Source organism: Mustela putorius, unplaced genomic scaffold, assembly GCF_011764305.1.
Source record: "Mustela putorius furo isolate JIRA1106 unplaced genomic scaffold, ASM1176430v1.1 tig00003867_pilon_pilon_pilon, whole genome shotgun sequence".
NCBI classification, from domain to species: Eukaryota; Metazoa; Chordata; class Mammalia; order Carnivora; family Mustelidae; genus Mustela; species Mustela putorius.
The window spans coordinates 1180008-1468365 of NW_025422019.1; the positions used below are offsets into that span (position 1 = coordinate 1180008).

At 41.5% G+C, this 288358-nt stretch overlaps 5 protein-coding genes and 1 pseudogene across 12 annotated transcripts; 3 read left to right on the forward strand and 3 right to left on the reverse strand.

The window, feature by feature from the left end:
* Window positions 1-60926: 60926 nt before the first annotated feature.
* Window positions 60927-66418, reverse strand: LOC101679964 (annotated as a pseudogene).
* Window positions 66419-72433: 6015 nt separating this feature from the next.
* Window positions 72434-82619, reverse strand: PROC (protein C, inactivator of coagulation factors Va and VIIIa). 5 transcript variants are annotated; one of them, XM_004777783.3, is made up of 9 exons: window positions 82533-82619; window positions 80910-80996; window positions 79417-79583; window positions 77894-77918; window positions 77610-77747; window positions 77348-77482; window positions 75219-75358; window positions 74238-74355; window positions 72434-73113 (listed from the first exon to the last, which is right to left on the reverse strand). In XM_004777783.3, the coding sequence occupies exons 1-9, from the start codon at window positions 82576-82578 to the stop codon at window positions 72536-72538; spliced, it is 1434 nt and encodes a 477-aa protein (XP_004777840.1). In that variant the 5' UTR covers window positions 82579-82619; the 3' UTR covers window positions 72434-72535. The 5 variants fall into 5 exon arrangements, with proteins under 5 accessions (XP_004777840.1, XP_004777839.1, XP_012904055.1 ...); XM_004777782.3 differs by having other exon boundaries at window positions 80910-81000; window positions 82513-82618; XM_013048601.2 differs by having other exon boundaries at window positions 80910-81000; window positions 82533-82600.
* A 10301-nt stretch (window positions 82620-92920) lies between these two features.
* LOC101680269 (basic proline-rich protein) lies at window positions 92921-111384 on the reverse strand. The gene is made up of 3 exons (XM_004777819.1): window positions 110895-111384; window positions 110484-110857; window positions 92921-93535 (listed from the first exon to the last, which is right to left on the reverse strand). The coding sequence occupies exons 1-3, from the start codon at window positions 111382-111384 to the stop codon at window positions 92921-92923; spliced, it is 1479 nt and encodes a 492-aa protein (XP_004777876.1).
* Window positions 111138-196351, forward strand: MAP3K2 (mitogen-activated protein kinase kinase kinase 2). Its single transcript, XM_045066531.1, has 17 exons — window positions 111138-111267; window positions 155665-155733; window positions 157560-157678; window positions 158325-158365; window positions 159667-159766; window positions 165595-165708; window positions 166081-166168; window positions 169769-169899; window positions 170701-170780; window positions 172295-172362; window positions 172953-173045; window positions 173852-174058; window positions 176015-176163; window positions 176541-176672; window positions 180379-180508; window positions 186272-186449; window positions 187281-196351. The coding sequence occupies exons 2-17, from the start codon at window positions 155730-155732 to the stop codon at window positions 187504-187506; spliced, it is 1860 nt and encodes a 619-aa protein (XP_044922466.1). The 5' UTR covers window positions 111138-111267; window positions 155665-155729; the 3' UTR covers window positions 187507-196351.
* Window positions 196352-203775: 7424 nt separating this feature from the next.
* On the forward strand, window positions 203776-228912 carry ERCC3 (ERCC excision repair 3, TFIIH core complex helicase subunit). 2 transcript variants are annotated; one of them, XM_004777785.3, is made up of 15 exons: window positions 203776-203909; window positions 204267-204472; window positions 205103-205339; window positions 207056-207105; window positions 207512-207647; window positions 207903-208067; window positions 208339-208543; window positions 210252-210566; window positions 215784-215968; window positions 217489-217691; window positions 218452-218548; window positions 219785-219902; window positions 223146-223264; window positions 225186-225338; window positions 226915-228912. In XM_004777785.3, the coding sequence occupies exons 1-15, from the start codon at window positions 203882-203884 to the stop codon at window positions 227044-227046; spliced, it is 2349 nt and encodes a 782-aa protein (XP_004777842.1). In that variant the 5' UTR covers window positions 203776-203881; the 3' UTR covers window positions 227047-228912. The 2 variants fall into 2 exon arrangements, 1 of the variants encoding a protein (XP_004777842.1); XR_006602399.1 differs by lacking the exon at window positions 226915-228912 and having other exon boundaries at window positions 219785-219900; window positions 223143-223264; window positions 225186-225318.
* Window positions 228913-253713: 24801 nt separating this feature from the next.
* Window positions 253714-276893, forward strand: LOC101672135 (cytochrome P450 27C1). Of its 3 annotated transcripts, none has more exons than XM_045066521.1 (9): window positions 253714-254297; window positions 260054-260175; window positions 261521-261720; window positions 263008-263217; window positions 264950-265113; window positions 269375-269541; window positions 270737-270815; window positions 271101-271304; window positions 275354-276893. In XM_045066521.1, exons 1-9 carry the CDS (start codon window positions 253884-253886, stop codon window positions 275468-275470), a joined length of 1677 nt encoding a protein of 558 aa, XP_044922456.1. In that variant the 5' UTR covers window positions 253714-253883; the 3' UTR covers window positions 275471-276893. The 3 variants fall into 3 exon arrangements, with proteins under 3 accessions (XP_044922456.1, XP_004777846.2, XP_004777844.1); XM_004777789.3 differs by having other exon boundaries at window positions 253715-254297; window positions 259981-260171; XM_004777787.3 differs by having other exon boundaries at window positions 254193-254297; window positions 260054-260171.
* The last annotated feature ends 11465 nt before the right edge of the window (window positions 276894-288358 follow it).

The following is a 288358-nucleotide window of genomic DNA, read 5'->3' on the forward strand; positions in this document are numbered from 1 at the left end:
TGGGGAGCACAGTGACAGACGTGTCCGTTAAGACCCTTTGCAGATGTGCAACCACGCTTCTCTCTCAGGCAGAGGCGATACTAGGGCAAAGAGAATTTCGCTCCATGCAAGTTTCTTCCACCGTGCTACGGAGACTAGCTCAGGCAAGCAGCAGCAGCATCCCACAAACCCGACTCTGATTTCCAAAAGAATACTTTGTTCTCCAAGACAGTATGTCCCGGCAAACAGACTTTCGCACTATGCAGGTTTCTAGCATCTATCTATGAATACTAGTCTAAGGAAAGCAGCAAAAGCCGCCCACAGAACCGACTCTGATTTCCCAGCGACTGCTATGCTTTCGCAGAGGTTTTCAGCTTGGTGCGAACCGCACCTCGCTGTTGCTCCATCTGCAAGGCTTTGGGCGTTCACAATGTCGCGTCAGGGAAGAAGAGCTGTGGGAGTGCTGGTGCCTCTTGGGCTTCTCTTTCCCGGGCTCCATGTTCGCGCCCTGGGTTCACCCTGACAAGCCGAACTAAGCAGACACATTCACAACCCTGCAGCAGCGTGCGTGCCCAAGATGGCACTCTATGCCCACTACCATCTCTCGGCGTACCAGGGCTTGGCCTTTTCCTACGGCGCTCAGGCGGACTCGGGGACTAGGCCAGTGCCTTCCCCACAGCAGAGGAGATGCGAAAGGATCCCTGCACAGCGCCCATGCACTGGCTTGGGCGGCTGTGGGGGACTGTCCCCACTCCTTCCCCGGCACACCCCCTGCCACCGTCAACGCTGCCACATCTTGGTGGAAGATGGCATCTGACTGCAGGTTCCTCCAGGGAGCTGTTTTTGCGAGTTCCGAGTATGGTGTCTGGTATCAAACCCAAGTCTGCCCTAGTGACAGGTGTCCAAGGAGATGCTGTTCCCTTGGGACCAGAGTCACAAGAAAGGCCTGCCTTCTGTCCAGACTCCTTCCTCAGAGTGGAGCACGCGAGCCTGCCCTAGTCGTCCCCTCGTGTCTCCTTTGCAACCAGGCTTCCGTCTCTCCACACAGGGAGCGGATAACTCTTCTCCTGCCACCAGCCCGCTCTTCCTGCCAGGGCAGGCCGTCCGGCTTCACGAACATTTTCCCGACAGCAAGGCCAACGGCTCCTTCTCTTCTCCCGGGTCAGCGTGCTGCGCCTTCCCATGACATGCGGCTGTGGAGCCCAGTGACAGACGTGTCCCTTTCCTTAAGGCTGTTTCCACAGGCGCAACCACGCTGCTCTCTCAGGCTGAGGGGAAGCCCACGCAAAGAGGATTTCGCTCCATGCGGGTTTAATACACTGTGCTGTGGAGACAAGCACAGGCAAGCAGCAGCAGCACCCCAAACCCGACTCTGATTTCCCAAAGAATGCTGTGCTTCCCAGAGGAGATTCCCGGGCAAAGAGGCTTCGCTCTATACGGGTTTTTCTCACCGTGCACCGAATACTAGGCTAAGGCAAGTAGCAAAAGCCGCCCACAGCACCGACTCTGATTTCCCAGCGAACCGCACCTCGCTGCATCTCCATCTGCAAGGCTTTGGGCGTTCACAATGTCGCGTCAGCAAGGCCAATGGCTCCTTCTCTTTCCCCGGGCAACGTACTGCACCTTCCCCAGACATGCTCCTGGGGAGCACAGTGACAGACTTGTCCCTTTCTTCAAGCCCTTTGCAGATGTCCAAAAACTCTTCTCTCTCAGGCAGAAGGGATGCTAGGGCCAAGAGAATTTCGCTCCATGCGGGTTTCTTCCACCGTGCTACGGAGACTAGCTCCGGCAAGCAGCAGCAGCATTTCACAAACCCGACTCTGATTTCCTAACGAATGCTGTGCTTTGGCAGAGGCTTAGGGCTTGGAGTGAACCGCTCTTCGCCCCTGTTCCTTAGCAAGGCTTCCGTCGCTGAAGGGAAGAAGACTTGCGGGACAGCTGGTGCCTCTTGGGCCTTGCTTTCCCGGTCTCCATATTCTCGTCCTGGGTTCACCCGGCCAAGCCGAAATAAGCAGACACAGCCTCAACCCTGCAGCAGCGTGCGTCTTCTAGGATGGCACTCGGCTCACAATACCATCTCCGGCGAAGGCAAGGCCTGCCCTTTTGCTCTGGCGTTCAGGTGGACAGGGGACTAGGCCAGTGCCTTCCCCAGGCGAGAGGAAACGCGACAGGATCCCTGCACACCGCCCGCGCCCCGGGGTGGGGAATAATGGGTAACTGTCCCTACTTTCCAGGGACAAACCCTGCCCCCGCCAACGCTGCCACACCCTGGAGGAAGACTGCCTCTGACTGCGCGTCCCTCCAGGAGCTGTTTCTGCCACTCCAGGGCCGGGAGCCTGGTGACAAGCCCACGCCTCCCCTATGTACAGGTGGCCAAGGAGCTGCTGTAGGCTTATATCCAGAGGCACAGGACAGCCCTGCTTTCTGTCCAGACTGCTTCCTCAGAGTGGAGCACGTGCCCCTGCCCTCGACGTCCGCTCATGTCTTCTAAGCAGCCAGGTTTCACACTCTCCGCAAAGGGAGAGGGTGAGACATGTCTTGCCACCCTCCCGCTGTTCCTGCCATGGCAGGCCCTCCTGCTTCTCGACCTTTTACCGATAGCAAGGCCAACGGCTCCTTCTCTTCTCCCGGGTAACGTGCTGCACCTTCCCCAGACATTCTCCTGGGGAGCACAGTGACAGACTGGTCCCTTCCCCTTAGGCCCTTTGCCGATGTGCAAAAGCACGTCTCTCTCAGGCAGAAGGGATGCTAGGGCCAAGAGAATTTCGCTCCATGCGGGTTTCTTACATCGTGCTACGGAGACTAGCTCAGGCAAGCAGCAACAGCATCCCACAAACTCGACTCTGATTTCCCAAAGAATGCTTTGTTTTCCCCGAGGGTATGTCCCGGCAAACAGACTTTCGCTCTAGGCGGGTTTCTAGCATCTATCTATGAATACTAGTCTAAGGAAAGCAGCAAAAGCCGCCCACAGAACCGACTCTGATTTCCCAGCGACTGCTATGCTTTCGCAGAGGTTTTCAGCTTGGTGCGAACCGCACCTCGCTGTTGCTCCATCTGCAAGGCTTTGGGCGTTCACAATGTCGCGTCAGGGAAGAAGAGCTGTGGGAGTGCTGGTGCCTCTTGGGCTTCTCTTTCCCGGGCTCCATGTTCGCGCCCTGGGTTCACCCTGACAAGCCGAACTAAGCAGACACATTCACAACCCTGCAGCAGCGTGCGTGGCCTAGGATGGCACTCCATGCCCACAACCATCTCTCGGCGTAGGCATGGCCTGGCCTTTTGCTCCGGCACTCAGGCTGACTGGGGAACTAGGCCAGTGCCTTCCCACAGGAGAGGAGAGGCAACAGGTTCCCTCACAACGCCCGTGCTCTGAAATGGGGAGCTGTCGGGACTGTCCCCACTCCATCCTCAGCACACCCGCTGCCACCGACAACTCTGCCACCTCTTGTTGGAATACGACATTGACTGCACGTCCTCCAGGGAGCTGTTTCTGCGAGTTCCTGGTATGGAGCCTGGTGGCAAGCACAAGTCTGCCCGAGGGTCAGTTGTCAAAGGAGACGAAGTCCCCTTGGGACCAGAGGCACAGGACAGGTCTGCATTCTGCCAAGACTCCTTCCTCAAAGTGCAGCACACGCTCATGCCCTAGTCGTCCCTCGTGTCTCCTTTGCAGCCAGGCTTCATTCTCTCCACCAAGGGAGAGGGTGACACGTGTCTTGCCATTCGCCCGCTGTTCCTGCCATGGCAGGTTCTCCTGCTTCATGACCGTTTCCCGACGGCAAGGCCAAGGCACCTTAAATACTCCCGGGGCGATGTGCTGCGCCTTCCCCTGACATGCTGCTGTGGAGCCCAGTGAGAGACGTGTCCCTTTCCTTAACACTGTTTCCACAGGCGCAAACACGCTTCTCTCTCAGGCAGAGGGGATGCACGGACAAAGAGGATTTCGCTCCATGCGGGTTTATTACACTGTGCTGTGAGACAAGCTCAGGCAAGCAGAAGCACCATCCCCAAACCCGACTCTGATTTCCCGAAGAATGCTGTGCTTTCCCAGAGGGGATGCCCAGGCATAGAGCTTCATTCTTTGCGGGTTTCACCTACTGTGTTGCGAATACTAGGTTAAGGCAAGCAGAGAGAGCAGCCCACAGAACCTACTCTGATTTCCCAGCGACTTATTCTCTCGCAGGGGTTTTCAACTTGGCGCGAACCGCACTTCGCTGCTGCTTCCTCAGCAAGCCTTTGGGCATTTGCTCTGTCTTATCAGGGAAGAAGAGCTGTGGGAGAGCTCCACGGACAACGCTGCCACATTGTGTTGGAATACGGCGTTGACTGACATTCCTGCAGGGAGCTTTTCATGCGAGTTCTGGGTATGGAGCCTGGTGGCAAGCCCAAGTCTGCCCTAGGGACAGGTTGCCAAGTAGACGCAGTCCCCCTGGGACCAGAGGCACAGGACAGGCCTGCCTTCTGCCCAGACACCTTCCTCAGAGCGAAGCACACACGCCTTGACTAGTCGTACCCTCGTGTCTCCTTTGCAGCCAGGCTTCATTCTCTCCGCAAAGGGAGAGGATGACACTTGTCTTGCCACACGCCCGCTGTTCCTGCCATGGCTGCCTCTCCTGAGTCACGACCGTTTCCCAACAGCAAGGCCAACGGCTCCTTCTCTTTCCCCGGGCAACGTACTGCACCTTCCCCAGATATGCTCCTGGGGAGTACAGTGACAGACTTGTCCCTTTCTTCAAGCCCTTTGCAGATGTCCAAAAACTCTTCTCTCTCAGGCAGAAGGGATGCTAGAGCCAAGAGAATTTCGCTCCATGCGGGTTTCTTCCACCGTGCTACAGAAACTAGCTCCGGCAAGCAGCAGCAGCATTTCACAAACCCGACTCTGTTTTCCTAACGAATGCTGTGCTTTTGCAGAGGCTTTGGGCTTGAAGCGAACCGCACTTCGCCACTGCTTCCTCAGCAAGGCTTCCGTCGATGAAGGGAAGAAGAGTTGCGGGACAGCTGGTGCCTCTTGGGCCTTGCTTTCCCTTTCTCCATATTCAGGTCCTGGGTTCACATGGCCAAGCCGAAATAAGCAGACACAGCCTCAACCCTGCAGCAGCGTGCATCTTCTAGGATGGCACTCGGCTCACAATACCATCTCCCAGCGAAGGCAAGGCCTGCCCTTTTGCTCTGGCGTTCAGGTGGACAGGGGACTAGGCCAGTGCCTTCCCCAGGCGAGAGGAAATTCGACAGGATCCCTGCACACCGCCCGCGCCCCGGGATGGGGAATAATGGGTAACTGTCCCTCCTTTCCAGGGACACACCCTGCCCCCGCCAACGCTGCCTCACCCTGGAGGAAGACTGCCTCTGACTGCGCGTCCTTCCAGGAGTTGTTTCTGCGACTCCAGGGCCGGGTGTCTGGTGACAAGCCCACGCCTCCCCTATGTACAGGTGGCCAAGGAGCTGCTGTAGGCTTATATCCAGAGGCACAGGACAGCCCTGCCTTCTGTCCAGACTCCATCCTCAGAGTGGAGCACGCCAGCCTGCCCTAGTGGTCCCCTCGTGTCTCCTTTGCAGCCAAACTTCCGTCTCTCCGCACAGGGAGCAGATAACTCTTGTCTTGCCACCAGCCCGCTCTTCCTGCCAGGGCACGCCGTCCGGCTTCACGAACATTTTCCCGACAGCAAGGCCAACGGCTCCTTCTCTTCTCCCGGGTCGGCGTGCTGCGCCTTCCCATGACATGCGGCTGTGGAGCCCAGTGAAAGACTTGTCCCTTTCCTTAAGGCTGTTTCCACAGGCGCAACCACGCTTCTCTCTCAGGCAGAGGGGAAGCTGCTCCATGCGGGTTTAATACACTGTGCTGTGTATACAAGCAAGGGAAGCAGCAGCAGCACCCCAAACCCGACTCTGATTCCTCAAAGAATGCTGTGCTTCCCAGAGGAGATGCCCGGGCAAAGAGGCTTCGCTCTATGCGGGTTTTTCTCACCGTGCAGGGAATACTAGGCTAAGGCAAGCAGCAAGAGCTGCCCACAGAACCGACTCTGATTTCCCAGCGACTGCTATGCTTTCGCAGAGGTTTTCAGCTTGGACGAACCGCACCTTGCTGTTGCTCCGTCTGCAAGGCTTTGGGCGTTCACAATGTCGCATCAGGGAAGAAGAGCTGTGGGAGTGCTGGTGCCTCTTGGGCTTCTCTTTCCCGGGCTCCATGTTCGCGCCCTGGGTTCACCCTGACAAGTCTACCTAAGCAGACACATTCACAACTTTGCAGCAGCATGCGTGGCCTAGGATGGCACTCTATGCCCACAACCATCTCTCGGCGTAGGCATGGCTTGGCCTTTTGCTCCGGCACTCAGGCGGACTCGGGGACTAGGCCAGTGCCTTCCCACAGGAGAGGAGAGGCAACAGGTTCCCTTCACAACGCCCGTGCACTGAGATGGGGAGCTGTCGGGACTGTCCCCACTCCATCCTCAGCACACCCGCTGCCACCGACAACTCTGCCACCTCTTGTTGGAATACGGCATTGACTGCACGTCCTCCAGGGAGCTGTTTCTGCGAGTTCCGGGTATGGAGCCTGGTGGCAAGCCCAAGTCTGCCCGAGGGTCAGTTGGCAAAGGAGACGAAGTCCCCTTGGGACCAGAGGCACAGGACAGGCCTGCATTCTGCCAAGACTCCTTCCTCAGGGCGGAGCACAAGCGCCTTCCATAGTCGTCCCCTCGTGTCTCCTTTGCAGCCAGGCTTCTTTTTCTACCCAAAGGGAGAGGGTGACACGTGTCTTGCCATTCGCCCGCTGTTCTTGCCATGGCAGGCTCTCCTGCTTCATGACCGTTTCCCGACGGCAAGGCCAAGGCACCTTAAATACTCCCGGGTCGACGTGCTGCGCCTTCCTCTGACATGCTGCTGTGGAGCCCAGTGAGAGACGTGTCCCTTTCCTTAACACTGTTTCCACAGGCGCAAACACGCTTCTCTCTCAGGCAGAGGGGATGCACGGACAAAGAGGATTTCGCTCCATGCGGGTTTATTACACTGTGCTGTGAGACAAGCTCAGGCAAGCAGAAGCACCATCCCCAAACCCGACTCTGATTTCCCAAAGAATGCTGTGCTTTCCCAGAGGGGATGCCCAGGCAGAGAGCTTCATTCTATGCGGGTTTCACCTACTGTGCTGCGAATACTAGGCTAAGGCAAGCAGAAAGAGCAGCCCACAGAACCGACTCTGATTTCCCAGCGACTTATTCTCTCACAGGAGTTTTCAACTTGGCGCGAACCACACTTCGCTGCTGCTTCCTCAGCAAGCCTTTGGGCATTCGCTCTGTCTCATCAGGGAAGAAGAGCTGTGGTAGTGCTGGTGCCTCTTGGGCCTTGCTTTCCCAGGCTCCGTGTTCGCGCCCTGGGTTCACCCAGCCAAGGCTATCTAAGCAGACACAGTCACAACTCTGCAGCAGCGTGCTTGGCCTAGGATTGTACTCTATGTCCACAACCATCTCTCGGCGTAGGCAAGGCTTGGCCTTTTGCTCTGGCGCTCAGGCAGACTCGGGGAGTAGGCCAGTGCCTTCGCCACAGAAGAGGAGAGGCGACAGGTTCCCTTCACAATTCCCGTGCACAGGGATGGGGAGCTGTCTGGACTGTAACCACTCCATCCTCGGCACACCCCCTGCCACCGACAACGCTGCCACATTGTGTTGGAATACGGCGTTGACTGACCATCCTGCAGGGAGCTTTTTATGCGAGTTCTGGGTATGGAGCCTGGTGGCAAGCCCAAGTCTGCCCTAGGGACAGGTGGCCAAGGAGACGCAGTCCCCCTGGGACCAGAGGCACAGGACAGGCCTGCCTTCTGCCCAGACACCTTCCTCAGAGCGAAGCACACATGCCTTGACTAGTCGTACCCTCGTGTCTCCTTTGCAGCCAGGCTTCATTCTCTCCGCAAAGGGAGAGGATGACACTTGTCTTGCCACACGCCCGCTGTTCCTGCCTTGGCTGCCTCTCCTGAGTCACGACCGTTTCCCAACAGCAAGGCCAACGGCTCCTTCTCTTTCCCCGGGCAACGTACTGCACCTTCCCCAGATATGCTCCTGGGGAGTACAGTGACAGACTTGTCCCTTTCTTCAAGCCCTTTGCAGATGTCCAAAAACTCTTCTCTCTCAGGCAGAAGGGATGCTAGAGCCAAGAGAATTTCGCTCCATGCGGGTTTCTTCCACCGTGCTACAGAAACTAGCTCCGGCAAGCAGCAGCAGCATTTCACAAACCCGACTCTGTTTTCCTAACGAATGCTGTGCTTTTGCAGAGGCTTTGGGCTTGAAGCGAACCGCACTTCGCCACTGCTTCCTCAGCAAGGCTTCCGTCGATGAAGGGAAGAAGAGTTGCGGGACAGCTGGTGCCTCTTGGGCCTTGCTTTCCCGGGCTCCATGTTTGCGTCCTGTGTTCACCCGGCCAAGCCGACATAAGCAGACACAGCCTCTACCCGGCAGCAGCGTCCGTCGCCTAGGATGGTACTGGGCTCACAATGCTATCTCCCGGCGAAGGCAAGGCTTGTCCTTTTGCTCTGGCGTTCAGATGGACAGGGGACTAGGCCAATGCGTTCCCCAGCCGAGAGGAGACGCGACAGGATCCCTGCACACAGCTTGCGCCCCGGGATGGGGAGTAATTGGTAACTGTCCCTCCTTTCCCGGGACACACCCTGCCTCCCCCAATGCTGCCACACCCTGAAGGAAGACTGCTTCTGACTGCGGGTTCCTCCAGGAGCTGTTTCTGTGACTCCAGGGCCAGGCACCTGGTGACAAGCCCACATCTGACCTATGGACAGGTGCCCAAGTACCTGCTGTCCCCTGGGTCTAGAGGCACAGGACAGGCCTTTCTTCTGCCCAGACTCCTTCCGCAGAGTGGAGCACACACACTTGCCGTAGACGTCAGCTCGTATCTTCTAAGCAGCCAGACTTCATTCTCTCCACAAAGGAAGAGGGTGACACTTGTCTTGCCACCCGCCCGCTGTTCCTGCCATGGCAGCCCTCCTGTTTCGCTCCATGCGGGTTTATTACACGGTGCTGTGGAGACAAGCTCAGGCAAGCAGAAGCAGCATCCCACAGATGCGACTCTGATTTCCCAAAGAATGCTGTGCTTTCCCAGAGGGGATGCCCGGGCAAAGAGGCTTTTGCTCTATACGGGTTTCTCGCATCGTGCTGCGAATACTAGGCTAAGGAAAGCAGCAAAAGCAGCCCACACAACCGACTCTGATTTCTCAGCGAATGCTGTGCTTTCGCAGAGGCTTTGTCTTGGAAGGAACAGCACTTCACCGCTGCTTCCTTTGCAAGGCTTTGGGCATTCACTCTGCCGCGTCAGGGAAGAAGAGCTGCAGGAGAGTTGTTTCCTCTTTGGCTTTGCTTTCCCGGGCTCCATGTTCGTGTCCTGGGTACACCCTGCCAAGCCAAAATAAGCAGATAGAAGCTCGACCCTGCAGCATCGTGTGTGGCCTAGGATGGCACTCTATGCTCACTACCATCTCCTGGCGTAGGCAAGGCTTGGCCTTTTGCTGTGGCGCTCAGGCAGACTCGGGGACTAGGCCAGTTCCTTCCCCACAGGAGAGGAGAGGCGACAGGATCCCAGCACACCGCCCGTGCACTGGGATGGGGAACTTTGGGGGACTGTCCCCACTCTTTCTCCGGAAACCCCGTGCCTCCGCCAATGCTTCCACATCCTGGAGGAAGATGGCATCTGACTGCCCGTTCTTTCAGGGAGCTGTTTCTTCGAGTTCAGCGTAGGCGCCTTGTGGCAAGTGCATGTCTGCTCTTGGGACAGTTGGCCAAGGAGCTGCTGTCGCTTTGGGCCCAGAGGCTCAGGAGAGGCATGCTTTCTGCCCAGACTCCTTCCTCAGAGTGGAGCACGCGTCCTGCCCTAGTCATCCCCTCGTGTCTCCTTAGCAGCCAGGCTTCCGTCTCTCCACACAGGAAGCGGGTGACACTTGTATTGCCACCGGCCTGCTGTTCCTGCCATGGCCGGCTCTCCTGCTTCACAACCATTTCCCGACCACAAGGCCAACGGCTCCTTCTCTTCTTCCCAGGCAGCGTGCTGCACTTTCCACAGACATGCTCCTAGAGAGCGCAGTGATATATGTGTCCCTTTCCTTAAGGCTCCTTCCACAGGCGCAACCACGCTTCTCTCTCAGGCAGAGGGGATACCCGGGCATAGAGGATTTTGCTCCATGCGGGTTTATTATACCGTGCTGTGGAGACTAGCTCAGGCAAGCAGGAAAAGCATCCCAGAGACCCGACTCTGATTTCCCAAAGAATAGTGTGCTTTCCCAGAGGGCATGCCCGGGCAAAGAGGCTTTCGCTCTATTTGGGTTTCTCCCACCGTGCTGCGGTAAGCACAGCATTCTCCACAGCCCGTTGTAATACTCCCCCATGGAGCGAAATCTTCTTTGCCCGGGCATCCCCTCTGCCTGAGAGAGAAGCGTGGTAACACCTGTGGAAAGAGACTTAAGGAAAGGGATACGTCTTTCACTGCGCTACCCAGGAGCAGGTCTGGGGAAGGCGCAGCACGCCGCCCCGGAAGAAGAGAATGAGCTATTGTCCTTGCTGTCGGGAAACGGTGGTGAAGCAGGAGAGCCTGCCATGGCAGGAATAGCGGGCAGGTGGCAAGACAAGTGTCACCCTCTCCCTTTGCGGAGAGAATGAAGCCTGGCTGCAAAGGAGACACGAGGGGATGACTAGTCCAAGCGCGTGTGCTCCGCTCTGAGGAAGGAGTCTGGGCAGAAGGCAGGCCTGTCCTGTGCCTCTGGTCCCAAGGGGACTGCGTCTCCTTGGCCACCTGTCCCTAGAGCAGACTTGGGCTAGCCACCAGCTCTCCGGAGGACGGGCAGTCATATGCCGTATTCCAACAAGATGTGGCAGCGTTGTCGGTTGCAGGGGGTGTGCCGAGGATGGAGTGGGGACAGTCCCGACAGCTCCCCATCCCAGTGCACGGGCGGTGTGAAGGGAACCTGTCGCCTCTCCTCTCCTGTGGGGAAGGCACTGACCTAGTCCCCGAGACCGCCTGAGCGCCAGAGCAAAAGGCCAAGCCTTGCCTACACCGGGAGATGGTAGGGGGCAATGAGTGCCATCCTAGGGCATGCACGCTGCTGCAGGGTTGTGACTGTGTCTGCTTAGTTCAGCTCGGCAGGGTGACCCCAGGGCACGAACATGGAGTCCGGGAAAGCAAGGCAAAAGAGGCACCAGCTCTCCCACAGCTCTTCTTCCCTGACGCGGCAGAGTGAACGCCCAAAGCCTTGCTAAGGAAGCAGCAGCGAAGTGCTGTTCGCTCCAAGCCAAAGCCTCTGCGAAAGCACAGCATTCGCTGAGAAATCAGAGTCGGTTCTGTGGGCTGCTTTTGCTGCTTTCCTTAGCCTAGTATTCGCAGCACGATGGGAGAAACTCGCATAGAGCGAAAGCCTCTTTGCCCGCGCATCCCCTCTGGGAAAGCACAGCATTCTTTGGGAAATCAGAGTCGGGTTTGGGGATGCTGCTGCTGCTTGCCTGAGCTAGTCTCCGTAGCACGGTGGAAGAAACGTGCATGGAGCGAAATTCTCTTGGCCCTAGCATTCCGTCTGCCTGAGAGAGAAGCGTGTTTGCACATCTGCAAAGGGCCTTAAGGAAAGGGACATGTCTGTCACCAAGCTCCCCAGGAGAAAGTCCTGGGAAGGCGCAGCACTCAGCCCCGGGAGAAGAGAAGTACCTGTTGGCCTTCTTGTCGGGAAACAGTTGCCAAGCAGGAGAGCCTGCCCTGGCAGGAAGAGCGGGCTGGTGGCAAGACAAGTGTCACCGGCTCCCTGTGCGGAGAGACGGAAGCCTGGCTGCAAAGGAGATATGAGGGGACGACTAGGGCAGGCTCCCGTGCTCCACTCTGAGGAAGGAGTCTGGGCAGAAGGCAGGCCTATCTTGTCCCTCTGGTCCGAAGGGAACAGCATCTCCTTGGACACCTGTCCCTAGGGCAGACTTGGGCTTGCCACCAGGCGCCATACCCGGAACTCGCAGAAACAGCTCCCTGGAGAAATGCCGTCTTCCTCCAAGATGTGGCAGCGTTGTTGGTGGCAGGCGCTGTGCCGGGGAAGGAGTGGGGACTGTCTGCCACAACTACCCATCCCAGTGCACAGGCGGTGTGCAGGGATCCTTTCGCCCCTTCTCTCCTGTGGGGAAGGCACCGAGTCTGCCTGAGCGCTGGAGCAAAAGGCAAAGCCTTGCCTACACCAGGAGATGGTAGTGGGCATAGAATGCCATCCAAGGCCACGCATGCTGCTGCAGGGTTGTGACTGTGTCTGCTTAGTTCGGCTTGGCAGGGTGAACCCAGGGCACAAATATGGAGCCCAGGAAAGCAAAGCCCAAGAGGCACCAGCTCTCCCGCAGCTCTTCTTCCCTGATGTGACAGAGCAAAATATACAGTGGACAAAAGACGGTCTCTTCAATAACTGGTGCAGGGAAACCTGGGCACCATTATAGAGGAATGAAACTCGACCATACTCTTACACCATACACAAAGATAAACTCATAATGGATAAAGGACCTCAACGTGAGACAGGAATCCATCAGAATCCTAGAGGAGAACATAGGTAGCAAACTCTTCGTATCAGCCACAGCGACTTCTTTCAAGATATGCCTCCAAACCAAAGGAAACAAAAGCCAAAATAAACTTCGGGAAATCATCAAAATCAAAACCTTCTGCACTGCATAGGAAACAGTAAAGAAAGAAAAGGGTCAACCCACGGAATGCAATAAGATATTAGCACATGAAAGGACAGACAAAAGGTTGATATCCAGGGTCTATGAAGAACTCCTCAAACTCAACACACACAAAACAGATAATTATATCAACAAATAGGCAGAAGGTATGAACAGACACTTCTCCAATGAAGACATACAAATGGCTATCAGACACCTGAAAACAATGTTCATCATCACTAAGCATCAGGAAGATTCAAATGTAGACCATATTAAGATGTCACTTTACACCAGTTAGAATGGCCTAAATTAGCAAGACGGGAAACAGCATGTGTTGGAGAGGATGTGGAGAAAGGGGAATCCTCTTACACTGTGGGTGGGAATGCAAGTTGGTGCAGCCTCTTTAGAGAACAGAGTGGAGATTCCTCAAGAAATTAAAAATAGAACTTCCCTATAAACCTTCAATTACACTCCTAATTATTTACCCCAAGATACTGATGGCGTGAAAAGAAGGGCCATCTGTAACGCAAATTTATAGCAGCAATGGCCACATTTGCCATACTGTGGAAAGAACCAAGATGCCCTTCAATGGAAGAATTGACAAGGAAGATGTTGTCCATATACACTATGAAGTGTTATGCCTCCATTCAGAATGGATGGAGCACTGAGTGTGGTGCTAAAACAATGAATACGGTTACACTGAAAAGAAATGGGAAAAAATACAAGTATACGCCAATAAGCTAAGCAACCTAGGTGAAATGGATGCATTCCTAGAAAACTGTAAATACCAAAATTGAACCAGGAAGAAATGTACAACCTGAATAGATCGTTATCCAGTAACGAGATTAAAGCAGTGATCAAAAACCTCCCAAAATCAAGACCCTGGGACCTGAAGGATACCTTAGCGAATTCTACCAACTTTAAGAAAAGAACTTACACCGCTTCTCCTGAAGCTCTTTCCAAAATTTGAAGCCGAAGGAAAACTTCCATACACTTTTTATAAAGCCAGCATTACCCTGATCCACAAACCAGGCAAAGACGTCACCAAAAAGGAGAATTTCAAACCAATAGCACTGATTAATATGGATGCTAAGATTCTCAACAAGATTCTACCTCTTAGGAACCTACAGTACATTAAACAGTCATTCCAACATTACCGCGTAGGATCTATCCCTGGGTTGCAAGGTTGGTTCGACATTCGCAAATCAATCAATGTCATAGAAGAAATTAAGAAGTGAAGAGAGAAGAACCATATGGTTACCTCAATTGGTGAAGAAAAAGCATTTGACAAAATCTAGCATCAGTCCCTGACATAACTGCTGCAAAGTATAGGGATAGAGGGAATGTTGGTCAATTTCATAAAATGTTTCTATGAAAAACCCACAGTGAATACTATCCTCTGGTATAAAAGCTTACAGCAATTACTTTGAAATCAGTAACATGACATGGATGCCCACTCTCACCACTCTTTTTCAACATAGGATGTGAAGTCCTAGCAACAGAAATCAGACAAAAAATAGAAATAAAAGGTATCCAAATTGGAAACCAAGAAGATAAACTCTCTCTCCTCACAGATGACATACTTGATATGGAAAACCCAAAACACTCCGCACCCAATATACCAGAACTCATAGAGCAATTCAATAATGTGGCAGGATATAAAATCATGGTACAGAAATCAGTGGCTTTATTCTACATTATCAATGAAAATCCAGAAAGGGAAATTAGAGAATCAATTCCATTTACTATAGCACACAAACCATAAGATACCTGGGAATAAACCAAATCCAAGTGGTAAATGATTTGTACTCGAGGAACAAGAGAACACTCATGAGAGAAATGGAAGAAAACCAAAGAGACGGAAAACCACGGCATTCTCATGGATCAGAAAAATAAACATTGTTAAAATGTCTATACTCCCTACAGCAATCAATTCAATTAATGCCATTGCAATCAAATTTCACTGGTATCTTTCAAAGAGCTGGAACAAACACACGCCTAAAATTTGTGTGGAATCTGAAGTGACCCCTTATTGCTAAGAATTGCTGAAAAAAGAAACAAAACTGGGAGCACCACGTTGCCTGATTAAAAGAGTTACTATGAAGCTGTGATCACCAAGACAGCATGGGACTGGCATAAAAAGACCCATAGAGTAGTGGAACACAGTAGAGAGGTCAGATATGGACCATCAACTCTATGGCCAAATAATCTTCAAGAAAGCAGGAAAAAATGTACAGTGGAAAAAAGGCAGTCTCTTCAAAAAATGGTGCAGGGAAAAGAGGGCAGTTCTATGTAGAAGAATGAAACTCGACCATCCTCTTACACCATAAACAAAGATAAACACATAAGGGATAAAAGACCTCAATGTGAGACAGGAATCCATCAGAATCCTAGTGAAGAACATAGCCAGTAATCTCTTCGATATCAGCCACAGTGACTTCTTTCAAGATCTGTCTCCAAAGGCAAAGGAAACAAAAGCCAAAATAAACTTTGGGGACTTCATCAAAATCAGATATTTGCAAATGGCTGTACAGACAAAAGGTTGATATCCAGGATCTATGAAGAACTCCTCAACTCAACACACACAAAACTGAAAATCATATCAAAAAATGGGCAGAAGATATAAACAGACACTTCTCCAATGAAGACATACAAGTGGCTATCAGACACCTGAAGAAATGTTCATAATCACTAGGCATCAGGGAAATTCAAATGAAAACCACATTAAGATGTCACCTTACACCACTTAGAATGGTCTAAAATAGCAAGAGAGGAAACAACATGTGTTGGAGAGGATCTGGGGAAAGGGGAATCCTCTTACACTGTGGGTGGGAATGCAAGTTGGTGCAGCCTGTTTAGAGAAGAGTGTGGAGATTCCTCAAGAAATTAAAAATAGAACTTCCCTATAACCCTGCAATTGCACTCCTACATATTTACCCTAACGATATAGATGGCGTGAAAAGAAGGGCCGTCTGTAACCCAAATTTATACCAGCAATGGCCACGTTTGCAAACTGTGGAAAGAACAAAGATGCCCTTCAACGGATGAATGGATAAGGAAGATGTGGTCCATATACACTGTGGAGTATTATGCCTCCATTCAGAAAGGATGAATACCCAACTTTGGTAGCAACGTGGAAGGGACTGGAAGAGATTCTGCTGAGTGAAATAAATCAAGCAGAGAGAGTCAATTATCATATGGTTTTACTTCTGTGTGGAGTATAACAATTATCATGGAGGACAAGGGGAGATGGAGAGGAGAAGGGAATGGAAGGAAATTGGAAGGGGAGGGGAACCATGAGAGACTATGGACTCTAAAAAAGAATCTGAGGGCACCTTTTATATCACTTTGTTGTCTGATTCATGTTACTAGGACTTCCAATATTATGTTGAACAAGAGGGGTGAAAGTGGGCATCCTTGTCTTGTTCCTGATCTCAATGGGAATGCTGCAAGCTTTTTCCCATTGCAGATGATATTTGCTGTGAGTCTTTCATAGATAGATTTGATGAAGTTCAGGAATGTTCCTTCTATCCCTATACTTTGAAGCATTTTAATCAGGAACGGATGCTGGATTTTGTCAATTGCTTTTTCTGCATCAATTGAGAGGACCATGTAGTTCTTCTCCCTTCTCATATTAATTTGTTCTGTCACACTGATTGATTTGAGAATGTTTAACCATCCTTGTAGGCCAAGGATGAATCCACCTGGTCATGGTAGATAATCTTTTTAATGTGCTGTTGGATCCTGTTTGCTAGGATCTTGTTGTATGAATACAATACAAAGTATGTATGAATATAATACAAAGTATGTATGTTGTGTTATGGGCATAGAATAGGACCTATTATGGTAAGCAGTTTGTGTGTACTTCAATACAATGTGTATTTTGCTGTAGTTGGAAGAGTATTCCACAATTGTCAGGTCAAGTAGGTTGGTAGTGTTGTTCTAGTTTTGTGTATTTACTGATTTTTATTCTACGTGTTCTATCAAATATTGAAAGGGGTTTTGAAATCTCTGACTATAATTGTGGGTGTGTTTATTTCTCCTTTCTATTCCATAAATTTTTGCTTCATGTATTTTGAAGCTCTATTATTAGGTGCATTAATATTTAGGATTATTATGTCCTCTTGACAGGTTGGCTTTTCTCTATCTTTTGAAGTGGTCCTTTTTTATTTTTTTAAGACTTTATTTCTTTTTTTGACAGAGAGAGATCACAAGTAGGCAGAGAGCTAGGCAAAGAGAAAGAGGGGAAGCAGGCTCCCTGCTGAGAAGAGAGCCCAATGCCAGGCTTGGTCCCAGGACCCTGAGATCATGACCTGAGCCGAAGGCAAAGGCTTAACCCACTGAGCCAACCAGGTGCCCCGAAGTGGTCCTTTTTATCCCACATTATATTCTTTGCTTTGAAATCTACTCTGTTATTAATATAGTTACCTAATTTTCTTTTGATAATATTAGCATGGTGTGTACTTTTCCATTCTTTTACTCTTACTTGATTTATTTCTTTATGTTTATTTTTTATTTTTATTTTTTTATTTATTTGAGAGAGAGTGAAAGTGAGAGATCACAGAAGGAGAGGGAGAAGCAGACTCCCTGCTGAGTGGAGAGCCATGACCTGAGCCAAAGGCAGACGCTTAACCTACTGAGCCACCCAGGTGCCCCAGTTTCTTTGTGTTTAAAGTAGGCCTCTTGCAGGCAATTTGAGCCTTACTTTTCATCCAAAATGACAATCTCTGCCCTTTTCATTTGAATATTTAGATCTTCACATTTAATGTGTTGGTTAATGTGACTGGATTTAAATCTACCATATTGCTATTTATTTTCTAGCTATTTATCTCAACTATTCTTTTTCCTCTTTTGTGGGGAGAACACTTATTTTGGATTAATTGAATATAGTTTTATAATTGCACATTATCTCCTTTGTTGATTTATTAGCTATAACCTTTTAAAGGCATTTCTTTAGGCTTTAGAGTATGGATCCCTAACTTAGGTCAGTCTGCTGACACATGGCAGTCTAACAGTGTATGTCTTTTTCTCTTCCCTCAGCCTTCGTGCTATTGTTACATATTTTATTTTTACATGTTCTTAACTCCCTGTATTAGTTTGGTACAACTGCCACAACAAATTACTTCAAACTGAGTGGCTTAAACCACAGAAATTTATCATCTCACAGTTCTGAAAGCTGGAAGTCCAAGATCAAAGTGTGGACAGCACCACATACCTTCTGAAGGTTCTAGGGAAGGCTCTGGTGCACGACGACTCTTTCCTGATCTTGAACTCTTTTATGGTAGTTCCTTTGCTGTGGTAGCATAACTTAGTCTTCACATGTCACTTTCCCTGTGTGCGTGTCTGTGTCTAAATTTCCCCTTTTTATGGGGATGCCAGTTAGATTAGATTAGAGACCAACCCTACTCCATCCAGGTAAGACCTCATCCTAACTTAACTAATTTCATCAGCAATGATCCTGTTTCCAGCTAAGATTACATCTGGAGGTACTGGGGGTTAGTACTTCAACATATGAATTTTAAGGAACATAATTCTAAACCCATAACAGCACACAACATATTATTATTATTATATTGCTTTAAACAATTCATTATTTTTTAAAGAAACTTAAAAATAAGAAATAAAATCTTTTATACACTTGCAAGTATTGGCACTTCACTTTTTAAATTGCCAAATAAATATTAAATGGCTATATTACATGTTATTTATTCAAAAGTGTATGGATACTTGGGTTGTTTCTACTTTTGAGCTATTATGAATAATGTTATTATGAACATTTGTGTGCAAGTTCTTATGTAGACATGTATTTTTATGTCTCTTGGATAGATATATAGGAGTAGAATTGTTGGCTCATGTAACTTAAATATTGAGGAACTGCTAAAATTTTTTCTACAGTGGCTGTATAATTTCAGATTCCCACCAACAATGTATGAGGGCTTCAATTTTACCATATACTTGCCAACAGTTATTATCTTTTTAATGCTCTTGATTTTCATTTTCCTGATAGCTAATAATATTTGAGACACATTGACCATTTGTATATCTTCTTCAGAGAAATGTCTATTCAGATAATTTGCACATTTTTAATTGGGTTATTTGTCTTTCTATGAAGCTATAATAGTTCTTTATATATTCTAGATATCAGTTGCTTATTAGATATATTATTTGCAAAAATATTCTCCCATTATGCATAAAAGTTTTTAATTTAAATGGAATTCAGTTTATTTTTTCTTTCGTTTCTTGCGCTTTTGGTGTCATTTTGCTTCATGTGCAGCACAATATAGGGTTTTACTTTGTGATCTAATTAGAATTTTTTTCTCAGTTAATGAATTAAATTCACTTTATTGTTTTGACAGATATTTTTCTCTTTTGTATCGTAATTCTTTTGATACTAATAAGAGTTTGTGTTATCATTCTGTTTGCTTTCTTTATATGAAAGCTTTATATAATACCCTTGTTTCTTCCCTTGAAAGTTGTAGTGTATCTTGGATCCCACATTTTTCTTGTTATAGGATTATTTCTTGTTCTTAAGGGTTATTTTGCCAGAGTATAGTAACTTCTTTGAGAAAAAGGTCATGGAAAGAAATCTGAGACCTGCACATCTGAAAATAACTTTAGTTTGCCTTCTAGTTTGATTCACTGTTTGGCAGGTTTTAGAATTCAAGATACAAAATAGTTTCCCCCCCACTCCCCATTTTTGCAGATCTTGTCAATCTTTTCTAGTATATAATGGTGCTAAAAAAAGTTTTGCTTTTCCTTTAAAAGTGGCCTTAAAGAAAAGTTCTCTCTAGGGGCACCTGGGTGTCTCAGTTGGTTAAGTATCTGCCTTCAGCTCAGGTCATGAGCTCAGGGTCCTGGGATCGAAGCCCACAGCCACCTCCCGGCTCAATGGGGAGTCTGTTTCTCCTTCTCTCTTTGTTCTTGCTCCTGGCTCATTCTCTTCCTCTCTCTCAAATAAATAAAATCGTTTTAAAAAATATCTCTAGAACTTTTCTGGGTTATTTGCCTCTGACCTGAAAGTTTACAAGAGTGTGTATAAGTGTGTGTCTTTTTTTTCTTTCCAGATTTTATTTATTTATTTTACAGAGAGAGACACAGCAAGAGAGGAAGCACAAGCAGGGTGAGTGGGAGAGGGAGAAGCAGGCTTCCCACAGAGCATGGAGCCCAATGTGGGGCTCCATCCCAGGACCCTGGGATCATGCCCAGAGCCACAAGCGGATGATGAACCAACTGAGCCCACGGCAGGTGCCCTAGTTTGGACCCTTTTCTATTCATTTGCTTGGCGCTTGAAGGGCTCTTTCAATTTGAAGACATCTTGGTTCTTGGACATTTTCTTCTATTATTTCTTCAGTGACTTCCACTCTCATTTTTTTTCCCCTGTTCTCTCTTTCTGGTATAGCTATTAGTCAGATCCTGAATATTTGTAAAAAACAAACAAACAAACAAAAAACCTGTTTTTACATTTTCCTTCTTTTGTATATTGATATTTCCTCAGCTTTATTTTTCAACTCTTTACTCATGATAATGATTTTCTTACTTTTAAGTTCTCTTTGTTGTCCTCTGTTTCATTTTTTACAAGCAGACTTTATTTTCAAAAACCATTTTAGATTTACGGAAAAACTGATTTTTCAGTATGGTACAGTACTGAAGATAGTACAGATAGTTCCTGCGTATTCCACACCCAGTTTATTATGCCCCCCCATAACCATCAGTTTGTTTCCTGAGATAGTCTTTTATGGTCTGTCTCCCTCCTGATCCCATCTTGTTTCATTTTTTCCCTCCCTAACCCCCATGACCCCCCCACCCTGTCTCTCAAATTCCTCAAATCAGAGAGATCATATGATAATTGTCTTTCTCTGATTGACTTATTTTGGTTAGCATAATACCCTCTAGTTCCATCTACGTCATTGCAAAAGGTAAGATTTCATTTTTGCTGGCTGCATAGTATTCCATTGTATATAAAGCCTGCATCTTCTTTATCCATTCATCTGTTGATGGACATCTAGGTTCTTTCCATAGTTTGGCTGTTGTGGACATTGCTATTATAACATTAGGGTGCACGTGCCCTTTCAGATCACTACAGTTCTATCTTTAGGGTAAATACCCAGTAGTGTGATTGCTGGGTTGTAGGGTAGCTCTGTTTTCAATTTTTGAGGAACCTCCATACTGTTTTCCAGAGTGGCTGCACCAGCTTGCATTCCCACCAGCAGTGTAGGAGGGTTCCCCTTTCTCTGCATCCTTGCCAACATCTGTCGTTTCCTGACTTGTTCATTTTAGCCATTCTAGGACTGGTGTCAGGTAGTATCTCATTGTGGTTTTGATTTGTATTTCCCTGATGCCAAGTGATATGGAGCACTTTTTCATGTGTCTGTTGGCCATCTAGATGTCTTCTTTGCAGAAATGTCTGTTCATGTCTTCTGCCCATTTCTTGATTGGATTATTTGTTCTTTGGGTGTTGAGTTTGATAAGTTCTTTATCCCGCATTTTTAAATTTATGTTATCATTTATTTATGTCAATGTAGACTCCAGAGTACTTATTTTATATTTTGGGTTGTAATCCAGTACTTCAAACTCATCTAGGTTTGGCCATTGAGAACTCTTTCATTTGGCTCCTGTGTCCCTTGCCATAGTTCCATCAGAGATGGGGGTGGGGCAGCAGGTGTTGAGCAATTCTTTCCTTTTTTAAAAAAAAAAAGATTTTATTTGATAGAGAGAGAGAGAAATCACGAGTAGGCAGAGAGACAGGCAGAGAGAGAGAGGGAGGAAGCAGGCTCTCCACGGAGCAGAGAGCCCGACGTGGGGCTCAATCCCAGTACCCTGGGATCATGACCCGAGCCGGAGGCAGAGGCCTTAACCCATTGAGCCACCTGAGCAATTCCTTCCTTTATGGCACTGTAAGATGCTGTAAGCTTATCTTGGATATTTCTTGCCCCAGGTGTAGAATCACCCATTTCTTCAAAGATCCCTGGTTCTTGTTATTGGTATTAGAAACCAAGATCTGGGCACTAGGTGTGCTTGTTGCTACTGGGGTGTTGTTGCATCTAGGTCTTCTCTGCTGACAGAGCAAGGATGTGTGTGTGTGTGTGTGTGTGTGTGTGTGTGTACTAATCCATGTGTGTAAGTAAATCTCTAAATATTTCTGTGTGTAACCATCTGTATCTGTGTTAAGCTACACATGAGTTCATACTAGTGTTCTCTATTACCATATGGATTATTCTAGCCTTTCCTGTTCCTTATCTGCAAACTCCCAGTCTACCACTGAAGAATCTGGATTTCACCCTCTGCCATCCTTTTACTGTTTAGTTCTAGAATCTCTAAAGAGCAATATCAGAATTGCTAACTCATTCACCTATAGGAAACAACTTTATCAACAAAAGTACAGTGCTTACATGCAGTCCTTTATGCAGGTCGACACCTTTACTCCAACCCCCTCCAGTGAGGTTGTTTCATGTATTAGTAATACATTAGTGGGCTTTTGGGGTTTTTTTTTTGTTTTTGTTTTTGTTTTGTTTTTTTTTTGCGGAGGGGAGGCTCACAGTCTGTATTCCATCATAGGATTTTCCCAACATCCTAAACAATTTTTTAAAATTTGCACACTATAAATTCCGATGGGTTTTGACAAATGAAGAATGTCATGTATCCATCATTTAAGTATTATAGTAGTAGTATAGTTTCACAGCCCTAAAAAATCCCTTTTGCTTCATCCATTTAACCTCTTTAGTTGGACTTATACAGTAAGTAGCATTTCCAGACTGAGTTATTTCAATCAGCACTATGCATTTAAGGTCCATCCATATCTTTTGATGGCTTGGTAGCTAATTTTCAAATACCAAATAATATTCTGTTTATGATCATAGCACAATTTGTTTATTTGTTTACCTATTTAAGGATATCTTAGTTGTTTCTACATTTGGCAAATGTAAATAAAGCTGCTATAAATATGTCTATTTAGGTTTTGTTTGGGCATAAGTTTTCAAATCAGTTGGGTAGATACCTAAGAGCACAATTGCTAGATCATGTGGTAAGGCTATGATTAGCTTTGTAAGAAACTGCCAATCTACCTTCCAAAGTGGCTGCACTATTTTGCATTCATACCAGCAATAAATGAAATTTCCTGTTGTTCCACATCCTTGACAGCATTTGGTATGGTCAGCGGTTTGGATTCTAGCCATTCTAATAGCCGCGAAATGGTATCTTGTTGTTTTAATTTGAAATTCCCTAATGGCATATGATGTTCAGCACCCTTTTATATACTTATTTCCCATCTGTATATTTTCTGATGAGGTGTCTATTTAAGATGTTTTGCCCATTTTTGAAATTGGTTCTCTATTTCATTTTTAATTGCATTTTCTTTTTGCCTAAGGATGTAATTTTTAAAAGATCTCTTTGGCAAAATTAACTTTTTCTTTTTAAGTTCTCTTTCATCTTCTGAATTTCTGTCTTTCCTCTAGAGTGTTTTTTCTTTCTTTATTTGGGTTTTTTACTTTCACATCAAGGATTTTCTTTAAATATCCAGTGAGCCTTAGTTCATATTTTTTCCTTTAAACCATCTTATTGTGGAAAATAAGTAACGCATGTACAGAAAAAAGAAAGCATGAAAACAAGTGTTCAACTGAATGAATTTTTGTTCAAATCAAGAAATAGAACATTACCGGCACTCTAGAAGCTTTCTGTATATATGCCTCTTGCCTGTCATTATACTCTAACTTCCTCTCTACCAGCTTATTAATATCCCAGCTAGCCATAATCATCTCCTTTTTAAAAAAATAGTTTTGATACCATGAAAATGTGCATGTATAAATACTATAGTTGGGTATTCAGTCATTTTTTTTTTAATTTAATAAGGAGGTAATTTTTTAAAATACAGGGAAAGCCATATGCATTGACAACGCCCACTGATTGGCAAGCTTTGCTTTAGGGTCATGAGGCAAAAGCCAGTTTTTATCAGCAATACCAGAATGAAAACACTTAACCTTGAAATGCCAACATCTCCACTAACTGCCCTAATCATCCCCAGATTTTTTAATTCTGTTTCTTTAGAGTAGAACCCTTTTTGACTATCATGGTGGTATTGTGTGGCCTTTTCCTCTAGAGGGCACCACTCATCTTCCCTAGAACCCTCCCTTTGGTCATCTCCCTGGGCGTTCCAGTTCCTGCCTACTGCCCAATGGCATTCTGAAGAGAGTGTCTCTGTGAGAAGCAGTGGCAAACAGACCCCAACAAGTGTCTCATCTCAAGATTTGGAACACGTAAGACAGCTACCTCCGTTGGAGTCCTGAGAGGTCCTGAGAATATAAACTTCCTTGCATTGAGTCTCATTAAGTAATGCTCTAGCCAGCTCAGCCCAACTGTTGGCTGCTGCAAATCCAAGCAGCAGAGGCATGCTAGCCCTTTACAAAAGCACTCCCCAAAACTGTTCTAAGGAGACCAGCCCAGGCTGACATTTTGGCCCTATCACATTTTGGCCTTATCAACTTTTACCTGCCTCTCCCATCTCAGGAGTTCCCTGGATCACAATTCTGCTGTAGAGAGTCCCTCTTGCTGTAGCCTATTACAGAGTTGGAATTAGCCCACCCTTTCTGCAGAGACTGTGTTATTACTTTTTTTTCACTGTTCAGACCCAAAAGTCTTCACATTGTCCAGTGCTTGCCTAATGGAAGACCAAGTGGGTGAACTAACCTCCCTTGGGCTACTAAGGGCCTCTGGCCCCAAAATTCTATTCCAGTGGCATTGGTTCACTCAGATACTGGTGCTACCATTTGTCCAAGATGATGAGGCACTGGGAGAGACTACAAAAAATATAGAGTACAATATGATGCAGAGTAATGCTGATGAAGTTCTAGAATATAGGTGAGGTTCAGTGGGGTGAGGTCCAGAGCCGATGACCAAAAAGAATTCTTTTTTTTTTTTTAAGATTTTTTCTTTATTTATCTGACAGAGATCACAAGTAGGCAGAGAGGCAGGCAGAGAGAGGGGAGGAGCAGAGAGCCCGATGTGGGGCTCGATCCCAGGACCCTGGGATCATGACCTGAGCTGAAGACAGAGGCTTAACCCACTGAGCCACCCAGGTGCCCCCCAAAAAGAATTCTTGAGACATCTTTGGTGCAAGATGGTGGTTTATTAAAGCACGGGGACAGGACCCATGGGCAGGAAGAGCTGCAGCCCCGGGGTTGTGAGGGGTGGCAGGTTATGTACCCTGTGGTTGGAGGAAGGTAAGGGAAAGGGAGGTTTCAAAAGAACTTTCATATGCTAAAGAGGACCTACAAGATACCAGATACCAGAGGCCTTGCCATTGCCAAGGTCATTTTGCCCTCTAGCAAGGTATTAACATTAAGATGGGTGGGAGATTCCTAAAGAATGTCACATATGGGGATGCCTGGGTGGCTCAGTTGGTTAAGCAGCTGCCTTCAGCTCAGATCATGATCCCAGAGTCCTGGGATCGAATCTCACATCAGGCTCCTCTGCCCGCCACTCTGTTTGCCTATGCTCGCTTGCTCTCTCTCTCTCTCTCTCTCTGACAAATAAATAAATAAAATCTTTAAAAAAAAAAAAAAAGAATGTCACATATGTCCCACCCAGGAGTGGGGGGGGGTTGCAAGGTGTCAGCCTTTTGCTTTGTCCTCAGCCAGCCTTCTGTTCCCTCCTCATTCCCCCCTGAACAATTTAGACCCTTAAATCTTTAAGGTTGTTGAAGGTGGAAGGTCTCAGCTTCTTTAACATCTTCCTGCTGAACAGGGGCATAGAGTTGTCCCTACCTACTCGGGTCAACACTGATCAGAGGGAATGTGTAAACATTCAGGCAGCTGAATCCAGGAGAGACTGCTCAGGTGACCTTCCCAAGTGGAAAGGATCATCTGTGGAAGTTATGGCAGTGAAGGAGTCAATGTCAGGTGAGAGGACATGGGAGAAAACAGCAAAACATGATTAGTGTCACAAAAAGAAAATGAAGCTCAAATAAGTTTTTTGCTAGTTGACAAAACACCCTTTCCTAGTCCAGGCGTTTAATCAATCACTAAAGGAAATAGGGACTATTTAAAGTGCCAACTTGAGTATGTTAGAACCAAAGAAATATTTTGTGATAATCTGGAACATAAACATAGTATTTTGCCATTCTATTTTGTAAATCTGCTTTACACATTTGTATTACCATAGCATTTTAATAGATAAGGGTTGCTTCAAGGGTTTTTTAGGACTGACCACGTACTTTTCAAGAGCTTCCATGTGCCAAACATCCTCCAGTTCCAAAGGGGGAACAAAAGTGGTTGTTATTTGGTCATACCAATGAGACAGAATGAGTTCACCACTGTTTTGGAAGTTTTGGAAGGTTGGCCAGGTTGGTAATGGTTTTAATCATGCATTTGTGATTCCAGGCAAAACCCAGAGTACAGTGGCCTATCCAGTCTGGGGGAAACCATGAGCACAAATTAGAGTCATATAACCATTGGGTCCCGCTAGGAGATAGTCCTCCAATTCTGGACTTCTGTAACTGCAGTCAAGATATCAAGGGCTATTCAGTTTTGGAGGGCCATCTATTAAATTTGTAATAAAAGGCAGTCCATTGTTACTTTATAGGGACCAAGGGATTCCAAACCTAGGGACAATTATTTTTTCACAAAATTTGTCACCTCCATGGCCTTTTTGCCCACATCAGTGGCCTGGTGTAAACCCTGTATTACTTTCATTGGTTCTAAGGTCATATCCTTGGACATCCCTTGAAGTGAACTACAGCTATCTCCTTAGGTAGGTGTACAGCCTTAAGAAGAGTAATAATTTTAGGCCTGTAATTGATTGTGGAGTTATGGCTTGATAATAAACCCCTTTTCTTCCAAATTGCTCCATGGACATGTAGGACTAGGAAAGCATATTTGGAGTCAGTATTAATATCAATTTGTAAGGCTTTGGCAATTGCAAGGTGCTAGTGAGCACTACAGCATACCCAGCTTTTCTTATTCTTTTTATGAAAACCACTGTCATCAATCAACCAACTGTCATTTGTATTTTTAATAGCGGAATCTTAAATATGGCCAACTAAAGTAAGATCAATAACCTCTGAACAGTTTTGCTCTGTAGAGAAGTACAAGGGTCAGGTTCAGTCATACATACACAGGTAACTAGGTTTAAAGTTTGACAAGTTTTCAGTATTATTTCAGGCATATCTGTAAGCATAGCCCAGTATTTAAGTTGGCCTCCATCATCCAATGATGGCCTTTGGTTTCTAAGACAAATATGGACCTGATGTTAAGTCCTTACAGTCAGGGACTGTCCCATAGTGAGCTTTGAGGCTCTTTTTATGAGGAGGGCTATTCTATGCTTAGTTAAAGCATTTGTTTGCAACTGTACCTTCTAGAATAAATATGACGAAGGGATGAAACCATTAAGCCCTTTGAGTGGTCCAACCTTAACAATATCCTAATTACAAAGGATCACTGGCAAGTAGGAGAAAACTTATCAAGAGATAAGGGGAGTCCCACATGCATCATTCAATCCAATCATAAAGAAAGTGGGGTCATCCATTATCTCCACAAGTCCATAGTTAATCCTTTAGAGTGGGGTGTGCTGGCTTTTAGGCAATTTCATTATCCCCACCACACACAAGGTGATAGTTAAGTTATATATTTGTGGGGGAATCAATCCCATTTTCCAGTTGTTTAAACAGTTGTGTGCCCATGGGGTTCTGTTATTATCCCTACAGAATATTAAGCAAGATAATCTAAACAAGCTATTGTGCAACTTCTCTGAAGTTTACCTCAGGTTGTCTAGTGTAGGTAAATAACAAACATTTAAAGACATTCAAATCTAGAACTTAACATCCACAAAGGTGTGTTATTGAAACATAATTTTTCTCTCTAAAATAACCCTCATTTCCAGAAATGGCCAAATCAGGTCTAAATTATTTGAAAAACAAGTCCAGTTTTAACAAACTTGGCCTAATTATTTACATAAGCTCAGCAAGAACACTGAGTGATCATATAGATCTTTTAGAATCTGCTTTGCTGGAACTTCTTATAAGGACTCTCTAGGTTGAACTTTTAGTTGCCTCTCCAGAAGCAAAGCCAAGTACTTGCCTGCAATACCTGTCAATTTGGGTGAATTCCTCTTCATGAGGTCCCCAAAGTATCCTGAGGTTCCTGCACCTGCCAGGAAGTGACATCCTTTACTCACCTGATGAGGCTGCCAGGAACTCTGTAAGTAAGGTATCAGACCAACAGTTCCAAGGGGCTTTATGGCTCCAGGTTTCATAAAGTCATCCTTAATTCCTTAAAGCTGTCTGGTCATATCTTAGTCTATGCATGTCTTTCTCAAATATGACGTTCCAGTCAAAGCCTTGGTAAAATAACCAATGTTTCCAATAGTGTCCTGTTATAAGGAGAACAGATTCTTATTGAATTTATACAAATGACTGATTGCCATGGAAGAATATTGAGACCTTTTGAGTTTCTGAGGATTCAGATAGAGAGAAAAGTTAAATTCTTTGATTTGTTTACAAATGAATATTTTTAATTTTTCTTAGTCTGGAAGAGTAAACATTAGAGAATGAGCAATGTCTAAAATAAGAGACATAATACTATAATCTTTTAGTTCGTCTAGTCCCATGTTACTAATTCTGATTTAGTTTGAATGCAACTTCAGTTAGTTCTGGAAATTCTTACCCATTTCAATTTTAGGATTTTCAAATATATCAAATATCTGTATTTGTCCTTAAAGTCCTTTATATGAATCTCCTTTAAGGTGAAACTCATTTTACATGAGAATTAAAACAACTATAAATGATAAAAACTCAGAACAGATATGGTTAAAGAGTTGATGTGATTAGAGTTTACAATATAGCTGGCAAGGAAATCAGGTTATTTCTGTGGCACAGAACATTTCAATAATTAAAATACCAAGCAATGACCTTATCAAAACATTAAAACTCTAGGAAATGTATAGAACCTTTAGAATAGTTATAGCATTTACCCAACTGTAACCCAAGGTTTATCATTTGTTTAGCAGTACTTCCTGAGTAACTTAGGATACCAGGGAAAAGCCTAATAAATTATAAAGATTTCACTTACAATTTAAATTTTGTCAACAGTTGCTAAAATCTTACAAAGTTTTAAGGCAGGTGTCTAAATATAATTAAGGATTTTAAGACCTGGTATAGGCAAAATGTGGAAAATGGTTTTTCTGAACAGGCAAAGAGAAACAACTATTTACATTTTCTTCCTAACAGCAGATTTAAGAAAACTGTCTTTTTGAATGGAGACAATTTTTATCTTATACCAGTGTACCTTTAAAACCCATTCATTTCAATCTTAGTCAGTCCTGACCACATCTAAAACTTTTTCTGAAGATTTCCCTTCACAAACCTTCTACTAACTCTTTTACATTTAGGTTTTGTCCCAAGCCATTTCTTTCCAAACAACCATCTCATTTAGAACAAAATTGCCTTTTATCTTTAACAAAATGCATTCCCATTCCTTATCTTTATTCCATACCTACTTTTCCACATACAGAGTTGTTTACCTTATTTCCATTAGTCTTAGTTACAGTTAGAATTTTGTACTCTTAGAAACACCTTAGTCTCTAGTCAGTTAAGTATTAATTGTGAACTGTTGTAACAGAATTTTTTTAGATGGCAAATTTATGAATCAGTTAAGCACTAAACGTGTTTATCAACAGATTTAAATACTTTTTTTTTCTTTGCTGTAAGAAGTCAAAACCACAAACCTACATCCAGTAATTAATGACTTAGCATTTTATCCTATTTGAAAGACCTATATTTCCAATGGATTTCATTCCATTTGTCATCCAAGCCAAAACTTTATAAACTTTCAGGTTACCAAGAGTTTGAAAGCTATATTAACAATTACCCAACAATTACCAAAAAACTCTGAGACAGACAATGAACCAGCTCAGTCATCTTTTTGACGAACAACCCAACAGAGTTAACACAAGGTTATTTGATCTTCAGTAAACCTTGATAGAATAAAAGTTTCACATTTACTGCTGTAACTTCAAAGACATGGCTATCTTAATTAAACCAACAAACTTTACTTAGTTTAAATACTGATTTGTGTTCCACATGGGCCTATCCCATTTTCAGTATTTACCTGAGACACAGGTGGAGAAATCTGGAGTGTGGGGGTGTTAGGTCAAGGGGATGCTCTTCTTGCTACTTGACAGTTAAGAGAGAAGGAGCCTTGGTGCATGGTCTAGAGGCCAGTCATGCAGGCTGCACCCGTGTTGGTGCAGAAACAGTAGAAGGGGGAGACAGAAGAAACAAAGTGCTGCCAGAAGGCAGAGAAAGGATTCCCAGTTTTAGAGCTCATCAGCTCCAACAGAGGAGCAGACACCATGCTTTCCCACCAACAAGGGGGGAGGGGTCAGGCAGTCCACGTCTGGCCAGAGAAGACAGGGAATTTCCTTGAAACAAAGGAAGTTTCAGCAGCTGCCTAGGAATATTCCTTAAAGTCTCCTCTTGAGTTAAACCCCAGTTGGCTCCAGTTAAAGCCACTAACACAGGAAATGAATGAGGGAGAAGCCCCCACATCTATTAGGAGGAACAGAGAGAGAGAGATAAAGTCAGAGTCCCCTTTGCTAGGGATGGCCTGTGTATCCTCCAGCAACCTGGGTTTACTAGGAGAAGGCTTATTTATGTAATTATCGTCCAAAAGGTCAGGAGGGAGTTTACTAGCTGACTCATTCGGGCAAACACATTCTGCAAAAGGCCCTAAGGTCAGGGTCCTGGTGGAGAGCAATGAAGGCCTAGGTATGAGCAATGAAGGTACCCTAGGTCCATTTGCCCTGTTTCCTGCAGAGAACAAATAGATCCTATGGAGGCCATGCAGTGTTACAGGAGCTCAGTCCTTTCCTAAGTTTTGCAATCCAAATTATTTCCAGCGGGTTAAAAGGCACCCCAAGGTAGAGTCCTTGGGAACTGAAGAAGCCAACTGAGGCCATGCTCCCAGTAAAGTAAAGAATGTCCATTACCAAATCCCCCCTGATGCCTGGATGGCATCCCACGCAGGATATGTCAGAGGTTCCCATGTGTCAAAAGCGACTGGAGGTGTCCCTCAAGACATCGCTATTGATCAGATCCTGCCTTCCCTGGGAAGGCATTCCTGCCATAAAAGGCCCTGGAGAAGTGCCGGTGTCCCTCCTCTTCCCCATCACATCTTAGGCTGCCAGTGGGTACCTGGTGAATGAACCAAAATACTGTGCCATGCCATGCCATCTTCTGTCCTGAAGATTGCATATTGTTTTGCCATTTTAACCCATGGAAATACTAGAAAAGTTTGGCAAGGGGAAATTTACCCAATTTTGTAGTTTTAAGTAGTTTGTAGAAGACACTGACAAGAGACAATAAAGACTGAAATCCATCATGGTCTATGTGACATTCCAACACATGTAGTCCTTGCAGCCAACTTTCCCAGGAAACGGTCCCCAGTTGTGTTTTAATTCACTTGGGTACTGGTTTCGGCCAGTTCCCCATGGAGGTCCTGTGGCCAGAAGTTGCTAGACCAGGGATGTGGAGGGGATCACATTAGATCAATCAGGAGGAAACCTCACATGGGAGTCTTAAGATTGGCAGCCGTCCTGGTGACTTAGGTGGCTGTCCCATGCCCAAGAGAGACAACTTTATGTAAGAACAGGAATAAAGAGAGGGCATCAAGTTTCTGGGTCTTATTACCATTCTAGCCAGGGTACTAACTTCCAGCCAAAAGACAGACTTTCTCCTCCCCATAGAGTAGTCACGGGCTAGAGGATTACAGCCTGAGCAATCAACATGCAAGTGTTCCAATAAGACCGTACTCCTTGAAAAGCCCCTGAAATGAGAGTAAGGGAAGAAGAGAGAAAGTACTCACCAATTTTGCACCAAAGCTCAGAGTCCAAATGTAAAGATTCACAGCCCCATGTTGGGTGCCAAATGATGAAGTTCTAGAATATAGGTGAGGTTTGGTGGGGTGAGGTCTGAAGCCAATGACCAAAAAGAATTCTTGAGACATCTTTGGTATAAAATGGTGGTTTATTTTAGCATGGGGACAGGACCTATGGGCAGGAAGAGCTGCAGCCCTGAGGTTGTGAGGGGTGGCAGGTTATGTACCATGTGGTTGGAGGAAGGTAAGGGAAAGGGAGGTTTAAACAGAACTTTCATATGCTAAAGAGAACCTACAAGATACCAGATACCAGAGGCCTTGCCATTGCCAAGGTCATTTTGCCTTCTAGCAAGGTATTAACATTAAGATAGATGAGAGATTCCCAAAGAATGTCATGTATGTTCCACCCAGGAGTGGGGGGGGGGTGTATTGCAAAGGTGTCAGACTTTTGCTTTGTCCTCAGCCAGCCTTCTGTTCCTCATCAATGCCACACTAAATTGACATGGCAGTGTTCCAAATTTTTAAGTTCCAACCACTAAGGCTGTCCATGATCATTTTGCCATTTGATTGTCCCACTGACTGGATGGACCCTGTATCAATTTCTTCATCATTTCCAAAATTTCCACCCTGCCTTTTTTTTTTTTTAATCACCACTTATATTGAGTTCAAGAGATTTGGGGCTAAATAGTAAAAAAGAAATGACCATGAAGTAGCAAGAGCAGACAATGAGCTTTATTTGGGCAACACTGACAGGGTGGCATGTGGGGAATTCCCTTATCACATGAGGCCATCCAGAGTCTTCAATACAGGGACCACCTGCAAGGAGGGGGAAGGGCAAAAGAATTCCTGAGGAAGAGGAGAATTGAAGAGAGGATTTATGTGTCCACAAGGTGTTACTTAGTGGCATAGCAGAGGGTATTTGAATCAGAGATTTCCAAGGGTATTTTATCTGTTGCTAGTGGATGGTGGGTGCTCTATCCTGCAAAGTAGAAGGCTCTAAAAACTCACTTGAAACCCTATATACCTCAGTTCATTTTTACTCAATACATCATGTTGGCTTCTAACAAAAAAATTACAAGTTGTATTAAAAGACAAGAAATACATTTTGAAGAGACAGCAAGGATCAGAATAAGACTCAGTTATGGCATAAATATTGAAACTGCCAAACTGGGAATTTAAAACAACATGACTCATATGCTAAGATCTTTAATGGATAAAGTGGATAATGTGCAAGAACAAGTGGGCAATATAAGCAGAGAGATGGAAAAAAATGGATGTACTAGGAATCAAAAAACACTGTAATATTGTTGGTGGGAATGCAAGCTGTTTTCCATACAGCTTTTCCATATGGATCTTCCTCAAAAAGTTGAAAATAGAGCTACCCTATGACCCAGAAATCTCACTAAGGCTAATTACCCTAAAGATACAAAAGTAATGACCTGAAGGGTCATGTGCTCCCTAATGTTTATAGGAGCATTGCCCACAATAACCAAACTATGGAAAGAACCTAGATGTCCATCAACAGATGAATGGATAAAGAAGATGTGGGCTTTATGTACAATGGAATACTATGCAGCCATCAGAGAAATGAAATCTTACCATTTGCAAGAGGTGGATGGAACTAGAGGGTATTATGCTAACCAAAATAAGTCAATCAGAGAAAGACAATTATCATAGGATCTCTCTGATATGAGGAATTTGTGAGGCAGGGTGGGGGCTCATGGGGGGGGTAGGGAGGGAAAAATGAAACAAGATGGGATCAGGAGGGAGACAAACCATAAAGACTCTGAATCTCAGGAAACAAACAGGGTTGCTGGGGGGTGTGGGGGGAGCAATAGGGTGGCTGGGTTATGGACATTGGGGAGGGTGTGTGTTATGGTGAACACTGTGAATTGTGTGGGACTGATGATTCACAGACCTGTACCTTTGAAACAAATAATATATTATTTGTTAATTTAAAAATAAATTTTTAAAAACCACTGTAATAATAATGAAAAGTGCCTTTGATGAACTCATCAATAGATTGGACACTATCCCAGGAAAGATTCAATCAGCTTAAAGATACATCAATAGAAACTTCCAAAACTGAAATGCAAAGAGAAACAAGAATGAAAAGATGGAACAGAGTATCCAAGAACCATGGGAAAAATCCAAAAGGTGTAACATATACATAATGGGAATACCAAAATAAGAAAGAAAGAAAGAAAGAAAGAAAGAAAGAAATACAGTTGAAGTAATAATGATTAAGAATTTTTCAAAATTAATTTCTGATACCAAGTCACAGATGCAGAACACCAAGGATAATAAATACCAAAAATATATATCTAGGCACACATTTCAAGCCATAGAAATCAAATGCAAAGAGAAATTTTTGAATGAAGCCAGAGGGGAAAAACACTTTACCTATACAGAAACAAGGGTATGAATAACATCAAACTTCTGGGGCTCCTGTAGCTCAGTCATTAAGCATCTGCCTTCAGGTCAGGTCATGGGATCTGACCCATGGGATCCCAGGGTCCTGGGACTGAGTCACAAATTGGGCTCCCTGCTCTATGGGAAGCCTGCTTCTCCCTCTCCCACTCCCCCTGTTTGTGTTTCCTCTCTTGCTGTGTCTTTCTCTGTCAAATAAATAAATAAAAATCTAAAAAAAAAATTACATCAAGCTTCCTTTCAGAAACTATGCAAGCAAGAAGAGAGTGATATGAAATATTTAAACTGTTGAAAGAAAAGAACTACCAATCTAGAATTCCATATTCAGCAAATTATCCCTGAAAGATAAAGGAGAAATAGAGACCTCCTTTGAAAAAAATTGACAGAAGTTGTCACCAGTACACTTGCCTTGCAAGAAATGTTAAATTCTTCACAGAGAAGGAAAAGTATGTAAGTCAGAAAGTCAAATCTACATAAAGGAAGGAAAAAACTAAATCAAGGTAAAATAAAAATTTTAAATCTTACTTTATTTTTTAAATTGGGGTATAAAATCATTAAAAATATTAAAAAGTAAAATTGGAGTATAATTAACATACAGTGTTTTATTAGTTTCAGATGTACAACATGGTGATTTGACAATTCTATATGTTGTTATTGACTAGAGTGTCTATGCTGTACTTCTCATCCCTATGACTTACTTACTTTGTAACTGAAAGTTTGTGCTTCTCAATTCCCTTCAGCTATTTTACCCACTCTCCACTCCTTCCACTCTGGCAACCACTAGTTTGTTCTCCATATTTATGATACTGTTTCTGTGTGTGTGTGTGTGTGTGTGTTTTGTTTTTTTAGATTCCATATATAAGTGAAGTCATTGTATTTGTCTTTCTCTGACATATTTCATTAGGATAATATACTCTATGGCCATCCATGTTCTTATGGATGGCAAGATTTCATTCTTTTTTATGGCTGAGTAATGTTTCCAGAGTGGCTGTACCAATTTACATTCCCACCAATAGTGCACAATTGTTCCCTTTCCTCCACTTCCTTGCCAACACTTGTTATTTCTTGTCTATATTAAGATTAATTATTTAATTTTTTAATTCCTAATTGATCTAGCAGGTAACCATTTGTTCCAAATAATAATAGTGATTATAGCTTATGGATAAGAATGACTAAAATATTTTAAAAAATGAGAGAGAGAAATTGGGAATACTCTGTTGTAAGGTGTTCACACTTCCCATGAAGTGCTATAGTATTATTTGAAAGAGGATTTGGGTTAGATGTAAATGTATATTACAAACTCAAGGGAAACATAGTAAAAAAGTTTTCCTAGACAAATAAAACTAAAGGGATTCATGAACATTAAACCACGACTACAAGAAATATTAAAAAGGACCCTTTGAGTGGAAAGGAAGGACCAGAAGTGACAAAAACAAGAAAGGATCAGAGAAAAATCTCCAGAAACAACAACAAAGCAAGTAAAATGGCAATAAATACATATCTTTCCAAGAAAGCCTAATTGATATACTAAGAGAGAAGAAAAAGGGAATCATAAAAATGTTCAATTAAAATCACAGAAGACAGAAAAATATTACAAAGAAAAAAGAAACAAAGAACAATGGCAATGAATAGAAAACAGATAAGGTCTACTTCATAGGTAAAGACAGACAGAGTGGGTCACCTGGGTGGCTCAGTTGGTTAAGCATGTGCCTTCAGCTCAAGTCATGATCCCAGAGTCCAGGGATGGAGCCTTGCATTGGGCTCCCTGCTTAGTGGGGAGTCTGCTTCTCCCTCTCCCACTCCCCCTGCTCATGCTCTCTCCTTCAAATAAATAAAATCTTAAAAAAAAAAAAAAAGACACAGTGACAGTAAAGAGGTAAAGAAAGGGGGCGCCTGAGTGGCTCAGTGGGTTAAAGCCTCTGCTTTCAGCTCAGGTCATGATCCCAGAGTCCTGGGATTGAGCCCCACATCGGGCTCTCTCCTTGGTGGGGATCCTGCTTCACTTCCTCTCTTTGCCTGCCTCTACCTACTTGTGATCTCTCTCTGTCAAATAAATAAAATCTTTAAAAAAATAAAAAGAGGTAAAGAAAGATATACCATGTTAAGACTAATAAAAAGAAAGCTAGGGTAGTTATATTAATTTCAGACAAAGCAGGCTTTTTTTTTTTTAAAGCAGACTTTAGAGCAAGAAAATTATGAGGGATAATGAGAGACTTATGTAATGATAAAAGGGTCTATTCTTTAAAAAGGCATGACAATACTTAACATGTTTGTACCTAACAACAGAGTGTCAAATTATGTGAAGCAAAAGCTTGATAAACATGCAAAAAGAAATAGAAGAGTTCACTTTCATGGTTGGAGATTTCAAATTCCTTCTATAGTGATTGACAGATTCAGCAGGCATAAAATCAGTGAGGACATAGTTGAAATGAATAGTACCATTAATCAACTGGACCTAATTGACATCTCTAGAACACTTCATCCAATGACTGCAGAATACACATTCTTCTCAAACTCACATGGAATTTTCACTAAGTTAGACCACATTTTTGGCCATAGAACACACCTTAAAAAACAGACTTTAAAAGAATAGAAATCATACAATATCTGTTTTCAGAATGTAGTAGAATTCAACTAGAAATTAACACCAGAAAGATAGTTGGAAAACCCCAAAATATTTGGAGATTAACAGCATATTGCTAAATACCACATGGATCAAAGGGTCTTTTTTTTTTTTTAATTTGTTTATTTGACAGACAGATCACAAGTGGGCAGAGAGGCAGGCAGAGACAGAGAGAGGAGGAAGCAGGCTTCCCGCTGAGCAGAGAGCCCCATGCGGGGCTCAATCCCAGAACCCTGGGATCATGACCTGAGCTGAAGGCAGAGGCTCTAACCCACTGAGCCACCCAGGTGCCCCTGGATCAGAGTCTTAAGGGAAGTTTAAAATACTTTCAACTAAATGAAAATGAAAATTCAACTTAATCAAAATTTGTTAGATGTCAAGAAAAGTATTAGAGGGAAATTTAGAGCATTGGAGATCATCACTATTTGACTTCAATAATTACTCTAAAGCTACAGTGATCAAGATTGTATTAATTAATTAATTGGTATTAATGAACAGACAAATACTCTCAATGGAAGAGAGTAAAGAGCAAGAAATAGATCTGTATAACTGGAGTGTATTTATTGTTGACAAAGAAGCAAAGGTAATTTGATGGATAAAGGATAATCTTTTCAACAAATGCTTTTGGAACAACTGGACGTTCACATGCAAAAAAAAATTAATATAGAGATAAATTATACATATTTTCTTAAGACAAATATAATTTCCATTTATTTCATTTTTTCCCCAGGAGTACAGGCCTGTGATTAATCATTTTACACAATACACAGCACTCACTGCAACACACACCCTCTCCAACGTCCATCACCCAGCCACACCATGCCCTCATCTACCTCCCCTCCAGCAACCCTCAGTTTGTTTCCTGAGATTAAGAGTCTCTTATGGGGGCGCCTGGGTGGCTCAGTGGGTTAAGCCGCTGCCTTCGGCTCAGGTCATGATCTCAGGGTCCTGGGATCGAGCCCCACATTGGGCTCTCCGCTCAGCGGGAGCCTACTTCCTCCTCTCTCTCTCTGCCTGCCTCTCTGCCTACTTGTGATCTCTCTGTCAAATAAATAAATAAAATCTTTAAAAAAAAAAAAGAGTCTCTTATGGTTTGTCTCCCTCTCTGGTTTCATTTCATTTCATTTTTTCCTGTCTTCCTCTATGATCCTCTGCCTTGTTCCTTAAAATCCACATATCAGTGGTATCTTATGATAATTCTCTCTCTCTGAATGACTTATTTCACTTAACATAATACCCTCTATTTCCACCCACATCATTGTAAATGGCATGATTTTAATTTTTTGGTAGCTGCATAATATTCCACCATATATATGTGGTGGAATAATATATATATATATATCCCACATGTTTTTTTTTAAGATTTTATTTATTTATTGGACAGAGAGAGAGATCACAAGTAGGCAGAGAGGCAGGCAAAGAGAGAAGGGGAAGCAAGATCCCCGCTGAGCAGAGAGCCTGATGTGGGGCTCGACCCCAGGACCCTGAGATCATCACCTGAGCCGAAGGCAGAGGCTCAACTCACTGAGCCATCCAGGCTCCCCCCACATGTTCTTTATCCATTCATTGGTCGATGGACTTTCCATAGTTAGGCTATTGTGGACATTGCTCCTATAAACATTGGGGTGTAGCCCATAGCCGAGGAATAGCAGAGGAATGTTGAAAAAGAAAACCAAAGCTGGTGGCATCACAATTTCAGACTTCAAGCTCTATTACAAAGCTGTAATCATCAAGACAGTATGGTGCTGGCACAAAAACAGAAACACAGATCAATGGAACAGAATAGAGAGCCTAGAAATGGACCATCAACTCTATGGTCAACTAATCTTCAACAAAGCAGGGAAGAATGTCCAATGGAAAAAAGACAGTCTCTTCAGCAAATGGTGTTGGGTAATTACATTTGTAACTTTAGGGTAAATACCCAGTAGCACAACTGCTGGGTTGTAGGGTAGCTCTATTTTCAACTTTCTGAGGAGCCTCCATACTGTTTTCTGAGTGGTTACAACAGCTTTCATTCCCACCAACAAAATGGCAATGGGTTCTCCTTTCTCTGAACCCTTGTCAACATCTGTCATTTCCTGATTTGTTCATTTTAGCCATTCTGCCTGGTGTGAGGTGGTATCTCATTGTAGTTTTGATTTGAATTTTCCAGATGCTGAGTGATGTTGAGCATTTTTTCATGTGTCTGTTGGCCTTTTGGATGTCTTCTTTGGAGAAGTTCTTTATAGATTTTGGATGCTGGTCCTTTATCTGATATATCATTTGCAAATGTCTTCTCCCATTCTGTCAGTTGTCTTTGGTTTTGTTGACTATTTCCTTTGCTGTTCAAAAGCTTTTTATCTTGATGATGTCCCAACAGTTCATTTTTGCCTTTGTCCTTGCCTTTTGAGACATGTCTAGCAAGATGTTGCTATGCCTGAGGTTGAAGAGGTTGCTGTGTTCTCCTCTGATTTTGATGAATTCCTGTCTCAATTTTAGGTCTTTCACCCATTTTGAGTCTATTTTTATGTGTGGTGTAAGAAAATGGTCCAGTTTCATTCTTCTGTGACTGTCCAATTTTCCCAACACCATTTGCTGAAGAGACTGTCTTTTTTCCATTGGACATTCTTCCCTGCTTTGTTGAAGATTAGTTGACCATAGAGTTGATGGTCCATTTCTAGGCTCTCTATTCTGTTCCATTGATCTGTGTTTCTGTTTTTGTGCCAGCACCATACTGTCTTGATGATTACAGCTTTGTAATAGAGCTTGAAGTCTGAAATTGTGATGCCACCAGCTTTGGTTTTCTTTTTCAACATTCCTCTGCTATTCCTCGGCTATTCTGGGTCTTTTCTGATTCCATACAAATTTTAGGATTATTTGTTCTATGAAAAAAGTTGATGGTATTTTGATAAGGATTGCATTGAATGCATAGATTTCTCTGGGTAGCATAGACATTTTAACAATACTTGCTCTTCCAATCCACGAGCATGGTATGTTTTTCCATTTCTTTGTGTCTTCCTCAATTTCTTTCATAAGTATTCTATACTTTTCTGAGTATAGATTCTTTGCCTCTTTGGTTAGATTTATTCTTAGGTATCTTTTTTTTATTATTATTCTTAGGTATCTTATTGTTTGGGGTGCAGCTTAAATGGGATTGACTCCTTAATTTCTCTTTCTTCTGTCTTGTTGGTGGTGTATAGAAATGCAACTGATTTCTGTACATTGGTTTTATATCCTGCCACTTTACTGAATTCCTGTGTGAGTTCTAGCAGTTTTGGGGTGGTGTCTTTTGTATTTTCCACATAAAGTATCATATCATCTGCAAAGAATGAGAGTTTGACTTCTTCTTTGCAGATTTGGATGCCTTTTCTTTCTTTCTTTCTTCTTTGAGATTTTATTTATTTATTTGACAGAGAGAGACACAACAAGAGGGGAACATAAGCAGGGGGAGTGGGAGAGGGAGAAGCAGGCTTTCCTCTGAGCAGGGAGCCCAATGCAGGGCTCAATCCCAGGACCCTGGGATCATGACCTGAGCCAAAGGAAGATGTTTAATGACTGAGCCACCCAGGCACCCCACCTTTTATTTCTTTTTGTTGTCTGACTGCTGAGGCTAGGACATCTAGTACTATGTTGAGTAACAGTGGTGATAGTGGACATCTGTGCTGTGTTCCTGACCTTGGGGAAAAAGCTCTCAGTTTTTCCCCATTGAGAATGATATTTGCTGTGAGTTTTTCATAGATGGCTTTTATGATATTGAGATATATACCCTCTAGCCCTACACTGTGGAGTTTTGATCAAGAAAGAATGCTGTACTTTGTCGAATGCTTTTTCTGCATCTATTGATCTTTCTTTTATTAATGTAGTGTATCACATTGGTTGATTTGTGGATGTTGAACCAACCTTGTAGTGCAGGAATAAATTCCACTTGGTCATGGTGAATAATCCTTTTAATGTACTGTTATATCCTATTGGCTAGTATTTTGGTGAGAATTTTTGCATCCATATTCATCAGGGATATTGGTCTATAATTCTCCTTTTTGATGGGGTCTCTGTCTGGTTTTGGGATCAAGAAAATGCTGACCTCATAAAATGAGTTTGGAAGTTTTTCCTTCCATTTCTATTTTTGGAACAGTTTCAGAGAATAGTTGTTAATAAATGTTTGGTAGAATTCCCCCTGGGAAGCCATCTGGCCCTGGGTTCTTGTTTGTTGGGAGATTTTTTTTTTTACATCTTTTTTTTTTTAATTTCTTTTCAGCGTAACAGTATTCATTATTTTTGCACCACACCCAGTGCTCCATGCAATCCATGCCCTCTCTAATACCCACCACCTGGCTCCCCCAACCTCCCACCCCTGCCCCTTCAAAACCCTCAGATTGTTTTTCAGAGTCCATAGTCTCTCATGGTTCACCTCCCCTTCCAATTTCCCTCAACTCCCTTCTCCTCTCCATCTCTCCTTGTCCTCCATGCTATTTGTTATGCTCCACAAATAAGTAAAACCATATGATAACTGACTCTCTCTGCTTGACTTATTTCACTCAGCATAATCTCTTCCAGTTGTTGGGAGATTTTTTGATAACTGTTTCAATTTCCTTGATGGTTATGGGTCAGTTCAGGTTTTCTATTTCTTCCCAGTTCAGTTTTGGTAATTTATACATCTCTAGGAATGCATACATTTCTTCCAGATTGTCTAATTTGCTGACATATAATTGCTCATAATATGTTCTTTTAATTGTTTGTATTTCTTTGGTGTTGGTTGTGATCTCACCTCTTTCATTCATGATTTTATTAATTCTTTCTCTTTTCTTTTTGATAAGTCTGGCCAGGAGGTTATCAATCTTCTTGATTTTTCAAAGGACCATCTCCTAGTTATGTTGATCTGCTCTACTGTTCTTTTGGTTTCTATTTCATTGATTTTTTCTATAATCTTTATTATTTCTCTTCTTCTGTTGGGTTTAGGCTTTAGTTTTTGTTCTTTCTCCAGCTCCTTTAGGTGCAGGGTTAGGTTGTGTATTTGAGAAATTTCTTGTTTCTTGAGAAAGGTTTGTCGTGCTATATGGTTCCCTCTTAGGACTGCCTTTGCTGCATCTGAAAGGTCTTGAACAGTTGTGTTTTCATTTTCATTTGTTTTGATGAATTTTCAAAATTCTTTAATTTTCTGGTTGACCCATTCATTCTTTAGTAGAATGCTCTTTAGCATCCATGTATTCAAGTTCTTTCCAACTTTCCTTTTGTGATTGAATTTGAGTTTCAAAGTATTTTTGGCCAAAAATATGCAGGGAATGATTCCAATCTTTTGGTACCAATTGAGACCTGATTTGCGACCCAGGATGTTATCTATTCTGGAAAATGTTCCATGTGCACTACAGAAGAATGTGTATTCTCTTGCTTTGGGAGGGAATATAATGAATATATCTGTGAAGTTCATCTGGTCCAGTGTGTCATTTAAAGCCCTTATTTCCTTTATTTTATTTTTTTTTTATTTTAAAGACTTATCTATTTGACAGAGAGAGAGAGAGACAGCAAGAGAAGGAACACAAGGGGAAGTGGGAGAAGGAGAAGGAGAAGCAAGCTTTCTGCCAAGTAGGGAGCTCAATGCAGGGCTCGATACCAGTACCCTGGGATCATGACCTGAGCCAAAGGCAGACACTTAACGACTGAGCGACCCAGGCACATCACCCCCCTTATTTCCTCTAAATATGATATAGTGTCTTTCCTCATCTCTTATTCCAGCCTTTGGCTTAAAATCTAAATAGTCTGATATAAGGATTGACACCCAAGCTTTCTTTTGATGACCATTGGCATGATAAATTGTTTTCCACACCCTCACTTTAAATCTGGAGGTGTCTTTGAGTCTGAAAATGAGTTTCTTGCATATGGTATATTGAAAGGTCTTGGTTTTTTTGTTTTTGTTTTTGTTTTGTTTTGTAATTTTATTTTCTTTTTCAGTGTTCCAAGATTCATTGTTTATACATCACACCCAGTGCTCAGTGCAATACATGAAATTGGAGGGGGAGATTGTATTGCCTATAAATTGACTGTTACTGTATATTTTCTCTGTTTCTTTCTAGCCTATGCTACTATTGAGGTCTCTCTTTGCTTAGAGGACCCCTTTTAATATTTCTAATAGGGCTGGTTTGGTGATTGTAAATTCTTATAGTTTCTGTTTGTCCCAGAAGCTTTTTATCTCTCTTCTATTTTTAGTGAAGGATTCAAAATAGATTTATCCAGCAAGGACAAAGTATTCTTGGCTGTGACCATACATCTTTTACAAAACTTAACTCAAAATGGATCATAGACTTAAACTCAAAACTCAAAACTATACAACATCTAGAAGATTATTTACAAGAAAATCTGTGTGAACTTGTTTTGGGATGACTTTTCAAGTACAATGCCAAAAGCATGAACCATGAACTTAGACTTCTTTAGAATTAAAAACTACTCTGCAAGATATACTGCTGAGACAATGAAAAGACAAGCTGCAAACTGGGAGAACCCCCCTCCCTATATATATGTAACTGGTGCCCCAGTTTTGGTAATTATAAATAAAGCCACTAAATACAGCTGCATACAGGGGCGCCTGGGTGGCTCAATCAGTTAAGCATCCAACTCTTGATCTCAGCTTAGGTCTTGATCTCAGGGTTGTGAAATCAAGCTCCAGGTCAGGCTCTGTTTGGGGCATGAAATCTGCTTAAGATAACCCCTTTCCTCTGCCCCTCCCCACACTTTCTCCCCTTCTATAGAAATAAAATAAAATAAAGTAAAATAAATAATTACCAAAACTTGGAAGCAACCAAGAATTCCTTCAAAACAAACCATGTGACATCCAATCAAATACTCTTCATTAATAAAAAGAAATGAGCTATCAAGCCATGAAAAGACATGGAGGAAACTTAAATGCATACTGCTTAGTGAAAAAAGTAGATTATGAAAAGTCGTATGATTCTAAGTAACTGACATTTTGAGAGAGGCAAAAATATGGAGACAGCAAAATACGTTAGTGGTTGCTAAAGCTTAGAGGAAGGGAGGGAAGGATGCGTTGGTGAACAACAGGGGATTTTTTGGGGGGCAGTGAAACTATTTTATGTGATACTGTAATGTTGAATACATGTCATTATACATTTGTCAAGACCCATACAATGTACGACCCAAAGACTGAGCTCTAATGACTTTTGTAATAGTAATGTATCAATATTGACTCAACAGTTGTAACAAATGTACCATGCCAATGCAAGATGTTAATAAGAGTGGAACCTGGGAGGGGGAGAGAGATATATGGGAACTCTCTGTCTCTTTCATTCATTTTTCTGTATAACAAAAACTCCTTAAAAAGTTTGATAATGTTTTCATTTTTTTTAAAGATTTTATTTACTTATTAGAGAGAGAGAGAGATCACAAGTAGGCAGAGCAGCAGGCAGAGAGAGGGGGAGAAGCAGGGTCCCCGCTAGGCAGAGAGCCTGATGCAGGACTTGATCCCAAGACCCTGAGATCATGACCTGAGCCAAAGGCAGCAGGTTAACCCACTGAGCCACACAGATGCCTTGTTTTCAGTTTTTAAAGTTTTCATTTTAGTTCCAGTTAGTTAACACATAGTGTTACATTACTTTCAGGTGTACAATACAGTGATTCAAATCTACACATCACCTGGTGTTTATCACAAGTGCCCTCATCAAAACTCCATCATCTATTTCACCCATCCCCCACCCATCTCCCCTCTGGTAATCATCAGTTTGTTATATATAATTAAGAGTCTGTTTCTTGGTTTGTCTCCCATTCTTTTCCCCTCTTTGCTCATTCTTTTGTTTCTTAAACTTCCCATGTGTGAAATCATATAGTATTTGTCTTTCCCAGACTTATTCACTTAGCATTATACTCTCTAGATCCCTCCATGTCATGGCAAATGGCAAGAATTTATTATTTTTTATGGCTGAATAAATAGTCCCTTGTATATATATGCTGCATCTTCTTTGTCCATTTCCCAATCAGTGGACACTTAGTCTGCTTCCATAATTTGGCTATTGTAAATAATACTACAATAAACATAGGGGTACATGTATCCCTTTGGATTTTTTTTTTTTAATTCTTTGGGTAAACACCCAGTAGTGAAATTGCTGGATCATAGGGTAGTTCTGTTTCTAACTTTTTGAAGGAACTCCATACTGTTTGCATTCCCATCAACAGTGCACCAGGGTTCCTTTTTCTCCATATCCTTGTTGTTTCCTTTAGCATAATACTCTCTAGCTCCATACACATCATTGCAAATGGCGAGATTTCATTTTTTTCTTATGGCTGAGTAATATTTTATTGCATATATACATGTGACATCTTCTTGATCCATTCTTCACTCAATAGACATTTAGGTTCTTTCCATACTTTGGCTATTGTTGATAATGCTGCTATAAACATCAGGTTGCATGTATCCCTTTGAATCAGTATTTTTGTATACTTTGGATAAATACCTAGTAGTACAGTTGTTGGATCATAGGTAATTCTATTTTTAACATTTTGAGGAACTCCCATACCCTTTTCTAGAGTGGCTGCACCAGTTTGCATCCCCACCAATCGTACAAGAGGGGTCCCCTTTCTCTGTATCCTCAACAACACCCATTGTTTCCTGTGTTGTTAATTTTAGTCATTCTGACAGGTGTGAGATAATATCTCATTGTAGTTTTGTTTGCCTTTCCCTGATGATAAGTGATGATGAGCATCTTTTCATGTGTCTGTTGGTTATCTGTATGACTTCTTTGGAGAAATGTCTATTCATGTCTTTTGCTAATTTTTTACATTGGGTTATTTGTTTTTTGGATGTTGACTTTGATAAGTTTTTTATATATTTTGGATACTAATTCTTTATCAGATATGTCATTTGCAAATATCTTCTCCCATTCCATAGATTTTCTTTTAATTTTGTTGTTTTCTTCCTTGTGTAGAAGCTTTTTATATTGATGAAGTTCCAATAGTTTATGCTGCTTTTGTTTCCCTTGCCTCTGGAGACTTGTCTAGAAAAAAAGGTGCTCTGGCCAATGTCAGAGATGTTACTTCCTGTGTTCTATGAGTTTTATGGTTTCAGGTTTCACGTTTATCCTCTTTGAATTTATTTTCATGTGTGATGTAAGAAGTTGATCCAGTTTCATTCTTTTGCATGTTGCTGTCCAGTTTCCCGATACCATTTGTTGAAGAGACTGTTTTTTTCCTGGATACTCTTTCTCGCTTTGTCAAAGATTAATTGACTGTGTAATTGTGGGCTCATTTCTGCATTTTCTATTCTGTTCCACTGATCTATGTGTCTGTTTTTGTGCCAGTGTTATACTATTTCAATTACTACAGCTTTATAATGTAACTTGATGTCTAGAATTGTGATGCCTCCACCTTTGCTTTTCTTTTTTCAAGATTGCTTTGGCTATTCAGGGTCTTTTTTGGTTCCACACAAATTTTAGAATTGTTTGTTCTAACTCTGTGACAAATGTTGTTGTTATTTTGTTAGGGATTGCATTAAATGGATAGATTTTTGTGCATTTGGGTAGTATAGACATTTTAACAATATTTGTTCTTCCAATCCATGACCATAGAATATCTTTCCATTTTTTGTGTCCTTTCAGTTTCTTTCATCAGTGTTTTATAGTTTTCAAAATAGAGATCTTTCCCTCTTTGGTTAGGTTTATTCCTCGATAACTTATTATTTTTGGTACAGATATAAATTGTATTGTTTTCTTAATTTCACTTTCTGCTGTTTCATTATTGCTATATAGAAATGCAACAGATTTCTGTACATTGATTTTGTATCCTGCAGCTTTACTAAATTTGTTTATCAGTTCTAGTAGTTTTTTGGTGGAGTCTTTTGGGTTTCTATATATCATATCATGTCATCTGCAAATAGTGACTATTTTGCTTCCTCTTTACTAATTTGGATGGCTTTTATTTCTTTTTGTCATCTGTTTGCTGCGGCTCGGAATTGTGGTACTGTGTTGAATAAAAGTGGTGAGAGTAGAGATCCTTCTCTTGTTCCTGACTTTAGAAGAAAATCTCTCAGTTTTCCCCCATTAAGGATCATGCTAGCTGTGGGCTTTTCATATATGGTCTTTACTATATTGAGATATGTTCCCTCTAGACCTACTTTGTTGAGGTTTTTGTCATGAATGGATGTTGTCTTTTGTCAAATGCTTTTTCTGTGTCTGTTGAAATGATCTAATGGTTCTTATCCTTTCTTTTATCACATTGACTGATTTGTGAATATTGATCCACCTTTGCAACGCAGGAATAAATCCCATTTGATTATGGTGAATTATTTTTTTTCTAATGTGTTACTGGACACGCCTGGTGGCTCAGTTGGTTAAATGGCTGCCTTTGGCTCAGGTCATGATCCTGGGGTCCTGGGATCAAGTCCCTGCATCTGGATCCCTGCTCAGTGAGGAGTTTGCCTCTCCTTCTTGCTCAAACTCTCTCCTTCTCTCTCAAATAAATAAAATTTTTTTAAAAAGTATTTAAATGTATTGTTGTATTAGATATGCTAGTATTTTGTTGAGAGTTTATGCATCTTTCTGTTCATCAGAAATATGGTCATGTAATCCTCTTTTGTGTGTGTGTGGTTTCTTTATCTGGTTTTAGTATCAGAGTAATGTAGCCTCATAGAATGAATTTGGAAGTTTTCCTTCCCTTTCTATTTTTTGGAATAGTTTGAGAAGAGTATGTATTAACTCTTCTTTAAATGTTTGTTAGAATTCGCCTGTGAAACCATCTGGCCCTAGACTTTTCTTTATTGGAAGTTTTTTGATTACTGATTCAATTTATTTGCTGGATGTCGGTCTCTTCAAATTTTCTATTTCTTTCTGTTTCAGTTTTGGTAGGTTATATGTTTCTAGGAATTTATCCATTTCTTTCAGGATATGCAATTTGTTGGCACAAATTGCCACACAATATTCTCTTATAATTGAATTTCTGTGGTATTAGTTGTTTTTCTCCTCTCTCACTTGTGATTTTACTTGAGTCCTTCTCTTTTTTTTTCTTGATAAATCTGGCTAGGGTTTACTAATTTGATTGATTTTTTTTTTTCAAAGAACCAGGGCCTGGTTTCATTGATTATTCTACTATAGTTTTTTAAAATTTTGTTTCATTCTGTTTTTGTTTTTATTTATCTCTGGTCTAATCTTTATCATTTCCTCCGTTCTTCCTACTTTAGGCTTCATTTTTTATTCTTTTTATAACTCCTTCAGGTGTAAGGTTAAGTAAGTTGAGTGTTGGAGATTTTTTTTTACTTCTTGAGGTACGCGTGTATTGCTCTAAATATCTTTCTTAGCACAACTTATGATGCATCCTAAAGGTTTTGGACCATTGTGTTTCACTTTCACTTGTTTCCATGTACTTTTTAATTTCTTCTTTTATTTTCTGGTTGACCTATTCATTGTTTAGTAGCATGTTATTTAACCTCTATGTATTTGTGATCTTTTCAGGTTTTTTTCTTGTGTGACTTCTGGTTTCCTAACATTGTGGTCAGAAAAGATGCATGGTATTCAGGCTCCAAACTCAACAGGGAGTCTGCTTCTCTCTCTTCCCCTGCCCTCCCCTGTCATGCTCTCTCTCTCTCTCTAGCTTTCTCAAAATAAATAAAATCATAAAAAAAAGAAAAGATACATGGGATGATTTCTGTCTTCTTGAATTTGTTGAGGCTTGTTTTGTGGGCTAGTATGTGACATATTCTAGAGAATGTTCCATTCCATTCCACTTGAAAAGAATGTGTATTCTACTTCTTAAGGATGGCATATTATGAATATATCTGTTAAATCTATCTGGTCCACTCTGTCATTGAAAGCCATTGTTTCCTTGTTGATTTTCTGTCTATATGATCTGTCCATTGATGAAATCAGAGTGTTAAAATCCCCCATATTATTGTATTATTATGGATTAATTTTTAATGCTGTTAACTGTTCTACATATTTGAGTGCTCCCATGTTGGGTGCATAAATATTTACAATTGCTATATCTTCTTGTTGGATTATTCCATTTATTATTATATAGTGTCATTCTTTGTCTCTCCTTATAGCCTTTGAATGTCTGTTTTCTCTGATATTAGTATTGCTACTCTGGCTTGCTTTTGATATCCATTTGCATGGTAGATATTTCTCCATCCCCTGTAATGAGTCTCTTGTAGGCAGAATATTGATAAGTCTTGTTTTTTATTCTATTCTGTCCCTCTAAGTCTTTTGATTGCAGCATTTAGTCCATTTACATTGAAAGTAATCATTGATAGATATGTATTGCCATTTTATTAATAGTTTTGTGGCTGTTTCTGAAGATTTTCTCTTTTCATGGCTTGCTGGTTTTCTTTAATGATATCTTTGGGCACCTTTCTCTTCATTCTTTGCATATTTATTAGTGATTCTTTATTGTTACTGTTAGTTCTTTATTTCTTATTTACTTATTTATTTATTTTTAAAGATTTTATTTATTTATAATAAATAAGACAGAGAGAGGAGACACAGCCAGAGAGGGAACACAGCAGGGGAAGTGGGAGAAGTAGAAGCAGACTCCCTACTGAGCAGGGAGCCCAATGTGGGACTTGATCCCAGGACCCTGGGATCATGACCTGAGCTGAAGGCAGATGCTTAACAACTGAGCCACCTGGACATCCCTACCATTAGGTTTTTATATAACTTTTGCAAATAACAGTCTAAATTCGGTTGATGGTCATTTACATTTGAACCTATCCTTTACTCCCTATGTCTTAGATATATGGTGTCATATTTTACATCCTTTTATTTTGTGAGTTGCTTGACTGATTTTTTTTACAGAAATATTCATTTTTACTGCCTTTGTCTTTCTTGCCTTCATATGTCACTTTTTTCCTTTCCTTTCCATTCAGAGCACCTTTTAATATTTCTTGTAGAGCTAATTGAGTGGTCATGAACTCCTTTAGTTTTTGTTTTTCTGGTAAATTCTTTATCTCTTTCTATTATGAATGATAGCCTTGCTGGATAAAGTATTCTTGGCTGTAGATTTTTCCCATTCAGCACTTTGAATATATTGTGCCATTCCCTTCTGACTTGAAATTTCTGCTGAAAAATCCCCCAGTAGCTTTAGAGGGTTTCCCTTGTATGTTACCTTTCTTTTCCCCCGTCTTGCCACTTTAAAAATTTTTTTCTTTATCACTATATTTTGCCTATTTAATTACAATATGTCTTGGTTAGATCTGCTTTTGTTGATTTCCTGGGGGGGAGGTGTGGTTCCCTGTGCCTCCTGGATCTAGGGACTGTTTCCTTCCCCAGATTTGGTAAGTTTTCATCTTTTATTTCTTGAAATAAATTTTCTGCCCACCTTTCTCTTTTTTTTCTTCTGGGACTCCTATAATGTGAATATTGTTACATTTAATGGAGTTTATTCTTACATTTGCATAATTCTTTTTTCTCTCTTTTGTTCAGCTTGATTATTTTCCATTATTCTGTCCTCTAGGTCATTAATTTGCTCTTCTGCTACTTCTAGCCTGCTTTTTATTCTCTTGGATGTGTTTCTGATCTCATTTGTTGTGCTCTTCACCTCTGATTGGTTCTGTTTTATTTTTATGTTAAGGACTTCACTAATATCTTACACTCTTCTCAAGTCTAGTGGATTTACCTTTGATCATTGCTTTAAACACTCCATCAGTATGTCACTTCTATCTTTTTCACTTCAGTCCCTAGTTGTGGCCTTGTCCTTTTCTTGCATTTGGGACAAATTTCTCTTCTTCTCATTTTACTTAAGTCTCTATGCTTGTTTCTCTGTGTTAGAACAGTCAGCGACATCTTATGTTCCTGAGGGTAATGACCTTATGGAGAAGAGGTCTTGTAGTGACCCTGAGATGTAATATTCTCTGTTTCCCAGGCCTGGTGCTTCCAGGAGTGTTTCCAATGTGTGCTGCATGCACTCTGCTGTTTTGTCCTTGGATGCTTTATCCTTCAGGCCAATTGTCAGCAAAGGCTCTCTTTGCCTGATGTGGGCAGTTTTTTTTTTTTTCCCCTGGCTTGAATGTAGTGCATTTTAACTAGGTATGCTCCAGTCTGCTTGTGAAATGAGATCTGTCACCACAACCACAAGGACCAAGGCTCCACAAAACTCCCAAATCTGGGTGTGTGGTGTGATCAGGAGTTTGACCAGTCTTCTGGAGGAGGTGGCCCATGGTGCTGGGACTGAAGCAAGCATGACTAGGAAGGGTGGTTCCACCAGGGTGCAGGGGGGCAGGACTTGGTATAAGCAAGTTAGGTAGTGAGTGTCAGTGCTGTGCTGGTTCCCACAGGAACTGTGCTTATGTGGAGGGGTGGGGGTGGAAAATGGCACCTGCCATTTCCTTTGTTCCCAGAAGTATCTCTTCATGAACAATGCCTCTCTGGAACATGGTCCAAAATGAGTAAATAACCTCCCCGCTCTGTGTTCCAGGTGCTGTTCAGATTGCTGTTTCTACATTGTACGTCTACAGGCTGTTTGCACTGCCTTCTCTCCAAGAGCAGCCTTGAAGACTCTGAGCTCTTCCCATGCACCATGCCCATTGACCTTAACATTCCACGTTTAAGCCCAACGGTTGTTAGACTATGACATTTGGGCCCACTCACTTTCCGAGCCAATTTCTATGGGATTCATTTTCTCTGTGTGCCCCTTGTGTGTTAGTTTCTCTCTTGCTCTTCTCCATAAGCACGATCTGTTTCTCTCCCAAACCAGTCTCTGCACTCCCTGCTTTCTTCAAGAGAACCTCTTCTCTCCATTTATTTGCTTGTTTGTTTGTTTATAAAGATATTATTTATTTGAGAGAGAGAGTGAGAAAGATCATGTTGGGGGGGGGAGATGAGGGAAAGAGAGAAACAGACTCCCTGCTGAGCAGGGAGCCCAATGTGGGGCTCAATCCCAAGGTCTGGGATCATGATTTGAGCTGAAGGCAGATGCTTAACCAACTGAACCACCCAGGTACCCCTCTTCTCTCCCTTTAGTTGTGGAGGTTGTTTTGCCAATCTTTTAGAATGGTTTGATAGTTATCTAGTTGTGTTCATGGGACAAGGTAGGCCTTGGACCCTCCCACTCCACCACCATCTTCCATCTCTCCTATTAAATTTTTTAAACATGGCAGCCATTTTATTCCCCCTCCCTTCAATATATTTGCTGATTTGGTGCATCGGGATGCTTGCCAGGAGACTGGAGTATTTTTAAATGGTAGAACCTAATCTTCCTTAGTCTTTGGTATCTGGGAGACAAAGTCCTATCCAGAAAAAGGGCTTACTTAGCTCAAACCAAGTGCCCATCTTTTTCATAAAAGATTTGACAAGTTTGGAAGCAGCCTGGGGTAGGAAACTGAAGAGTGGACTTTAAGACTTCCAAGAGAAAGAACAACTTTCTGCATCTTTGAAGTGCACAAAGTAGACCCTTCAGTCTCTCAGTCCAAAGCTGATAGTGTCTTACTATCATTTGAAACCAGATGGGATCTTTATCTAACTACAACTGAGGTCAAGTTTCATCCAGCATAGTTATTTTTTTAATCACTGAGCTATGATGGATATATAATACTATGTTCAGATATATAACATAGTGATTTGACATTTGTATACATTATAAAATTATCTCCAAAGTGTAGTCACCATCTGTTCCCACACAGTTAATACATTATTGACTATATTTTCCATGCTGTACATTATATCCCCATGACTTATTTTATAATGGGAAGTTTGTACTTCTTGATCCCCTTCACTCATTTCACCCTTCCACAAATCCCCTTTCCTCCTGGGCACAAATCTGTTGTCTATATTAATAAGTCTAAGTTTTATTTTGTTTATTTGTTCATTTGCTTTGTAGATCCCACCTATAAGTGAAAGAATGCAGTATTCTTTTTTTCTTTCTTATTTCACTTAGAATAATACCCACTATGTCCAAATGTGTTGTTGCATGTAGTAAGATTTCATTCTTTTTTATGGCTGAGTGGTATTATTTTGTGTGCTTATACTACACTATCTCATCCATGGACACCTAGGTTATTTCCATATCTTGGCCATTGTAAATAATGCTGAAGTGAACATGAGGGTGAATATATCTTTTTTAAATTAGTGTTTTCATTTTCTTCATATAGATATCTAGTAGTGGAATTCCTAGATCATATGGTAATTCTATTTTTTTTAATTTTTTATTTTTTATCAACATATATTTTTATCCCCAGGTGTACAAGTCTGTGAATCGCCAGGTTTACACACTTCACAGCACTCACCAAAGCACATACCCTCCCCAATGTCCATAACCCCACCCCCCTTCCCCCAACCCTAGCAACCCTCTATTTTGTGAAAATAAGAGTCACTTATGGTTTGTCTCCCTCCCAATCCCATCTTCTTTCATTTATTCTTCTCCTACTTAAGCCCCCATGTTGCATCACCATTTCCTCATATCAGGCAGATCATATGATAGTTGTCTTTCTCTGCTTGACTTATTTCGCTAAGCATGATACCCTCTAGTTCCATCCATGTTGTCGCAAATGGCAAGATTTCATTTCTTTTGATGGCTGCATAGTATTCCATTGTGTATATATACCACATCCTCTTGATCCATTCATCTATTGATGGAGACCTAGGTTCTTTCCATAGTTTGGCTATTGTGGACATTGCTGCTATAAACATTCGGGTGCACGTGCCCCTTTGGATCACTACGTTTGTATCTTTAGGGTAAATACCCAGTAGTGCAATTGCTGGGTCATAGGGTAGTTCTATTTTCAACATTTTGAGGAACCTCCATGCTGTATTCCAGAGTGGATGCACCAGCTTGCATTCCCACCAACAGTGTAGGAGTGTTCCCCTTTCTCCGCATCCTCGCCAGCATCTGTTATTTCCCGACTTGTTGATTTTAGCCATTCTGACTGGTGTGAGGTGATATCTCATTGTGGTTTTGATTTGTATTTCCCTGATGCCGAGTGATATGGAACACTTTTTCATGTTTCTGTTGGCCACCTGGATGTCTTCTTTGCAGAAATGTCTGTTTATGTCCTCTGCCCATTTCTTGATTGGATTATTTGTCCTTTGGGTATTGAGTTTACTAAGTTCTTTATAGATTTTGGACACTAGTCCTTTATCTGATATGTCGTTTGCAAATATCTTCTCCCATTCTGTCAGTTGTCTTTTGATTTTGTTAACTGTTTCTTTTTTTTTTAAGATTTTATTTATTATTTATTTGACAGAGAGAAATCACAAGTAGGCAGAGAGTCAGGCAGAGAGAGAGAGAGAGAGAGAGAAGCAGGCTCCCACTGAGCAAAGAGCCAGATGCGGGGCTCCATCCCAGGACACTGAGATCATGACCCGAGCCGAAGGCAGCGGCTTAATCCACTGAGCCATCCAGGAGCCCCTTAACTGTTTCTTTTGATGTGCAAAAGCTTTTGATCTTGATGAAATCCCAATAGTTCATTTTTGCCCATGCTTCCCTTATCTTTGGCAATGTTCCTAGGAAGATGTTGCTGTGGCTGAGGTCGAAGAGGTTGCTGCCTGTGTTCTCCTCAAGGATTTTGATGGATTCCTTTTGCACATTGAGGTCCTTCATCCATTTTGAGTCTATTTTCGTGTGTGGTGTAAGGAAATGGTCCAATTTCATTTTTCTGCATGTGGCTGTCCAATTTTCCCACACCATTTATTGAAGAGGCTGTCCTTTTTCCATTGGACATTCTTTCCTACTTTGTCGAAGATTAGTTGACCATAGAGTTGAGGGTCTATTTCTGGGCTCTCTATTCTGTTCCATTGATCTATGGGTCTGTTTTTGTGCCAGTACCATGCTGTCTTGATGATGACAGCTTTGTAATAGAGCTTGAAGTCCGGAATTGTGATGCCACCAACGTTGGCTTTCTTTTTCAATATCCCTTTGGCTATTCGAGGTCTTTTCTGGTTCCATATAAATTTTAGCATTATTTGTTCCATTTCTTTGAAAAAGATGGATGGTACTTTGATAGGAATTGCATTTAATGTGTAGATTGCTTTAGGTAGCATAGACATTTTCACAATATTTATTCTTCCAATCCAGGAGCATGGAACATTTTTCCATTTCTTTGTGTCTTCCTCAATTTCTTTCATGAGTACTTTATAGTTTTCTGAGTATAGATTCTGTGTCTCTTTGGTTAGGTTTATTCCTAGGTATCTTATGGTTTTGGGTGCAATTGTAAATGGGATTGAGGCCTTAATTTCTCTTTCTTCTGTCTTGCTGTTGGTGTAGAGAAATGCAACTGATTTCTGTGCATTGATTTTATATCCTGACACTTTACTGAATTCCTGTATAAGTTCTAGCAGTTTTGGGGTGGAGTCTTTTTGGGTTTTCCACATATAGTATTATATTATCTGCAAAGAGTGATAATTTGACTTCTTCTTTACTGATTTGGATGCCTTTAATTTCCTTTTGTTGTCTGATTGCTGAGGCTAGGACCTCTAGTACTATGTTGAATAGCAGTGGTGATAATGGACATCCCTGCCGTGTTCCTGACCTTAGTGGAAAAGCTTTCAGTTTTTCTCCATTGAGAATGATATTTGCGGTGGGTTTTTCATAGATGGCTTTGATGATATTGAGGTATGTGCCCTCTATCCCTACACTTTGAAGAGTTTTGATCAGGAAGGGATGCTGTACTTTGTCAAATGCTTTTTCAGCATCTATTGAGAGTATCATATGGTTCTTGTTCTTTCTTTTATTGATGTGTTGTATCACATTGACTGATTTGCGGACGTTGAACCAACCTTGCAGCCCTGGAATAAATCCCACTTGGTCGTGGTGAATAATCCTTTTAATGTACTGTTGAATCCTATTGGCTAGTATTTTGTTGAGTATTTTCCCATCTGTGTTCATCAAGGATATTGGTCTATAGCACTCTTTTTTGATGGGATCCTTGTCTGGTTTGGGGATCAAGGTGATGCTGGCCTCATAAAATGAGTTTGGAGGTTTTCCTTCCATTTCTATTTTTTGGAACAGTTTCAGGAGAATAGGAATTAGTTCTTCTTTAAATGTTTGGTAGAATTCCCCCGGGAAGCCGTCTGGCCCTGGGCTTTTGTTTGTTTGGAGATTTTTAATGACTGTTTCAATCTCCTTACTGGTTATGGGTCTGTTCAGGCTTTCTATTTCTTCCTGGTTCAGTTGTGGTAGTTTATATGTTTCGAGGAATGCATCCATTTCTTCCAGATTGTCAAATTTATTGGCGTAGAGTTGCTCATAGTATGTTCTTATAATAGTTTGTATTTCTTTGGTGTTAGCTGTGATCTCTCCTCTTTCATTCATGATTTTATTTATTTGGGTCCTTTCTCTTTTCTTTTTGATAAGTCGGGCCAGGGGTTTATCAATCTTATTAATTCTTTCAAAGAACCAGCTCCTAGTTTCGTTGATTTGTTCTATTGTTTTTTTGGTTTCTATTTCATTGATTTCTGCTCTGATCTTTATGATTTCTCTTCTCCGGCTGGGCTTAGGGTTTCTTTCTTGTTCTTTCTCCAGCTCCTTTAGGTATAGGGTTAGGTTGTGTACCTGAGACCTTTCTTGAGAAAGGTCTTAGGTTTCTTGAGAAAGGCTTGTACCGCTATATATTTTCCTCTCAGGACTGCCTTTGTTGTGTCCCACAGATTTTGAACCATTGTATTTTCATTATCATTTGTTTCCATGATTTTTTTCAATTCTTCTTTAATTTCCCGGTTGACCCATTCATTCTTTAGAAGGATGCTGTTTAGTCTCCATGTATTAGGGTTCTTTCCAAACTTCCTTTTGTGGCTGAGTTCTAGCTTTAGAGCATTGTGGTCTGAAAATATGCAGGGAATGATCCCAATCTTTTGATACTGGTTGAGTCCTGATTTAGGACCCAGAATGTGATCTATTCTGGAGAATGTTCCATGTGCACTAGAGAAGAATGTGTATTCTGTTGCTTTGGGATGAAATGTTCTGAATATATCTGTGATGTCCATGTGGTCCAGTGTGTCGTTTAAGGCCTTTATTTCCTTGCTGATCTTTTGCTTGGATGATCTGTCCATTTCAGTGAGGGGAGTGTTAAAGTCCCCTACTATTATTGTATTATTGTTGATGTGTTTCTTCGATTTTGTTATTAATTGGTTTATATAGTTGGCTGCTCCCACGTTGGGGGCATAGATATTTAAAATTGTTAAATCTTCTTGTTGGACAGACCCTTTGAGTATGATATAGTGTCCTTCCTCATCTCTTATTATAGTCTTTGGCTTAAAATCTAATTGATCTGATATAAGGATTGCCACACTCTGCTTTCTTCTGATGTCCATTAGCATGGTAAATTCTTTTCCACCCCCTCACTTTAAATCTGGAGGTGTCTTCGGGCTTAAAATGAGTTTCTTGGAGGCAACATATAGATGGGTTTTGTTTTTTTATCCATTCTGATACCCTGTGTCTTTTGACTGGGGCATTTAGCCTATTAACATTCAGGGTAACTATTGAGAGATATGAATTTAGTGCCGTTGTATTGCCTATAAGGTGACTGTTACTGTATATTGTCTCTGTTCCTTACTGATCTACCACTTGTAGGCTCACTCTTTGCTTAGAGGACCCCTTTTAATATTTCCTGTAGAGCTGGTTTGGTGTTTGCAAATTCTTTCAGTTTTTGTTTGTCCTGGAAGCTTTTAATCTCTCCTTCTATTTTCAATGATAGCCTAGCTGGATATAGTATTCTTGGCTGCATGTTTTTCTCGTTTAGTGCTTTGAAAATATCATGCCAGCTCTTTCTGGCCTGCCAGGTCTCTGTGGATAAGTCAGCTGCTAATCTAATATTTTTACCATTGTATGTTACAGACTTCTTTTCCCAAGCTGCTTTCAGGATTTTCTCTTTGTCACTAAGACTTGAAAATTTTACTATTAAGTTACAGGGCGTGGACCTATTTTTATTGATTTTGAGGGGCGTTCTCTGAACCTCCTGAATTTTGATGCTCGTTCCCTTTGCCAAACTGGGGAGATTCTCCCCAATAATTCTCTCCAGTATACCTTCTGCTCCCCTCTCTCTTTCTTCTTCTTCTGGAATCCCAATTATTCTAATGTTGTTTCATCTTATGGTGTCACTTATCTCTTGAATTCTCCCCTCGTGGTCCAGTAGCTGTTTGTCCCTCTTTTGCCCAGCTTCTTTATTCTCTGTCATTTGGTCTTCTATATCACTAATTCTTTCTTCTGCCTCATTTATCCTAGCAGTGAGAGCCTCCATTTTTGATTGTATCTCATTAATAGCTTTTTTTATTTCAACTTGGTTAGATTTTAGTTCTTTTATTTCTCCAGAAAGGGCTTTTATATCTCCCAAGAGGGTTTCTCTAATATCTTCCATGCCTTTTTCGAGCCCGGCTAGAACCTTGAGAATTGTCATTCTGAACTCTAGATCTGACATATTAACAAAGTCTGTATTGATTAGGTCCCTAGCCTTTGGTACTGCCTCTTGTTCTTTTTTTGTGGTGAATTTTTCCGCCTTGTCATTTTGTCCAGATAAGAGTATATGAAGGAGCAAGTAAAATACTAAAAGGGTGGCAACAACCCCAGGAAAATATGCTTTAACCAAATCAGAAGAGTTCCCAAATCGTGAGGGGGAGAAAGGGGATAAAAAGAGGTTCAAAAAGAAAGAAAGAAAAGAAAAGAATTTAAAAAAGAAAACGAATAAAGAAAAATATAAAAAAGAAAAAATATATATATTAGATAAACTAGTTTAAAAACGTTAAAAAAATTTAGCAGAAGAAGAGAAAAAAATGAAAAAGAAAAAAATTAAATTAACTGCAAGACTAAAAAAATCACAGGGAGAAAGCCATGAGTTCCGTGCTTTGCCTTCTCCTCCTCTGGAATTCTGCTGCTCTCCTTGGTATTGAAACCACACTCCTTGGTAGGTGAACTTGGTCTTGGCTGGGTTTCTTGTTGATCTTCTTCTGGGGGAGGGGCCTGGTGTAGTGATTCTCAAGTGTCTTTGCCCCAGGCGGAATTGCACCACCCTTACCAGGGGCCGGGCTGAGTAATCCGCTCAGGTTTGCTTTCAGGAGCTTTTGTTCCCTGAGCGCTTTCCGTAGAGTTCCAGAGGACAGGAATACAAATGGCGGCCTCCTGGTCTCCAGCCTTGAGGAGCCGAAAGCCCGGGGCCCCACTCCTCAGTGTGCCCTCAGAGAACAGCGCCCAGTTACTCCCGTCTGCCTGACCTCTGGCCGTGCTCCGAGCTCACCATGCCTACGACCGGTTCAAGGTAACCCCTGAGCTGGGAGCTTACTGTCAGCTCTGTCTCTGTAGCCGGCTTTCCCCTTCCAGTACCCGCAAGCTCTGCAACACTCAGACACCCCTGATCCTTCTGTGACCCTGTAGGACCTGTGGCCAAACTGACCCTGCGTGGGCTTCGCCCCGGTTTAGCCTCTGGAGCGATGTCCCTCAGCGGAACAGACTTTTAAAAGTCCCGATTTTGTGCTCCGTTGCTCCGCTGCTTGCCGGGAGCTGGCCCCTCCCCCAGGGTCTATCTTCCCGTCGCTTTGGATTCACTTCTCCGCCAGTCCTACCTTTCAGAAAGTGGTTGTTTTTCTGTTTCCAGAATTGCTATTCTTCTCTTCGATTGTCCAATGGATTTGCAGGTGTTTGTAGTCTTTAGATAAGCTATCTAGAGGATCTCCTGCTAGCTGAAGTAGTCTCAGCCTGCTACTTCCGCCATCTTGACTCCTTCTCCTGGTAATTCTATTTTAATTTGAGAAACTTTATACTGTTCCTATAGTGGCTGCACCTATTACATTCCCACCAACAGTAAACCAGGGTTTCCTTTTCTCCACACCCTTGCCAACACTTGATATTTCTTGTTTTTTGTTTTTGTTTTTGATTTTTATTTTTTGATGATAGCCATTCTGGCAGGTGTGATACATCTCATTGTAGTTTTTATTGTATTTCCCTGATGATTAGTGATATTAAACATCCTTCCATATGTCTGTTGGATATCTGTATGTCTTCTTTTGAAAAATTTCTATTCAGATTCTCCATTATTATTTATTCTCTTTTTTATCCATTTGCTTTTTTGACATTGAGTTATATAAATTGGACATGAACAATTTATCAAATGTATGATTTGCAAATATCTTCTGCCATTCAGTATGTTGTCTCTTTGTTTTGTTGATAGTTTCCTTCACTGTGCAGAAGCTTCTCAGTTCAGTGTAGTTTCATTTGCTTGGTTTTGTTTTTATTTCCTTTGCCTTTGCAGTCAGATCCAATGAAAATATCACTAAGACCAATACCAAGGAATTTATTACCTATGTTTTCTTCTGGGAGTTTTATGGTTTCAGTTCTTACTCTGAAGTCTTTAATCATAGGCTCCATGCCTAGTGTGGAACCCATTGTGGGGCTGGAACTCACAACCCTGAGATCAAGACCTGTGCTGAGATCAAGAGTCAGATACTTAACTGACTGAGCCTCCTGGGGCAGGTTCATTCTTTTGCATGTAATTGTCTCATAGTTTTTCCAACACCATTTATTGGAAAGACTGTCTTTTCCCCATTATACAATATTCTTGCCTCCTTTGGTGTAGATTAATTGACTATATACTTGTGGATCTATTTTGGCACTCTCCTGTACTATTGATCTATGTGTCTATTTTTGTGCTGGTATCATACTGTTTTGACTACTATAGCTTTGTAGTATATCATGAAATCTGAGATTGTGATACCTCCAGCATTGTTATTATTTCTCAAGATGGCTTTAGCTATTTGAGGTCTTTCATTGGGCTCCATGCTGGGTGTGTAGCCTACTAAAAAAGAAAAGTTTTTACTTAAATTCCAGTTAGTTCACATACAGAATAATATTAATTTCAGGTGCACAATATAGTGATTTAACACTTTCACACAACACCCAGTGCTCATCACAACAAATGCATTCTTTAATCCCCATCACCTATTTAACCCTCCCCACTCCCATGTCCCCTCTGATAACCATAAGTTTGTTCTCTATAGTTAAGAGTCTGTTTCTTTGTTTGTCTCTCTCACTCTCTTTTCCCCCCTCCCATTTGTCTTGTTTCTTAAATTCCACATATGGTGAAATCATATGGTATTTGTATTTCTCTGACTGACTTATTTTGTTTAGCATAATACTCGCTATACAAATTTTATAATTATTTGCTCCAAAATACAAAATGTACAAAATGCTGTACAAAATGCTGTTTGTATTGATAAGCATTGCATTGAATCTGTAGATTGCTTTGGGTATGTATGGACATTTATTTTAATTATAGTAATTCTTCTAATCCATGGGCATGGCATACCTTTCTATTTGTTCTGGTCATCTTCAATTTCTTTTATCAGTATCTTATAGTTTTCAGAGTATAGGTCTTTCACCTTTTGATTTAATTTATTCTTAGGGTTTTTAAAAAATTTTTGGTGTCATTTTATTTATTTATTATTTTTTAAAAGACAGCTTCTTGTTAGTTTTATTTACAGAAAATTCAACAGCATCCACTCAGTCCAGTTTGGTGGCCAGTCCTTGAGCCTTTGCTTTTTCCAACTTGGCAATGTGATCCACTGACTTTGGACCTAGGACATTGTCTCCCCAGTGACAGTGGATCACACCATATCTGTCAGTGTAATTGGTCTTAATAGCTTCCACCAGCTTAAGCAGAGCTCCTTTGTCTTCCAAGTTAACCTCTGTGAAACAAGACACCCCAGCCTGGTGTTCCCCTTGATAATGCAGTAAAGAACACCAAACTTATGACTCAGGCCAGCTCAGTGGGATCCACACCATGTGCAATAACTACCAGCTGAACCTTCTTGTTTTCCACCAAGGTGGTGACTGTATTATCCTTAGCTCGAAGGACAGGTGGCCTCTTAGTGAGGACATCCCTTTTCCCAGCAGCTTTCTTCTCAGACCAGGCCAACAATCTCTTCTTCTCATTCTTTGTCTCTGGTCTGTATTTGTGGGCCAGCTTAAGCAGTTGAATAGCTGTTTAGCAGTCCAGGACCTGGGTGGACTGGTTAATTCCAGGAAGCACTTTTAGACATTTGTAGAAAATAGCCCTTTGCTGCTACAGCTGAATGTAGCAGAGACATTTGACAATGCAGGTGAGGTAAATTTAGGGCTGAATGTCTTGTCCAATGCCAAAAATTCTTGGGTCTTTTCTCAAACAGGGGACTGACCACCTTCTGAGCCTCCTGCTTCTTCACAAGAGCAAGGCCTGGGACCACCCCTTAGCCTTCTTTTCCTTTGGCATCTTGGATTGCTGGAGGAGAGAGTGTTATAATTTTAAATGGGATTGTTTTCTTAATTTCTCTTTCTGCTACCTCATTATTAGTGTATAGAAATGGAACAGTTTCTGCATATTAATTTTGTGTCCTGTGACTTTACTGAATTCATTTATCAGTTCTAATAGATTTTTGGTGGTCTTTTGGGTTTTCTATATATAGTATGTCATCTGCAAATAGTGACAATTTTATTCCTTTTTAACCAATATAGATGGATTCCTTTTATTTACTGTTATTATTATTGGTCTGATTAGTATTGATTACTGCAGCCAAGACTGTGTTGAATAAAAAAGTATTGAGTATGGAGATCCTTGTCTTGTTCCTGATTTTAGATGATAATATTTCAATTATTCACCATTAAGTATGATGCTATTGTGGGTTTTTCATATATGGCCATTACTATGTTGAGGTATGTTCCTTCTAAATTCACTTTGTTGAGAGTGTATGTTGTATTTTGTAATGTATGTTGTATTTTGTCAAATGTTCCTTCTGAATTTATTTTTTTCCTTTTTCATTTTATTTTATTTCTTTTCAGTATTCCAGAATTCATTGTTTATGCACCACACCCAGTGCTCCATGCAATACATGTCCTCCTTAATACCCACCACCTAACTCTCCACACCACTGCTTCTGAATTTATTGAGATGATCATACACTTTTTGGCCTTTCCCTTGTTAATGTGTGTTAATGTCACATTGACTGATTTATGAATATTGATTCACTCTTGCAACCTTGCAACCACAATCCCATTTGATTGTAGTAGATGACTTTTTTAATGTATTGTTAAATTTGGTTTATTAATATTTTGTTGAGGATTTTTGCATCTGTGTTCATCAGAGATACTGGCCTGTTTCATTTTTTGTAGTGTCTTTGTCTGGTTTTGGTATTAGTGTAAGACTGGTCTTATAGAATAAATTTGGATGTTTTCCTTCCTCTACTATTTTATTGCAATAGTTTAAGGATAGGTATTAACTCTTCTTTAAAATTTGATAGAATTCATCAGTAAAGCCTGATCCTGAACTTTTATTTGTTGGTTTTTTTTAATTGATTCAATTTGATTAGTAATTAATATGTTCAAATTCTCTATTTCTTCCTGATTCAATTTTGGAAGATGGTGTGTTTCTAGGAATTTATCCATTTTTTCTAGGTTGTCCAGTTTATTGGCATATGGTTTTTCATAATATTCTCTTATAATCTTTTGTGTTTCTATGGTGTCTGCTATTTCTCCTCCATTTCTGATTTTGAGTTCTCTCTTTTTCTTGTTAAATCATGCTAAAAGTGGGTCAATTTTGTTTATCTTTTCAAAGAACCAGCTCTTGGTTTCATTAGTCTTTTTTATTGTGTTTTTAATTTCTTTAAAGATTTTATTTATTTATTTGACAGAGAGAGAGATCACAAGTAGGCAGAGAGGCAGGTAGAGAAGTGGGGAAGCAGGCTCCCTGCTGAGCAGAGAGCCTGATGCCGGGCTCAATCCCAGGACCCTGTGATCATGACCTGAGCTGAAGGCAGAGGCTTAACCCACTGAGCCACCCAGGCACCCCTGTGTTTTTAATTTATTTCATTATTTCTGCTCTGATCTTTATCATTCCCTTCCTTCTGCTACCTTTGGGTTTTGTTTGTTCTCCTTTTCTAGCTCCTTTAGGTGTTTATTTGAGATTTTTCTTATTTCTTGAGGTAGATCTCTAATGCTATAAACTTCCCTCTTAGAACTGTTTTTGTTGTGTCCCAAAGATATTGGACCCTTGTGCTTTTATTTTCACTGGTCTCCATGTATTTGTTGGTTTCCCCTTTGATTTCTGAGTTGACACATTTATCATTTAGTAGCACGTTGTTTAGCTTCCATGTTTTGGAATTATTTCCAGATTTTTCTTGTAATTGATTTCTAGTTTCATACAGTTGTAGTTGGAAAAGTTGTTTGATATGATTTCAGTCTTCTTAAATTTATTGAGACTTGTTTTGTGGCCTAATGTGATCAATCCTAGGAAATGCTCCATATGCATTTGAAAAGAATGTGTATTCTATTTGTTTTGGGTGGAATGTTCTATATATATCTGTCAGGTTTATCTAATGTGATGTTTTATTCAAAACCACTGTTTCCTTGTGGATTTTCTATCTGAATGATCTGCTATTAAGTCCCCTACTATTGTTGAATTATTGTTGATTTCTTCCTTTATGTCTGTTACTATTTGCTTTATGTATTTAGGTGCTCTTACATTGCATGTATCAATATTTACAACTGTTATATCCTCTAATTGGATTGACCCTTTTATCACTAGGTCTTTGTCTCTTGCTATCATCTTTATTTTAAAATCTATTCTGTCTGATGTAAGTATTGCTATCCCAGCCTTTTTTATTTGTATGATATATATTTTTCTATCCCTTCATTTTCAGTCTGTATTGTCTAGGTCTGAAGTGAGTCTCTTGTAGGCAGCATATAGATGGCTTTTGTTTTTGGTTTTGTTTTTAGCCATTTAGTCACCCTATGTCTTTTGACTTGAGCATTTAGTTCATTTACAATCAAAGTAATTATCACCATTTTGTTGTTTTCCAGCTGTGTTTGTAGTTCTTCCCTCTTTCTTCTTCTGTAGTTTTCTTCCCTTTGGCTTGATGGCTTTCTTTAGTGTTATGCTTGGATTCCTTTCTTTTTATTTTTTGTGTATCTTTTTCTAAAATTTGTGGTTATCATTGGGTCCATATGAACGTTTGACGTGTGTAACAGTCTATATTAAGTTGATGGTCCAAGTGATTGAACACACTCTAAGATAACTAAGTTTTTACTTCTCCCTCCACATTTTATGTGTATGATGTCATGTTTTTCATCTTTTTATTTTGTGTATTCCATGACTAATTTTTTTAGATATGATTGATCTTACTACTTTTGTGTTTTAACCTTCAAACTGGCTGTACGAGTGATTAACCTACTACCTTTACTGTATTTTGCTTTTACCTATGAAATTTTTTCCTTTCTTATTTTTTTTACTTCTACTTATGGCCTTCTCTTTCCATGTAAAAAATTCCTTTTAACAATTCTTTTTCTGGGGGGCGCCTGGGTGGCTCAGTAGGTTAAAGCCTCTGCCTTCGGCTCAGGTCATGATCTCAGGGTCGTGGGATTGAGCCCTGCATCGGGCTCTCTGCTTGGCAGGGAGCCTGCTTCCTCCTCTCTCTCTGCCTGCCTCTCTACCTACTTGTAATCTCTGTCTATCAAATAAATAAATAAAATGTTTAAAAACAAAAAACAATTCTTTTTTTTCCTTTATTCTTATTAGGCTGGTTTAGTGTTGATGAAATTTAACTTTTGTTTTTCAGGGAAACACTTTATCTCTCTCTCTCTCTCCTTTTTTTTTTTTTTTTTGTTTGTTTGTTTGTTCCTATCCTGTTTATCTCTCCTTCTATTCTGAAACTTTCTAGATAGAATATTCTTGGTTGTAATTTTTTTCTTTCAGCACTTTGAATGTATCATCCACTTCTTTATGGCCTTCAATGTCTGCTGAAAGACCAGCTGATACCAACTTAGTTCTTGATTGAACCAGAAAGGGGAAACATTTTCTGATATGAAAAAAAATACAATCTTAAGCTGCTATGATTCCTTTTTAAATAATTTTCAGCATTCTAAAAAAAATTTTTGAGACAGGCAAAGAAGCAAAAAATGTAACCAATAAATAAGAAGAAAGGAACCAATATACGTAGACCCACAAACAGACCCACAATGTATTAAAGAAGATAGAGAAAACAGTGGGCCAAATTGGTGGAAATTTGGAGATTTTCTACTGAGAAATGGAATATGAAAAGAAAAATCATGTGGACACTCCAGAAGTGAAAACTTTGACTTCTGAAATTAATAATTCATTGCACAGCTTTCATAGAGATTGAACACAGAAGACAGAATTACTGAACTTGAAGACAGATTGATAGAAACTCTTCAAATCAGCATAGAGAGAAGTAAAGAAAGAAAGAAGAAAGGAAGAAAGAAAGAAAAAAAGGAGGAGAGATGAAATGGCAGATTGTGATTAATCTTATGAAGTCCTTTGCACCATGTGATTGTTTAAGCACATGCATGATTTTTTTTTTTAAACAGGTGCAGTGCTCTCCTGTCTGATGAGGGGTTCTGTGGGACCTCAGTGTCCACACTGACCCTTGCACTCATTGCACAGGGTGATGGAAAGGGAAAGGACATAGGTTAGAAACCAGAAGACCTGGACTTCATGCTTAGCTCTCCCATTGACTTGCTGTGTGATCTGGGTTTGCTTAAAACTTACTTTCCTGGCCAAACCCCATGGAGTCCCCAGAAGGGCTATAGCTAGGATCAGGCCTAGCCCAGCACCTGCCAGTGGAACCTGACAAGGGGCAAGTCTGAAACTGGCTAATGATTGACCTATTCTAAATATTGACAGAGCCCAAGTTCTGCCATTGCCCAACCATACATGACTTCTCTCCTTCACCTGCAACCTGGCTCCATGTCACAGGGGACAGAACAAAGACTTTGAAGCTTACCACAAGTTCCACATGACTCCTTCATTAGGGACAATTTAGGGAGTCCCACTGATTCTCTTTCCTCCACATCAATATGAAGAGAGTCAGTAGTACTTTCCCTCCCAGTTGCTGTGAGACCACTGCCATCACAAGGTTAGCTAAGTGAGAGTGATCAATACTGCTACCCTCATCCCTGTCCTCAGCCTTCAGCCTCCCCTGAGACAGCTGGGGTTGGCTAGCCATCTCTTCCCTGGGGTCCATCTCCCTGCTCAGTCTCCCCTGGCTTCCCTTGGGACTTAGTCCATCTATTCCTGAACTTGTGCCCACGAGTTCACAAGCCCCACCCCCTGCCACCTCCTTCCATCTCTCCCTGGTCCTCTTGGCCTCAGTTTAGCTAGCAGTTTCCCATCTGTCTTTCCACCCCTTCTCTGCCCCTGGTTAAGCTGGGTGGAGGACTCCTTAGGAGGCAGAAACCCCAATTCCTCAGCAGCAACCCCAGAGCAGGACTCTCTGCACATGACTGGCTTCCAATGGAGTACTGAACTCCCACTTTCATAGATGACTCAGCCTGTGAAGAACACTCCCATCTCTAAAGGAGTTTCAGTTACTGTGACCCTCAGTCCCAAACTTTGCATGAAGGAGTAAGGACAGAAGGGGAGGGAGGAGCTCACTGATACCTCCAGAGACTCTGCAGATTTTTATTGTGTTTTATCCTTACAATCACTAGGGATATAGTGGATATGAACCCAAGTTCTTAGATGAGGATATGAAGGTTCCGGGTAATGCAGCAAGTCTTAGGCACCAGCTGGGAGATATCTATGGCATTACATATGAAATGAGCTGGGAAGCTGTTGCTGGCTTTGCAGTTATTGTTGTTCATTTTAAAGTATGATCTTGTTTAAGTTGGGAACTGTCTGTTCTTTAAAAGTTTGATAGAGGAGTGCCTGAGTGGCTCAGTGGGTTGGCCTCTCCCTTCAGCTCAGGTCATGGTCTCAGGGTCCTGGGATTGAGCCCCGCATCAGGCTCTCTGCTCAGCAGGGAGCCGGCCTCCCCTTCTGTCTCTACTTGCCTCTCTTCCTACTTGTTCTCTCTCTCTCTCTCTCTCTCTGTCAAATAAATAAATAAATCTTTTTTTAAAAGTTTGATAGAATTCACAGGCACAAAACAACACATGGCTGAGGTTTGGAAGGGGAGAAGGATGGCTTTCAGCACCACTTCAGTTTTCTTCTTATGTTTTCAGGAATGTATCTATTTCATTTATGTTTTCGAGTTTATTAGATTCTAGAAAAACAGTTCTTAATTCCTTCTCCTTGCTATTTTATTTTTTTATGAGATATAATTGACATTTAACATCATATTAGTTTCAGGTGTACAAAATAATGATTATTTGTATATATTTTTAAATGATTGCTACAATAAGTCTTGTTAACATCCATTGCCATAATTACAAAGTTTGTTTTCTGTGAGGAGAACATTCAAGATCTACTTTCTAGCAGTTTTCAAATACAATACAGTATTATTAACTATAGTCACCATGTTGCACATTACATCCTCAAGGCTTTTTTATTTTATAGCTAGAAGTTCATGCCTTTTGACCTTCTTTACCCATTTTTCCCACCCCCAAAATCTCCTCCTCTGGCAACCACCAATCTGTTTTCTGCATCTATGAATTTAGTTGGTTGGTTGGGTGGTCCGTTAGTTAGTTAGGTTCCATATATAAGTGAGAAACTGCAGTATTTGTCTTTTTTTGTCTGACTTATGTCACTTAGCATAGTAACCTTAGGGTCCATTCATGTTGCACAAATGGTAAGATTTTCTTTTTTTCATATTTTCATATGTTTATTTGCCATCTATATGTCTTCTTGTTAAATTAACATTTAATATATTATTTGTTTCAGGGGTACAGGTCTGTGACTCATCAGTCTTACATAATTCACAGCGCTCACCATAGCACATGCCCTACCCAGTGTCCATCACCCAGCCACCCCATTCCTCCCACCACCCTCTTCTCTAGCAACCCTCAGTTTGTTTCCTGAGATAAAGAGTCTCTTATGGTTTGTCTCCCTCTCTGATTTCATCCCACTTCATTTTTTCCTTTCCTCTCCCATGATCCTCTGCCTTTTTCTCAAATTCTACATATTAATGAGATCACATGATAATTGATTTCCTTGACTTATTTTGCTTAACATAATATCCTCTAGTTCCATCCATGTTGTTGCAAATGGCATGATTTCATTTTTGATGGCTGCATAATATTCTGTTGTATATATACACCACATCTTTTTTATTCATTCATCTATTGATGGACATCTAGGCTTTTTCCAAAGTTTGGATATTTTGGACATTGTTGCTATAAACATAGGGGTGCACATGCCCCTTCAGATCACTACATTTGTATCTTTGAGGTAAATACCCCATAGAGCAATTGCTGGGTCATAGGGTAGCTCTTTTTGCAACTTTTTGAGGAACCTCCACACTATTTTCCAGAGTGGCTGCACCAGCTTGCATTCCCACCAAGAGTGTAGGAGAGTTCCCCTTCCTCTGCATCCTCTCCAACACCTGTCAGTTCCTGACTGGTTAATTTTAGCCATTCTGACTGTGTAAGGCCGTATCTCATTGAGGTTTTGGTTTGTAATTCCCTGATAACCGAGTGATTTGAGCACTTTTCCATGTGTGTGTTGGCCAATTGGATGTCGTCTTTGCAGAAATGTCCGTTCATGTCTTCTGCCCATTTTTTGATTGGACTATTTGCTCTTTGGGTATTGAGTTTAAGTCCTTTATAGATTTGGGATACTAGCCCTTTATCTGATATGTCATTTGCAAATATCTTTTCCCATTGTGTTGGTTATCTTTGGTTTTGTTGACTGTTTCCTTTGCTGTGCAAATGCTTTTTATCTTGATCAAGTCCCAATAGTTCATTTTTGCTTTTGTTCCCTTGCCTCCAGCAATATATCTAGTAAGAAGTTGCTATGGTTGAGGTCAACCTGTCTTCTCCTTAGGATGTGGCCTGTCTTCTCCTTAGGATGTTGATGGTGTCCTATCTCATATTTAGATCCTTCATCCATTTTTACTTTTGTATATGGTATAAGAAAGTGGTCCAGTTTCATTCTTCTGCATGTTGCTGACCAGTTTTCCCAACACCATTTGTTGAAAAGACTGTCTTTTTCCACTAAATATTCTTTGCTGCTTTGTCAAAGATTAGTTGACTGTATAGTTGTGGGTCCATTTCTGGGTTTTCCATTCTGTTCCATTGATCTATGCGTCTGTTTTTGTGACAGTACCATACTGTCTTGATGACTGCAGCTTTGTAATAAAGCTTTAAGTCCAGAATTGTGATGCCTCCAGCTTTTCTTTTCTTTTTCAGGAGTGCTTTGGCTATTCAGGGTCTTTTGTGGTTCCATACAAATTTTAGGATTATTTGTTCTAGCCCTATGGAAAATGCTGGTAGTATTTTGATAACGATTGCATTAAATGTGTAGATTATTTGGGGGAGTATAGACATCTTAACAATGTTTGTTGTCCCAATCCAAGCTTTTCCATTTCTTTGTGTCCTCTTCAATGTCTTTCATAAGTGTTCTCTAGTTTTCAGAGTTCACATCTTTTACATCTTTGGTTAGGTTTATTCCTAGGTATCATCTGGTTCTTGGTATAATGGTAAATGAAACCAATTCCTTGATTTCTCTTTCTGCTGCTCCATTATTAAAATGCAACAGATTTCTGTGCATTTATTTTATATCCTGTGACTTTGCTGAATTCATATATTAGTTCTAGCAATTTTTTGGTGAAGTTTGTTGGCTTTCTACATGGAGCAACATGTTGTCTGTAAAAAGTGAGAGTTTGACTCTTCCTTGCTGATTTGGATATCTTTTGTTTCTTTTTATTGTTTGATTGCTGAGGCTAAGACTTCCAATAATGGTTAAAGAGTAATGGTGAGAGTGGCCATCAGTTTTTCCCCACTGAAGATGATATTAGTTGTGGTTCTTTCATATATGGCCTGCGTGATGTTGAGGTATGTTCCATCTATCCCTACTCTGTTGAAGGTTTTTATCAAGAATGGGTACTATATATTGTCAAATGATGTTTTGGCATCTATTGAGAGGATTCTTATCCTTTCTTGTAGTTATGTGGTGTATCACGATTGATTTGTGAATATTGAACCACACCTACAGCCAAGAAAAATCCCACTTGATTGTGGTGAATAATGCTTTTAATGTACTGTTGGATTCAATTTGCTAGTCTCTTGTTGAAAACTTTTGTATCCTGTTCATTGTTAATGTTGGACTGTAATTCTCCTTTTCTTTTTTTTTTTTGTTCATATATATATATAATATGATTTTGTTTATTTATTTGACAGAGAGAGAGATCACAAGTAGCCACAGAGGTAGGCAGAGAGGGAGGCAGGAAGCAGGCTCCCTGCTGAGCAGAGAGCCTAATGCAGGGCTTGATCCCAGGACCCTGGGATCATGACCTGAGCTGAAGGCAGAGGCTTTAACCCACTGAGCCACCCAGGCTCCCCTAAGTACTTTATTTTCTTTAGGGTGGTTGGAAGTGGTATTGTGTTTTTAGTTTTGATTTGGACATGCTCATTGTTATTATATAGGAATGAAATGTATTTATGTGTAGTGCTTATTTATTTTTAGTCTCCTTTTTTGTTTTCTGTTGGACAGACGCAGTTTTCTTGGGTGTGTTTAAAAGATGTACCTTTGTTCTTGTTTTCTTGCCTTTAGGACCATTTCCAGAGACTTTAAATGTTTTTTCTTTTTTTTTTTTTTTCATAATTTTCACTATGCTCCTCATACTGTCATGCCCGACTTTTCTCATCCATGCTAGTTAACTGTCTTTATGGGAAGCTCACCTTGTGCAAAGGCATCCAGCATGCAGTCACTCTCTCAATCCATTATGTCCCACAAGTGTCAGGGATGCTGGCCCAATGCACTAATTGGGAGGTGGTTCAAACTCTGGGCCTGTCTTTCTCCCAGTTCCTAGCTGTGCCATCTACCCCTCTCCTGGGTGTATTAAGAGATGAATCTTGCAGGCCCCTTCTCAGGCACAGTTCTTCTCTTGTGGTTGAATATAGATAACTCCATGGGTCCTGGTATCTCTCTGATGTGATTAGCAGCTCTGATCTGACAAGCTGGTTATAATCACAAGTCAAGGTCTCCTTCACTATTGTCTCACTCCTGCTATCCTTTCTGAGATTGCTGCCTGAGGCTTGGGAAAAGTGCCTATCCAAGAAGAAATGGCCCTTAAAGACCATCTGTCTAGTGGTTTTTAACCTCAGTTACACTTTTAAATCACCTAGGGAGTTTTTAAAGTATCAATGCCTGGGTCACCTACTCTAAATCAGTTAAACCAGAGTCTCCAAGGGTGCAATTCTAGCTAGATGTCTGTGAAAGTTCCTCAGGAGGTTCTAATGGACAGATGGGCTTGAGAACCACAGCTTTCATTTAATCCCTTTATTTTATAATGCCCAGATGAGAGAATGAGTTGGCCAAGGCCATACAGAGTTAGATTCCTTGTATGACTTTCAGCTAATTGTCTCAGCTTGTCTCACCTCTATCCCTTTTTATTGGGTACATCCTTACTTCTTTCTCTGTCTCATCCAGTCATTCTTAGAAGGCTGGGTCAAGACAGAACCTTTTGCTTACTGCTGTTCATGATTGTGTGAAATTGTCCTTAAAGAGCTTCCCCAACTACACTGTGAGCTCGTGCTGAGCTGAACCAACACCTTCTGAGTCTCTGGCTACTTCCTCCACTGGATTGATAATAGTCTCTACGCCCAGTAGGTGCTCAACACAGCTGCTCTCCAAGAACAGTGGAGAATAGACAGGGCCATAGGGGTTTGGGAGTCAGACTTAGACTTAAATCCTGATTTCACCATGTAAACCCTCCTGAACTTCAGATTCCTCCTCTGTAATATGAGTTCAAAACCTCTGCCTTCATTGTTGGGTTGACTGTAAAGCTCTGGCTTCCAGATCTGTTTTGTGTGGGCTCCTTTCAAGACCCTGGGAAGGTCTCTCACAGTTTCATAGTCACATTTTTTATTCTTCTTCATATAGAGAGCCCCCTCCAAATGCTATCAGCCTAAGACCTCACCGAACTTGGAACCACTCCTCCCCACCCCACAGAGCTGCTCTGGAAGTTAAATAAGATTGTGTTCCTAAAGTGTGGGAAATGCAGTAGACGCTCCACAAATGTTACTTCTCTCCAGAACAGCACAAAAAAAGGATTCAAAGACAGACAGAACTGTAACTGATGTGCATGTCACATGTCCCCTTTAATTTCTCAAATATTCCCATTCAGCAATCCAGCCCCATTCCACAAGTGGCCTCTGGGGTTCAGACACAAGCCTGAGGGATGCTAAGGTACCTGGTTCTCAGGGAAGGCCTCCTCGGCTCTAATGTGGCCATGGATCCAGTCAAGGTAGCGGCTAACTTTTGTGTAAATGCCGTAATTGTGGAGGCGCCCACAGCCTTCGCCCCAGCTCACCAGGCCCACCAGGAACCAGGTGCCACGGAAAGATGCAACCATAGGCCCCCCACTGTCACCCTCACAGGCATCCCGTGTGTCCCCAAGGATGCCCGCACACAGCATGTTCTCAGAGACCATGTTGTGCATGGCCTGGATGCACTCATTGTGCGGGGCCACAGGGATATTGATGAAATTGAGGACGAAGGTGCGGTTCCTTTTGGTTTCACTGCGATAGCCCCAGCCGGTCACCACAGTCTCCTGCCCAACCTGAGTGAGTTCACGCTCTGCAAGGCCACTGTCTGGGAGGCAGATGGGCACGATGGTCTGCGAGAGGACAGCAGGCTGGGCCAGGCGGAGCAGTGCGATGTCATTGTCCGTGGTGCTCTTGCTGTAGTTGGGGTGGATGAGGATCTCCTTGATGTCCACATCCATCTCCCACTTCTCCCAGCGCCGCAGGTCATACTCCCCTGTGGGACAAAGGAGCAGTTAAGAGCGGTTTGGGGCAACCAGTGGGTCCACACCTGGAGTGGTCGCTGTTTCTCCCAGGCAGTTACGAGTGCCAAAAGTCTGTGCTTCATATCCCTGCCAGTGGTAACAGCTGGGGTGTCAGTCCTAAAGGGGCATAATTCCGACTGGAATTTAATACTCAGTCCCAGATGGAGCAGTGAGCCCTGGCAAGTAAGCAGCTGTGGGTGGTCAGCATGGCAGCCTAGGACACAGATCAGATCCACACTGGGAAGTGGAGGGACACAACTCTTCTAGCAGTGCTGGCCCAAAAACAAGGCAGTGACAAGCCACGATGGGGACAGGGCCAGAACAGCAAGACCTAGAGAGGACCCACAGGACACAGGCTCTGCCAGGAAAGATCTGGATCACACGCAAGGGACAAGATCCTCTCCAGCAAGGCTGATGGCTCCTGGAGCGGCAGGGGCAGTGCAGGGAGCTGAGAATTCTAAACTGAGTGCCACTGGAGGCCATGGGACTTTGGTCATGCTGGAGGCAATTGTAGAGAATATGAATTTGGTCATCCTCAATATACCTTTTCCTTCTTTTCTGCACGAACAGTGGAGAGCCCCCTCCAGAAATTGGTAGAGGGGGGCCCAGGCTTGTGGCCCTGGGTTACTGCAGGAAAGCAGCCGGGAAGATGCTGGGGCCTCTGCTGCTCAGCTCTGTTCTTGTCAGTCATGTGAAGCATGGCCCTGAGCCCAAGCCATGTGGATGCCTTGTGGATCTCCACACCTAAGGTGCCAGAGACCCACACACACAGCCTGTTCGTGTGAGTGTGAATAAAGAGGCGAGGGTATGTGTGTGTGTGTGTGTGTGTGAGAGAGACCCCCCTCACTTTGCAAACATGTGTATGTAAGCACTTGGGCACCAGATTGGAAAAGAATCCCCTACCTGCAGAACAACAGGTGCCACTGTGTCTAAAATACCACAAGAGTAGCTGCGGGGAGCATACAGGCCTCTTCTCCCCAGACACCTTCCAGGGGACTCACTCAAGCAGCCTCTTGTTCAAGCACCCCAAAGACGAGGGTCCCCAAAGCTCACTAAGGCCTCTGGTGGTGCCCTCCTGCCTAGCCCCAGCCCGCACCGAGCCTGACGATGAGCTTCTTAGAGCCCTCCATGCAGTGGGCGGCTGTCAGCACCCAGGAGGTATGGATGAGCACTGCCCCACAGGCCAGCTTCTTCTTTGCGTCCAGCAGGATCACCTGGAATGGGAGTAGACAGTGACATCACAACACTACCTCTGACAGCTCCAAGTCTGGGCCTACAGTTCTTGGCACAGCCACAGCATGGTTCTCAAGCTTGCATTGGTCAGTTTTTCATGGTCACACAGCATGGACTTATGGTCCCTTGCTGGCATTTTCTGTCTTACAGAGCTGGACTGTTGGAGGGCATCTCCTTGCCTCTGCCCATGCTATTGCTACAGTCATCCTTAGCAGCACCCAGAAAGTTCTGCCCAACCTTGAGACTTAGGCTGGGACTCAAGTCCTCTAAGATGCCTTTGAAGCCTCAAGGTTGTATTGAGTATCCCCCTCAGGATTCCATAAGCCCCTATCCCCCTGGCCATCCTGGCTTTGGTCCCATTGAGTGGCTGTTTTTATGGGCCTGACCCTCGCAGGATCTATCCCCAAGGCCTGCCAATCTTCTGCTTATTGATTTTCTGTACCCCTCCCTCCCACCCAGTGCCTGGGACCATTTAAAGCATTAGTTCCCATGGTAAGGCTGGCGAGGTACTGCAGGGTCAACCCAAGCAAGACCTCTGTCATAAGCCAGGCCCTGGCCTAATGTGCCACCAGCAGCACATGATCTTTCCAGCTCTTTGTTATAACTATAACTCACCTTCCTGCACATCTGCCCCCTGCCCCTGTGCCCAATTCACGCTGCCCCGACCACTACTCTCCCATCAGGTACCCCTGGATTTCCCTTAAACTGCTTCGCCATTAGCACTGCCCCCCACCCCAAGTGAAGGCAGCATTTCCTCTCTCCATCTGTGCATTCTGATCAGGAATTCCCAGTAGGGGCTCAGAGATTCCTGCCCCAACTGCTGAACAGCTGCTTCTCATCTCACCTGCCAGGGGCTCTCTCCCCATTTGGTCTCTTTCCCATTGACGAGCCTTGGATCTACTTGGTCAGTTTGGTTTGTGTCCCGTTTCAAGTGCTTGCGCTTCTTCTCCAATCGCTTCCCTGGCTTCCCACAAGGGAACTTCACTGAAGACAGGGGAAGCAAGTGAGTTCCTGCCAGGCACTACTCCCCAAGACTGCCCTCCCATCTTTGTCTACTTCCTGCCTGCAGGCTAGTTTGCTCCATTGTAGGGTTAAAAGGCTAGGTGACACTGAGGCACCCAGTTCTAGTAAACTGCACATCCCCTTGTGTTAGTCAGTCAGTCAACAAACAGTGCCACCTAACGGTAAGAGCCAGACCAAGCACCATCACTACCTATCTGTGTGTCCCCGGACAGATTAAACTTTGCAGAGTTCAGTATTTGCTCCTCCAGAAGTTGCTGGGAGCAGTCCCTGAGGTACATAAAATAAAGTCTCATGCTGGGATACCACCAAGCTCTTAACACAGGTAAGAAATTATGGGGAGGAAGTGGTGGGCATTCCTGGGGGAGCCCCCAAAGTAGCTCTGAGCACGGTTGTGAGGTCCCCTGCCAAGAGGACAGAGAACAGGACAGAGAACCGAGGGCTGGGTTGAACCATGCATGCTAGGTTGAAAGATTTAGACTTGTAGGATAGTTTATGGGCAACCATCAGCAGAAGAATTGCATAGTGGCAAAGAATAGAGACAGACAAAAGCAAAAAATTCCAGAGGCTAGACATGGTAACTAACTTGGCTGACTGAGAAAGCAAAAACCTTAGCCAGTAATACAATTCCAGCAGCAGACTGCTTTTTATTACAGAACCCTCCAGAAGCCTCAGTGTTTCTGAAGGACACAGTCAGTGTAGGGTGGGACTACAGACAGGAACGCTGAGTTTAGAAATGAAACTGCCAAAGCCCAAGTCCTCTGTCTCAGGCCCCCAGTGGCTTGGCTCCTCTCTCAGTCCTGAAAAAGACCACAGGTGCCTTCTCTGCACAGGGTGAACCAGAGACTGTGATCTGTGGGCCTCCAGCCACAGGAAAGAGTGACATGCAAGGCTGGCCAGACGGAATCACGCAGATATCTGCAGACTGGACAGATGCCAGCTCCTCTTCTCTACTCTGCTCCAGGGGGGCTGGAAGGCAGGCTATGCCCAGTCAAACATGAATCTGGAGAATTCCTCTCAGGAAGCGGCCTCTGAGGAGGACCTGAGGAGCTTGGCAATAGGGATTCTACCAGTGACCTGGGGCTTCTGATGGCCTCTTAGAAAGCCTTTAGGCCAGCTGGTCCACAGGCATTTCCTGGTAAGTTCCCGTGAATCATTATTTCAAAATAAAAGGTTAGACATTTCTTCCCAGTGAAAGGGTTGGAATATAACATTGTGGAAAGTTCCCTGAAAGAACACGAAGCCAAGTCAAAGAGATGGAAAACAGAAGTGAAAATAAACCTAGAGAAGCGATCCCAAGGAGGGGAGATCTGAGTAATGGGAGGTCCCAGAGGTGAGAATAGAGAATGCAATGGGAGAATATCAAAGAAATAACTAAGGAAATGTGCCTGAGGCAGTAGACAGGAATTTCCACATGAAAAGGTTCCATCAAGGGCATTGTACAACGAATGACAAAAGACCCATACTGGGAAACAATCTGCTGAAATTCATGATAAGAGTTGTAAAATTCTCACTTCTAGGACATATACAAAGTTGATAAAAATTAAAATGTTTTAAGAAGGAAAACAGAAAAGAAGGCAGACTCAAGGTTCCTGTCTCTCCTCAGGGAAGCCAGAGGGGAGCTGGGATGCCAAGCTGGACGAGGTGTCTTCAGAAAATAAAGCCACCCAAGGTGGATGAAGGAAGATGCTGGAGGCCTAGCCCCTAACACCCACTCAGAGTTTGGGAGATGAGCTCATATGGGCTCATGCTCCTCCGGAAGTTGTCCCCAAGGTGAGCTGGGGAACCTGGAGGAAGGCAGGCAAGAGAGGGAAAGCGACCCAAGGGCACCCACACAACTCCCAGGCTGACTGCACTACCAAGCACCCTGTCGGTGCAGGGGCGGCCCGTCTCCTCGCCCACTCCCTGGAAGCCTCTCGTGCCGCCCCCACCGCCGGTTTGGGGGGCGCTCACCTGTGGGCTCGCACTGCAGGTGGTCGTCCTCCAGCTTGTAGCCCGGCGCGCAGCGGCAGCGGCGCCCGCCCTCCTCCTCCAGGCAGTGGTGCGCGCAGCCGCCGTTGTCCACCGAGCAGTTGTAGTAGATGACCTCTGGGCGGACAGGGGAGGAGGCGCCAGGAGTGGGTGGCGCGGCGCGTTCCGGCTCCCGCCCCGCCCCCCGGGCCCCCAAGAACCCCGTCTCCCGACCCCCACCCTCCTCCGCGGCCTGCTCTCTCACCGTGCCTACAGAAGCGACCCTCCCAGCCCCCGTCGCAGTTGCAGCCAAAGGCGCTAATGCCGTCGATGCATGTGCCGTGTCCGCAACACGGGCTGTCGCACGGGTGCTCAGAAGGTAGGGACGCGCACTGGTCCCCGTCTGCGACATGGGAGGAGGGGCGTCATTGGTGTCTCCAGCGGGGGGGGGGGGGGGGGGGGACGGGACGCCCCGCCCCTACAGCGGCTCAAAAAAACGGGGGGGGGGGTGGCAGGGGCACCGCAGCCTGGGGTCTAGAGCGCACTCACCGAAGTACTTGGACCAGTAGGCCAGCTGTGAAGAAAAGGGACAGGGTCAAAGGCCTCAGCCCATGTATAAGTATATAGGGAGCCCAGGGGGTGCCCCCTGAGTCTGGCCTAGGTAGAGCAGGGGAGGGAAGGGCTTCTGGACAAAGAGGGGTCTACCCCTGCTTGTTGCCAGCCGCTGGTGCAACTGCCCTCTGAGGAGGACCACCACACTCCTCCTTGCCCCCTGCTGCCCATGTCCAAGCCACATCCCAGGTACCACCCCCCCACCCCACCCCACCCCCAGTGCAGCTGGAACCCTGCTCTCTGGACTGCCTGCTACAGCAACAACCTTTACACTGGAAGCGACCCAAATCTCCCACCCAGCTGCTCTGCCTCCTTCCAGCCTCTGTCACTCTCTTGGGCTTTTCTGGACCTCTCATGCATGTGGTCTTTCCCTAAGCCTGTGTTCTCAAAGCGGAGACCTTGTTGGTTAGACATGGATTGCTGAGAAGGTCTGCTTGTCTGACCAAGTCCCTGTTCCTGCTGCTGCTGCTGCTGCTGCTGCTGCTGCTGGTGATCTGGGACCACCACACGGGAGATCCACAGCTGGATGCCTGCAACATTAAACCCCTCCCTGTAGCAGTGGCTCTGCCCTGCTGGGCCTAGGAGACCTTAGGGTAAGGTGCTCAGATTGTGGCTGCACAAAGTCCTTTGGGCATCTGTTGAGGAGGTTGTTTGGGAAAAAGGCCAGTGGTGATCTAGGCAAGGAGGTAGCAGATGAAAGGACAGACCAGAGTTTCCCACCCTAGTCTTGGAAGCCCTGAATTAATAAGGAAGGGCATCCTTATAGACCTTATAGACCTGCATCCCAGGTAGCAGCACAACTTCTTGTCCTAGTAGCTCAAGTAAGCTCTTGAGATGGACTGGGTCTGAGCCTTGTATCAGAGAGCTACCTCCCTTACCAATCCATCCTTCTGCCTCAGGGCTGCCACCACGGCGCCCTGGCAGCCAAAGAGGATGTGGACTTCCCTTCTGATCCCCCGAGCAATCAGATTTTGCCTCTTGAGAATTTGAACTGAGGCACAGAGGGAGTGTATGTAGACAGACATCAGGGAATCTTGGGTCACACACCCCCTGATAGGCAGATGTGTGGCTGGAAATAGAGAAGGTGGGATTTTGGTCACAGAGAACAGGGGAGGCAGGGGCCAGCTATGGGCAGAGGGCGGACTGAACTTCCTCCAGTGGGGTTATTGGGAATCCGAGCCTAAGGTTTCCCCAAATTCCCTATTCCTGGAGCTAACTGCAGAGTTCTGTTCCTTGCAGTCATGTGTGACCTGACCAAGACTGTAGGGCCAGCGTCTTCTTCATTCCACTCACCCTCCTCACCCCCAAGCAAGCTGGATGGAGAAGGGGCTGTTGCCCATTGCCTCCCCAGACTCCCAGGAGGGCCTCAGCAGTGGGGCCCTATCTTGTTCCTCCAGACCCCTGCTGGCCACCAGCCTGCCCCTGAGGCTCGTCCTCTGCACCCAGCCAGATGGCCTTACTGTGTAATCCACATTTTGGAAAATCTCCTGGGCCTCCTCGAAGTCACAGATTTCCTCTATGCACTCCCGCTCCAGGCTGCCTGGCCGGATCTCCTCTAGGAAGGAGTTGGCGCGCTTGCGGATCCGCAAAACCTGGTGGGCGCTCTTGCTGCTGGAGAACACTGAGTCTGGTTGGGGGGTAGAGGGAAGCTCATTAGGGAGAGGGGTCTAGGGTGGGGCCACTCTGCAGTGAGGCCCAGGAGATATTTTTGTCTTGAGCCCTCAGGACTTAAAACTCTGCTGCTCCTCTGCTCTCTTCCTCCACATACAGCAGATGGCCAGCGGGGGAAGACAGGAGACTTGGCCATTCAGAGGATATGTGCTGGACAGACAGTCCTCCCTTTGGACCCAATCTGACCTCCATGTGACCTTGAGCCAGTGCCTTTGCCTCTCTAAACTTCAGTTTATTTGTACAAACATGAGGATGAGGTAATGGTGTCAAACAGCACAGTGCCTGACCTAGAAATGAGCACTCAGTGACACATGTTGGCTGGATGTTGTTATTACCAGGACTGCAAACGTCACTCTGTCTTGCTATTCTCCCAGTACCCCTGTGCAACCCTATCTTGACTGTCCCACTTATCTCCCCCACCTCCCCACCTCCACCCCCCTTGACCTCTCCTGAGTGGAGCATTTCCTCTGCCTTCCCCTCAGGAGCAGGGCAGACCTGGAAGACAGCAGACCTGTGCCTTGGGCTCTGAGAGATATCTGTTGGTTATAGCTGGGATGAAGGGGCCAAGTAAGGGGAGTGAGCAAGACAGGCTGGAGGAGGCAGTGCAGTGTCCAGGAAAGGAAGGCATCTGACCTGAGTCTGGATACAGGAGCCAAGTGAACCACAGGTAGGAGTCCCCACTCCCAGGCAGACAAGCAGCTCAATATGGAGCTCAAATGCCAACAACAGCTGGTGTGCCTCAAGGAGACTGGGGCAGGGGGGCTGCTGCAAGGCACTGGCAGCTCTTTGCCCCTCAGACCTCCTCATGCACCCTGGCTTTCTCCTGTTGGCTGGGAGTCAAGGGGGTCAAGGGGTGAAGCTGGGCAGTCACCATACACGTGTCTAGGAGGAGAGGCTGCCCTGTGGCAGTGTGGTTGCTAGCCAGTCCTGGCTTTCAGCTTTCGGGCTTTCACAGTTAAGGGAGTGAGTGGATGGAAGGGAAAGGCCCAGGGGACCCAGTGGCCCACTCCCAGACTGGAGGTGGGAACTTCATGACATACCCCCTGGGGCTCCTTGCTGTCACCACAGTACTCTGCCATCACAGTCCCCCCACCCCTGCCTAGGGTGGAGGGGCGGGGGCTACTGGATTCAAGCAGCTGGCCTTTAGGGACTGTCAGGTTGCTCCTCCCCATGGTGCCTCTCCTGTCACTCTGAGGCTCAGAGGATATGCTGCAAAGTATGAGGGCCTTGTGTAGGGCCTTGTGAAGACCCTGATGATCCCAGGGAAGGACAGTGGCCTTACCGGGAGGAACTGGTGTGCCGGAAATTCCCCAGATGGTCACCAACAGTAAGAGGCTTGCGAGCTGCCACATTCTGGAGTTGCTGCCACCTGTCTGAGGAGGATTTTTGAGCTTCCAGCAGCCTCACCAGCCCCTGCTCTGCCTACCACCCCTGCCCCAGATGGGAGCTGACTGCCAGGGCCAGGGCTTGGGGGGGTCCTTGTTCACTACCCAGACAGCTACTAGCCCCTCAGTGTCCTGGCCTGTGTGGGGCTAGGATCACAGCAGCTGCCCAGCATCTGAGGGATGAAGAGAAAAGGTGGAAAGGACACAGATTCCTGGGGAAGATCAAAAGGACTCAGCACAAAAGGGCCATGGCAAGTGCCCTCTCTTGCCCTGTTATTTGAGGACAGGAAGTGGTGACTTTGCTGATTTAATGGCCAGGCTAAGAGTCGTAACTAATATTTATCAGACATTTATGGTATTTTTCGAACAACTTATACATAGTTCAGAAAGCAGGCCACCAAGTCAACCACTTGGTGCAAATCCCAGCTCCGGGACACCAATGCTGGGCAAGATACCTAACGGCTCCATGCCTCAGTTTCCTAGTTAGAAAAACTGTATTTCTGCCTTATAGTAACCCTATGAGAATTAAATTAATTAATCCACATAATACTCTTAAAACAGGGTTTGTATACAGCAAATGCTTGGGAATATTGGCTTTTATTCTCTCAGTTAAAGCTCACAAAACGGGGTGCCTGGTTGGCTCAATGGGTTAAGCCGCTGCCTTCAGCTCAGGTCATGATCTCAGGGTCCTGGGATCGAGTCCCGCATCAGGCTTTCTGCTCAGCAGGGAGCCTGCTCTACCCCTCCTCTCTCTTGCCTGCCTCTCTGCCTACTTGTGATCATTCTCTCTCTCTGTCAAATAAATAAATAAAATCTTTAAAAAAAAAAAAAAAAGCTCACAATGCCTGCGAGTGAGGTGTCTTCACCCCATTTCATAGAAGGTGGTCACATCAAAGCTTAGAGGAGAGAAGGAGCTTACTGAAAACCCACAACTGGGACCTGACAGAGCTAGGACCCCAGCCCAGTGTCCAGGCCTCGAATCCTAACCCCTGCCCCAAACTGCCTGCTGCCCCACGAAGCCCCAGAAGTACTCCTGCAGGCTGGAAACTGAGGAGCAATCCCTCCACTGCCTCCAACCCCAAGCAGTAGGCCTGCCGGCCCCACTGGCAACCTCCCCCACTCCATCTGACCTCACTTTCTGCCTTCTCTGACCCCCCACCCCCGCCGGAGGCTGTTTGTGATATTTGTTTGAATCAGACACCCTAGGTTTAGAGGAGGGGGTGAGATGGGGAGTAGGGGGAGTCCTGGGCTCCAAGCTGCCCTTACGATGTCCCAGGTCCCTGGCGACCCTCAGACTATTTCCACTTGCCTCCAAGTCTGGGAAGAAGGCCCGTGGGAACTGTGGCACCCAGGCCTGAAAAATGCCAGCCAGCACCCTGGCCCGGCCTGTGGCAGAGTCCTGACGTCCCATTAGCCCAAGCTCCAGCCAGCTTCTGGAACCCTGGCTGGAGCATTCAACCTTCACATCTGCTGTTCCCACCCCCGTCCCCCCTCACAGACCTGCCATGAAGGGGCCTTACTGGGGTGGGCCAGGGAGAGACTGCAAGGTCGCCGTCCCGCCGCCATGACAGCCTGAACCGCGCGTGAGTTAATCCATAACCTCAAATATTTGCTTGGCCCTCAGTGCTGAGACCTCCCCCTCCACAGATAAACAAACGGGCTCCCAGCTCCTGATGGCCCTGTTTGCCCAAAGCCCATTTTTGTCCACCAATTGGTGCCATCCAGGAGGGAGGGCGGGAAGGATGGGCAGTGTCAAACTGTCTACCGATGTGGTCTCATTTTGGCCTCGAAGGTGGCTGGCTGTAGGAGGGACATCGTGGCTATGTTGCAGATGGGGACATTTTTACCCAAAGATACTAGTTTTCCCCAGATTAGCACTACTGGCAATGATTCTGTATTTCACCAAATCTAGGACGCCGTTAATTATAAGATGCACCTATTTTATGTGGCAGAAACACTGTCAGTTACACAGGAACACAGCATCCTGATTTCCAATTTTCACTATCAAAAGACACCCCTCTCTGGGTCCCTCCCATGTGAGTGCTGGCCACTCAGCTCTACCCTGGGCTCCAATAGCTCCTGTAGCTGCCCCGCACAGCAGCCTGTGGCTGCTCCTGGAATCTCTACTTTGTAGATAAGAGCACTCAGAAATCTCTTGTTAGTTGCTCAGATTCACCAAGCTGCTGAGTGGCAGGCCTGGCGTAGACTCAGGTCTTCCTGGCACCTCTTGGCCACCTTTGTAAACAAGTGAGAAAAACAAACCGGGTTCTGGAAAGGCTGTTGTCAGTCCGTGGCTGGGACGCTGGGAATGAAAAGGGCAGAAGTACAAGGTCCAGCCTGAAGCCTTGGCGCCAGTTCTTGAGTCTGTCGACATTTATGAGGTATCTTGCTTCCCTGTACCCACTGTGTGGGATCCACACCTATTTCCTCCCTACAGTACCTGCTCTTCCAACCCCCACCCCCACCCCAGGGCTTAACCACACCCCCCAAAGCCAGAGCTCCTGCAGGGATCATGTGACCCTGTCCTGCTGGCCTCCAGGACTGTCCAGGAAAGTCACCTGACCCAGGGGTCAACCCAGTTCTCTACCCCAGCCCCTAGTAGTGGGGTCTGGGTGCCCTCATTCCACAGTGAGCACTGGACTGGGAAGATTTTGAAGCCAGGGCCCAGGCATCCATATTTGGGCCTAAAGCAGAGGAAGCTGATGAAGAGGAAGATACAAACTCAGGAGAGAGGCTGAGAGAGGAGACCTTGGACACTCAGGAGTGGGAGGGAGCAGCAGGGGTAGGCCCCTACCTTCCAGAGTGAGCGCATCCTGGCTTTAGGCTCATGAGGGTCCCTGCCCTCCTAGAAACCCCCTCTCTCCTTAAATTTCCTTAAACTGACTGGGGTAGCTTGCATTTCTTAGGACAGGATATCTCCTCCAGAGGAACGGCACCTTCCCTGAGCTGTGGGGCTACAGGCCCACAGGCCACCTGAGAAGGCAAGAGGAATGGGGGGACATCAGCACGAGCTGGGGTGGCCCAGGAAGGCTGCCTGGGGGAGGTAGAGCTACACCTAGAGGTCAGAGAGCAGGAAGGACCCTGGGAACAGAAGAAGGCCCCTCAGGAGGGGAGGGAATGGAGGCAGGGAGACAAACAGTGGAGGAAGCACCGCAGCAAGGAGGGGTAGAAGAGAGGGAGGAGGAAATAATGGAGTATGGCACGTGGAGTGGAGCCTCCAGCAAGTGGGGAGCCAGTAGCTGTTTTTGGAGGGTCTGTGGCAGCTGCCTCTAGAAGGGGACATGTGTTCTCAGAACTCAGGCAGGAAGCCCAGAGACCATGGGTATGACCACACAAGAGGGGCTGCTCAGCAGCCGAGGACCTTGCCAAATACCTCCAGCGCCCATGTTCTTGTGCTAGGTGGCCTCCCAGTAAGTCCAAGTCCAAAGCAGCTAGTGGTCTAGGCTCTCCTCATTTCCACTTCTCTTCCCTAATACCCCCTTCCCCTCCATGGCTACCGAGTGCAAGGTATGGTGGCTGTTCACTGGGACTCCGTCCTCCTTGCCTTCCCCACCAAGCTCCTCACCCACCACCTGCTCCCCAGCTGGCACTGGTGGTCAGTTCCATGTGATGGCTACATAGGGTTCACACATTGGTCCCGAATGTGGATGAGAGACTCTGCCTGAGGCACCCACATCCAAACCAGCCCCGATGCCCAAAGCCTGACCCCCTGAAGAGCCAAGGCAGCTGCAGTGGGAGAAGTGACCAGTGCCAGGGGTGGACTCATGCCTTGAAGGCTGCCCAGAGTGGGGCAGGATGGTTCCTCTTGCTGAACGATTCATGCGTGTTGGCCAGCTGGGCACTGCAGTAGGGGTGCCTGCTTCAGGACTCCTTATTGGCTGGCAGCTCAGGGAACCAGAGTCATCTCCCTGAAGCAGGGAGGGCCCCCTCCTGCTGTTCCCCAAGTTTGCGCAGGCTGAACAGTTGCCATCCCCGGGAGAGTGCTGCTGGGAATCCAGGTGTCTGGGCTCACTGGCAACAGGTTTCTAGCAGGGGCCACTCCCCTGGTCCTCCCAGTTCGGTCTGGGCTGCTGTTCCAAGGGATGGCCTTGCCTGGCTTGGTGGCTGCTGCTGGTTTGTCTTGTCTGACGCTGGGGTGTTCCTTCCCGGTTGTGAGTCACCCTGCTGGGCCTAACTTTCTCCTGATGCCAGAGCAGGACTTTGGCGTCACAGCCAGCCATGATTCAGAGAGAGGAAGGCCGTCCGTGCGCAGGGAACTGACTGCATTTGTGAGGACATGGGCAGAGGAATAAGATGCAAAGGGGTGGGGTTGGAGGTAAGGTGGGAGGAAGAGGAGTTTGGGAGGGGCTACAGAAAGAAAGCCAAAACCAGGAGGTGTCATCGAGCAGTGGGGGATTCAGAAACCTCACTTTTGTTGTCAGGCTCACACAAGCTTATTGTTTTTAAACTTTTATTTATTTATTTATTTATTTATTTATTTGAGAGAGAGACCCAGCAGAGTGAGGGGCAGAGAGAGAAGCACACTCCCCGCTGAGCAGGGAGCCGGATGCAGTGCTCAATAAGGGGCTCCATCCCAGGACACTGAGATCATGACCTGAGCCAAAGACAGCCGCTCAAGTGACTGAGCCACCCACGTGCCCCTCACATGGGTTTAAACTTCAACTTCTTTCCTTCCCTCAGCCTCAATTTTCCGCACCTGTAAAAAGAGACCAATAACTGTATGCACTCCAGGCTGATGTTATGAGGATTCAATTAAATATTTTCTATAAGGTGGACAGAGACTTAGGTAATCAACCAGCGGCAATGTCCTCTCTCAGCTTCCCAAGTATCCTAGAGATAAAGCGAGGAGCCACCTGAAACTTTGTTTTGATCAGGGGCCCCGGGGGAGAGGGGGGAGTATGGGTATCCCTCCCCCTTTGTGAATGCCTGTGAGGGCCTGGGAGAGGTAGACCAGGACGGGGAGAGGGACCAGCTGCTGTCTGTATAGCTACAGGCTCAGACTCAGCGTCCAAGGCTCCTGCTCTCCCCCCGGGGTTGGGGTGTGCTTTTACCCAGCACTGGCCCCCACTCTCGAATCCCAAATAGAATCTCATAGATCCTGGGCTACCTCTCCTTATCAGAGCAGTGGGATGGAGGGCTCACAGGACTGTGGCTGGTGCTCACCCCAGGCCGGCTCCCCAGGGTCTTGTCCATTCTCTCTGCTGGGGAAGACCTGGAGCTGCTTCCCTGGAGGCCAGGGAAGAGAGAAACCAGAGACCCTGGGGAGCCACCCACCGTACCATACGGTACCTGGTAAGAAGTGCAGGTGGGTGGATACAGCCAAGGTCAACAGCACAATGACACATTGACTATTTTTTTTTCTCAAACCAGGTTTGAGGAATAATGTACATACAATAAAATTGGCTTTTTAAATGTTCAGTTCTATTTGTTTTGACAAATGTATGTAGTAGTGTAACTACCACCACGATTATGACTATGGGACATTTCTGTCACCCTCAAAAGTTCCCCAGTGCACCACCCTGGCAACCACTGATGTGGTTTCTGTTGCTTTTTCTAGAATTGCATATAAATGGAATCCTACAGCATGGAGCCTTTTAGGATTGGCTTCTATCACTCACCAGAGTTTCTGAGATTCCTTCATGTGAATGTACATATCAGTAGTTTCTATAGCTGAGTAGTTTCCATTATATGGATGTACCACAATTGGTTACCCATTCACCACTGCTTGGCTATTACTAAATAAAGCTTCTGGAACATTGACATACAGGTCTTTGTGTGGATATGTTTTCATTTCTCTTGGGTAAGTCTCTAGGAATGGGACTGCTGAGTCATGTGGCCAGTACATTTACTTTTATTAAAAAACAAAAACAAACTGTTATGTAAAGTGGCTGTACCATTTTGCATTCCCACAAGCAAAATATGAGTAGTCCAGCCATTCTTCATCCACACCAGCACTTGCGTGGTTAGTTTTTTTGTTTCATTTTGTTATTTTTGGTTATCTTAATAGGTGCGTGGTAGGATCTCATTTCATTTCCCCAATCATTAATGATGTTAGGCATCTTTTCATGTGCTTATTTGCCATTCATATACCCTCTTTGGTGATGTGTCTGTTTCAATATTTGGTCTATTTTTTTAAAATTGAGGGTTTAAAAAAAAAAGATTTTATTTATTTATTTGAGAGAGAGAGAGAGTGCGCACAAGCAGGGGGAGCAGCAGACGGAGAAGCAGGCTCCCTGAAGGGACCCCAATGTAGGACCCAATCCTATGAACCCGAGACCATGACACGACCTGAAAGCAGACGCTTAACCAACTAAGGTACCCAGGCGCCCCTAAAATTGAGGGTTTTTTAAAAAAGAGTTTATTTATTTGGAAGAGAGAGAGAGCACAAGAGTGGGGTGTAGGGCATAGGGAAAGAGAGAATCAGATTCCCCGGTGAGCAGGGAGCCCAATACTGTCTGGATCCCAAGGACTCTGGGATCATGACCTTAGCTAAAGGCAGATGCTTAATGACTGAGCCACCCAGGTGCCCAGATCCTTTGCATTTTTATACACATTTTAGATTCAGCTTGTCAATTTCTTTAAAACAAAACAAAAAAATCTTGCTGGGATTTTGAATGGAACTGAGTCGATTCTATGGAACAATCTGGAGAGAAGAGACATCTTACTGGTGGGTCTTCTGATCTATTAGCCTGGAATTTCCATTTAGGTCTTTGTTAACTTGTCTCCCCAATGTTTGGTAGTTCTTAGTATATAGATCTTGAACATATTTTGTTAAATTTATCCCTACTTATTTTATGTTTTTTAAAAATGCTATTGTAAATGGCATTTTACATATTTTAATTATAATTATGTGTTGCTAATATATAGAAATACAACTGATAGCTTTATACTGAGACTTACTTTTTCAGTTTTATTGAGATAAAACTAACATATAACATCATATTAGATAAAGGCATACAGTATGCTTTAATATATGTATATATTGCAAAGTGTATAAAAAAGTATAAAAAGTATAGTTGATATCCATCACCTCACATAGTTACATTTTTTTTTCTTGAGGTGAGAATTTTTTCAATATACTGTCTGCATGACTTTCATAAATACAATACAGAATGATAAGCTACAGTTACCATACTGCATCTTACATCCCCAGAACTTATCTTTAACTGGAAGTTTGTACCCTTTGACCTCCTTCCCTCACATCCCCCTTTGGTAACCACTGATTTTTTTTGTTTGTTTTTTAAGGATTTGATTTATTTATTTGTCAGAGAGAGAGTACAAGCTAGGGGAGCAAGGTAGAGGGAGAACCAGGCTCCACACTTAGCAAGGAGCCTGATGCGGGACTTGATCCCCCTGGGAACATGACCTGAGCTGAAGGCAGATAACCCAGGAGTCCCTACTAATTGAATCTATAATGAACTCATAGATTTTTTGGTTCTACATGCAAGTGAGATCATACAGGATTTATCTTCAACTTATTTCTTTTTTTTTTTTTGTCAATTAACTTTTTTTTAAATTTTTTTAAAATTTTTTATTTTTTATAAACATATATTTTTATCCCCAGGGGTACAGGTCTGTGAATCACCAGGTTTACACACTTCACAGCACTCACCAAAGCACATACCCTCCCCAATGTCCATAATCCCACCCCCTTCTCCCAACCCCCCTCCCCCCAGCAACCCTCAGTTTGTTTTGTGAGATTAAGAGTCACTTATGGTTTGTCTCCCTCCCAATTCCATCTTGTTTCATTGATTCTTCTTCTACCCACTTAAGCCCCCATGTTGCATCACCATTTCCTCATATCAGGGAGATCATATGACAGTTGTCTTTCTCCGCTTGACTTATTTCGCTAAGCATGATACCCTCTAGTTCCATCCATGTTGTTGCAAATGGCAAGATTTCATTTCTTTTGATGGCTGCATAGTATTCCATTGTGTATATATACCACATCTTCTTGATCCATTCATCTGTTGATGGACATCTAGGTTCTTTCCACAGTTTGGCTATTGTGGACATTGCTGCTGTAAACATTCGGGTGCACGTGCCCCTTTAGAACACTACGTTTGTATCTTTAGGGTAAATACCCAGTAGTGCAATTGCTGGGTCATAGGGCAGTTCTATTTTCAACATTTTGAGGAACCTCCATGCTGTTTTCCAGAGTGACTGCACCAGCTTGCATTCCCACCAACAGTGGAGGAGGGTTCCCCTTTCTCCGCATCCTCGCCAGCATCTGTCATTTCCTGACTTGTTGATTTTAGCCATTCTGACTGGTGTGAGGTGATACCTCATTGTGGTTTTGATTTGTATTTCCCTGATGCCCAGTGATATGGAGCACTCAACTTATTTCTTGATTCCACAAGCATGTGCTGGGGTAACTGACCCTGCAAGTTTGTCGGGACTATTCTGATTTTAGCCCTTAAAGCATGTCTAGTAAACTCTACCCTGGGATGAGAAAACTCCCAGTTTTTAGGGGAAAGGTACAAAACACAAAGGTGAGCCCCAAAAGAGGGGTTGAAAGCAACACTGGTTTTAGTACCAAATGGACCCAGGACTTTCCCTAGGCCCTGTTGCTGACGATGACAGTCATGATGGGAAGTTTGTGATCACTCATCAACCATTATTACACCACCTGATGACTTAAGTGTGCTGTCCTCTGGAGGACGGAACATCCACTTTGCCTGTGGATTCACCATTGTGCTTTGTATCTAGACAGTACTAGTTTAATTTTTAACATGATAAATATTGCGACCATGTTTTTTTAAAAGTTCAGATGATGAACGCTAGCATGATTACAATACCAATGCCAGCATGCACTAGACGCTATGGTCATTTAGAAAGCTAAACGACTGTATTATTTCGGTGGCAGCTAGATAACACATACAATAGTATTAGAGCGATAAATCGTCAAAAAGGGGATCCTGGACCATATGCAGAGAATTGGGGATTTGGCATGGAGTGGGAGAGGCTGGGGGCAGGGGGGCAAAGAAATGTAAAAGCACATGAAGAAACTGATTCCCACCGGTAACCAAGGAAACAGGCAAGTACTTCTAACTTAATGAAAATGTTTTTTGGTTTTTTGGGGTTTTTTTGACACCAGTTCTCAGTTGAAGATAGTGGTGGCTGAATTAGGGTGGGCCTACTGAATGGGTGAATGTATTGCTCCTTTGATTGTTCTGACACAGAGAGTTACATGTCCTCAATCATAGGCCATACCTGAAATATCTTGTAGGTAGACCGAAGGTGAAATTTTGATAACAGATGTGTTGGCCCTTTATAGTGTGTAGAGCTGGCTCTGTCAGATCCTACCAACAATCACGCTTTCTACAAGTTGCCAAGAGCTGAGTCCAATCATGGCAATGAAGAAATGTTCTCCCGCCTCTCAAGCACTTTGATTTGAAAAGTGGAGCTCCAAATGGTCTTTTTGATTTCTGTGAGGATTTTATTTATTTATTTTTAGATTTTATTTATTTATTTGATAGAGATCACAACTAGGCAGAGAGGCAGGCAGAGAGAGAGGGGAAGCAGTTTCCCCGCTGAGCAGAGATCCCAATGCAGGGCCCGATCCCAGGACCCTAAGATCATGACCTGAGCTGAAGGCAGAGGCTTAACCCACTGAGCCACCCAGGTGTCCTTCTGTGAGGATTTTAATGAAACTTCAGAAAAAATTTCTAAAGTATCAATGATATACAGATACAAAGGAGCCTTGGCTCACCTGTCTGCACTTGCACTTGACAGTGCAAGTGTAAATTTTTGCAAATTCTGATCAGTCTATGAACGCTTACCAAAGAAAACGAAAAGATCTTACCTGCTAAGTGTCCTGAACACCTTATATACCCATGGCCCAAGGGGTTTGGTTTGCTTCCTTTGAGACTGAGGCCTTCCCAATGACAGGTTTGGTTATTTCTCAGTTTCCTCAAAACGTGCAAGAGACCCCAATGAGCTATTTGATGTTCTAGAAATAAGAGACAGTCTCATTTAGACATGTGCCTCCAAGAGGCTGTCATCATTGCCAGCCGTAGAAGAGATGGTAAAAAGTTAGGCTATCATCAAATCATATTTTCAAAGTGTAGGATAATTTGAAAATAATATTGAGAATGAGAAGGGAGACAAGGATTGCATTTGAATGGACATCTATGAATGGTTCTTCCAAAACTGATGATCTTTGAAGAGATCAGAAGGATCCTGAAAAAGGATGATCTGATGGCACCTGAGTTGTTCATTGTTCTGTGTAGGAAATAACAAAAACCCATGTAATAAAAATTGGCTGGTGACATAAAACAAAATGTCACCAGAAGAAGGGCAACCGATTTAAATAGGACTTTCTCACTTCTTTACTAAGACTGGAACTTATCTGTGATTCAAATTTAATATCACAAGTTTAAATACCTCTATGCTTTAAAGCCATTTTCTCTGAGATACACATAAGTACGATAGAGAGAGAGAGAGAGAGAGAGAGAGAGCGCTTTATGACACCCAGTGTGCTTCGAAATGTTTACAAAGGATGAAAGTTTAGATGGAAAGGAGCTAACAAAAAGCTGTTCTACCAAAGCCAGCCTATAGCTACAAAGAGGATGGGCCTTTTTGGAGAGCAGGAAGCTAATCCCTACAAGTCTAAAAGCCTGCTGTTGTTAGTAAGATCCTAAGTATTCCATGCTCAAATGATTTTGTTGAGAGAATCATTAGCTTGATGCCATTGCATTGGACTGACTGCAGGAATTAGTGTAATGTGGGCTTAATAAGAGGAGGACTGCAAGTCAAAGAATTTTATGTTTGGCCATATTCATTTTCTTCACTACATCAAAGAAGGTTTCCTAAAGGCTACAGGCAAGGAATCAGAGAGGTAAAAATCTCCTCTGCATCAATGACAGAAATGTCATTTTTTAAAAATTAAATATTGGTACTATGTTTAATTAGTCCTATTGTATTTACATTCTCTTAGAAAGTCTTACATGTATGTATCTTCTTTTTTTTAAAGACTTTATTTTTGTAGAGCAGTTTTAGGTTCACAAAAAATTGAGGGGAGTGCACAGAGATTTCCCATATACCCCAACCACTGTACCCCCACATGTATAGACTCCCCATCAACATCCCCAACAGAGTGTACATTTGTTAAAACTGATGAACCTACACTAACACATCATAATTAGCCAAAGCCCGTAGTTTATATTTGGGTTTGACCCTGATGTGGTACATTCTGTGGGTATGTCCACCACGATGGACACCATCCATCTTTACCGTATCATACAGAGGAGTTCCACTGCCCTAAAATCATCTGTGCTTCATTTATTCCTGCCTCCCCTCACTGCCCCAACAACCCTGGCAACTACTGATATATATATATATATATATATATATATATATATATATATATTTTTTTTTTTTTTTAACTGTCTCCATACTGCCTTTTGCTGAATGTCATATAAGAATGTCATGGAATCATACCATACGTAGCCTTTTACATGTATGTATGTTAATACAAATTTTAAGTATCCAATGAGTTAAAATAAATTGCAGTACCAAAGAACAGAAACATTACCTATTTTTATATTTTTTTCTCACAAAGTAGTCCTAATAATTATTTGTCATGTTCATTACTAATCCTAATGTTCTGTTTAAATAATAGCATTTATGTAACACAAAAGTAAATAATACAGAATATAAAATTTACAATAAACACCTATTTTTCATAGTTAATGATATAATTCTGACATACACTATTTCAAATAAACCTTTTCATATTTCTAGGTTAAAGCAACATATACACAGGTATGTGTATAATTTTTAACATATTATTATGGGTTTGGGGAGTCTGGCATGGCTGTGTCCCAGGCTGGATCTCTAAAGTTGGTCACGCGAATATTTGTCCCACCTCCTCCGCTGCCTGGGCTCTGTTTAAGCCAAGGTATGCTTAGCCCACGAAGACCTGGCCGCTGTTCTCAAGGGGCCCACAGTCTGGTGATGAAGCCAGACCCCAAACAGGCCGGCAGAGAGCAATACCGAAGGTGCCAGCACGTAGCCTCCCCCAGGTAACCCAGTCCGGAGGAGGTCTTCTGAGAAGGCTTCCTGGAGGAGGTGGGCCTCGGCTGGCGCGTGGAGGCGAAGGAGGACGGGGCCGGGGGTGGCGGTGGTGGTGCTGGGAGTTCAAAGAGAGGGCGTGCGAAGAGCAAGGCGGAGCGCGGCACCGGGGCCTCCCCGGCAGGTGAGCGGCCCAAACGGACCTGCACATTTGGGTCTCCCTCTGGCCGCCCCTCGCGTCCCTGAGTGCCCCGCGTCCTCCAGGCGGTCTCCCGTCCCGCTCCGCGGAGGTCGGAAGCCGGAAGGGTCGCTCCCGCGGCAGGCCGTGCGCTCCCGTCCCAAGCAGGGCCTCCGACACCGTCGCCAGCACTCCGGGCGCCCCGCCGCCCCCCGCGGGCGTCTGCTGGCAGCTCACCTCCCTCTGAGTCAGCCTGTGAGTCAGCGCCCCCTGACTGCGCCGGCCGGCCGCGTCTGGGCCGGGCTCTAGGACGCGGGACGGGGGCGGGGGCTGAGAGCGAGGAGGGAGGAGGAGGAGGAGGAGGAAGGGTGAGCTAGACAGGGGTGGAGGAAGGGAGGGAGGGGAGAATGGGCTTTGGAAGAAAAAGTGGAGAAAATAGGGGAAGAGAAAAGGGAAGGGAAAAGGGAGGAGGGAAGGAGGAGTAAAGGACGGGCGGAGGAGGAGGCGGGGGAGGCAGGAGGGAGGGAGATGGGGAGGAGGGGGGAGGAAGTGCAAGGTCCAAAGTAAGGGTTCCAAACCTTAGGCATGCAGGGCAAATTTGGCTTGTCTTCTGTTTTTGTTCAGCTGAGGAGCTGAGAATAGCTTTCAAATTTTGTAACTTGAAAAATACAAAGAGACAAACGTTTTGTAACAAATGAAAAGTATTTACAATTCAAACTTCAGCGTCCAGGAGGAGTTTTTTGGAACACTAATGCTCATTTGTAATATGTGTCCATTAGTGCTTTGCAGAACAGCAGAGTTGAGCAATTATGCGAGACTGCACGGCCCCCAAAGCCTAAAGTGTTTACTACCTGTACCTTTCAATGTTTGCTGTCCACATTCCAGGGGCTGCTCAAGTCCCTGGCTGTTAAGGAGGCAATTCTTTTTTGGAGCGCAGGGCCTGTGGAGGGGGAGGGGATGCCGGGCCTCAGGCCTGATGGGGGGGTTCCCACCCTGGGGAGCCATTCCAGCTCTGCTAACCCGTACCCAAGTTTTTGTCAGCAGTCAGTAGAGCCCTCCTTACTTGCACCCCAGGCCACTCTGTTGTGGCTGAACTTCCTCTGCTCTGGGGTAGGGAGCTACTCACTGCAGCCTGGGGACCCAGGTTTGTCCCACACCATCTTTGCGAGCCCCCCCCCCCCACCTCCGGTGGTGTGCTGGGGGCCCATGGGACCAAATACTCACTCCCAGCTAAGTGGTTGTTGCTCCTGGTTACCTATTAACCATCTAGTCCTTCCACAGGGTTTCAAGGAAGTCAGACCTGCACATTTATTGCCTTTGCTGCTCCCGGGATCGTGATAAGCCCCATTACCTGCACCCCAAGGCAAACCATCCTGGGGATCCAGGTTCTGGCCTGATGCCAGTTGTTGCTTAAGGCAGTGTTTTTGAAACTTTGTTGTTTTTTTTTTTTAAACCTCAACCCCCAGTAAGAAATACATTTTACATTGCAGCGAAGTTTCACAAAACTATTTACCCCAATTACAGGTGATGCCCTCTTGCCAGTATCTATTCCTTTTGTTTTTTGGAAATGATGATCATGAAACATGAAATTGATTGTATGAACTGCAAATGGGTTGCAACCAGCAATATGAAAAACATGTTTGATGGTGTCCAGACATATCCGTCTTTACTCTTTTTCAGTACAAAGCACAACAGCAGAAAAGGGCCTGCTTCACCTGTTAGCAGAGGCTTCCTGGCTCTCAGTATTCATGACTCTCCCTTTCACCCTTGACCTAAGACAGAGCCCTCAAACTGCAGGAGCAATAAATCTGCATACCTGTTTGTTTCTACCCTGCAGGGTGCATTGCATCTTGGTAACCACTCCCCTGGGGTGGGGAGGACAAAAGGGATTGGGGATAGGAAGAGGATTTACTCCTCACTCTACTTAAATGCTGTTTTAATTCTGTGAATTCTGACACATACCTATTACTTCATATTTTTTATTTAAAAACATTTTGAGCTAATAGAAAGGTATCTCCTGCCCCTGCAATGCAATAAGTTCATGCATTCTACCTTCCTCCCACTCCTTTCTCCCTGCTCCCTCCCCACCCACCCACCCACCCTCACCCCTCCTCCACCCCAGCATTTCTCCTTCAGAGTGAATGAAGCCTCAGAATGCTTGGCATTCCCTGAGGTGGGCGTTTCTAACAACTGATAAGTCAGAATTCCTTTTGAAAGTTAGTTGCCACTCCAGGGGTGCCTAGGTGGCTCAGTCAGTTAAGTGTCTGCTTTCCACTCAGGATCCCGGGGTCTTGGGATCAAGCTCCCTAACCCCCCCAGGGCTTCCTGCTCAGCAGGATCCTTCTTCTCTCTCTGTCTGCCAGTCCCCTGCTTCTGCTTGCTCTCTCTGTCAAATAATTTTTTTTTTTTTTTAAAGGGAAGTTGGTTGCCATCCTGTAGACTGTCTACCAACATGCAGTCTTTTTAGACTTACAAAAAAGTTGCTAGTATAGCACCTTCTGCTCAGATTTTCCCCAATGTTTGCCACAGAAGGACCAAAGCCAGGGGATTAACAAAGATATAACACTGTTCACTCATCTACTAGCCTTATTTGGATTTTGCCAAATGTCCCACTAGCATCCTGTTTCTGGTCCAGGATCCCATTCGGAATCCCACATGGCATTTAGTTGTCCTGTCCCCTTTAGCTTGCACCTGGGATAGTTCCTCAGTCTCTCTGTGCCACTGCAACACTTGGGCCAGTTATCTTGTAGGAATAGAGCTCCCTGTTTTCTCCTTCCTCTATTGAAGTTACGCATTTTTGGCAAGAATACCACAGAAGTGATGTGCCCTTCTCCAGATGCCCTATCAGGTGGTGCTGATGTGTCTAAACTGCTCATAGTAATTTTGATCACCTGGTAAAAATGGTCTCTCGGAGGTTTCTCCACTGTAAAGCCATCTGTTTTCCTTTGTCATTAATAAACATTCTGTGGGGAGATGCTTTATGACTATATAAATATCCTGTTCTCTCATACTTTTTCCCACTAATTGTAGAATCCCTTGATGATCCTTGTTTGCAACAGGCATTGCTGTGGTTTTTACCAAATAGTGATTTTTCTATTTCCACTACATTACAGATTTCTACATTAATGGGAAATCTACTGTAAAAAGGAACTCTTTCCCCCATTTATTTACTTAATCCATTATTTTTACATCTTTATGGATGATCTTTTAGATATTTCATTCTGTGGGTTCTAATCCATTACTCTTCTTTTCTGCTCAAATTGTAACAGATTTGGCAATTGGGAGCTCCCCTAAGTTGGCTTCTGTGCTCCTTGACATGCCTCCATCATTCCTGGAGCACTTCCTTACTGTGTGGCACAAGATGACCCAGGCTTCTCTGGTATTTTCCCTTCCCCAGCCCTGGAATCAGTCATTTCTCTAGGAGCCCTGGCTTGTTTTATTGGAGAATGGTATTTAGGAATTAGGATCTAGGTACAAATCAGATTTAATCTGGTTAAATGAAAATGCAAAACTGGATTGGCCTTCGGAACAGCTTGGGAAGGAAAGAGCAAGCTGTGCAGGGCTAAGGGGGCTGGTGAGAGGTGGGGACCCAAACAGTGGAGAAAGAGTGGGCAGAGCAGAGTGAGCCAAGGCAGTGAGGGCAGTGTGACTGTTCAATCCTTGGCTGGGAATACCTGAGGGTATACAAATAAAAGAAAAGATTTAGAAAGAAACCATCAATAAAACAAGAAAAGGCAGCCTACTGAATGGGAGAATATATTGCAAATGATCTATCCAATAAAGGATTAATATTCAAAGTATATGAAGAACTTACAGAACTCAACACCGGAAAAAAAAAAAAACATAAAAACCCAAATAATGTGATTTTAAAATGTACAGAGGACTTGAACAGACATTTCTCCAAACAAAAATACAGGTGATCAACAGACATATGAAATGGTGCTCCACATCACTGATCATTAGGGAAATGCAAATCAAAACCACAGTAAGCTATCACCTCATACCAGAATGGCTCAAAAACTCAAAACACAAGACTCAAAAACATGAGAAATAACAAATGTTGGTGAGGATGTAGAGGAAAGGGGACCCTAGTGGTGGTAGGAATGTAAACTGGTGTAGTCATTGTAGAAAACAGTATGGATTTTCCTAAAACAATTAAAAACAGGATTACCATAAGATCCAGTACCACATGATTCAGATACCCACTACTGGATATTTACCCAAAGAAACAAAAACACTAATTAGAAAAGATACATGCATCCTTTATTTTAGCATTATTGACAATGGACAAGATACAGAAGCAACCCAACTGCCCGTTGATAGATGAATGGATGAAGAAGATATATTACATATATACAATGGAATATTGGTCAGCCATAAAAAGAATGAAATCTTGCCATTGGTGACAATGTGGATGGATCTGGAGGGTATTATGCTAAGTGAAGTATGTTAGAGAAAGAAATACCATATGATTTTACTTCTGTGTGGAATAAACAAACAAAGAAAAAGCAGAAATAGACCCATAAATACAGGAAACAAACTGGTGGTTGTTGTGGGGTGGGGTGGGCAAAATGGATGAAGGGGGTGGGAGATACAGATTTTCAGTTATGGAATGAGTAAGTCATGGGAATAACAGGTACAGCATAGTGAATATCACCAATGGCACTGTCATGCATTGCATGGTGACAGATGGGAGCTATGCTTGTGAGCATACACAGACTTACAGAATCACTATTTTGTACATCTGAAACTAAAGTCCCATTGTGCATGAACTGTACTTCAATTTAAAAGAACAAGGAGAGGGTGCCTGGGTGGCTCAGTAGGTTAAGCCTCTGCCTTCGGCTCAGGTCATGATCTCAGGGTCCTGGGATCGAGCCCCGGAGTCGGGCTCTCTGCTCAACAGGGAACCTGCTTCCCCCTCTCTCTCTGCCTGCCTCTCTGCCTACTTGGGATTTCTGTCTGTCAAGTAAATAAATGAAATCGTTATAAACAATAATAAAAAAAAAAAAAAAAAAACAAGGAGAGGTGCCTGGGTGACTCACTTGGTTGAACATCCAACTCTTGATTTTTGGCTCAGGTCATGATCTCAGTGTCCTATGATCAAACCCCGTGTCAGGCTCCATACTCACCAGGGAGTCTGCTGGAGATTCTCTCTCTCCCTCGCCATCTGACCCTCTCCCCTCTCTAAAATAAATAAATACATCTTAGGGGTGCCTGAGTGGCTCAGTGGGTTAAGCCTCTGCCTTCAGCTCAGGTCATGATCTCAGGGGATCGAGCCCCACAGGGACCTCTCTGCTCAGCAGGGAGCCTGCTTCTCCCTCTCTCTCTCTGCCTACTTGTGATCTCTCTCTCCGTGTCAAATAAATAAATAAAATCTTTTTTTAAAAATAAAATAAATAAATACATCTTGAAAAAATTAAAAAACAAAACAAAACAAAACAAAAATCAAGGAACACTAGGGCGTTAGCAGGGATATGCTCCTGGGGTGTGCAGCCGGCACCTGGAGTTGGGAGGGAGAGATCACTTTTCATTTTTGTCTTTAACAGTGTCTGTGTTTGTTGTTTCCTTTTTTGAAACCAAAGAACAATGAAAGGGGCGCTGTTGGACCAGTGTAGTGGGGTTCACCCAGCACAGCGGGTCTTTGCATGGGGGGCCAGCCACTTTGTAGTTTCAAATGCTGAAATCCTTGGGGCTGAGAGGGAGTGCGGCTTTCAAACTCCGCTGCTTGTCACCCACCACAAGAAGTACATCTTATAACATGTTCTAACATATAGACACATAAATTCAACTTAAACCGATATCCACAAGCTGTTTTCTATTCCAGGCAGGTTATTTTCAGCTAGTTTGATTCCACAACATACTAATGAATGGATCCAAACTTGCAGTTTGAAAAACACCCCTCCGGGCCAACCTCTTATTGTGCAAACAGGGAAACTGAGGTCCTAAGAAGGGAACTGAGTGCCCCAAATGCTATGGCTTTTCAAGAGGACCTTTTTACTTATGACCTTTCAAACAATGCTACATTTTTATAGCTACTGGGGGGGAAATAGGTCTGGATAATGAGAGTAGATGTTTTGAAAGTATGAAGAGTCAGATGAAATTGGGCTAAGGGTCTTGAACCAGGACTTTCTGGCCTTATTCAATAGCCCCAAATGCCTCATGTTGGAGGCCATAGGCTCTTTGAAATAAAGTAAATGTTTTGTCATTCATCTGTCCCTTCACAACTTACTCAGCAAAAGCTCTGAGAAGGTACTATGCAGAGGCAGGCCTGTAGGATGAAAGTGTGTCTTGCCCTCAGGGTGCTCTCAGTGTCCTTGGGAAGCCCACAGACAAGCCCCCAGAGAGGACCTTGAGGTAAGAGATGTACAGGGTAGGAGTGGGGCAGACTGAGGATTTGGGGCCCTGAGAGTGAAGTGATGGGAAGGACAAGAAGGGGTTGGAGACACAGAGGCTCCATGGTGGAGGGCTTCTCTGCCTGCCACCCCATGGAGTTTAAACTTTATCCTATGGGCAATGGGGGCCTGTGACATGCTCTGAGAAGGGGAGTGACCTGGCCAGATTTGCATCCATTACAATGATTCCTGTAGTCACAGGAAGCTGGTGGCCAAAATCTGACACTGCAGCTCATGGAAGCCACCCTAGGAGGTGACCCAGGTCGAGAAAAAGGGGAGCTAGAGTTTACAGGGAACAGCTGACAGCAAGAGCAGGCCTGCTGAGGCGTGAAGGCAGCTTTGTAGCCCCTGCCCCATCCGAGTGCAGAGACCATGCACACTTTTCTAAAGACATGGTGCTGACATCAGAGAGAGTTCTCAGACCCTCTAACCTAAGGGACTGCCCTAGAGAATCACACCAGCCCGCGCCCCAGAACTCAGTCCCTGAGTCCCTTGGATGGAACACAAGGTGGGGTGTTAACAGTGAAAAGACATACAGTGCACTGTCCTGGGGAGACCTGGTTTCGAAAGTTCCTCTTCCACATACAAATTAGGTGACTTTAGGAAAGTTGGTTAACTTTGCCCTGGCTTATGTATAATTTCCTCCTTGCCCAATGCAGGAGACAGGGGTAAGTGTGGATGAGTTAGTGTGTTTAAGGTCTGTTGTAAACCCAAATGAAGAGTCACTCTCATAATCTTTTAAAGATGAGGAGGCCAAGGTCAGAGAGGTTAAGTGACTCGCCCAAGGCTACCCAGCTGGTGGAACTAGGAGCCCAGCGGTGGTCTGAGTGTATTCAGCCTGTGTTCCTTCTAGGAGCTAGCGTTTCTCCATGCTGGGATTCCACAGCAAGTAAAGCCCTGCAGCCTGCACCCAGCCTGAAATGATGCGCGACTATTAACCTAATCCTTGGGGGGGTGCAGAGTATATAGCAATGAGTCACCCTGAGCAGCTCCAACAAAGAGACCCCCTCCTCCCCAGCCAGCACTTGGGCTGAGACTTGGTTGCCAAGCAACAAGACATAACATATATAAATACAACCCAGTTTCTCGCTGTAACAGTGAGGCCTATTTCTTTCACTGCTGTCTTCCCCTTACTTTTGCCCTCTGCCCTGGCTGCCTTCCCTGCAGCTTCTCCTGGGGCAGTAGGTTTGCTCCTCAAGGGAAGAGCTTCCAGATCAGAGTGAAGGCAGACTGCAGAGGCAGATTCCTGAGGGTGGATGGGGAGTTCTGCCTGGGCGACAAATGGGACAAGGCTGTGCAGGGCGGGGTGGGAGAGAGGTGCAGAAGGTGTGGGTGGTGGCCACAGACGGGATGGTAGGGGCGGCGGTAGCTGAACAGGACTTCCTGACGTTGAGGCAGCAGCATGGCAGAAGGAGGCACCTCAGATTGGGGGGGGTGTGCCCATTTCCTCGGGGCAGGAGGGCCTTCTGCTGCTCTGGGTGCCCCAGTGGTGGTGACAGCCTCCTGTGTGGGTCTCATGCCATCTCCTCTTGAACCTGTGCGTTTCTCATTCCATCTTGCATTACCAGTTTAGCTGCAGAATATCTTGAGAGGGTGGCTCCTCTGGGAGGGCCTCTTGCCTATGCACTTGTCCTGCTTGTGCCCAAGACAGTGTACATGGTAACAGTTATTATTTTAGGACTCCTTTTGTGGTCAAGCAATGAACTTGGCACTGCATATAGATCATCCTTAACCCTCACAATGATACTATAGCTTTGGTATTATTTTTTCATCAGTTTTATTAGGCTTAATTTACACATAATAAAATGTACCATTTTTACCTATACAATGTGATAGTTTGACAAATGGATACAATGTTGTAGTCAGCATCGTGGTGTTCATGACCTAGAACAATTCCATCACCCCTCTGCAGCCTGTCCTCTTCCCTTGGCCCCTGGCAACCACACTGACACTAGAGTTTTACCTTTCCTAGACTTTCATTGACATGGAAGGCAGCTATGCTAACCACCATACAACCAACGTGAAATGGAATAATGCCATATATAGTCCTTTGGTGAAAGTCTTCTTTTACTTACCATAATGCTTTTGAAATGTTATCATTGTTTAGGTCCTTTATTAGTCCAGCTAATGAATATCTGGGCTGTTTCCATTTGGGGGCTATTACGAAAAAAGTGGCACCAAATGTATATGTACAAGCATTTCTATAGATGTGTTTTCGTCTCTCTAGGTGGAACTGCTGGTTCATTCAAAAGATGAAAGACTGAAGCTCAGAGAGGTTAAGAAACTTGCCTGAGCAGACGGACATACCTTGGCAGAAATTCACAGCCAAGCCTCACCTTAGTGGCAGGTGGTCACCCAGAGGAAATAGGTATTTTTTTAGTTGAAAGTAATTCTTTGGCCAGTAATTCCTGTAGTAGTGCATACCTGGGCTGGATTCAGCTATATTCTGGCTCTAAGCTGGCAGAAGCCGCCTGACGCTCAGCACAAGCTGCTGAGTGTTTGGGGGCATAGGTCACTTTTTGGAGACATTTCAGCAGGTGACTTCTATAAGCCTGGGTGGCAGGACTGTGAGCTGTTTTGTTTTCTGAAGGTGTTTGCCAGCCTTCTCCACTCTGAAAGGGCTGTTTTCTCTAAATAATTACTGGAGGGGAGAGACTTTGAGCGGAAGCACTGTGCTCCTCACCAGGCTTGTAACCAGTGGTCTGAATATCCACTGTGAATGTCTTGAGTCTGTCCTCGCTTTCACAACTGTTGGTTGTTGGCATATTTCTGAAAGGGAGGGTTTTCCCTTCTTCCTCATTTAAGTTTAGAACACTGTGCCTCATGAATGATTATGTGGGAGATAACCCTTTATTATCATCACTTTCATGTTCCACATGTTCCAGATTTGGCCCTAATTAACCCCTTGACGCTGACTCTGGCGTCCTTTCCACACATGTATAATGCCCCAGGCTTTTGTACTTCTGCAGCAGCCCCAGTCCCTTTTGGTAAAGAGTGGCATTCAGAAACCTAGACTGAAACACTAGATAGACTCACTGTGACTGGGATATCCCACTTCTAGGCCTCCTCAGGCTACAAGTTTAAAAGCAGCAGGGTTATGTAAGTGCCATGAGACTACATTTGTAAGTGAGGGCTTGGCAAAATTGGGCACCAGGTTCTAAGGGAATCTACAGTAGGTGGCAGGTCCATTGCACGGCAGAACCCTGGCCAAGTCAACCAGGCAGTAAAGTTTCTCTGCACAGAAATCCCTCCACAGGGGTGCCTGGGTGGCTCAGTCATCACGTGTCTGGTTTCGGCCCAGGTCATAATCCCAGGGTCCTGGGATCAAGCCCTGCATTGGGGTCCCTGGTTGGTGGGAAGCCTATTTCTCCCTCTCCCACTCGCCCTGCTTTCTTACTGTGTTCTCTTTCTTGCTGTCCCTCTGTCAAATAAATAAATAAAATCTTTAAAAGAAAAGAAAAGAAATCCCTCCACAAATTTCTTGAAGTCTGAGGCAACAACCTCAAGGGTTGAGGGGGCAGGTAACATCTTTTAGTTTTTCTTTCTTTGGCATGAATAACTTTCAGGGCAGAGGACATGATAGGCTGGTTCTTTTTCTTTTTAAATATTTTATTTATTCACTTGAGAGAGAGAGAGAGAAAATAAGAGAAGAGAGGGTCAGGGGGAGAAGCAGACTCCCCACTGAGTGGGGAGCCTGATGCAGAACCAGATCCCAGGACTCCAGGATTATGACCAAGCAGAAGGCAGTTGCCCAACCAACTGAAACAGCCAGGCGCCAGACATGCTGGTTCTTAAGGATGGTGGTGGAGGGCCAGGGAGTGGCAGGAGAAGAATGGTCTTAGGGGCTCCAGAAGATACACTGTGTTTCCAGTGGTGACAGAAAACTACCCAAGTTCTCTGGGCATGGCCCCTCTGCTATGCTCAAGGCTGATGGAGCAACTGGCTCATGAGAGTCTGATCATAATGAACTCCAAAATTAGAGGTGAGGACTCATAATATGGGGTCACCATCTCAGAGTCGGTCTCCCTGAAAGTAACTGCCTTCTGGTGTGTGTGGGCACCCTCCATTCTCAAGGGGCTGCTGGCTCTACAGTCTACTGGGGCAGGTGTGGCGCTGGGCCTCTCACAGACAGCAATGGGGGCAAGGCTTTCTGTATCCAGTGGCTTTCACATGCCTTGCCCCACTGGTGTCCAACACAATCCTGTCTTCTGTTCAGTGAGCCCGACCAAGAGGGTCAGGCACCAGTTCTGGCCAACTCCAGTGTTCGTGGCTGAGCCTGGCCAGAGCCACCAGGCTTGGCCACAGTAGGGCAGCCAGTGTTTGAGGGCACAGGGAACCCCACTCTCTGAAACAGGTCTGAGCAACCACAGCAGTCTGGAGGGGCCAAGGGGTCAGTGGCACTGCCGTCTCTCAGGACACTGAGCCTTCTCCAGTGCAGCTCCAGACAGGCTGGCCTCTGATGAAGAACCAGACCTTCAGATGAAGAAAGAATGTCATCCCTTTGAGTAGATTTGCAGGAACCAGCTGTGAAAGGAGCTGCACCATGCTGGGTTGAGGCGCATCTTGAGCCAGAAGGATGGAGATGACTAATTCTTCACTGATGTCTATTGGTATCAACACCCATGATGGCTGATGGCGTACCTGGCTCTGAAAGGGAGCTTGGGGGTCCCTGGAGGGAAGGAAGCCAGTGGTTTCACCAGGGACCAGTCTGAACCTGGAGGGCCGAGCCCCAGGTGCTGGGAGGGGCAGCTGAAGGCAAGACAGGGCGTGGTACCCTGTGGTATTAGGCAATTAGGGAGGGGCTCTGGGACCTGGCATTAGGGAGGAACCCAGAGATACCAGGCACTGGAGAGGGCTGGATGCTGGACTCCTTTCAGGGCTGCTCCATTAGGTGGCCCAGCAGCCTGGTAACAGCAACCCTGCTTTTCTCTGCCACATTTTCCTATGCAAAAGAGAATATGAATAGGAATATACATATGAAATGAGAATGTGCAAATGAGGATAATCATTCCCATGACGTTCTCTTGGGATGTTTGTGAGAAACACCAATAAAACATGGTGAAGAGAGTGGGGAAGAAGCAGAGAGAGAAGGAAATAAGAGGAACAGGAAGAGAACCAGACAATATGAACAAGAGAAAGGGAAGAAACATATTCCTCATTCTGCTATTGAGACACAGAGATTGGAGGCAACAATGGGCCATTAGGGGGTGCTGCAGCGGTGGAGGCCACCGGGAGGCCCCAAGCAAACGGCCAACTTCTCAAAAACCCTAATTTACTATAAAGTCTTAGAATGTGTTAGCTCAGATAACCCATGTGATTTAAACATCTCTAGGACCTTTTCCAAAACAGAAAGTTCTCCCCCAGTAACAGTCCGTAATTTCCTTTTCCACTGTATCATGTCCTATCTAACACCATGATGAGGGCTAAAGGAATGTGAAAGGGACAGTCATCTCTAGGATGAGTTTCACTTCTCAAATTTCACTTAGCATCGGTGTCTCACGTGATCTGTCATTTTGTTGTAAATACCAAGGGCAAAAAAAAAATCTCTATTATGTTCCCTGGCAGCCAAGAGGCTGTCCTTAGCTCTCTATTCATTATATGAACATCTTTCATTAAAAAGAAATTAGAATAAAAGTTAAAATTAAAGTATACATACCAGCTATCAAATTTGTAATTATAGCAGAAAGAAAGTAAAACTACTTAGGTTGCATAAATGAAAAAAAGTAGGATATAAAATTGCATTATAGGATTGCAACTGCCTAAAACTACCTAAAAATGTATAAAAGCAAAAAATACCATCACAACAAAGATCTTTGCAGGGAGAAAAGACTGAATGGGAATAGCTATAGATGGAATGAGAGGGTTTTCTTCCTTGTGTGTCCCACATTTTCCATCAATATGTGTAACATAATGTAAAATACACAATACACAATTTTAAAGAGATATAGGTAATAGCAACTGATAAAGGAAATAATTAGAGATAACCAAAATCACAGAAAATTCAAGACAAACCTCTGGGGGAAATCTTGTCATATGGCCTCTTTCCACACTCAGAAAGTTGCTTGGGCGATCCCAAACAGCAGAAATCCCAGAAATGATTTTTCTTGGCTTCCGGAAGTACTGTGGATTTTTGTCAGGAGCTTTACCTTACTAATGTTTTGCTTTTTGACAAAAAAAAAGTGAGTGTCCACCCCAACTGCCTTGGGGATGATGATGACAATAATAAAAAATAAATAAAAATAAATAATAGACTTGTCATGGATCATTTATACAGCACATGGTATACCTACAGTGTCCTGTTCTAGTTCCCCAAGTCACGGCTCTCCATGTGCTTCCCAGGGAGACACGATTGGCTGCCAGGCAACAGTCATCTATCCCTCAGCTCTTGTAACCTCTAGCTTGGGCTTGTGGTCAGATGTGGCCTGGCAGTGTGCTCAGCCCTGGGCATACCTCATGTAGGCTGAACCCATCATGGTAGTGCTGACTCCTTTGTAGACACAGGAAAGGAGCTGGCCCAGCGCCAGTCAATGAAATGCTCTCAGGAGGAAGTTCAGCTACAAGTGACAGACACTTACTCCCTCCTTATGTGAAAGTACAGAGCCCTGTGGTACAGACTGGGATGGGGGTTGTGTTTCTACCACTTCTGTGTGGCCCCTTGTCCTCATTCTCCAAGACAGCCTAGAAGGTATTCCAGGATGGAGAAAGGGATGAAGACAGAGAAGGCAAAGCAGTTGTCTCTTGGGGAAGGGTCTCTCAAGAAGGTTCTTGGATGAACACTTCATTGATTTCCCTTTTGCTAGTACCTAGTCACAGGACCACATTTAGGTACAAGGGAGGCTGTTTATTATAGAAGGTCTATTGCTCAGCCAAAATTTGATTTTTATGGAAAAGGCAGAATGAACTCAGGGGCACCATTAGCAGATTTTTAGCAAGAACAAAAGGGCAGTCTTCTGGATGGCAGATGTGAGATTGCTCTTAGTGAAGAGAATCACAAGCACACTTAGCCTCAGATTTTTGTTTTGTTTTGTTTTGTTTTTATTTAAATTCAATTAACATATAATGTATTATTAGTTTCAGAGGTAGAATTTAGTGATTCACCAGACTTATATATTACCCAGTGCTCATTACTAAATCACAGATTTTGGTTTCCAGTGTTATTCTCTAATAAGAGAAAACAGGATTCCATGGAGAATGGCTGATTCTAGGACTGTGGTAGAAATATTCAAGATGAGTCTGGCACATTTGGTAATGCCAGAAAGTAAGGAAGTACTCAAAAAGTAGGAAAAACAAAGAAAATCCCACAATGGTGGGGGAATGTCAAAGGGTCACAGGAACCAATGGAAAGAACTCCAAATGGCCAAATCTGTAACAATTTGAGCAACAAAGTAAATATATTATATTGGATTACAGCCCAAGGTATAAAATAAATATCTATAAGTCCATATTAATATAAATAAATGATTGCATAAATAATAACTGAGAGAAGATACACATTTTCTATGGAGAATTCCAAGGAATTTATATAGATACTCTGCACCCTTAGGAAGTGAAACACAACTCCCCACTCCTTAGGTGGGAGCACTGTGACTTCCTTTCAAAGAGCACAATATGGAAAGTGGGGGGAGAAAAGAGTGTGAGAAATCTGACAAGTGAGGATTCAAACTGGCAACCAAGGTCAACCTCAACAGCCGTAAGTCATGCTGATGATGTGACCGCTGATAGGTTGTGATAAGAAAGGCATGCTTCCTCTGTGATAGTCCTCAAATTCATAACCCTAGGTTAAGTATGAGAAAAACATAAGACACACCACAGTGGAGGAAAAGTTTACAAAATACCTGACCAGTGCTTCTCAGAACTGTTAAGGTCATCAAAAACAAGGGATGTCATTCATAGTCAAGAGGCGCCTAAGTTAACAGGAGGACAGAATATAAAGTGGGATACTAGATGGCATTCAGACACAGAAAAAGGACATTAGATAAAAACTATAGAAATCTGAATGAAGTGTGGATTTCAGTTAATTACAATTTATTAATATTGGCTCCCTAATTTGACAAATGTTTCAGATATTAACAATTGAAACTGGATGTGGGGTATATGGGGACTCTCCGTACCATCTGCTCAATTTCTCTGTAAATATAAATCTGTTCTAAAAAATTAAAAGATTATGAGAAAGAGAGAAACAGAGAGTGAGAATTAATATATGAATCCTTCCCCTTTCCTGTGTAGGATGCCAAGCTATTTGGAGGTGAGGAGTCACCTTCTGACAGCAGAGATGACAATTCATGGCCTAACCAACTTGGGCCCCTCTATTGGGTTTTCGCTATATAGGAAAAGAATCTTCGCTCTTCAAGCTGTTTTGGGCTAGGTGTTTTGATCCTTGCAGCTGAATGCATCCCAACGGATAGTCCTCAGATCACTTCCTCAGCTACTGCTGTGGTTTAGATCTTTATCTCCTTACTCAAGATCTTTAGCCTGCTTAAACACCCTTCCTTCCTCATCTGGTTGCTCTCTTCTCTGGATTTACCCCCTGGCTACATTTCTCCCAATATCCCAAGGCCAGCGACTCCTACCCTTCCCAGGACAGGGTTATTCTCTTACACTTCCAAGCTTGTGTACACTTGAGTTCTTCTGCCTGGAATGCCCATTCTTCCATCCTTATTTCTCCCAGCAAATAACTTCCTGAATTTAAGTTTCAGCTCACCATGTGTGATGGGCAGGACTCTCATATGTCCCTGAAGATCCCACTGGTAAAGATGGCCTGCATAGCCCTTGGTACTGTGAATATAATGAACTATACTTTTATGATTAGATTATGTGGTATGACATAGTAGATTTTAAAAAAAGATTTGTTTATTTTAGAGAGGGGGTGAGGGGCTGAGGAAGAGAGAGTCCCAAGTAGACTCTGCACTCTGCGTGGAGCCTCACACAGCTCTCAGTCTCATGACTGAGCTAAAACCAATGGTTGGATGCCCAACTGACTGCACCACCCAGGAACCCCAACACAACTGATTTAAGAACGGGTTATCTGGGAGGGGCTGATTTAATCATATGAACTTTTAAAAAGCAGAGAGTTTTCTCTGACTGGCAACAAAAAAGGAAGTCAGGCAGAGATTCAGCATGTGAGGGAAATTTGATTTTCAAGAAATTCTCTGTTGCTGGCTTTGAGAACAAAGGGCGGGGTCACATGGCAAGGAATGCCAGAGGCGGGGTGGGGGGGGGCCCTTTAGAAGTTGACAGCAGGCCTTGGCTGATTGCCAGCAAAGAAATAGGGACCTCAACTCTACAACCACAAGGAAATGAATTCTGCCAACAACAAGAATGAGGATGGAAGCAGATCTTCCCCAGAACGCCCAGATAAGAACCAGCCCAGCTGAGGTCCTGATGATACCGAACAGAGAACACAGCCATGATGCCATGCAAACTCTGATCTAGGGAGTTATGAACTACTAAGAACTCCTTTCTGTGGCATACCAGGCTTAGAATGTTAGAATCAAAACACTTAAAAACCTTGACTTTATGTGTACTTAAGCTTTAAATTCCCCTACTTTCTAAACAAATGGGGGCAAATTGACTTTCTGTTGAGCTCTGTATTTCTGAGGTCCTTTGGTATTGGCCCTTCTTTGTATTGGCTGCCTAATTCTCTGCAGAGCAGATGAACCATTATCAGCTCAGGCTGATAGTCATTTAGGTTGTTTTGAGGCTCTCTCTCTTACAAACACTTGTCAAATAACAACTTCGCTCCTGTGTCTTTTACATCTCTGTGAAAGGGTCTGTAATGAGAATTTGAGGAAGGGGACCCAAATATTTTGTTATTACACAACACTCTCTCCCTCAGTTCCTGCCCCACGATGCCAGCTCCCTTGAGGAGCTAGGACTCCCTGAGTTGGAGCAGTTGCTCACCTCCAGGCCTGGCAGGTGTGGCTCCCATCTCTCACAATTCAGTTGCTGGAATAAAAATGTGGTCTGGAATACACAGGAAGGGGTGAGATCCATAATGTACCGAGAAACCAAGTAGACGCTGAGCGAGGGAAAAAATGGTACAGGAAGTTGTAAGGGGGGTACTTGAGGAAATAATAGATGGGGCGGAAAAGATGTTTTCTGGGTCAGAGTAGCGTGGGCTAAAAACAATACAGGTCACTTCGCAGTGGGCCTCCAACGCCAACACGATTGAATTGTATTTTATCCTGAGGGCGATGGAGAGTGAAGGAAGGAATTAGTGAAAAGAGATTCCGGTTTCAGATTATGCTATTAGCTCGAGGGGTGGGGTGTCAACTCCACTCTGAGCTGTTTCCACATGTGTTAAACTGGGAAAGTAGTACTTGCTGGACTGACCTCGAATGGTGATAGGAACTAAACAGAGAACAGCTGTAAAACTTAGAAGGCTGAACCTTGTGTGTGTGTGTGGGGGGGGGCGTGGTTTACTGTTAGTTGACAAGCTGACAATAATTTCTAAAGTCCTTCAGTAAAAAATTCTGGGGGTGCCTGGGTGGCTCAGTGTGTTAAGCCTCTGGAATCGGCTCGGGTCATGATCTCAGGGTCCTGGGATCGAGCCCCACATCGGGCTCTCTGCTCAGCAGGGAGCATGCTTCCTCCTCTCTCTCTGCCGGCCTCTCTGCCTACTTGTGATCTCACTCTGTCAAATAAATAAATAAAAACTTAAAAGAAAAAAAAATCTGCAATGAAGTCCGAAAATCAACAGGCTTGTTGCCTGCAAACAACATGCTACGGACTCAGAGTCGCTCTCAGTCTTTCATTGCTCTGCTGCTCCGCGCCGGGCTCAAAGCCCAAGCAGGAGACGCTCCCCTGGGTTTGCTTGGAAGTCTCGGGCGCCGAGGACTCCCGCAGAAGGTGGGGGTTATTGGCGCGCGTGCGTGTGCCCGGCGCACTGGGACCCGAGCCGCGGCTGGGAGATAGGGGCGGGGCTCGCGCCGGGGCTGACCCGGGCTGGGAATCCCCGCACTGCCCAACGCCGGGGGAAGCAGAGCTTGTGTGGGCGCAGCTGGCCACTGCGCAGGCGCGGGCACGGTCCTCTCGGCCTGCGTGCGGCGTCGCAGGCTGGGCGCGCGCGCCCGTGGCGGGTTCCGCTCCCGGCGGGCGGAGGGCTGCGCGCGCACAGGCGAGCCGGCCGTGACGTGCGCCGCGCTACGCCCAACGTCACGGGTCCGTGTGTAGTGGCGGCCCGCTGCCCTCAGCGGCGGCGCCTGACGAAAGTGGTGCGGCCGCTGGGTGCGGTGTTCAGGGGTCGTGCGGCGTGCGGCGGCTACGAGGGCGAGGACGACGACCGGCAGGCCCGGCACCTCCAACCGCGGAGTCGCCGCTCTTGCCCCTTCTCCGGCCTCTGGCGGCGCCCGGCCCACGGCTTCCTCCTTTCCTGCTCAGCTTCGCGCGGGCCTCGGGGCCGCGGCGTCTAGAAGTACCGAGGGGAGCCGAGAGGGCCCGGTCGGCCGCGACCGTCCACGCGCACTCCACCCCGCCCGTCGCGGGCTCCATGTGAAGGAGGGATCCGGCCCGCGCCAGACTCTTCGCGCGCCCCTCCGGCCCCCGGGGGCCCGCGGCCTCCCCCGACAGGGGGGCGCGGTGACAGGCCGCGCGGGGGCGGAGGGGCGGGCTCGGAGGCAGCGGCTGCCCCTCCTCGGGCCTGCGGCTCCCTACGTCCCCGCGGAACGGCCGGTACGTGCCTGTGTTTGTGTGGGGCGGGGGCCGCGGCGGGCCTGTGCGCAGCTCCCCAGGCGGGGGTTTCGCTAGGTGGTTGTCCTCCGGGTGGAGAGATTTCGGGGGTCCCCGCATCTTGTCCTGAGCCTCAAGTCTGAGCGCAGTAGACTGCTGGGCTGTGTAGCTGTCAGACACGTACTTTGCATGGATTTTAGAAGGAAGATTGCAGCTGCCCCGGGAGAAGTGTTATATGCAGTAAGCGAAAAAGTGCTTGTCTTTGCACTGTCACATTGTGATAATCTACTGATTGGGAAGGGGAGGTGGTGATTCTTCAAGCCTTAGGATTTACCATTTGGCCGGCAGTTGTCTTGCTTTGTCTGACTTTGTCTTTTCAGCACAATGAGGTCGGTACGTGTCTCCCCATTTTACAGATGAAAAATTGAGTCTCGGAGAGATTAGGGAATTTGCCCAAGGTCATGCACCTGGTAATTCGGGAAGCCCTGTTTCCCATATATGTATTTTCTGTAGGACTGTATTTTTGAGTCTTGAAAAAAATTATGTGAGGAAAATGAGAATAGTTGGAGAGTTTCTTCCTGGGAGTAAATTCTAAAGTAGGTAGATGTAATTTTCTTGTGCTTAGGCTGTTCAGTGTGTTTTGCTGCAGCTTAGCCAAATCATTTTCTTGGCTTTTTTTTTTTTTTTCTTTTAAAAAATTACTTTTAAAGGGTGGCGCTGGGCACCTTTACCCGTTTGCAGTAAAAAAAAAAAATTAACAGAAAAAAGAAATTAACTTTTATTAAAAAAGAAATGTAATAAAATTTAAAAAGGATGAAACAAAAAAGAAATATAATTGGTAAAATGCATATTTCCTGAAAAGTTAACTTTACTTGTGCAGTTTGTTCTTGACAAATACAGGGAACTCGCAGTTAGGTTATTAGCTTGAGATTTCCTTATTGCAAAACTTGTTGCTGACTTGTGTGGCAATGGCTGAACATACTTAGTAATTGGTGCAGTCTTATGCAATATTTCTGAGTTGTCAAAATTAGTGTGTAGAATATCATAGAAAGTTATCTTGTAATTGTGTTTTTTTTTTTCCCTTTCATTGGTGTGTGGTGACTGATAAGTGCTTATAAACCAAAAATTGTCATTTTAACATTGGCTCGTATTATTTCTTTGCTTATAGTTAGGAAAAAGGATATTTCTTTTTATAGAAGAAAATATTAATAGATTCTTTGAATAGCGGAGGCTTAATGTATAGTTAGAAATGTTTAAGGAATGTATCCAATTACAGTACTCTGATTTTCTGCAGTATATTATCAGGTTTAAGAAAATTTGTAGTTGAATATTTTTGTGTTGTCTGTGAAGAAAAGGTTAAATTATAGAGTTGACAAGTGGTTAGTTCATAGATTGATTTGTTTGGTTAAAATGTGAACTATTTTGAGTCCTGTTGATTTATATTGAGTGTGATTCCATTATAGAATGGTTATCTTGGCGTGATTTCCATGTGTCTCTTTTGAGAAAAGTAACTGTTAAAGGCTTATTTTTAAAAATTGGATTACATTAGGGACTGAGTCTATTAATGGTTCTTTCATTTTTAGTTCACCTTGCTGCTACCAGAGTGGTAAACTGTGCTTAATAGATGCTGTGTTAAAATGAAGCCACGTTAAGGTTCTGACAGCTTTGGTTTTGGGTTCTTCTTTTTTTCCTTTGTAGAATTGGAGTTCTCTGACCTCCTCAGTACCCTCCTCCAACTTTTTTTTTAATATGAAATAATATCAAGCATATATAATTTCAAACATACTGCTAATAGAGTGAACATCCATACCATGATCCTCTAGATTCAGTATTGACATCTTGTATTTGCTTTATCTGTAAATATGTGTGTATTATTTTTGGTTCAGCCATTTGAAACTAAGCTGTGAACATTAGGACACTTTATCCCTAAATATGTCAGCATACATTTCCAAAGGTGGACATTTCCTAACTTAGTCAAAATACCATTATTGTTATTTTTTTTAGTTCATATTTTCTGATCAGTAATTAGTTGATAAGTTTTTTTAAAAATAATTTATTTATTTAAAAAATTTTTTTTATAAACATGTATCCCCAGGGGTACAGGTCTGTGAATCGCCAGGTTTACACACTTCACAGCACTCACCAAAGCACATACCCTCCCCAATGTCCATAACCCCACCCCCCCTTCTCCCAACCCCCCATAGTTTCTTAATGTAACCTAACATTCATACTTAAATCTCATATTTAAATCTCTCTATGTATACTGTTTGGTCATTTATGGTTTTTTCATACCCAGTCACACCAGACCAAGATACAAGATTTATTCACTGCATTTGGTGGTTAAATCTCTTTGATCTCTTTGAATCTAGAACAGTTTCACCTCTGCCTTTTAAAATGAAGTTGCTTTTTCTTTTCTTTTTTTAAAGATCAAACCAGTGGTCTTATAAAATGAGTAACATTTTCTATTTGTCTGATTCCGTACCACCCCCCCCCCATAGTATCATTTAGTGTGTTCCTCTGTTCCCCTGAATTAGTTAACTGTAAGCTAGCTTTAAAGGCTTGATTAATTTCAAATTAAATATTTTGGGCAAGAATAACCCTTAAGTGATACTGTGTAGTTCACATTGCTTCCCATCAGGTCATATACTGTCAAGTCCCATTATTTGTGATGCTGAGTTTGATCACTTGGTTATGGGGGTTAAGGTAAGGTTTATTTTCCCCACTGCTGTTAGCAATCTGTGGCATGATAAATTAGCACTGTAGTGCTAGCTGTTCTCCAATAATCTGTCACTGAACAGTTGTAGCATATATTGCTGACTCTTGTTAGGCTAACTTTTGAATTTCAGTGTTACTCTTTTGTTGGTATATATATATAGAAACAAAAATCACAGGAATTATAAAATATCCTATACAACTATATTAATCAGATTCTGATTTGGGGGGTTTTAAAAATTTTTAATCATTAAAATTTATAAATTAACATTTTTAGTTGTGAATTCAAGGTATCGCCTGTTATGAATTTAAAAAAACCAAACCTGGCTTCTGAAAAATGGGAAAAACTCAATGCCTCTCTTTTCCTGGACTCTCACTGAAGGAGTGTGTTTAAGTTTTTCTTAGCCAATATTTGTTGACAGACAAAAATAACTAGATATATAGTAAAGGAAGAATGGATTTACTAAAAACATTTTGAGAAAACTCTGAATTTTCTGGTTTAATGCAAGGAGCACTGGATTGAGAGTGAGAATGTCTGCATTCTAATGGTAATTCTACCACTATGAAGTTTAAGAATTAAAATTTTTTTGACTTCACTCAGTGTTCTCACTCTGTAATGACCAAGTTAGTAAACATTTATGAATTGATTTTTATTGAAATATAATTGATACACAGTATCCTATTAGTTTTAGGTATATATCATAGTTATTTAATATTTTTTACATTACAGAATGATCTCCACAATAACTACAGATACCATTTGTCACTTTACAAAGTTATTATAATTTTATTGGTTATATTCTCTATGCTGTATATTGCATTCCTGTGAGTTATATATTTTATGAATACTATGATTTCTGATAACGAGTATGTTGGCTACATTTAGAGGTGAACCTCATTTTAATTAAGCCAGGTAGAAATAAATGAAATATATGTAATATAAAATTGAATTTATTTCCCAACTAATTAACTGACATTTAATAGGTTATTGGTTTAAAAAAATTTTTTTTTACGTTACTGCTTTAGAGAAGTTTTGTAGTAGGATTTACTTAAGTTACACATTCTTTTATTAAAAATATGATTTAGGGGCACCTGTGTGGCTCAGTTGGTTAGATGTCCCAACTCTTGATTTCCTCTCTGGTTGTCTGCTTGGGAGTCTCATCTCTCCCCCTCTGCCTCTTCCTTTCACCTCCCCCACAGCTGATGGGTGCTTGCAGGCACAAGTGCTCTCATCTCTCTCTCTAAAATAAATAATCTCTTTTAAAAATATGATTTAATTCATTAAACAGGTTACATGAAGTTTTTTCACACCTTTTTGTAAGTCAGGATGAACTGTATATATAGAAATGAAGAATCTTTCCCCTTATTCTCGAGTGTTGTGTGAGGTATAGCTTTCTATCTGTACACGTACTTATGTTTATAAGAAATGCGTCTGTATAGTTTTTTTGTTTTTTGCCTTTTACCCAATATTTATTGGGAATATTGGTTGACTGCATTTTTTATGATACTAATCATGGATTGGCTTTGTATTTTGTATTGTTGTCAGTTTATTGTTACTTAACTCTTAGATTGTTGTTTAATTTTTTGATTACGCTTTGTCTTCCCAATTGCCAGGATAAGGTAGGATCTTTGGAATCTTTTCTCTGACTTGCACACTGCCTTTCTTCTAAGTGCTGAAGAGTGTTTTGTTTGAGATTCATAGTACCATTAATTTTATAAGCATTATGTGGTTTATAAACTTTGGGAGGTTTTTTTTTAAAGGTAATTTTTCCCATTTGTACAGTTAGTGATTTGTGTGGACTTTAATCAATAATTACTAATTAAAAAATAGGTTAAGATATGATTTTATCAGCATTCTTTGGTAATTACCAAATTAGGTCCCCTCATCACCACTACCTCTGAATACTCCTCAGGCACACTGCACCTGCCTCTACCATGGTACTCGCCACATTGTTCTATAATTATTTCCTTGTCCTCTACTAGGAAGTTAGCTCTAGGACAGAGGCAGTGTTTTGTTGATTTTGGTGCACCTAGATGACTGGAGCCAAATGTTTATTGAATAAATACAGAATTGACAGGCAGAAGGGACCTCTTTTCATAGTGTCCTAAGATTCTTGGAAGGTGGTGCCTACCTAATCACTGATCATTTACAAAAGGTTTCTTCTTAATTTGTTGGTTGTTTTCTTTGTTCTCCTTTGTGGTATTGTTTATTTAGCAAATATAAGCACTTTCTACATTCTAGGCACTGATTTAAAATAGTAACTTATTCCCCATTAACAACCCAGTGAATTAGTTACTGTTATTATACTCCTATTACAGATTAGGGAATTGAAACACAGAGATAGTAAGTAACTGGCCCATGTTCACACTTCTTGTGCTTGGTGGAGGTGGAGCTTGAATGCAGGCAGCCTAGCTCCACAATCTGTGCTCTTAACAATCGCACCTTGTTGCCTCTCTGCTTTATTAGGGCAACCAGAAAATTAGATTTGCTCGCCAGAGTACTGCCATTACCATTCATGGAGTGCCTGCTATGTACCAGGATTGGAGAGCATTTTAGAAGACCTTGAAGAGGAGACAGTACTTGAAATGAGTTAACATTAGTAAACTCTACAGATGATTGATGGTGATTATAATGTTTATTGAAAAAAATTAAATATAGAAAACATATGAAAAAATTAGTAATCAGTAAAGAGTTTGTACTTGGGAGTAAGATCTGAATGTAAGATCTGAATGTTTATCCTTTCTATGCCTCATTTATGTGTAAGATAGAGATAATGGTACTTATAGATTTGTCATGAGGTTTAAATGAGATAATATGTTTAGTATAGGGCCTTGCATATAAAAAGTGTTCAAAAAAATCTCCCATAGCTCACTTAGGTTATATCTGTTTTAATGTATGTAGAAATCATTTTTTTTATGTGATTAGGAATGGTGATGGTTAGTTTAATTTTTTAAAAATATAAGGGGAATTAAAAATGACACATTTTACTTTAAATATTTTATTTAAAAAAACATGGATATGTAATGAAGTCTGAGTTATGTGATCCATCTAGAATTGTATGATTATTCCTTTTAGTCTTTTACAGTTTATTCACCTATTCTCACTTTAATAATAGTTTTTTTGAAACTAGCCTTTGAGTTTTTCTAAACACTCAACTTCATTTTCATGGAAACAAAAACTGTCTTCACAGTCACAATTTCATTGGTTTATATAATATCTAAACTGTATAATTATAACAAATACATAAACATATTTGATTCTTGGTATGTTGATGAGTGCAGAAATGTACTGGTTTGATAAAAAATAAGCTTAATTAATATTGAATGTTCCAATATTTTATCAGAAGACATTATAGAGAGGCAGAGAGTGTTGGTTAATTTGCCAAGTTGGTTTGTTAAGGAGGTTGGATAAGAAAATGTTGGTTCATTGCCTTCTATTTCTGAGTTCATGGATGTATGTATTATACAGATATTTAAGTGAATAAGAATGTAGATTGAAAGCTAATAGTCATTGTTTATCTCCGTTCTTCCCACTTTTTTCCTCCCCCTAATCTGTGTCTTTGTTTTTTCTTTGTATTATGGTTCTTTGGCAATGTATATAGTTTTCAGGTTTCCATTCTCCATCCTTCACGTTTGTCATAATTTCTCAGTATTTTCATCTCTATTATTTTACTTAGCATTCTAGGAGAGCTGCTTGTATTTGACACAGTGTGGTTGTATAACCACATTCACAATTCTGCTCTTTTGCCCTCCAGTGTGTACTAAAAAATATTTTTCATCTAATGAGTATTTCTGTAGTTGAATTTCTATTATCTTGGTAATCCTTGGTCTTTCCCATTTTCCCCCCACTCACATCCTTGTTTTGGTTCTCAGCCTGGTCTTTGCTTTAGTTTTTGTTTATGTTTCATAAAGGCATGTCTTTTGGCATTGAGGATATCACACAATTTTCTACAAATTTCAGACTGTATCTTGAGAGGAAGAAGTAACATTTGAATGTCTGTTACATGTCAGAAGCCTTACACACATTAATTTTACAGTAGCCATGGTAGATCATATTCTGATTTTTACAGGCAAAGAAATTGAGGCTTAAAGGTGTTAAGAATCTTGTTCATAGTTGGGGATTTTGCTTTGCTCTTCTAGTTAGAGCAAGGGTTCCTTAGCCTTTCTCAGCCTCCACATTGTTTACATGAAGCATTCTCCTTGGAAGTAGCTTCACTGCAATTTTCTGGGGGTAGGGCCAACATAATTTTTGGAAAATACACTCAACTACAGATACTGTACTTAACCTCTCATCCTTTTTTTTTTTTTTTTAAAGATTTTATGTATTTATTTGACAGGCAGAGATCACAAGTAGGCAGAGAGGCAGGCAGAGAGAGAGGGGGAAGCAGGCTCCCTGCCAAGCAGAGAGCCCGATATGGGGCTCGATCCCAGGACCCTGGGATCATGACCTGAGCTGAAGGCAGAGGCTTTAACCCACTGAGCCACCCAGGTGCCCCTTAACCTCTCATTCTTTATAATTGTTAAATCAGAGATTTCTGATAAATATTTGGGTAAATCTGAATGATTTCTTTGTATCAAGTGCGATTTTCAGTGAAATGAGTATGAACCGGTCCATTTTAAGCAAATGGTATAGGGAGTATGTTAATATTTCTGGTATCTAGGAGAAGTAATTTGAAAGAGTTTAATGTACTTGGTCAGAGAATTGAGAAATAGAATGAACATGAAGAATTTTCAGTCTAGTTTTTAAATTAAGTTTTAGATTATCATTCTGAATAGGCTATGAATAATAACCCTCAAAATCAGGAGCTTAAAACAAAGATTTATTTTTTTAAATTTTTTTATTTTAAAGATTTTATTTATTATTTGACTGATCACAAGTAGGCAGAGAGGCAGGCAGAGAGGGGGAAGCAGGCTTTCTGCTAAGCAGAGAGCCTGATGTGGGGCTCGATCCCAGGACCCTGAGATCATGACCCGAGCCGAAGGCAGAGGCTTAACCCACTGAGCCACCCAGGCGTCCCCAAAGATTTATTTTTTGCTCATGGTGTATGTTCACTAAGGGTCAGTTGGACTGCTTTTGCTCCATAGTGTAATCCTTACTTTGAATCCGACTGTGAATCCTTATTTTGGGGCCTCACTTGCTAGTAGCTATTATCTGGAACATATATGGTTGCTATAGGTAAAGGAAAAATACACTGTAGTGTGTTTTTCCTTTATATTGTGCTTCCTGGGAAGGAAATTTGTTTTTTTGTTTTTTGTTTTTTTTAATCCTTCTAGGTTCTTTGGTAAATTGCCATAAGACTGATGAACTGAATTGAGTATGTGAGCCACATGAGAATATGAAATCTACAGGTAGTCAGGCAGTTGAGGCTTATGCTGTCTTGAGCAGAGGAGAAGGGGTAGGGGTCTGATACTTCAAAGTGGGGGAGGAAGACAACAGTTTATGGGAAGATGGTAAGAGCAGATGTTTGGTAAACATTTTGCCATGCTTTGTGCAGACAGTGGGCCAGAGGGGAGGAATTTGATCTCCAGGTCCTGCTAGTTCCCTTGCAATTACCATGGCTCCCCATATTCTTTGCAGTTATCTCTGGTGATAGTTTAGATAGACTGGACCCTCTTTCTAAATTCTTTTAGGCAGTTAAGGGGAGGTAAAAAGCTCTTCCTGAATCTTTTGGGCCTGGATTGACTTCAGTTCGAACTAATCCACATGCCAAAGTGGTATATTTGGAGGGGGCTTGTTCTGAATCTCTTCACACTCAATACTTGGAACCTCTTGTAACCAGAAATGTGTATGTGGGAGGGGTTTCCACACCTTTAACAATTCTGTAATACCAGCCAAAGATACTGTCAGATTCTACAGGTTAAGACTGCCCTCCCTTCAGACCCAGTGGCAAGGCTAGGTAGTTGCCTGTGCTTCAGACCAATGGGCTGTAAATCAGAGGTTTCCATCTTTGGGATTTTTTGGGTTCAGTAAATTTGCAAGAGCAACTCACAGAATTCTGGAAAATACTAGATTACTGGTTTATTATAAAAGGGTATAACCCAGAAGCAAGCAGTTGGAAGAGATGTATAGGGCAATGTTTGGGGAAAGAAGGAGGCCATGGAGCTTCCATCTTTTCTTCTAGTACCACTCTTCCAACATCTCTGAGTGTCTGCCAACCCAGAACTTCTCCAAATCCCATTCTCTTTGTTTTTTAACAGAGGCTTCTTACCTAGGCATTTGTAGTTGACCTTAATCTTCTGCCCCCTTTCCCTCCCTGAAAGCCACAGCAAGGAGCTCAAAGTTCCAGTCCTCTAATCACATGGTTCCTCTTGGCAACCAGCTTCCATCACTAGGAGCTTTTCAAAAGTCATCTCATTAATATAAACTGAGGTGTGGCTTAAAGGTGTTATGAACAACAAAAGACAGATACATTATTCTAGCTACACCTCTGATGAGTATATCATAAAGTACAACCTGTTGAATCAATGTATTAGTCACCTGAAATTAAGGTAACATTGCAAGTCGACCTTACTTCAAAAAAAAAAAAAAAAAAGACTTGGTTTTTCTGAGCTCTTTGCCAGAAATGGGGACAAAGACCAGATACATGTTTTTTTTTTTTTTAATTATAAATTACAATCTCATATCAGGACAGAAGAAAAATAGGATGTGTGAAAAGCATACTCTGGCTTTTAAAGCTTTTACCTGGGAGAAACATTCACCACTTCCACTCACATGTATTGGCCAAAAGTTTCATGGCTGTATCTGAATTGAACAGGGTGGAAAAGTTCAATATTTCCAAATACCCAGAAGGAGAACATCAAGTATTTGTGAACATCTCTACCACAGAAGCAGTGCTGTGGAAAACTGTTAAAAAATTATTTTGGGGAGTTATTAACAGGAGCCGATGGAAAAAGTATGAATTGATTTTGTTATAAGTTTTTGGGAACAGATCTATAGTTTAAAATGAAGTCAGTTTATAACTGCTTCTGTGCTGTTGTTTAATAATTGCTAAATGTTCTCAAATCATATTCTATTTTAGATTTGATCTGAAGGTGCTTAATTATCATTATTTGGTAAGTTTGTGATTACTAGAATTAAGTTTGACTGACTTGGCTGCATTTTAATGGTATTTGTGGAGGGTTTTTTTTTTTTTAAGATTTATTAATTTATTTTAGAGAGAGCATGTGCAGGAGGGGTTGTGGAGGGGCAGAGGAAGAGAGAGAATCTCAAGCAGTCTGAGCTGAGCATGGAGCCTGACATGGGGCTCGATCCCTGGAACCTGAGATCACTACCTAAGCCTAAAATCAAGAGTGGGATGCTTAATTGACTGAGCCACTCAGGTGCTGCTCCCTTTTATTAAAAGTAGGCCCCATGACCAGCATGGAGGCCCATGTGGGGCTTGAACTCATGACCCTAAGATCAAGATCTGAGCTCAAATCGAGTCAGAGGCTTTGGGCGCCTGGGTGGCTCAGTGGGTTAAGCCTTTGCCTTTGGCTCGGGTCATAGTCTCAGGGTCCTGGGATCGAGCCCCGCATCAGGCTCTCTGCTCAGCAGGGACCCTTCTTCCCTCTCTCTCTGCCTATCAAATAAATAAAATCTTAAAAAAAAAAAAAAAGTCAGAGGCTTAATTGACTGAGCCACCCATGCACCCCTTTGGAGTTTTAATACAAAAAATGTTTTTTTGTTGTTGTTGGTTTTTTTTTTTGTTTTAATACAGCAGGAAATGAGACTAATGTTTCTGATTTAAGGAGAGATTAACATCATGATTCATGTGATGGCTTTAATTATTTTTAAATCAATTTGGGCATTTTAAAATAGCCTGTGGACTCCTTTTTAAAATTAGTAATATTTTGTTGTATAATATGACATATTTTATATATAGTTTGATGTACCCTTCTTAATATATAAATATATCATGATATAAGATATGATATAAGATCTTTTGATCCTTTGTTATAAGATATGATATATCTTATATATTAAGAAGGGTACATCAAACTATATATAAAATTCCTGAGTTGCTTAGAACTAAAAGGAAACAAAAGATGTAGAAGGTAGCCCAGCCTTAGTGTTGATAAAAATCTGCGTTGAGAGATGGTATGATGTTAACCATCTAGTCTGTAGGCAGTACATGGCTGCATTCTAACAACTTCACCCCTAAACCCACCTTGTTCCTGTTTATATAATCTTGTCTCATGATTTGGGAAAGGGTAGATTAGTTATGCATTCTGAGACCGTGTAATGTGTATTATTAATTAGTATTACAGAGTTTGCCTGTAGTCATGGATTGTTGCATATTGCCTTACTGTTGAGAGGTTTACTCAGGGACGTGCCAGAGGGATTTCTTTTTTTTTTTTTTTCTAATTTTTTTTTTTAAAAGATTTTATTTATTTATTTGACAGAGATCACAAGTAGGCAGAGGCAGGCAGAGAGAGAGGAGGAAGCAGGCTCCCTGCTGAGCAGAGAGCCTGATGCAGTACTTGATTCCAGGACCCTGAGATCATGACTTGAGCCGAAGGCAGCGGCTTAACCCACTGAGCCACCCAGGCGCCCCGCCAGAGGGATTTCTTGCTAGAGTTTTCCTGAAGGGAGTACCACAAACTATATTCCATACTGTTTGTTGAACACTGATGGTGAATAGGAAAGCCCAAGTTCAGTGTCAAATCTGACATTAATTAGAAATAAACTGTGACAGAGGGCTTCAACATTTCTGAATTTGAAAAAGTTGCTCTAGGTGATTTCTTAAGGACCTGACTATCCTGTGAAACCCGTAACATAATAGAAAATAGAGAATCAAGAGATTGAAGTTCTTCTGCTTGAGGCGGTTGTTAAGATGACAATTGTCCAGGGATGATTTGTTATAGGGCAGCATCTGGAGCACAAGGAGCTCTCTTTAAGTGTGACTAATTTGTCAGAATGAGATCTCTTAAAGTTATGTTATAGCTGGATACCTTGCGTTGGACTTGACGTGTAGTAGGTTTTCAGTAAAATGCTTGTTGAAAGAGTGAATGAATCTCTTCAGAACTAATGTGATAGAAATCAGAATCATCTGTGGCAGTTTAGTGATAAAATCCAGCGTAGCCTAGAAAATAACAAAGAACTAAATTGTTTTCATGTTATGAATAAGAAACCAGGACTTTGGAAATACTGTAGCTGAAAAGGGAAGGAAGATCTTTTTGGAAAGGGGGCAGAAAAGTATGGGAAAAATTGTACATTCAGTCTTTAATGCCCACTAGAAATTTTTAAATAATTTATGGATATATTGGGATAAGCCCAAAATGATTACAGAAAAGAAAAAAAAAAGAAGAAGAAGCTTCCCTCCTTCCCAGTGGAAAAAACATTTGGGACAAACCACACATCAACAAATATTTTTCTTCTCAGAATCCTTCCATATCCTTGTTCTTTGTTTCTCCATCTTCACATCTCTGACCAGAGCATAGACGTACCTAAGTGTTCTTAGCTTATTTTGTTCCTAGTTAATAAATTGATACTAATATGTTAATCTGATACCCACTCTAGTGTTTTTTGTCATTTAAATCTTGCTTTTTTTGTAAATGGGAGGATCAAGTAGGGAGATATGGTTTCTTTTTCTTTTTTTAAAATATTTGAGATTGAGTGAGAGAGCATGAGCCCTTGAGCATGGGGGTGGGGGTGCAGAGGGAAAGGGAGAAGCAGGCTCCCTGCTGAAGGGAGAGTCTTGACTCAGGGCTCAATCCCAGGACCCTGGGATCATGACCTGAGCTGAAGGCAGACACTTAACTAACTGGGCCACTCATGTGCCTTGTGATTTCTTTAGAATAAGGGACACTTCAGCTTGTTTGGAAGCAAGGATGGGCAGTGTAGAACTATAAAAATTTTGGTGCCTGGGCAGCTTAGTCTTTAGGCATCTGCCTTCTGCTTGGGTCATAATCCCAGGGTCCTGGGATTGAGCTCCGCTTTGGGCTCCCTGCTTGGTGGGAAGCCTGCTTCTCCTACCTCCTCTTGTGTTCCCTCTCTTCCTGTGTCTCTATCAAATAAATAAAATCTTAAAAAAAAAATAAGGCTTGATTAGAAGCTGTGAAAAGACCAAGTGACCTAGATTTGGTTATGCAGGAAGATTTCAAAAGGAAAGTTTGCAGAGATTTCTTGGTCATTGAATTGGGAGGAGGCTTGGGGCAGCTGATTGGCTCAGTTGGTAGAACATGTGACTCTTCTTTTAATTTAAATTCAATTAACATAGTGTATTATTAGTTTCAAAGGTAGAATTCAGTGATTCATCAGTCTTACATAATACATAGTGCTCATTACATCAAGCATGTGATTCATGATCTTAGGGTTGTGAGTTTGAGCCCCATGTTGGGTATAGATATTACTTAAAAATATCTAAATGGGAGGTGGTTCAAGTGCTTGCATTAGTTAGGGTTCAGTCAGGGAAGGAGAACTATTATTAGGGAATAAGAGATTTGTGAAAGGAGTAAAACCTTACACAGTTGTGGGAGAAACTCAGAAAGCAGAGTTTTTAAGGGGGAATTGGCAGATCAAAATCAGTCATCAGCTTTCTTAAGCAGTGGTACAATGGGTAAGTGAGAGTGTAGATAAATCTGGGGAGTCTGGTATGCCAGGTGATGGAGTAGAACCATATAGTAGAGCTGGTGGAAAGTCTGTGGAAAGCTGTTGCCTCTGTATAGCTACCTCTTCTGTGGTTTCCAGTCAGGTTTTTGGTGGTGGACCTGCGGGTGCTGTTTGGTCACAAGGTGCAATCAGGAAGAGCTGTATGCAGATCAGGGGAGAGCAAACATATGGTGAAATCTGCTGGCAACTCTGTACCTGTTTATCTAACCCTGATCTTCAGAGTAATTTCCTCCTCTGGCCAACTCTAACCTGGAGCCATATGGGAAGAGGATTCTGGGAAATGTAGTTTAAACTTAACCAGGTTGGCATAATACAAAGTGAGATACATACAAAGTGAGATACCTGCCACAGCAGGTGATTGTGGGGTGGGTGGGGAACTACAGTGAAGGCTGTGATATTTTATAGATCTAGGTTCATGCTGCTATAAGAGAGCAAGTTCTTTAAATTCTCCAAGCCTTTTTCCATCTCTCTGAAGTGGGGAGATAATATCTCTCTGAAGTGGGATGTTCTGAAGATTAAGTAAAATGTTTGAAAACATTTAGCAGAGTGTAGGCACAGTGCAAGCTACTATAACAGTAGCTTTTATTAAAGTAGTAATTAGTAGTGAGAAGGGAAGAGTATATTTTGAAAGGGGAGGGGAGAAGTACAGGGAAGAGAGATGGATGGTGAGAAGAATAAAGTAGAAGACATGGTTCCTGTATTTCAGCATGTTGTATGTAGTCTGGCTGCAGGGACACATGTACACACAGAGACGAGTTAGGAAGCTATAATAGGAAATAATATCCTTTAAGGAGGATGGTTCTTTGTCGTGGTGAGTGGAATGATAGCAAGTGCTGTCATGCTAGTGTATTTAGGTTAAGTGGTAATGTATGTGAAATGCCTAACATACTTTAAAACAAAAAAAAAAAAAATAAAAGAAGAAGAAGAAATGCCTAGCATACTGTCAGTGCAGAGAGGATAATTATTTTCCACTTCTGTCATTTATAGAGGGAAGGATGACCAGGTGAGGGCGATAGGGAAGGCTTAAACTGAGTCTAAAAGATGGTTTGGACAGGTAGAAAAAAGGGAGGAAGCATTTCCGAAGATATAAAAAGCATCAATAAGACATGTAGCCCTTCATTAGCACAACTCAGTACCTGTTGATTCCTACTGTTTGCTTTTGGTAGTCTGTTAGTAATTTCTAGAGATTGTCTCTGCTTCTGCTTGAGTCAGTTCCTTACCTCTAGGCCATCAGTTCAGTGAGGGCTGTGGGACCACACTGTGCTAGTTTGCTGACACTTAGTAATTCAGTGGGTTATTGGAGGCAGGGATGGTCAAGGGGCAAATTTCCAAAAAAAGACTACTATGATGGGTGAATAACTTTAATCTGTCTCTTTGTTGTATTTCCTATTTCCCTGTTATAATTCTACCGGTTTTTTTTTTCTTTTCTTTTTTTTTTTAAGAAAGACAACATGGGCAGGATGGGGTGGTTGTGGTGGGCAGGGAGGGGGAGAGAGAACCTTTTTTTTTTTTTTAATTTTTATTTATTTATTTGACAGACAGAGATCACAAGTAGGCAGAGAGGCAGGCAGAGAGAGAGGAAGGGAAACAGGCTCCCCACTGAGCAGAGAGCCCGATGCGGGATTTGATCCCAGAACCCTGGGATTATGACCTGAGCCGAAGGCAGAGGCTCTAACCCACTGAGCCACCCAGGTACCCCTGGGGGGGAGAGAGAATCTTAACACAGAGCTCATAGTGGGTCTTGAGCTCAGGACCCTGAGATCATGACCTGAGCCAAAACCAAGAGTCTGGATTCTTAACTGAGTTACCCAGGCGCCCAGTAATTCTACCTTGTCCTCTTCAGTTCCTCGAACTAAGCATTTTAATCTTGTTTCATACAATTAATATTTGTTTAGGTTTACCACATTTGCCAGGTTTTTAGTTTTTTTTTGGTTTGTTTTTGCTAGCATTTGTTCTCTTGGAATCACTTTCTTTTTTCTTGAACTATATCCTTAAAAAGGATCTTTTGGTGGTAAATTATAATTGTTTGTTAGAAATCTTTAGCTCTTGTTCTTGAATGCTATTTTAGTTGTGCATGAAAATCAGAATTGGCAGTTATTTTTCCCTCAGCATTTTGAAGATACCATTCCATTTAGTTTCTGTCCTATATCAGACATAGAAGGCTGTATGGAGGTTTTATTAATGATAATGTATTTTATTGTGTCATTAGTATATACTTGACTTTTGAATGGAAATATTTGTGTTGGTTTTCTTTTTCTTACTGTTTTAATTTAAAAATTCATTGGGTAGTGGGGTGCCTGGATGGCTCAGTTTGTTGGGTGTCCAGGTCGTGGTTTTGGCTGAGGTCATGATCTTAGGGACAGGGAATTGAGCCTGGTAATGGGCTCTAGGCTTGGTGGTGAGTTGGCTTGGGAGTCTTTTCCTCTGCTTCTCCCTTTGCCCCTTTTCTGCATGCATACTCTCTCAAATAAGTAAATACTTTTAAAAAAAAGATTTACTTATTTATTTGAGAGAGTGAATATGAGCATGAGAGCGAGGGTGGTGCAGAGAGAGAGGAGAGACAATCCCTAGCATACTCTGGCTAAGTGTGCAGCTTGACCCAGGGCTTGATTCTGCAGCTCACAAAATCACAACCTGAACGGTCACCAGAGGAGGTTGCCCAGCTGACTGAACCACCCAGGTGCCCCTAAATAAATCTTTAAAAAAATAATTCACTGGGGCACCTGGGTGGCTTAATTGTTTGGGCGATTCCCTTCAGCTCAGGTCATGATCCTGGAGTCTGGGGATCAAGTGCTGCATCAGGCACCTTGTCCAGCGGGGAGTCTACTTCTCCCTCTGACTTTCCCTCTCTCATGCTCTCCCTCTCCCATTCTCTCTCAGATGAATAAGTAAAATCTTTTTTTTTAAAGATTTTATTTATTTATTTGAGAGAGAGAGATCACACTAGACAGAGAGGCAGGCAGAGAGAGAGAGAGGGAAGTAGGCTCCCTGCTGAGCAGAGAGCCCGATGCAGGACTCGATCCCAGGACCCTGAGATCATGACCTGAGCCGAAGGCAGTGGCTTAACCCACTGAGCCACCCAGGTGCCCCGAATAAATAAAATCTTAAAAAAAAAAATTCACTGAATATTTATTGAAAATCTTAGGAATGTCAAAGGGATGAATATAATAAGCCTTTAAGCAATTTTTGTAAAAAAGATTTTATTTATTTGTTTGACAGACGCAGGAAAGGGAACACAAGTAGCTGGTGTGGGAAAGGGAGAAGCAGGCTTCCCACTGAGCAGGGAGCCTGTTCTGGGGCTTGATTCTAGGACCCTGAGATCATGACCTGAGCCAAAGGTAGAGGCTTAGGGAGCCACCCAGGTGCCCCACCTTTAAGCAATAATACAGTTTTAGTTGTTTACATGCACAATTTCTAAAATGTTTGCCTACCTTCTCTGTTTTAGCACTGAATATATATATATATAAACTAGTCATTATTTCTATAATTATGGAGCTTCTTCATTTCAGTGAAAGTAAGGCAGACACTATAGGGTGACTATACAATTTATTATCCATACTGTGTGACTTTTGAGAGTGAAAGGAGACTGTTGTTAATTATCCTGGGGTGGGGCGCCTGGGTGGCTCAGTCATTAGGTGTCTGCCTTGGGCTGGGGTCATGGTCCTGGGGTCCTGGGATTGAGCCCTGCATCAGGTTCCCTTGCTCAGCAGGCAGCCTGCTTCTCCCTCTGCTCATGCTCTGTCTGTCAAATAAATAAATAAATAAAATACTTTAAAAAAATATCCTGGGGCAACAGGTAAACTGGGATTTTCCTTAGCAAACTGGGATGTATGGTTTACCCTACCTATATGCAGATGAGTACATTATAGGCAATATGTACAAAATATCATGAGAATGTTATAAATAATAAAATAAAAAAAATTGAATTCAAAAACATAAGTAGTAGTATATAAATATCCAAATACTGAAGTTATATTTAATTAATGATAGCAGTAACACTGTGTTCCTAGTAATGAAGCCTACCTTGATGTCAGCTTAGCCCAACTGAAAATATGACAAAAGCCACATTTGGCAAAAAATTTTAAGAAATCTCAAAATTGGATACATAGGAGACCATGCCCAGAAATGGAGGAAAATGGGGTGCAAATGCTCATAGTGGCAGTTAAGTTAACTAGAGAAGGTCTTCTGAATAAATTGTTCTGAGATGCATATTAATAGGAACTCCTAAAGAGGAGGGAGAGATGGGCGTTCAGGGAACAGGCAGAAGCCAGGCACCAGGAGGTGGGATCTGTCAAGTCATTTGGGAAAGGCAGGTATTTGGATTGACTAAGGTGTGTGCTGTGTCATGTTGTAGTTTTAAGTAGAGTAAGATTTGAGGTTCGTTTATTTAAGGTCTTGTTAGTGGGCTTGCCATAAACAAAGTGCTTTTAGGTCCTGTGGGAGATAGGAAGATATGTGTGTAATGTTTCTTGTCCTCAAGGAGCTTATTGTAATGAAGACACAGCCAGGTGCCCACATACAGCCTTTTTACAAAGCATGAAACAAAAGGGATTATGGGAATTAATTTGATTTAAATATCTAGCCTTGGGGTTTTATGTGGGAGTTTGAGAGGTACTATGTTTGATATTATTTGGGAGTTTTGATTTATATGATAAGCAACAAAGTGTTTAGCTCCTATTAGCAGAACGAGAATGTTTGATATAATCCTATTTTGACCATAACCCTGGTCGTGATTTTATTGTACCATTGTTAAAGTATTTGCCTTTCTAAGCTTTGGAAAAATTTTAGAATTTTAAAAAGACATTTCATCATTTCCATAATTCAGGTGATCAGTGAAGGGAGCATACGCAGTAGGCATGTATTAAATGTTGGTTGAACAAATGAACAAATGAGAGACAATATAAGGTAGCATGTAAGAGTGAGTGCCTTCTGAACAAGATTGTCTGGGTTCCAGTGTTGAACTTTATGTTTTATTATTTTTTGGGTGTTTATTGTGCTCTGGTATTTTTCTGTTAAGTGCTTTACAAAAACTTGATTCAAAACTTAGAGTAATCATATGAAGTGGGTACAGTTACTTTCCCCATTTTACATTTAAGGAAATGGGCACCAAGAGCCATTATTATTATTATTATTATTATTATTATTATTATTATTTTGTCAGTGAACCATTGAGTAATGTTTTTGGAAAATCAGTTATCAGTCTTTTCTTTCTAGTGCCTGATAGAAATATCAGGGAATGACAGCCAGAATGCAAATTACCTTATCTACATCAGCCTGTAGTGATTTGAGAAAAGCTTGAATTCATTAGAGTATTGATTTAAGAGTTACCCTCTTCAAGATAATCTAATGCAGGAAAGAAATTAAGATTTGTATGTATTTAAAATAAACTTCCAGGTATTCTCAGTACGGTTTAGGAAGTAAGAGAAAAAAATTTAAGTATATCAAATTATTTTTAACAAGTGTTTATATAATTATTACCTTATGCCAGTCCCCTCTAAGCACTATATAAACATTAACTTGTTTAATTCCTATGGCAATCCAGTGATGGTATTATACCCAATATACCAATAAAAGTCTTTGTATTATAGATGAGGAAAGTAAGAGAGTATGAGTCATTTGCCTAATGTCACGCAGCTAGTGAGTGGCAGATGCAGATTTCAAACCCAGGGAATTTGGGCTCTGCAGTTTGAGGTCTTAACCACTGTGCTTGCTGTTCCCCCCCCTTCTTTCCTTTTTGTAGTTTTGTTTTTATTTATATTATAGTTAGTTAACATATAGTGTAGTATTAGTTTCAGGAGTAGAGTTTAAATGATGCAACACTCACTTACATACAACACCCAGTGCTAATCAAAACAAGCGTCCTTAGGGCACCTGGATGGTTCAGTCAGTTAAGCGTCTGCCTTGGGCTCAGGTCATGATCCCAGGGTCCTGGGGTCCTGGGATCCAGCCCCCCACGTAGGGCTCTCTGCTCAGGGTGGAGCCTGCTTCTTCTACCCCCCCACTCTGGTCTCTCTCAGCCTGCAAATAAATAAATGAAATCTTAAAAAAAAAAGTGTCCATAATTCCCATCAAACATTTAACCCATCCTCCTGTCTACCTTCCCTCCAGCATCTCTTAGTTTGTTTTCTGTAGTTAAGAGTCTCTTTTATGGTTTGCCTCTCTCTCCTTTTTTTTCTGTGTTCATCTGTTTTGTTTCTTAAATTCCACAGGAGTGAAATCATATGTTATTTGTCTTTCTTGTAGTTTGCTTAATGTAATACTCTCTAGCTCCATCCACATGATTTCATATGGCAAGTTCTTTTTATGGCTGAGTAATATTCCATTGTGTGTGTATTATATATATATATATAATATATATATATAAATATATGATATTATACACATACATATATATAATATATGATATTATATATTTATATATATAAATAAAGAAGAATAAAGAAGATGTGATTATATATATATATAATATATATATTATTATATTATATTATTATATATATATATAATCACATCTTCTTTATTCATTGCCGAGTGGACATTTGGGGTCTTTCTATAATTTGGCTATTGTTGATAATGCTGTTTTAAGCATTGGGTTGCATATACCCCTTCTAATCTGTATTTTTGTATCCTTTGGGTAAATACCTAATAGTGCAGTTGCTGGATCCTAAGGCAGTTCTATTTTTAATTTTTTTGAGGAACCTCTGTAGTGTTTCCTAGGATGGCTGCATCAGTTTGCATTCCCACCAGCAGTGTAAGAGGGTTCCCCTTTCTCCGCATCCTTGCCAATACCTATTGTAACTGTGTTAATTTTAGCCATAGGTGTGAGGAGATACCTCATTGTAGTTTTGATTTGTATTTCCTGGATGATGAGTGATACTATGTATCTTCATGTGTCTGTTAGCCACCTGTATGTCTTCTTTGGCAGAATGTTCTTGGGGTGCCTGGGTGGCGCAATGGGTTAAGCCTCTGCCTTCAGCTCAGGTCATGATTTCAGGGTCCTGGGATCGAGCCCCACATCAGACTCAGGGAGCCTGCTTCCCTCCTCTCTCTGCCTGCCACTCTGCCTACTTGTGATCTTTCTCTCTGTTAAATAAATAGGTAAAATTAAAAAAAAAAAAAGAAAAATATCCTGCTCATTTTTAAATTGGATTATTTGCTTTTTGGGTGTTGACTTAGATCCATCTTTATAGATTTTGAATGCTAACCCTTTATCAGACATGTCATTCGCAAATATTTTCTCCCATTCCATAGTTGGCCTTTTAGTTTTGTTGCTTCCTTCCCTGTGCTTTTTATGTTGATGTAGTCCCAATAGTTTATTTTTGCTTTTGTTTCCCTTGACTCAGGAGACATACCTAGTCAGAAGTTGCTACGGCTGATGGCAAAAAGGTTATTGCCTGTGCTCTCTGGGATTTTGATTGTTTCCTGTCTCACATTTAGGTCTTTAACCCATTTTGAATTTATTTTTGTGTATAGTATTTTTGTGTAGGACATAAGCATGCGGTCCAGTTTCATTCTTTTGTGTGTTGCCATCCAGTTTTCCCAACACCATTTGTTGAAAAGACTTTTTCTGTTGGGTATTCTTTCCTGCTTTGTTGAAGATTAGTGACGATAGGGTTGTGGGTCCACTTCTGGGTTTTCTATTCTGTTCCATTGATCTCTTCTGTTCTTATTTTTATAGGGAGCGTGACCCACTGAGAGATAATATGTGTGTGAAGTAATGTTAGAGATAACAGATATATTCAGTTTTTGTATAATACTTTAAAAAGAAAAATCAGGGGTGCCTAGGTGACTAAGTCATTTAAACGTTTGACTTCAGCTGAGGTCATGTCTCAGGGTCCTGGGATTGAGCCCCATGAAAGGCTCTCCACTCAGCAGGGAATCTACTTGTTCCTCTCCCTCTGCCCCTCCTTCTACTTGTATATGTATGCTCTCTCTTTCAAATAAATAAAATCTTTTTAAAAATTTTTAAAAGGAGGGCGCCTGGGTGGCTCAGTGGGTTAAGCCTCTGCCTTCGGCTCAGGTCATGATCTCAGGGTCCTGGGATCGAGTCCCGCATCGGGCTCTCTGCTCAGCAGGGAGCCTGCTTTCTCCTCTCTCTCTCTCTGCCTGCCTCTCTGCCTACTTGTGATCTCTCTCTGTCAAATAAATAAATAAAATCTTTAAAAAAAAATTTTAAAAGGAGAAAAATCAGAATTACACATAAAGTTACTGCAAACATTTGTGTACTAGTATTGTGTAGACATATGCTTTCAGTTTTTCTTTTGAGTAAATACCATTTCTTGAATGGGTGGATTGTGGCATATTGCCAAACTCTTTTCTGAAGTGGCTGTACCATTTGACATTCTTACACCAATGTGAACATTTTAGTTGCACAGCATCCTCATCAGCACTTTAGATTGCCTATTTCTTTGAATCTCACCATGGTTTTTCTCCCTGCCTTCTTTCCAAAGATGGAAAGGTGGGAATTTAACTTTTTTTTTTTTTTTTTGGAGCAGTTTAGGTTTACAGTAAAATTGAGGGTAAAGTACAGGGTTCCCGTATACTCTCTCACCCCCTCCTAGTTCTCCTATTTATTAACATGTTGCATTAGTTATGTTATAATCAGTGGGCCTATATTGATAAAATTATTATTAACTAAAGTATAGTTTACATTAGGGTTTATTCCCTGTGTTGAATACTGTGTGGGTCTTCACAAATGTATCATGACACATACCTACCATTATTACAATATCATGCTGTAATGTGAACAGTTTCACTGCCCTATAAATCTGTGGTTCACCTATTCATCCCTGCCTCTTGTCTCCTGAACTCTGGTAGCCACTGACCCTTTTATTGTCTCTGTAGTTTTGCCTTTTCCAGGATGTAATATTCTTGGAATCAGTCATACAGTAGCCTTTTCACATTGGCTTCTTTCACTTAGCAGTACGCCTTTGAGGTTCCTCTATGTCTTTTTGTAGCTTGATAGCTCTCTTCTTTTAAAAAATCACTAAATATTCCATCTTTTGGACATCCCATAGTTGGTTTCTCCATTCACCTATTGGGGAACATCTTATTGCTTGAAAGTTTTGGCTATGAATCAAGTTGCTGTAAATGTCCATGTGCAGGTTTTTGTGTGAACCTAGTTTTCATCTCCTTTGGGAAAATACCAGGAAGCATGCTCACTGGGTTGTATGGTAAGAGTATGTTTACTTTCATAAGAAATTGCCAGACTGGGCGCCTGGGTGGCTCAGTTGCTTAAGCGTCTGCCTTTGGCTCTGGTCATGGTCCCAGGGTCCTGGTCCCTGAGTTGGGCTCCCTCCTTACTGTGGAGCCTGCTTCTCCCTCTTCCTCTGCTCCTCCCACCCTGCTGGTGCCCATGGTCTCTCTCTCAATTTAAATAAATAAAATCTAAATTAAACCTGTCAAACTGTATTTTAAAGGGACTTTACTATTTGACATGCCCAGTTTTTTTGAATCTCATTGTGGTTTTGATTTGCATTTCCATAATGACTAATGATGTTGAGCATCTTTCATGTGTTTATTTGCCATCTCTGTCTTTTTTGGTGAACTATGTGGCTGAATTTCCTATCCTTTTCTTCATTTGGTTGTTTGTATTTTTTAGTGGGTTTTAATAGTATTTTAATATTCTACTTACAAGTCCTTTGTTGGATACAGTTTTATACATACATTCTCTTTCTGGGGCTTGCATTTTCATTTTCTTCATAGCGTCTTTTGAAGAACAAAAGTTTCTAATTTTGATAAAAGTTCAATGCATTTTTTTCCTTTAAAATTTCTATTGTTGCTCTTCAAAGAAAATGAAATCTTGGGGCATCTGGGTGGCTTAGTTGGTTAAGTGTCTGCCTTTAGCTTAGGTCATGATCCCAGAGTCCTGGGATCAAGCCCTACAAGGGGCTCTGTGCTAAGTGGGGACCCTGCTTTTCCCTCTCTGCCTGCCTGCCACTGCACTGCCTGTTCTCTCTCTTTGTCACTCTCTCTGTCAAATAAATAAAAAATATATATATAAAAAAAGAAATCCTTGCCAAACTCAAGGTTGCAAAATTTTTTTCTAGTGGTTTTGTAGTTTTAGTTCTTATATTCAGATGTATGATCTTTTCTGAATTAATTTTTATATATGTGAAAGGGCCGAGTTATCCAGTTGTTCTGCCACCATTTATTGCAAAGATTTTTCTTTCCCCATTGAATAGCTCTCGAGCACCTTGTCATTCAGCTATAATTCACATATACAGTTCACTCATTTGAAGTGTATAAAGTTCATTGTTTCTTTTTTTTTGTTTTTTTAAAGATTTTATTTATTTGACAGACAGAGATCCCAGTAGGCAGAGTGAGAGAGGGGGAAGCAGGCTCCCTGCTGAGCAGAGAGCCCAGTGCAGGACTCGATCCCAGGACCCTGGGATCATGACCTGAGCCAAAGGCAGAGAGGCTTTAACCCACTGAGCCACCCAGGCGCCCAATTCATTGTTTTTTTAGTAATATTTACAGAGCTGTGCAACCAGAATTGCAATCAATTTTAGAGCATTTTCATCATAACAGAAAAATACTTTGTACTCTTTCACTGTTAACCCCAGTTCTCTCATCTTCCTAGCCCCGGGCAACTACTTTCTGTCTCTCTAGCTATGCATATTCTGGGCATTTCATTATAAGTGAAATTTTATGATTTGTGGTCTTTCATGATTGTTTTTTTTTTGACTTAGCATAATGTTTTCAGGGTTCATCTGTGTTGTCTGATGTATCAGTACTTCCATTTCTTTTTATGGCTGAATAATACTCCATTTTGTGGATGTAACACATGTTTATTCATTCATCAGTTGAGGGACATTTGGGTTGGAACATTTACTTACAAATTCTTGTATGGACATATGTTTTCAGTTCTCTGAGGTAGTAATTGCTGAACCCTATGTTTAATCTTTTTAGGAACTGTTGGGCTATTTTCCAAAGTAACTGCACCAATTTAAATTTCTGCCAGAAGTGTGTGAATGTTCCAGTTTTTGCACATCCTTGTCAACACTTATTGTTTTTTATTATAACCATCCTGGGGTATGTGAAGTGGCATCTGATTGTATTTTGGTTTGCTCTGCCCTGATAGCTGGTGATGTAGAGCATATTTTCATATATTTATTGGCCATATCTATAACGTCTTTGGGATTCTTTGAGCTTTAAAAAAGTGGGTCTTTTTTTCTTAGTGAATTATAAGTGTTCTTTATATATTCTAGATATAAGTCCTTTATTATGTATATGCTCTTTGCAATTTTTTTCCCCTTTCTGTGGATTTTCTTTTCACTAAAAAAAAACAAAACAAAACACAAAAAACCTGTTTATTTTGGGTGTTTTGGAGGAAAGTTGTTTCCTAGTCTACATTTTCAGTAAGAGAAGTTTATTTAGAATATTAAGCTAGTTTTAATCAAATACATTTTAATTTTAATTATTTTAATTAATTTTAAGTATTTTAATCAAATACTCTACTGTAAAAGTTAAAATTTTATCAATATGTTAGATAAGCATTTTAAAAAGAGATGGTATAGCATTGTAATAAAGAATAAGCATATAGAGTCAAAACAAATGGGGTTTGATTTCAGCTTCCTTACTGATAGCTTCAGGACCCTGGGTACACACTATAAGTATTAAACATCTCTATTTTCTTTTTCTTTGTTTCTTTCTTGTTTTTTTATTGAGATATAATGGACATAAAACATTACATTTCAGGTATACAACTTAAAGTTTTGATATTTGTATATATTGTGAAATGACAATAAATTTAGTTAACATCCATCAACACAATTTTTTTTTCTGGTGATAGGCACTTTTAAGATCTAGTCTCAGCAACTTTCAAATGTACAATGCAGTATTAGTAAATATGGTCGCCATGCTGTACATTATATCCCCAGGGTTTGTTTATTTTATAACAAATTTTGTATTTTTTGGCCACTCTTACTCATTTCACTCACCCTTTAACTTTCTAGCCTCCAGCATCCACCAGTCTGTTTTCTGTACCTGTGAGCTTGGTTTTTTTGTTTTTTCTTCCTTTGGATTTTGTAGATTCCACATATAGTTGAGATCATACGTATTTGTCTTTCTCTGACCTCAAGATAATGCCCTCAGGGTCTATCTGTGTTGTTGCAAATGGCAAGATTTGATTCTTTGAAATGACTGAGTAATAGTCCTGTGTGTGTATGTGTGTGTGTGTGTGATCTTCTTTACTCATTCAGCTATCAAGGGACACTTAGGTTGCTTCCGTATCTTGGCTATTACAAGTAAATAATGCTGTAATAGACACAGGGATGTATGTATCTTTTCAAGTTAATGTTTTTATTTTCTTCAGGTAAATCCCCAGAAGTAGAATTATTGGATCATATGGTATTTCTGTTTTTACATTTTTTTGAAGAACTTATATATTGTTTCCCATAGTGACTATACCAGTTTACATGTTTACATTCCCATCAAAAGTACACCAGGGTTCCCTTTTCTCCACATCCTTGCCAACACTTGTTATATTTTGTCTGTTTGATGATAGGTGTGAGTTGATATCTCATTGTGGTTTTGATTTGCATTTTCCTGCTGATTAGTAATGTTGAGGATCTTTCCCCGTGTCTGTTGGCCATCTGTATTTCTTCTTTGGAGCAATATTCATCCACATTTATGAGTTCCTTAGTCCTTTATCAATACATGATTTGTAAATCTTTTTCTCTTTTGGTAGGTTGCCTTTTCATTTTGTTGGTTTCCTTTGCTGTGCATCTTTTCATTTACTTGATGGTATCCATTGGAACACAAAAGTCTTTACTTTTTTGTTTTTTTTAAAGTCTTCTGATGAAATCTTATGTATTATTTTTTCATTTGTTGCTTGTACTTTTGGTGTCATGTCTAAGAAACTATTACTTAGCTCAAGGACATAGATTTACTGTTCTTTTTTTTCTGAGAATTATCCAGGTGTAGCTCTCACTACATTTATGTCTTTGATCCATTTTGAGTTAATTTTTGTACACGTCAAGGCAAGGGCTTAACTTCATTCTTTTGTAAGTGGCTATCTAGTTCTCCCAGTACCATTTGTTGAAAAGCCTAATCTTTTCTCATTGAGTCATTTAGACCCCTTTTTCATTTGTCTTGTTTTTGATCTTGAGGAAAACATTCAGTCTTCCATCAGTGAAACAGATGTTGGCTGTTTTTTTGGATGCCTTTATCAGGTTGAGGAAGGTTCTTTTTATTCATTGCTAGGAGGAATCTTTTTTTTTTTTTTTTAAATCGGGAATGAGTGATCAGTTTTGTCAAATGCATTTTTTGTGTGTGTCTGTTGAGATGATGGTTTTTCTTTTCTTAGTTTGCTAATATAGTGAATTACATTGATTTATTTTCTGGTGTAAACCAACTCTGCATTCCTGGAATACTGTTTGTCTTGATATGTTATTATTTCAAATGTGCACGGATCCAGTTTGCTAAAACTTAGTTATATATTTTTGCATCTATGATAGTGAGGTATATTGGTGTCCCAGTTTTTTTTTTCATCTTTTATTTTATTTTTTAAAGATTTTATTTACTTATTGGAGAGAGAAAATGAGAGAGGGATCCAGGGGTAAGGGGAGGAGCAGAGGGAGAAGGACAAGCAGTCTCCACGCTGAGCACAGAGCCCAATGTGGGGCTTGATTCCATGACCTGGAGACCATGACCTGAGCTGAAATCAAGAGTTGGACACTCAACCAACTGAGCCATCCAGGCACCCCACATTTACCTTTTTAAAGAGACTTTTAAAATAGGAGAAACATTTTTCCCCCCCATAGATTTTATTTATTCGAGAGGGAGAGAGTACAAGTAGGTAGAGCAGCAGGCAGAGGGAGAGGGAAAAGTAGGCTCTCTGCCAAGCGGGAAGCCCCCCGTGGATCTCGATCCCAGTATCTGGGATCATGACCTGAGCTGAAGGCAGCCACTTAATTGACTGAGCCTCCCAGGTGCCCATTTTTTTTTTTTTATCATGTTATGTTAGTCACCATATAGTACGTTATTAGTTTTTGATGTAGTGTTCCAAGATGTGCTATTTACATATAACACCCAGTACTCCATGGAGTATGTGCCTTCCTTAATACCCATCATTGGGCCAACCCATCCCCTCACATTTCTCCCCTCTAAAACCCTCAGTTTGTTTCTCAGAGTCCATAGTCTCTCATGGTTCATCTTCCCCTCCCATTTACCCCCCTTCGGTTTTACCTTCCTTTTTGTAATGTCCTTCACGCTATTCCTTATGTTCCACAAGTAAGTGAAACTACATGATAATTGTCTTTCTCTGCTTGACTTATTTCACTCAGCATAATCTCCTCCAGTACCATCCCTGTTGATGCAAAAGTTGGGTATTCATCCTTTCTGATGGCTAAGTAATATTCCATTGTATATATGGACCACATCTTCTCTGTTGAAGGGTATCTTGGCTCTTTCCACAGTAGTGTAATTGCTGGGTCATAGGGTAGCTAGCTTTCTATTTTTTGAGGAACCTCCAAGGAAAAACTTTTTTTAAGACTTTATTTATTGATTTGTTTGACAGAGAGAGAGAGAGCACAAGTAGGCAGAGTGGCAGGCAGAGCTAGAGGGAGAAGCAGGCTCTCCGCTGAGCAGGGAGCCCAGTGTGGGACTCGATCCCAGGACCCTGGGATCATGACCTGAGCTGAAGGCAGAGGCCCTAAACCACTGAGCCACCCAGGCGCTGCTCCTTGTGTGTACTTAACATCTTTTCTCTCTTTAAACATGTGGTATGTAGCTATAACAATTATTTTAATGACTTTATCATCTCTGTTATTTCTGGATCTGTTTGTTTTGATTGGTTGAATCATGTTTTTCTCCTTTCCATACTTAATACTTTTTGATTTGATATTGCAAATTATGAATTTTACCTTCATGGGCCCTGCAGTTTTGTGTTCTTATAAATATTCTTTGTTCTGGGATTTAGGTAAGTTACTTAGAAACAGGGCCTTTTGTGGGTTTATTTTATTTTTTTTTTGTTATTTATTTATTTATTTGACAGAGAGATCAGAAATAGGCAGAGAGGCAGGCAGAGAGAGCAGGGGAAGCAGACTCCCCGCCAAGCAGAGACCCCAATGTGGGGCTCAATCCCAGAACCCTGGGATTATGACCTGAGCTGAAGGCAGAGGCTTAAGCCACTGAGCCACCCAGACACCCCTTGTTTTTAACTTTTAAGCTTGTTAGGTGGAACCAGAGCAGCAATTAGTTAGTTCATCACAAAATTTTTCCATTGTTGAGGCCAAACCCTTTAGAATACTTTGTCCAGTACCCTGTGAATTATAAGGTTTTTCAATGTGACGGTCTGACAGTTTTATGAGGGAATTCCTCATGTAAATGGCAAAATCAGGGAGTGATTGCCCAGAGCCGCCTCTTCTCAATATTTCAGTATATCAGGGAATATATTTGGCTTTGTGTAATAAATACAAAGCGTTACCAAATTAATTTTTTGATATGATCAGCCTGGGGACTGGGGGAAGTAATCAAAGCCCCTTTTAGCTTATTGCTTGCCATCCTTAGCATACGGCCCTGGATTGAAATTTCAGATTATTTTCTGTAATTTTAAATGTGAAGGTGAGCTATAGATTGGAGATAAAGATTTGAGGGTTATTGATTAGCTTATAGGTAGTGGTTGTTGTAATCAAAGGAAAAGATGATGTTGCTCCAGTAGAGCCAATAGAATGAAAAGACCAATAGTGTGAGAATGGAACCTCAAATAACACTGATATTTAACATCCAGATATTTAACATGGAGGAAGGGATTCTAAAGAAGACAGGTGAAATATGGGGGATGGGGGATAGGAGATGGAGAATCAGAGTGTATTGCTGTGGATATATATGTTTTTAGCTACCAGCCTTTTTTTTTTTTAAGATTTTATTTATTTATTTGACAGAGATCACAAGTAGGCAGAGAGGCAGGCAGAGAGAGAGGGAGAAGCAGGCTCCTTGCTGAGCAGAGAGCCCGATATGGGACTCAATCCCTGGACCCTGAGATCATGACCTGAGTCGAAGGCAGAGGCTTAACCCACTGAGCCACCCAGGCGCCTAAGATTTTTATTTTCTTATTTTGAGAGCAAGAGAGCGTGAGCAGAGGGGAGGAGCAGAGGAGCAGCAGACTCCCCACTGAGCAGGGAACCTGATGCAGGACTCCATCCCAGGATCCTGGGATCATGACCTGAGCCTAAGGCAGATGTTTAACCAACTGAGCCACACAGGCACCCTAGCCTTCTTCTTCTTCTTCTTTTTTTTTTAATTTATTTAAGTGTATCTTTTTTTTTTAAGATTTTATTTATTTATTTGACAGAGAGAGATCACAAGTAGGCGGAGGGGTGGGGAGCAGGCTCCTTGCTGAGCAGAGAGCCCGATGTGGGGCTTGATCCCAGGGCCCTGGGATCATGACCTGAGCCAAAGGCAGAGGCTTAACCCCCTGAGCCACCCAGGTGCCCCAAGCCTTCTTTTTTGAGAGGAATCATCCAGTAGTGTCATTTAATGTAACTTTTATTGTAGTAGAACATAATGACAAGAAGTAGGGAGTCAGTTACATCTCCATAAAACCAGGGTAGAGGTGGTACAGATTGGAAAGACAAGATTATGTATGGGCATGTAACCTCTGGCAAGGACTGTTGAGTTTATTAAAGATTTGATGAGAAACTACTGAAAAGTTCTGAGCAGAGAGAGAATTAACATGTTCTGATTTATTTTTTCCTTTGTTTTTTAGTTAAGACCTTTTGTTAGAGCAGTTTTAGTTCCACAGCCAAATTAAAGGGAAACTACAGAGATTTCACACATTCTTTCTGTCCCTGACCCTCTTATGCATAGTCTCTTCCATTATCAACATCTTCCACCAGTTTGGTACATTTGTTAAAATTGATGAACCTAGATTGATACCTCATAATCACTCAAGTTCGTAGTTTATATTAGGGATTGCTCCTAGTATTATACATTCTCTGGATTTGGACAAGTACATAATAACTTGTATCCATTTTTATGGTGGTTCTTACACATCTCTCTCGCTGCCCCTCTTCTTCCAACTCTGGGAATCACTAAAATTTTAGGTGTCCTACTTATTTTTTTTTTTAAGATTTTATTTATTTATTTGACAGAGAGATCACAAGTAGGCAGAGAGTCAGGCAGAGAGAGAGGAGTAAGCAGGCTCCCTGCTGAGCAGAGAGCCCCATGCGGGGCTCAATCTCAGGACCCTGAGATCATGACCTGAGCCCAAGGCAGCAGCTTAATCCACTGACCCACCCAGGCGCCCCTACAATCACGTTTCTTAAGGAGCGTAAGAGAATTAAAAAACATTTTAGGGACGCCTGGGTGGCTCATTCGTTTAAGTGTCTGCCTTTGGTGCATGTCACGATTCCAGGATCCTGAGATTGAATTCGGCATCAGGCTCCCTTCTCACTGGGGATCCTGCTTCTCCCTCTGGTTGCTGCTTCCCCTGCTTGTGTGCACTCTCTCTCTCTTTCCCTGACAAATAAATAAAATTTTAAAACAAAACAAAAAAATACAACCTGTAAACTTATCCTTGTATTTACCGTTTCTAGTGTTTTTCATTTTGTTTACTGGATTTGATATTAGGTGTGGGCTTTTCTTACATATATGATCTTTATTAAATTTAGGAAGTTTCCTCTTACTGCTTCTTTCTTGAGTGTTTTTTATCGTGAAAAGGTGTTGAATTTTGTCAGATGCTTTTACTGTATGACATGAGGATATCTTATGTTTTCTCCCCTGTATTATGTTAGTGACATATAAAATAGATTTTTTGTATGTTGAACTGTCCTTGCCTTTCAGTAATCAATCCCACTGGTTATGGTATATAATCCTCTTAATATGCTGCTAAATTTGGTCTGCTAGTATTTTGTTGAGGAATTTTTCATCAGTATTCATAAGGAGTAATTGGTCTGTAGTTTTCTTGTAATGTCTGTTTCGCTTTGGTATTAGGGTAATGTTGGCCTCATCCAGTGAGTAAGGAAGTGCTCCTTACTCTTCAGTTTTTTGGAAGAATGTTTCAGAATTTGGAAGAATTGTTTCAGAAGAAACAGTCTGTCAGTGTTTGATAAAATGCATTAGTGGAATCTGGTCCTTGGCTTTTCTTGTTGGGGGCTTTATGATTACTGGTTTAATAGCTTTATTGATCATAGGTCTGTTCAGATTTTCTATTCATTATTCAGCCTTGGTAGATTTTATGTTTTTAGAAATTTGTCCATTTCACCTAGGTTATACAGTTTTCCATGTACAGTTCATACTGCTCCCACATGTTTTTTATTTCCGTTATGTTACCTTTTTCATTTCTGATTTTAGTTTATTTGAATCTTTTGTATTTTTCTTGGTCTTAGCTAAAGGTTTATCTTTTAAAGAGCTAACTCTTGGTTTTACTGATTTTTCTTTATTGTTTTTCTTTTCTCTAGTTTTATCTCTTGTCTAACCTTTATTATTTCTTTGCTTCTATAAGGTTTACATTTAGTTTGTTTTTATTTTACTAATTAAGATATACAATTAGGGTTTTTTTTTAATTCAACTAGCCAACATATAGCACATCATTAGTTTCACATGTAGAGTTCAGTAGTCAATTGCATGTAACACCCAGTGCTCATCACATCATGCATCCTGCTTAATGCCTGTCACCCAGTTACTCCATCCGCTCATCCACCTCTCCTTCAGCAATCCTCAGTTTGTTTCCTGTAGCTACGAGACTCTCATGGTTTGTTTCCCTCTCTGATTTCTTCCCATTGAGGGGAACTATGATCCTCTGTGCTATTTCTTATATTCCACATATGAGTGAAACCATATAATTGTCTTTTGCTGGTTGACTTACTTGGCTTGGCATCATACCCTTCAGTTCCATCTACATCATACCCTTCAGTTCCATCTACGTTGGTAAGATTTCAGCCTTTTGATAGCTGAGTAATGCTCCTCTGTGTGTGTGTGTGTGTGTGTGTGTGTGTGTTGTGTATACTATATCTTCTTTATCCATTCATCTGTCACTGGACATCTGGGAGAATTCATACAGGAGTTCAGCAATGTTGGCAGGATTATAAAGTTAATGCACAGAAATCAGTTGCATTTGTATATACTAATGATGAGACAGAAGAAAGAAAAATTAAGGAATCAATGCCATTTAGAATTGCACCAGAAATCATAAGATACCTAGGAATAAACCTGATCAAAGAGGTGAAGGATTCATATTCTAAAAACTACAGAACACTTATGGAAGAAATTGAGGAATATACAAAGAAATGGAAAAACATTCCATGCTCATGGATTGGAAGAATATTGTTAAATGTTAAATATTGTTAAAATGTCTATACTACCCAGAGCAATCTATACATTCAGTGCAACCCCTATTAAAATACCATCAACATTTTTCACAGAGCTGGAACAAATAATCCTAAAATTTGTGTGGAATCACAAAAGACCCCAATAGCCAGGGGAATGTTGAAAAAGAAAACCAAAGCTGGTGACATCACAATTCTGGACTTCAAGCACTATTACAAAGCTGTAATCATCAAGACAGTGTGGTACTGGCACAAAAACAGACACATAGATAGTGGAACAGAATAAAAAACCCAGAAATGGACCTTCAGCTCTGTGGGCAAACTAAGCTTTGACAAATCAGGGAAGAATATCCAATGGAAAAAAGACAGTCTCTACAACAAATAGTGTTGGGAAAATTGGACAGCCAGTGTGGAAGAATGGAACTGGACCATTTCTGTACACCATATACACAGATAAACTCAAAATGGGTGAAAGACCTAAATGTGAGACAGAAATCCATCAAAATCCTGGAGAACACAGGCAGCAACCTCTTTGACCTCAGCCATAGCAACTTCTTGTTGGACTTGTCTCCAAAGGCAAGGGAAACAAAAGCAAAAATGAACTGTTGGGACTTCATCAAGATAAAAAAATTTGCACAGCCAAAGAAGCAGTCAACAAAACTAGTTAGGTTTTGAATTTCTTTTTTTTTACTTCAGTATTTATAGCTCTAAGTTTCTCTTTTAGTATTGCTTTTGCTGCTTCCTGTTAAGTTTTGGTATGGTATTTTCATTTTCATCTTTTTCAAGATATTTTCTAATTTCCCTGTTATTTCCTCTTTGAAACATTGGTTAAGAATTTGCTGTACAATTTCCACATCTTTGTGAATTTTCCAGTTTTCCTTTTGCTATTTGAAGTTTCATTCCACTATGATTGGAAAAGGTACTTTGATTTCAGTCTTACTAAGTTATTGACTTTTTTTGTGGTCTAACATATGGTCTATCCAGAAAAATGTTCCCTGTGGACTTGAGAAGAATATATATTCTGCTGTTTTTGAATGGAGTGTTCTGCATAGGTGTGTTAGGTCCAGTTGGTCTATAGTGTTGTTCGTGTCCTCTGTTTCCTTGTTGATCTGTGTGGTTGCTCTTATTATTGAAAGTGGAATATTGAGCTTTCAATTGTTAATGTGTAGGTATGTATTTCTCTTTAATTCTGTCCATGCTTGCTTCATATATTTTGGAGTTCTGCTGTTTGATGCATACATGTTTATAATTGTTACATTTTCATCATGAATTGACCATTTTATCAATATTTAATGCCCTTCTTTGTGTCTTGTAACAGTTTTGACTTATAGTTTATTTTGTCTGATATTAGTGTAGCCACTCCAGCTCTCCTGGCTACTGTTTGCATGGGATACCTTTTTCTGTCCTTTCACTTTCAACCTATTGTGTCATTTGATCTTATAGACAGCATATAATAGGATCATGCTTTTTCAATTCTTTATGCCATTTTGAAATGGTATTCAATATCATTAATTATCAGGTGATTGTAAATTAAAATGGTAGTGAGATACTATATAATCACCTGAATGACTAATAGGATCAGTGAGGACTGGGAAAAACTGGAGCTCTTTTACATTGCTAGTGGGAGTATATAGATTAACAGCTACTTTGAAAAAGCACTTGGCCAGATCTGTTAAAGTTAACTATATATGTCTTAGTGACCTAGCAATTTCTTCTGGGTGTATATCCAACAGAAATATGTGTTTGTGTTCACCAAAAGATATGTTCAAGGAGGTCTGTAGTATTTGTAATAGCCAAAAACTGAAAGCAATATTTATGTCCATCAGTAATAGAATGGGTAAAATTAATTGAGATATAGTCAAATAGTGGAATATTACACAGCAATGAAAATGAACAAAATACTCATCTGGGTAATGGGGAAGAATCTCAGAGCCATAACAGATATGGAGTGAAAATAAATACAAAAGAGTATGTCTTATGTGAATTAATTAATATGAAATTTATAAACAGACAAAACTAATCTATGGTAATAAATGTCAAAATTACAAACAGAAAAATAAGTTGTGGATAAGAACTTTCAGGTACAGATGTAATTCACCTTTGTTTAGTTTTTTTCTATTAACTTGCTGTGTACTTAATTTCGTTATTTTCATGGTTTTGCCAGTTTTAGCCTCAGAATATTGGTCAAAGTATCATAGTTGTTTAAAAGTGCAGCCTTGAGCTGATTTCTAGTAGATTTATGCCTCTTTGACTTAACTGTTGTGATTTGGGGAATTTTATTTTTTTTTCCTGAAAGGGATGTTTTGGAAAAAATTTTGTGTTCACAATACTTTATTTTTGAGGTTACTCAAAATTTGATTTAAACATTTTAAGTGAAAAACTAAAAAATTCATTTGAGAATTTGAGTTTTTATAAAGACAATGTACCGAATAAACCCTCCTCAACCATTTTGTGACATTCTCTATGTACATATATGGGGTAGGAGAATTTCCCATGCTAGCGTTTTTGAAAGGTGAATTTGAGTTACATACACAATGTTATAGAAAGTTTATTTTAAAAGATTTTACTTATTTATTTGACAGAGATCACAAATAGGCAGAGGGGCAGGCGGGGGGGAGGTGATGATGGCGGTGGAAGCAAGCTCCCCCCACTGAGCAGAGAGCCTGACATAGGGCTCGATCCCAGGACCCTGAGATCATGACCTGAGCCGAAGGCAGAGGCTTGATAGACTGAGCCACCCAGGCGCCCCATGTAGAAAGTTTGAGTGAGAAATAAGAAATGAGCATTCAGGTCCTAACTTTGTGCAGCTTTATGACTTTGGGTAAATTATATTACCTTTTTGATCCTCAGATTTCTTATTTATTAAATAGGGGGTTAAGCCTATATCTTTGTTTCTCAGCTATTTAAAATTTAGCCTTCTACTTGCCTTAATTAAAATACCATAAAAACTGAGGTTGCATAGTAGTTGCCCTTAAGTATAGTATTGCCAAGGTGACATAAAGGGCATTTTTATGTTTTTTGTTATATTCCATGTGTTAATATATATTTAAAATTTTCTTTGACAATTCTTTACTGTTATTTGCATTTCAAAATAATATTAAAACTAAGAAGAAATTAAAGCAGTTGTAATGTTTAATTTTTTTCAAACTGTATGTTTGTATGCCACCCCCAATAGAGAATTACTAAAATAATGTCAGTGGCTGCAAAGTGGCAGCATAAAACACAAAAATACACACAATTTAAAAAAAAATTTGAATTAGCTGCTAATACTTGAAAATGAGGATATCTCACTTTAAAATTTGGAGCTTTTTGAAAAATCAGCATATTTGATGATAACTGAGCATGAATTCGTGTAGACATCTGTTGACTGGAGCTGAGTACCTGTTGCTCTTCTAGGTGGGCAAATGATCTCTAGTTATTAACAGAATCTCCCACTTCTGTTATGGTTTCTTCCTCTCCCTTTCTGCCTCCCTCTCTCCCTTTCCTCTGTTCTGTTCTTCCAGGATATAATTCATATACCATGAAATACACTTTTTAAAAAGTATACATATAACTCCGTATTTTTTAATATATTCACAAAGTTGTATAACCATTACTACTAACTCCAGAACATATTATGACTTACGGTCATTTCCTATTTCCTATAACCCCATCCTGGGAAACCATTAATCTTTCTGTGTCTGTAGATTTGCCTATTCTGGACATTTCATATAAATGCAGTCATATATATGTGACATTTTATATCTGGCTTATTTAATTTAGCATGTTTTAGGATTCATCAATGTTGGAATAGGTATCAGTCCTTCTTTCCTTTCAATGACTTAATACTCTGTTGTATGGATATATATTACTTGTTTATTCATCCATCAATTGATGAACTTTTGAGTTTCTGCTTTTGGACTCTTTAATGCTTCATTGAATATTAGCGTACATGTTTTTATGTGGTTATATGTTTTTAGTATTCTTGGGTATATACCTGGGTATACTAGTCCCTTATCAAATATATGATTTGCGAATATTTTCTTTCAGTCTGTGGATAGTCTTTTTTTTTTTTTTTTTTTTTTTTTTTTAAGATTTTATTTGTTTTGGGCGCCTGGGTGGCTCAGTGGGTTAAGCCGCTGTCTTCGGCTCAGGTCATGATCTCAGGGTCCTGGGATCGAGTCCCGCATCGGGCTCTCTGCTTGGCAGGGAGCCTGCTTCCTCCTCTCTCTCTCTGCCTGCCTCTGTGCCTCTATGCCTACTTGTGATCTCTGTCAAATAAATAAATAAAATCTTTAAAAAAAAAAAAAAAGATTTTATTTGTTTTTTTTTGTTTTTTTTTTTTTTTGACAGAGAGCACAAGTAAGCAGAGCAGTAGGCAGAGGGAGAGAGAGAAGCAGGCTCTCCACTGAGCGGGGAGCCAGCCTTATGTGGGGTTCGATCCCAGGACCCTGGAATCATGACCTGAGCCGAAGGCAGTTGCCTAACCAACTAAGCCACCCAGGTGCCCCTGGATAGTCTTTTTACTGTGTTGATATAGTGTCCTTTGATGCACAAAAATGTTTATCATTGATGAAAACCAGTTTATTCATTTGTTGCTTCTGCTTTTGGTGTCACATTTAAGAAACTGTTGCATAATCCAAGGTCATGAAGATTTATACCTCTATTCCCTTCTAAGAGTTTTATGAATTTAGTTTTTACATTTATGTCTTTGATCCATTTTTTTTTTTTTGCATTTTATATGAGGTAGGAGTCCATTTTCATGCTTTCGTATGTGAATATCCAGGTCAGTGACATTACTGAAGACTGTTCATGCACTGTTGTCTGGACAACTGTGTCAGAAATCATTTGACCATAGATGTTCGGGTTTATTTAGGACTCAGTTCTTTTCCATCACTCTCGATCCTTATGTCAGTACTCCCACTGTTTTGATTTTGTAGCTTTTTAATAAACTTTGAAATCTGGATATGTGAATCTTCCAACCTTTTCAATATTGTTTTGGCTCTTCACGGCCTCTGGTAGTTCCATATGAATTTAAGAATCAGCTTTCCCATTTCTGCCAAAAAAAAAAAAAAAGCCAATGGGATTTTGATAGAGATTACATTGAATCTATAGATCACTTTGGAAATATTCCCATCTTAAAAATATTGTCTTCCATCCATGAATGTGGGATGCCTTTTTGTACATTTAGATCTTCAATTTTATTCAATAATGTTTTATAAACAGTGTATATAAGACTTGTGTTTCTAAAAGCATATTCCTAAGTAATTTATTCTTTTTGGTAAGTAGAACTTCACTTTTTATGTGATTTAAAAAAAATTCTTATTTCACTTTTATCATAGTTAACATACAGTGTTAAATTGGTTTCAGGTGTACGATGTAGTGATTTAGCAGTTCTGTATATTACTCAGTGGCCATCAGGATAATCCTCTTCACCTGTTTCACTCATCCCTCGGGCCCACCCACAACCTTTCCTCTGGTAACCATCTGTTTGTTCTCTGTAGTTAAGAATCTGTTTTTTGGGTTGTCTTTCTTTTTTTCCTTTGTTCCTTTGTCTTGTTTCTTAAATTCCACATATGAGTGAAATCATGTGGTATTTGTCTTTCTCTGACTGAGTTATTTCAGTTAGCATTATACTCTCTAGCTGCGTCCACATTGTTGCATATGGAAAAATTTCATCCTTTTAATGGCTGAATAATATTCAAATGGAAATTATTTTTAATTTCATTTTCATAAAGTCATTACTAGTATGTAAAAATACTAATGATTTTTAAAAAATCTGTTCCGTCTGCAGCTGTGCGGAACTTGTTCATTAGCTCCAATAATGTTTTTGTGAATTTATTATAATTTTTTTTATACAACATCATCACCTGCAAATAGGAATGCTTTCACTTCTTATCGAGTCTGGATTCCACTTATTTCATTGTCTTGCCTCATCTTCTGAATAGAACCTGCAGTTCAGTATTAAAAAGGAGTGGCAAGACTAGCCATGCTTGTCTTGTTTCTCATCTCAGGGTCATGCCTCTAGTCTTTGACCATTAAGTATGATGTTAGCTGTGGCTTTTTCATAGGTGTTATTAATCAACTTGAGGAAAATTCCCTTCTGTTCTTAATCTTTTGAGTATTTAAGGCAGTTGGATTTTGGCAGATGCATTTTCTTTGTTGAGATGATCATTTGGTTTTTGTCCTATATTCTATTAATATTATTTGTTACATTGATATTTGTATGCTGAACCTGCTTTGCTTTTGTGGGATATATCCCACATATTCATAGTGTATAATCTCTTTTTTTTTTCACCTTCTAGATTTGGTTTTTCTAGGTTTTGTTGAGGACTTTTATATTTATATTCACTTGAGTATCTAGTTTTCTTGTAATGTTTTTGTCTGGTTTAGTTATCAGAGTAATACTTGGTTTCGCTACTCTTTCTCTCTCATTTAATAACTAGTAGTAATTTTTCCTTAAATGTTTTAAGGCATCTGGTTTTGACTTCTATTTGCAGAAAGTTTTTCATTTCTAAATCAATCTCATTAGTTTTTATATTGAATTCTGATTTCTAAATTTCTTATTGAGTTAATTTTGGTAGTTTCTAATAATTTGTCTATTTCATCCAGGTGATCTAATTCATTGGAAATATAGTTCATAGTATTTCCTTATTTTTATTTCTGTAAGGTTGATAGTAATGCTGTCTTTAATTCCTGAGCTTAGTTATTTGTATCTTTTCTCTTTTTTCCTTGCTTAATGTAGCTAAAAGTTTGTTAATTTTCTCTTTGTAGAAAACCAATGCTTTGTCTCATTGATTTTAAAAATTTATATTGTGTTTTTATTTCCTAGTTTATTTCCACTCTAATCCTTATTGTTTCCTTCCTTCTGCTTACTTTGGGTTTACAGTGCTCTTCTTTTTCCAGGGTCTTAAGGTAGGTGTTTAGATTACTGATTTAAGGTCCTTGATTGAAGGCTCCTGCTTGCATGGTATCTTTTTTCATCCTTTTACTTTCATTCTGTTTTGCCTTTGAATCTGAAGAGTGTGTCTGTTGTAGACAGCATATGGTTGGATCAGTGCTTTTTAGTCTGTTGTGCTAATCTCTATTCCTTAAGTGGTTTGTTCATTCCACTTATGTAATTATACATGGGTAGAATTACATCTACTTTATATTTGTGTTTTATGTGTGTTAGGTCTTTGTTTCTCATTTTTCTGTTATTGCTTTCTTTTGTGTTAGATATTTTCTTGTATGCTAATTTATTTCTTCTGTTCCTTTTGCATCTTTTTTCTAGAATTGACTTGGGATTAAAATTAATAACTTAAAACAGTGTAGTTTGGGTTGATACCAACTTAATTATAGTGGTATACATACACTTTTTAATGTAATTCCATTCTCCTTTTTGCTGTCGTTATACAAATTATATTATTACATATTATGTGCACAGCAAAACACTTTATATTATTGCTCTATGCAGTTTAAAAAAAAACCTGTGTATATCTTATTGTTGCTTGTGTAGAAGAGAATTAACATAGTGGGCCTCACTGTGTATCCTTAGAATGAACTGCTCTAAGAGGTCCACCCTTGGTTAGCATCTGAGAATTTACCAGGGTCCACAACTGCCTAAATGATAATAATGATTCACCGTGCCTAAGCTCCTTCTACAAACAATATAGTTTTTGCTGAACACCTGCTTTTCTTCTGGGAGTTAGGGATTTTGGTATGTGCTAGGCAGAGGATACCTATTGATCAGCTCCTAATAAGACCCTTGGTGCTGAGTCTCTAATCTTTCCTGATTGGTGATGTTTTACATGTGTTGTCATAACTCACGGCTGGGTGGAGGGCAAGAGGAATCGTGTCCTATGTGACTATTAAAAAAAGATCCTTAAGAGCTAGCCCTAACCTTCCCTGGACTTTGTCCCATGTGCTTTTTCCCTTTGCTGATTTTGCCCTCTATCTTTTTGGCATAATAAATTACAGCTTGTTAGTGTGAACTGTATTGCTGAGTCAGTTGAGTTCTCTGGCAAGTCATAGAAACTGGGTGTGGTCTTAAGTACTCGCTCCATACTCCTGTAACAGATTACCACAAATTTGGTGGCTTAAAACAACCCAAGTTTATTGTCTTAAATTTTTGGAAGTCAGAAGTCTGAAATGAGTCTCACTGGGCTAAAAATCAAGGTGTCAGCATTGCCAGACTCTGCCAGACTCCTTCTGGAGGCTAAAGGGGAAAAATCCATTTTTCTTGCCTTTCTCACTTTCTAGCAGTTGCCTGTATTCTTTAGCTCATGGCTATCCTGGTCCATCTTCAAAGCCAACAGTGACAGGTCAAGCCTTTACTATGCAGCATCACTCTGATGCTTTCCTGCTTATTCCTTTATTTATAAGGATCCTTGTGATTATGTTAGGTCTGACCCCAGTAATCCAGGATAATTCTCTCATCTTAAATTTGTTAATGTATCATATCTTCAAAGATCCTTTTGCCATGTAAGGTAATATATTTGCAAAGGTTCTAGGAAATGGGATATGGACATCTTTGGGGTGGACCATTTTTGTACCTATTACATTCACATATAGAAGAAATGAAAAGAAACAAACATTTTTGTGTTTTTGTTTTTTTTTAAGATTTTATTTATTTATTTGACAGAGATTACAAGTAGGCAGAGAGGCAGGCAGAGAGAGAGAGACAGCAGGCTCCCGGCTGAGCAGAGAGCCTGATGCGGGGCTCGATACCAGGACCCTGGGATCATGACGTGAGCCAAAGGCAGAGGCTTTAACCCACTGAGCCACCCAGGAGCCCCTTTGCGGTCTTTTTTTATCTTTAGATATGTAATTAATTACCATTACTTTCTGCATGTGGATTGGGTTTGCCATCCAGTGTCCTTTATATTTTAGCCTGACGAACTCTTTTTGTATTTCTTATAGTGCAGGTCTAGTTGTAATGAATTCTCTGTGTTTGTTTGTGTAGGAATGTCTTAATTTTTTTTCTGTTTTGCAGGATGGTTTTGTTGGATATAGAATTTTTGATTGGTAGTTTTTATTTTTTTCTTTCAGTACTCTGAATGTTACCCAGTGCTCTCTGCCTTCTTATGTTATCAACAAAAATCATTTAAGCATCCCTGGTAAATGATGAGTTCCTACTTTATTGCTGCTCTTAGATTCCTTATCTTTTAACGGTTTGAGTGTGATGCATCTAGGTGTAGATCACTTTGGTTTTTATCCTTTTTATAGTTTGTTGGACTTCTTGGATGTGTAAGTTGTTTTTTATCATATTTAGAAAGTTTTTCACTTTTATAAAAATATTCTTTCTGCACCTTTCTCTTTCTCCTCTTTTGGGATTCCCATTATGCATAAGTTGGTGTGCGTAATGGTTTCAGATATTATGTTTTCCAACTGAAATTTCTGTCTGGTTTCTTTTTAAAGTTTTTGGGTTTTTATTGATATTCTTTGTGATGAGTCATCATTCTCATACATTCCTTAGTTCTTTGAACATATTTAAAATAGTTGATTTATTTATTTTATTAAAATTTTTAAAAAAATTTTTATTTATTTTTTAAATTTCTTTTCAGTGTTCCAGAATTCATTGTTTATGCACCACACCCAGTGCTCCATGCAATATGTGCCCTCCATAACACCCACCACCAGGTTCACCCAACCTCCCCTCCAAAACCCTCAGTTCCTCAGAGTCCACAGTCTCTCATGGTTTGTCTCCCCCTCCAATTTCCCCCAGCTCCCTTCTCCTCTCTCTCTCTGTGTTAAAATTTTTAAAACATTTTTAAAGATTTTATTTATTTATTTGACACAGAGAGAAAGATCACACAAGTAGGCAGAGAAGGGGAAGCAGGCTCCCTGCTGAGCAGAGAGCCCAATGCGGGGCTTAATCCCAGAATCCTGAGACCATGACCTGAGCGGAAGGCAGAGGCTTAACCCACTGAGCCACCCAGGCCCCCATAAAATATCTGATTTAATCTCTCTGTCTAGGTAGTTCAACATTTGGGCTCCCCTTACAGTCAATTTCTGCTCATCCCTCCCCCACTCCAGTGTATGGGTCATATTATATTTATATATCTCAGAATTTTTTCTGAAGAAAAAAAAAAGTATGCCACCTCTGGAAATCAGATTCTTCTCCAACTCCAGTATGTTTTAATTGTTCTTACTTTTTAGTGACTTTTGGGCACTAATTGTTTAACGTTTGTATTTTGTGTTGTATGTGGTCACTGAAGTTAGTTTAGTTGTTAGGTGGAAGCCTAGGGCCGTCTTTGGCCTTTCTTTATTTTGCAACAGTTCTGGGCATATATGTGACTTTGAGTCCCAGGAATCTGTTGGAGCTATTCAGAGTTCCTTTCTGAAATCTCATTCCTCAACTTGGCTAAAACCTATTGTTTGCCCCAACAGTTCTCCCCTCTCTCAGACCGTTTAGATATGCAGCAATTCTTTTTACATTTCATCAAAACCTCCAAGCTCTTTGCACTGGAAGAACTTTAGTCAAGTTAAATAAATTCTGCCTTTCAAGTTGGGTCTATTGAACAACCACTCGATAGGTTATATGGCATTTATTTTTGGAATCAGACTTTGAAGAAGTTCCAATTCCATTCTGCCCTCTCCAGTGGTAGTCAGGCTGCTTATTTTCACAATTACTGTAGACTGTTGGTTTACATTGCTATTTTTTTTTTAAAGATTTTATTTGTTTATTTGACAGAAATCACAAGTAGATGGAGAGGCAGGCAGAGAGAGAGAGAGAGGGAAGCAGGCTCCCTGCTGAGCAGAGAGCCCGATGCGGGACTCGATCCCAGGACCCTGAGATCATGACCTGAGCCGAAGGCAGCGGCTTAACCCACTGAGCCACCCAGGCGTCCCTACATTGCTATTTTTGAGCCAGGGGTAAGGGTGGGAGATACAAATAGGGACGGTTAGAGGCTCTCTTTTTACTAAGATTGTTAAATGCTGCTCAGATTGCTACAAGCCTTTTGGGTAGTTCCAGAGTTCTGAAAAAGTTGATTCTGACATTTTTTTTCTTTCTTGGAAGAGAATTTTTGTAGATATTTACTATATTTTTAATGTTCTCCTTTTTTGTCTTTAAAGGTAATGACCTTTTCTACTCATTTTATATCTGCCCTGTAGGAATTTATGGGGCTATTACTAAGATTTTTGACCTTGCTGGGATGCCTGAGTGGTTTAGTTGAGCGTCCAACTCTTGGTTTTGGCCCAGGTTGTCATCTCATGGGTTATGAGAGCAAGTCTCAAGTCGGGCTTTGCACTCAGCGCAGAGTCTGCCTGAGATTCTTTCCACCTCTTCCTCTTCTCCTCCCCTGCTCTTTCTCTCTCCCAAATAAATAAATAAAACCTTTTAATAAAAAAGAAAAGATTTTCGACTTTGGGCAAGTGGAAGAAAAAAAGATTTTTGACTTTGAAAAATTCTGTTGTTTTTTCTAGCTTAGACAGGAGCCTGAAAAATATTGAGTTAAATTTAATATGGACTATGATAATGATCCTTAGTTCATTCTCAATAATTATCTTGCAAAAATAAAGCACCTTTCCCCAGTAAAATATATAAAGTATTAATACTGTATTTTTCTCGTTAGTGTTATTTATTCTGACTTTTTTAAAAAAAGATTTTTATCTACTTATTTGACAGACAGAGATCACAAGTAGGCAGAGAGGCAGGCAGAGAGAAGGGAAGGGAAGGAGGCTCCCTGCCAAGCAGAGAGCCCGATGCGGGACTCAATCCCAGGGCCCTGGGATCATGACCGGAGCTGAAGGCAGAGGCTTTTAACCCACTGAGCCACCCAGGCACACCTTATTCTGATTATTTTGTGTGTGGCTGCCTCTTCTATTTCTATTACTAATGTGTTCATCCTTTTTCCTCCTCAGGAAGTAAAGAATGCTGATGGAAGAACCATTTTCTTAATTTTCAAATTGTTGAGCTGGTTGCCGTGATGGGTGAGTTCAAACCAAAAGCAACTTTTGTCTGTAATTAAGGGATAAAATGGGGAAGAAAAATTTTTCTCTGTGTGCATGAAGAACACTTTTATAAAGAAGTTTTATGATGTAGACTTGTATAATGTTTTGTATTTATTTACTTAATAGATTTTTGATTAAAACACTTTTTGAGTTACAGATTTGGAATGACCATGTCATGCAGGATATCCTAATAGGGACATTCAAAATAAACTGCTAAAATAGATTGGGACTTACTTAGATTCTGATGTCCAGAGAGAATACTAGATGAAGAAACCTGACTTTTTTTTTTTTTAAGATTTATTTATTTATTTATTTGACAGATCACAAGTAGGCAGAGAGGCAGGCAGAGAGAGAGAGAGAGGAGGAGGAGGAAGCAGGCTCCCTGCTGAGCAGAGAGCCTGATATGGGGCTTGATCCCAGGACTCTGGGATCATGATCTGAGCTGAAGGCAGAGGCTTTAACCCACTGAGCCACCCAGGTGCCCCAGAAACCTGACTTTTAAATTGCCCTTCATTTGTATGTCATCTCACTAAGAAATTACTTTTATTCAAATGGTCCTCTTTACTCTTTTATTAACATCTATAATAGAAAAAATGTACTCATTTTTTTAAAATAAGGAAATTAGCATATATAAATGTGATAAGAGATTTAAGCCAGGCATGAACTTTTCCAGAGTGCATGTAATTATTATTACTTGGAGATTCATGCTTAAGAAATTTATATATTTGGAAGAAATTTAAAGTTCATGGTTCATGATCCTTTCACTCAGTTTTAGGGGTTCACCACTTAAGGATTCACCACATTTTTTCTAAGGAATACATTTTTCTTACATTATTACCATTTAAGTTGTTAATGGCTGAGATCATTAAATAGTCTGTTAAATGTTTGTAGTCTTGTTGAACTTCATGGTGAGGAAATTCAGGAAAACACTTCCAAATATCATTAGGTCATTATCCACAGATAAAGCTTTTTGTTTCTCCCTTGAAGTACTGATGAAAAACTCTAAAAGGAATTTGTACTTTGAACATAAATGCCAAATAATGATGAAAGTCTTTTATTTTTCCCCCACCCAACTTGCTTTAATTAAAATTTTAGGTGTTCTACTTATTTGTTTTTTTTAAAGATTTTATTTATTTATTTGACAGACAGAGATCACAAGTAGGCAGAGAGGCAGGCAGAGAGAGAGGAGGAAGCAGGCTCCCTGCTGAGCAGAGCGCCCGATATGTGGCTCGATCCCAGGACCCTGGGATCATGACCCGAGCCGAAGGCAGCGGCCTTAACCCACTGAGCCACCCAGGCGACCCTCTACTGATGTTTTATTTAGGAGTCATAGAAAGTAATTTGTTATGATGGGACTGTTTTGACACTATACTCGGATGTTACATTGTTAGAAGAATCAGAATGGCTTTATCTTGCCTGTAAATGTTACACCTAGTGTGAAACTAGTACTTGAGTCTAGGGCAGTTTTAATGTTATTTGTCTTCAGTTTTTTTTTTTTTTTTTTTTTTTTTTTATTTTTTTTTTTTTTTTTTAATTTTTAATTTTTATAAACATATATTTTTATCCCCAGGGGTACAGGTCTGTGAATCACCAGGTTTACACACTTCACAGTCTTCAGTTTTTAAATTAAAATTTTATTTCACCAAAATATCAGTGTAGGCATTCAAAATGTCCTAGATGCATTTTTTTTGTGTTAAATTAATGCATTTTGCATTAAATTTCATGATCAATTTTGTGTTTGATATCTATGATAAATAAATATTGAAATTACAATCCTGTGTATATATTACTTTTAAAATACTCAGATGATCAGCAAGCTTTGAACTCAATCATGCAAGATTTGGCTGTTCTTCATAAAGCCAGTCGACCAGCATTATCTTTACAGGAAACCAGAAAAACAAAAGCTTCATCACCAAAAAAGCAGGTATTTGTTTTAATATTTTAATAAATACATATTGTTGTTAAATGAGTTATTTGTCATGAATATCCCGGTCTTAGAGAGGGTTTGTTAAAGTGTCTTCTCGTTTACACTTTTAAGTCAAATATTTTGTTGTTTGTCATACATTTTTTTTTTCCAAATGGGTGTACTAGAGTATCATTTAACGTGGTAATTGCTCTCTAATGATGATATTTCATCCATTCTTAAAGCATTTAAGATAAGCAAATTGTTTTTATTTTAAAATAGTGTATTGTATTTATAAATGAGCATTATTTTGATTTTTATAAATAAAATTTGTTTGGGATGTTCAACACAAAAAGTGAGAGTATAGTATTCTATATTTCCCTTTAACAGACTAGCAAGTGTCTCATACCCTTGGTGCTAACACCAAGAGATTGTGGTATTCTTTGCTTTCAGCCCAGATTCAACAGCACCGTTCTCAGGTCGGCTCTTTTGTGGACACAATCAGTTAATTGGAGTTCACACTGAAAATGAAACATCCTTTCCCCCTCCTCTATTTTAAATGAGTGACAAAGGTGGGGGGCAGGAAAGGGGTGACTAAGAAAAAAAATGACCTAGAAATTCTAGAAATATTATCTGATCTCAGAAATGATTTATCGTTTCATTATAGAATGATGTTCGAGTCAAATTTGAACATAGAGGGGAAAAAAGGTAAGGAAAGAAACATTACATCTTAGTTTATTGATTTAATCAAATGAGTCATAATTAAAGCCATTAAGGGTTTTTTTCTGGACTTTAGTGGAGGTTCATGGCTTACAAATTGAGAGTGGAATAGTCCTTGGTAATGTATAACATGCACTTAGACTTCAAATAGAATCTCTCAGAATTTAGGTTAAACATTAGAAATGATTAATGTTTTTATTTTAAGAAATAAAAAAGGTCATTGTATAATGCAGCCTTTAAATATTAGCATTCCTTTTATTTTTACTTGGAGGAAATTAAATATATTTCTCCTCATTGTAATTGTATAATTCCTTCAGATATATAGAATTTATGTACATGGAGTTAACATTCATAATTTTGTTTGAGAGACCTCAATCATATGATATGTATTTAATTAGTAACTTTGAGAAAGAGAGTTGGAATGATGGCTATAAATTAATCAGCAAAGGTATAAGCCTAGCCTTCTACTGGGTATCTCTATCTCAGTGTAGTGGTGGTGGGCGGTGGTGGTAATTGACAACAAAATTGCTAACAAAGTTTAGTAGGAGTTAAAGAAGATGGGATTTCATTTCTGTTATTAGTGTCTCATTAAATTCATTTAATGAAAGAGCTATCCATTTTAAGGACTTTAAAAAGGCTCATAAGTCCTATAACCTGAAGAAGTAAATGTGCTTTACACAGAATTGTCTACAAAAATGGGTTATACCAGATATTCCATCCTGTTTCCCCCTATTTATTGTTCTTTTATGGATATTTCCTCAGTTCTTTTCCATTTACTGAGCACTGTTTATTAAGTATTCTAAGTACTGGTCCGTGAAAGAATAAAGACTAAAACAGACATGGTCCTTCCCCCTTACAGAGTTTACAGTCTGGTATAGAAATCTCTGAGCTTAGCTGCATGCCTCCCATGGGCAGTACAGGCCAGTCCTTTACTACATAGGAAGGAAATATTAGAATTTAAAATTTTTAAATACTTATTTGGGGGATATACTTACATGATATATAGGTGATCAAAAATGTTGAGTTGATAAGGATACAGAAATCAAAATTTAAATCCCTAAGGATAAACTTCATTCTTTTTAACCATTTCATTGCGTTCCATTATGTAGAAGTCACATAGTTTAATTTTAATCATTTTCTTCATTGAACATTTTACAATTGCTTTTTTAATATTCATAAAGCAGTTTCAGACTTTATTTTGTATTTCTCTACCAAAGAGATAACTGTTTTAAATATGTTACTTAACTATGCCTAAGAAAATTAATTATCTTAAAATTCTGTCTGTATAGAATCCTTCAATTCCCCAGACCAGTTAAACTGGAAGATCTGAGATCTAAGGCTAAAATTGCCTTTGGACAGTCTATGGATCTCCATTATACCAATAATGAGGTAAACTTGTACAGTTTAACTTTCAGTTGCTCTTATTTTGGGAAGTAGTATGTTCATTTAAGAGACTTTTTTTTTTTTTAAGATTTTTTATGTATTTATTTGACAGAGATCACAAGTAGGCAGAGAGATGAGAGAGAGGAGGAAGCAGGCTCCCCACCGAGCAGTGAGCCTGATGCGGGGCTTGATCCCAGGACCCTGGGATCATGACCTGAGCTGAAGGCAGAGGCTTTAACCCACTGAGCCACCCAGGTGACCCTAAGAGACTGTGTTAGGAATATTTATTTAGGGACTGATAAGATTATGGGATGTTAGAGAAATAAAATATTATAAGTAAATTTGTGCATTTTAACTAATTGAATTTTTTTTTTTTACATTGTGTAAGGCATTTAAAGATGCTACTCTGCAAGTAATTGAATGAGAATATATTGAAGCAGGAAACATATGTATTATTTAGAAGTTTGCTGCTGGGGCATCTGGGTGGCTCAGTTAGTTAAGTGCCCAACACTTGATTTTGGCTCAGGTTGTGATTTCAGGATTGTGAGATCAAGCCCCAAGTCTGGCTCTCTGTTTGGTGCGGAGTCTGCTAGAGATTCTCTCACTCTCTCTGCTCCTCCCCAGGTTTCTCTCTCAATAAATAATTAAAATCTTAAAAAAAAAAAGTTTACTGCTTATCTATGTTTTATTATCACTGTGTATACTTTTTGGTGAATTGTCTTTTTTTCTTATACTCTCCACTCGGCTATAGAGACAATAGAGCTTTAGTAGTCAGATAAGTTAAAACTTTAAAAGGATTATTTTTGTGTTAGTTAGGACATGATTAGATCATTATGTTTATGTTTGTGAGTCAATACATGTGATCTTAAGGGCTTGCTCTGGCATTGAGGAGCTCTGTGTTCTGGAAAATCCACTTTTGTACTTTCTGTGAAACTCAGATTGGATTAGGTAATCTCTGAGGTTTCTTTCAGATCCTATGAGATCTCAAGATCTTGAATCTTAAAATTTTCAGGGACCCAATTTGGTTGATCGGTTAATTTGTTGTTTTCCTCAGAAAATATTTGTTGAATTTGACAGGCATAATACTATGATTTATGAATTGCAGCTCTTCATGGAGTTTATAGACTTGTGGTAGAAGCAGACAAATAATGAGTTATTCAAATACATGATATTCTTTGAAGGCCATTATAAAATACTGTGAACGTGAAAAAGAATAAAGGCAAGGCAAGTAGGTGTTCTGTTTAGATAGTACTAAGAACTGAGGTGGTAATATTTAATTACTGAGACTTGAGGTATGAAATGCCAAACTTGGAAATAGTTTGAGGGGAAGAACATTCCTGGTAGAAAGAGCAGCTGAGAAAATTGCCAACAGAGATACCAAGATAGAAAAAACTACTATGTTTTAGGAATAGAAAAAGTGCCAATGGGAATGGAGTAATGGTAGAGAGCTTAGTAAAAATTAACTTGAGGAAACATGTGAAAGTGCTTTGCAAATGTTCAAGAATTGTGCAAATAAAATATTTTCTAATATTAGCTTTTTTTTTTTTAAGATTTTTATTTATTTATTTGACAGAGATCACAAGTAGGCAGAGAGGCAGGCAGAGAGAGAGGAAGGGAAGCAAGCTCCCTGCCGAGCAGAGAGCCCAATGTGGGGCTCGATCCCAGGACCCTGGGATCATGACCTGAGATGAAGGCAGAGGTTTTAACCCACTGAGCCACCCAGGTGCCCCTAATATTAGCTTTTCAAATGAGTTATTATTTAAAGCAAAAGTATGCTAATTGGTTTTCTAAAGAAACCACTTACAGATGAAAGCAGAAAATATTTTTTTTTTAAAGATTTTATTTATTTATTTGACAGACAGAGATCACAAGTAGGCAGAGAGGCAGGCAGAGAGAGAGGAGGAAGCATGCTCCCTGCAGAGCAGAGAGCCCGATGCGGGGCTCGATCCCAGGACCCTGGGATCATGACCTGAGCTGAAGGCAGAGGCTTCAACCCACTGAGCTACCCAGACACCCCCAGAAAATATTTTGATAAAGTAAAAATCTATATTCAAACAAACAATATCCTTGAACAAAGTGATGAGTATCATATTACAGTAATACCTTAAAATTTCAATTTTCAAATACTTTTTGTGTTTTCAGTTAGCCATGAATACCTCTTGTTGCCTGGCCCTATGTTGGCACTTACTATTTCTGTGTGCTGGCCTTATTTCCAACTGCCAGCCCCTGAGACTGAAGGCTATTTAGAGATATAGCTGTAGGGTCTACGCAAAAGTACATGTTGGGGTGTTGGGGAGGTGATGGGAGAATGACACTCAAGAATGGGGTGAGGGGTGGGGATGGATGGGTTCCACTTAACCACAGTGGTAACTTGCTGGATAACACACCCTATATGGGCCTCCTTCCCTGACTTCCCCATTCCCCTATCAGTGTTTCCTAGAATATTTTACTGTGTAAACAGGCTTGAATTTGATTTCTTTATTTCATGGTATGATTTTAGGGGAACCAGATTATATTTTTCTTTTTGTTTGGTCTAAAATTATATCATGGGAAACTTTAAAATGTCAAGATATATTAAGACTATAATATTGTATTGATCTACCAGTCTAATAGGTTTATCAAGAAAAATGTGATTAGTTTGACATAATTTGTTCATATTGTATCTGTTCTAGCTCCTAGAATTGTTGTTTCTTTTTTTTCCTTCCAGTTTGTTTCAAATAATTTTTTCTTGAGTTTTATTGAGGATTGACATCAAGCTAACTAATCTGTAGTTTGAGGAGCCTTCTTCTATTTTCTAAAAAATTGGAAAATTTCTCCATTTTCAGTTTTTTTTTCTCATGCTTTCTGAAGAATTTCTGGTCAGTGGTTCTGCCATTCTGTATGAGTGGCCTCTTGGCAGAAATGTATTAGTAGAGACATTAGGGTAAGATTACATTGTTTAAAAATTTCTTTCAATTAAGAGATTCTGTGAGACTGACTTCTGTAAGTTAACCATGACAAACTCCATGTATGTCTTTCAACGCTGAGGGACTTATAAAGTCTTGGTTTTGTGGACCTGTGAACAAGCAAAAAGCTCATTTATACTGCTTGTTATCCCAGTTCTGTAGCTGTTTTTTCCTAGTATAGCATAAATCCCTGTGTTCTGAAATAACTATTATTCTGTAAACTTGTAGCTTGCCAGAATTGAAACAGTGTGAAAATGTAAGCTGGGATTGGTTGGATTTGTTAGTTGGGCTTCTCTTTATTTAGTAGTGTCGAGGGAGAGAGAGAGAGAAAGAGTGAGTGTGAGTGTGTGTGTGGTGTTCGGGCAAGGTAATTGGATTTTCTAAGATCATTCCCATTTTATTTTATTTTTTAAAGATTTATTTATTTGACAGAGAGAAATCACAAGTAGACGGAGAGGCAGGCAGAGAGAGAGGGGGGGGGGGGAACAGGCTCCCTGGGGAGCAGAGAGCCTGATGTGGGACTCAATCCCAGGACCCTGAGATCATGACTCGAGCCGAAGGCAGCAGCTTAACCCACTGAGCCACCCAGGCGTCCCGATCATTCCCATTTTAGATGGTTAGAGTTGAGGGAAACCTCTTTATGGGCTATTACCATGTTTCACTATGTAAAATCACATAAACAAATCTCTTCTTTCAAATTTAGGTTCTATTTAGTGGCTTTTGGGACTCAATTTTTAGTTTCCAGAAAGGGTTTATATTAACGGACAATATATCAATGTTAAGGTAGAGGGAAATAGATTTCAAGAATGGGGCTGGAATGAATTCACTAAGCAAGAAAACATGTGACTTATTTAATGTAATTTAGAGAAGCTGGGACTTGTTCGTAACTCTTAGTCCTCATTGTAAAATTGATAATAGGTGACCTTAGAACGTCTAAGGGATCACATCAGAACCATAGGTGGTAGTCCAAGAAACCAATCCGCATACTCCTCCAGATTGCCAAGATATCACATTAACAAACTGAAGAAGAACAGAATCGTTTATGTTACTGTGATTTAAACTAGTGTCTTTCCCGTAAGTAAAGTATCTTGGAAAAGTAAACAATCCAATTATTAATGAATATGTAGTTAAAGTAAATAGTCGGGTTTTCCCCTTAAATGAAAAACTGGGAAAAAAATCTTCATTGCTTTAAAATGTTTTCTAGTGCTTAAAATATAATTAAAAAGAATACTAAAGATGGGAACAGGGTATATTATTATGGTTCATAATTGATAGGAAAATGAAAGGATATTCTTTTTCCTTTTATGTTTACTCTGTGAACCAGTTATTATTTTTCTATTATTAATTATATATTATTATATTTTTATTATTATTGTCTCTATTATTTTCTATTTGAGAAAAATTCTCAAAGAGGAAAAAAAGGCCTGGTTAGTGGGTAAATTGGAATAGTACAAAATGACTAAAGTAGCTAAAAAAAGAAATTGGGAATATAATTTCATGTACACATTAAGTAAATTTAAGTGGATTGCATAATAGAACTCACATTAGTCCAGAATTCACATTATTTGTATTTGACAGCCTTTATTAAAATAAGAGTTATTTTCCATAAAGAAATCAGCAGAGAATGCATACCGTGTCAGCTAATAGGTTTGATTACAGATGAAGCTTTTACCTTATGACATCCATTAAACAAAACAGTATTCACCAAGTGTTTGCTCTTTGCCATGTTCTGTGTCACTTATTAGTGTCCTTGTCCTAAAGGAATTTATACTGTTAAGGCCCCAAACTAACTAGGCCTTTACATTTGTGAAAGGCTTCTATACTGTACTTAAATAGAGCTGGGCAGCAGGTATGGTATATGTTCATTTTTATTCTGTCCATCCTTCAATGAGATGGAATATACAGTTGAAGATTATTGATAGTTGTCTTTAGGAACTAAGTTTACATTTTTTAAAAAAAAGTTTTAATTCTTAAGTTGTGTAAGCATGCTTTTTCATAGACTTCTCAGGTGCTTTTGTCCTTTATTTTAAAGATTTATTTATTTTAGTGAGAAAGTGAATATGTGTGCATGTGAGCGGGGGAAGGGGGGCAAAATGGGGAGAGGGAAAGAGAATCCCCAAGCAGATTCCCTGCTGAGTGTGGAACCTGACATGGGACTTGATCCCAGGACCCTGAGATCATTACCTGAGCTGAAATCAGGAGTCTGGTGCTTAACCCACTGAGCCACCTAGGCACCTTGCTTTTGTCCTTTATAACATCTGACCCATTAGAGAACTAGTGAAAGCACATACCCATATTTAGGGTTTACTTTGGATGGCTGGCCCATTTAGCTTATCTGTTTAGAGTTTAATGGTCAAGTCACCAGAGTCAGATATGAGAGCCCCAAGTGGACTGTAGATTGCAGATACATTGATAGTGGCCCCCTCCATGGCAACCCTATAGATTCATTGTATTTGTGATGTTGATAAGTACTGTAATTGAGAATGCAAATTCATAGTTGCTATAGGGAGAAATGTGAGATTAATCAGTGCAGATGAAAGATAGTTCTTTTATTTTATATAGTTTTTCCTGCGTGTTCTTTAATGCTGTTTTGGAATGCAGCCTTATGGGAATATCATTAAAAATTAATCTTTAAATGTGTTTTCTAGAATTTAATTAATAAAGCAAAAAAAGTTTTTTTTGTCCTTATTCGGTCTATGATTTTAGTGGGATTTAGGATGGGAAGAGTGAAATAATCTAAATACCTTTATTCATTCAGAATTTCATTACACTGACAATTCACAGAGCCAGGGTATTTTGAAATTTGTAATTCCATGGTAACAGAGATGCTCCTGAAAGGACTTGACCTGGTGGGGTAGTTGTATGATAAATTATGTTCCTTTTGTTTAGTTGGTAATTCCATTAACTACCCAAGATGACTTGGACAAAGCTGTGGAACTGCTGGATCGTAGTATTCATATGAAGAGCCTCAAGATATTACTTGTAATAAACGGAAGTGCACAGGTATGAATTGATATTTCTTTCAGTAAGGATTATAGCATTAATGCCTGTGAAAGTCAGTTTATGAAACATAGTTACATTCTATAATCATTGATTCTTTTTAAGTATAATGAAATACTGAATTGCTATAGCTTATCCTTGCTCCTCAAAACCAAGTAGGCAGAATTATAAATACGTATAATATACGTCACATCTGGAACTAATAGAAATACTAAAAATTTAGGAAGGATTATGCTGCAATTAAAATTTCAGAGAATAGATTTGGTAAGACCTATAAATAATACAGAATATCTGGGTTGTATTTGGTAGGGGAAAGGATTCTGTTTGAAGCCCCAAAAGGGAAGAATAGCATTAATCATCCTTTTTCCTTTGTAGGCTACTAATTTAGAACCATTGCCATCACTAGAAGATTTAGATAACACAGTATTTGGAGCAGAGAGGAAAAAGCGACTTTCTATAATAGGTAAGAATGCTATTGTCTGAACCATAAAATGGGCAGTTTCTCAATTTCTTCTCCATCCTTTAATGTACGTAACACCTAAACATAACCATGATAAATAGCAGCTTACCTCTGTATTCTAATTTTTCTAAACTGTGTTCTAGTTTCTGATGTTCCTTGAAAAGTTATATCAAGTGTTACAAGATTAGCAGTCTCCAACTTAAATATTTGTTTTCTTTATGTACTTAGGGTATTTTAATATTTAAAAATCCAAGTAAAACCTCAAAGAGGTTTTATTTTTTTATTATTTTTTTTTTTAAAGATTTTATCCATTCATTTGATAGAGATCACAAGTAGACGGAGAGGCAGGCAGAGAGAGAGAGAGAGAGGGAAGCAGGCTCCCTGCCGAGAGAGAGCCCGATGCGGAACTCGATCCCAGGACCCTGAGATCATGACCTTAGCCGAAGGCAGTGGCCTAACCCACTGAGCCACCCAGGCGCCCCTCAAAGAAGTTTTAATTACACAAATAAACTGGAGGGAAGAAATTAAAAGAAGTAATTCTAATATACTGAAATTAATGGATGGACCAAGTTCATAAGTCTTTCTCTAAGTTTTAGTCATTGCAGTCCTATCAGAATGAATTGCTGAGAATTTCCAGATTATTGCTTTATTAGTATTCAGTATTCATCATTAATAATAGATCGTTAAGATTAAGCATGTAGTATACAAAGAAACAATGGATTTTCTGTATTGTCAGTTTTGAAGGAGGTCTAGTAGAGAGGTGTGGTCAAGGCAGAGGAGCTCTAAACTCCCTAGTTCTGTGTATCTTCTTCAGTTAGTATAAAACCTTAATTATCTGCATTTTTTATGTTAAAAGTATTACATTGCTCAAAAACCACTGGTGTAAATGTTTTTTTAACAGATAGGGCAGTGAGTGTGATCATTTAAGACAGCATGAAAACAAATGTGTGGGATGGATTTGAAAGGGAAAAGTAGAAGAGGAGGTGAAACAGGTAAGAGGGAGAAAGCAGAAGAGGGGGCAGAATAAGAGATGTGGTTGGGAATCCAAGACTAGTAACAGAAGAGGATTGTTAATAACAAAAGAAAAGATTAAATTGGTGTATGGGACCCTCCAAAATCCGTTATTCATCTTCTGTTCCTTTCTAATAGGTGTGAGGTGATATCTCATTGTGGCTTGATTTGCATTTCCCTGATGATGAGTGATGTTGAGCATCTTTTCTTGTGTCTTTTGGTAAAGAAAATGAAATGCGATGAAATTGGAAGAAAAGCTAATTTGAAAAGATATATGCATCCCTGTATTTATTTTAGCATTATATATAAGCCAAGATATGGATACAACCTAAGTGTCCATTGATAAATGAATAAAGATGTGGTGTGTGTGTATATATATACATATATATATATACACATGCTATATTACTGGGTCATAAAAAAATGAGACCATCCCATTTGTGGCAAAACAGATGGACCTAGTGGGTATTATGCCAAGTGAAATAAGTCAGAGAAACACATATACCATTTGATTTCACTTACATGTTGAGTCTAAAAAACAAAACAAATGAATTAACAAGCGAAAAACCAGACTATTAGAGAGAACAAATGAGCATTTATCAGGGGAATGGAGAGTTGGGCAAAATAGGTGAAGGGGATTAAGAGGTACAAACTTCCAGTTATAAAATGAGTCACGGAGGTGAAAAGCACAATGTAGGAAATATAGTCAATACTATTGTAATAACATGGTGATAGATGCCAACTACACTTAACCAGTGGCGAGCATTAAAATTGTCAGATCACTATGTTGTATACCTTAAAGCTGTTTTAGCATTGTATATCAACTAGACTTGGGTAAAAATAAAATAAATAAATGAAAAGAAAGATGGGTTATCAAGTAAGGAGATGAAGAAACTTTCTTCACAGTTTTTCTTCCCTTTCTCCTTTTAGGAATGAGTATATTGATCTTCTTTTATAACCAAGGGTATATGGAAGGAATAAAAATACTAGGGACAGTGTGATCATAGGTGTTACAAGGCTTAAGTTAACCTCTGGCTCAGAGTTGAGTTCCTAATTTCAGAATCAAGTAGAAAGTTATGTTTTCTGTGCACATTCCTTGGCAATCATTTTGTTCTCCTTCTCTCTATCTCCTCCTCGCTAACAAATCCTGACATATACTTACAGTGACCACTTTTTATAAGGCAAAGCCTTTTTGCTTTAAACCTGACCAAAACTTAAATGCTCATATAACTTTCTTGTATCTTTAGTAGTTTAATTTCAAAATATTCAGAGAAAAGGGGAGAGTTGTTAATAAACATAGTATTATTTCTATAAAATCAGGTAAAAATAAAGTGGATTATTGTCTCATAAGAAATTATATGATTTGTTAGATGAATACATTAGATTTTCTCATTTTCAGAACTGTGAAGAAATTTAAATGCCAGGAATATGGCTTATCATAAAACTCAATTTTAAAGTATCCCAGAATAAAAGCCAGAATTCCAATTTGAAAATACTCTAACAGGGCCTAAGGAATTTAAGAGTAATCTCACTTTAGGTTTCTGTGGGGTTTTTTTTTTTAATTTTTTTTAATTTTTTATTTTTTATAAACATATATTTTTATCCCCAGGGGAGGTTTCTGTGGGTTTTAAAAAAAAAATTTTTTTTATTCTGTTCAGCTAACCAACATACAATACATCTTTAGTTTTTGATGTAGTGTTTAGTGATTCGTTAGTTGTTTATACACTTTAGGTTTCTAAAGATTAAGGAAAGGGAACAGGAAGAGCATCATGGGCCAAATATGCAGAGCATATGTTCAGTATGAGTGATTTTACCACCATAATACCCTTGCAAAGGAGGATTTAGTCTTTTTTGTTTGTTTAACCGAAGTGCTGGCTTTATGTATTTTTTAATCTATTTTTTAAATTAAAGTATGATTAACATAAAGTGTTATGTTAGTTTCAGGTGTACAATTTAGTGATTCAACAGTTCTGTACATTTCTCAGTGCTCATCAAGATGAGCATACTCTTAATTCCCCTCACCTGTTTCACCTATCCCTACACCCACCTTCCCTTTGGCAACCACCAGTTTGTTCTGTAAGAGAACTTGTGTCTTTAGTCTTGTGTTGACAGCTGAGGAAATGGGTTGGTGGGGATTGGGCAACTTTACCAAAGACATACAGTTGGTGAATAACTAGAACTGAGATTTAAACAGGTCTAAAGCCCACATTTTTTCTACTACATTATGATGCTTTCCATAAATCCCGTTAAAGGGTAACATATATCTAGGTACAAATGACCCTTGGAAGTTCAGAAGCAGTGGCATCTTTAAAATCTTTATTATAATATCAGCCCCGTTAGAGGAATATACCATCTAATAAGTATAAATAAATATTACAGTGAGGTTAATTATTATAGTAGGGTGGAAATTTTAAAAGGTATAAATACATTTGCAGATTTATAGAAATGTTTGGATAAGTTTTAATAAAAACTGAATTTTAGTGGCTAAAATTATTGGTACTGCAGTCCAGAAATCTTGTGTGCATATTTAATTGAAACAAAACTTAGTTCCCAGTTGATATTTATAAAACTGTATAATTTTTTTCCTTTGAGGTCCCACTAGTAGAGATAGAAGCTCCCCACCCCCAGGATACATTCCAGATGAATTACACCAGGTTGCCCGGAATGGGTCATTCACCAGTATCAACAGTGAAGGAGAGTTCATTCCAGAGAGTATGGACCAAGTAAGCAAAAGTTGGATGACATTTTTCATTTCACTTAAAGGGATGTTGTCAGGATTTGTGTGATTTGGTTGGTATTTTGTATGTGTGTGAGTGTGTGATCTTCTCTCCCATCCCATATCTTCCCTCTTAAGTGAACAAAATAGTAAAACACATAGGAAAATGCCAACTAAGTTACATGAGCCTGTGAGCATTCATGTATAAAAAAAGCTAGAATAAGGCTGGTTTTCTTACTCTACTCATCTATAAATAAATGAAAGCATTTGTTTGTAATGTGGGGTTAGCATTCAGATTTTTGACATTTGAAAGATCCAGTAAACTGCAGATATTTAATTTTGTGAAGCTTAGGTTTGTCAACTTTGTAAAACATTTTTAAGTATTATGTAGTAGTCATGGTGTCATTATTCTCAGTTTGAGTGGGGCTGTTCAGTGTTCAGTGAGCAAAGTTATGTGAAATCTTTTAGCTTTTAATTATTTAGCTAATAGTCTATAGAAAAAATATTTTTCTCTTAGGAAATTTTGCAGTTACCTACCTATAAGGGATCACTTTTTAAAACATTAAAAAATTAGTAACTCAGGGGGAGGTGACTGCTATTGGATAGGGGGTCTTTTGGGTACTGAAAGTGTTTTCAGATACTGGTGAGAGTTGCACAGCTCGCAGTATACTAAAAACCACTAAATTGTGCACTTTAAATGGGTGAATTTTATGTTATATGAATTATATCACAATAAAGCTGTTTAAAAGAAACTGGTAACTTCTGGTTATATCACATTGAATCATGGAGGAACTCTTTATTTTTTTAGATGCTGGACCCATTGTCTTTAAGCAGTCCTGAAAATTCTGGCTCAGGAAGTTGTCCATCACTTGATAGTCCTTTGGATGGGTAATATTGATTGTAGTTTTTATTTTTTACTGTATACGGGTAAACGTGTATATATAATATGTGAGGAATGTAATTGATACTTGTTCTATACTTAGGGCAAATGAATTTTTTCACAGTTTGGACAAATCCCTTAACCTTCTGGGACTCAGTATCTTTATTAGGTAAAATGAAAACTTGATTATAATGAGTATTTCTGCTTACCATAATTCTATGTTTGAAGCTAAATGCAAACTTAGAATTTATGGAGTTTACTTTTAAAAATCCGTTGGTGGGATGCCTGGGTGGTGCAGTTGGTTGAGCTTCCAATTCTTGATTTGGCTCAGGTTATCTGTTACCCACCCCCACCTTTTCCATGTGTGCATGTGCACATGTGCATACTCTCTCTCAAATAAATTAAAAAAAAAATACTTTGAGTTTTGGAGGTTTCTTGAGTTGTTTCACCTGTTCATAATTTCATTCATTCTGGGACCAAATTAGTAGCTTACTTTCTTGGTAGTTGTGGCCCAGTATGTTGGCTGTCATTTAAAACTTAAGTACTTTGTGAAATAGCTGTTCAGAATTATAACCTGGGTGAAGTTACAACTATGAATTTTTTGTTACAGGTGTTCCTCCTCTCCTGGTATCAATAAACAGTGTTTACATGCAGCACACAGAGTCCATAAAAATCTTTACTTATTTGCTCTCCTCTGGGATTTCTTTTTGGAGCAAATTCTGAAAATATAACTAATATTTTATGGGAATACACATTTAATTTTCTTTCACCTGTGCATGTGAAACCTTTGTCTGTGCCCCTGTCTACCTCAAGATAGATACTGCAACATTTAAGAAATTCAGGAAAATAATGTAAAGCTGTATATTGAGCACTTAATATTTTAAAGACACTGTCCTTAGCACCATGCATCATACATACCCACTTGATGAGTTGGAAATTATTATCTTGTTTTTATAGATATGGTAAGTCTTAGTAAGTTGATAGGTATTCCAAGGCTGCAACTGCTAGTTAAGTGGTAGAACTGTTTTGAAACACAGGTGTTTGCCAGCAACCATAATTCCAAAACTTATATTTTTACTGCTGTGCCCTATGGGTTAATTTTAAAAGCCAGGCTTTTGCCTCCATGCACCAAATAAGTGTTAAAAAAGAAGTCTCTTGGGACGCCTGGGTGGCTCAGTTGGTTAAGCAGCTGCCTTCGGCTCAGGTCATGATCCCAGCGTCCTGGGATCGAGTCCCACATCGGGCTCCTTGCTCAGCAGGGAGCCTGCTTCTCCCTCTGCCTCTGTCTGCCATTCTGTCTGCCTGTGCTCACTCTCTCCCCCTCTCTCCCTCTGATAAATAAATAAAAAATCTTAAAAAAAAAAAAAGTCTCTTTTTCTCAGTTAACATTTCAAACTGAGCTCCTTTATTCTTATGTGTATGTTTATAGGTATAATTTCCACACATACATACAGATACTGATATTTTAAATGTCTTATTTACATACTTTCTGTTCATTTAATGTGACATTTTTTATTTTTAGAGAGAGCTATCCAAAATCACGAATGCCTAGGGCACAGAGCTACCCAGATAATCATCAGGAATTTTCAGGTTAGACTATCCATATTCTGTGTGTTTAAATATTTATGTCATTAGGGGCGCCTGGGTGGCTCAGTGGGTTGGGCCTCTGCCTTGGGCTCAGGTCATGATCAAAGGTGCTGGGATCAAGCCCCATGTCGGGCTCTCTGCTCAGTGGGGAGCCTGCTTCCTCCTCTCTCTCTGCCTGCCTCTCTGCCTCCTTGTGATCTCTCTCTGTCCAATAACAAATAAAATCTTTAAAAAATATATATATTTATGTCATTAAACAATGCTTTGGCTGGGAGGAAGAGGGGAATTTAAAAAAAAAAATTAAAAATGTGTAAATGTGTTTTTTATTTAAAACTAGAGATACTGGGGGCACCTGGGTGGCTAAGTGGTGAAGCCTCTGCCTTTGGCTTGGGTCATGATCCCAGAGCCCTGGGATTGAGCCCCGAATTGGGCTCTCTCTCTGCTTAGTGGGGAGCCTGCTTCCCTTCTCTCTCTCTGCCTTCCTCTCTGCCTACTTGTGATCTCTGTCTGTCAAATAAATAAATAAAATCTTTAAAAAAATTAGAGATATTGGACTTTTTAAATTAACATATAACTTTCTTATGTTTCAATAGACTATGATAACCCTATCTTTGAGAAATTTGGAAAAGGAGGAACATACCCAAGAAGGTATCATGTTTCATATCACCATCAAGATTATAATGATGGTAAGTTTCTGGCAATTAGACCACAAGACTAATTGTGACTCAAAATAAAATTAAAGACTCAAAAATAATATTGAAATTTTAAAATACCATAAACCATTAGAAATAAATTTGTTCCTAAATCATTTAGTTTTCTGTTGAAAACAGTTTTTTAAAGGAATTAGGTAACTAAAACTATAATAACGTCTTAGGTTTAGGCCACCTTATCTCATAATACTTACCTTTCCCTTAAAAGAAAAGGTATAATTAAAAATGATATTAACTAGAAAATTACTCCTTGATGATGAAATTCATACTTGCTTTGTACTTTCAAGGAAAAAAAATGCTACCTATAAATTTTCTCATTTTCTTACAATTGGAAATAAGAATAAAGTAGATTTTTTTCTTCTTTTTGTACAGAAGTAAGGGAGAGCAATGATTTTATGAATGCATGTGTATGTTTTAACAAAAGAGATTGTTTGAATTTATATTCAGATCCTGTTTTTCCCCACTTTTCATTTCTGCTTTGTTGTTGTTGTTGTTCCTTACCTTTTCTCTTCCTTATACCTTGTATTTTCATTTTTGACTTCATGATTCAGTGTTAAGGATATTTTCCTTGACCTTTAAAAGAAAAATACTACTCTTTCTCTTTTTTTTTAATACTCTTCTTAAGTTTAAAACATGTAATCAAATAAGCATTGCTAGTTCTATTTCTTAGCCTTGTCAAGTCTAGTCACAAGACAGACATTTGTACCTTATTGTACAAATTTTAAATACATTCAGTTAGAACATGAGTAAAATTGTAAGATAATTATATTTTGATTTTGTAGGTCGTAAAACTTTTCCAAGAGCTAGAAGGACCCAAGGGACCAGCTTCCGGTCTCCTGTGAGTTTCAGTCCTACTGATCACTCTTTAAGTACTAGCAGTGGAAGCAGTATCTTTACCCCAGAGTATGATGATAGTCGAATAAGAAGAAGGGGAAGTGACATAGACAATCCTACTTTGACTGTAATGGACATCAGCCCACCCAGCCGCTGTAAGTAATAGAAATTGGCACAGTGAATGTTTAGTAGAACTTCCGCAGAACTTTATAGTATTAAAAACAATAAATACCAAATCAGTGTCAGGGTGAGGCACACTTCTCAAAAAAGATAAAAAGCATGTTTCTAAAGTTGGTTGGAATATCAGGTATAAAAGCACAGTATTACTGCTAATTACTTTAGCTGATTCTTTTCTCTTTTGTTAGTAAAATTGTTACCAACTTGTCATTTATTTAAATATGACCATTAAGATGTAATCTACTGGGGAGAATGGTGTGTAGAGAAATGATTATAGTACAGTATTTAATCTAGATCTTAAATGTGAGTAGGATTCACCAGTTCAGGAGGTAATATCTGCAGGAAGACATGCCATGTTCTGAGAATGGGGAATAGTTCATTTTTGGCTAAAGTGGAGAATATCTTACGAAACAATAGGAAAAGGACTACGATGGTAATTAAGGCCAGATTATGGAGTATTTGGACTTTATCATGTAAGTAGTGCATACCAAGATTTGTGCTCAAAGGTATTTATTGCAGCAATATTTGCATACTTCACATTCATCCCTTTTGTGCTAGTCTTGTCATATTTGACTTTTACATTTGTGACCTTGCTTTAGACAGCTATTTTTGGAAGTAATTAAAAATAAGAGGGGCGCCTGGGTGGCTCAGTAGGTTAATGCCTCTGCCTTCAGCTCAGGTCATGATCTCAGGTTCCTGGAATTGAGCCCCGCATCGGGCTCTCTGCTCAGCAGGAAGCCTGCTTTCTCCTCTCTCTCTGTCTGCCTCTCTGTCTACTTGTGATTTCTGTCTGTCAAATATATAAATAAAATCTTTTAAATTAAAAAAAAAATTAAGAGAAGAACATTATTTCTGTAAAGATGTGATGTAAAGATGTGATGTAAAGAACATCACTTTATTTCTGTAGACCCAGGAGTTTATAGATAATAAATTATGTAGATCCGGGATTTTACCAGGTATCAAATTCTTAAAAGAATTGCCTTTAACCTTTCTTGTGATTTGTGAATTGCCTTTAACCTTTCTCTGCTGGTAATGAATTCTTTCAGCTTTCATTTGTTTGAAAAAGGTCTTTTTCTCCTTTATTCCTGAAAGATTTTTTTTTTTTTTTCTGGGTATAGAATGCTGGGCAGGTTTTTTTTTTTCCTGTTAGCACTTTAAAGCTATTTCTCCATTTTCTTCTGGCTTGTATGCTTTTTGAGGAAAGGTCTGCTGTAATTCTTATCTTTATTCTTCTGTATTTATTTATAATTTATGTACGTATATTTATGTGTGTATGTATTTTTCTTTATTCTCCCCTCTGGCTGCTTTCAAGATTTTCTCTTGTTAGAATGAGAATGATACTCTTTCCAGCTTTCTGCATTGTAAGCAGATGGAAAAATAACTACAAACATTGCTGCAGTAAAGATTAGAAATAGTGCATCTGACAATCAGTGGTATTCTGGATTGAGTGAAAGATGCTATTACATTTTTTTTTTAAAGATTTTATTTATTTATTTGACAGAGATCACAAGTAGGCAGAGAGGCAGCCAGAGAAAGAGAGGAGGAAGCAGGCTCCCCGCGGAGCAGAGAGCCCAATGTGGGGCTGGATCCCAGGACCCTGGGATCCTGACCTGAGCCGAAGGCAGAGGCTTCAACCCACTGAGCCACCCAGGCACCCCTGCTATTACATTTTTAATTGTGGGAGGAATATAATCTCATTGGAAAAAATAAGACATGGGGATATATGAACTTGTTGGTGCTTCAAACTCTCAGAAAATTGACTAAGGCAAAAAATTTTCAAAGTGATGATCATTGTGAATTAGAATGATCATGATTTTCCCTTATTATGTCTAAGCTTATTCAGTTAAGGATATCAGTAATGCAGTTATTCATTTAGTCCTTAACCATTTGTGTGTCGTCTGGCTGTTTCATTTTAAGATGATGTTCTTTTTTAGCGCCTCGTGCTCCAACCAACTGGAGATTGGGCAAACTGCTTGGCCAGGGAGCCTTTGGCAGGGTCTACCTCTGTTATGATGTTGATACAGGGAGAGAATTGGCAGTTAAACAAGTTCAGTTTGACCCTGATAGCCCTGAGACCAGCAAGGTAAGAATCACTGCACAAGCTGCTTTGTCACATTTACAAGAAGCATTTTTACTAAATAAATATAACACAGTAGAATTTTTTATTTTTCTTCATACAGATTATTTGCAAAATAAATCAGTCTGTAATTAGATATATTTATTTACTTTGTACTGTGAATTGTTTTTCTCATTAAGTGCTCATATTCCTAATCTGATTTATTTTTGCTTTAATATACCATCAAGGACTATTAAAAAAGTTACTGTTTAGAGACTTTAAAATGTTTATTCCTTGGGAAGTAAAAATTTCAGAATGAGATCACCTTGATGGTCCATGAAGTTCAAATGTTTTGCTTTTACTAGCAGTGCTTTAAAGACTTAACAGTGAGTTCTGTCTTTCAGGAAGTAAATGCACTTGAGTGTGAAATTCAGTTGTTGAAAAATTTGCTGCATGAGCGAATTGTTCAGTATTATGGCTGTTTGAGGGATCCCCAGGAAAAAACACTTTCCATATTTATGGAATATATGCCAGGGGTAAGTTAGTATATCATTTGAAAATAGACATCTTCTCTTTAAAGTCTTAGATGAGGAAAGAAAAACAAGAACTTTGATTATAAAATGTAAAACTATAAGGACATTTTGGAAGTTTTGAATTACAGCTGGGTAATATAATTTTGTTCAGTATCTTCATTTATCTTTGTATTTTTAAACTCATTTTTATTTTTATGTATTTTTTTAATTCATTTAAAAAAATGCTGAGGTGTACTAAAATAGGTTACATCCTCAGATTTCTCTAAATGCTCTTAAAATAACCATAGTAGCTGTTTTAATGAAACCAGGATCCAGTCCAGGATCACACATTACCTTTAACTGTTATGTCCCTTACTTCTTTTTTAATCTAGAACATTTTTTTTTTTTTTAAAGGTTTTATTTATTTATTTGACAGAGAGACATCACAAGTAGGCAGAGAGGCAGGCAGAGAGAGAGAGAGGAGGAAGCAGGCTCCCTGCTGAGCAGAGAGCCCGATGCGGGACTTGATCCCAGGACCCTGAGATCATGACCTGAGCCGAAGGCAGTGGCTTAACCCACTGAGCCACCCAGGCGCCCTAATCTAGAACATTTTTACATGACATATATTTGACAGAGACTAGGCTAGTTCTATTGACAATCTCATCTCATAGATTTCTCTGATTGCATCCTCATGGTGGTGTTTAATTTGTTTCTTTATCCTCTTATTTCCTATTAACTCCAAGTTAGATCTGATATCTAAATTAGATTAGGAGACATACAATTTCTGGTGGTTCACTATTAGTGATACGAAGAATGAATGTTGTATTAGGATGATTGACATCTGGATTTCTCCAGTGTAAAGTTTTGTATTTTTCTGAAGACCAGAAAGTAATCTGAGCTATTAGTAATGGCATATAAGAATATCTAGTTCCTGGGGTTCCTTGGTGGCTCAGTTAAGTGTCCAACTCATGGTTTCAGCTCAGGTCATGATCTCATGGGGTTGAGATTGAGCCTTGTGCCCCACATCCAGCTCCACTCTCAGTGGGCAGTGAGTCTGCTTGAAGATTCTCTTCCTCTGCCCCTCCCCACTTGTGTGCTCATGTTTTCTCTCTCACCCCCATCTGTCTCCCTCTGTCGCTCAAATAAATAAATCTTTTTAAAAAAGAGTATCCAGTTCCATTTCAACCATTTATCTAAGGTTTTTTAAGACAGATTGGTAATCATTGCCCGAGTCAGTAGTTTCAGTAGGAGTTGCAAAATGTGACTTGTCAACTGTCATTCCTTCTATGTTATTTTTAGTATTTGTAGGGTACATTTTAATAATTGATTTTCAAGATGGTGTTATACTTACCCCTTTAAAAATACATGTATTCATATAATTTAACAGGTAATATATTAGGAAAAGATTTGATTTATGGGTCTTTAAGTGGATTGTTTATTAGAATTATATGTTTCGGGGCACCTGGATGGCTCAGTGGGTTAAGCCTCTGCTTTTGGCTCAGGTCATGATCTCAGGGTCCTGGGATGGAGCCCCCACCTCAGGTTCTGTGCTCAGCTGGGAGCCTGCCTCTTCCCTCTCTGCCTGCCTCTCTGCCTACTTGTGACCTCTCTCTCTGTGTCAAATAAATAAATAAAGTCTTAAAAAAAAAAAAAGAATTATATGTTTCCTGCATCAGGTTGCAGTTTAAGCTTATGGGTCAGTAAAAACTGTGGATCAGTATCTGGTAGTGGTGGTCATAATCATCCTGTTTCACAAGATCAGCAGTTAATTTCTTTCTTATCATCATGAATAATTAATTGTTTATTTCAAAGATCCTGTTGACAAAGTAAATTTGTTTTTTTAAATTCCTTTGGAAAACTGATGGGTGGGATGTATTAAATGCCATAGAAATTTTGAAGATTTTTGACCAATATATATTTAAATTAGAAACAAAAGGATAATTCTGAATAGGTGTGAATAGGGATCCAGATTCTTGAAGATAAGATTAAATGGTTAATTGGCTAGAACTGATTTACATCACAAATGGAGATGAGTAATCTTATAGATTTAGCAATCTTAAAACTAAGCTAGGACTATTCAGGAAGAGTTATTAGATCATGTTTCTCATTTAGCTCTGCTTGGTTTTATAAGAGCAACTATCTCTTCAAAGTATAGGCTGTCACTGAAATAATTTTACTGAAATAATAGTTCATCAACAATCTTAAAATGAATTATACATATGCCAAGTTTCATATATGGGCCAGACCTACATGATCTTAGCCTTACTGAATTTCCAAGTTTGTGAATGATGCTACATATTTTCTCTCATTAAATTTAGTATGATGGATCTCTTTGTGCCCTAGATTTCATGCTTTGCTCAGATTGTTGTTCTATTTCTCAGTTTTCCCAAATGTAGCATTCTCTTCCTTAGTTTATCTAGAACTACTTTCAGAACAGAACCATAACTTTATTTTCTGTCCCTGGACTATCAGTTGATTTCTCGGATACGAGAGTTTTTTGCTGGCACAGTACTTGCAACGCATTCTGCTTGTCACACTGAAGAAGAGAACTCTTTTTTTGGTACATGGGAGTAAATAGCACCAGTGGAGCTGTTAGCAGCCAGAAGCCACTGGCCCAACTGCCCAAGGCCCAGAAGAGCCTTAAGTCTGTCACTCATTTTGCAGCCTACAAGTATTTAGGGGCTTATTATTTGGACAACTCAGTTCTAGGCATGTTATTTTGTGTATTACTACAAGTAGAGACACAGTAAATAGACTGAACAAACAAGCCACATTGACTTACAGGTGCTTGGCTGCTTAAGGCTTTCCACACATGTGTTTGCAGGTGTGAGTCAGCAGAATTGCATCTTGCTGTCCCGTCCCTTCAGGGATTGCTCATGAATATTGGAAACAGCAAATGGTTAAACCTATAAAGTCTAGGGGATCTACTTTCATATAATATAGTACACCGCAGTCTAGAACTCAAGGAAAGGCAGAAACATTTGGATATATTCTCTGTTTAAAAGAAAAGATTCTGTCCTTCAGGAAGAATTTTATTCCCATCTTTTAAAATGGTGATTAGTCATCAGATTCTCACATTGGAATCTAGAGTAGGGAAGGTTTTTCAAAATTCAAGTGCCAGGGTCTCACCTCAGAGTGATTCAGCATTCTCAGAGATGGCACCTCATCCTGCCTTAAAAAACATGTAAGAAAATTTGAAATTCTTCTTTAATACATTTTCACATGTTTTAAACTAGAATGTTGAGTATAAAAGAAAAACTTTAAAAATCTCATATGTGTTTTGACTATTTAATCATATCCATTCTTTCTCTTAAGAAGTAAAGTAGCAGATAGCAAACAAAATAAATAAGATTCAAGTAGGGAATATGGAAAAGAGCAAGCAGGAAAAACAAAAATACATTCAGGGCAAAAAAAGCAAGAATTTAAAAAACATGATTTCAAGGAACAAGAGATAGAACCAACATAATCATGGAAACAAGGTCATCAATCAAAAAAATAGTTTAAAAGGCTTCTTTCAACTATGACCATATTCTTCCACAGTTCTAGTCAGGGAATATAGTAGAGTTTTTATGTTGCATTAGGTGGCATATAATGTCCTTACTGAGAATTCCTGTACTCTTCAGCTAAAGCCTCCCACTCACAAACTGCGGATCCTTTAAAAAATAAAGATTTAATAGTAGTTTTTATTTCAAACCATACTATAGTTTTCTTTTGTTTTCTTTTATCTTAGGGTTCAATTAAGGACCAATTAAAAGCATATGGAGCTCTTACTGAGAATGTGACTAGGAAATATACCCGTCAGATTCTGGAGGGCGTACATTATTTGCACAGTAATATGATTGTTCATAGAGATATCAAAGGTAAGTAATGAGGTATTTTTTTATTTTACTTACACAGTTTTTTTGGTGACTCTGAATGAAACAAGTGATATGAGTGAGAAATTTAGCATTTAGATTACTACGTCTGCCTTTAAAACATCTTAGGAAGCAATTCTGCTTTCTCACTGACACAGTCAATGTTCCTACTTGTCCTGATGTTCACATCTCCACAAGTGGGTAGATCATCTCTGGGGGGTCCACAACATCAGTAAAGTTCAGATGATCATGAAAATGAGACTATGTTTTCATACATAGGACATAGCATTAGAATATAGTGGTTAAGAGTAGGGGCTCTGACATCAGCTGGCCTGATGCAGATTTGGACTTGATCCATCATTGTATAACCTTGGACAAGACACATAATCTCTCTATGCCTCAGTTCCTCATTTTTAAGGAAGATAATAATAGTGTCTAACTCCAGGTTTTGTATGAATTAAATGATTTAATGTATATAATATGCTTAAAACATTGTATTTAGAAAACACTCAAAAGTTAGCTATGCTGATGACATACTTTATGTTGAGATCATATTTTTAAAGCCATGGGAATGGACGTCATTACCTAGGGAGAGAATAAGAAGAGGAAAGGAGAGAGGCCAAGACTTGAGCTTTGATGAACTCAAGCTCAGTTAAACTCACTTTTTAAGACTCTAAAAACTCAACAGTTTTCAGGGAGCAGGTATGTAAGGAAGTGCATGATGTGAGAAAAAAGCAATTGGCTGAGGTGTTTCAAATTTGAGAGTGCTTAAAACTTTGTACCGCAGAGCATACCCAGAGGTCTGATTCTGTAAATATTGGGTTGTGACTCACATTTAAAGATCACTTTATGGCGCACCTGGGTGGCTCAGTGGGTTAAAGCCTCTGCCTTCGGCTCAAGTCATGATCCAGGGTCCTGGGGATTAAGCCCCAGATTGGGCTCTCTGCTCAGCAGGGAGCCTGCTTCCTCCTCTCTCTCTCTGCCTGCTTGTGATCTCTGTCTGTCAAATAAATAAATAAAATCTTAAAAAAAAATAAAGATCACTTTATTTAATCAGTCAGTAAGAATAAATACGCACACACATGCAGCTGACCCTTGAACAACACAGGTTTGAACTATGTGGGTCCTCCTATTTGTGGATTTTTTTTTCATATAAACTGTAGTACCATAAACGTATTACTTCTTTATGACTTTAACATTTTCTTCTAACTTACTTTACTATAAGAATATAGTAGATAATACATACAATATACAAAATACATGTTAAATGTATGTTATCAGTAAGGTTTCCAGTCAGCAGTAGGCTGTTAGTAGTGTCACATCATAAATATGGTCATATTCAGACCAAAGAGACATTTCTACCCAGTTTCTGGTGACAAAGTAAAATCTGCTGCAGAATGCCTGAGCCAAATTGCTTGTATGGGATGGAGCTTGCTAGTGAGTCTGAGAGAACAAGGACATGGCTCATGTTCTAAAAGAAATAGGAACCTTTCACCTCAAGTTCTGTCCAGCATAGACCTTACAAGTCAAGTGATAGTTTAAAGAACCACAAAGGGAAATTGTTTGAGTGAATTATTCTATTAGGAATAGGCTCTATTCAAGCCAGTTTCTCTTGCTTTCATAATGAGAAAAGGTACAGGAACTGAGGACAGCAACCCCTCAGGGGATCCTCATCTAACCTTGCCAGGAAGAGTGATAAACTATTCTGGTAAATGAGGTTGGAAGCAAGCAGATTTATAAGAGAAAAACTAGATATAAAATTGGATACGCAATATGATCTCAAGCTTGCAAAATTAAAGTATGACCTAGGAAAAGAATTTCCATATAATTAAGTGATTATTTCGAAATAGCAGGATGAGTGATGATTGTTTTCATTTGTGTGCTTTTTACTTTTTCTGTATTTCCCAAATTTTTATAATGTGCAACTTTTTTTTAGTAATTTTTAAAAAAAATTTATTTGACAGATCACAAGTAGGCAGAGAGGCAGGCAGAGAGAGGAGGAAGCAGGCTCCCTGCTGAGCAGAGAACCTGATGTGATGTGGGGCTCAAAGTGATGCAGGGCTCAATCCCAGAACCTGGGGTCATTACCTGAGCTGAAGGCAGAGGCTTTAACCCACTGAGCCACCCAGGTGCCCCATAATGTGCAATTTTTATTTATTTTTAGTTTTGATTTTTTTTTCTCATTGCACAATTTTTTTTTTTTTTTTAGATTTTTTAAAAATAATTTATTTGACAGAAATCACAAGTAGGCACAGAGGCAGGCAGAGGGAGAGAAGGGGAAACAGGCTCTCTGCTGAGCAGTGAGCCTGATGCGGGGCTCCATCCGAGGACCCTGGGATCATGACCTGAGCTGAAGGCAGAGGCTTTAACCCACTGAGCCACCCAGCTGCCCCTCATTGCACAATTTTTATATGGTGAGGGAAAGGGAAAGATAGTTGGTTTCTTTTAAAGTTTAAACCCACAGGGGCGCCTGGTCTTGGAATCAAGTGCTCCATCAGGCTCCCTGCTGGGCAGGAAGCTTGCTTCTCCCTCTCACACTCCCCCTGCTTGTGTTTCCTCTCTTGCGGTGTCTCTCTGTCAAATAAATAAATACATAAAATCTTTAAAATAAATAAACCCATGAATTCATAATGAAACTTAAAAACTATTGATTATTGTTGCTAGAGAACCAATTTGTTATTCCATAATAAGGTTCCTTTACTTTGCTTTTGTGTTACAGACTACTACAGAGGACTAAATCCTAGGTGAAAGGAAACTTACCTTTATAGAAGCATATTGGCTAACAAATGAAAAAGGAATAATAGCATAGTGCCATTTTGCAACCACTAAGGAATTACTAGATATAAGTACTAAATATGAACAATTGTTGACATCACTAAAATGTTGCTGGAGATAGTCCAGCATTATGTACTTCTTATTTGTAGAATAATAACATCATCTACGTAAACATTTTTGCCAAAGAAATTGGACCTGAATCTGATCAAGCGTGTAGATTCAGCTACTGAGTTTTAGAACATATATAGGACAGAGGAACATGTTAAATGACTCCTTAGGATGGAGTCAGCAAGATCTAGACCATAAGAAAGCTGTAGGAAATAACTTAGATTCATCATAAATTATGAAGAAAAAAGACATTAGAGGGAACGTTAGATTAGGAAAGACTTAAAAGGTAATTCAGTGAGTCTCAGTGTATGGACTTTATTTGGATTCTGATTTTTTTTAAATGTTAAAAATAGTATATGCTTAATAATATTAAGAAGTTATTTTCCATTCTTTTAGGTGTGATAAGTTTATATTTTAAAGACCTACAGTAAACTATTTGTTGATTGTAATGTGTTGAATTTGCTTCTGATAATGAGAAGGAGGAGGGAGTGGCTAGCAGTATGTGTGGTGGGGGAAGATTGCCCTGGTGGTTGTTGGGGCTGGATCATGGGTACATATACTATCTTGTCTGCTTTTGTATGTTTGAAAAGTCTCCTTAAAAGCTTACTTTTTTTTTTTTTTTAAGATTTTTATTTATTTATTTGACAGAGAGAGATCACAAGTAGACAGAGAGGCAGGCAGAGAGAGACAGAGAGGAGGGAAGCAGGCTCCCTGCTGAGCAGAAAGCCCGATGTGGGGCTCGATCCCAGGACCCTGGGATCATGACCTGAGCTGAAAGCAGAGGCTTTAACCCACTGAGCCACCCAGGCGCCCTAAAAGCTTACTTTTAATGTAGTTAAAATGAGCTTTAAAAAATTAGTAAGTTATTTTGGGAGCTTGGCTATACACTTTCTCTTCAGCCCTTCATATGAGTTTACTCATTGGTTTACTACTGCTGATTATTTCATGGCTCTCCCAGTCTGTGACCTGCTCAGGACTGCTCCTTCCCAGCTCACAGACTGAAAAAACTGGTTTGTTTGTTGCCCTTCCTTTGGCTAAATACTTTATAGGCAGTGGCTTTTTTTTTGGCAGTGGCTTTTTTTGACAGAATCTTTCTGTAAGTTTTAGATGATAGGAGATACTAAATAGGCAGTACTTTTGTTGAAGGTCTGGTACCATGGCATGCTTAGGCTTATGGTATGCAGAGAATGGATCCAGCATTCTCTCTGGGAGAGAGGCTTTGGGGAGCCATGTTAACTAGCCGTGTTAACTAGCCTATTAACTAGGCTGGGGAATTTTCTGGGAGAACAGAAAGACAAGTACAGAAGTCCATGGTGGGGATGAACAGTCTGTATTCTCTCTGTTTTATAATGCAGATTTTTCTCTACTATTCACTCTGTGTTTTAGAGGCCATTAAAAAAGGATAAAGGGACAAATAAGGAGTTCTTTTAAAAAAACATGGTTAAGCTTATATAAGACTTAAAATAAGAATAAAAATAATTTATGTAAGATGGAAACCAGCTTTATAATCCTAGAAGATTGAGTTCAAAAAATGATAGAAGGGAAAAAAAATAATGATAGAAGGGAGAAACAAGAATAAAAAGTAAATGAATCCAGCATCCAGATCTTGATTTCTGATACCATTCGCCACTAAAAGGAACCAGGGCTTCTTGGAGGAATGACAGATTCTAGGACGGGTGGAGGAAATACACAGGTTGAAGCCAGAGCATCCTTAAGCACCAAAAAGTAAGAAAATGCTTTAAAAACAAAAAAAACCCAAACCAAATAAGAATGCAATGATTCAGGGTATGGCAGAGGGACACAGAATCCAATTCAAAGAGCTCCCAATGGCCAAAGCTGGAACAACTTGAGCCAAAAAATAAAGTCATATTTGATTATGACTCAGAGTATAAAATATCTATGTGGTCATACTGATATAAATGAAAGGTTGAATGAATAAATGCAAGAAAGGAGACAAATATACCATACAGAGTAATTACAAATAATTTATGTAGCTACTCAGCCTGGAGCATAAATCCTCACACCTTGATTGTGGGCTGTGCGTTGTGAACTTCTTCCAAAGAGTGCTGTATGGAAAGAGGGGAAGGGTAAATCACCGTGGGGAGTTCAGCAAACTCTATCTCACACCCTGTGATCAAGGTCCATTTATAGTAAATAGATAAAATATTTATAGTAAATAAAAGTAAATAAAATAAAAATAAAATTTCATAAAACTAAAATTTTAAAACAGAAAGGTCAAAGCTTACTTAGAAGAGAGATTAAATATAGAGACATTGAGAAACAAAATTAGTATAAAACAAAATCCAATACTAAGAAAAACTGGAATGTAAGATAAGTAACATTAAATTACAGTAGAGGGCCCTGGGGCTAATAATAAATTATATGTTTATTTAAAAAAGATATAAAAAAATTACAGTAGAGGGGAAGGTGCTAGAAGTTGTTGATTATGAAGGTTCCATAGGAAGTTCCTGAGGAGAGCTAGCTTCTCAGGGAAATGAGCTGCAAAATGGGCTTTGTCACAGAGAAACTGGGGCTGAGAGCCTTTGTTGCTTTCTGTATCCTCCTCTGAGCTTCACATTCTTAGCCCTTTTCTCCTTTTTCTTCTTTGTCATCCTTACCTCCTACTGGCCCCAGCCCTTATCACTTATGAGCCTTCTTAGGTGCTAAAGCATACACAGCTGACTCTAAAAATTTAGTTTGTGCAGTAAATTCTTAATGAGCCCTGGTTGTATGACTGGCATTATACCAGGTACTGTTGGGAAGACAAAAAGCAGCCTAATTTTGGAGACAGACTGATGAGTCTACTAAGTAATTATTTGCCATTTTTTTTTTAAATTGCAAACGGCCAAAAAAAGTAATGAATTGAGGATGTTTTCATATTTTTAGGTGCAAATATTCTGCGAGATTCAACAGGCAACGTCAAACTAGGAGATTTTGGGGCCAGCAAACGGCTTCAAACCATCTGTCTTTCAGGGACAGGGATGAAGTCTGTCACAGGCACACCATACTGGATGAGCCCTGAAGTAATTAGTGGAGAAGGCTATGGCAGAAAAGCAGACATCTGGTAGGTTTTGATGTTAGGTTTGCCTATGTGCTATGGTGAGTGCTGTGAATTGGGTAAGACGGATGAATCACAGACCTGTACCCCTGAAACAAATAACATATTATATGTTAATTAAAAAAATAAAAACCAAAAACACTTGCCTTCGCACATAATTTCACCCAAAATGGAAGTTACTGAGCCAGATTTAAATGATCTTTGGTAGTTTTGAAGTAGGATGCCAGGAATACTTTTGTTTTAATTTTTTTCTCTTTTTGGCTTAATAATTAGCTAAGTAAATGGAGTTCTTGAGCCTGTCTTCCTTTCTTCGGGGAGGGTTTCATCTAAAGCAGATTCCAGCATTAGAAAACTGTCTTTGTTTTCTATCCCTGAGGAACTTTAAGAGTTACTAATCCTTTTTGTTAGTATCATGTAATTCAGTTATCTTTAATTAATAATTTTAAGTTAAAAAATAAAGCGGCTGTTTCCTGCTTCCCACCCAGAATTGTGTTTAATAGATATTCATTTTAGGCACCTAATGGCTGAAAGAATTTCTAGTGTTTGTGTTCTTTGTAATAAGATAAACACAAAAAACTATGTTTAATGTCAATTTAGAAAATTATATAAGGCAAAAATTATAAAATGAATAATGTTCTTTGCCTGACCATTTGAGTTAGTCTCCCATTGATTTTATGTTTAAATTATAGTTTTATATAATTACAACCTTTTAATGAAACTTTAAACTTGAAATGAAGTTGTATTTAAATGTAAATGGATGTTAGTTGTGTTTCTCATGTTGTAGTTAAGTGACTTTCCTTCATGATGATACTATCTGTGTAATTTTTCCCTCCCTAGGAGTGTGGGCTGTACTGTGGTGGAGATGCTAACTGAAAAGCCTCCTTGGGCAGAATTTGAAGCTATGGCTGCCATCTTTAAAATTGCCACTCAGCCAACCAACCCAAAGCTGCCACCTCATGTCTCAGACTATACTCGAGATTTCCTCAAACGGATCTTTATAGAGGCCAAACTGAGACCTTCAGCTGATGAACTGTTAAGGCACATGTTCGTGCATTATCACTAGCAGCCAGTAACCTCTCCTGTGCCTCTACCCAGCTCCCATCAATTCATTCACCTTCTCTCTGACTGCACTTTTCTTTTTTATAAAAAAAGAGAGATGGGGAGAAAAAAGACAAGAGGGAAAGTATTTCTCTTGATTCTTGGTTTAAATTGTTTAATAATAATAGTAATCTAAATTTTTTATATTTAATCTTTTTTTCCCTTACAAGAACTTGAAACTCCTTTTTTTTAAAAATTTTTTTATAATGTACTGATGTGGTTCAGAGAGATAAAGCACTTTAGTACATAGTTGCTCTTTTTAGTACAAACAAATCATTTAGAATACCTAAGGATTAGAGAGTCTTTCCCCATGTCACTGACAGATTGGTGTTGATGGGGAGACATGGAAAACAAGGAGAAGAAAATGATGTATGATTTGTAGTTTTTAGTGATTAGTATTTAAAATAGATCCTCATTTATGGGGTTGAGCCCTAAACTTGAGTTTAGGGTAGGTACTCAACTTAAAGAATATAGGTTCCTTCTTATATCTGTATTCTTTAGATCCTAACCTTTGTCTACCAGGCTTTTTGCTCAGTAGGAGTCTTGATAGAAAATATGAATCTCTAAGAGGTATGTTTATTTGTTAATCCTAACCAGTATAATAAGCAAATACACTATAATAGATCCATGTTACTGGAATCTGTATACCTTGAGGGATAGCTTTCAGCTTTAAAAAAAAAAAAAGAGAGAGAGAGAGAGAGAGAGATACTATATTAGAGTAAAGCAGATATGAGAAGTCAGCAAATCAAATTAAAAGGCAAAAAGAGATTGGTGTGATTCAGTGTGTGGGCAGAAGAATCCACATTTAACAGTTAATAGAAATAATGAAAAGAAGAACTAAATGTTTAGTGTATTTTAAACTATGGTCTTTACTGGAGGGAGAAAGTCCCAAGATTAAGGGAAAAGAGAAATAACCAAATCATGTATCTTCCTATTTCTAGCTCCAGATTCCCCATAGATAACATTCTTTGGGAACTAAGAATTTAACTTGGGGCATCCACATGTTAAAGCTAGTCTCATGAGATAAAAATCCTTGTTCTTGGGATCACAGAATACTAAAGCACCTCACAAAATAAGCTACCGTGTAAAACAGTGGTTCTCAAATGTTGGGTGGGAATAATTTTGCCTTGCATTTGGCAGTGCCTGGAGAGTTTTTCATGTCACAACTAGAAGGATCATAGTGGCATTGGGTGGTCTGAGGCCAGGGATGCTGCCAAAAAAAACTACACTATACAATACAGCATCCCCATCTGCTAACAAAGAATTATCCTGACCAAAATGTCAAAAAGCGCTGAAGTTGAGAACCTGATGTAAAGACCAGCCCCAGTTATAAACTAAAAATAGCCATTTACAGAGTAGGTTCCTTGAAAAAAGTATATTTCAGAGAGAAAGAGATGCAATGCAGAAAAAGGGTTTTATAAGAGCCGATACCACTTCTTCCAAGTCAAGGGTGAACAATTTCAACAAACATCAAATAGCAGTCCTTTCCTTTACCAGCTGTGTATTAAAACCAGATCAGTAACTTCCATTGTAGAAACAAAATGAATTTAAACATGGAACCTATTAAACCCAGCCATCTGTATATATTCTTTCCTCAAAAGTCAGTTCATAATTGTGGGAAAAGAAAAGCATATCAAAACAAAGTATTAACTACTTTATAAGAATGTTTAAAACTGCCAGGTATTACTAGTATAACATACCCACCAAGAGCAACGACATCCAGTGGAAAGAAGCATCTGGGAAACTCCCACTATCTCTGATGGACTTGTGCTACTGAAAAATATGAGTAATAGCGGTAATTTAGATACTTGCAGTTTGTTTCAGCATATTAAAGCAAGTGCTAAGTACTTTATTTTTAAAGGTTAGGAAATAGTAGTCTTTCTGGAGGCCCTAAATGTGAAGCCTTTTGTGGGATTCATAAGGGACTCGAGTATTTTATTTTCTGCTAAAAGATATGCTCTTCTAGGGGCTGTTTTAAAATACTTTGTTTATGAAGTTGGGTAGATCTTGGTTTCCTGGATCAAGGTCCTATCTGGCATTATCTCTAGGAATATTTGAAATTCTACTAGCTAGTCTGAGAAAAAGTCAAAGCACAAATGCAGTTGTCAAGGCTTCTCCCATACATTTATAATTAAAGGAAGCAGCTTGCAAGGAAGAATATGAATTAGTGGCCTCTTCCCCCTTGAAAATCAACTGCCAAATCTTGTGCTATAAACGTAGTCCCCAAGGATGTGGATCTATTATAATTTCTTTAGCTTTTATGAGTGAAGGCATCTCTTCTGCTTGAGCAAGATTGTGGTATCTGGACCAGTGGGCTTTTCCTTCATTCCTTCGTCTTGTGTGGTTTTGATTTCCTTGTAGCTCATTTTTGGTTTGCCAGGGTAACTAGCAGTGCAGAATATGAGAGAAATGCTCTTTAGAGAGAAATCTTGGGGGGCTGTGAAGCCCAAGGCAAAATTGTTTGCTTTTTCCTTCTCTAAATGCTATGGAAGATAAAATCACCTGAAAAGAAACTACTACTTTAACACTGCTGCAGAAGACCTTTGTTTTATAAGAAAAATATGGAAAAGTATTATTCTTTATGTAAAGACTTAAAAATAGACTAATAGTTTACAGAATTATTATATAAAATGTGATGTGAATTTATTTCAAACAAGTTATAAAGGTACCAAAAATGACAATAAAAGTTAATATATATAAAAACTACCAGAACAAAAAAGCTTAAGGTGGGATGAGGTATGAAAGACTAAAGGTAAATTTTAGAAAAAATTTTGAAAGGAAACCCATTAGGGGCAGTTAAATATGACACTCCAGTTTTTTTTTTCTAATAATGGTATGGATCAGAAATGAAATTTGAACTTTTAAATATGACTCTAAATATACTTGTTTTTTTAATGCAGAACTGATTCTTCTATACTGTAATGTTTCTTTGCTGAGGTTGGAAAATGGCCAGACTGCTGACTTTGTGCCTTTAAAATGCATTCTGCTTTGATAGTGGCAGACTTTTTGGTGCTGGAGAAGATTCACTAGCAGTCTTATATGTGCTTTTCAGGAAATATCTTTCTACTTAGGCCTTGAGAGATTCAAAATGGCATGAGTTAGGCTTGGACCAAATATAAGATCTTTTACATTGCAAACAAACTGTATTGAATAAAAGGGTTGAAAAATAACATAATGACTAATGGAAATTTTGATGGTTGGTAATTCTTTAAAATGTACTTAAAAGTATACAGACTTTGAAGTTTTCAGTATGCCTATCTTGAAAATTTTTCAATTTTTCTCTTTTACAAAACATGTTTCTAACTTGAAAATGATTAAAGATGATTGCCTTAGAAAGTTCTCAAAGGCAGTCAACCTTACATAATTTATATGAGATTGAAATGTTAATGCACAGTCTGAAATGTAAAAGAAAAGTTAAAACTTATTTCCGAGTAAGTTGAATTGGCTTTCAGTTGAGAGAGCCTTTATCTTATTTCCAATAGAAAGTACAGTAAAAAGGTGGATTTTTTTTTTTTTACAAGAGTTTTCTGCTACTAGAGCTCTTATATATATCAGGTCTGGTCTGTAGTACTTCTGAGATGGTGTTGTAAGATATGTGAAGTCACTAAGAAAAGTAAAATCTGGATAGTTTATAGGGACGACCAAGCTTGGGTGCAAAAGCCAAGATACTTGTCAGATGCAGACTCTGAACCACAGCAGAGCTCTGTGCCAGTGGTTTTGAGGTCTAGAGACCAGTAACTTGATCCAGAATACCTGGTGTCAGTTGAGTATAGAAATCTATCAATTTCTTTTAAAGAGAGTGAATCTTTTTTACTTGCTTATTCAATAATTGTGGCTTATTATGTCAGGTACTAGATTAACTTATCCTTAAGTAGGTCACGGTCTAGGAGGAAATTAGGCAAACAAATACACTTATTTCATGGTATACCCTAACTCTGAAAGTTTAGCAGTGATGTTTTTAAACATCACTGTTTTTTATGAAGTGAGAGGAAAGCAATTTTGGGCAATCATTGGCTGTTGTAAACTAAAATGCCATTAATAGGGAAAAAGTATCCCCAAATTGGAGGGACCACATAGGTCAGGTGACCTCTGTCTCAGGACTTCCTCTATATAAAAAAGTCCATCCCCTACTCAATTCTAATGGTGAGGGGCATATATCCCAAAACATGGGTTTTTTTCCTGCTTTTTCTTTTAAAGGGAAAACAGTTTTTAAAGTCTAAATTTTTAAATGTCCAAACCATTTGATAGAAGTTGTATTCTGTCAACAGTGTTACATATGCTAGGATCAGGACAATTTCTTGAGCCCTTATTGTTGTATTAAGTTTGGTCTTTTTACAAATGTAATGCTCATATTTATTTGAATTTTAAGATTGATTAAGTGTTAATGAAAAGCAATTTAATTGTTCATTTTTGGTAGTGCCTTTTTCTCTGTATGCCTTAATTTTATTTTATATCAATAATATTTCAAGTTACCCACCACAGGAAGGTTTTTCCAAAATCAGTAGGCTTCAAGAGTTCATTTGGCCTTAGGACTGTGTGTTGGCCCATAAACCTTTCTTAATGCCTGCTTCCTCCTCCTACCTTTTTCTACCTCTTTTATTTTACATATATATTCTCCATATTTTACATATATATGTTCAAAGAGAAACATTAGCATTAGTCTGTAATAGACACACTGCAGTCTCCACTAGACGTGAATGCCTACAATAAGGATAGAAAGAGGTATTCTAATTCTAAGAGACGTAGAGAATTGTTTTCCAGCTTGGTGACTTGACTTTCAATCACATTGGCACTGTCCAAATTCTTTGTATATCATGGTTCAGTTATGATTTTCATAGCAGAGCTAGAATGGTTAATTTTGCCCTAAAGAGGTCATTTAAATGGTTTACAGTGTTAAGGCAATGAAACTTAGGGCCATGTGCAAGGAATCCAGGGATAGCAGTTCTGATCCTTACTTTTAACTAACATTTTGACTAAAGCTCTAGCTTACTTTTCTGTGAAAAGAGAAAGTGAGTGTGTGCGTGTGTGTGTGTGTGTGTGCGTGTGCGTGCACGTGCGTGTGGGTGTGAGAGAGGGAGAGAGAGTGATTTGGGGCAGAGGTGGGAAGGAAGGAAAAGTATGAGTGTTCAATTAGATTAGTCTCTGTACTAGAAGAACAACTGAAATGTGTATGACCTACTGATGATGGATGAGTGTAATCGTCTTCAGATAGGAACGCCAGCACATTTTCCACAAGTAGCTAGTACAAGTGATTGTTTAATAAAGGTATTTATTGTAAATTGCCAAGCTCTTGGTTGGTAAAAGTAGATTAAAATTGAATTTGTATGTGTGTATAATAGTGAGCTTATATATAATTCTGAAATAGAAAATAATTGATTTTGCATAGTTCTTCATGAGCTCTTTGAAATAGAAATTCTTCCAGACATTATGAAAACAAGCTTCCTTAGCTTACCAAGTGTTCAAAAGGAAATTGTCTTATACCTCTTTTTGGTTGGCTAGGGAAGGCGTGCTGTGAAGCCACTGTTCCTACTTCATAGTTGTCTGTAGCTTTGCTTTGACTTCTGCCACAGTCTGGACAGGATGCCATAATAGGTATGGGAAGTGTCAGGGGTAGCCATCTCTCCATACTCACCTTTCAGAGCTGTAGATGATGATGAGCTTTTAGGGGAGTCTAGAGAATCTTCTCAGTGATAGAGCAGACCTGGTTCAGTTTCAGAAAGTTGAGGGTGGAGTCCTAGTTAAAGAGAATGAATTTTTATTTGTTGCCTGTATACAGCCTCATGTAATTCTTCATATTTTTCGTAATTATGCATTTTCATTGTAATATGATATTTTTGTTAATAACAGCAAAGGCATTGAGTCAGTGAGTACTGTTCTTCCCTATGCCTGATGACTCCTTGTTTGTATTTGCAATCTGTATTATCAGAATCACTTTAAACCAAAGCTTTTATATTCCCTGCACACATAGCCAAAATGATTATCACTGTTACTTCTGCCCATCTGTAAGCTAACAGTAAAAGCATGTTAAAGCAGGTACTTATAGAATTTGTATCTCAACCTATCCTTCAAGTAAAAAGACAGGTGCTCAGTGTTTGCATTTAGACATACAGAACTACATAAACATTACAAATTTGAGCTTGTACATGTGCCAATTTTACTGTCATTTGACCATAGATGCATATACATATACGTTGACATATGATGCCTCAGGTTGGTGGCATAGTTTCTTCCTAGTGTCTTAACATTTATGAACTTGCGTTTTACTTGAGAGGCATTTTAGGAAAGCTGTGAAGAAAAATAGGTTTTGGGCTGATGTCTGCTCTGTGCCATAGACATTTTGGAACATAGGGGAGAGCCTGCTGTCTAGTATACATGCAGAATTTGTTCCCAGATAAGGATTTCTGAGTCCCCCTCATTCCAGTTGAGAACGGTAAAGTTTGTGACTATACTAAAAAGCACTTTTGTGTTCATTTATTTACATATTTTTATAATTAAAGAAACCCAACATGTAACTAGTGGTGATTTTAGCATAAGCATTACTTGGAGGGGAGAGGTAGGTCACATTTTAAACTCTGTTAGCTACTTGGGCTCCAAAATGGATTTGACATATTCTCATTTTTCCAAAGACTTTTTTCCACCTGGGAAAAGAAGAATGACTAGTGGAAACATTTGAGTTGGGAAGGCTTATGGGCAAAGGAAAGTAGGCCAGACCCTTGCAGTACACCCTGTTCAAGTGCAAGTACAGTGTCTATGGATAAGAATACTTCTTTAAAAACAAACGATTGTTTGTAATACAATCTTAATTAGTAAATAAAAAGTTTACATTTTTTCTATTGGTTTTAAAATTTGCTACCCTGCATTCTGAAATATTATAAGAGTTAATACCAAAAATACTTTTAATGTCTGACATCTCTTACATTTCACATGGTTCTTTTTATTCAAATATCATTGTAAATAAAAGTAAACTTGGATAAATTTGAAAATAAACTTGTAATTGTTGCAAACTATGATTATCAATTTGTAAATTTACCCTTTGACCTAATGTATATTTTTTAATGTAGCCATTAAATTGTCTGTATTTAATCTATTAGTTTCTCTCTGTAAACGTTTTTAATCTCAGTTGAATGCTGGGCAGTTTATAATTATGTACAAAGGTGTTTTTTTCATATCAAAGTTGACTTTTGCACATTTTTGGAAATGTTTAATTTGTACACTGATTTACTACTCTGACTAATAATTGTTGATGGGTGTATGAGTATCATGAATGCGTGCATTGAACTACTGTCTGTGTCTTTATATTTTAACTTCTTTCAAGATGTAGCCATCAGTAACTGCACTGCTATTACTGACTTAAATGGACCTTCTTGCTTTTACAAAGTATACTTATCTATGGTTCTATCTTTGTTGAAGAACTCAGGAGTTCAGCATCACTTTCTGATTTTATATGTATTCTAAAATCCACGACTAAGTTGAAAGTATGCTTGTAACTCTGGGTATCAGGGGATGTGTGTGTGGAGATGTCTTTGTCTGTAGGCACATGTATATATCCCAATAATTTCTTATTTTCATTTCATTTCTACATTTTTATGAACTTGTTTTATAAGGGTACTGTTTAGTTAGAATAATTAAATATATATAAAAGCTTTCTGAGAGATTATTTACTATATGAATATATTTTCAGCTGGCTGATCAAAAATATTTTTTTAATTTTGTTTTTAACCATTTGAAATGTATTTGTATCTCCAGAATTGGATGCAAATTTACTTAGATATCAACTAAAATATTCTTGCAAGGAAGGGCATTGAATTCTCTTTTGAGAATTCTGTGAAATGCGAATTAAGAGGAAAAATGGGTTTTAAAGCAGTAGCAAAAACATACTGCCCATTAAAATGGCCTTTGAATTCTCAAAGCTATGAAAAAATGTGAGAAACTAAATTGTCTTGAAGAGATGTCAAGATTTTTTTATATCTCCAGTTGCTGTTGGCCTGTCCTGTTGTTTTTGAACATTTCCTATATCCGACCCTAAAGATTTCAACTTTTAGTTTTTCTCTTTCTGGGCAAAGTCAAACCGCATTATAAAACAGTACATTGACATATTGTGATCCTCTGTAATTGACTATAAATTGGTTTAGGAATATTTGAACATACATTGTTGTGTCTTTAGACTGTACTGTGTATTTTAAGTACTGGCAGAGAAAGAATTGGAAATTAAATTTCCAATCTGACAATGTTATTGTACTAAAGGAAAACCTTGTTTTTAATATGCGGTACCACATAAAAATTATTTGTATTAGGAATAAAGTCCACTGTTGAAGTTGAATGTCACTAAGTGTATTATGTTACAAGGAGCCGGTATGATTAGAAAAACCTACCAGAAGCCAGATACAGTGTGGTATGTGCCACATTTCATGCACATTTTGACTTTGTGTTGTTCATTCAAAATCGTGCTTGTAAAAATGTATAAAATTTCTGAGTTTTACAATATTTTGTACTTATTTTTTCTTGTTGGTAAATAGCTTTTTTTTTTTAATCTAATGTGAAAGAAACCATGTTTATATTTTGTTAGTGATCAATGACTTTGTTTATATGGAAATTTGTATATTGTTGGCTCACATCTTTGTTTAGATTTATCGTGCATGAAGGCCTGCAATAATTAGCACAATGAAATTGCTTTTTCTTACATGTTAGTTCATCTTTTTTGAAAGACTGTGGTGCAAAGGCTTACTCTGAGTAACCTTCTGGACTTTGGAATGAATATAAATGAATGGCACTTTGAGTGTTAATAAAGCTGATATTTATTTCCACTGTGATTGATTTGTTACAATCTGTTCTTGGACACAGTGTGTTCTCCTGTTCCCTCCTTTGCCTGAGTTGATCACCTTCTAGGAGACCAAGCACAGACTGACCTGGGAAACATTGCAACCGAATCTTCCTAGGGTATGTCTGTAATAATCCTACCCAACATGCTCTGCATATGGGCATGCAGAGCATAAAAGATATGCTCATGCATATCTTTTAATGGACACTTCAATTATCCAGATCAGAAATGAACAGTGATTAAAAACAGAAACAAAGCCTACTATAAGAGTATAAGCAATGGATGCTCCAACAGTATTATAGATCGTTTAAATTAATACCTTCATATAGATGGCATTTTAGTGGTGCAAGTCAAAAACCTCAAACTCTTATATATCCTCTAAGAATTAATCCTGTAGAAATGATTGGAGATGTGCTAAGGTTTATCTATAAAAGCCCCAAATTGAGGCTCTGTATGTCCCAACAATAAATGCTATTATAACAAAGTATTACAAAGTGGCCGGCTTATAACAAATTTACTGTCTCTGCTCTGGAGGCTAGAAGTCTGGCATCAGGGTGTTAGTAGGACTAGGTTCCTTCTGAAACCTGTAAGGGAATCCTTCCTTGCCTCTTCTAGCTTCTGGTAGCCCCAAGCATTCCTTGGCTTATGGCAGCATCAGTAGTATCTCCATGTGGTGGTGTCCCTCTGTGTGTGTTTCCCTTTTTTATAAGGACACCAGTCAATGGATTAGGGCCTACCCTAATGCCCTTATTTTAACTTGTAAAGACCCTATTTCCATCAAGGTCACATTCTGAAGTTCTGGAGATTAGGACCTCAAAATACTTTTTTGGGGGAAACCCATTACAGTCTCACTTGTGGCCCCTGAAAATTTATATCCTTCCCACATGGAAAATACATCCAGCCAATCCCAACATCCCCAGTCTTCCATAATTCTAGCATCACCTTTGAAGCCAGTATTTCATCTACACCTCACCAACTCATTTAAATGTCATCTGTATCTGTTACGGGGAAGACCCAGGGTGAGTTTCATGCTGGAGCAAGATTCCTTTCCCTCTGGGAACCTCTGAAACCAGACTAGTGATCTGCTTCCAGAACACAATGGTGGGATGGCAGAGGATGAACATTTCCATTCCAGAAGGGAGAGGTCAGAAGGAAAAAGGGGGCATGGGTCCCAAGCAAGTATAAAACATAGCAGGGCAAGTTCCACTAGATTTTAAGACTTGAGAATAATCTTCACGATCTCCATGTGTTCTGAGGAGCCTGCTGGCATGGTGACATTGCCCCTCACAACCAAGGAGTGGCCCAAAGACTTAGTCACTTATGTCCAGGGCTTGTCCCCTCTGGGGGGTCTCAGGGCTGCCCTCAAATCATTCTTCCCTCTTCTTGAAGGACAACATGTCCACAGCCAAATAGTTCTATCAGTTCTTCTCCTGCCTACAGAATCACAAATCACAGCCAGCCTTTCATTTCATTTCTGTCCCCTTGCAAACCATCAGCATTTCTGCTGAGATAATTTACTGGGTCCATGGATCACAAACCTAATACCTTCAGCAAATGGTTGTCCAGCCACAACCTTTGTTGTTTTCTCCAGAGCATACTTTCTCATTATTTGTGATATTGATAAGCTGAGGCTTTTCCAAATCTTCAAATTCTAGTTCCTTTTTGCTTCATAATTCCTTCTTCAATTTATCTTTTTCCTCTCACATTTTACTATTATCAGGTCACACCTTCCACCTTTGCTAAATATCCAACTTCATTGCTTTCAAGTTCTACCTTCTACCCAAAAGAACACAATGCAGCCAACTTCTCTGCCACTTTATAACAAGGATCATCTTTTCTAGTAGTTTCCAATTCATCTTCCTCATTTCCCTCTGAACCCCACCAGAATCACATTGAATGTTTGTGTTTCTATCAAATCTAGGCTTTTTCTTATCCTGCATCTCAAAATTCCCCCATCCTCTACCCATTACCCAATTCTAAAGCCACTCCCACATTTTAAAAAGATTTTATTTTTATTTATCTGACACAGAGAGATCACAAGTAGGCAGAGAGGCAGGTAGAGAGAGAGAGAGGAGGAAGCAGGCTCCCCACTGAGAAGAGAGCCCGACTCGGGACTCGATCCAAGGACCCTGTGATCATGACCTGAGCTGATGGCAGAGGCCCAACTCACTGAGCCACCCAGGAGGCCCCACTCCCACATTTTTATTTAAAAATATTTAAAATCGAAATGTAGCTGACAGAAAATAATATGTTTCATGTGTGCAACATAGTGATTCAATAATTCTATACATTATGTTTACCATGATAAGTATAGTTACCATCTGTCAACATACAGAATTATTACAATGTTACTGACTATATTCCCTATTGACTTTGCATTCTTGGGACTTATTTTATAGCTGAAAATTTGTACATCTTAATCCCCTTCACCTATGTTGCCCCCCCCATCCTCTGCTCTGCCAATCACTAGTTTTCTGTATTTGTGGGTTTGTTTCTGTTTTTGTTGGTTTATTTGTTTTTTTAGATTCTGCATATAAGTAAAATCATAAGGGGTTTGTCTTTTTCTGTCTGACTTATTTTACTTAACATAACACCCTCTAGGTCCCATATTTAGGTATGGGCAGCACCCCACTTCCCTTTACCAAAATCAGTATTAGAGTTCTCCAGAGAGGCAAAACTTCTGTGTTGCAGAATTCCTTTTCCCTTGGGAAACGCGTCTTTGCTCTTGGGGTCTTCAGCTGAATGTATGTATACAGCCCACCCACATTATTGAAGATATTTTGCTTTACTTAAAGTCTACTGCTTATAAATGTTAATTTTATCTAAAAACTAGGAGCATCTAAGCTGTTGTTTGACCAAAAAAAAAAAAACAACCCCAAAACTGGACACCATAATCTAACCAGGTTGACACCAAAATGAATCATCACAGGGATTGAGCAAATAAACTAATATGTCCATACAATGGAACTCTTCACCATGTATTAATGACTAAAAGAATGCAAGTTACATGAGATGTATAGTATAATCCCACTTTTTGCTTAAAAATAGAAAAAATATCGGGAGAATATATATGTCACTCAAGTGGTGGAGTTATGAGTGGTTATTATTTTTGCTTATATGTAATATTTAAACTTTTATGATAAATGTGGTGTTTTTGCCTATAACAAAATATCTCCCTGCCAGCTTTATTGAGATATAATGAACATATAACATTGTGTGAGCTTGAGATACACAATCTGTTGACCTGATACACTTATATATTGCAATATGATTACCACCATAGCATTATCCATTATATCATATGACTTCCATTTCTTTATTTTGATAAAAACAATAAGATCGACTCTTTTAGAAACTTTCAAGCCTATAATACAGTATTATCACCTATAATCACTATCCTATAGATTAGCTCCCTAGAACTTATTTATTTTCTAACTGGAAATATTATTCCTTGGCCAGCAACTCCCTATTTCCTCCACCCCCCTCAGCCCCTGGTAACCACCACTACCCTATTTCTATGAGTCCAGATATTTTTTAGATTTCACTTGTGATATATTATTTGTCTGTCTTCATCCGACTTCCCTTAGCACAATGTCCTCAGTCCATCCATTTTGTTGCAAATGTCAGGATTTTACTCTTTCTCATTGCTATTTCATTGTGTATATATATGCACCACATCTTCTTTATCTATTCATACATTGACAAACACTTAGGTTGTTTTCATATCTTGGCTATAGTGAATAATGCTGCAATAAACATGGGAATGCAGATATTTGAGATCCTGTTTTCATTTCCTTAGAATGATACCCAGAAATGAGATAGCTGGATCATATGGTAGTTCTATTTTTATTTTTTTGAGGAACCTCCATACTGTTTTCCACAGTGTCTCCATCAATTCACGTTCTCACCAACAGTGCACCAAGGTTCCCTTTTCTCCACATCCATACCAAAATCTGGTATATCTTATACCCATTCTAACAGGTGTGGGGTGATAGCTCATCAGGGTTTTAATTTGCATTTCCTTGATGCTTAGTGATTTTGAGCATCTTTTTATGTGTTAGTTGACCATTTGTATGTCTTCTTTGAAAAATATTGAGGTCTTCTGCCCATTTTTTAATTGGATTGTTTATTTTTATGCTATAGAGTTGAGTTAATGCTATCAAATTTTTAAAATCTACTTTGGGATATTAACCATTTATCAGATATATAGTTTGAAATATTTCCTCCCATTTCATAGATTGCCGTTTCATTTTGTGATTGTTTCTTTTGCTATGGAGAAACTTTTTAGTTTATTGTAGTCCCATGTATTTATTTTTGCCTTTGTTGCATGTGCTTTTGGTATCACATCCGAAAATTGTTGCCAAGAGCAACGTCAAGGAGTTTTTCCACTATGTTTTCTTTTAGGAGTTGTATATGGTCTCAGATCTTACATTTAAGTCTTTAATCCATTTACAGTTGATTTTTGTGAGTAGTAAGGGGTCCAATTTCATTCTTCTGCATGTGATTATCCAGTTTCTCTAACACCATTTATTGAAGAGATTACACTCTCCCCATTGAGTATTCTTATCAAATATTAGTTCACAAAATATTTTCTTAATTATGAAAACATTATATTAGTCATTTTTCTTCATCACCTCCTTCACTAAATTAAGCAGGCTTGGCAGTAAGAACTTTTAAAAAGGCCATATGTTTAACCTAGTATTTTTATTTCTCAGAACTTACTTGGGAAAATAATTCAAGATACATTTAAAGATTTATACACGATGTTAGTCATCACAGAACTACTTCTATAACAGGACAAATTGTAACTATGCCAGTGCCCCCCAAATTTGGGTTTGGCTAAATGAATCATGATACTATGATACCATGAAAAATTAAAGTCATTAAATACTCATTCTAACAAAGGGTGAAAAAAGCTTAAGTTAGGGGGATTATAAAATCATATGTCCAAGTAACATCTTGGTGTAAAAACAGCTAATTACAGAAGAAAAAGCCTGGAAGAAAATAGACCAAAATGTAAATACCTAAGGGTGGTATATGTATGATTTAAATAGCCTTCACAGTGCTTTTCTGTTTTCCAAGACTTTTACATAGCATGTAGTATTTAATCAGATGGAAGATAGAAAAGTGGAAAATCGAGTTTTAAAGCTATGGTTCCTCCACTTCTTGCGTGAAATTCATTTAGAACAGGGACCAAAAAACCTTCAATTTACTGAAAGTCATTTAGCTGAGAACTGATCTCCGCGTTGCAAATTCTGTGGCTGAATTTCAGCTGTTCAAGTGATCAGCAGTGTTTAACACAGGGGATCACTTCCTCTACCTTGAAATGCCATCATATGAAAGCAGTACTTCTAGGTCTCCTTATTTCCCTACCTCTCTAACTGCTCCTTGACTGGTGTTGCCCCAATTCTCCACCTTCGAGCCTCCTCATTGTAAAACGTATCCCAAACTTATCTTTACCTACATTCATTCCCTAGGTACCCTCCAACAGTTCTATAGCTTCAGTACGATACATAGGTTGACAATTCCCAAACTTACATTTCTAGGTCCCTGTAATTCAGGCTTACACCCAACTGCCTTCTTGACATTCATTTTATTTAATTGTCTATTAGCACACTCCTATGTTTTCCCCAAAACCCATATGTTTGAAGCCCTAACCGAAATTGTGAACTGTATTTGGAGACAGAACCTGTAAGGAAGTGATAAAATTTAAACGGAGTCATAAGGGTGGGACCCTATTCTGGAAGGGCTGGTGTCCTTAGGTGAAAAGGAAGAGACACAGTTCTTGCCCTTCTCTCAACCCCACAATGAGGACACAGCAAGAAAGCAAGAAGGTGGTAATCTGTAAGCCAGGAAGACAGCAGGACTTGATCTTCAACTTCCAACCTCCAGAGCTGTAGGGAGATAAATTTCTGTTGGTTAAGTCACACATAACAATATGTGGCATGTTATTATTGCACTCAAGTGGACTAAGATAGCCACTCACATTCAGTGTGTATAGAACCCACCCTTGAAACCTGTACCTTCTTTAAGGTACATCATTTTTACAGTTGCAGAAGCCAAAAATCTTGGAGTTATTCCTCTCTCTCTTTCCATAACCACTCAGTCAGCAACTCCCACTCTACCTTCGAAATACATTCAGACTGGAACCACTGTTCATCACCTTTACCCCACCACGCTGATAAAGCCAGCATTTCTCAACTGGAGTGCTGCAATGGCTGCCCTTGACCTTTTAAAGGCGATCTTTAACACAGCAGCTAGTGTAGAGTGACATTTTAATATTGAATCAGATTGTCATTTCTCTGCTCAAATATCTCCAGCAGTTTTCTATTTCATAATAAAATTCAAAGTTTTTGCAATAGTTTACAAGGCTCTACATCAGTGGTTCTCAAACCTGACCATCAGCATCTTGCGGAGGACAAGACTGTTGTGTCCCTAAGTTTTGATTCAGGTCTGCGGTGGAGCCTCATACTTCCCATTTGTGCCTCTCTAATCAGTTTGAACGTTTCCGTCTGATGTTGATGCAGGCAGGGGACCCCATTTGAGAACCACTAATCTACATGTATAGTCGTAGGTACCGGGTCTTCTCCCCCACTTCTTGCAGCCACATGGCTCCCCTCTCAGCTTCCTGTTAGAGACCAAATCTGTGTGGTCGAGTCCTAGGCTCACACTGCTTCTCCTTTGGGATTTACATAGGACACTGCTTCACTTTTTCAGAACTTTTGCTCCAATAACACCAGCTGAGAGAGACATTCTTTTTTTTCCTGTAAACTCTCCCGATTTTTTTATTTTTTAAAAATTTAAAGTCGGGTCGCCTGGGTGGCTCAGTGGGTTAAGCCGCTGCCTTCGGCTCAGGTCGTTATCTCAGGGTCCTGGGATCGAGTCCCGCATCGGGCTCTCTGCTCAGCAGGGAGCCTGCTTCCTCCTCTCTCTCTCTTTCTCTGCCTGCCTCTCCGTCTACTTGTGATCTTGGTCTGGCAAATAAATAAAATCTTTTTAAAAATTTTAAATTCAATTAACATATCATGTTTCATCGGTCTTCTATAATTCCCAGTGCTCATTACAACACATATGCTCCCCAATGTCCACCACGAAGTTACCCCAGAGAGAGGCAGGCGTTCTGAGGTCACTCAATGTTTTATTTCTTCTCGGAGCTCTTAACGCCATTAACTCTTCACGCCCACATCTCTTTCAGAATTTACGTTCCAGCCGCCAGGGCCTTACTTTGTTCACTGTCCTACCCCGGCGGCTAAAAACAGTGCCTGGACTCTCATAAACATGCCCAATAAATATTTCACTGACTAACTACAGGAAGGAATGGAAGGGGGAAAGGGCCTGCGGCAGAAGAACCCAACGGAGAAAACGCAGTCGCGAAGTTCTCCCGAACACTCCGCGACCCGCAGCTCAGAGGCGGGACTTCCTGTGCGTTTGCCGAAGGAGCTTCCGGTGTGAAGGGGAAGCTCCCTTGAGAACATCCGCCGCAGGGACCCGGAGGCACCGGCTGTTAGGTGCTGTCGTTGCCATGGGCAAAAGAGACCGGGGGGATCGCGGTGAGACGTGGCGCGGGCGCCCGGGCCTGCTTGCGTTCGCTGTCCACATTGTCTTGTGCCGTAGCTGCTCTGGGCTTCGCAGCGGCTGCCGACCCCCCAGTGTCTCGGACTGTACATGCGGTCGGGACAGGCCGCTGGGGCTGGGGAGATTCTTGACCTTTGGGCGCCTTGTGTCGTGGCCCGGGTGGGAGGCGTTTGAGGGAGAGGACGCCAGCAGCACGCAGGTGGCTCTTGGGTAGGAGTGTGTGGCGTTTGTGAAATATGGCAGCTACCAGGCTTCCTCGAAATGCCTCTAGGCAGTGCGGAGAGATCCCTCGCTTCCTCCTGCTGGGCTCACTTCTGTGTCCGTACCTGCAGATAAGAAGAAATCCAAGAAGCGGCACTACGAAGATGAGGAAGAAGATGAAGACGACGTCCCTGGGAACGACTCCCAGGAAGCGGTCCCCTCGGCGGCCGGGAAGCAGGTGGATGAGTCCGGCACCAAAGTGGATGAATATGGAGCCAAGGACTACAGACTGCAGATGCCGCTGAAGGACGACCACACCTCGAGGCCTCTCTGGGTGGTAAGCATACCCTCACCTAGGGCAGGACCGAGAGTTTGTAAACCCAAAATAGAAATGCAGAGTACTACTCTCCAGAGCTGGCCGGGAGAGAGCTTTCATACGTAATGTTGGAGTATATAGGAATGCGCAGGTGTGGCACACATGTGCTGGCTAGGCTTGGGCTCCCTTCATCTCCAGCCCTCCTCTGACTCACCTTCCCTCTCTTTCTACCGCATGCGTCAAAATACTTTTTTATTACCAAATAAATGCCATGTACTGTGTAATATGTTAGTTCCTCATTTAAAAAAATTAATGGAAATTATATACATGCTAGGCAGCTCTTTTGCTTAACTTGAAGTAATTAATACTCTACATTCATTTAGAACCTGGCCAAAAGTTACCTTGAGGATAGCCAATGAGGTGGGCTTTCCCTGTGAAGAACACTGGGAAGCAGCTACTGACTTTGGAAACCTGTTCTAGTCCCTTCATTCCTTGTATCTGATTAAAGTAGGTCTTTACAAAAACATCCCGGGAGTTAAAGATCACTTTGTGGGCAGCTTCTCTTTTCTGGATAATGATCTGGGAAGGAGTCTGATACTCTCTGCAACTCATTAATTTCTGTGTCTGTTGTGTCCATTTGGTGTTTCTTAGGCTCCTGATGGCCACATCTTCTTAGAAGCCTTCTCTCCAGTTTACAGATATGCTCAAGACTTCCTGGTGGCCATTGCAGAGCCAGTGTGCCGACCAACCCACGTACATGAGTACAAATTAACTGCCTACTCCCTGTATGCAGCTGTCAGTGTTGGGTTACAAACTAGTGACATCACCGAGTACCTCAGGAAGCTCAGCAAGACGGGAGTCCCTGATGGAATTATTCAATTTATTAAGGCAAGTGGAGGCTAAGGCTGGCTCTTTTGCCTTCCTTGCTAATGTAATAATAGTGGGGACAGATGCTACACATTGTGAGCCTATGGCAGTCATGAAAATGCCATTCAGATCTCATGTGGGGAGCATGCATAACTGATTACCCCAGCTTCTACTCTTCTGGATCCAGTGTGGTGGTAATGCTGAGGCCACACTCTCCGTGAACTTTTCTGATACAATGGGTACTAATACACTGGGGATACTAATTCAGCCCTTTTGGCCAGGGTTATTTGGGAATGAAGCCTAAAGTGAATGGTGTTTTCGGCTGAAAACTTCAAAACTCCTTCAAAACTCATATGCTGAAGTCGTAACTCCTATAATGTGGATTATATTTGGAATAAGGAAGTAATTAAGGTTGCATGAGGTCACAGAAGTGGGGCCCTGATCCAATAAGATTAGCATCCTTTTAAGAAGAGTCAACCAGAAAGTTTATGTGCTCTCTTTCTCTTTGTATGTGCACAAGGAAAAGGTCAAACAAGCACATACCTGAAAAGGTAGTCAGGAAGCCTTAACTAGAAACTAATCACTGGCAACTTGATTGTCGACTTCTGGAAATGTTTCTTTTGGTAAATCACCCAGTCTGTAGTGTTCTGTAATGCAGCTGAGTAGACTAGTTATAACTGGTAAACTTTCTAGGGCTGAATACTGCATGGGACCAGTGGTCAACAAATTCTGTTTGGGAACATCAAAAAGAACTTCCAAATGTTGAAGTGGCTAGGGTTCCATATGAAGAGCAGTTGAACATGCTTGGGTTTGTCCTAAGAGATAGATGAATGCCATTCAGTAGAGATGGACAGTGACGTTTGTTGTCCTTGGCTGTTCTAAAGGGAGTTGGATTTAGACCCCCAAATCTGGAGTGGCAGGTGAGTGCCACAGGCATCCAGTACAGTAAAGCATCCAATCTCAGAGAAGCCGACAGGGGCTCTGGTGAGAGTTTTCTCTTCTCCTAATGTGGAAAGGTGTGTAGGGAGAAGGGCTTGCACCTTGCTGGAATGAACCCTGTATCAGCGCACTGTCTCTGCTCAGTCTTGGTTGGGAGCTGCCTGCAGGAATATAGGTGTTGGTACAACACAGTGGTAGATCCAGAAGGGCAGCAACAGGGGCAGGTCACAGCCTGAGTGTCAAATTTCCATGGCCACCACACAACCTCTCCTGCGTTCCATTCTGAAGATTGTTGGGAACCTGGAAGATTTTAGCTATATTCTCTTCCGTCAAAAAGCTTACATTCTAGTTGGGGAAATAGGAACATTGGTGAGGAAGTTGGGAGGCTTTGCATTTAATTTATGCAGCCATTACTGAACCCTCACTCTGCCAGCTTTGTGCTGGCTGCTGTAATAATGCTGGTGTGGCTGGATGAACTGTTGGGTTAGGGTGGGGCCTGTGGGAATGGAGAAGAAAGGGGAAAAGAAAATAAAAGAAAGATTTTGTATAGCATTTTATAAATCAAGGGATGTGTATCAGAAAGAGCCAGGCAAGAGCAAGGTTTTACTCTCAAAAGTAGAGGTTAATAAGAAAAAGCTCAGTTTAGGTAGGACTAACATCTTTAGTATTGCACATTGGGCTTTCCTAAAGTAAAATGAATTCTTTGCTTGGTAAAGTAGTAAGACATGCCCATTAGTGAATGTGTCCTGAATGAGTTTCGTGTTGCTAATTGTGCCTGTTTGATGTCACTCCTTGCAGTTGTGTACTGTCAGCTATGGAAAAGTCAAGCTGGTCCTGAAGCACAACAGGTAAAGGATTGTGAGAGGCCCACCCGTGGCACATTTACTCTGCTCATAGAAGGGGGCAAGGAGCACATGTCTGTGAACCGTCTGTCTTCACTAGCACCTACTCTCATGAGCAAGGGGATAAAAGGAATAAGCAAAGTGAAGTGACTATTTACTGGCTACTGTGTTCCCCCTGGCAGTGGAGCTGGAACTCAGACCCCTCCTTATTTGACTTTAAAGCAGGGTTTTGCTTCTTATTTGCTATATCTTGGCCAGTAGCTCATAGCTCAGATTTGGCCAAGGCTGTGGGAGAGTAAGAGCAGAGAAAGGCACACAGCCACTATTTCCAGACCATCTGATCAAATAAGCAACAGAACGTTCTGGAAATGGTGTACTGGTCACTAGTTACCTCCTTTATCGCTTCTTGCAGGTATTTTGTTGAAAGTTCCCACCCTGATGTCATCCAGCATCTTCTCCAGGATCCAGTGATCCGGGAATGCCGTCTACGGAACTCTGAGGGGGAGGCTACAGAGCTCATCACAGAGACCTTCACCAGCAAGTCTGCCGTATGTGGCCTCCTGGGTCACCCTCTGGGATGGGAGCATTTGGGATGTCAGCTCTCTCAAGGATGGTTAGTGTAGCATTTGCAACCTTGGGACCCTATAGTCTTCTTACAGCTACAGTTCCCCTTGCAACTTTGGCTCTTGCCTGGTAGCAGGAGGGCTTATTGTCATACAGAGGTCTGGATCCCGCCTTGCTCTTAGAGACGAGATCGGACGTGTTCAGGGTGGTATGGCCGTAGACCCGCCTTGCTCTTACAGATTGCCAAGACTGCTGAAGGCAGTGGTGGGCCTTCCACTTCCCGGTTGACAGATCCACAGAGTAAATCCGACATCCCCACGGACCTGTTTGATTTTTATGAACAAATGGACAAGGATGAGGAAGAAGAAGAAGAGACCCAGACAGTGTCTTTTGAAGTTAAGCAGGTTAGTGAATGTATCCCTGCCTAAGCTGACCCAGCCCTGCATGGTCTCTGCAGTGTGTAGGAGACCAGGTCCCCATCTCTTCCTGTATTGCTTTCTCCTTTTTGACATCTGTGGGTTGTAGCCTCCTAATTGACTTAGTCCTGAGTGTCCTTTCCTCAGGCTGGTGTGGCAGTCCTAGAGAGATGTAGGAAATGGCCCCTTGGATTATGTACAGTTTATCAGCTTGGTTTGGATTTAAGATTATAAAACCTCTTTCATGCTCACTCCCCAGGAAATGATTGAGGAACTCCAGAAACGTTGCATCCATCTGGAGTACCCTTTGTTGGCAGAATATGACTTCCGGAATGATTCTGTTAACCCTGACATCAACATTGACCTGAAACCCACAGCTGTCCTTAGACCTTATCAGGAGAAGAGCCTGCGGAAGATGTTTGGGAATGGACGTGCCCGTTCTGGGGTCATTGTGCTTCCTTGTGGTGAGTGGCACCTGCGTGAAGAAGGAGGTCAGGCTCTTCTGTCTTGGTCTGCCAGCTTCCCTTCACTCTCCTGTGTGTGCCTTTCTCTAAATCACACCTGGACAGGGAGCAGTGAAGGTCAGATGGCTCCCTGATTCATTACTTAACAAAAGTTTGAGTGCCTGTGGTATGCAGACTGCTGACCTCAGCGGTGAAGATATATTGGTGGATAGAATAGCACTTCTGATCTCATGGAGCTTGTTTTGGTGGTAGAGAGAGATGGAGGATAAACAAATCAATTAAGCCAAGTGTCAGACCTTGGGCACTGGAGAAGAGGGAAGGATCAGCAGTTAGTGAGGTGGAGAAGGTGCTGTTTTAAACACTGGGGCTAGGGTCTTATTCCTTGTAATCAGTCTTGTGAGTCGTGTGTATATAGAGACCTGCTAGCACAGAAACTTTGCTTGCCTGTTCCTGGATGGCTTATTACAGTGGACATGTCTAAGAAGGGGCAGTACAGTCCCCTTGTTACCTGTCTGATATCATTTGTCCTAAGTCATGTCAGGTCCTGACCAGTGTTCTTGCCCAGAGGACACAACAGATTCACCTGGGGGCCCTTCTTCAGACTTAAGGAGGTTAGAATTTCCAGGGGAGAGGCCGGTGCGTTTAGGTTCTTCTTTTTTTGTTGTTGTTTAAATCAGCCTGGGAGATTTTGATGGACATACCTGGTAAGAAAAGAATTTCTGTTTAAAGGAAGAGCTTGATTTTTATCTTGATCTTCAAATGGTGGGTGATAGTAAACTTGGAAGCCCTGGAATTTCACTTCTGTCTGTGTCAGTAATGTCCGCCTTTCCTGTATTCCTGAGCTTTCAGTCCAGCATGCCCTCTGGTCGCAGCTGCCTTTTACAGAGCCCTCAAATGTGTGCCCCAGCAGCGCCACCTCCCCATGGCTTGGGCACATTATCCTCAGCTTTCCTTTTCTCACGTTCAAAATGGCAACAATAAGAGTGTCACTCACCTCTGGTTTGTTTTGAGATTTCAACATTTGAACTGAATTCATGGAAAATGTTAGAGTAGGGCCTAGGGCTTGTCTCTTTTAATTCTCATGTTCGGCATGAGCTGGGCATATCTCCTTTTTATAAGAAATAAAACAGGTGGGACGCCTGGGTGGCTCAGTTGGTTAAGCAGCTGCCTTCGGCTCAGGTCATGATCCCAGCGTCCTGGGATCGAGTCCCACATCGGGCTACTTGCTCTGCAGGGAGCCTGCTTCTCCCTCTGACTCTGCCTTCCACTCTGTCTGCCTGTGCTCGCTCTCACTCTCTCTCTCTCTTACAAATAAATAAATAAAATCTTAAAAAAAAAAAAAAGAAAGAAAGAAAACAGGTTTGGGGCGCCTGGGTGGCTCAGTGGGTTAAAGCCTCTGCCTTCGGCTCAGGTCGTGATTCCAGGGTCCTGGGATCAAGCCCCGCATCGGGCTCTCTGCTCAGCAGGGAGCCCGCTTCCTCCTCTCTCTCTGCCTGCTTCTCTGCCTGCTTGTGATCTCTGTCTGTCAAATAAATAAACAAAATCTTTAAAAAAAAAAAAAAGAAAGAAAGAAAACAGGCTCTGGAGCAGTAAGTTCCCCAGAATATCAGCTGTGAGGATTATTACAGGTAATTCGCCCAGATTCATGTGTTGATGGGTCATTCTGTCTGTCTGTATCCATTGCTACCTGGCCTTTGGTTTCTCATAGGTGCTGGGAAGTCCCTGGTTGGCGTGACAGCTGCATGCACTGTGAGAAAGCGCTGTCTGGTGCTGGGCAACTCCGCTGTGTCTGTGGAGCAGTGGAAAGCCCAATTCAAGATGTGGTCCACCATTGACGACAGCCAGATCTGCCGCTTCACCTCCGACGCCAAGGACAAGCCCATAGGCTGCTCCATTGCCATTAGCACCTACTCCATGCTGGGCCATACCACCAAAAGGTCCTGGGAGGCTGAGCGAGTCATGGAGTGGCTCAAAACTCAGGAATGGGGCCTCATGATCCTGGATGAAGTCCATACCATACCAGGTAAGGAGACTGAGAGCTGAGCTGCCTGCTCATTGCAGGGACAGAAATTGATTTCCACTTGTTGGGTTGAGGGAAGGACTGCTGTGTAGTATAACTGTCTTGCTAGAAAGCTTTGCTGCTTCGAGTTTTAAAATAAATCATAAGCTTATGGGGATGGGCGTGAGGGTGGGAGGTGGATGGGTGTATCCCTTCATGGCTTCCTCAGTCATGGGCCCAGAGTAATCATTCAGAAAATGGTATTTCCCTCTTTCCTCCATCTTACTGTTGCAGCTCAGTTTACCCTAAACCCACTGGTTTGTGGTGCCATGAAAACTGCACCAGGAGCACTGAAGTCCTTGCTGTAATGGTGTTCGTTTTATTTGAAGCCTGAAGTATTGATTCTTAATATATTATAGAAGCTTTACTTCTCCAAGTGTTGCAGGCAATCTTTTTTTTTTTTTTTTAAAGAATAGCTATATTGATACTGATCCACTGATAAAATCCACCCTTTATAAGCATACAATTCGATTCTTAATTTGTGGACTTGTGCAGCTGTCACCGTGATCCAGATTTAGAACCTCTGTCTCATACTCAGTTTGGTCAGTGCTTTCACCCCCAGCCCCAAGGACCATTGAGGTACTTCCTGTCTCTGTGGATTTGCCTTTTCTGGAAATACCCTATTAATAGAATCATATAGTACGTATTTTCTTATGTGTACCTGGTCTTACTTTGCATGATGATTTATCCCTATTACATGTATTGATAGTGTCTTCCCTTTTATTGCTGAGTAGTAATCAAGACAAATAATTTTTGATGAAACAAGTGAAGGGGGAAAGCCCTGATAAGTTAAGAAGTATAAATTAGAGATTTCTCTTAATAAATGAAATCAGAGGCATTTTCACATAGAATATTCAAAATATGGCCAAAGTGGCCCTAGCATCCATTCTTTTCAGTGCAGTGAGAGCCTCTCCGGTGCTCTTGGATGTCTGAACATAACTAGAGGTGTTCACAGCAAGCCGGGTAGGGATCAGAGGTCTTTTGGGTTGAAGGAACAGGGCATTAGTCCTGAGGTGGGAGAGTACTTGGCATGGTCCAACCCATGGTCCACCATGGCAAGGTGACCATGTGGTGGGAGGGATATAGACAAGAAGAGTCCAAGCTAAGGTTAGAGAGAGGCAGACAGGATGGAGTGAGGGCCAAATGCCATGGGACCACATAGGTCATTCTAGGGTCTTTGGCTTGTACTATGGTGGGAAGCCATTTAAGGGATTTGAGCAGAGGATGACATGATCTCATTTATGTCTATAAAAATACTGTCCTGGCTGCTCTACTGAAAATAGACTTAAAGAGGCATGGTCTAGTAGAAGCAGCTAGATGGATCCCCACAAGAGTAAGAATAAAGGTAATCTACTTCTGGATGTGTTGTGAGGGTGAAGCTGACAGGCTGGATGTGGGATCTGAGAGAAAGAGAAATCAAGGACAATAGTAAGGTTTTGGGCTTGAGTAATTGGAAGGAAGGAGTGGCCATTAATTGAGATGTTGAAAGCCATAGAAGGAACAGGTTTGAAGAGTGCTGAGTGGTAGTTAGGCTTTAGACATAATCATTTGATTGCCAGTTAGACATTCTGACAGCAGCAAAGATGTTAGAAAATGGACAAGGGAGAAGAATAGACATTTTACTAGACAGAGTGTACAGATGCCAGGAAGCATTGGAAGAGATGTTCCACATCATTAGCCCTGAGGGAAATGCAGATTAATACCATGAGATGAGATGCCACTTCACACACATAACAGTGGCTACAGTGAAAAAATACTGACAATAATGAATACCGATGAGAGACCAGAGCAGCTGGCATGTATCACCAGAGGAATCTCAGAATGTAGTCACTGGGAAAGTTGGGCATTTTCTTAGAAAATTGGCATATGACTCAGCAGGCCCACCCCTGGGCATACATCCTAGAGAGTGAAAGCTTAGGTTCACACAAAAACTTGCTCCTGAATGTTTATAGTGGCTCTAGTCAGAGTCTCCAAAACCTGGAGTTTTGAAGAATGCCCAGCAGTGGGTGACCAGACAGACAAACAGGTCCATCCCTCCCTTGGAACGCTACCTCAGCCATGAAACAGGACACATGGTTGCTGCGTGCAACAGCTTAGATAAATCTCCAGAGGTATGTGCTGAGTGAAATCAACCCATCTCAGGAGGTTATATAGTGTATGGTGCCTTTAGAAAGCCTAAAGGATAGTGATGGAGAGCAGATCAGTGGGTGCCAGGGGTTGAGGAGGGTGTGACAGTAAAGGGAGAGCACAAGGGAATGTTGGGGTAATGTGTTGGCCCATATCCTGATTATAGTGGTGGTCACACAAATCCGTATGTGTGTTAAAATTTATAGAACCAATCCTACCCACCCACTTACCAGTTTTACTGTGTGCTAATTAAAAAACTAAAAAAGTTTGGAAACAGGGGACATTGGGTCTGATTGGATTGGAATTTGGTGACCTAGAGAATCACATCCTACAGATGAATTTAAAATTGCCATGTAGCGGTTTAGCTGGAGGCTATGTTTGAAGTTTGGGAAAACTTGAAGCTTTCTGCTTGAGTGTGTATTTAGTTTATGTTTATGTTCCTCTTCAGCCTGTGTCTCAGGTCCCAGAGGGTGGCTATCAGGCTTGGGATTGATTGTCTGGTGATGAGGATACAGAAGTGTACCCCCACAAAATTTCACTCTTGCCGTGGGTGTCTATGTGTGTCTCTTTCTTCCCTGGTTCACTGGGTCAGTTTGTCTCTGGCTGGGTAGGAGAGTAAAACCAATAGCTGTAAAGAATTCTGACTTCAATCTTGTGAGCCCCTTGGCTTGGCCACACTTGCTGGACCAGAGAGCCGATGTTAAATAAGGGAATTCTAGTAAATCGCAGTAAGTTTTGTGATTGTTAAATGTCTATCACATTGGATTAGGTAGAAAGATAAATCTTTGAGATCTATCTCAAAAGGTAGTTTGCTGGGATGCCTGGGTGGCTCAGTTGGTTAAGCAGCTGCCTTCGGCTCTGGTCGTGAGCCCAGCGTCCTGGGATCAAGTACCGCATCAGGCTCTTTGCTTAGCAGGGAGCCTGCTTCTCCCTCTGCCTCTACCTGCCACTCTGTCTGCCTGTGCTCACCCTCTCTGACAAATAAATAAATAAAATCTTAAAAAAAAAGTTAGTTTGCTGTGTTGTTTTATACATCTTCCAAAAAGAGTCCTCTTGGGTCACTGTATTAATATGAAATTTACAACTGCAGGATTTACATATATTAAGTGCTTACTGCATGCAAGACACCGTGCCAATTTCATTATTTTAGCAAGTAATTATTAAGAACTGTGCTTGGACTGGAGATGAAGTGGGAGGGACAAAAATACTACACAAATAATGTTAAATAACAACTGTGACATAACATACAGTGAAATAAGTCATACCTACAAAGTGTGTATTGTGATTCTGTTTATACAAAGTTTGGGTGACTGAAGTTGGATCGTGGTTGCATTGAGGGAGAGTGCTGGTATTGACAGGAGGGGTCAGAGGAGAGACTTATCTTGACCTGGGTGATTTCACAGGCACGTACCTGTGTAAAGATTTGTCAAGCCATGCACTATATCATATGTGAGTTCTTCTTCCTGATAGCCATATGACTGTTAGAGAATGTGGTAGTGGGACATGACCTGTTTGCAGGGCAGATTCCACAGGAAAGCCTTCTTTCTGGCTGCAGAGTGTCCAGGCAGGGTCAAGACTCATGCTTCCTTTGGGCTGATAGAATCTCTGGGCTGTCTGGTGCTGCCTCCCTGGCTCTAGCATTAGGTCGGTGTCTCCATTGCCTTGGCTGCCATGCCCTTATGACATGAGAAACCTGGTCTGGGGTCCTAGGCTACCCTTTTCTGGACAGCACAGTCCTCAGACATAACTGCGCATCTGGTCTTCATCTTCCAAGTGTATGTGCAAACCATGTTAGGCTTGGAAGACCTGGTACTTGGGGGTTAGGCAATCGTCTGCTGTTTTGCTATTAGGACATTTTTGGCTTGTGTTCTGGTGCAGTCTGAACCCTCTTTCCTCAAATAGTTAACATCTGTTTCTGTGGTATCACTAACCTCACCTTTAATTGCATTAGAAGATAAGCATGACTCAGGTATTTTAACATTCTTTCAGAGTATTAGAATTTCAATTAATTAATTAATTAATTTTTGATAGTTGTCAATCTTTCTTCTATTTTATTCAGCATGAATAAACAATTCCCTCCTAGATTATATAATGTGGAAGGATTTGGGGAAGTTTGGAGTAGAGTCACAGACAAAACACACAAAAAGGGTGGGAACAATGGGTAGAGTAAATAGTCAAGCAGGCTTTCTTTCCTTTGTAACCACACTAGAGGGAGATGCAGAATGGTTTCCTTGGGTGACAAACTCATTTCCCAAATACGAACTTACTGTGCTATATTGGTAATGATTTTGAATCACTGGCTCTAGTTTTTCTGATTCTTGCCTTAAATAAGAGGAAATATCTAGCTAGTAATGACTACCCCATTTATAAGGATTTTTAAAAGATGAGCTCATGGAAACCCACGGTCGGGTTTTTTGAAATTAATGTCTCATACCCACTTTTGTGTGAAGAATTATAACATTCCAAAGAGAGAAAGACAGGATTGCTGGTTGGGATTAATCTAATTGGAAAAGTATGAAGGGGGTTTCCAAGGCAGGTCAGGGTGCCTGGGGTTTCATGTCTCCCTGTTTTCTCCTTGGTCTCTGGGAAGATGGTGGGAAGCCAAGCAGATCCAGCTCCTATCATTCCTCTGATCCCCCATTTCCCCAGCCATCTTCCTGTAATCTGGGTACAAGTTTTAGGATGAGCAAATTCCTTGCATCCTTTAGATCTCAGTGGTGTTTTAAGTGTTGTAGGTCATGTTTCAAATTGCCATTTGTGCTCCTGCTGGTAGCTTAACTGCTTCAAGGAAGGATCCTGGGGTTCCCTAACTTGGAGCTTCCCTAAAGCTATTTCTCCCTTATGTTCTCTTTTTCTTCCTTCTTTTGAACAGGTCTGAAAGTGATGATTAAGCGTTCTTGACTAGTCAGTCTTGTCTAGAGCCAGATTCCTGTGATTCAGAAACCTGGGGGTTAGCCCTTGTAGTGTCCCAAGCCAGTGTGAAGTTGCAAGGCTGGGTATGGTCCTTGAGCATTTAAAAAAATGACAGTGTGAATGCATGGATTGTCTTCCTAGCCAAGATGTTCCGACGGGTGCTCACCATCGTACAGGCCCACTGCAAGCTGGGTTTGACCGCAACCCTTGTCCGGGAAGATGACAAAATCGTCGATTTGAATTTTCTGATTGGGCCCAAACTCTATGAAGCCAACTGGATGGAGCTGCAGAACAACGGCTACATCGCCAAAGTCCAGTGCGCTGAGGTAGCTGGCTCCTTCCCAGGACTGTCTCCAAGGGAGGGACTCCCCCAGGGTTCAGGGAAAAGGGATCAGGTCCGCTCCCCATGGGCAGATACACAGGTCAGGACTTGTGGAAAAGTGCTGCCACCTCATCCTCTTGCCTTATCCCCACTGTGTGGTGGGCAGTGTTCTTCCCACTCTGCAGACTCGGGAAGCAGAATCACATTGATGCAGGCTCAAGTCGGGGTGGTAATTCAGACTGGTTTGACTCCAGACTCCATGGTTGTCCTCTTCTCTGGGAGTGAGCACCTCAGACTGTTCCCACCCATCCCCCCTTGAGGGATTTTTGGGTGGTGCTGTATGGGCAACTGTCCAGACCCACCCTAGTGTCTAAGCCTCTTGGTTTTGATGCCCCTAGAAGGCACCTGTGACTTAGATCATTTATTTCTGAACACACTGGGAAATTCACTGTCCCAGTCTTATTCTGTAGTGAATACCTGCACAGGTGAAATGCCTGAAGTAAATGTTCAGAGGTAAGTCTTCTCACAGGAACAACAGCACTCTGAAGTGACTGTCACTCACTGGCTAGGGTAGGGTGGCCTCTGTCCTGAAAGGGCAGAAGGGGTCCCCTTAGGTAGTGGTAAGTGTGAAGAACCTGTGCCGGTGGACTTGCTCTGCTGAAAACTTCCCTACCCTGTAGTTTCATCTTCATAATCGGCACCCATTTTATGACGCAGAGCATTGCTGATATGTGTGAGCCCCCCTGTTCCTCTCCAGTTGCTTCTCTCCTCCCCCTGCTTGTGGAACTTGGGTTTGTCACTCTTTCGCTTCCCTTTATTATTTTATTTCCTGTGTAAATTTCTCTCATCTTTTTGTTTAGCTTTGCCTTAAAAATAAGTCTTTAGGGATGCTTGGGTGGCTCAATTAGTTAAGTGTCTGCCTTCAGCTCATGTCACTTGAGATGGAGCCCTGCTAGGTTGACTCAATAGACGGAGTTGGGCAGTATGAGTGCGTTTCTCCATAGCAGTGCTGTGCATAGACTTGTGTGTGAAGGGGTGGTCTACACAGGAGGGATTACTTGGACCCCTAGTTAAGAACCTGATTTCCCTTGCTTGGAGCTGTTGTAAAAGTAATTCCCTGGATATCAATGCATTTAAAAATCTATGTGTTAAGAGATAAATATGAGAGTGTCCTGGTTCACCATTAGGTATTTGATTTGTGTGTGTGTGTTTACATATATATAGATGGATAGATGGATGGATGAGAGAGGGAGGGAGGAAGGAAGGAAGTGGGGAGGGGCAGAGGGAAAGGGAGGGAGAGGGAATCTTAAGCAGGCTCCAAGCCCAGCTTAGAGCCTGATGTGAGGCTTGATCTCACAACCTGAGCCGAAATAAAGAGTCTAATGCTTAACCGACTAGAGCCACCCAGGTATCCTTTTTTAATTTATTTTAAAGCTAGTGCTGCTAAATGAATGGTCTTCAAAAGTTTCTAGTCATGTGATGTTTCAGCGTGGAAACTGACCCTTGGTTCTTACTGTGCCACAGGTTTGGTGCCCAATGTCTCCTGAATTTTACCGGGAGTATGTGGCAATCAAAACCAAGAAACGAATCTTGCTGTACACCATGAACCCCAACAAATTCAGAGCTTGCCAGTTTCTGATCAAGTTTCATGAAAGGAGGAATGACAAGATTATTGTCTTTGCTGACAATGTGTTTGCCCTGAAGGAATATGCCATTAGGCTGAACAAGTAAGAATTGAAAAGTTGGAGTTATTGCCAGGCAGCTTATTTTTCTCAAGCCAGAGAACAGAAGTGCTCCGTTTTTGTTGTTTGTTTGTTTCCTCTTCCTCTCCTGAAGCTCTCAGGAACTTCTTAGGATCTAAAGGTCTGGTTCTGTGGCCCCAGTCCTAGGAACCAGGTAAGCCAGTCAGACTTAGTGGTCATACTCAGAGGTCAGAACATACAGAAAGGGAGCCCGGTCACCCTCAGCCCAGGGATTAGGGGCTAGATTTGTACTGCTTTGGTGGGACACCATCTTTGAGCTGGGCTCCAAAGGTGGGCAGAAGTTGGCATCTGGAGTGGCAGGACAAGTAAGCATTCTGGTAGAGCTAAGGTCAGACTGTATGGGCCAGGGGCCAGGAAAGCCAAGCTGACTCGGCCAGCATCCCAACTATGGCCCTGCATCTAGAAAGAGCTTCTCAGGAATCACCAGCAGTGTCTTCACTGGCCACAGTCCCCCTGGATTCTGTGTTAGCACTACTTGTGTAGACATGAAACTTAGATCGAGGGATGCTGACTCAGGAGAAAGCATAAACAAAGAAAAAAGGAAAAAGTAAGGGAGGGAATCCTAAAGGGAATGATGACCAGAATGTTGGCTGAGGGTCTGTGGCCACTCATTTTTATGGGCCTCCTCTTGATATTCTTGAGGCTTCCTATCCCCTGATGTGCTTTCAGGATAATTGAGGGGGTGATTCTGTGGCCTTCCTAATACAGCTTCATTCTTCTCTAGACCCTATATCTATGGTCCTACATCCCAAGGAGAGAGGATGCAGATACTCCAGAATTTCAAGCACAACCCCAAAATCAACACCATCTTCATATCCAAGGTCTGTGTGGCATGCAGGGTGTCCCCCAGGCTAGGGGGACACTGGGGGATTTCTAGACATTGAATTCATGTTTATTGAAGGGACATTATGGGTCAGTTTTCATTCCCATGTTTCTGTGTCTGGGGACAGAGGAATGCTTCCTGATGGGTAGGAGGAGCTGATGCAGGCCTCAATATACTGTGGATAATCTGTAAAGTCTCTTTGCTTGACTGAGATTTTTCCTGCTTCTTTTGGGGATATGGGGATTTAAAATTATATTTTATTTATCTAAGGGGGGAAACTTTCATTACCTATTCTGGCCAAAGTAGGCATTTAGATGAGGTTCTCTTTGTGGCTCCTAGTGTGTCCTGATGGTGGGTGATGAATATAAGCATGATAGAAACTCATGATACAAACTCATCACCCAGCTTGGTGATGCTCTTAGAAGCTGTGGCCCAACAGTGGAGAGTGGTCATTCAGATTAGAACAGAACCAAAGCTCAAAATAAATGAGATTTACTAATAAGGTGACCATGGCTGGGTCAGTAATGCCAAACTGTGTTATGTCCTTGGGAATCTTGGTGGTAGGAACCCTCAAGTGGAACCTGTTACCTGGAGCCAGACCCATCCCTGTGTGGACAGTGACCCCTACCAGGTCATGTGTCCTGCACATGCCAGTGGTTTCATTGACCTCCAGCTGATAGCGTGGATGGTTTTTTTTTCCCCCTAAAGATTTTATTTATTTATTTGACAGAGATCACAAGTAGGCAGAGAGGCAGGCAAGTAGGCTCCCTGCTGAGCAGAGTGCCCGATGTGGGGTTCGATCCCAGGACCCTGAGATCATGACCTGAGTCGAAGACAGAGGCTTTAACCCACTGAGCCACCGAGGTGCCCCGGAGAGTATGGATGGCTTTGTGCAGACATATTTCTGTAGCAAAAAAGAAGAGGGGTCATTTATAGATAATGTTGATAGGGCCTTCTTATCTCCGGGCCCCAGGGGCCCATACTGGCAATGTTGCTGAGACAGCTCATGGGGTCTGTGGGTCTTGACAGCTTCTTTAGGAAAGCTCTCAGGAGAATTCACACTAGGTCCTAGAGGACCGCCTGCATCTGCAGGACTCTGGTACTGTGAGAAGAGGATGGTGATTATCTTTCTTAATTACTGGAAAGTTTAAATTCAGAGCCAGTTGATTTTTTTTTTTATCTTTGTCCCAAATAAAAAACCTTCCCAGACTTACAGCTGTTTTCATTTCTGTAGGTGGGTGACACATCGTTTGATCTGCCAGAAGCAAATGTTCTCATTCAGATCTCATCTCATGGTGGCTCCCGGCGGCAGGAGGCCCAGAGGTTGGGGCGAGTGCTCCGAGCCAAAAAAGGTAAAGGTGGTCCTACCTCTTCTGCTCCAGGAAGTCTTTCCTTTTGAACCACTTTGGTTAGGAAGAGGGTAGGGCTAAGCTGCCTATGTGTTCATGGTGGCAAGGTTGTGCCCCTGGGCCTAGTAGATTCTGCAGGGAGGGATCCCAGAGTAAGGACCAAGATCTGCTTGGTTCTTATTATTTCTTGTGCCTTGGGGTTGCTATGTGGATATTTTCCCTGGCAGCTGCTTGGTTCACATGGATATCCTCTCAGCTGGATGCTTGCTTTGGTAGGTAGTAAGAGGAGCCAGGAGCAAAGTGTATAATGGTGTAGACATAGAGGGAGAAAGTAGAGCTGGGCCACCAGTGCGGTCTAGGAGCTGGAGCTGTACCCTGGACCTTGAGTCAGGAGTAAGGGGAAGGCTTGGGCACCCACGGATGGCTTCTTTACACACCACCTGGGAAGAGCCCCACCCTGGGCGGCAGCTTGCAGCAGGGCTGGTACATGTTCAGCACTTGAGGACTCTGGAGGTTGGAGTCTGTGCCTGATTATTGTGGTAGAAGGACCCAGACCCTAACAGTGGGCATGGCAGGCACTGAAGATGCTGCTTAGAGATGGCCACGGCTCTCCTTAGGCAGGCCCTGAGACAGGGACACAGGCCTTGTCCTCAGGCCTTGCTTTCCTTTTCTAGGAGACAGCCGGACTGCTAGGGTGTTAGTGGAAACAAGGTTAGTGGGTGTATGTTGGAATTGTACTGTATTAGAATATGTGTAAGAGGGGCTAACTGTATTTAATATGGAGGCAGGGCACGTTAGTAGAAAGAACATGCATGTGGGCACCAGGCCAACCTTGTAACCTTGGGCAGGTAGTTTGCCCCTCTGAGCCTTGCTTTTATATCCAGAGTGGGAGTGACATCCTGTCTTACCCGGCATTTGTGAGGAGTGAGCCTTATGTAACAGAATATAGGAAGCTGTTGGGTAAATTGCAGCTTTTATAAGCTGAAAGGAATATAATTCCTGACTTATGCCTTACTCACCACCTCCCAAAAAAGAAACAAATCTAACCTGAAAACCACTTTGAATTTGAGTAGAATTTTTTTTTTTTTTAAATACTCGTTGAGAAAAGGTATTTGGCTGCTTTCTTTGCATCTCTGAGCTCTTGTAAGACTAAGAAACAGTTGAATTCAGAGGCAGTACATAGATACAGAATGTGCTGACAGTTGAACTGTGAAGCAAAAATCTGCAGATAGTCCAGAGGCATCAGCTTTTATAGGGTACAGTATTCTCTGTCCTAATTTCTGTGATAATTCTGTCCTAGGTTTTCTCTTTGAGCTGTTTTTTTTTTCTTAATAACTTTATTGAGATAGAGTTCACATACCATACAATTGATCCATTGGAAGGGTCTAATTCAGTGGTTTTTCCCTTCACTTTCCTTTTCTGTTCCCTTCCCTTTTCTTTCTTCCTTTCTTCCTTTCTTTCTTTCTTCCTTTCTTCCTTTCTTTCTTTCTTTACTTTCTTTACTTTCTTTCTTTACTTTCTTTCTAGCGTGAGTGTGCAGTCGGGTCCGGAGGGGCAGAGGGAGAGGGAGGAATTGTAAGGAGGCTCTACACCCAGTGTGGAGCCTGACTTGGGGCTCCATCTCAAGATGCTGACTGAGATCATGACCTGAGCCAAATTGAACCCTTAACCAACTGAGCCACCCAGGTGCCGCCAGTGGTTTTTAATATAATTGCAAAGTGTGTAACCATTACCATAGGTTGTGTTTAGAATATTCTCATCACTGCAGAGAAGCCCTTTCCCACTGCCAGTCACGCCTTTCTCCTTGTCTCCTAGCCCCAACTGCAGGCAATCATGACTCTGTTTTTACCTTGATAAACGTGCCCATTATAGACATGGCATACATGCAGAATCATGCAGTCCAGGTCCTCTGCGACTGACTTCTTTCACTACCGTGATGTTTTCAAAAGGGTCCTCTATAGTAGCATGTAGTTTTTAAGATTTTTTTTATTTATATGAGAGAGAGAGAGTGCGCACACACAAATGGGGAGAGGGGTCAGAGGGAGAGGAAGATGCAGACTCTCCTTTGAGCAGGGAACCCAATCCTGGAACCCCAGGATTGACCTGAGCTGAAGGCAGCTGCTTAACTGGCTGAGCCACCCAGGTGCCCCAGTACTTCCCTCTTTTTATTGCTGAATAATCCTCCATTGAGCAGACATACCACACATCTTGTTTGTTTGTTCTTCTTTTGATGGACACTTGTGTTGTTTCTACTTTTCAGTTCTTAGGAATACTGCTGCTGTGAAATTCATATGCAAATTTTTGTGAATATATGTTTTTAGTTCTGTTGGGTATATATCCAGGAGTAGATTATTGGGTCAGCTGTGGTAGCTCTCTGTTTAACATTTTAATTATCTGCCAGACTATCTTCCAAAACAGCTGTACCATTTTACACTCTATCAGCAGTGTATGAGGAATCCAGTTTCTCTACATCCTTGACAATTGGTGTAATTATCTCTTTTGTTTCGGGCCATCTGAGGGAGGGCTAGGGTGTACCTCACTGTGATTATGGTTTGCATTTCCCAAATGATGACTGATGATGTTGGGCACTTTCCATGGGCTTATTGGCCATTTGTAGATTTTCTTTGGAGAAATGTCTGTTCAGATCCTTTGCCCTTTTTATAATTAGGTCATTTGCTTTTTCATTGTTGATTTGTAATGTGATTTATATATAGTCCAAATACAAATCCCCTATCAGGTACATGCTTTGTAAATATCTTCTCCCATTCTGTGGGTTGTCTTTTTACTTTCATGGTGGTGTCCTTTAAGCACAAATGTTTTTAATTTTGATGAAGTGCCCAAACAAAGTCAGGGCTGTTTGCCCCTTGCCTGCAAAGCTTTCCCACTACATTACAGTTGGCCCTTGAATAACATGGGTTTGGACTGTGAGGGATTTTTTTGATAACTGTAGTGCAGTAAGTGTATTTTCTTCTCTTTACAGTTTTCTTAATAATGTTTTTTCTAGCTTATTTTATACTAAAAATAGTATGTAACACATACAAGTCAATCAACTGTTTATGTTATTGGTAAGCCGGCCTGTCAGCAGTAGGCCCTGAGTAGTTAAGTTTTGGGGGAGTCAGAAGTTACATGTGGTGCCCCTAACTCTCATGTTGTTCAGAGGTTGGCTGTACTTACTTTCGAGCCCTGGACCCTCGGTTCCTGGCACTGTAACAGCTAATGTTGTCCTTTCTCCTTTCTTCTCTTAAGGGATGGTTGCTGAGGAGTACAATGCCTTCTTCTACTCATTGGTGTCCCAGGACACACAGGAAATGGCTTATTCAACCAAGAGGCAGAGGTTTTTGGTAGATCAGGGTTATAGCTTTAAGGTATGTATTCAATTGATCTCTGGTCAGAATAGAACTAAGGCTCTTTAGTACCCATGCCTCCAGGAGAAGTAGGAACTGCTATTGGCACCGGTGTGGGACAAAGCTCAGACCGACACAGAACATTAGGGCATTGGAAGCCCTGCCTCAGGTTCCCTTTATCTCGGCATGAGTTGCCAAGGACTTTGAGGGAAAATATTGTTCAGGGTCCCTTCCTGCACCCAGCTTCCCACAGTGAATGGTCAAAGAGTGGCGCCTCGGAAGCAAGGGGCTTGGATTGTGTACTTGTTAACATTTAGAGTTGTCTTACAAAAAGAATGTTAGTTGTCAGTGGGAAAAGTGCTAGCCTCGCAGGACTAGAGATGCCATGGAGCTATGGCCATCACTGTGCCGCCAAGAGCCCCTTGGGGTTACTTTCCTGTACTGGCAATGGTTGTCAGCCAAAGCTTTAGGATATCCTGTTGTTCACAGACCTGATTTGTAGTATGAGGAAGGCTGCGATGGGGTTCCCCTCCAGGTACCTCGGAGAGCCCTTCCTTTAGTCAGCTGGTGAGCTAGGGCCTCAGTGGGCCTCACGCTGGAGCTGTCCGCATGCGACGAACTGGTGGTTATACAGCTTCAGAGATGCTGAAGCTTTGGCTGACCTCCATCAGCAGAGGTGTTTGCTCTCCTTCCTGTTTATGTCAGGACTTAGTGTCCCTAAAGATTTTTATTTGTGGGAGTGAATGGGGGTGCTGGAGGCAGGTAACTAAAGGACGCCCCTAGAACATGCAGGTTCCCAGGTTCTTGGTTTACAAAAGACTACAGGCTGCCTTTTCAGATGCTTTTGATTATGTGTTTTTATATGTGTTGGTAAGTTCCCATTATTAGCCATAGACCAGAGGTCAGGGCTGACTAGCCCCTCCTTTCTTAGCCAGAAGCAGTGACAGTTTCAGACCTCTCCTGCTGAGCTGGAGAATAGGATATTTGGCCATATTTTAAAGGATTTGCATGATGCCTTTTTATGTACCTATAAAAATATGCGATGGTGGCAGCATTCATATCTCCTTATCCCTTGAGAGTTAAGGATGACACAAGCACCAAATCCAGGAGTGTTCTAGGTTGTTTGAAAGGTGAGCTGGACAGAAAGGCACCTTGGGCATGTGATTGTCTGTGTTGTTTTGGGCTGCCCTTGCCTTCCTTGCCTTCAACACTGCTTACCGAGAGCTGCCAGGTTAGAGTTCCTAGAATCAGTATCCTGCAGTTCCCAGAGGAGTGACTGGGCCAGGGTAGACATGGCAGGTATCTGTACTCCAGGTCTGTGGCAACTTGAAGGGCTCAGCCACATCCCTACTTCTGGGACTTTTCTTTTAATTAAAATGACGAGAAGAACTTAAGGGAGGAAAATAATTCCTCTACACCAATCAGTCCAGGCTTTCTTCAGGGATATGTAGGCAGTGTAGTAAGTAACCCCCAAGAAAGGTAAACCAAATCTCCACCATGCTGTTCTCTTGCTCTCTTAGAAAAAATTTTGTAAATCCACCTCAACAGGCTCCCATTTCTAAGTGTTCCCTCCCACTGGAAGCCCTGGCTGCCAAGCCCAGGAGGCGGAAGACCCCTGACAGGCTGTGCCTGTCAGTCTTTGGTCCCTTCCTTTATCTGGTGCAAGATGGAAAACTGCCAGAAGGGACATTTTAGAGTTGCTGAGGCTCCTGTTGATCTGTTGTAAGTGATCATGTATCTGCTGTTTGAAGAGTAGTTTTCTCTGGAATTTCCTTCCCTCTTCTGCCCTACAGTTAGTAGTTAAGCTCATTGTCTCAGATGGCTCCGAAGCTGGTCTCTGGAGTGCCAGGGAGGAGCTCTCCGTTGTTAGTCACCTGCTCAGCTGGGCCTAACAGAGGGAAAACAAAAGGGGACATGGGGCCTGTGGCTTTCGGCTCTACAGGTGATCACAAAGCTTGCTGGCATGGAGGACGAGGAGCTGGCATTTTCCACGAGAGAAGAGCAGCAGCAGCTCTTACAGAAAGTCCTGGCAGCCACTGACCTGGATGCTGAGGAAGAGGTGGTGGCAGGAGAATTTGGCTCCAGATCCAGCCAGGTGAGTGAATGGGTGAGGTTGCAGGTGTCAGTACTCCCAAAGGACAGGAGTCTTATGTACACGCATGTACTTAGTTGTGTGTGAGTGCACGTGCACCTGTGTGACTTTTGTAAAAACTTGGAAAACCCAGGAAGCTGCAGAGAAGAGAGTAACAGAAACAGCCCCCATTAGCGTTTTGGTGCGAATCCTTCCTTCCTTAACATATTGTTTAACATGGCCAAGTCCACGGTGGCTGTAGCTGGCCTCCTGCTCCGTTCCCCTCACAGTCTGGTCTGAGTTTTGTTAATTCCTTGAGGTTGCAACCCAGAATATCACAGGTGGCCCCAGGCTTACACCAGGGTGGCTGTAGGAGGAGGTGTTGCAGCCTGGGCCCGTCATCTGGGGCCTTGGGCAGGTCACTTCAGCTCTAGCTCCCAGTTATAGAGCTGAGCCTTCCAGCCTGTAAGGTGGGTCTGAGGATGAGCTCACATTGTAGTTTGTTTATCTTGAAACCTTTAGAGTTCTCTGAAGATAGTGAATTATCCATTTATTCTGCAAATACTGACTGAATGCCTGCCATGTGCCAGGCCAATATAATGTGGTATAATTAATGAAAGTACCATTATGGCAGTTCTGATTAGCCCTTCCAAGAGAAAAGTACAGTTTAGTCAGTTCTTTGGAAACAAATTAAATTGATATTAGATCCAAAAGGTGAGCAATGGTTGGGACAAAGAAAGAAAATCAGCGTCCCCCGGGGAAGTGCTGCTCTTCTTCCAGCCAGAGGCCATTCTCCCAAATGTGGGGGCTGGACCCCCCTCTGGGCACTTTCCGTGGATGGATGCTTCAGGGAAATTTCTTGCCTCTATGTGCTAAAGCCATTCCTACCAACCAGTGAGTCACCTAATGTCAGGCTGTTGAAGGAATTAATCAGTGCCTGTCAGCATACTTGGCTTGTAATCTGGTACAAGTAGTGTGCCAGGCTCTGGGTCAGACCATTGCCTGTGTGATATCTGTTCACACCACTTATATCAAGATGGGTGAGGCTATCTCCATCTTACAGATGAGTTCACTGAGGCTCAGACATTCAGTGTTTGTCCAAAGTCATCCAGCAAGAGATAGAGCCAAGATTCATGCCCAGGGCTTTCTGGATTTCCACATGATTCAGAGCCTAATGGTAGAGCCTTAAGGTGTTGGGGGACTGATGCCCTCGTTGAAAAATTCTTTTTATAAATTGGCATTAAGAGAGGCAGAGTAGCATTGTGGTTAAGAATAGGGAATCTGAAGCCAGCTGCCTGGGTTCAAGTCGCATCTCTTAAAGAGCTGTGTGAGCTTGGACAAGTTACTTCATCTCTTAGTGCCTCAGTTTCCTCATCTGTAAGATGGGGATTACAATAATTGTGAGGATTGGATGAATTAACACATGTAAATATGTATACAATGCCTGAGACACAATAGGGGTCAATAAATGTTCTTAAAAAATTAGTATTTATTAGACTTAAAAACATTACAGAACTTATTAGGATTATAAAGTACCTACCTGTTATAAAAGGAGTGTCTTTTCCCTTGGAAGCTAACCATGGGCTGGGTTCCCCTGCAGGTATCTCGGCGCTTTGGCACCATGAGCTCCATGTCTGGGGCTGACGACACCGTGTACATGGAGTACCATTCGGCTCGGAGCAAGGCTTCCACGAAACATGTGCACCCGCTTTTCAAGCGCTTCAGGAAATGACATCCGTAGGGTCACATGGATGAGGGCTGGGTCCTTGGTACCAACATCAGATAGGGATTTTCCACATCCTTATTCTTTGCTCTAGCATTGGCCATAGTGATCTAGAGGCAATGTTTGTTAACTGTGTTGAGGAAAATGGATCAAGACCTTGGTTCTGTCTTCATGGGTCATCCAGGGCTTAAAGAAAGTTGGGAAACTCTATTTTTGGTTTTTTTTTCCCCCAGACCTCTTTTCAATCATGGGCAGTGGTCATTCCTGTATATAAGTATTTGTAATATTTAAGATGTATTTATCTTAATATTCTAAATAAATAGAAGTGGAGAATTTGACCACTCTTGCTTACAGGTGTTCTGCCTTGTCACAGGCCCTTTTTGTAGCAGGGATTGAGGTATAAGATGGGGCCCATCTCTGAGGAGCTCTACTGGGGAGACACACCCCAAGATAAAGAAGATTTGCTTCTTGGTGTTGAGGCATGGACAGGGCCAAGGCTCAGAGAGAGGGAAGAGCTAGAGCTTCCTATTCACTGTTTAGCCTCTGTGCCTTCCATGCTAGGCACCTCTGTGTGCAGGTCCTCTCGGTCACCTGAAAGCCATCCACGCCTAGGAAGCTACCGTGCACACAGGTCCTACAGTTGGGCTTCTCCGAGAGAGTGACCTCTTACTTCTTCCCCAGATTCATTTTTGATATTGTTGGGAGGCTGGGTTCCTTTTCGAATAGCAGTGTGATGTTCTTGGGTCTTTAATAGCTAGTTCCTTTATTCTGAGAAACATCTTTTTCTCTCTTGTTCTGGGCATGAAAGAAAAGAGGGAAAGAAAAGGCAGGAATGTTTCATAAAAGAGAGACACACAGGCATATATAGGTCACAAAGAATAACTTGTTATTTTGAGGAGGAGGCTTATCCTAATAGGCCATGGTACTTGCACCTGGGGAGTGTTGAAAGCCTGTGCTAAGTAAATAAGGCCTCTAAATTTGGAGTCCCTGCCCACCTTCCCACCACCCCCATGGGGCTTCGCAGCAGCAGCAGCATTCTGTTTCCTGTCATCAGACACACCTCGACGGCTGTTCTGTGAAGCAGCTGCAGACCAGGCATGGGAAGACAGTACCTATTTGATCAGGAGTGCTTTGTAGCAAGAGCCACCTTACCCAAATTCTACTTCTCTGAGCTGACTTTTGGGGCCAAACACTCATAGTCTGGCCAGCAGCTAGCTGCTCTTTGCAAACCCCAGAAATGGCCCGGAGCAGCCAGATCTGAGGTCTGCGCTCAGGCACGTATGCACTAAGGCCTGTAGGGCTGCTCATTACTCACCCTAATGGGCTGGTACCCAAATGTCTGAGCCTTGATCACAACCAGTATTATTTCCAGATTCTTATCTCCTGTTACACCTTTCTGCTTGAGATGCTCAATACCAAATACTTCTTGTATCTTCACATTTCTGCCCTTGGTTCTCACTGTTTTCTTGTTCTGTAATCTGTCTACTGATAATGTGGACTTTTACCCAAGCCCTGTGATCTAGAAAATGGACTATAAAAGAAATCCTCCATTTTTTTGTGTTCTGGAAAAGTGCTTACTATAGAGAGCAGCCTTCTCACATATGACTTGGACAAGACTTGAAGATGCCCCCTTTGTTTGCCTGTGACAAGGCCAGACACAGATCTTCCACGTTCCCATTTTTTGCCTCTGCTGTGCTATGTCCTTTATGGTGTTGGTTTTCTTCATTTTTTATATTTGTACCTATTAGTCTGAGTTCTGTCTGTACCTTAGGAGCTGGTGTATAGTAGGTGCCTAGTGACTATTGAATTGGATTCTTAAAAGAGTTTATGGACTTAAGAAAAATTAAAGAAAAATCTTTAAACACTTCTTAAAAACGTAAAGTTTGTGGACTTAAAAGGAGCACTATGACCCCTGTCTGCTTATTGAGTGAAACCCCTACTGGTAACCATCCACCCCACTAACCCTTCCTCCTGCTTTGGCCCTGAGCCAGCCCTCACACCCATGGCAAACAGCATCAGCAGGATAAAGTACCAAAGAGGAGAGTTACACGAAGAACTACAGAGATTTCCTTATGGTCCCCTGAGTCTCACACCAAGCACTGGTCAGCACGGGCATATAAGAAGCCACGTGAGGGGCACCTGGGTGGCTCAGTGGGTGAAAGTCTCTGCCTTTGGCTCAGGTCATGATCCCGGGGTCCAGGGATCGAGCCCGGCATCGGGCTCGCTGCTCAGCAGGAAGCCTTCATCCTCTCTCTCTGCCTGCCTCTCTGCCTGCCTCTCCGCATACTTGTAATCTCTTGTCAAATAAATAAATGAAATCTTAAAAAAAAAAAAAAAAGCCGCATGGAAGGATTGGGGGAGCTTATGCGGGGCCTGGTTGGTTCTGTTCCTGTCAGCCAGAGTGAGAAACCTCATCATTCACAGGGCATCTAGTAGAACGTGCAGCAAGGCTCTGTGTCAGCAGTGTGTGAAGTGAGAACTAAAGTAAGGCTGCCTCAGTTCTAAGAAAGTTTAAAAGCCAGACCCAAAAGGACCAAACTGTTCGCACGTAACTTACTGTGTCCCAGAACAAAGCTAACTGCTGCAATAAGAAAATATCCCGCAACCAATAAGGTAAAATTCCTGATGCCTGATATCCAATCAGAAATCACCAGGCAGTTGGGGAGCCTGTTGGCTCAATCGATGAAGCATCCAACTCTTGATTTCAGCTCAGGTCATGGTCTCAGGGTGGTGAGATGTAGACTGTATCAGGCTCTGTGCTGCTTCGTGCTGGGTGTGGAGTCTACTTAAGAATCTTTCCCTCTCTCTGCCCCTCCCTTTCCCCTCCCCTCTCTGCTGGCTCATGTATGCTTGCTCTCTCTTTAAAAAAAGAAAGAAAGAAAGAAAGAAAGAAATTACCAGGCAAATAAGGAGCCAGTAAAACAACACATAAAGAAAAGGGAAATAAAATGGATCCAGAAATAACCCAGTTGATACAATTAGTACACAGGCTATTAAAAGTTGTAACCATGTTTCAGATGCTTACAAAGCCAGAAAAATTTAACATGTTGACACAGAAGATAAGAAAACCCATGTCAGACTTCTAGAGATTAAAACTACAATGTCTAAAATGAAAAATCTACTTTATGGGTATCTTGGGCAGCTTCTGAAATGGCTCCTAAATATCCTACCTCTGGCATTCAGGTTCTGGTATAATCTCGTCCCTTAAAGGTGATCTAGAAGTACAGACTTGCTTCTAATGGATAAAATCTATCAAAAGAGATGGCTATCCCTTCCAGGATCAGGTTACAAAAGACTTTGACTTCTGTCTTGTTTCTGTAATCTCTCTGACACCTCTCCTTTGCTTGCTTTGATCAAGCACACTGCCCTGTGGAGAGTCCCACATAACAAGGAACGGAGTGGGTGTGGTGGGGGGGCCAGCTTGACAGCCCAGGAGGGACTGAATCCTGCCAATGGCCCCATGAGGAAGCTTGGAAACGGATCATCCTCAGTTGAGCCTTAAGATGGCTGTACCCCTAACCTAGCCCTGATTACAGCCTGTGAAAAACCCTGAGGCAGAGGATCCCGGTGAGGCCCTAGACTCCTGGATTCCTGAGGCACAGAAACTATGAGATAGTAAATGTCATTTTAAGCCACTGAATTTTAAATTTAAAAACTTTCCTATTATTTATGTCTTTTTTTTTTTTTTTTTAAGCAGAATTAATTGCTAGGTTCTGGGGATGGATAGTGGTCCTGGCTGCGTATAGTTAACAGGTCAACATAGCAATGGAATGGTTACCAAGGGTGGTACACAGGGTGAGATGCTGCTGTAGCAGATACCCAGGAGTGGTGGATGTAGCTTTGAAACTAGGAAGTGGGCAGAGGCTGCTGGGCTTTGGAGGTACATGTTAGAGCACACCTAAATTGCCTTCAACAGACTATTAGTAAAAATCTGGACTATACCAGTGAGTGCTCAAAAGAAAGTGAGGGGGATGCCTGGGTGGTTCAGTTGGTTAAGCGGCTGCCTTTGGCTCAGGTCACAATTCTAGCATCCTGGGATCGAGTCCCACATTGGGCTCCTCGCTCGGTGGGGAGCCTGCTTCTCCCTCTGCCTCTGCCTGCCACTCTGCCTGTGCTCACTCTCTCTGACAAATAAATAAAATCTTCCAAAAAAAAAAAAAAAAGTGAGGGACATGGTATTGGAAACAACAGGGATCTCTTATACAGTAGCAAAAAACTTACTGGCTATTGTCTGTGGTTCTGTGGAGAGCAGAACATTTTAATGAACTTTGTGATCTAGGTTTGCAAGATTTGCAAACAGTGTTCAACGTGCCTCCTGATTTGCTCTTGCTCCTTAAGTAGTAAGATGCATAGGGAGGACAGAACTGTTTTAAAGAGGAGCCATTTCTTGATGGTTTAAAAAATTCTCAGCTGGGGCGCCTGGGTGGCTCAGTGGGTTAAAGCCTCTTGCCTTCAGCTCAGGTCATGATCCCGGGGTCCTGGGATCAAGCCCCGTATCGGGCTCTTTGCTCAGCGGGGAGCCTGCTTCCTCCTCTCTCTCTATGCTTGCCTCTCTGCCTTCTTGTGATCTCTGTCTGTCAAATAAATAAAATCTTAAAAAAAAAAAAAAATTCTCAGCTTCTCCCAACAGCAACTGATAGCTGAAACAGTGTGATTATTGGAGATCAGATATTGTGAAGGAAAGATTTGTGAACTTGAAAATACACCAACTTAAGTGCCCAAAATGAAACAGGAAAAAGACTAAAACAAATGAGCAGAGCATCTGTGAGCCATGAGGCAACTTCAGGTACATCTATTCAGAATCCTGGCAGCAGAAGAGGGAGAAGAGAAGACAGAATAAAGGGTTCTTGAATATACATAATGGCTGAAGTTTTTCTAAACTTGAGGCAAAATGTAAGCCCCTAGTAACAAGAAACAAAATGAACTCCAAGCACCCAGGATACAAAAGGAAACAACACCCAGAATACATCAAAATCAAATTGCTTAAAACCAGTAATAAAAAAAATCTTAGAAAGAAGCCAGAAAGAGGATATGTTATTATTTACGGGGAACACAGATAAAGATGACTGCAGAAAGAATTCATCACTAGCAAACCTACACTACAAGTTGTGTTTAAGGAAGTTCTTCCAAAGAAAGGAAAATAATATTAGTTGGAAATCTGTGTCTGTGCAAAAGAAGGAAGAGCACTGCAAACATTAGTGAATATGAAAGATTTTCTTACTCTTTACATCTCTAAAGAATTTATTGCAGAGTTCTGGAGACATAGATAGTGGTCATTGTTGTGCAACAATATGACTATAATTAATGCCACTGAACTATGCACTTAAAAGTGGTTCAAGGGGCACCTGCGTGGCTCAGTTGGTTAAGCATCTACCTTCAGGTCAGGTCTTGATCTCAGGGTCCTGAGATAGAGCCCGGCATTGGGCTCTCTGCTCAGCAGGAAGTCTACTTCTCTCTCTCCTCTGCCCCTCCCCACCACTCATTCTTGCTCCCAAATAAATAAGTAAAATCTAAAAAAAAAAAAAAAAAAAAGCAGTTAAAATGGCAAGTTTTATGTTACATATATTTCATTGCAATAAAAATAACTTAAAAAGCAACAATAATGTGGAGTTTATAAAAATAAAATATATAACCATAGCACAGAAGCCAAGGGGATGGAAATGGAAGTATACTATTGTAAAGTTCTTGTATTATATATAAAGCAGCACAATATTACTTGGAAGTAGTCTGTGATAAGTTAAAGCAACCTCTGAAGTAGCCACTAAAATAGCACAGCAAAGAATTATGGCTGATAAGCCAACATAGGAGCTACAATGGATTCATGAAAAATACTGAACCCTAAGAAAGGTGAACAATAAGAGGCAGATGCGAATAATCGAGAATAAATAGGAAATGGTCTGAACAGCCTCAATTAAAAGGTAGTGAGTATCCGATTCTGAGAACGAGAACCAAATTATGCTGCCTAGAGGATGAAATATTAGGATGCAAATAGGTTTGAAGTAAAAGAATGGAAAAACATATACTGCCTTAACACTAAGCAAAAGCAAGCTGGGGTACTATACTAATACTGGGTGAAGTAGACTTCAGAGCATAGACTACTACCCAGATAAAAAGCATCATTTTATAATGATAAATAATTCAATTCATAAAGAGGGAATAACTCTAAATATTTTTGTCCTCAGTAACAGTTCAAAAATACATGAAGCAAAAGTTGGTAGTCCTGCAAGAAGGAATAGGACAAGTTTACATTTATATTCAGAGATTTTAATACCTTTCTTTCAATAATTGGTAGAGTAAGTAGACCAAAAATCAGTTGAGACACAGAAGACAACACTATTCACCAACTTGACCTAATTGAAACTTCCAGAATATCACCCACTAACAGCAGAATATATATTCTTCTCAAGTTAAGACAGATCATTTGCTAAGACAGATTTCATCTGGGCCATACAGCAGTTCTCAATAAACTCAAAAGGATTCAAGTCATACTGACTATGTTCTGTGATCACATTAGAATTAAATTAAAAATCAATAAAAGAAAGATCTCTGGGAAACACCCCAAATATTTGGAAACCAATAGTGCGATTATAGATTAAAAACCTCAAAAGGGAGATTAGTATTTTTGAACTGAGTGAAAATGAAAACCATGTTGTTCATATTTTTGTATTTCTGTATATTACAATGTTTGGTATCTTAACCTTTCTGGCTGGGAATTGACTGGTCCTCCTGGGGACGAGCCAGTTCTGGGGACAGCAAAGGGTCCAGCCAGGAGCATGTCTTTGATCTGCTGACTAACAAATCCAGAGCCATCCCTCCTCTATCTGGCCCAGACACCTGAAGAGGTAATATTAATCATACCAGAGCCAGATGTGGACAACTAGGGACTATCTCTCTAATTTAGAGCCCACTGAGATTATTCAAATTAGCCAGCCCTGAAGTGTTTATCCTGCCTTGCCTTACCTGTTTCACAGAAACTCTAGAAAAGATTCTAGCCCCAGCCCCACCCCCCAACTCCTGCTATCTGTCTCGTGACTACCCTGAGGCTTCCCCAGGGGGTCCTGTGTGGCATGGTGTACCATGCCTTGCGTTTCTATGACCTGTGAGTATAATAAACCTGTCCTGTGTCTTCTCTTGTAGCTATACCTGGCTGACCATGACATAACTGAACCCAGGATATCAAAAGTTGGGACATACAGCCAATCCAGGTCTTAGAGGGAAATGTATAGCATCATTGAACTATAATAGAAATGAAGAAAGATCTTAAATCAATGAACTCAGCTTCCATTTTAAGAAACTGGAAAAGAAAGAGCAAACAAAACACAAAGGAAACAAAAGAATTTTTTTTTTTTTTTTTTTCAAAGCAGAGGGGTACCTGGGTGGCTTGGTCGTTAGGCATCTGCCTTTGGCTCAGGTCATGATCCCCGGGTCCTGGGATCCATCCCACATTGGGCTCCCTGCTCAGCAGGAGGCCTGCTTCTCCCCCTCCTTCCCTTCCTTGTGTTCCCTCTCTCGCTGTGTCTCTCTCAGTCAAATACATAAATAAAATCTTAAAGAAAAAAGGCAGAAAATCAATGAGATGAGAAACAATGCAGAAAAACAACAAAACTAAAAACTTGTTCTTAATCAGGACTTCCATGGAAGTTTACAGACTAATTGTAAAATGTCAAAAAATAAAGAAACAAAATATTAAAGATAATTTGCAAGAAGAATGCTGTAGGCACAGGAATGGAAAAATACACCAATGGAATGGAACAGACAACCTAGTTAAAACTAAACTCATCATGGAGAACCTGATTCATGATAAAATAGCATTATATGAGTGGATATACACTTTTATACATCTATATCCATTTCAGTGGTGTCTAATATCTATCTCTCCCCTTTCCTTCCCCCTCCGTCTTCCCCTCCTCCTCCTATCCTTTCTTTCCTTCCTTCCTTCCACCTACCTACTTATCTCCCTATGAATTCACATTGATACCTATATAAAATTCCAGTTCAACACACAGAGTTTATTTTAGCTTTCTTATTTACAACTCCCTTCTCTGACGGTGAGAAAACAGATTCCCATCTTACATAATTTATTTTCCTGTTTTCTCAGTCCTAGAATGTACATAAGTTAGTTTCAGAGATGTTAATTTTTACCTCTGTAGAAGAGAACCCTATTATTATTATTATTATTATTATTATCATTATTATTATTCATTGTCTGTTCAGGGATATTTGAAGGCTTTGACCTGAGAGTATACATCTTAATACTGTGTTTAAGCATAATTTGGGTTCTTTCCCTAATCTCCCTTCAGTGTGGTTATATTATTCATTGGATATGCCGTTTGGCTCATTTGGAGTTTTTTTTATTAGTGCTGTTAAGTTTTAATTTGTATTAAATTTTCCCCCTCTTTGTAGATTTTACTTATTTTCTTTTTTTGATATGTGAAACACTAACATAATTCCCAAAGTCTGGGCTTTGTAAAAAATTACATTCTGAAAAGTGTCTTTCTCACTCCCCTGCCCCCTTAATTTCCTTTGGCTTTTCCATCCATTTCCTGACATGCCCACTAGCCATCCATCTAGCATGTGCTTCCTTCTCAAATGAGTAAATACATGTATATTTTCTTTTTATCCTTTTTTTCTTATTATTTCTTCTTTATTACACAATAGTAGATCTACACTGTAGATCATCCTTTGCATTTTGCTTTTTAAAATTTTTATTTAAGTAACTCTACACCCAATGTGAGGCTTGAAGTTACAACCCTGAGATCTAAGAATCTAAAAAAAAATAGAATCATATGATCTCTTGACTGAGCCAGCCAGGCACCCCTGATTTTTTTCTTTTTTTAACTTAATAAATTCTGGACAATCATATCAATTCATGGAGATCGTCCTCTGTCGTCATCGTCTTCTTCTTCTTCTTCTTTTAACAACTGACAGTAGGTCCACCCCGGACTTCGGGTCGGCTTGGTCCTCCCTTCTTTCAGAACTGAGCCACTGTCTATGGTATTTCATTATAATAGCCAGAGCAGATGAAGACAACTGTCTCTTATTTGGCATTTAGATTACTGAAAATATTCTGAAATTTCAAGTAATGCTTCAATAATAAACATTGGGCAATATATTTTCTTATTGTTGGAAGCATATCTTCAGGAAAAATTCTTAGAAATGGGATGGCTAATTCAAAAGGTAAAGGCAAAGTAGTTTTGTTGGATACTCCCAAATTACCCTTTGTGATGGATGTACGAATTCACATTCCCTCCAGCAAAGTATGAGATGCTTGTTTATCCACTGCCTTATCATCAGGATGAATTATAATTTTAAAATTTCGCCACTGTGGTAGGTGAGATATGGAATTTTAATGAACCTTTAATTTGTTTTTCTCTTATGAGTGTGGTTGAAAATCTTTTCACGTATAAATTTTCCAATAAAAATTTTATTTATTTATTTATTTATTTTTTATTTGACAGAGAGAGAGAGAGAGAGATCTCAAGTAAGCAAAGAGGCAGGCAGAGAGAGAGTGGGAAGCAGGCTTTCCACTGAGCAGAGAGCCCGATGCAGGGCTTGAGCCCAGGACCCTGAGATCATGACCTGAGCCGAAGGCAGAGGCCCAACCCACTGAGCTACCCAGGCGTCCCCACATAAAAATTTTAAATTGCCAGTTCCCATCTTCTGCCAGTTTTTCCTTATTTTTTCCCCCTCCTTCTTTCCCCTCAATTTTAAGTTACTTACACATTGGCATATTGGTCCTTGCCCTGTAATAATATATGTTGCAAATATTTTCTCCCAGGGTGTGATGGTCTTATGACTTTGTTTATGGTGATGTTTGCCATGCAAAACCACAGTTTTTGCTTTAATAAAATATATCAATCATTTAGTGCATTTAGTGAATCTGGATTTCGAATCCTAGTTAGAAAGACTTTTTTTTATATGCAGGCTATTCATCTAGTTTTCTCCTAATACTTATATGGATTCAGTTTATATTTAGATCTTGATCATTTGGAGTTTATTCTTTTTTAAAACTTTATTGTGCTCGCTTCAGCAGCACATACTAAAATTGGAGTTTATTCTTTTTAAAATTTTATTTAATTAATATATAATGTATTATTTGCTTCAGGGATACAGGTCTGTGAATCAATTTTATACAGTTCACAATACTCACCATAGCACATATCCTACCCAATGTCCAACCCCCAGCAAACCTCAGTTTGTTTCCTGAGATTGAGTCTTTTATGGTTTGTCTCCCTCCCGATCCCATCTTGTTTCATTTTTTCCCTCCCTACCCCCCACGACCCCCTGCCCTGCTTCTCAAATTCCTCATATCAGAGACATCATATGATAATTGTCCTTCTCTGACTTGTTTTGCTTAGCATAATACTCTCTAGTTCCATTCATGTTGTTGCAAATGGCAAGATTTCATTGTTATTTTTTTTTTGAGGGCTGCAATGTATTTATATATAGAGAGATCTATCTATCTATCTATATCACATCTTCATATATATATATGAACATATATATATATATATATATATATATATATATATATATCTCACATCTTCTTTATCCATTCATCTGTTGATGGACATCTAGGTTCTTTCCATTGTTTGGCTATTGTGGACATTGCTACTATAAACATTAGGGTGTGAAGTTTATTCTTGAATAGTTTGGGGTAAGGCTCAATATTATTTTTTCCCAAATGGCTAACCATTTATTACAACATCATTTATTAAAAAGTCAATTTTTGTCCCAATGATTTGAGTTGCTACCTATATCATATACTAAAGCTTAATATGTACTTGAAATTATTTCTGGTTATTCCGTGCTAGACTTGATAAGCAATGATAGACTTGCTTGTCTATTCCTGTGTTAGCACCACACTTACTAATTATAGAAATTTTATCGCATGCTTTAATGATTTATAGGGCTAGTCTCCTTATATCACTTTCTATTAGTGTTTTCCTTGGTATTCTTGATTTACATGTTTATTTTTCCATATGAAATTCAGCATCAACTTGTATATTCCATTTAAAAAAACTTGTTAGTGTCTTTCTTGGGCTTGTATTAAATTTATAAACTAATTTAGGGAGACCTGATGTTTTTATAATACTGAGTCATTATACTCAAGAACAATAAATGTTTCTCCATTTGTTCAAGTCTACTCTTATATTTTTAAAAATTTCCTCATGTAGTTTTTAAATATTTATTATGTTTACTCCTAAGTCATTTATTTTCTTGTCATATAAGTGGGATTTTCTATATTATATGTTCTTATTGCTTATTGTTTGTATAGGTTGGAAGCTATTGATTTCTTTTTTTTTTTAAGATTTTAATTTATTTATTTGACAGAGAGAGAGAGAGACAGAGAGCAAGCATATAAGCAGGGGGAGCACAGACAGAGGGAGAGGGAGAAGCAAGCTCTCTACTGAGCAGGGAGCTGGATGCAGGGCTTGATCCCAGGACCTTGAGATCATGACCAGAGCAAAAGACAGACACTTAAGGAATGAGCCAGCCAGGTGCCCCACTGGCTGAAGATTTCTATATGCTAATTTGATAGCCTGCTAATTTTTGAAGTGGTAGTTTTATCGCTAATACCCTGGGGGTTTCTGTTATCTACAAAGTAGAGATAGTTCTACTTTTCTTTAACAAATTTCATGTCTATAATTGAGTCTCTTGTCTTTACTGGCAAGTGTTGCCAGTATAATGTTGAAAAGCAGTGGAGATGGTGGGCAAACTTGCCTTGTTCCTGATCTTAGTGGAAAGTTCCTAGTGTTTCCCCATTAAATCAGATGCTGGTTGTAGCACAAAAGTTTGTGTGTGTGTGTGTTTGCCGTGCACATGTGTCTATTTACATATTAAGAAAGTATCCACCAGCTTCTATTTTCTTGGGTGTTTTTAATGAGTTTTGGGTGATAAATTTTGTCAAAAGCTTTTCCAGCATTTGTGGAAATAAATTTAATTCTTCTTCTTAAATCTATAAATACATTGTATTCATTTATTAATATTTAATCAACCTTGTATTCCTGGAATAAATCCCACCTGGTTATGTTGTATCATTTTTATAATGTCATGTTGGATTCTATTCACTAGTATTTTATTTAGAATGTTTTCATCAATATTCATAAATGATATTTATAATCTTTTTTTTTACTGTCTTAATCAGGTTTTGGTAGTATTCCTCTTTTATAAAAAGAGTTTAAAAAAAAGTTAAGAAATTTTCTTTCATTTTCAATTTTCTGAAAAATGTGTAAAGCACTGTGACTCTCTAGTCTTTAAAGATTTGGTAGAATAATCCTGTGAAAACTTGAAGACTTGGTTCTTTTTTAATGTGGAAGTTCCTTGATAATTTTTTCTACTTCTAGGAAATTAGTCTGTTTGAACTTTCTACATCTCTAATGGGATCAGTTTTGACAAACTGTATTTTCATAAGAAGTTATCCACTTCATATAGGTTTTCAGTATTTTCATAGAGGCCTGAGAAAATATCCTTTAGGATTTTAAAAATATCTTCTGTTTCAATGGTTATTTCCCCACTTAGTATTTCCTATTTTGCACATTTATACTTTCTCCCTTTTTTTCTTGAGTAAATGTAAGTAGCAGTTTGTCTGTTTTGTTCATTTTCCCCCCAAGAAACCTGGATTTCAATTTACTAATGAATCTATTGTTTCTTGATTCTTTGCTGTATTAATTTCTCTTTGAGCTGAGAACTGAAGTTCTTTCATTTGTTCAAGTTTCTTCTGATCACTACTTTAAATGAATTTGATATATTATACTATTAGTTTTCATTATTATTTTTTCTTAAAAATTCATAATTTTGGCTTGAATTTTCCTGTTTGCACAAGGAGGTTTTTTTTTTGTTTTTGTTTTTGTTTTTTTAAGATTTTATTTCACAGAAAGAGAGAGAGAACACAAGTAGGCAGAGCAGCAGGCAGAGGGAGAGGGAGAACCAGACTCTCTGCTGAGCAGGGGGCCCAACACAGGGCTCAATCCCATCAGGACCTGAGCTGAAGGCAGATTTTAGCCTACTGAGCCAGGCAGATACCATGCTCAAGGAATTTGATAGAAGGTTATTTAATTTCCAGATGGAGAGGCCTTTTTAAAAATTGTTATTAATAATTTCTTATTCTTATGTTCTAGCACTATTTGTGCTATTCCCTTTGCTCCTTTTGTCAAAGGTCAGTGGATATTGTGAGGATCTATCTCTGGGCTCTCTATTCTGTTTCATCAAAATACTTTTTTATTTTTTCACCAATATCACATTGTCTTTATTATTGTAGCTTTATGTAGGTCTTGAAGTTGGGTAGTGTCAGTCCTCCAACTTTGTTCTTTTCTGTTATATTGGCTATTATGGGTCTTTTGCATCTCCATATACACTTTAGAATCAGTTTGTCAATAGCCACAAAATAATGTCCTAGGATTTTGATTGGAACTGAATCTATAGATGATATTGGGAAGAACTGGAATATTGACAATATTGTGTTTTCCTATCCATGTAATATCACTCCATTTATTTAGATCTTTGATTTCTTTCATCAGCATTTTTTAGTATTCTTCATACAGATCTTGTACATATTTTACTAGATGTATACTTAATATTTCATTTGCTAATGTAAATGGTATTGGGTTTTTAATTTCAATTTCCAACTGTTCATTGTTAGTATTTAGGAAAACAACTGACATATATTAATCTTGTATCTTTTCTTTTAAAGATTTTTATTTATTTATTTGACACAGAGAGAGAGCACACAAGCAGGGGGAGCTGTAGGCAGGGGAAGAGGGAGAAGAGGGCTCCCCACTGAGCAGGGAGCCCGACGTGGGGCTTGATCCCAAGATCCTGGGATCGTGACCTGAGTGGAAGGCAGATACTTTAACCCACTGAGCCACCCAGGCACTCTAGTATTTTGTATCTTTAATCTTGCGTCTTTCAACCTTGTCATTGCTTATTCATTCTAGGAGTTAGTTAGTTGATCCTTTGGGATTTTCCACATGGATAATCATGTCATCTGCAAATAAAAATAGTTTTATTTCTTCCTTCCTAATCTGTATACTTTATTTCCTTTTCTTACCATATTGTCCCAAGTTGGGTGTAGAGATTACTTTGAAAAAATTAGAGCAGAAATTAATACAATTAATTCTACCAAACATTAAGAGGATGATTTTATCCCAACTTCTGTTCAACATCATATGTGAAATCCATGCTAATATGATATGGTAGGCGCCCCTCTCTTTCACTTCTTAAGAATAATTCTTCTAGGGTGCTTGGGTGGCTCAGTGGGTTAAAGCCTCTGCTTCAGCTCAGGTCATGATCCTGGGTTCCTTGGATTGAGCCCCACATTGGGCTCTCTGCTCAGTGGTGAGCCTGCTTCCTCCTCTCTCTCTCTGCCTGCTTCTCTGCCTACTTGTGATCTCTGTCTGTCAAATAAATAAATAAAATCTTCAGGGGTATAGCTCAGTGGTAGAGCGTTTGACTGCAAATAAATAAAATCATCGGAAAAAAAAAGGAATAATTATTCTAGTACAGAATTCTAGGTTGGTGGGTTTTCTTTTCTTTTCTTTTCAATGCTTTAAATTTTTCTCACTACTCTCCTTTTGCTTACATGGTTTCTGAAGAGAGGTCCAATATAATACTTAATCTTTCTCTTATATAGGTAAAGTGCTTTTTCCCTGTATCTCCTTTAAGATTCTCTCTTTGTCTTTGATTTTTAACAGTTTGAATAAGATATGTGTAGGTATAGATTTTTTTTGTGTGTATTTATTTTTGTGTGATGTTTTCTGAGCCTTGATGCTATCTGAGCTTGATGTTTTCAGATCAGTAGTTTGGTCACTAATGGGAATTAGCTGTCACTAATTTTGGAAAATTCTCAGTCATTATTACTTCAAATATTTCTTCTTTCCTTTATTTTTTTCTTGTATTTCCATTATGTGTATATTACACCTTTTAAAATTGTTCCACCATTCTTAGATATTCTGTTCTTTTCATCACCTGTATTTCTCTTTTTATATTTCTGTTTTAGAAGTGTCTATTGACATTTCTTCAAGCTCACGGATTCTTTCCTGGGCTGTGATCAGTCTGTTGATAAGCCTGATATTCTTCAATTCTTTACAGTGTTTTTTATTTCTAGCATTAACTTCCAATTTTTCTTTTTTAAAAAAATATTTTACTTACTTATTTCACAGAGACACAGTGAGAGAGAGAACACAAGCAGGGGGAGTGGGAGAGCAAGAAGCAGGCTTCCTGCTGAGCAGGGAGCCCAATGCAGGGCTCGATCCCAGGACCCTGGGATCATGACCTGAGCCGAAGACAGATGCTTAATGACTGAGCCACCCAGTTGCCCCAACTTCCAATTCTTTTTTAGAATCTCCATCTCTCTGCTTACATTGCTCATCTATTCTTTCATGTTGTCTTCTTTTTTCCATTACATCCCTTAGCATATTAATCATAGTTATTTTAAATTCATAGTCTGATAATTCCCACATCTCTGCCATACCTGAGTCTGGTCTGATGTTTACTCTGTCTCTTCAAAGTGTTTTTTGTCTTTTGGATTTCCTTGTGATTTTCTGTTGAAAGCCTGACATGATGTAGTGGATAAAAGGAACTGAGTTAAGTAGGCCATTAGTGTGAGGCTTTATATTTAAAAAGAGTTAGACTTTGTTCAATGTTTGTTGTGGCTGTGTCAGAGGCTAAACTTCCCCTGATTTTCTTTCTTTTTTTTTTTTTTTTTTGGTTTTGCCTCCCTTTATCACACAGGAGCCCTACTGATGTCCTTGTAAGATGTGTGGGAAGGGGAACATTCTCTCAACTCATGATTAGGTCTTGGTCTTTCAGTGAGCCTGTGCTGTGACTGTTTCAAGTGCTTCTCGGATCCACTGTCCCCTCAGGTGGGACAGGAAGGATAGAGTGGGCTGCAGTTGAGTATTCCACTTCCCTCAGGTTGACTAGGCTCCAGTAAAACCTCAGCTGTGTAGGCTCTGGTAAAATAGATTTTTTTTTTTTTGAAAGCTGGTCTTATTAAAAACTGAGTGTTCTAATGTATTTCCCTTTGTTGATTTACAGCTTCTTTGAAAGCTTCCTGGGTGAAATCTGAAACCAGCCCCCAATACATGGGGGGCAGGGAAAGAGCAAAGTGAGAGGCAGAGCCCTGCAGATTGGTAGGTGGCAGGTTTCACATGCAAGAAAACCTACTTACAGGGCTTGTCTTGGGCAGCCACAAAATGAGTAGATTTCTGCACTTGCTCTACCAGAATCTTAAAGTTTTTACAGATGCCTTAACTGGGTGCAGTTGTGCATACCATCCAGGTAGTCTCAACAGTGCATTTCTTTCTCTGGGCTGTATCCTTCCTTGGGGCAGCTTCTGGGAACACAGAAAGCAAGTGGAACACACATTCCAAAGGACAGGGGATGGGTGGGAATCTTCAAGTGCCCAGTTCCACTTTAGGTTGATTGGTGGTCACATCTCAATGACTTCCCCCAACACTCCTCCCAGTTCTGGAAGTATGGTGGGATTTTCCTCTGATCTTCCTGGTAGGGCTCTTGGAGGTAAAACTCACAAAAGTTTGAGGTCTTCCCTAAGAGTGGACACCTGGTGTTTTAGTTTCAAACTTGCCCACACTAAGCCTCCAGCAATTCATCCATTACAGTTTCAGTTTCTCTGCTCTGGTGCTGCTTTCTGCAGAGCTTCCGTGCTTGGGCTTCGTCTTTGGTATGTGGCGATTCTCTGTACTCAGGTGTTGGTCTCACCAGTGTATGGAGTAGCAGCCTGCCCCCTGTGACCACAGTTCTCTCTTGGATCTAAGAAACGTAGTTTTCAGTTTCTTGTTGTTAGTGCAAGAGTGATGAGTTCCAGGTGCCTTATGTGTCAGACCAGAAACTGGAAATCTGGGTTGCCATTTTACTTTTCTTTACTTTCTCTGGAGCACAACGATTTTAAATTTTGATGAACTGCAACTTACTTTTTTTTTTTTTTTTAAAGTAAGCTCTATACCCAGTGTGGGGCTTGAACTCACCACCCCAAGATCAAGAGTTACATGCTCTACCACTGAGCCAGGCAGTTTTCCCTTATTTTTCTTTTGTTGTTTGTGCTTTAGCTGTCTTACCTAGGAGACCATTGCCTAATCAAAGGTCATAAACATTATATCTATGTTTCCTTTTTTTTTTTTTTAAGATTTTATTTATTTATTTGACAGAGATCACAAGTAGGCAGAGAGGCAGGTGGGGGTTGGGGGGAAGCAGGCTCACTGCTGAGCAAGGAGCCCCATGTGGGGCTCGATCCCAGGACCCTGGGATCATGACCTGAGCCAAAGGCAGAGGCTTTAACCCACTGAGCCACCCAGGCGCCCCACACCTATGTTTCCTTTTAAGGGTTTTATAGTTTGGGATCTGTTATGTTTAAATATTTGGCCTATATTTGAGTTGCTTTTTGCAGATGGCAAGAGGTAGGAGTCAAACACTATTCTTTTGCATGTGAATATCCAGTTGTCCCAGTACCATCTGTTGAATAGGCTTCTTTCCCCACTTAATTGTATTGGCACACTTTTTGAAAATAAATTGTCCATAGTTGTATGGGCAATTCTATCTCATTGAAGAAGTGTCTATCATTATGCCAATACAGTATCACCTTGATTATGTAGTAATCTTGATTATGTAGTAAGTTTTGAAGAGAAGGGAGACAGTGAGAGCTCAGTGGCTAAGAGTGGATTTTCTTCACCCTACAGGTGACTTTGGGAATCATCCATTCACATAATTTGCCTATGTCCCCCCAGACCCTCCTACCCCAAGACAGAGGCAAGTTTTGTGTATGGCCTGTCTCTCTACTTTTTTTGTCAGTGGCACTGGCAACATCAGTGCCATCTGAGACGGGTTCTGTCCACTGTCTCTGTCTTGTCTCCTGAGGCTGGAGAGTCCCAGGTAAGAACGCCTGCTGGGAAAACAATGTGCTGGGTGCAAAGAAATGACCTTTTACTTTTTGCTTGTTCTTCTTCCAGTTTCTTATCTGGAATTTTTGTTTTCCCTTAAAAGATTTCCATAGTGGATCTTCACTAATAATAAACTCTACTTCTCCCTGACAAATTTCTCATCTTAAAGAAGGTTTTCTGAGATATATTAAGATCTCAGTTTAGAATTCAGCTATTTCTCCAGGCCATCCTTTGTTCTCATCTAATAAATGAGATAGACCTATCTGACACAGAGGTAAGAGGTTTGGGTGAATTCCTCAAGGTCAAGTAATAAGACACAGGCTTGGTCAAAACTTAGATCTGGGTGGGGCGCCTGGGTGGCTCAGTGGGTTAAGCCTCTGCCTTCAGCTCGGGTCATGATCTCAGGGTCCTGGGATCGGGCTCTCTGCTCAGCGGAGAGCCTGCTTCCTCCTCTCTCTTTGCCTGCGTCTCTGCCTACTTGTGATCTCTGTCTGTCAAATAAATAAATAAAATCTTAAAAAAAAAAAACTTAGATCTGGGTCAGTGTGGGACATTAGATGTCTACAGTGCTGTTTTTCCATACAATATTGCTTCACGCGTGCTAGGGCATTTTCTGGAGACCCTTTGCTGCTGTTGCTTTGCCCTCTGATGCTGTGGTATGGAGGCTTAGCTGAGAGGGTACAGTGCTTGGCTAAATTTGTGGGCATAGAGCCCAAGGCCTGGTTTGAATCTTGATTACATTGTTTACTGCTGGGTGGCCATGGGCTTATTGAACTTCTGTAAATTGTTTTTTTTTTCATGTATAAAATGGAGATTTTTATGAGAATTGAGAGGCTGCATGAGGATCTCTGTGTAATGCCTGGCATGTAGTAAATGCTCAATAAATTACAATTATTAACATTATTCCTTCCACTGGTGAAAGGGAGACAATTTGATTCTGAGTAGGTCTGTCTTGCACAGAACGCCTTGCTGGTGGCCCGCTTTCATCAGGGTCTATGTCAGTGCCTGCGCTCCTTGTATTTCAGAGCCTTCTTTAACGCTGAGAAGACTTGCATGGACAGTGGAAACCCGTGCACTCTTCTCACTGGCCTAACAATGGCCTCAGGCCTCCATGAAGTTAAGGTGATTTTGTGGCAAAATATTGATTCTTAGTCTAGGAAGAACTGTGGATCTTTAAAAAGGATTAGAAGTAAAATAGCAATAATGCAGTGACAGACCCAAGGCCTCACTGAGCTGAGAGTCAACCTTCCTGTTTCCAGTGGGTGTCCTGTCCTAGGAGCCTTCACCACCCTCCCTACATGCTGAGGTTCCCAGGCTACCCCTTTGTTCCTCTGGAGGCCCTGTCCATGGGCACATGAGAAAGGGAAGGCCAGGGTGACAGGAGGCTGCCTCCTACACCTATCAGTCACCACGGGGCACCCCCTGCCCATGCCTAGAACATCACTTAGCCTTTGTTCACTCTCTGGCTTGGAAGGCCGGAGAGCACAGGTCAGGAGTTAGCTGAAAAGCTGACTGGCTCTGCTGCCTGGGTGCACAGGGCCAGGCCCCTCCATTCTAAGACCTGTTGCATGCAGTATAGCGTTGTGCAGCATAGCATTGGGAGCCCAGCCTGGCCCCCTCACACACACATAATGCCAAGTTCTCATTCCCAGTTGTGTGATGGGGGCAAGTAGTTTCTCTTTTGAAGAAGAGGGGACAATGAAGTGTTGATGGGGACCTTCAGGTGTATGGGGGTGTGTGACCAGAAATTTTACCTTATTCTTAGTCACATAGTTTCCCTGTGCCTCAGTTTCCATATCTGTAAAATGGAGATCAACCCCATGGAGATTTCAGAGACTATTTATAGTAGAAGTCAGCAGCCAATCTAAAGTCATCAGAGGCAGGATGCTGTGGTAGAAAACAGATACAAAGTGGCATGGAAAGAGGGAAGGTTTTGTGCTGTGAGGTGGCCAGTGGAATTCCTGGGGAATGGAACTTGAGCTGGTTCTTGTAATGGAGAAAGTGATTCCAAGGTAGAGGAAACCAGATATCAGTCGTGGGCTGAGGGACAATGCGGGAAGGCAGGGAAGGAGGAAAAGCTCTGCTAGAAGTAGCACACCCTGTCCTGGGACTTTCCAGGTGTAACTCCCTTTGCTGGAAAACCATGTAATCTACTGTGAGTTCTATGCTGACTAATTATTTGCCTAATACGAAGAAACAAAAACATGATATAATCAGTCCTAAAAAGGGAAGAAGACCTTCGAGGGCATAAAAAAGCATCGTGAATCCCACATACTCATTCCTATGTATTTATTCACAAAAAAACCTGTTCATAAATGTTCAGAGTGAGTTGGTTCATAATCCCTGAGTCTAGAAACAACCCACAAGTCTTCAAGTGATCAGAATGACTAACAGAGCTATACTGGAAGACGACTTAGCAACAGACGACTTAGGAACAGACGACTGGTAGTGGAACAATGTGGGTGAATCCTAAAGGCATTGTGCAAAGTGAAAGAAGGCTGACTCAGCCAGCTGTCTTCTGTACAACTCCATTTATATGATATTTTGGAAAAGGCAGAACTGGAGGGGTCTACCCCCAACCTAACTGGTTGACTGTCGAAGAACATGAGGGCATTTCTTTGAGGTGATGAGATCAGTATCTCGGCTGCAGTGATAGTTACACAACTGTGTGCTTATCAGACTGTATCCCAAAGAGTGTCCACTTGAAATTGTGCCTCAGTGGACGAAGGACACTGGAGTTGTTGCCCAGGCAGAGAGACTCCCATTTTTGTCAGGTTGTCTTGGCACCCCCCACAGCTCCTTGCCTGCTGGTTTCCACAAACTGGAACTCAACAACTGGGGATCACCACAAGTGAACTTCGGTCTCATCAAATTCTGGTGATGATGGAATACAGCAGTGTGATATTTTCGGACCTAACTGTGGTGGCTATCAGAGCGTGTGTGGGAAGAGACCAGGCAGGTAGGCAGAGAGAAGTTGGCCTCCAAATTGGGAAAACCAGAATTCTCCTGGCCACTGGCCAGCAGTGTCTCTGGGTGCGCCACTTGACTCGTCTCCGATGACCCGTCACTGACCCGTCACTGAGCTGTCTAGACCAAGAGTCGTGGAGAGGGTCAACTGAAAATAAGGTGTGTTCAGATATTAGTATTATTTTTATTATTATCTTCATTCATTTATTAATTCAAATACTTCAATAAAGAAATTAAAATCTTTGGGCAAGACTTTAAAGCATGCAAATGAATGCTACCAAATATGTTTGCAAAGCTATGTAACATGAACACTATCCCAGGCAAATGTTGAACCCAGTTAGTAGTATTATTGTAATTTCAAATAGGGAGTGTAAGTATCAGGATTTAAGGGAAATATCCAAGATAAGAATCCTAAAGGGGTGCCTGGCTCCACTGGCAGAGCACGTGACTCTTGCTTCAGGGTCCTGAGTTCAAATCCCATGTTAGGCATAGAGCTCACTTAAAAAAATTCCTAATGTGAAACTCCTTCCTAAACACTTATCAAGTTAAATGAAAAGTTGGTGCTCTCAAAATAAAATGAAAAAACAAGCCTGGAAGAGTTATTTTAGGCAATTTAGAAGGCATCATGACATGAAGTTGCAAGCTACTTAATCCATACACACTTCTTTTCCTATTTGTTACAAGGGAATTTATATGAAGTCCCTGTGTCCTGTGCCCCATGGCTGGTGCGGGGTTTCAGCACCCATGGAGGGTGGAGTGGAGGCAAGGTCCACAGAGCTCCTGGGGACTGGGGCAACTGCCTGGTGTCCCAGAGGACTGTAGAGGGAAGTGCCAAAGCCAACTGTTCTATTATAAGTCTCCTCAGTGGACAGTGGGCTCAGGAATTCATATAGCTACTGGAGGTTCATTTGTCTAATGTCAAAGTCATGTTTTGCCATTACAGGGAAAGTTTCCACTTAAGCAAGAAATTGCTTTGTGGTTTGTATCTCAGTAGGGACTGGATTCTTCATTTTGCTAACTGAAACAGAAATTGGTTTTGACATTTGTGTTACTGTGGGCCAGCTCTGTGTTAGGCTTGGGGGTATGCAGCCACAATCCCAGCCCTTAGGACGTTTATAGTTATAGACTCAGGCTGGGAAACTGTTACATACACATGCCCAATCAAGGGTTAAAAGGGATCTATGGCAGACAGGAGGACTGGGCCCTCCTCACCAGGCAAAGTTCTGAAAGTTTAGTTTTCAGTGTCCACAGGGACAAAATAGGCTGGTAAGGTCAGTGGAAATGTTTGTTACTTAGAGAGTTCTCCCTCTTATTGTGAAGTAATCATTTAATTGGAAGTGCCCATTCCTTTGGGCAGGTATTCTCATAAATGGGGCTCTAATATTCTAGTAAGGAGGACTCTCTGAACCTACAAGATGAAGACCTCACCTCAAGCGGTGATTCATTCACCGAGTAAAAGCCACTTCGTAAAGGAACATGAAAGAATGTGTGACTCACCTACCTGAGAAATCAGGTAGATGTCTTCTGGGCACAGTTGGATCCGGTGTCTCCAAGGAGGGTGTCAAGGCTGCCTGTTGTGTGCAAGGCCCTCAGTCAGGTGCCATCTGTGTATGATGGGACGGATGGCTCACAGGGCCTTCCAGGTTGCAGTCCCCAAACAAGAGGGCACCTGGGCTGATGCTCTAGCAGAGTTCCTTGAGGACTCTGACCAGCCTGGAGCAAGGGGCTCTGGGAAGCTGGCCCTATCCAAGCCACTTGGACCATACAGAGCATACTGGAAATGAGGAGAGGGTGGCTATCCAAGAAAGGTAGAGTGGGCATACAATTCTCATCTCCTATGGATCTTCTGGAGACTATGGGGGAGCCTTCTGCCTCTGCCTTTCTTTCTGAACTCACTCACAGTCATTCACAGTCATTCCTTGTGAATCTCTCACATCAGTAGTGTCTAAGAAATGGCAAGTGCTGTGAAGCCTGCCTCCTGCTGATGTGAGGAGAACTGGCCTGAATCCTCTTCACTTCCACTAAAGCAGGTATAGGGAAAACAAATGTAGAAGCAGATTGGGATTCAAGACTCAGCTCTTTGGAGCAAGTCTCTGAAGCCGGTTTCCTCAAAGAAAATGAAGACAGTGTGCCTGTGTAGGGTAGCAGTGAGAATGGAATGGGTGAAAGGGTGCCTAGGTTAGAGCCTGGTGCTTGATACATGTTTGTGAACAGGCAAACCCGGATTTCATAAAGCTAGTTAGTGCAATCAACAGGTTTTCATTCTGGGAAGTTAAAACTATTTTGGCAGTTAGACAACTGCCTCTAAAGCTTTGCTGGCTAACCAAGCCCACTGGAGAATTCCCACAGAGCTGTGAGGAAGAGGGGAATTATTCTCTTTGCCTCAGCTGAGGGATTGTTGGGGCTACATGTCAGTGGTGGCTTAAAGAACCCCAGCTTACTCACAGAAAGAAGATTTGAGATCTACCAGTTCTGTCTTCCAGGATATCTTCGTTTCATTTCCTTTCTCTTTTGTCTTTTAATTGATGGGTGTGGGGAAGTAGAAAGATCATACCATTAATTTTTTTCGAGGTTTCATTAATTTTTCAGATGGAAAATGAAACCAGTCAGGGAAGGAATCAGAGCACAGGAAGCCAGCATGGGGGACAGATATTCCCCCAGATCATGGGAAGCTTGGGAAACAATTCTTGCCCCACTGTGACTGGCAAGTTTGGGTTTTGGAATGGAAAGCCTTGCTTCCTAGAATGTCCTGTACACTAGTTCTCTTTTCTGAGATTGATCATCCCTGTTCTATTCCACGAATATACTTCATGAAGCTTTGGTTACCTATCAGCCCCCACATTCCAGTTTTGCATCCTAGAGATTCATCTGAGGTGACCTTGATTTGAGTTCTGGGAGCTTTTAAAGACTATAACTTGATTTTACACCCACAGATGGCTAGTTAATGTCTGTAGAGGTTATTGGTCCAGCTTCTAAAGGGCAACTTTATTTCCCCCGCTATTTTGCTTTTGGGTAAGGGCACCTCATTGTTTCCCTATGTACTGCCAATAAGCTGGTTTTATTGAGGGAAAACAGCTGTGCAAAGTCTCCTGGTTTCAGGTCAGATGGGGACAGATAGTGCTGTCCTGTCTACTTGAAATCAAAGTCTCATTTTTGTTTCTCTTGCTCACTGGGGGAGAAAGGAACAAACACATGAACAGTATTTTCCTATTTGGAAAATGTTTTTTTCATTTTTTACTCATGTTTCAGATTCTTATAACATTCCATCCTTTATTTTCTCCCATTAAACTTCCCTGTAACTATGAGAATCATTTATTTCAAATAAACTATATTTTATTATAAAAGTAATATTCATTGAAAAAAACTGCACCAAAACCAAAGTAACAGTTACTTAGTAATATTTATTTATTTATTTATTTATTTAAAGATTTTATTTATTTATTTGACAGAGAGAGATCACAAGTAGGCAGAGAGGTAGGCAGAGAGAGAGAGAGGGAGGAAGCAGGCTCCCTGCTGAGCAGAGAGCCCGATGCGGGGCTTGATTCCAGGTCCCTGAGATCATGACCTGAGCCGAAGGCAGAGGCCTAACCACTGAGCCACCCAGGCGCCCCAATATTTATTTATTTATTTATGAATGAAAGAAATTCTTCCAGTCAGAATGATTTATTCTATTCCTGGATTCATACACGTTTTCCACTAATAGTAATAATTAGCCACAAACGAGTAATAAGAAAACAGGAAAAAAAAAAGTAAATGATATACTGTTCTACTGCAGAATTTCAGATTGATAATTTATACCACCATACTGAGATTCTAAAATAGCCTTCAGCTTAGTTTCATTAGGGTTTGAGGCAAATATGAAGAACTGATAACTTTACCTGCATCCACAGTTATGGAATGAGCTTTAGACATCACCAGAGATGACACCCTGAGACACAGGAGTGCAAAGGTGCTCCCTGAAAATCCGTTTCTGTGTGTGATTAAATCTTTCTTCCTCCTTATCTTTCTCTATATTCTTCTTCTTATTATTTTTTATTTTTCTTAAGAATTTATTTATTTACTTGATAGAGATATCACAATTAGGCAGGGAGGCAGGCAGAGAGAGAGAGGAAAGGAAGCAAGATCCCCGCCAAGCAGAGAGCTCGATCCCAGGACCCCGAGATCATGACCTGAGCTGAAGGCAGAGGCCTTAACCCACTGAGCCACCCAGGCGCCCTCTCTATATTCTTTTACTCTCCTCTACTTTCCTGTCTTCAACCACAGGCTTTTCTTAGTTAGCCCTAATAAAGATGTAGCCACATTTTAAATGACTTTATTTTTTAAAAGAGATTTTATATGAGAGTGAGAGAGCCAGCATGAGTGGGGGGGGGGCAGGGGCAGAAGCAGGCTCCCTGCTAAGCAGGGAACCCAACTCCTGGTCTATCCCAGGACCCTGGGACCATGACCTGAGTCCAAGGCAGATGCTTAACCGACTGAGCCACCTAGGCGTCCCAAATCACTTATATATAAATCTGTATTCAATAGTTTCTTGTCTAGAATGGACTGAATTGTCTTTTATATGCAAGGTCCCTTTGATGAGATCTTCGTTTGGAGGACCAGTAACCCTCAGAAATACTTCAAGTCTCTCTGAACAAAGTCATTGTGCCATTCTTCATACTCCCCTTGCACAGTTGCTGCCCCACTTCTGATTACTGAAATTGAGCCCAGGCTTCAAACCTTGCCGAAAATGCGGTCTTTCTTCCGCACCAGCCCTTCAACTAGGTGTGATTGCTCCTTCCCATAAATTCCAGTCATACTCTGTACCAGCTTTATGACACTGATGCTAAACCTGCTTGGATTTGTGTAACTGTTGTATTCCTCTTTTAGGTTATGAGACTTCAGAGCCAGGTTCAATGGCTTACTCTTTGAACCCCTTGCAGCTACAGTGCTTTCTAAATAAGAGTTCTAGAAATTGAATAACGTGGCCATCTTTGCTTCACTTAGTTACTTACAATTACCATAATTGTATTATTATAATTGTGTAGATTTAACAGAGCTGTAAAGGCATAAACTACTAATCAAAAAGTAGATCAATTTTTGCTTAGTAACAGTACTTGGTGTTTGTGGTTCGTGTGTGTGTGTGTGTTTTCCTTCAGCAGCACGAGTACAAACCATATGAAATCTTTAAGTAATGTTCTCAGTTTTTAGAGTAAGTTGTTGAACTTACATTGAGAGTCTGGGCTCCCTTCCTGAAACCAGATGACACACTTCTTGCCCTTCCCATGCCAAGTCCCTCCCTCAGTGGCCCACTTCCTCTCTACAGCAAGGCACTGAGCTCTGAACCCACGCTGGCAAACTCCCCTCTCTTCCTCACCTTCCCGCGGAGGTGTGTTCCTTTTTCTTAAGCATTGCGTAACTGGACCAATCCCTGCCAGAAACGGGAAACTTGCCAAATGCTCAAGCCAATGTTCAAGCACCACACTTCCTCACTACTTGCAGTGGTGAGCTGGGATAAAATCCAGGAAACTTATAAAAGCCAAATGGAGACTTTACAATTATCCTTATGGAAACTTGTGGTAAAATAATAGTGTGGCCATTTTACAATGTCACGAACTACGTGCACAAATGATCAACATATTTGTATGTTGAATTATAACTGTATAGCTTGAAATCATGAAGAGCTGTTTCTAAACTATATATACATAAAAAATGAATTAGATTTTTCGGGTGTACTCTCCATAGTAATTTTTAAGGAAGAAAGTACTTTTAAAAAACCCAGTCGATTTTTCTTTTTCTTCCTTACTTTTTTTTTTCTTTTTTTTTGGGCCATGGTCGGAAGTGGGGTTGAATGTAAAATTTTGTGGTTTCGAAGAACGCTTAAGTGGCGAATTAATGTGATGTGAAGGAAAGCTAACCGCCTCATTCCCTTGCAGTCTAATCACAGACCACCCCTTTTTTCCAGCCTTAGGGGAGGGAGCCTTTAATAATGGTCTGTGTAAACTGATGCCCAGGCGGTATGAGTTCGAAGAAGCGCTGCTCGAACACGTTGAAGCGGAGCAAAGAGCAACCCCCAAGGACAACAGCTCCCCAAACAAAAAAATTGCTTCGAACAACCAACCCACCCAAACGGATGCAATGGCTCTGCTGGCGCGAATCTTGAAAGCCCCTGTGAGCCCGGCGCCCGGGCGGGGCGGGTTCCTGGGCGCCGGGGCCCCGCGGCCGTCCCGGCCCGAGGGCGCCCGGCTGCCGGCGGGGGCGCGGGCCGAGGACAAAGGAGCGGGACGGCGGGGAGCGCCGCGGGCCGGGAGCCAGGCCGAGGGACCCCGCAGCCTCGCCGCCATGCCGGGGCCCCGCACGCTCGCCAACCTGGTGGAGTTCTTCTGGAAGGACGGCTTCAGCCGCATCCACGAGATCCAGGTAGCGGCGCGCGCGGGGCCGAGAGGGGAGCGGGCCAGGGCGCTGTTCCTCTGAGCTCGGAGAGCTCGCGCGCGCCGGAGGGCGTCTGGGAGGAGGCACCGCGGAGGGTGCCCGAAGGGACTCCAGGGAGGGGGCACCGCGCGGGGGACGCCGGGGGCGTGGTGCTAGGCCCTGCCGGCAAGGGGACGTCAAGGAGGGTCGCCCAGTAGGGACCCCGAGGAGGAGGCACCGGGCAGCGACGCCGGGCGGGGGTGGGGCAAGGAAAGTGGCTTCAAGGAAGGGCGCCAGGGCGGGCTCTCCGGGCTGGGCGCGCCGGGGAGAGGGCTCTGGGGAGTGAGCGTGAGGAGGGCTGCCGGGGAGCAGTCCCCGGGTAGGAGACCTCGCGCGGGGTTGGGACGTGTGGAGCCCAGCTGGGGGAGTCGCCGTCCCGCCTCGGGATGGCCCCGAGGGGGGCCCAGAAGAGCTCCTTTTCCCGCGGGGGTGTCGGGTCCCGGCCCCGGAGGGCTGCGAGCAACTCTGAGCATTCAGAGCACCGCGTCTACGCGTCGAAGTCTTGTTGAGTCCGTTTCTGGTTCCTTTTGCTTGTGTTTTGTAAATGAAAACAAACACGCTCCCCCTCCCCCAAAGAGCCGAGGTCCGGAGGACACAGGTTGGTTAGCCTCTAAGTGATGGGGTCGCTACACGAATGTAAATGATACTTGGCTGCAAGCCATGACAGAGGCAGGGACCTAGGAAGAACCCAGTCGTTCCAATAACCTGTGGGAGTTTTGGGACCGGCTCAGTCTACTGTTTCTTATCTTGACCCTGAGTTTTGCCTTTCTTCCCTCATCACACATTGCGCCCTTCATTGCAAGGCGACCCTCCACCTTCGTTCGCTCTGGCAGCTGCTTCCTCGTTGGACTTCTTCATTGTCTCAGGGCTCCCACCCAGCGCACACTTATTTCTGGGACCTAGGCCTTATGACCACCCTCCCCCCACCCCCACTCCCCACAGTCCCACTTCCTTCTGTCATCCTTCAAAGCACTTCTCAGGGGGAAATCTGTGACCACCCACCCGAACTGCTGTCATGGTCATTCATTCGTTCCCTCAACCGAGAAGCATACATGGTGGTGCAGAGGCCCTGATTGGGCTGGAGAAGCAGAAACTTCATTGGGAGAAAACAACAGTAGAACTCAGGAGCAAGTTTAATTTGATTGAAATTCCAGCCCCTCCTCTCCATCCCCCACACCAACCCTACACAGTGTTCTGCCTGACATGCTTCTAGGAGTCAGAAATGATTTTCTCTCTTTTCCGTGTGGAATTTGAACATAAGCTATCAGGATGGTAGTTTTCAAATGGGATAAAACATGTTTTGCTATTGATTGTGGGCAAGGCATTGCAGCTGGATTTTTTTTGTTTCTTTTCTTTTCTTTTTTTTCCTTTTACCTGCCTCTGGTCCATCTGGTTTTGTCCTCACAGTATAAGCCCACAGTTGGTTCCTCAGCACAGGTTTCTTCGAGAAGCTGACCATGTTTAAAACCTGCCTCTCTAGCAGGAGCCACCTAGGGAACCACCTCTCCACAACTACAAAGTGTCTCAGTTCAGAAGGGTGTTTTCTCTGCATCTGGCCTGCTTCCGGCTATCACCCTACAGGCAGCCCTCCTGCCCAAGGCTCAGACGGCGCCTATCACCGTGATCAGTCCCGAGTGGTAGCACCACCTGCCAGAGGATAGTCATGGAACTAACTCATCTGAGCTTTCCTGAAACAGGGTAGACAAGCCCCAACTGTTCCCAGCTCTGTTGTCCTTTTGGGCTCCCCTTTTCCTTTATTCTCCAAATAGCACTCATTTGCAAGAGCTAGAATCCTCCTGAAACCCCTGTGAGGACCCTAGGGAGTGCTTGATGGCCTTGGGTTACCCCACTGCAGGAGTGCTCAGATTGCTCTAGACTGAATAAGGTTTTAGCAAGCCCATCTGCCCTGTTCTTCAACTTGCTCCTGTGGCACTTGTAGGCAGAAGACAGTTACTCTGCTACCATTACCTCCAGTATACTTTATTCCACTTGTGATAACACAGTGTTAGCTCACGGGTCATCTGTATGGTTCAAGTCTTTCCCACACAGGTGGAAAAGACCCAGGTGTTGGTTGAGTGACTTGCCTGAGGTCACACAGTGGCAGAGCAGACATCCCCACCTGTGTTGCCAAAGACTGGTTTCAGATGTGATGGAGCAAGAGGGCCCTGTGTTCAAATGTTAGCCCTGCACAGGCACCTGTGGAGTCTTGACCCATCATTTATGCTTTCTGGACCTTAATTTCCTTGTCTGTACAGGAGTCTGACAGTCCTCATCCATCTCACAAGTTATGGTGAGGTCAAATGAGATTAGGGCTGTGGAAGGGCTTTGTAAGCTATAATCATAACATGTAAATACTAATAATGAACACTTTTAGAACTCTTTTCAAAGTCCTACACATGAGGCAGTTCTATTATTTGTCCATTTCTCAGGTGAGGAAACTGAAGTACAGTGTGTAAAGTTGCCTAGCTAATGCACGTTGAGCTAAGATTCAAACTCCAGTATCTGTGCTTCTAATGTCCGGACAAATTCTAAGTACTGGGACTGACTGTATGGTTCTGTGGTCTGCTAGCAAAAAAGTGCTGTACGGTATCTGGGTCATCCATCTTGTTCTTTCTTGTGCCTGGTTGATTGCTTCCTTGGGCTCAGGATACCCATTCAATAGCTGAATTTGTTTGGGGAGTGACCCATTTCCCAGTAGTTTCAATCCCATTTCCCAGTAGTACAGTCATCTCATCCATGGTTCCCATTCAGAGACCCAGCGGAACACCTTTCAACTGAGTCTGAGTTTCTTCATATCTGGGTGGGAGGACTTCACCCAGGTTGATAAGGAAGTGAGTATCTTCTATCTGAAGAGTAGAAGAACGGAAAGACAACAGCCCCTCTGGCCTGTTATTTCTGAGGTTAAGAAGAGGGTGATAAGAAATGTTGGCAGATGCAAAAGAGAGACTTAGTCATTTTCTCTATATGCTCAGCCCTGGCTCTGCCATGCTGACCTAAGGCAAGAGGCACTCTCTCTCTCTTTTATTTATTTATTTAAACCATTTACATTTATTGTGATTTCTCTTTGTCTTTTGGTACTCGCGCTATTGAGATATAATTCATATACCATACGACAGTCACCACAGTCAATCTTAGAACATGTTCATAACCTTAAAAAGAAAAAAAAAGAAACCCCATATTGTTTCTTTTAACTATCACTTCCCAACTCTCCATCCCTCCAGCCATAAGCAACCATTAACTTACTTTCTGTCTTTGTAGACTGGCCTATTCTGGACATTTCATATAACTGGAATCATAGCATGTGGTCTTTTGTGTCTGGCTTTTTTCACTTAGCATCACGTTTTCAAGGTTCATCTATGTTGTGGTGTGTACCAGTACATCATTTCTTCTTACGGACAAATAATACTCCAGTGTAGAGGCATACTACATTTTCCTTGTCCATTCATCAGTTGACAGAACATGGATCATTTCTACCTTTTTGCTAATTGTGAAAAATGCAGCTGTGAACATTCAGTATAAGTTTATTTTTGTATAGATATATGTTTTCATTTCTTTGGATATAGATCTAGGAATGGAATTGCAGGGTCAAATAGCAACTCTAGTTGAAACTTTGAGGAACTGCCAGACTATTTCTCAAAGTGGCTGCACTATGTACATTCCAACCAGCAAGTGTAAGAGGTTGTGATTTCTCCACATCCTTGCCAGGGCTTGTTCCTAGCTATTCTTTTGATTATAACCACTGTAGTAGGTGTGAAGTGGCATTTCATTGTGATTAGGATTTGCATTTCCCTGATGACTAATGATGTTGAGCTTCTTTTCATCTGCTTATTATCCATTTGTATATCTTCTCTGGAGAAATGTCCATTCAAATAATTGCCCATTCTTTAATTGGTTCATTGTTTTATTGAGTTGTAATAGTTCTTTATATGTTTTACATACAAGTCCCTTATCAGATATGTGCTTTGCCAATATTTTCTCAATTCTGGGGATTATCTTTTACTTTCTTTACAGTGGCCTTTGAAACCCAAAGTTTTAAATCATGATGAAGTCCAATTATCTACTTTTTTTTTTTAAAGATTTTATTTATTTATTTATTTGACAGAGGACACAAGTAGACAGAGAGGCAGGCAGAGAGAGAGGAGGAAGCAGGCTCCCTGCTGACCAGAGAGCCCAACGTGGGGCTCGATCCCAGGACCCTGAGATCATCACCTGAGCCAAAGGCTTAACCCACTGAGCCACCCAGGCACCCCCAATTATCTACTTTTTCTTTTGTTGTTCATGGTTCTAGTTTTATATCTTAAGATGCCATTGCCAAATTCAAGGTCATGAAGATTCACCCCTATCTTTTCTTATAAGAATTTTATAATTTTGGCTCTTACATTTAGGACTTGAACGCTTTTGAGGAAATTTCTCACATATCTCATATATCTCATATCTGGTATGAAAGAAGGGTATAAATTCATTCTTTGCCTTAGATATCCACTTGTCCCTGCACCCCCATTTGTTGAAGAGACTATTCTTCCCCAAATTAATTGTCTTGGCACTGGCACTCTTGTGGAAAATCAGTTGACCAGAGATGTGTGGGTTTATTTCTGAATTCTCAATTCTACTCCAGCAGTTTAGATGTTTATCCTCATGCCAGTACTATGCTGTCTTGATTACTGTTGCTTTTGTAGCAAGTTTTGAAATAGAGAAAAGGGAAGCCTTCAACTTTGCTCTTTTTTTCAGGGGTTTTTTATATTGGTCCCTTGCATTTCCATATGAATTTTAAGCTTGTCAATTTTCTACAAAGAAGTCAAAAGAAATTGTGATAGAGATTGTGTTGAAACTTTGGGTCAATATGGGGAGTATTCCCATCTTAATAATATTAAGTCTTCCAATCCAGGAACATGGGAAAGCTTCCATTTATTTAGGTCTTCTTTAATTTCTTTCAATGGCTTTCAAAGTATAAGTTTTGTACTTCTTTTGTTATCTAAGCATTTTATTGTTTTTGATGCTGTTGTAAATGGAATTGTTTTCTTAATTTTCTTTTTGGATTGTTCAATGCAACTGACTTTTGTATATTGATCTTATATCCTGCAAGCTTGCTGAACTTGTTTATTAGTTCTGATAGTTTTTTAGTGGATTCCTTAGAATTTTCTGTATGGGAGATCATGTCATTTGTGATTAAATGTAGCTTTAGTTCTCTCTTTCTAATCTAGATGCCCTTTCTTTCATTTTCTTGATGGGGGCCATTTTTATAGGTTCATTAGAAATTGCCTGCAGAGGGCTCTCTCTCTGCAGAACAGGGTGACAGAGCTGCTGAGGGTCTGGGACAGGCTAGCAAGTCTTTTTGGCTCAGGCTCTGCAGTTCATCTCCATCCATAATGACATTTCTCTCTTGTTGCTCCACAGAGCTAAGTATTGTTAAAATCATGCTCTAAAGAATAAGAAAACTTATGTGAATCTGGTTAATGACGTGGAAGTACATTTATCTTAGGAATATGTAAATGTACAACTCTGATTCAGCTTTGTATAATGTAGAGCTTTCCTCTGCCCCAATTTTCTACTCCCCTAACACCCAGAAATCTTTATGTCAAAGGTATATCATATCTGTATTTTTTCCTTTTTTGGTTTCTCCATGGTATTGCAGCAGAAGCACACACGGGAATATGGAAAAATCTTCAAGTCTCACTTTGGTCCTCAGTTTGTAGTATCTATTGCAGACCGAGACATGGTGGCTCAGGTGCTCCGGGCAGAGGGGGCCGCGCCCCAGAGAGCCAACATGGGGTCCTGGCAGGAGTACCGACACTTGCGAGGGAGATCCACCGGGCTCATCTCGGCGTGAGTATGTGGCCCCGGTGGGCTGTGGCTGGGAGGCCCCTGCTTGGATACTTGGCTTTGAAAACCAGTCTTTAATAAATTGCACACCTCCCAGTGGCATAGTGGCAAAATGGCCTCTGCGTGATCTCCTAAATACTGGTGCCAGAGGGCCCATCCCTTCTCCTCTGGGAAGAGGTTTGATGGCAGGGACAAGGTCAGGTTGCACTAGCCTGAGAGAAGGGAAGAACTGTTTCTCAAGCAGTGCTCCAAGGCTGTCAGTGTCCTCTCTGTGACAACGAAGGGAGGGAGGTTCACAGAGCAGATCTGTGGGCAGAGGGGGAAGGAGCAGCTGCTTTAGGAGACACCAAAGAGAGGCTAAGAGCCTTCCTGTGTGGATCGCTATGTGATGCTGTTCCTATCTCGTAACAGGCTATGATTATTGTTTGTAAACAAGGCTTACCAACACCTCTGTGCCCCTAAGAGCTAATCAGCACAATTCCATGCAGGAAGGAGAACACAGAACACCTGTGGATCCCGTGGTCTAAATCCCTTTGGTTTAGAAATTCCATTTGTGATTCTTTTTTCATATATATGCCCTATACATGAATTGAAGAGAAGTACAACCATAGGTTTCTCCAATGAGGTAAATAAAAGCTGGGACTGGGACACCTTCTCCCCACTGATCCAGCCCCAGAAGGGAGTGGCCAAATGCTGCAAAGGCTCTCGCTCTCTGTGCCACGCGTTGAGGCATCCACTATCCACTCTCCTCCCAGGAGCTCAGTTCAGGGCTCAGGAGTTCATACACATAAACCTTTTCCTCTTTTGCTAATCTCAACAGCCTCGTGTCTCATTATTATATTTCTGCAGGGTTTTTTCAAAGGAAACCATCTCACTTTCTTTTTTTAAATTTTTTATTTATCTTTTAGATTTTTTTTTTAAAGATTTTATTTATATATTTGACAGACAGAGATCACAAGTAGGCAGAGAGGCAGGCAGAGAGAGAGAGAGAGAGATGGGGAAGCAGGCTCCCTGCTAAACAAAGAGCCTGATGTAGGGCTGGATCCCAGGACCCTGGGATCATGAGCTGAGGCAAAGGCAGAGGCTTTAACCCACTGAGCCACCCAGGCACCCCTCATCTCACTTTCATAAAGATGATTCCCAGTGGGATTTTTCCCCTTCCAAGTTTGCTTTGAGGGGAACAGACTACAAGGCTGAAGTTCTCCCCTCCTCTTGCGCAGTATCTTAATTCTATTTGGATCGGCAGATCTTGTAGGCTTTTTATTGCTGGGGAAATTCTCAGAGGTTCCCTGAGTTCTTTTCCAGGATGTCAATGGAAGTAAGATGATTTGAAACTCACTTTATTCTTCTAGGGAGGGTGAACAGTGGCTCAAGATGAGACGTGTACTGAGACAAAGAATTCTGAAACCAAGAGATGTGGCCATTTTTTCAAGTGAAATCAACCAAGTTATTGCTGATTTAATTAAAAGAATCTACGTCCTCAAGAGCCAGGCAGAAGATGGAGAAACGGTGACCAATGTCAATGACCTTTTCTTCAAATATTCAATGGAAGGTGAGGCGAAGTCAGAGGGTAGATGGCAGAAATGGTAGTTCTCATCCACTGGGCATGCCCTATGTCCCTGGTAGGCACTGGGCTGAGCCCCGCACATACACACCCATATCCCTCATGGTGCTGACTTAGCCAGGGGTACTGTTACTGCTGGTTTACAAGTGGGGAAATTGAAAACCCGCCCCCATTTTAAGTGGCAGAAACTTAATTTCGAATCCAGGTCTTTTTAACCCAAGAATCATGCTCCTAATTCCTGCATATTTTGCTTTAGCACAGTTTGTAGAAAATAGTAGGAGATTAGAGGGCATCTACTGCAGTCATTCTAGCTTTTAAAATTCATGTGGGATGGGTAGGGTATTCCCATCCACGTCCTAAAATCAAAAATCAAACCCCAAATGTAGTTATTGAAAAGTCCCTGCCCTCTCTCTCCTGACGTGGGGAGGTCACCAGTTTCTTTAAAGGATACATGTGAATACTCTTTTTTCTTTTTTTGCTCAGAGGGAGAGAGAAAGCACAAGCAGGGGGAAGGGCAGGCAGAGGGAGAAGCAGGCTCCCTGCTGAGCAAGGAGACAGGATGCAGGACTCTATCCCAGGACCCTGGAATCGTGACCTAAGCTGAAGGCAGATGCTTAACACTCTGAATCACCCAGATTTCTCTAATTTTCACTTAAACAAAATAAAACAAAAACGTAACAGTAGAGAACTAAACTTCTTGTTTTGTACTTTTGTACTCTATCAGCATTCTCCTTTTTTAAAAGTGAGTTTACCTTAGTTCAAATTTAATTTTTAAGTTAACTTTTTAAAGTTCTGTTAATGGTCCCTGAGCAGAGTAACAAAATCAACAGAGAGTTGTAAACACAGTGGAAAATCTTGCTTTTTCCTGATTCATTGAGACTGTTTCCTCTACTCCTGTGACTCTCTGGGCCTGGGGCTCCCCACTTCATGGCCCAGAGGAGCCACCTTTCAATTCCCTAGCGTTGCAAGTGGCCAAAAGGTTGGGGCCTTTGCATCCTGGGCCTTGAACAAACCCAGGGGAGGGGGCGGTGGGGGCTGCTCTACGGCTGAACCCTGCCAGACAAAAGGAATGACCCGCCAACTTGCTTCCTATCAGCCCTGAATACTCAAGCCCTGGAGCTCAGGACCTGGTAGAGAAAACCTCTGGTGATACAGCAGAACCTCGCTGGAGGAAGGCCCCTTGATTGCTTTTGCAACTTTTATGGCTAGATGTTGCCTGTTGATACTATGCGTAACGAAAAAGGAGAGGGTCTTTCAACTCACTTTCCTGTGCAGGAGTGGCCACCATCCTTTATGAGAGCCGCCTGGGCTGCCTGGAGGACAGCATCCCGCAGGCCACCGTGGACTACATCGAAGCCCTGGGGCTCATGTTCAGCATGTTCAAGACCTCCATGTACGCGGGCGCCATCCCCAGGTGGCTCCGCCCATTCATCCCAAAACCTTGGCGGGAGTTCTGCAGGTCCTGGGACGGACTCTTCAGATTCAGTAAGAGAAGAATCGAGGGGCCCCTGTTGTCTCACGGGTTGACCCAACTGTGCGGCTTGCAGCGTATCTGAGGCTTCTGCCGCTGGAGGGGTGACACTGTGGGAGGGTGGCCTGGTGTGGTTGTGTGCTGTTACTTGGACCTGTTATCTGGTTCAGCTTCTCAGATGACAAGACGCATGTGGGTTGCTACTATCAGCAACACAACCGATTTCCCATTTTTGAATTCTTTTCATTGTGACAAACATGCTAGCGGTGATATGCAAGTAAATGTCTAAGGGAGATGATGTCTTTGGTCCAATGATTCTGTCAGTGCTTGAAGTGCAGACAGCGTTTTGGGCCTGTGCACTTTCTTTCTTTCTTCCTTTTTTTAAAAAATTATTTTTGCTAACATATAATGTATTATTTGCCCCAGGGGTACAGTCTGTGAATCATCGGACTTACACATTTCACAGCACTCACCATAGCCCATACCCTCCCCAATGTCCATAACCCAGCCACCCCATCTCTCTCCACCCATGGAACCCAGGAACCCTCAGTTTGTTTCCTGAGATTAAGAGTCTATTATGGTTTGTCTCCCTCCCAATCCCATCGTTTCATTTTTTCTTTCCCTACCCCCCACAACCTCCTCACCACCTCTCAAATTCCTCATATCAGGGAGATCATATGATAATAGTTTTTCTCTGGTTGACTTACTTCGCTCAGCAGGATATCTTCTAGTTCCATCTACATAGTTGCAAATGGCAAGATTTTGTTTCTTTTGATGGCTGCAGAGTATTCCAGTGTATATATATATATATATACCACATCTTCTTCATCCATTCATCTGTTCTTTCCATAGTTTGGCTATTGTGGACATTGCTGCTATTAACATTCGGGTGCAGGCCTGTGCACTTTCACTCGAACATTCTCATTTGCAGCTTTTTGGAAAGAGTCAAATTCCTCTTTTTCTTACCTGGTGAAGCAAACAAGGAAAATATACTTTGTTCAAACCCAGCAAAGCAAGATTAGTTTTCCTACATAGCTAACCAAGGATTTCCGAAAAGAAAAGATTTGCAAAATGTTTGTTAGAACGATGTTTTCAGAACAATACTAACGTTGAAAGAAGTGTCCCATAGTGTCTTTTGAAGGCCAACATTCATTTGAATATGTAAGTTCTGATGGATTGAATGTGGCACTATCTTTTTAGGGTAACATAGCCTTTACTTTCACTCCATTCTCCCTTCTGGAAACATGGTAGGAAAAAAAAAAAGAAAAGGAAAAAAAGAAAGGATCTGTAGTCTTATTACTCCAAAGCTTTCCTGGTTCTTTGATGAGTGAAGCAAACATTTGCAAGTGTCTTCTGCATTATTTTCAGAGAGGAAGAGATATCTAGCTTGTCTTTAATTTTTTTTTAAAAGGTTTTATTTATTTGAGAGAGAGAAAATGAGCATGAGGTGGGGGAGAGGAACAAGCAGACTCCCTGCTGAGCAGGGAGCCTGACTACGGACCCTATCCCAGGACTCTGGGATCGTGACCCGAGCAGAATGTAACTGACTGAGCTGTGCAGGCGCCCCCTGTTTTTAACTTTTCATTCATTTATACAAACAAGCATGTGGATGAGCTTCCCAGGTTGACAGCAAATTGACCTGGGTTTCGTTTAGCTTTGGAATCTGCCACAGATTAAGTTGCTGGAAAGATGAAGAGGTTATTCTCAGCAAAACTTCTTTCAAAAGAAATAACTGTTTTCAAACAGGCCAAATCCATGTTGACAACAAGCTGAAGGACATACAGTCCCACATGGACAGCGGGGAGAGTGTGAGAGGGGGGCTGCTCACATGCCTCTTCCTCAGCCAGGAGCTGACGCTGGAGGAGATCTACGCCAACATGACGGAGATGCTGCTGGCTGGCGTGGACACGGTGAGTGTCTTGGCCTTTGTCTCTTCTCAATAAGCAAAGCACAGCTGAAGCCAGGAGCCTTCCTGAGTAATCTCATACGTGCATAACGTGTTGGTGCTAACAACTTCTGCTTCACAGCTGAAAGTTTCCAGGAGAGAACTCCAACTTTTAAATAATATACATGTATTTTAAAACATAAAACCATAATTCTGCAAAAAATGTAAGTTATCACGCACACAAAGTAACAATATGTTTTAAAGCTTAAAAATCATTCCCGATTGACAAATCTTGGTTATTGCTTCATAATACAAAAAATGAAGAAGCCACAGACATTAGAAACATTATTATTTATCATTTAAAGTATTACAGGTCACGGAGAACTCCCCAATTCATTTTATAAAGCCACCATCCCTTTTAAACCCAAATGTGCTAAGGAGAGCATAAGGAAAAGTTTAATTAACAGTTTGACTTATGAATATGTGTGTCTATCGGTCTTAAATAAGATGCTGATGAATAGATGTATTGTGGCAGATGAGCAATCTACTATGACCAAGGAAGGGTGACTATCAGAATGAACAAAGCACAGCCAAGAGATTGGGTGGGAATTGCATCCCATGTTGTTAAGTGAGAAATGAAGATGCTGAAAACTGTGTATGTTGTGCTCCTGTTGGTAAAACAAACAGTGGCCTGGCCCCTGCTCATCTGTGTGCGTGTCCATATCTGTACATGATTTTAAGAGTGTGGAGCAAAGTATGGAGGGAGCACACTGGGTTGTTAACATGGGTTACCTGCCTGGGGAAATGGGAGCCACGTTTCCCTCCAAAACATATGTGTGATGGGATACATTTATTCATGTATGAAAAATGATATACATGTGGGTATATATACAGAGAAATTTTAAAATTTGCTAAAAATGAAGTAGTGAAACAGGAAAAAGCAGGGCTAGGCTTTTAGTATTTGGTGGAGGAAAAGTTAGTTGAGTGAAATAATTAAGATCTGCCTGATGCTTCACTATTTCCAAAGCCCTTCAAAACTAAACAACTAGGACATGGGGAGATGGAGAGGAGAAGGGAGCTGACGGAAATTGGAAGGGGAGGTGAACCATGAGAGACTATGGACTCTGAAAAACAACCTGAGGGTTTTGAAGGGGTGGGAGTGGGGGGTGGGAGGTTTGGGGAACCAGGTGGTGGGTGTTGGGGAGGGCACGGATTGCATGGAGCACTGGCTGTGGTGCAAAAACAATGAATACTGTTAAGCTGAAAAGAAAAAAAAAACAAGAAAAAAAAACTAAATAACTAAGCTTTTTCCTTTACAGGAGTGCTTCTTGAACTTGAATAAGGCACAGACCTCCTCTTTAAAGGAGGTCTGTTTTGTTTTTGTTTTCTTGACCACATAAATTTTTAATGAGGTATAATTACATTAACAGCTGAGGTAACAACTTGCATAGGTATTTAAATGAACGATTTTAAACTTTAGCCATTTAATACTGAAGCTGTATTTTTGGCATAAATGATTTGTCTGTTCAGAGATAAATTCTCATTGCACTTCATGATCAGCTGCCCCAATGATTGTTCTCTGAAATTTAAGTAAAATTTGCTAATAGAGGTCCTTTTTAAGCTTATACTTAATAGATGATCAGTAGCCGAGAACAGCATTCCACAGGATATTATCTTTCATTAAGATTTCAACCTGTAGGGAAACCCCCTTAAAAAAGGATAAAATGATCTTCCAGTGGATAACCCTGAGCTAAGATGTTAAATAGCTGATCTATAGAGGTTAGTGAATAGTTACCAGCAGTTGGATTTTGAAGAAATCTAAAAACAAGATATAAGCTTGAGCCTTGCATACTTCATCCAAGGTGCACATGCTTAGCTTGGAATCATTGCAGTGTACCCAGAACCCTCCTTCAGAATTATAGCAGTAGGCAGTGTAGTGACCTGAGCCAAATCCTTTCCCATGGTGCATTACTACAGCAGATAAATCATAGATAAAACATTCTGGTCTGAGGGATTTCAGGGATTCCCTGCAGCAATAAGGTTCCATGTTTAGGCCCCACCCCAGGGTTGACATTGTTTTTATTATAATGTTACATAAACATGTAAAAGCAAAAAACTTAGTATAAATTCCTTATTTTTATGGATCTTCTTCAACAATAAAACAAGACATGTATAAAACTAACCAATGAAATCAATGTGATCAATGAAAATTCGAATCAGCCATGTGAATGTGAGGAGTGGTGTGGGTTTGCTGTAATGGGGAGGGGAGGAGCGGAGTGAATGGTGGGCCTGGCCTCTGAGAGGATTTGGGTGTGTTGTCCCTCCTGCTCCCTGGTGGTAATTAAGAGCATCACAGGAGGTGGAGCACAGAAAGGACCAGAGGCCCCTGAAAGGATCATCAGCAGACACGTTCTTATAATTCATATTCATTTTCTAAAATATTTCTTTAAAAAATTTTATTGCAGTATAACTTATGCAAAAGAAATGGCACCCTTTTAAACCATACAATTTATTATAACTTGTTGGCAGATACAGGATAAAAACAAATGTGATCATTTATGAAACCACCACCCTAATCAAGATCCTGAAATTTCCTTACTCCCATTTCATTCCATCTCTCCTGACCTGCCTGCCCCAGGTAACCGCTGATCTGCTTTCTGATGCTCAACATCAGTTCTCACTTTTCTAGAAATTTTTAGAAATAGAATCATACAGTGTGTATTTTGCATCCAGCTTCATTCAGTCAGCGAATGATTTCAGGATTAACTGATAGTTGCATATCAAAGTAGTTTATTCATCGTTTTATTGCACTTCACAGATAGATTTTTTTTTTTCAAATTAAATGTTTGTGGCCACCCTGCATTGTAGCAAGACTGTTGTCTCCATTTTTCCAACAGCATCTGCTCATTTTTTGTCTCCAAGTCATATTTTGTTAATTCTCATGATATTTCATTTTCATTATTATTATATTCATTCTAAAAATAGACAACACAATATTATATACATAATTTGTATTAGATATTGTTATATATAACATAAATATATATTATACATGATAATATATAATAGTAGAATCACTGGTCTGTGCTCAGTGGGTGATTAGGACTTGCTGAAAGCTCAGGTGACTGTTTGCAGTTTTTACCAATAAAGTATTTTTAAATTAAGGTGGGTAAGTTTTTGTTTTAGACATAATGCTATTGCATACTTAAGAGATTACAGTAAAGTATAAGCATGGCTTTTATTTGCACTAGGAAGCAAACAATTCATTTGACTCACTTTATTGTGATACTTGTTTTATTGTGGTAGTCTGGAACCCAACCCAGATTATCTCCAAGGTATGCCTATAGTATCCCATTGGATGAATATACCACATTTGGTTTTTCCACAGAAACATGACTGTAATAGAAATTTCTAAATTTTTTCCTTATCATTTATAAGGAAGAACTTGCACATTATATATATTATAGGTGAGCTTGCCCTCTAAAAACATATGATATCTATCACAGGGAAATGATATCAGTATGGCCTAATGACTTTAGATTTTTTTTTAGGTAAAAGTAAAGGCATTTATATTGTGGACTTCACTTGTTTATGGGAGTGAAATATAGTCACATAGATAATAAGGAAAATGTAGTGAAAGTCTTGGAACCTCAGAGAATAAGACAGAATTGTTTTCAATGACCAGAAATGTAATTCTTCAGTCTGAGATATGGTATTTTAAAAAATGGTACTGTTTTGAATAAATGATCTATTAAATCTTTATAGGTTGCTTTACTTGAGAAGGTCATGGAAACAGTGATCAAATTACCCCCTGCCCCCTATGAGCAAGTCCCGTCCAGTCACTGTGGCCCTGGCATTGCCAGACTGAACAGTTCCCAGGCTGACCAGCAGGCTCTGGCCCTTGCTAGCAAAAACCAGATGACATTTGCAAAGAAGGTCACAGAAAATTCCAGGCACAACTTCCAGGCTTGACCAGCATCCTTAGGTCCTCTCAGATGCCATTGAAGGGGACCGTTCTTACGTGATCCAAAAAAGTTTCAAAATAATGTCTTCTGCAGGGCTTCATTGAAAGAACATCTGAATCACACAGTTGATGTTACTTTCAAAAAAAAAATTTTTTTTTTTCTATCATGATTTAGGGAAAAATCAGCTTTTGCTTTGGTAAGGCCTATGAATGAACATGACTGCACATGTGCTTATGCTCACTTGACTTCCTGGCCGATGTTGCCTGTTGCTTAAATTCTTGGTTTTACCCATGTGCCTGTGTCTGCTGGTTTCTTTATTAGACATCCTTCACGTTATCCTGGGCAGTGTATCTCCTGGCAAGGCACCCAGAAGTGCAGCAGATGGTGTACCAGGAGATCCTTAAGAATTTGGGGGATAGGCACGTCCCAACAGCAGCTGACGTCCCCAAAGTCCCACTGGTCAGAGCTCTGCTGAAGGAAACACTGAGGTAAAAGGCTCCCCAAAATTCATGTCAAAAACTGTCTTGTGAGTCTCTGATGCTTTATCATCATGATTTAATTGGGTCCAAATGCACCAACAACCTGCAGTGGCCAAAGGAGAGAGTTTTAACTATCTTTTTTTCCTCTCTGCTCTTGTCAGAATAACAGAAAGACTGCTCTGTTTTATGGTCTGAACTGTTCATGTTCTTCATAAAGCTCTTTGGAACCATCACCCCATGACATCGTACCTGCTTTAGTCATTTGTTTTACCAAGTTCCCCAGCGTGCTCCTGGAGCAGTACTCCGTGGTTCCCATTCCTCTGAATGTAAAGCAGAGCAAGAGGGATTGATCAGGAAAATATTTTGGGCCCTTTGGCTGATTACCAAACCTGCTTACTGTTGTTCTTGTGTGGATATGCTAGTCGAACTGGCAACACCGAGTGGACTCACTCACTCCATGACAAGGCTTTACTGACACTCAGAAAAGGCTGGACGTGAGGGACGTGGGTGGCCTTGAGTGGGTTTGGGTGGGAGGTAGGATCAGGCGGCCAGTGAAATTTCTTCCTCCTTTGAGGTTCAGGGATTCTGAACCCCACGTTCCTCTGTGGAGGACCGCTGTGCAGAAGAGCTGAGATGGATTCATGGTATGCCCTACAGTAATTCTTTTAAACTTGACTTGATCATGGTGTTTCAAGTTGTGCCTCCTCAATCCATAGCATGTTGTTTAAGCTTGGGGGAAAAAGCTAGCTGTGTGTTTACTGGTATCTGTCAATTGCAATTTTGTTCAGAGTTTTTTCCAGATTGCCTCTCAGAGACAATTCAAACACTGAAGTAGAGCTTTTCTCAAAATGTGTTTCCTGGGTCCCTGAGCCCTGTGGCCTGTTCCTTGAGGAAGGGGGTCCCATGTGCACGGAAGTTTCCCAGACTCAGGATTATCCCTCCTGGGAACACAATAGCACGTTCAAAGCTCTGCTTTGTGTTTCGTGAACATTTTTGACCAGGGGACCTGCTTTCCCTTTCCTCAGGGTACTCGCCGGCCAAAGCTAAGGAACCACGCAGGTCCTCACAAGATTTTTTTAGGTGAAACTGGACCTTGTGTTACGTTTTAGAAAAATGAAAATGACAAGATGTCCAGATTTTTGAAAGTGAAGTAAAATACTTTAAAAGTGACTACCCAATCCTGCTCCTGTTGGTTCTTTTCCAGGCTGTTTCCAGTGTTGCCGGGTAATGGCCGAGTGACCCAGGAAGACCTGGTCATTGGCGGGTACCTCATTCCCAAAGGCGTGAGTATGGTTGCCAGGGTGTGGGGACTTGGGCTCTGCCATGTGGCTGAGCAGGAAGTCTGCTGGTATGTTTAGGAAGTCCTTGCACCCTAGCAATATCACTAGGTTCCTTTCCTTCTGCATGTATTTTATGATGAAGATGGGGCTTTGGAAGCAAGGACCCTTATGTGTCTCCTCCTAGCCAGAAGCATCTCGGGAGGGACCGGCCAACAGGGTTCTTGCTTCTGCCCTGCTTTTGTGTGATCCTATTCTTCATTCCTTTTCTCTTGCAAATGGTGCCTTCAGACCCAGCTGGCCCTCTGCCACTATGCCACGTCCTATGCGGATGAGAACTTCCCTCGGGCCAAGGAGTTCCGGCCAGAGCGCTGGCTGCGGAAGGGAAGGCTGGACCGAGTTGACAACTTTGGGTCCATACCCTTTGGGTATGGGGTTCGGAGCTGCATCGGGCGGAGAATCGCAGAGCTGGAGATCCATCTCCTCGTGATCCAGGTAGGTGGGTGGAGGCCAGACATCAGCCTTCTGCCTTGGCCTTGTTTCCTGGGCTCCATCAGACCAAGACTTGAATAGGAAAGGAGATGCATTTGGAACATTTGGAAAACTCAAAAGTAAGAGCTTCATGTTAAATCCTTTTTACATTTTAAAATGCCACCCCCTTGGGTCCCCTGACCACCCACTGAGCCTCTTTTCTCCTTGGAACCATGGAGCAGCAGTTTGGGCCCTTGGAGGCCTGAAGGACTGGGAAGTGGCCATGTTGTGCTGGGTCTACAGGGACCCAAGAACTCAGCTCTTGAGGAGCTCTCGACAGAAGTGAATGGGAAGGTGATACGCATGTCAAAAGGTTTCAGAGCAGCAAAGGCATTAGGAGGCTCCTTAAAATGCAGGTTCCTGGGCCTCCACAGAGATAGTAATTTGGTGGATCCGGGGTGGGGCTTCAGTGGGGGGTTCTGATGCTGGTGGTCACTGGGCACACTCTGAGAGACGTGTGAACCAGCCACTTACACAGTGCAGTGGTTCTCATACTTGTTTAGGTTGTGAAACAACAGGAAGGCTTGGTTTTTGTTGGAGAATACCTTACATTTAATCTCTTACTGTTAAAATAGATGCTTTTCTGCTTCTACTGTTTTGAGTTTGTGCCATAGCATGAGCTAAATTGTGTTTGAAGGAAATTTTATAAAATGAAAGGCTTAAAAAATTTTTTGTTAAGGACTTTATTTATTTGACAGCATAAACAGGGGGAACAGCAGGTAGAAGAAGAAGAGACTTTAGTAGAGAAAATTCTACTTGTTAGGTTTCCCTGCAAATTTAGGAAGACTACTGTTAACATGTCTTAGCCATGGAAGACCTTGGCCCAAGGTTTGGGAGCTACTGCCATTGACATTGCATTGGAAGAATGTAGAGATTACCTTGTGACCCAGGCTCCCCATTTTATTGAAGAGGCAACTGAGGCTCAGAGAGTTGGCGCCACTTGCCCCGGTCACAGAGTGGCAGGTACAGGGCATGATCCAGGTGTCTTGACTCCTTTCTACATTTCTACCATGTCATGGAGGTGCTTTCCTGCAGCCTCACAGATCTTAGAGCAGAACACTGAGAGGTTAGGACCTTGAAAGATGGCATGAGTGAGTGCAAGGTGCTATGGAAGCCAGGCCAGCCGGGGAGGTTGGAGAGGGATTCTGGATGGTCAGCACTTGGGGACAGCTCTTGAGAGGCTTCTGCTCAGCTGGGGAGTGGGCAGCCGGAGGTGTGGGAGTAGAGCACCTCTTGAGCTGGGTGGCTCAGATGGAGAAAGCCTGGTGATCGCTGTGTCAAACAGTCATCCCCAGCTCAGTTGGGATGCAGTGACTGCTGGCTAGGCTCAGTGGGGTTGTCACCAGTGCAGCCATTCCTGGGGACGGTCGGCCCTGTGGACATTGACCCATCTTGCTGCATCTGGGGTGAGAAGCAGCTCAGTGTGGTGGAGATGGGAGTTCTGGGGCAAGTGGACTCAAATCCCAGCTCTGCTGTTTGCTGGTTCTGACACTCTGGGCAGGTTTCTCAGCCACGAGGAGCCTATTTCCTTATTCATGAAATGAGCCAAATACCTACTTCTTGCGTGTGTGAAGACACAGTCTGTGCTGGAGAAGTGGAAGCTACTGTTGGCCATGCACTCTGAGTGTCTGCCCTTGGGTTTTTGGGAATGTCTCATGCTATAAAGTGCTGCCATAGATTCTACAGCCACATCCAGGACAGGAAGAGGCTTTCTACTGAGTCGGCCATGGGGTTTCTAGCCCTGCCTGGCGCTTCATTGGAAGAGGGTCAGGAACAGGGTGTTTGGTGGCCGCGATGGAGTTCTGTTTCTTGGTGCTATTAACATACAACTGTACCTGCTGGAGTTTTCCTGAGAGCCCTCATTTTTACTTGTGCAAATAGAGAAAGGGAGCATCATTATCTGTAATTGTCAAGGGGGTAAAAAAAAAAAAAAAAAAAAAAAAGAGAGGAGGCACAAATAAGCCATGCTAGGAATGAGAAAAGAGAAACAGCTAAAAATGCAGTCGCTGATTTTTTTAAATCAAGAAAATACCACAAATGACTTTTTTTGCTAATAGGTTTGAAGACTTAGATAAAGTGTACAATGTACTAGAAAACGTAAGTTGCCCAAATTGACTCGAAAGAGAACAGACCTCAGATACCAAATGCATGGAGTCAGCAGTAAGGAGATTTGCCCCTCCCAAATATTCCAGACCTGGACGGTTTCATTGTAAGTTTTATCAAACCTTCAATGAACGGGTAATCATCATCTTATACAAACAGAAACTAGGAAAAGGAAGCTTCATTTTTATGAGACTTGCATAGCCTCAATAGTCAAAACCTAGAGAGGGTAATATGGGAAAGGAAAACCACCAGCTAGTCGGATGTATTAACAAAGAGGGAAGATATCCTAAGTGAAAACTTGGCAAATGGAACCCTGCTGTGTAGGCAACAGAGATGCATCCCCAGCACATCAGGTTTATTCAGAAATGCAAGGATGGCCCACCTTAGGGACATCTGTTGATATCACTTGCCACAGTAGCTAATTGAAGGAGAAAAATTAAATGACCCCTCCCCCCGAAAGAATGATAACGCGCCACACACATTCGTGAAGAAAATCTCTTAGCAGTAACAGAAGGGCTTTCCTTAACAAGATAAATGGCGTCTCCCCCAGTAGGACGGGGAACATGCCTGTGGCTTCAGGAAGGGAAAGGACTTTAGTGGTGCACTGTCAAATGGGAGCAAGATCTTTGTCTCATGCAGAGAACTTTTAGAAGATACACTTTAGCTCCTTGCGACTTGAGATGCAAGAGGGGCTTTGTTTTTTGCTTGTACATTTCCTGTGTAGTTTGGATTTTTTTTTAGTGAGCATGGTGTTGCCCACTCAGAAATGCACGTTGGCCTGAAGGTGGAGGAGACCTACACATGAGTTCTTTTGCTATATGGGATGTGCAAGCAGTTCTGCGAAGTCAGAACCAAAGGTCAGAGATTAGGTGTTTTGCTGAAGCTATCTCCATGCCATAACATGTTGGAGCTGCCTAAATACGGTCATTCAGCTTGGCTCTTGAAATGTGACAATGGAGGAGGTCCAGCATATGTTCCCAGTCAGCCCTGCCCCTTCCCCCTGCCAGACTTCCCCTGGGGCCCCAGCCCACCTGAGAACCTGTCAAGGGGTCCTGGTTCTTTGCTTGAGAGATGAGGCGGGAGAGGGAGTCAGGGCTGGGCAGGGGTGGGCAGCCCTGATCCCATGTGACATTTTATGCTCTCCCAAACTGACACTTTGTTGGGCTGGACTTTATTCTGGACCTAGTGGGCAGCAGGGTAAGGGGCAGTAGCTAGTGTGCTGGTGAGCACGGCCCTTCCTCCCCTCCAGCAACCCATGTATGCTCTGACTTAGGCCTTTAGAGCAGGTTGCCTTGAGTTCCCTAAGGCAACATGACCTTGAACATCAGGCCAGGGCGGGTAGGTGGCGAATGTTATTGCTTTAAGCTGATGGATACTTTGGTACTCTCTAAAACTCATTGTTGAGGTACTTCCAGGCTGACCCTGAATGGTAGAGCTGGTTCTCTTTTTGAGCAGCAGAAATGAGAAATGTAATCAAAGGTACAGATTGAGAATATTTAAATTGAGGACATCACTGAAGGCTGTTTGGATGATTCACTTGCCAACAGCAGTGCGCTCCCCCAGGCCTCTATCATCCTGGGTTCCCAGCCGGTGGGAAACCTGGAACTTTGACCTTGTCCCTCTGTCCTCCTTCCTCCTTTGATTCCTTCTTAACCTTGACCTAAAGAGGAAGCAGAGGCGTTGGAGTTTTGAAATGGCTGAGAAAATGGAAGTCGTTTGAACATTGTGTCTGCAATGTCTTTGTCATGTGAGCCTCCCGGTTGTTCAGTGGACAGGCTGGGCTCCCGTGCAGGACCTAGGGCTGCTCTCAGTCCGTGGCCACCACAGGAAGAGGAGGGGCTCTCATTCAGAGCACTATGAGTCCTCTGCTGACTCTATTTTGAATCCCCCCTCTCTCTTTCTCTTCTTAGTTGCTTCAACATTTTGAAATCAAAACATCCTCTTGGACTAAAGCTGTTCCTGCAAAAACCCATGGGCTGCTGACGCCAGGGGGGCCCATCCATGTGCGTTTTGTTAACAGAAAGTGAGCCTGGATTTTTAAACCCAGCCAGCTGCCTGACACACACCGGTGTTCCAGTGTTCCTGATGACAGCAATGGAGAGAAACCATCACTTTTACAGGCTGTCTTCGTGATAAATTGCCCCCCTCTCCCCAGGTTCTGGGAGACTTGTACATCTTTATGCAAAGTAATTTGAAAAGATTATTGGACTTTGGCAAACCAGTGTAGCTTTTTCTTTGGAGAAACGACTGTTTAAAAAGGAGGGGCACTGAATCCTGGTGTCTCCTCCGTGGTCTTACCCTTGTGTTGTACTTGATATTCAATTAATTATAGTCTCCTATGCATTTGTGCAAGGAAGTGTTGTTTACTTACAAATTCTGCGCTTGAACATATGTCCTGTTATACTGCAACGGGACTCTATGTCAGGAGGCCAATGCAACTGTTTCTAATTTGAAGAGGGAACATACGAGTGTTTCTGTAATACTGTAAGTATGAGAGGAAAGCACCAGAATCAACATTTTATCCTGAGTACCGGTTTTAGATCCTGCAGAAGGGCTCAAAATTAATAGGACCATATTCTTATTTTTCTCTCCAAACTGGTGCTTCCTTTTCCAGTAAGAGCTCCTGAAGAAGTTGAAGATTAGCTTTTGTTTGAAAGAAATAATCAATAAAAAATAGAACTCCTGGTGGAATCCAGAATAATTGGGTTTTATGACCAAGTATAAACACTAAAAAGATGTATAAGAAAATCTGACTGTGGAATTTTATTGCCTCAGTTGAGAAAGATGAATTAGACAAGCAGCATGGAGAACTGTATAACTTTAGAACATTTTTATTTTAAGGAAAAATAAATATATAAGTGGACATGCTATAGATAAAATAATATTTTGATCTTCATGGTGTTGTTTTAAATATCTGAAGTGGAGATGTGATCCAGCTGTTGGTGCTTATGTAAGGCTCCAACCGGATGCTTAGGGCCTCAGGAGTGTTCGTTCATGCCAAGCTCTGTTGTCTTTCACGCTACTTGCTGATCATTAATAAGAAAAAGCACCGTTTTGTAACATTCTCCTTGCATAGTCATGCTTGAAATGGCTTCTTCTCAATCCCACAAATCTTTTCACACACTCCTTCCCCCAAATCACTTTCCTACTAATACATACCACACAGCTCCCCCTGCACTTTAGTTAGTCATGTCGCAAAATAACCCTTAAATAAAATAGAAATAATAGCCATTTCACATCCCGTCTTTGTTAAAGTACGTAACAACGTTAAATCTGTGTGTGAAGACAGCACAATTCTAGTCTGAGCGCTATGGAAACATGTATAGTTAAATATGAAATTATGTCATAATAACTGACAAGATGTTGGATTACTTTGAGATCTATAAACTTTTATAAGCTCGCTACAATTTTCTTCTGTTTGTAACTGAAATTAAAAAGTATTGAGACAAATGAAGCGACTTGAAGTGACCTCTTGCTCTACAATGCAACCCTCTTGGGCAGCGTGTCCCCGCCTGGTGATGGGTCTGTGGTGAAGACAGTGATAACACCCGAGCCTGCTGTTCTGTCTCACTGGACAGAGGGACAGACTGACCTTAGGAGCCTCCTGATGTGATGCAACAGGAAGCATGTGGCACCAACTACGTTGTTCTTACGGAAGAAATGGAAATTGTATCGGATAGGTCTGTAGATCTACTACCAGTTTGTAGGAAACACAGGTTATAGAGGGACTTGTTAAAACTCCAAGACAGATACCGTATGATCTCTCTCATAAGTGGAATCTAAAAACAAAAAAACAAATGACTAAACAAAAAGCAGAACCAGAACTATAAATACAGAGAAAAAAGTGATGGATGACTAAGGGTTGGGAAAAATGGGTGAAGGGGCCTGGGAGGCACAGGCTTCCAGTTCTGAGATGAAGAAGTTGTGGGAATGAAAGGCACAGCACAGGGAATACAGTCAGTGGTATTGTAGTGCAAGGCATAGTGAGGGTAGCTACATGTGTGCTGAGTGTAACATAATGTGTCAAGTTGTCCAATCCAAGGTAATATTGTGTCAACTATACTCAAATTAAAAAAATGGTTTTGAAATGAAAAAAAAAAGTGGTCTTTAATGGAAAAATTATTATTATTTTTATAGATATTATTTATTCATTTGAGAAAGACAGAGACAGAGCACAAGCAGGGGGAGAAGCAGAGAGAGACAAAGAATCAAAGACACCCAGCTGAGCAGGGAGCCCGATGTGGGGCTCCATCACAGGACCCTGGGATCATGACCTGAGCTGAAGGCAGAAGCTTAACCATCTGAGCCCCCCAGGTGCCCCTAAATGGAAAAATTACAAAATACACAACAGTTTAAAAAAAAAAAAAAACCAAAACCCAAAACCAAAACAGAAACAAAAGCAAAACAACTCTATGCAGAAGCCGTCAGTAGAATCCAGAATATAGTGAAGTCTACATGACAAATAACTCAATTTTTTTCAGCGAGTAAGTGACAAGGGAAAAGAGAAAGAGGAAGGAGAAGAAGAATTGACTGTAATGCTGGACTTGGTTTGAATCCAGATTTAAATAAACCACTTGTAAAGAGACATTCAAGAGGTAATTAGGGAAATTTGGACACTGTGTATTTGAATGGTATTAATGAATTCTTGGCTTTTGTGTGTGTGTGCTAGTGGTAGTTATTAAATTAAAAGGGGAGAGATCTTATCTCTTGGAGACAGCTCTTAGAGATACCATTGAGCCCTGTTTGCTGATAAGCTGCTAGGGCATCTTGGATTTGCTTTAAACATTTTGGATTTGCCTTAAAAGAGCGTTGCTGTGGGGGGTGGAGGATGTGTGGGTGCTGGAGGGTGTGGGGAGGATGAGGTGAACGAGACTGGCCCCGTGCTGAGAACTGCTGGAGCTGGGTGGAGGGGGCAGGGAGAACTCCTGCCATTCTCTCCGCTTTGTGTATGCGTCTGTGTGTGTGTGTGTGTGTGCCCGCATTTCCATAATAAAATGTGTCTTCAAAAGCCAAAGACAGGATTGATTAATAACCTCATTATTCATTTCCTTTTTCATTACTATTCATTAACCAGCCAAACTGACTATAAATTAGGTTCTTTTGGGAGCTACACCTTTTCTTTCAGTAATTGTTAGCAACGATCAATTTGACTATGGGACATCCTCGGGGGGATGTGGGTTACCTGAATGCAGGGGACCTGCCAACGTGTTCAGCCAGCCTTCAGAGCTGAGAACAGATCCAAAGCAGGAGTGAGGAAGGGAGGAGCCAGGCGGGCACTGCAGGCACCTGGAACCAGGACAGAACCCTGGGTGTGGGACAGCAGAGCCCTGGGCCCTGCGCAGTCTGTTCCCTGCCTCAGAGTTCTCAAACTCCCAACTCCATTCTCTTTTCTTTCCCCTCCCTTCCTTTCTTCCTTCCTTCCTTCCTTCCTTCCTCCTTTCCTTCCTTCCTTCCTAATTCTTTCTTTCTTTCGATTTTATTTATTTATTTGACACAGAGAGAGAGAGAGATAGAGAACACAAAAAGGGGGAGTAGCAGAGGGAGCAGGAGAAGCAGTCTCCCCACTGATCAGGGAGCCTGACACGGGGCTCGATCCCAGTACCCTGAGCTGAAGGCAGATGCTTAACCAGCTGAGCCACCCAGGTGCCCCCAAACTCCATTTCTAAAAATGTGCCAGTCCAGAGCAAGGAGTCCACATCTGGCAGGTCTGAGAGCGGACAGGGGTGCCAGAAGTGTGGCGAGAATCAGCTCGAGGCTCCTCTGCCAAGGTAGCAGGGCCAACGGTGCAGACAACTTGGGGGGACGCTGGCTGTCCTCTATGGTGAGCGACAGCAGGACTGCCAGACACCAGGAAGGCCAAGGCCCTGGGCTGTAGGATCTTTAGGGGACTCCCTCCCAGCCCCGGGTTCCTCTTCCATCAGGTGTTTGACAGGCTTGGCTTGTAACAGACATCCTGATCCAAGGTCACTGCTGGAAAGGTCTCCAGTTACCCTTAGCCATCTTAACCCTCTCATTTAATGATGAAGATATCCAGTGTTCTATAAATAAAACCTCCCTGAGCCTCTCTCCCAGACAAGTCACTCAGCCCCCTCAGCTCTGGGCAGTTCAGGGAAGCCCATGGAGGGAGGGACAGGTTGGTATCTCTTTTCTGCCCTCCTCTGCCCTCCCTGGGTTTGGCGCTGGCAGAGGAAGAGAACGTGGCAGGAAGGGGAAGGGTGGCTTCTGATGGCTGCAGGAGATCTGGCTTCAGGCTCTTTGGCCAGAGCAGACATGCAAAGCTGACTCTCCCTCCTTTGGAGTTTTTCTAAATGAGAAACCTCCAGCTGTACCTCCAAGAAACAGGCAGTGCCTTTCCTCCAAGTGGTTTCTTATGACTGCCCCCCAGCCATGGGGCACCCAGGGTCCACTTCTGTCTGGGTCCCATGGCCCATCCAAGCTCTCCCCTTGGGCAGACTCTAAACCCCTGCCCAACTATGTTGTCCCCACTCTTAGTGATTCTAGTTGCTTCCCTGTGGGTCCAGGCTTGTGTGGGGCCTCTGTCAGGTGTGAGCTGGACACCAGTGCCTGTGCCCCACAACCTGCAGGCAAAGAGGGTCAGGCTCCCTCCGAGTGGCTCACTCAGCCTGGGCTGAGGAATTAACCCCAGGCTGGGTTGCCTGAGTGTGAATAAGGGGTACGCACCACATGCTGCCTCAGCTGGGAGAGACAGAGTCCCATTGCGTTGGCCATAAGTGCTGTGCGGGGCGCCTTGGGAGGCTCCTCCTTCTGGCCTCCAGGAAGCCAGAGGGCCTGGTCCCAGTTGACCCCAGGGATACAACAGGCTCACACTGGACAAAATGTAGGCATGGAAGTCTGCACTAGGGCTTTCTTACTTTTTTAGACAAGGGTCAGAGCTGTTGCCTGGAATGGCCCATATGATTCTGTTCAGGGTGGAAAGGGGGCCATTAGAGCCCCACCTGTTGTCATGTTGTCATGTCTGCTAATTCTACAACCTCCTTTTTCTTCTTAAAGATTTTGTTTTAAGTCATTTCTACATCCAACATGGGGCTTGAACTCATAACCCCGAGATCAAGAGTCACATGCTCTCCTGACTGAGCTAGCCTGCTGCCCCTCTATGACCTTCTTTTGATTTAAATTGCTAATTTGATTGTATTGTGATCTGCATGACTTTGTTGAGACTTGCTTTGTGGTCTCACACAGGGTTAATTTTTAAAAAATGTTGCATGTGTGCTATTGAGTGCAGGGCTCAACATATGTCTTATTAGGCCAGGCTTGGTGGTGTGTTGTTGGGAACATCTGTCTGCTTACTAACGTTTGCCTGCCAATTATTGAAAGTGCCGTGTTAAAAATTCCCCCTGTAATTGTGGATTTATCAGTTTTTGCTTAATATATTCTTAGTTTGTGTTATTAGGTGCATCCAAGTAAAGTATTGCTTTATCGTCCTGGGGAGCTATCCCATTTGTCATTACCCTTGTCATTATCATTGATCCCCTGCAGGTGCTTATGCCTCAAAGTCCGTTTTCACTGGCCATTTCTTTAGCTCCTGCAGCTTTATTTTATTTGCCTGGCATTTCTATTCGCATTTTATCCCCCCCCCCGCCCCAGTTCTTTATTTTCAGTCTTGCTGTGTTCTTATGTCCCAGATGTATCTCTTGTAAACAGAACATAGCTGGATTGAAAAAAAATCTCATCTGGTGATCTCCGCCATTTGCCTCTTAACATTTATTGTGACTGCTGATACATTTGAATTTGTCTTACATTTTTTTATGAGTTTTCTTTTTATCTTCTCTCTCTCTGTCTTCTTCGATTCTCCTTTCCTGACTTCTTTCTGATTCAATTGAGTTTCCCCTTCCCTAGCGCACTGGTTTTGCAATGATGCATTCTTTTCCTACTCTGTCATTTTTAAAAATTTAATTTAAATTTTTAAAGATTTTATTTATTTGTTTGTTTCTTTATTTATAGAATGTGTGCACAAGCAGGGGGAGTGGCAGGCAGAGGGAAAGGGTGAAGCAGGCTCCCCACTGAGCAGGGAGCCCGACTGGGGCAATCTCAGGACCCTGGGATCACAATCTGGGCCAAAGGCAGAGGCTTAACCGACTAAGTCATAGAGACGCCCCTGCCCCTCTGCTCTGTCTTAGGTATCTCTCCTGCCATGTCTTTGAGGTTCACCTTTTCTACCCTCCATATTACTACTATTGTAATTATAGTTTTATAGTATAAACAATCATTTAGATATACCCACATATTTACCTCTCTGCCATCTATTTATTCCTTGCATCTCAGATCTTCCTCTGGTTTTAATTCCTTTCTTCCTGAAGTACATCATTTAGAAGTTGTAGCCAGAAAAATTCGTTAGTGATAACGTAAGGATGTCAGTCAGGATGATGACTGCCTTAACACTGCCATCTGGTATATTAAAAAATTGTTAGAGAGTAGATCCTAAGAACCCTCATCACAAGGAGAAAACATCTTTTTTTCTTTTTTTTTGTATGTATAAGAGATGAGGATGTTAAAGTATTGTGGAAATCATTTCACTATATATGTAAGTCAAATTGTTATTCTGTATATCTAAACTCATACAACGTTGTCTTTCAATTATATCTCAATAAAAACTGGAAAAAAATCCAAGAAAACCCCACATAAAACAAAACAAAACAAATCTATTGGTAGTAAACTCAGTTTTGTCTGGAGAGGTCTTTGTTTCATGCTCACTTGTTTTATGTTTTTATATTTTATATAAATAGTGTCGTACGCCACAGTCTGTTTTAGTCTCTCAACATTATGTTATGTACACATCTTGTTACATGTCTCTGTTCCTTTAATTTTAACTCTCCATAATATTTCATTATATTAATATAGTGTAATGTGTTTATCCATATACTTGAAAGATTTTTTCCACTAATGATTTATTTTGTTACCACTATTACTATTATATTTTTATTATGAAAAATTTCAAGCAGCCACACATATAGAGTAGTGAGTCCTCTTGTATCAGCCTCAACAATCATCAACTCACAGCCAGTCTGGTTTTATGTGTATCTCCACTTACTAAGTTATTTTGGAGCAAACACTACATTTCATATCATTACATGCATTAATAGTTCAATGTACATCTCTCAAACATAAAGATTATTTAAAATAGATAGCCATAATACCATAATAACACCTAAAATGTTCACAATGATTTGTTATTATTATGACATCCACTCGGTGTTCAAGCTTCCAATTGTCTCACGTTTAACATTATTGAAGATGATGTTGAATCAATTCGAATAAGATCCATTCACTGAGATTGGGTGATTTGTCTCTTCCGTCTTTTTAGGGTTCTCCTCTTCCTCTTTTTCTTTCTTCCTTAAATTTCCTTATGATCTGTATGTTGAAGTAACCAAGTCGTTTGTCCTGTGAAATTCGCCGCCCCCCTGACCCCGATGTGACTGTGGCTGATCTCATCCTTTTGGTATCATTTAGCATGTTCTTCCATCCTCTCCTATTCCTATGTATTTGTGGTTAGATCTAGAGCCACCCTCCTCCTTGGAGAACTCAGCTGCATATGAAACTCTGCCCTGGGGATTATTCTTTCTTGACACTGTGGAGACATTATCATGGTGTCATCAGGCTTTGGTTATTGCTGTTGAGGAGTCTGTGGTCAGTCTCTTCCTACTTTGTAGGCCGTTTGTCTCTTCTGTCCAGCTGGCCTTGGCCTTGGCCTTATTATTTTTATTGATCTTACAGCTCATTATAGTCCCTGAACTAGAAGGTTTGTGTCCCTCATCAAATCTGGAAAATTCTCAGTGATTATTTTTTAGAAAATTTTCTTTTTCCCATTCTCTCTGTACGCTCCTTCAGGAGTTTCTATTAAATGCAAGTTGGCTTTTCTCATGTTGCCTCCCACTTCTCTTCTCTTTTCTTTCAGGATTTACATCTCTCTGTCTCTGTTTCTCCTGAGTGGCATTCTTAGGGATCTCTTCAGACTTATTTTTTCAGCTTACCATTGTTCCTTCAGCTGTATATCTGCTACTGAACACACCCATGGAGTATTCCAGTTCAATAACCATTCTGTAAACACTGTTTAGTTCATTTTCTTGCATGCCTGGTAACATTATTTTTTAAGATTTTATTGATTTATTTGCACGAGAGAGAAAGAGCACAAACAGGAGGAGGGGGCAGCAGGAGAGGAAGAAGCAGACTCTCTGCTGAGCAGGGAGCCTGAAGGCTTGATCCCAGGGCCGTGAGATCATAACCTGAGCTGAAGGCAGATGTACTGACCAAGCCACCCAGGTGCTCCCTCATAAACATATTTTAAATAATATGTTCCTTGTTGTCATGCTTTGATTCCTTCTGTAATTCTTAAATAAATACCAAGATAATTATTTTATAATCAGACCAGCTTGTCCTATTATCCGGAGTTCTTAGAAGTCCAGTTCAGTGGCTCCCTGTTTCCTTTGACCATTGCTCACCATGGCTAGTTTCCTTACTTGCTTCTTGGCTTTGGATCATGCTTTCCCATTGATTGTGTCTCATCTGTAGAGCACATGCGGCCCAGATGAGGGTGTGTTCCTCCAAAGAAGCTTTACATTTGTGTTCGCCAGACACATCCAGGGTATTAACAACTTGGCACAGCTTTTATTTCTCAGCCATGGGGTTCCTGAACAATGCATGAGCGCAGCCCCATGGCTGTGTTATTCTGATGGGAACATTATGAGACAGTCTGGACAATCTTCTGTGTCATTTTGCCACTGGGAGGATTTTTATTTATCTCTGAAAGCATAGCCCTTCAGGGCCCCTGGCTTTGGGGATGGGGGGCTCAGTTCTAACTCTGTGCTCAGGACATAGTTCTGCCTTCACCACAGGAGGACTCCCTTCCTTGTACTCCTTCTTCTCAATCTGGTGTGTCTTGTTTATGCTCCTGGACCATAAGAGCAAGAAGGATGGCTCAGTTCTCCATACAGTGCACATTTTGGAACAAACACCAAATGTAGGAAGTGAGGCCTTGAATAAGAACGGTCTTGATGGGTTCCATCATGCGCATCTCTCAGGCTGACCTATAGAAGAGGCAGATTTTAGCCACTGACAAATGCTTTGTTTTCTCTAAAGGCTCAAATTTAGCTTTTGGATAATAATAAAAAAAAAAACCTTCTATAGAACTTTGTTGTCTTGTTTCATCCTTTGGCTGTTTGCCGAGGAGCTGGTCCTGCTTTGGCTGTTGGATGAGCTGGGCAGCAGGAGTGGAAGGCCCCCCCAGAGAGCGAGCCTGTTGTTGTGAGTGAATGCTGGCTGCCACGGCAGGTCTGCGTTTGTGGGCATGGTAAAACCATGAGTGCTCCCTGGGTGCCCAGTGTGGGCTTTTAAATGTCAGACATGTGGTAGGTGGTTGTGTTAATATTACCACCCATATGGGTTTTAAATTACAGTCTCAGTGAAAACAGGATTACTGCATTCTTTGCAGAGGCCCTCCTGGATCCCGCAGAGCCCGAGTGGGATCAGAGGGGCCAGAGTGAGTGGGCTGCTCCTGGAACAGGATGTTAAGACAGCTCTCAGGGACCCCCAGGAATGTATGAAATTGCCTTCTGTATGACAGAAAATATGGCCAGAACATATTTCTCTTAAAACTAAGTTTTTAAAATGAAAACAAACAAAGCATTTTGGCTTTTGGTAGAGACAGATAGAGATAAGTAACACCCTCCTCCAGGGTGTGGAAACAGTTCCATAAATAGATTCTTCTGAAAAAGCAGCATGGGGCTCCCTGAACAAATGACTTTTGGTGAGCCCTCCTTCAAAGGAGGTCAGGGAACAGAGTGCCGTGAATGTGATCCATCTTGGCAGGTAGACCTCTGCTCGGTCCCAGAGTTCTGTCTCCTTGCTCTTGTCGTGAACACCACTGCCATGGGAGGCTTCCCCAAATGCTTGCCATCCTAACCCTGCCCTGAAGCTTCTGAGATGAGTAGCTGGACGCTGGAAACACCTCTGAGCTTTGATGTAGACACAAGGCGGGTAGGGTCTGTCTAGATCTCAGGTCTGTCTGGCACTTGACCTTGGCAAGCACTCAGGGATCTTGAGGCCTTCACATAGACGTGAGGGATGTCATGGCTATTTTGCTGGGTGAGGATTTGTTAGGTCATGTACATGAAGCCCCTGGCACATAGCTGGGACTCAGGAAAGGGTGATGGTGTGGTTTCTCCCATGGGGTTTCGGGAAGCAGGCCTCCCGGGGCAACCACTCAGCACTGCCTGCTGCGGGGAGTGGGACTCAGTCTGAGTTCTGAGCCGCAGGTTAGCAAGCTGGCTCTGACGACAGGAACTGTGTGTCCCATTAGGGTTGGTCCTTGGGGACTGAGCCATTACAAAGTCATGGCCCAGATGGAAAAGGGCACAATGGCCGAGGTGAAGGCCCGGTAGCATTGAAGTGCACAGCACGGAGTGTGGGCTGCCTGGGCTTGAGTCCGGGGCTCCCTGCTGACGCCACAGAGCTTGTGAAGTGACCCCACCTCCCCCCACTGCCCTGTGCCCCGGCTCCCTGTTGGCTCCCTTTGGTGACAGTGTTGACCCCTAGGAGCTTCCTCTGTGGCTGCCTGGCCACGGGAAGAAGGTTTATATTATCATGACTCTCTCGGAGTCTGCTTCTCTCCTCCCTTCCCCTCCCTGCACGTCCTGTCCCTACGAGAGCCTCGGCTGACCTGCAGCTCCTGACGACACAGCACCTTGGCTTTCCCGCATGGCCCTGTTGCTCTTCATGGCTTCTGTCCCTGAGTCTCACTGGGCCACCCGGAGATGGGCCAGACTTCACAGGTTAAGGGCACTGTCCTTCACAAGACTGCCCTTCCTTCAGACACCAGCCGCAAGTTCAAAGGTCCCCAGGCCTCCCTCACTTCTGATTAGCTAGCTACGGATTTGGGGTCGCTCATCAACCCCCTCGTGTTAGTAATTTACTAGAAGACTCACAGAACCCAGGAAAGTGCTGTACTCCCGCTATAGTTTTATTAGGACACAGGGATGCTAATCAGAAATGTGACCATATGCAGAGCTCTGCCAACTGAGGAAGCTCACCTGAGCTCTGGTGTCAGAGTTTTTATTGGGATTTTATCATGTAGTCATGACTGATTTAACTGGGGCCCATGTGACTCCGTCTCCTACTCCTTTAGCCCCAAGGTGAGGTTGATATCATATTGCTCGAAGTCCCAATCCTGTAACCATGTGCTTGGTCTTTCTGAGGTGACCAGCTTCCTTCCTGAGCCACCTTGTTAGCATAAACCATCAGGTGTGGTCCAAGGGATCCGCCATGAATAATGCTTGGGAAATTCCAAGGGTTTAGGGGCTGCCTCTTGGGGACTGGAGGCAAAGGCCAGCCCATTTCTTTATTACATATAATACACTCCCAGTTAGTGCCCCCTGTCCCTTCAACCACTGCCCCTTTCCATGGTTCTTCACCTGTGTTTCTAAGAGCAAGCACTGGACGGACCAGACTCCTCTTTCCCCACCAGGCAATGTCTCAAGTTGGCAGCAAGCCTCTGATCAGGTATCACTGGTTCAATCAGGGGGGCGAGGTGGGGGAGAGGGGAAGACTGTCATAGGTATAAACCGTGACCACCTGGCCCTTGTCTTCAGCTTCAGCTATGGAGTGGCTGGTCCCCCATCACTGGAGTTCCCTGATTGGTGTATTTGCTGCTTTAGGGAAGAAATGTCAGATAAGGGATCAGGTGGGTGTGGTTTTCATTTTGGCTTCTTAAAGGGCTCTGACATCACACTCTTCTCCCAGGGGAGGCTGATCCTGCGCGTGTGTGTGTGTGAGTGTGTACACATGTCCTTTTAAAAATTTCTTCATGAGTGTTCCCAGTCTGTGGCACACTGCACACAGCCCTGTCTGTGAGGCCTCCTTCCTACGTGCCGTTCACTCTTCTGAGGACCAGGCCAAGGAGACTTGACCAAGTGTATTTTCAGAAATCAAGACATCAATCAACATTGGTCTCAAAAATGGCAAATTTTATGAACTACCTGCTATGCAGCAGGTCACACGGAGAAGAGGCGTATAAAACTCCAGAATGGTGCTGTTTGAGAGAAAGAACATGTGAATCACGTGTGCAATCTTGGATTTTTTTTTTGTTTGGCATCATTTACATTTGAAGGAATAGTAAAAATGAAAGAAGTTAAGTAGATGTTTTGGTAAAACTTACGAGCAATATAAAATTTTCTACAACCATGCTAAAAAAGTACAAAGGTACAGGCAAAATTAATTTTAATAATGTGTTTTATTTAACCCAATATACCCCAAATATTATCTTTTCAACATGTCATTGATAAGAACATTAATATGAACATGCTAATTTCCAAATATTGTCTTTTTAACATGTCATTGATATAAACATTACTAATCTGGTATTTTACAATTTTTTAAAGATTTTATTGATTGATCGATTTTTTTTGAAGGAGAGCAGTGGGTGGGGGCATGCGAGGGGCAGAGAGAGAAGCAGTCTTCCCACTGAGCAGGGATCCTGACATGGGGCTTAATCCCAGGACCCTGAGATCATGATCTGAGCTGAAGGTAGACACTTAACTGACTGAGCCACCCGAGGCACCCATATTTTACAATTTTTACTGAAAAAAATTTTTTGTTGAAAAGAATTGTGAAATACCACATTAATAATGTTTCTATCAGTGCGCACTAGCCCCAATTCAAATGCTCAACTTCCTATGGTCAGTGGCTGCCATACTAGAAACACAATTACATGTTTATTTTTTATATATATCTATAAAATATATATTATATACAGTATGTATCATATATATAATATATTACATATTCTAATATATTTAATGTGTTTATATTATATTTCATATATTGTACATGTGTGTTTATGCCCCACTGTTCCTGGCAAGTTACCAGTCTTCCAGAGCTACTGTTTCTTCCCCAGTGGCACATAG

What these genes read in the sequence shown, in the direction of transcription:
- LOC101680269 (XM_004777819.1), bottom strand. Translation starts at nt 111,384, where the DNA reads ATGCGGGGACCCCCGAAATCTCTCCACCCGGAGGACAACCACCTAGCG. An exon ending in CGGCGACTCCGCGGTTGGAG is followed by an intron (nt 110,858 to 110,894) that starts GTGCCGGGCCTG and finishes TCGCCCTCGTAG; the next exon opens with CCGCCGCACGCCGCACGACC. An exon ending in CAGCCGCGGCTCGGGTCCCA is followed by an intron (nt 93,536 to 110,483) that starts GTGCGCCGGGCA and finishes CCTCGCTCTCAG; the next exon opens with CCCCCGCCCCCGTCCCGCGT.
- ERCC3 (XM_004777785.3), top strand. Translation starts at nt 203,882, where the DNA reads ATGGGCAAAAGAGACCGGGGGGATCGCG. An exon ending in CCTTCACCAGCAAGTCTGCC is followed by an intron (nt 207,648 to 207,902) that starts GTATGTGGCCTC and finishes TTGCTCTTACAG; the next exon opens with ATTGCCAAGACTGCTGAAGG. An exon ending in AGTGCTCCGAGCCAAAAAAG is followed by an intron (nt 219,903 to 223,145) that starts GTAAAGGTGGTC and finishes TCTTCTCTTAAG; the next exon opens with GGATGGTTGCTGAGGAGTAC.
- LOC101672135 (XM_004777789.3), top strand. Translation starts at nt 253,884, where the DNA reads ATGCCCAGGCGGTATGAGTTCGAAGAAGCGCTGCTCGAACACGTTGAA. An exon ending in TGCTGGCTGGCGTGGACACG is followed by an intron (nt 265,114 to 269,374) that starts GTGAGTGTCTTG and finishes TTTCTTTATTAG; the next exon opens with ACATCCTTCACGTTATCCTG. An exon ending in CTGCTGAAGGAAACACTGAG is followed by an intron (nt 269,542 to 270,736) that starts GTAAAAGGCTCC and finishes GTTCTTTTCCAG; the next exon opens with GCTGTTTCCAGTGTTGCCGG.
- PROC (XM_004777782.3), bottom strand. Translation starts at nt 82,578, where the DNA reads ATGGCGGCGGGACGGCGACCTTGCAGTCTCTCCCTGGCCCACCCCAGT. An exon ending in TCCAAAATGTGGATTACACA is followed by an intron (nt 77,919 to 79,416) that starts GTAAGGCCATCT and finishes TTTTCTTCACAG; the next exon opens with CTGGCCTACTGGTCCAAGTA. An exon ending in GGGTCGCTTCTGTAGGCACG is followed by an intron (nt 77,483 to 77,609) that starts GTGAGAGAGCAG and finishes CTGTCCGCCCAG; the next exon opens with AGGTCATCTACTACAACTGC.
- MAP3K2 (XM_045066531.1), top strand. An exon ending in CCATCAAGATTATAATGATG is followed by an intron (nt 173,046 to 173,851) that starts GTAAGTTTCTGG and finishes TTGATTTTGTAG; the next exon opens with GTCGTAAAACTTTTCCAAGA. An exon ending in TGTTCATAGAGATATCAAAG is followed by an intron (nt 180,509 to 186,271) that starts GTAAGTAATGAG and finishes TCATATTTTTAG; the next exon opens with GTGCAAATATTCTGCGAGAT.